Genomic DNA, 288,358 nt, shown 5'->3' on the forward strand with positions numbered 1-288,358 from the left:
TGAAGCAGAAATTCCATTGAAAGAAACTTCACTAGAATACATTAAGATCTTTCATTTGTTGGCAGCTGACATTATGAATGTTACTGTCTTTACAAAGAAGAAAATGTAATATTTCATTTTATTAAATTGCAGAATTAATCTTACTTGTTGCACTGTTACAAACTTCTCAAGTGTTTCACTCTGCTTTGTTTTATAGTGTGCTTTGTGTTACTAACTGGTAATTAACGCACTGATTCTGTAAGCAACGTGACCTGTGAGTTGCCATTGCACTCCTTGTCTGTATAGTTTAAACACAACATCTACTGACACTAAAGGCAAATATTCCTTATGAATTGTATCAGTTTTGACTTATAGCAATTTATCAACCCTTAGTGTATGAGAGGAAAAAAGCAGAGTTTGATTGTTATGTTCCAAGCTATTTGCAATACTGACAATAAAAAGCACTTTCAGACTTAACAACATGAGCACTTTTATTCTATGTTTCTGACAATAAATCCACTATTTCTGAAGGAAAAAAGTATTTTTCCAGCATTTATTTTCAGCAGAAAAATTCATCAATCCACCTTAAGAAAAGAGATTATTAGAGAAATACAAAGCAGTCAGGAGGAAATTAGATTATTTGAATACATGATGCTTCTCTGAAGGTGAAGCGTTAGTGAAAGATTTCATCATGCTGACCTATCAACCACCACTTCTAGCACTGATTACACATTGTGACTTGAACAGGAGACATAATCAGACTACTGCTGAAAGATCCAATTAATTTTGTGATCACAGAGAAGCAGCATGCCTTTCTGGCACAATTTGAACTTGCAAAGAAGGCAGAGAACCAGCATGTCTGGAAACTTTTGCAAATGTAACAACATACCACTGCAAATCGAAACAGTAGAAATAATTCTTAAATTTGCATGAAGAATAGCTGTAGAAAAAGCTTTCCAAGGTAAAAGGAGAACCATCGTAGGAATGATAGTCCAGGAAATTGGTATGCTAAAAAGGCATAAGGCTCCAGTGTACTAACCCATACATAGTCAGTGGAATTTATGTGGTGGGATGAAGTCTGTAAATTGCGCTATTCATTTTTAAGGTTATACAGTTCAGAGCACTGTTCATATTGTTTCAATATTAACTGTGGTGAAAATAACTTTTCTTGTTATGTCCTGCATAGGAAGCTTATTTTCCGCAGAGATTTTAGAGTTTAGTTTTATCCTTAAATATTTCCTACTGTGCATCTTTTTACTCAGATATAAGTGATTCAGTGGTTTGAATAAAGGCCGAACAGACCATGAATTTAGCAGTTGGTGATCCCCTCCCTGCATGCTCAGGAGATGGAAAAGGATCAAAACACCTATAATTATAAATTGTATGGCATCTCTGGAGAGGCAAGGGAACTGCTGCATGAGATACAAAAGGGTAAAGGAAGTACTTCACTTTGCATTTTGCAGCACTACAAACACAATCTGTGTAGTCCACAGTAGAACATCCACTCTCCCACCACCTTCAGTACCAGTCCAACTTCTCTCAAATCAGTCCCGCTGTACTGTAAAGACAAAGACTCTTTGTATTAAAAAAAAAAGTAACATGTTTCAGGAGTTATGCTTTGAATAAATCCAAAAGAGCTAAAATATTTTAGTAGAACACCATCAAGTAATCCAACCATCAAATGCATCTCCAGTTCAAGATCACCTGGACTTCTTGCAGTCAGTTCCCCTTGTTCCCTCTTCTGTGAGCAGAGCATTCTCCACTGGGTGAGGGTGAAGGCTACTTCAGAAACACAGGGCAAAAAAGTATCACTGCTCTCTTGAGCTGCCTTTGGACCAGTGAGAAATAGAGTTTTGAAAATGTTGTTTGTTTCATCCAAATATTTATATGACCAGTCATAGTCTTGTCCCTTCTTTGCAGCTTGATTTCCATAAGTCTTTTAGTTTATAAGAACGTAAAGACAGAAATAGAAGAAGATTGGATTTATAGCCATTAGAATATGAATGAAAGAGCATTTTCTTTCCACAATAAAAGTAAATTCATTCCCATAGAATCATAGAATGGTTAGGGTTGGAAGGGACCTTAAAGATCATCTAGTTCCAACTACCTACCATGGACAAGGACACCTTTCACTAGACCAAGTTGTTCAGAATTCCATCCAGCCTGGCCTTGAACACTTCCAGGGATTGGGCATCCACAGCTTCTTTGGGCAACCTGTTCCAGTGCCTCACCACCCTCACAGTAAAGAATTTTTTCCTAACATCTAATCTAAACCTACTCTCTTCAGTTTGAATTCATTCCCACTTGTCCTGTCACTATGGCCTTGTAAAATGTCTCTTTCCGTCTTTCTGTCTTGTAGGCTCGAAGACCTGCAATCAGATCACCCCTAAGCCTTCTCTTTTCCATGCTGTACAAACTCAGTTCTCTCAGCCTTTCCTCGTAGGAGAGATGCTTCAGCCCTCTGATCATTTTGGTGGCCTCCTCTGGACTCACTACAACAGTTTGATATCCTGCCCATTCTGGGGACTCCAGAGTGGGATGCAGTATTCCAGGTGGGGTCTCATGAGAGCAGAGTAGAGGGGCAGAATTTCTTCCTTCAACCCGCTGCCCATGCTGCTTTTGATGCCTCCCAGAACGCTGTTGGCTTTCTAGGCTACAAGTGCGCATTGCCAGCTCATGTCCAGTTTCATCCACCAGCATCCCCAAGTCCCTCTCGGCAGGGCTGCTCTCAATCTCTTCATCCCCCAGCCTGTGTTGATACTGGGGGTTGCCCCAATCCAGGTGCAGCACTCTGCACTTGGTCTTATTAAGCATCATGTGCCCATGGTCCCACTTCTTGAGCTTGTCCAGGTCCCTCTGGATGGCACCCATTCTTCAGTCATGCTGTCATTAAATTACTCTTTACGTTCTTTAACTCATCACACTGCACTGCAGTTTTAGGGCAGTTGGTACTAGTATACAGACATATTTCAATCTTCTTTTCTTTGGCAGCTGTGAACAAGATAAGAATATGATTGTGCAAGGCAGACAGATGTGTTAGATTATCATTTTCTGAAGTCGCTTCTAATTTTTTCCCTAACGAAATATTTTCTGAGAAAGACACTGAATGAAATTCAGCCTTGGTGTGGCAACTGGAATTACACCAGTGCCAAAAAGAACAACTTGAGGATCTTAATTCCATTCTAGCTGTTCCCTGGGTGGCTTTCCATACCATAATGGATAGAGAAACAACACACTTAAAAGGGAATAAAAGTCCTACTTCCTTCTCACTAATAGCATGAATTTCTTTTGTTCTCTTTGTGGGTCTCTACACACCTACTGCATTTGGTTGTCCCCTCTCCATTGCAGCTTTAGAGCTATAGTTGAGTATTTTCCTAATGATGGTATTCTTATCACATGCAGTCTGTCTCCCAGACTGTCTTCCCTTCATGTAGATTATTGTGGATCTCAGGAATTGCTCTGAATTGTGGTTGTGGATAAGGAAAACAGACATTTTGCTTGCAGACTGTATTACACAAAATTATTCTCTTTTTTAAGTACCGTGGATTTTAAAAAGTGTATCAATAGGCCTCTTAGGAGTTTTTGTCTCAATCCAATATTAAGCTTAGCCATTGTACTTGCTAATTCTCAGGGCAAAATCTCATTGTTCCACAAGACTCTTTTTCTTGTTTGACATGTGTTCTCCGTGGGAATTCCATCACCCTTTGATTTAATTCTTCCAGATGTTTCATGCATCCTATTATGAGCCTCTTCAAAGAAAGAATAGTCACTGGTCTAGAAAGCAGTTGTATTTTCATTGTTCTAGGGAAGGTAATAATTTTATGCTAGGAAACAGGGGTAAAAAAGTGATTGGGTAGTTGAACATATATGTGTCTATATGTATATATATAAATCAGTAATAAAGAACTCCCTAAAATCTTGTCAGTTAAACCCAATGGAGATATACTACATTTAAGCAGTAAATACATACATAAAAAAATATATTCTATCTGAAGGTAACAGTATCCTTGGGAATGGAAGATTTAAGGCTTTTAACTTCTCCCCTTTCCACATAATGATTTGCTTTGTGTTTGTAAGGGGGTGTTGTTACAGAGAGGGGTAGTTTATTGCACCTGAAAGCCATAATACCCTCATGAAAGACTGTAACAAAATAGACATTTGTAGAACAGATTCTACATTTCAGCATTTAAAGTGTTGTTACACTTCAAATAAGAAAAGTCAAAAGCATGGCTGGATCTCTGTGCTCACTCAGAACTTAAAGGGTGCTCCTATAATAATTATTTTCCGAATGTTTCCGTATTGGCTATTTATATCACTTACTGTAAGCAAATTCACTGCACACATCATTCCTCTCCTATCACAATGCTTTTTCATCACTGCTATAAAACCACTGTTTAGGGATCATTACCTTTCTCTAATTCATTCATGACCTTTAGGTTCTGGAGGAAAGGTTAATTAGTTTAGGGGTTTTTTTCAGAATTTTTGACGTCATGTTGTGCCTCTCCTGTTGCTTCAAATAGAAATCATAGCTTAATTTCTCTTCCTAAATTTTATAGAGTATATCCAGATAACACCCCCTCATAATTCACTGGCCTACACAAGCTCAAATCATTGGTTTATCGATCAGTTATTTTTCAAGAGCCTCTTCCTCTCAGCTGTCCTGGAAAGCCATAAATATTCTTAGCAAAAATCAAAATTTCTGCCAGAATTTTATTTCAGTAAAAACACTCTGAAAATAACTTTTATTTTGTCCTAAAAAAAAAAAAAAAAAAAAAAACAAAACACCAAACAGGGTAAATACTTGATATCACAGGTTGTGTTACCGCTGTGTTACCAAGTCCTGTACTTTTTCAGTTTCAGCACTTTATCTCCCATAACTTGTCTCCAGATTATATATAATAAGACAGATTTTGCTGTCCTGGAGTTACATCAATAAATCAAGTGAAATTGTACTGATTGTATGATATTACAATTAGTCTTTGGTTCAACATTCTTTGGGACCTGACAGTTCTAAAAGCAGAAAATGTTTCCTTCACTTATACATGGTATTGTGAGAGGGACCTGACTCGTAATGGCTGTAGAAAGGATGTGCTGGGACAGCTGTGCTCAGCCTCCATGCTGCTATCCAGAGGTCACCAGGATCCTGTCATCTGGATTGCAAGGAGGATCCACCTTTCAAATAGTCATGTAAGTTCTAGAGCTGAGAATGCTGAGTATGAATATCCCACACTGGAAAAACCACCCTCGAATCCAAAATATCTGTGGAAAAACATTAGGCTGACACGATTTTTTTACTTTAGTGCCATAAATGTTTTCAAAACTGAACTTCATACTTTTTGCTCAAAGTGGTTTAAATTATATTTACCAACATTTCTGTGAGCTTCACGTTATGAATACTGATCTTTCTGAAACGTAGTATACATGCCAGGCATATATTTGCCCCTGTAGAAATATAGCAGAAAGAAACATTTGGATTTAACTAACTTGAAAGAGTCTTCCAGAAACAGCAGCTGGACACAGCATCTTCAGACAGTCACATCATGTGCACAAGTCTCACTGCAAACCCAGTAGCAACTGACCATACAAGTGTCAAAAGTTTTTCCACCTGTAAAGATCTTAGTCACTGAAAGAAAGATATGAAGTTTCTTAGCCCTTACAAACTTTTTTTGACACAAGTAGAAATATTTTAGAAAATCTGAGCCATTCCACCCGGTGTCAGCAATAAGTCAAGGTTTTGGTCTGGCAATTATTGACTTAGGTACAGAAGGAGATGACTGAAACCTTCCATGTGCAACTGGCAGCTAGCTTGTTATGGATTATTAGTCTCACAGAAACAACTAGATCACAATCTATAATTACTTGCATGTGGCAATACGGACCTTTTTGGTCTCTAACACTGGAATATAATGTAATCTAATGGCTACAGGTGGGACTAAAATAACTTTTCAAGTGTGTAATTGCTCCCTGAAGCAAAATAATTCCTTATGGTCTTTGTCACTTGAAGCCTTTCAGCTGAACATCTTTCTTCCTCAGTCACAAGTTACTGAGTTCAATAATGTTCACTAATTTGGGTGGTGATCTAATTCCTGTCAATAAGGGGGACACAAAGAAGATCAATTCTTTAATGGGAAAGAATGAAAGGATATGATCTGCAGGGAGCTGCCAAGTAGGCTGGGTTAACACATTAGTTTTATGAATGCAACCCACATTTCCATTGGATTATCTGAAGTCAAGTTTACACCTAGTCTTTTAAAATATATCCTATGTTTACTAAATATGTGGGTTTCTATGGGTGTGTCTATATCCTCATGTCGGAAAAGGAGTAAGATACTGCATTAGAGCAAGTAGTGTCAGTCTTTAGTTCTGATGTTTTTATCTCTGTTCCAAGATATGAATGTTGATATGTCAGTGATTCATGGCGGTGTAACTGTGAGGATCCAAGTATATCCAAGTATATTGTTAGGGTATAATCTTGAATTAATTCTTCTTGCTAACTTTCCTTCACATTCACTCTTCAAGTCTTACACCGAACAATGCTCTTATTATTTAGCTCTTAGTAAAATAATGTGATACATCTTGAAGTGATGTTTTGGGTTGATATTGAGTATCATACATTTCTTCTTCTGGCAATACCTGGTTATTCCCTTTGTCCTGTTTGCCCTTTGGTTTGAAGAAAGAAGCACTTTTCCCAGAACACAAATATCTCTGAATTATTTGAAATACTATTACTTACAGCTTAGTCATGTCTTGAGGGCCAAAACATGTTTGGGTTCCATTTTAGCAGAAGAGAAATGTTCTTAAAGAGGGGTGTGATAGGCTAATTATTGAGTGAGTAAGTGGGGAGGGAGGAACACCTAGGAGGAGAATGTTCCTAGGTGGAAAAGAAGAAAGTTGTATCTGTTACATGAATGGATGGTTTCTTTTTTGAAAAGGATGAGCAGATAAGTAGCAGTGGTCCCAAGTCACCACTTGCCCCATGCGTACTCAAGCCAATGGCTCCTGCTTGATCTTTCTGTGTTAGCAGAGGTTTTACTCTAGCTTGAAGAGAACAGGGATGACCCAGCGTGAACTGAGTAGGGGGTAAAATGACTGACAGAAGGATTCAGCAGTAATTCTGCATTTCCTTGATTTTGTCAGTTTAAAGTTGACCTCTTAACATTAATGTATATTTTGTCATTTATTTTTTATGCCTGATGTACCTACCTTTTTACAGGGACAACAGTTCATGCTGAGTGTTTTATACATAATTTATATCCAATACTAAAACCCTTTGTACTGCTTTAAGGGGTTATAAATCCAGTGCAGCCTAGCGGATATGTTAATGCAAAACTCCTGGCTTGCACATTTTACGTGATGTGAATTGCCTATGATTTTCCACCCTAGACATTTTGCCAGCAATATATATAAAAAAGAGTTACAGAACGTATCCATGAGCAATAGTAAAAGCTGCCTTCTTGGGAATATTCACATCTCTAACAATAATTATCCACCCAAGTTTGGATCGGATATTCATTGTTCACATGATTTTATTATCCACAAAGCAGTGCTATTTGCAAGACTTGTACACCATCCAAAGTTGTGGTTGTAGAGAAGTGTAACAACACTATATCCAATTTTATTGTAGTCCATCATATCAAGTTAATGACATACTGAGAGTTCTGTTATATTTTGTCTTATTTGTTTACACTTTGGCTAAGATTAGATAAACCTGCTATTATGATACCTAAAAGTCCTCCTAAGTGTATTCCATTGTGTTCTGTGAAATTAATACTATAAAATACATCCCCTTCATCTTTACTGCCCTATTTCTTGTTGGCCCTTCTGTCTTTGCACAATGACATTAGTGGTTAAGATGCTTTCTATATGCGACAAGCATAGTCCCTTCCCACAAGAACTTGCACTTTTTTGAGGTATTTTACAGCCTGTGCCCTTTATATTCTTTGGTTTTCAGCAGCTTGCAGGAGAAACACTAAATTATGATGTGACATAACAAAATAGGGAAAGAAAAGTAAAAAAAAAAACATGTGCAGAGCCAAGACAGAGCAGTGTGTGCTATCTAAAGGAGCTGTATTTGCATCTTCATTGTTCTAGAGTGGGCGTTGGCACATATCAATGTGCATGTATTGAAAATACCATTTCTGTCATGGGATAAATATTAAAAGGAAGATGCAATAGGATTGGATATCGCTTTGGAAACCACTGCACTACTATACATCTGTGCAAACGTGGTCCCCCTATCACCTGGATGGTTCTTTCTTTTTATGCAATCTCCATTCTTCGCTTGTCTACAATGGAGCCCCTTCATTAAGAATTTTCTGGGTGGAGACACAGTCATACTGTAGACCTGATGTGGAAGTAGATAGGCAGATGCCAAATGTAGGCTGTGGTAAGAGCAATGAAAGATGTGGGAAATTAAGCTGGGCTGCATGTAGCCATTTTGGTTGCATTAGGCTCTCCTTTTGCAGCAGGAGCTGGAGAAGACCTCCTGCCACTCTAACTCTGCTGTAGCTAGACAGAAGAGGATCAGAATACTGTTATTAAGCCTCTGTGTCTACCAGTTTCCCTTCCTTCAATGACGCATAGGATCATGGCCTCTCTGGTTTCTCCCACCAAAACCCCAGGGGCATCCATTCTGTATCACAGAGCCAGCTTTCATCTCCTGGAGAGGGTAAAATAATGAATCCAAGAAAACTGGAAGGAAAATTCTGGAAGCCGGAGCATCATTATTGGTGTTATAGTTTCTCATGAAAGGCTGCACGAGATCTTTAAGGTTTAAAATAAGCTTTCAAAGCTTTGGTTTTATGTTCAAATAAAATAAAACAAAAATTAAATGAAAAAAGGATTTCCTTGTGGACACAGCTTCTCTCAAAACCACACAGGAGCTTTGATAAAACACAGAAACTTGGGAAAGTGTATTGTATTATGTACAACGTTTCCAATAGCCCCCAAACTTCCCTTTGCAGCCTCTCATGCAGGTACTTACCAAACCAAACACACCTTGATTTCATTCAGTCTTTCAGGCTCTCAATCCACCCTGTTAAGGTACAAGCCCTTAAGAAATATACAAATTTACTTTGTAAGTGCTATGGAAACATGTCCAATGTGTATCGTATGTACACAGAAAAACTGTCATCCCATGTAGAGCTAAAGTAACACTGCCTTCCTTGTTTGCCAGGGAAATTGTTTGTTTGTTTTCCTGAAGGGGAGCACAATTGCTAAGACCGTAGTAAACTGAGTCAAAACAGATTTCAGCAAACAGTTACATTTCATTGAATTATTTGTGACTGCTTTGATTAATTGCAGATGTGCTAATCAGATTTTTTCAATTTCTTATTAGCTACGGTACCTTTTTTTCAGGACCTGATTTTAGTTCTTTGCTGGTGATAATGTAAACCTGACCTGAAGGCTGGCTTTAGTCCAGCCTTGGCAGCTTGCAGTCACTGAACAGAGGAACAGGTAGCCTCTGGCTCTTTGTTTGTTTTAAAATTTCTCTGATGATTGTGATCTGGCAGAAGAAGACAGATCCAGGTCCCGTTTCATGCAATTATTGTAACAGGGAAATTTTGTAAAATCCCTTGAAGCCAGTGTTGAAAACAGGACAACGTTCCTGTGTCTTTACCCTCCACCAAATGCCAAAGATCAGAATCTGTCCTATGTGTTTAGGAAGAACTCCCCTTGAAAATTAATTAAGACCTAGGGTTTAAATGTCTCCTATATATATATTTAAGAGATAAAAGGAAAAAAATTACTTTGAGGTTACAGACAACACTTAAGTTAATTTAAGTCAATTCTGTTTATTTTACTTACAGGCAGTGAGATGTATCAGATTTCAACACATCACACACCTGCGTCTTCAGGGTTTGTTTGCTTTCCATCCCATGACTGCGTTCAGTAGACAATAGCAACAGTCAGTAAAAGCACAATATTTTCTGAGCTAAAATGAATGAAAATCCACATCTCAGTTTCTAGAGTTTAAGTAAACATTAGAGACCATGGGGGAAATTTGGGATATTGCAAACAGCCCGTAGTTATGCCCTTAGGTTGCACAGAAACCACAGTAGTTAATGCCAAGGCATGATCAGTAAGTGCTCGTGTTTGCCATTGGTCTGCTGCTGCTGCTGAAAGTCAAGCTGTAACTTTTAGATTTGTGTATTCCTACCTCAACATGGAATTAATGGAAAATTTGAAATTTTCAGGCCACAAAATATTTCAGCAAGGACTAACGTGTTTTCCGTTTTTCTTTCCTCAAATTGCTTGTATGTCAGGCTTGATCTCCTGAAGTCAGTAAAAGGACTTTGTTTTATGAAGTTTGGATCCGTTCATTAAGTGCGAGAGGGCTTTCGAACAGGAGGGCAGAGCTCAAGGGTCCGCACACGTGGACATCTCTGCAACTTTGTGTCTGTGTATACATGCAGGGGGCTCAGAGGGAAGGATGCAGAAATGCTCTTCGTTTTCATTTCAGTTTTTTTCTTCAAGAAGAGGGAGCTCCTCACTTCAGCCTGACTGTAATTCCTCAGTTCAGCTTTAGAAACAAGTTACATAAAGAGCAATGAAGGTTGTGATAAAAACTGTTAGTTTTCAATGCATTTTCTGACTGTTTGTAAGCAATTGAGGTCTATTTGAGGAGACTTACCTCAATTTATCTTTCCTTTTTAACTTGAAGTTAAAAACGTAATAAATCTCTCCAAATCTCATAGACATCTTGAGCAGAACCACTGAGGTCTGTGGCATGCAACTAGCAACTACCACCCATTGCAGCTAATTCATAAAATTACCTGAATGCTGTCTTCTGCTTTTACTGTTTTCCCCTTAAGTTGTTAAAAATGCAAAAATCACCTGAAAATAGAAAGAGAATGTGAGTAAAGTACTATTAGACTGCAAGGAACTCCCCAGGTACTGGAAGGAGTTTCTAGAAAAACACAAAGGAAGACTCCTCTGCTGGATTTTCTTTTAAGGTCTTTAAGCTGGAGACTTTAAGCTGTGTGATTTCTTAAAAGGGAAAGTGTTGTTTTCTTGGCAGGAAAGGCAGGAGAGCAAGTCCTCTAACACCTATGAAGTTCAAGGATCAGTTGGGCAAAGCAGCTCAAAACCTCCTCTGGCCTCCATATGAAAAGCTGCTTGACTTCAGTCTCCTGACTATTGGTATCATGGTTTTCCTCGAAGTCTTGTTGCCACTAGCAGCTAATGTTTGGAATAGGAGCTGCTATTCCTGTCAATTGTTTGAAAAATGGCATTGGAGCTTCCTGCTAATCCTGCTCTAAAATACTCCCTCTTCTCCTTAGGTCAGACTCTTTGCTTTGTGGGGCTGGGACAAGCATCTTGGAAGAGGACACATGTTCAAGAGCAATCCCTCCCACACCTACTCCTGTAGTGGGTGTTCAGACTTTTCTTTTTCCTCCAACTATCATACCTTCATCGTCAGACTATAAGGCTCAATTACACAAAAGTGAATTTCAAAAGGCAGAATTGTTAAACTGTTTCTTTTCTATATGAACTTGCCATGACTTGTACCAAGACACTTTCATTTCCAAAATGGAGAATGAAGTAGGCAAGAGGAACAGTTGCAGTGGAAACAGCAGATCACGTTCTTACAGACTACTTGTGTCTGCCTTTCTGTAAAACTGAAGCATTTGAAAGACCGGTGTCTCTCCTTTCTCTCTCTCTTGATTCTGCTTGTCTAAGCTCTGTTATTTTATTTTATTTTCAATTTCTTGCTTGAATTGAGCGTTTCTTTTCCAGACAGTCTTTATTCAATAGCAGACACACTTTCTGCCTCACCACCTCACTTTGTTGTGATGAAACATCTTCTGTGAGCTCATACCTTGCTTTTGTTGCTCATACCAGCTGTTGTTACCAAGAAACTGATGTTAGATCCTGATGATGCTGAAAGCAGAAAGTTGGAGAGATTATTTATCTAAACCAAAAGTAATTACTATTCATTAACACTATTCATTAATATTCAAATGCAGAATTTTATTTTAGTCCTCCTCACTTGAAAGCTTTGAGTTGTTAATAAGAAGAATGTGATCCTTTTTTTTAATCCCTCTTCTTAGTATTTTGCCTATGGTAGAAGAGAAAAATAAACATTCTGAACTTTTTCTCACCTATCTCATAGTTAAATTTCTCATGTTGGAAAGTTAGCTGAGTGTGTCATGTGGGATGATGTGAAAAAAAAATTAAGAATAACCAGGATGATGAAGGATGCTAAAACTATTCAGATCTGTACAGAAAGACAACTGGTCTTGTTGCCTCTAAAACTGTTTGATTACCACTTGCTTATTAGTCTTTATTTTATTCCTAGATCACCTGAATGTTTTAGTACCATCATGATGGATGATATTTCTTCTGCATCTCTTCTGCCTCTGCTATGTGGTGAAGTTCAACCACTCTGTACAAAGGTTATGCCCAGTTAAAACAGCCTGTAATTATTTATGAGACAGCAAGAAGACCAATGGGACTTCCACTTGTCCTTCTGGAGAAATAATGAGACCATTACAGTCTATTTAACACCATGAAAACAGTATCCACAGGTGACCTTTCAGAATCATTGCCAAGTTAGATTTATGGCCATCATGTACTCTCATGCAAGTAAGAATATCAAGAGGGGCTTAAAGTTAAATTGACACTTCAATTGGTAACAGCATCCTGACATTTGATAATAATAAAATCTCTTCATTTTACTTTATTTTATTTAAGGGAGGGAACGTCTCTCACAGGCAGAATCTGGTAGCTGGTATCGGTTCTTTTAAGTTCTGGGACCCTACTGAATACTGTGGGTATATGCTGTAGTATGACATAGTGATAATGCTGAGATACTTGCCAGCCTGTTCAAATAGTCAAAACATCTGTACTTGGAGAAAAATTTCAACACTCCATTCCTTCAGCTACGCAGGTCCCTGAAACCAATGCTGGATATTGAAAGACTGAAAGCTTTTTCAGTAGTGCTCAGGCCACTGTATGCAAAAGGTGAATACCACAATCACTTCCCAGGGATGAGAATTAACCTTAAAAATAAAAATTACAGGAGACTTTGTTTTAATTAGTAATTAAATGAAAGGAAAAACATGGTTTGCCTGTCCTTTATGTTAGCAGATTATACTGAAGTAGATACAATTTCAATCCCAATCCCTAGGTGGGTTTGAAAGACACGTACATCATCAGAATGGTGGACTATAGGAAGAAATAATGACTTATCTAAATGCTGAACAAAACAGCACTGTGTAGGACACATGCAGCTGTGAAACTGTAGAGGAATATCAAGGAAACAGAATCTAACTGTGTATCTGTGTATCTTGAAACAGATGTGAAGCAGAAGGGGCATGTTCCAAGCAGCTGATTAAAAAAAAAAAAAAGAAAAAAAAAGAAGCTTTATTGAACAAATTATTGTAATTGATTGCTTATTAAAAAAAATAAAATTGTGATGTACAGTTTCAAGAGGTAGGCTCAGTCCTTGTCTAAATGACTGCGTTAACACCATGGCTGCAACTTTTTGTGTGATAAAAGAGCGTGGTCCACAAGTACCAGCGCCACAAAAACTGACAGGGAAGTCAACCTGGCACCAAGGAAAGCTGAGTGCAGGCAAAAGGCACAGATACAACAAGATGTTTATTCATCTTTTGTCATAAGCATCACATTCATGGCCAAAGGGGTAACATCTTCTTGTCTGTCTCTTTCACCAAAACACTGATAGGAATTTTCTCCTGCCTTACACAAAGGGAACAGCAAGAGAGAAGTTTCCTTCATTATAAGCCTCTGCTTATCTTCTCTGATGTAAGAAGCCATTTTTTCATGTTGTCTTAGACTTTGGATATGAGCAACACTGACTCTTTCATGGAGCTCTAACCCAAGCAGCTTCCTCCTCTGTGTTCAATAATCCATCTGCCTATGCAGCTGCACAGCCTCAGCTATCATTGCTGCTGCTGGCCATTGTGTTCCCACTTTCACCCCGACGGCATCATACCTACCTCCGCCTTCAACCTATTCAGTCTAGCAGAAGGGGTTGCAAAAACCTCAGCATGTGCCTTCTCCAGAGTGCCAGAGCCCTGAGCACTCTGTAAATCCCTGTTGTGCTGCCTGATGCCTAGTAGTATGGATATATTATCTATAGTAATGATACAAAACATCCAAGCTGAAGTGACTGTAAGATTCACTAGTTTTTATGTGTCTCTTTTTCATATGTAGTTTTCAATATTAAAACTACTTTCCCTCACGTCCTTCTAGAAAGGTGTTTATTGAAATCCTCGTCAGAAGGGACTTCACAAGGAGTATTCTGAGGATAGAATTACCAGATTTTGCTTTGGGGCAGCAGAACCTGTATTCCTGTTTGCCTTTCACAGTTCAGAAGCTAGAACACTGCATATCATCCTATAACTCATTAGCATAAGGAAATTGTAGGATTAAGCATAGTATAACCCTGCTCCTTCCTCTACTTAGTTTAACATCCTTGAACTCTGTATTTGAATGTCTTTTCTTTTTTTCTTCTTCTCTTTTTTTTTAATCCCATGGTAATTTAACTGGAGACTATTCACAAGTCAAATAATAAATGTTCTTATATCCAAGATCACCTAAATCCCAGAAACAATGTTGGATGTTTGCCAACTCAACAGACCATAATCTGTATATTTTTTTCTAGTTAACTTTCACAGATCTATTAAATTCAATGTAATATGGTGGTCTTCTGCAATTCAGTATTTTAAGTAGTCAAAAGACATTTTTGAAAACAAAAAAAAACCTGAAAAAATATGAAGTAAAAAGAAGATGTCTATTCTTTTTTTTTTTTTTTTAAATCAAAGAGCAGCATATTTGTGATCTGCTCTTGAAGCCCTCCCACATTCATCCTCTCCTTTCCACCCCCTTGAAGAACCTGATACACCATGTCAAAAGCAGAGCCAATGTTTGAGGAATAGAATAACTGTCATCTGAGTTTCATCTGAGTTTTCACTTTGGGTCTGTAGAGTACCTGCTGACAGGGAGCAGATTTCTCATTTCCTGCTGTTCTACATACAACTGCATTGTAAACGGAGCTCTTGATGTCGCCTCTGTTACTGAAATTGGGCTGCATCCTCCCATCGTGATCTCTTTCCTCAAGTCCTCATTTATCATTTTCATACTCCACCTTGAAAGAAACCAAAGTTCCAGAAAGCAAAGTACTAAAGAGAACCATTAGGAGAGGATGTTTAGGAAGCAAATTATCCACACAGAACATCAAGTTTTGTCTATTTATTTTTAAAGGTTTAAGATGAATCCTGATCAAAGACTGTTTCCTTCCTACACCTAGCCCCCAAACTACAGCAGGAACAATTTATAAGGAGAAACTGATTTTTGGAAGACTCTGCTTGTTTGTTTTAGAGGGGCCACCACAACATGTAAGTTGTTCAGATGCCACTCTTCTTCAAGGCAAGTTTCTGCCTTGCTTTTTCAAACTAGCATTCAAAATAAAGTACTGTGTATTTTTGATATGCCAGAGTTTGCTTCCAAAGCACAAGGAGCTGTTCTGTCTGAGCAGCAGCAGTCACCCTTTCTTCCTGACTAGCAGACAAATGCTTTTGGTAATTGAATGCAGCTGTTCTCCTCTTTGCCCATTCTTAAGCTTTTGAAGGAAATCCTACTTAGAGAGATGCCCGTGCCTCCAGCAGGGATCCAGAACACGAGGGAACACCAACTGGAAAGACTACCTTTGCAAAGGGCAGGTACCAGGTGACCCCATTCTTAAATCTCTGCAGAGAATGTGTTTTCTGATGTCAACTACCTGTATTTTAGATTCTAAACAGATAGCTGGCATTTCTTTAAAAGAAATAATACACAAGTTAAATAGCCTTCTGGTGTCTTGCATGGAGGTGTCAAGTTATTTTCCCAGTAAGATAATGCACACGAAAAAAGACTTCCATAGGCATCTACAGACACCTCATCTAATACCTGTTGGCATGGCTGCACCCATAGAGAGGTCTAGGGAGTAGGAGTAGGGGAATTCTCAGTGATAAACCCCTGGGTCTTCATGGCCTCTCCCATACTGTCATGAAATTATTGATGCAAGTGACCCACCAAACAGCAAGAAAAGGAAAGGACTAAAATGAAACTTAGTGTTTGTTATTTCTAATGTTACCAACAAACACAATTTTATCTTTATACCGTTCCATTTTGATGAGGCTCTAACAAGGACCTCAGGCTTTCAAAAGTGAACACATATTTCAGCATTTCAAATTTGGGGGACAGGCTTTTAGAAAAAAATATATTCTATAAATACAAATGAATATACTGTGAGAGCTAATGGAAACACAAAATGAATATCAGGACTTAAGTCTCAGGAGAGGTAATAGTAACAATAGCAAGGCTTCAATAAACTAGTAGCTTTACCTAAGTTGTGCAATTTTTCAGAGATACACCAATGGAAACATGAGTGATAAGGGTAGTGGAAGTGCTGCAACTTCTTAAAATGGATCTTAAATGAAGCAGATGGTTTCATTCTCTTAGGCTACAAATACAGGATCCAGCAGATTATGCTTAAAGCATAAACCCAGATCAACTCTTGCTGCAGCAGCAGTATAAAAAGGAGCAGAGAATAAGCAGTCAAAAAGCCTGCTGATCATCCATTAAAGAGAAGGCACTTGAAAGCCCCTATTTACCTTTGTTTCAGCCAGGGGTACAGTTCTTAGTGTATGGGTGATCCAAAAACAACTCTTGAGGATTGTGTCAAGCATCTATCCACAGCATTTTAAAAATAAAGATGAGCTAGAGATGTGCTAGAGACTAACTGCACTGTAAGCACGTTTGCAGTGGTCTGTGGAGTGAGGTGCAATGTTTCCTGAGGTAGTGTTAAAAAAAAATCATTACTCCTGCAAAATGACACATCAGCCAAACTAACAAGGATGCTCCAAGTTTTATAACACTGAGGTAGGTCTGGCTCAGGCACACCCACATCACCTCATATAAGCATTTATTGCTGTACACATGCAACATGTGTACACAGTCATAAAGAAAAATTCTTCCACAGGTCATTACAGATAGCTTTACTAGGTTAAAATCAGTCAGGGTGCCTCACATCACTGCTGGCTGAATTTTGCCCCCTGAATCTGGAAGAAAACTCTTCTGTAATTAGAAATCCAGGAAGAATTAGGGCAGCCTCTGAAGTTTGAGGAGCTTTTGCAGCAACTGCTCTCATGCTTTTATGAATATCAGTGAGACTGCACAGCTCTAGGTGAGGACAGATCACGGCTCCTGAACACTTAATTATGGGAAGAGGGGCAGAGAATCTGGGAGAATCAGTCATGGCCTTCGCTAAAACAAACATTCTCAAAAGCTGAGAAGAATGCCAAATCACAGAAGCCAGAATTTCTTGAGGGGAAATAAATTTTTCCACTGTCTTTTTTTTTTTCCCTTCATTTCATTTTTTAACAACCTTTGAGAATCTTTTGGCTGCGGCACTAAAACTGTCTACAGGGAAAAAAAATTACTAACTCCTTCAGTGAACACTCTGGCATACACTTTTTAAACCTAACTGTCTTTATCACATGTTGAATTAAAGCACTTCTGCTGAATATGGTGATTTATTTATATTTTTGTTGTTTCTGTTGGCATTTTATGTTCATATATTTTTGAAGTACTTAATATAAAATAAACACACATGCTGATAACTTTGGATCAGTGCAGTACTTTTAAAACCACATGTTTACAATAAAACAGTGAGAGCTTTGAAATTGAAGTTAAGCTCAGGATGAAACTAGGAAAAAAGTTAGAAAGGTTTCTGTGCTCATGAATTTGATTCTGCCTGAGATGGGCCAAAATTCTTTTCTCATCAAAAATTACTTAAATATAGACTTTCCCTGGTAAGTCAATGAAGATACTTCATCTATGCTCCTCTCAAGGAAAGCAGAATCAAGGCTTCTGTTCCCCCTTTTGGTTTAGGTAATGAAAAATCCCAAAAGCTGAAGAAATTGAGCCAGGTGGATAAAAGAGTGCCTTTTAAGACCCAAGGTTTTCATCCTTTCACTCAAAATGTTTTTGCTGCCTCTATCCTTGATTTCTTTATGCTCTGACTTTGTATCCTTTTGCAAGAGGCTTTTGAAAGTCAAGGCAGACATTAAATAACAAGTCTCTTACCGGCTGCACTAAAAGTATGAAATACGTGGTATGGCATTAGCTCTGACCTGATATGGAACAACCTTTTTCATCCTTACATTTTTGGCAGGTTTATACTGTGTTTTGATGCTGGGAAGAAGACCAATAAATGGTAAAGACAAAAACATCACTCATTGGTAGCCAGGTCTTTTCTGGGAAAATATAAACTGAGTTAATGCTCTCTGAAGATTTCATGTTGCTTTATTTATACCTTAATAATGTTTTGGCAACTTAGTTTGAGGAAGGTAAGAGAAGTTAGGCGTGTATCAGCTTTAAAAAGGCTCCACACTTTTAAAACTCTAATTGAATAACTAAGAAAAGGCATATTTAGTGTGCAATTTGCCTCATTTTTAGTTACCAGTGTCTGGTTCACTGAATTTCAAGCTCAGTGACTGGAAGCTTGGCCTGTGCTTTCTGTTCTGACCACTTGAGGGAATCAGTCTGTAGCTGTGGTCCATAATTTTGTTTTTACACTAAGGAAGTAAGAAAAATTATATTTGTTGCAGAAAGTTTTCCAACTTTACTTCAACATGAAAGACATCACAAAGAACTGGCTCAGAAATAAATTACTCCCTACATACTAAATATCCAGGAAGGGAAAAAAATGTTGATAAATGAGAGTCTTGGGAGTTGCTAAGTGAGGTCCCTGCACACAATTTATGATCATGCACTCTTGGACTTCAGAATGATTAATACATCTAATTCTCAGTAGAGCAAGAGCTGTTTTAGCCCAGGAGAGAACTGTACACTATTGTTTATAGAAGCAGATAACATCAAAGTGGCCCACTGCTTGTGTTAAGCAAATAGAGAATTCTGGGTCAGTGCAAATTAATCCTAGAGGAGTAAGAAAAAGTTCTTAATGACTGTTAGATCAGTGTGTTATCACTTTTCATACAACCAAAAATGGTAGAACCGTTAATGAGAATTACAAATGGCCTCACTCGCCACAGTGTGCAGGCAGCTGTCTGTTAGCATGGTGACCATTAAGTCCTCTGATGATCTGTTATATGACATTTGCTAATGGAGTAAAGAAGATTTAGGCAATTTTCTGAGACATTTAAGTGATTTCAAAATTCTCTTTTACTACAAACACACAAAGTGTTTTACACTGTAATTAGCAGAGTGGAACGAAAGCCTTAAAACTTTATCTTGTATTCATACAGTAAGATCCACTTTACAAAAAAATGAATTGAATTTACACATAAAATAACTGTGGGGAGAAAAAAAAGCTTTGTTGGTTGTGTCTATTAAGGTATGTTTTCTAGTTCAAAGTCAAGGAAAGCACACAGTTTAGCCTTGTTTAGAAGGAATAGATTGCATTTCACAGATTGACAGTGTCGCAAAGTCAACTACAAACTACCTTAGAAGCATTTTTTCGTTCCCTTGAAGCACAATTTAACAGCTAGACCACAAGAAGGTCCAGAAAATAGACTTCCCTTATTTGCTTTTAGGAGGTGGATTGGGTTTTATTGTAATGATTTGTGCACCTTTGAACATACCCCAACACATTATAATTCTGTTCCAGCCTCTCTAATATGATCTACACACCACGTTAGGGGAGGGGCAGGGCTGTTGACAGGAAAGGAGAGGGAATGGGCTGCAAGGGTACGGTGGCCTTGTAAGGCTGTGGGCTCCTGAGCAGTGCTGGTAGGATGGAAGGGCAAAAGTCTCCTCAATGGCAGGTCCATGCCTGTTTACAAGTCATCATAAAACAATCTAATACTTATTCTGTGTACGATTTAACTCTCCCAGTATAGTCACTTCACAATTATTTTTCTGTTAAATTTGTTTTGAAATAAAGTCCTGTTTCACACGGGATCATTATACCAAGAAACTATTTACATAATTATTAGGTCCTCTGATATATTGCCCTCTGGTACAGTGGTTGTCATTCAGCAAAGTTCACACATACATTTCAGTGATTCCCAGAATATTTTACCATGAAGCAAAGAGTTCTCAGAACACAGTAAGAGCAAAAATAGGTTCATCCCTTAATTTACAGTTTTCCTTTCTACTGCTTCACACGTTAGGTGCATCTTTGCCTATGGAGATATTTGTTAATGTAAGCCAAGGATGTGAAATGCCCCTATGTGTACACAGAGGGAAAATGTCCTAGAGAGGAGACCAGATCTTATTCTTCCTCTCTTTGATACTCCTACATGAGAGAGTTCTTTGCTTAGGGGATGCATTAGAACAGAGCTGTAGCAGTCTTGCTTTATTCTAGCATCAAACTTCCCCAGGGACCTCCAAGCTCTTTTTGTAGATATCTGGGTGGGGGGTAACACAGATCCCTAAGTATGCCGTGTGGAGTAAATGAACCAACATTTTAGCAACACGCTGAGAGACTTAGATATTTGCCAAAAATCTACGGTTGGTGGAAAAAGCTGCTGACTTATGAAATTAATAGTCTCCCAAAGGAGATTTTATTTAGAAGGAAAAAAAATCCCCCATACGCAAAGTGAAAATTCATCTTCTTTTCCTCTCTTTAGCCCTTCTCAGTTAGGAAGGCAAACAGCTTTCTGTTTCACCCATGGTAAATCGCTCGTGTAACCTGGAGATAAAGATTGCACAGTCCGTGGTCTTTTCCTAGGGAAAATGTCCAGAGGGGTCTCTTGTGCCCACCGTCCCATCATTGCTTAACCAAACCACCCATATTTGATTTTTCAAATCTTCTCACAGAAGTCTGTCACTCCTGCTCTTTAATCAGCCTTGATGTTTCTCTCTGAACTTCCTCCAGTATGTCTACTGGTATATATCTGGAAATAAACACAGTATAATGAGTGCAGAACACAGCTACAGTGTAATTGGCACACTGAAGAAAAAAAAACAAACCCAAACAAACAAACAAAAAAACCCAACTAAAAACTGTGTTTTGGACCTGAGTAACCAGTGTCTAGCAGAGTTAATTTACAAAATTTGTGTCTGAAAAGGCAAAATAAGCTATTTTTCACTTGCAGATAAACTTCTGAAATCTTCCACCTCTGCTCTAATGCCTAGAAAAGAGGGGAACAAAACGAAAGTGACTGCTTGTGTTTTGTCTCTACCTCTCAGAACACTGTGCATAGACCCGTTAAAATGCTCTGCAGACTTTCTTGATGCCTGACTTGTCCTTTTCACTCTCTCTAGCATAATTTGAGTAATACGCTGTGCAACTGGCCACTCTGACAGCTTTCATGATGCCGAACTTTATGGCAACTGTAAATCTATTAAGCCACAATTTGCACTTAATAAAATGAAACAGCAAGTAGTTAAATGAAAGCTCAATCCTAAACTGGAGAACATTTTTCAGGAAAAGTCATTGAGCCTGCAGTTGCTACTGCTGCCTTCCTTTGAGAAATTCAATCGTGCTGATTGAGGAAACCTGGAGAGAGCTGGCTATTCCTTCCTTTGCTTCGTAATTGCCCCGCAGACCATTTAATCATCTGTAGATGAAACAAAGCCTGTGCTGTGGAGTCCCGGAAGGGCAGGCATGCGCTTATCAAATATTTCCTACCCACCAAGCAGAGCTGGGAGCTCATCCTGATGCTCTGAGCAGCCCTGCTGTCAAAGCAAGGAGCTGAGAGCAGATGGGCTCTTCCTGCTGTCACTACGCTGGCCTTCCTGCCTGGATTTTATTACAGCCAAGTCTGTGCAAGCCAATTTTTCAGGAGCAGGGTTTGGAGTAGAGAATGAAGGTCTTTCTGCCTGAGAAGGCAGGCAGGTACTGAAACACCCGCCAGGACAAGAGCTGCTTGGTGCTGTCTCGATGAGAAGAGATAAGCACTGAAAGTTAAATAAGAGGAGCAAAGATTTACTGGCTCCTGTAAAACACATTTCTCTGTCAACCTTAAAATGTCAGTCTTCATATCCCGGACTCTAAATGTGCTCCATATTGTGGCATTGCTGGGTGATCAAGTGGATGGCCCTGTTTCACAGATGAATAGTCTGGTCAGAAACCATATGCCCAGTTTCATTAATTCAAAGAAAAAAAAAAAGCCTGGCCAGGGAAGGCACTGAGAGAGAGCTTGAAAACCTGATCCATCATACTAATTGGTTTGGAATATTAGCCTTTAGTTGAGATTTGAAATCCATTTCCCCCTGAATATAGGCAATTTGCCTAACAGCTCAGGCACTACACATAACCAAGTAAAGCTTGACACTCTGCCCTCTGCTCCTAGCTCATATTTTCTGGAATACACCGAGAGAATGCAGCACTGAAAATAGAGTTACAAGAACTGACTGCTCCTGGGAGGGCATCTCTGGGCATGTATCTTCCCCCCTTCCAAAACTTTTGTTGGGAAGAATTCTTATGAGGATTTTTAATTCACAAAAAACACTCAGTGCTGACTAATGGTTGCCAATTAAGTTCAGCCCATTGAATCAACAGTTTCCTGTTACCTGTTCCTTCAGGTAGAACAGCGGCTGATACCCCTGCCCTTTCCCAGGCTTCTGTGCAGGGACCTTTCCTGCCTGAAAACAGTGGGGACACCTGTTTTCTGAGCACGGAAGGCCAGCACCTGAAATCCTAGGAATGGGCCCGCTATTGAGTAAAGGGTGCTTGATAAGGCAGCCACTGTGATAGGCAGCGGAAATTTGATGATGAAAGGAGATGCCTAATAGATTAATCTGGTGTGATTTGCCAAAACACAGGGTTTTCTGGAAGATTATCCACACTCGCAATAGGAAGCCCTTTGTTTGGTAAAAGTCCCCACTTATCATGGTATTCTTTATCTCAATAAGAAACATAATGGTTTACTTGTTTACATGCATGGCAGATATATTCAAAGCTAGGCTTAGGAACTGTGAACTCCTTTTCATTTGAAATGCTTCCAGCAGGCAGGTTATTAGCTGAGAAGGAACAAGCAGTTGGACACACATAAAATTTAAATCTGCCTTGCTTAGATTGGCAAAAATGAATGTTATTTCATCCACTGGGAAAATGTTTTACTTCCTGCTCAGATACTTTTGGAAGAAAATCATAAGCTCATTTGTAGCCATCATATATGTATGTATATATTTTTTTAGAGTTAAGTGGTATGTCTACAGAAATGTTGTTACTTTATACCAGTTATTTTCCACTAATATGAATTATTTTATTAGCTTGTCTTTACTTCTTCAATTTTACTTTGCTTACTATAAAATGTGACTGATGGTTTTACATTATTTATACTGAATGTGTTGCTGGGATTTAGCCCTTGATGTACCTTGGATAGAACTGCCTTGGTTTCTGGAATTGATTTTTAAATACCTTACACATCCGGAACTGCAGAACTACCAAAGCACTGTGTTCTTGAACTCTGAAAATAAACACAAACTACCGTGTTAGAAAACTGCTGTATTAAAGCCTTTTTTAGCGATCTTGTGTCAACAAAGTTTTTCATAGCATGCAATATTAAGCTGGCTGGATACACAATGCACATGCTGCAGAAAGAGATGCACAGCAAGAGCGCATGTTTCATTTGAGGAGCTGGAGCACGGGAGTTTTGAGGGAGTTACTTTTCCATGCTTCTTGGCAGTATCATGTTGTGCACACCATATAGGATTTAAATTTGCAGCAGAGGCAGACAGTTTCCATATCATAATAAGTACAAGGTAGGGGGTCACTTCAAACAGGACTACGAGAAAGAGAAGACAAGTTAGCAAGCTGCTCACCCTGATTCCACAGGATTAGTTATGTGGACCTACCTCAGCAATATGCTGCAGCCAGCACAACAGAGAGAAAGGAACAGAAATCAGAAAGGGGGGGAAATGGGGCTGGAAATCTGATAAATCCATCAAAAAGAATAGATCTCCAAAGATTTGTCTGTCTAGACCAGTGGACGTCTACAAATGGGAGTCAGTGGCTCATGCAAATGGATACAGTGCAATGAAAATTACCATGGAGTAATGCTTGGCATAGACAAAGGATTTTATTTTACTTTTAGGACATATTTTATGGTTTATGAAGATATTGGAAATCTACTTTCTGTTTTCTTCTTCCATGTTCAGAGTTTACATTACTTATTTTACAATGTGTTCAGGCACACATTGTACTTTTTTTTCTGTCTGCTCCAGACCTTCTTGTAGTTCAAACTGTGCTTAAAGCCAAATCCTGCAATTCAGCCTAGTCAGTGCACAGCTGAAACTGAGGAATGTGGGAAAGGTCTTCAGAATTTGCTTGGAATAAGTGCAAAATAATCACAATCTTTGCAAAATTTCTTCTTCAGGCTCACAGTGTCCATACATTGTCCTTAAAAACCCTAAGGTGGAATCAGCAAGTAGAATCAAATATCACCTCCTCCCTCAAAACCCCCCAACTTTTAACATCATTTCCTTTTGTTAAGTTTTACACTATTTTCACAGAAGTGTCTGAATAAAGTCACATGCTGGAAAATAGCAGCATCTTCTGTCCAGAATCAGTGGGATGTTTTCAGAAGAAAGCCTTTAGCCAAGACTGAGCGACAGCCATACTCGACTGTAGCAGTACAGAAAAAAAAATAAGTTTTTAATGTGTTCTTGGCAATTAATTTTTCTTCACATTTACTGAAAGAATTGTATTTTCAGTACTTTCTATATTTTTATTTAGGTTGGTGATTGAAACATTCTAGCAATGGTGAGACAACTAAACATTTTAACCTTTTAAGGCACGTTGCTTTCACTGAAAAAATGAAAACATCTCTAATTAGGGTAAGTATGGTCAGCCTTATTTTTCATACCATTGTTCTCACTTCCTTGTCTTGAACTTATTAGTATAGGCTTCTAAAAGTCTTCTTGATTTGTTTTCTGGGGTGGGGGTATTTGGTTTTTTAGAATTGGTTTGCTTGTTGGTTTGTTTGTTGTTTTGGGGGGTTATTTAGCAAATGCACCACCATTTGTTTGCTATTAAAAGCTTATTGTTACATCACCAGACACTAAAAATAAAATATTTCCCTTTATATAGATAGTAAAATATTATGTCTGACTAGGACTTCTCCCAAAAAGTACCGTCTGGGTTAGTCAAGTTTCTGCATGCCTATGGATAAAATTTGCCTGGTGGTGTTAGAATGTATTCATTAGAAGCTGACTTCTACAGATAACTTCTGTGTTATTATTGTTATTTTAATGTCAGAAGCAGAAATGTCTATCCACAACCAAAGTCATCTGAAAGAATATGTGCTTCCTTGAGAAAAGGAAATACAATGACAATCTGAAGAAGTGCTGATGCACCATGAAGGCTGTGGCCTTTCTGCTGCACTATGCTATAGGACAGTGTACTTTAGAGGAATCTGCAGCATTGCTTTATGTCAGACCAGAAGTGCATTTTTGAACAAATATCCTGGTTGTTCCCATTCGCTGTGCTTTGGTTCCCACTACAGAGTGGTCTAAGAACACATTCCAGAGTCATTTTTTGGATGAAACTAAGACAGATATGCTCCAGGACTGCACGTAATTCACCCCAACACCTAACAGGTAGCTAACAGGTCCCAGACCCAGTCACAAGCCAGACCAAAACACACCCCCTCTGATGCATGCCTGGTCCTCAGGACCAAGAGATTTGCTTCACTAATCTGCTAATAGCGGCCGGTACTACCTGCTACTGTATGCGTAGCTTCTGTGACCAGCACTAATTTTGCCATATGGAAGAACGTTTATATGAATGAAAACACAGCACTGGATTTCAGAGCAGATTAAGATCTCCTGGCACAAACAGAAGCACTGCGTAATGAACAGGTGGTTTGCTGAGAGTCAAGGTTTCAGCTGAAGCAAAACGTCAAAAAGTAGATTCACAGAGGAAGCCCTGATGCTGCCACATGGGGTTGCTTGCTGCACGTGGCTACTTCCCTTCAAACCTGACACTTATCATTGCAACAGACATTTGTGACTGTGACTGCACAAATGAAAAACTTTGTTTCAAATCACTGCCCTGTGTTGTTGTGCATGTCCATCACAGGAAAATGTCTTACAAATGCGTGGAAAGAGTACTGGAAAAAAATGACACATGTAACAATGAAGTGGCAAGCGATGGCACATCTCGAGAGTAACACAGGCCCTTCAGTCTTTCTGTTTGCCATTAGAAACAAACAAGACAGACCTTTGTTTCTTGAAGCTCATGAGTTGCTTTTTTGCTTTGTTGCTCCAGTTAGTTCTAGTAAAAGATACCAGCCCTCCTTACAAGCTTTGACTCAGTTGTAAACTTAGATCATCCAAGCTACAACAAAAACAGGACAAACTCTGCATAGTGCAAATGTAATTTGCAGGGTCAGCATGAAACTGATCCTGCCTCTTGGATGAAGAGAGAGCTATATATGTTGTGTCACATCCACAGAGCTGCCAGCACCTGCTAAGAACCTTCAACACAAACTGAAGCCAAAGTGAGCTGAGGTCACGCTTCAGGCATGCCAGGATGGATGAAGTCATTATGTTCAGCCACTCTGGCTAAATGCAGTGGCAATGTATACATACTGAAAACCCTCTGTCCATCCTCTGTTCCAGTTGTCCTTGGTCCTGCATTACGGAGGATATGCAGGAAAGGTAGCCTCTTGTCTGCGTGAAACAGCTACAAAATTGATTTCTATGATGTTAGATTAAGTACAAATGTATACATGGCCAGAATTTAGGCCATCATATTGTCAAGGTTTTCAGGAAGATATTAAATGTGTCTTAATTCCATCATTGAAACAAATGAATGAAGTATATATTATAATATGTATTCACTTCTAATGACATCCCTAATGGGAAGACAATCACTGTAGAAATCCTTACTAAACAGAAGGGTGACTTTGGCATGTCAGCTCTCCATAACTGGATCTGAGGCAAAAGAACATTTATTGTTTTCAGGTCTCTGAGATTTAAAAAAAAATTATCTTGGGTTTTTGGCAGCTGAAAATAAGAGCTTTCAATTCAGACCAAAGAATTATTGTTTTCTGGTGCTCATTGAAAGGATTTAATAATAAATAAAATTTATTATTAATAAATAAATAGTAATAAAATAAATAAGTAATAAAAAGTAATATACATCTGTCTGTACCTTAAAGTCAATGAAGTGTGTGTTCTAATTTTGTCCTCATCATTTTTATTGTGGATAGTTTTGTCATCTTTTGCTTCTTTGCTCATCTTCCCTGCACCCAACAGCACACGGTGTGTGACATGCCTTCACTCTCTCATTTGGCTGTACACATCCAGTAATTGACACTGTAGCAAAAGGTCATTAGACCTATAAATTAGCATGATCTTCACACAGAAATTCATATTCTTTCAAGTTAGAGAGACAGCTTCCATTATGTAGTTCAGTGGCCAGCATACCATAGATGTAAATGCAGCTGTTCCACTTTGGAGCCAGTAGACAGTCCCAGCAGCAGCAGCAAAATGACAACTGTTTGATCCATGCTATCTGCTCATCCCCACTGTGGTCTTTCCACTTTCCTATTCCTGACTTATCTATCCTGCCCATGGCTTGTCACAGCCCATAAAACTCGATGGAACTATTTTCAATTATTCTGTGGAGAGACACCACCTTCCTAGTGTCAGCCTTGTAAGACTCTTCACTTAAATCCAACTCACCACTGGACAAAGAGATCTCTCCATCTCTTCTCTATCCTCGTGCACAATGCACACAGAAGAAGGATCTCAGTTTTCTTCTGCCAGTTCAAACAAAGGCTGCTCAGGAGGAATGCACATTTTCATTGCAGTCCTTTTCTACTGCACAAATGATACTATTTATAGCAATTTACAATAATACAGCTTTGGAAATATATATTGGAGGGAAAGTGTTTTTTTAAGAACTATGTGGAATTTTCAACATAAAACTAAGAAAAGCACAGTCAATCTTAGTGGTAAAATATTTAAATCCCTGCATATTTGACAGATTATTCCCTGTGGATGATAATGATTTGTTGTAAATGTCACCATAGTAGCCACCTATAAATATACAGTCTAGTCTGACTTCAGAATAAAGTAAGGTTTATCTTTATTACCTGGTATGCCACCAAGAATAGAAGTACCCTCTTCATATTCTTGAGAAAGGAGACCCAAAGTTGCCTTTTTTTCTATCACTTAAATAGTGAGAAAATTACAACGTGAGCTAGCCAGAAAATGTTGGCACTTGCATGTTGGCAATGCATGTTGGATAGACTTGAGGGATGAAATCTGAGAATTCCAGGAACAAAAAGAAGGATGTTGACAGGAACAGAAACTTAGACTTGGTAGCCACCCTCCTAGAGATGGTAGAAACAAGTAATGAAAATGAATTAGGTTACCAAGGAACGAGCTAGAAAAGAAGAAAGCAATGGAAGAAGAAAGCCTTAAGAAGACAACAAGGGACAGAGGAAGAGGAGAGGCAGTGAAAGGAGCAGCAGAAAGTAAGCAGAGTGGCTCCAGGAACATTAGGAAATCAGAGCTGGAGGAAACTCAGTTGTACAAAGGAGCAAGTGACCACAGAAGACCAGTGATGGAGGAAACAGCAAGAGAAATCCCCTTGAAGAAAGTGAAAACACTACAGGAAAAATTGGTGCAGGAAAAGGCGTATGAAAGGGCGGCCCCTGAGACAGTGAGTGAAAGGAGATAAAAAAATGACATAGCCACCTCTGCCTGCTCTGCATGTGGTCATCCCCACTTCTGCCCTCTGGCACTGAAGATGTGATGGCAGGCTGCATGGCTGTAATGTAACTGAGGGTCCTAATTTCCTTCCCTCAGAGAGAAATTACATTCTTTAGGTCCATCCTGAAGCACAAAAAACCCCTTATATTGTTGTGGCTGTTTATCTCATGCTGAGAGCAGGGTCTGAACAAGCTCCTTCTCCACTCAGCTGTTTACACCACCCATCTGAAGGCATTTGAAGGTAGTGCCTAAGCAGGGAGTTAGGTCTCTCTGACTCTCACGTAGTCAGCAGAACAAGAGAGGTTGCTCCAGGCAGCAGTTCAGGGCTCCCAGCACAAGCTTCTTTTCTTGGCTTCCCTCTGGCCTATGCAGGGGACCTGAGTAGTCCAGCCCCCAAGCCAGCTACAGATTTCTTATGTGAAAATAAAAGCTATAGGCAAAAATTAGTTAAAAGCTTATCATTGTATGTCTACCAGGACCCCTTTTTTTCTCTTTTTGCTTTTTTGAGTGGGTCACTTCTTAAACACTCTTCATTTGAATTAAAAATGGTGAGTACATCAATTTGAAAATGCTCAAAATACATGTGTGAAATAATAGGAAACATTGTAAAGCTAACTGAAGTTCTTGGTGGCAAAGGGTGTGAGAAGAAGTTTAATGTGCTGTCCTTTAAAAGAATCTAATGTTGTATGCACTGGTGTAGAAATACCATAGATCCTGTTTCAATTAAATGACTTCATTGAAAGAGCCATAGCACGAAGATCGAATGCTAGTATTTATTGAAAGTGATAATTATCCAAGGATTATACTTCATAAACACAAGATTCAATGTCTAGGAAAAAATGTAATAACTGCTTTAGGTATATTTTAAGAAAAAGCTGTTCTGTGAGTAGCTAACAGAGCCTGATCCCCTATGTGTTTGTGTCTTGCATCCTCTGCATGTTACTACTGTATAATCCTATTCATCTCTCACGTCCCCACTTGATAATCCCTTTCAGCCTAAAGCTGTCCAAGAGCTCTGGGTGAACTGGCTGATGCATGGCCACGAGCGCTTGCTGTGCATCCAGGCATTGCCAGGCAGAAGCAAAGCTGACTTTGCTGAACAGGTGCCAAGTTACCTGGAAGAACAAACACGGTTTTTCTCTTCCATCCAACCACAAATTTTCATGGCAGTTATTGGAACTTAACGATGTTTGGGAGTTGTCCTCCTCTCTCAAATGTGGTTAAAATTGGCCTGAATTTTTTGTAGAGACCAGGAGGGGGTAGTGGGGGGAGAAAGAGTGAGAGAGAAAACATGGCTAAAATAACGTTTGGATTTTTCCAGGCCATTTATCCTGGAATATTAGAAAATGCAATGTGTAAAATAATACCTTTTTTTTCCCACTAAAGACACATAGTAACACACACAACTTAATTATTTTTATTTTAATCTAGTAATACATTTTCATATACACTGACAGCTGCATTTTCTTCAATTCAGAGTACATACACTTTGAGCTTGGTATTTTTCAACTCCCCAAAGGATGGACAACACTCTAGGGAGCCATTTAGCAAGTGGGAGGAAAAAGCACTTATCAGTGTGTGGATTATTATGGAGATAAACCCATAGCTGTGTGAGGAGCACATCAATAGAACCACATCTGTTTACATCATCTGAGGATCTATCACTTATCTGTAATAGTATGTTTCCCAAGACTGCCTAACTGATTTTGACTTAATATTTGATTACATGATCATTTTAAGAACTCTGCAATGGCTTATAAGAGAAATCTTACTGTCTTTGGTAGTTTTGTCTAATTCATACTCTAGGTTCCACAACTCTTACTGATACTATGTATTAACAAACTAAGAGACTGTTTTTAATAGTCTGTGTCACTATGTTCACACTACTCATCAGTGAAGTTAGTTACAATTTTGGGGAGTTAAAAACCTATCTTTAAAGTAAGCAGGCTCAAAGGTTGGTCCACGGGCATAATTGACAGTTCCAGGGTTTGGAATGAAATTCAAGTCCTACATGCTAATACGAAGACCAAGATACAGCAGGTTCAGGGCAGCCCTCACTGCTTTTGGCATTCTGATGCCATAGATAAACATCAATTACTGTTTTCTCCAATATTATCTTCCCTTGAGTTCATACTTTCACGCTAGTTTCAATTTGGCTACTGCATCTGTCTTCTCTTTTCCATGCCTGTCTCCATTGCTCCGATTAAATGCTACAGAGGTGCAACACACCAGATCAGCATGTGGTGGATGAGATGCAGATGCATCTAGCAAAGGCTTTGCTGTTATGTATGTTGTAATTTATAGTTTTCAGCGAGTGTCTTTCTAAGGAAATAGATTTACATCCATACACATTTATCTCTGCCTTTCCTCTTACAACATCACCCCCTTTATTTCTTTACTCTCTTTTTCTGTTTCAGTATCTCTCTACTGTCTTTCTGTTATTGCTTCCTTACAGAATGCCACCATTTTATACATTCATATGTCCGTGGTAGAAAAAAAGCAAAAGAAAATGGATCAGTAGAAACACTGGCTTTGCAGAGACCTGTAATGGGCAAGTCACCAAGGAAATTCTGCTGCAAACTAAGCAAGGAAGCCAAAACTTTTAAATTTCACTGCTTCCAATACCCATCATCCTAATGTTCATTTCATCAGAAAAAAATATGGATGACTTAGATATCTAATTACATTGACCTTCAGGGATGATTTTTACTTGTTGTCACTCCAAAGTCAGTAATAGAAACTCTCAGAATTTGATCTTAGTGCTCATAGTCCCTTGCTCTCATTTTTAAAAAATAATGACAGTCATCCGTCCATAGTCCAGATCTCAAGATGGCAAACTTTTATTCTCTTTTTTGCTTTTTGTTTCCATAGGAATGTTGCTGGAAGCATGGACGGGTTTCTGTTCAGATCAGCTTTTCAAGTATGCACTGTTTCACATTGAAAAAAACTAAGAATCATGTGTATGGAGAATGAACAATTTTATTTATAGGGAAATAATTGTTTTGTCTGTTCTTGATTTCTTACATATTCAGTTACTTTCTGAACATATCATACAGGCTATTGTACTCCAACTGCACTTTGGTATAGACATTTACCAACACAATAATCAGTTGTGTTTACATTACAATCAGACTTGACTCATGCCTATAAAGTCATCCCATTTTATGTATTTACACACATATTTTCTCCCCACTCTTTCCCCAAACAGACCACACAAAATGCAAAGAATGGTTCATAAATTCTCAACTCAAATCTACAAAAGTTGCAAAATGTCAGGATAAGGCTGCTGCTTAAGACAGAAGAATAACTGGTAGTTGGAATTAGGATGTGGTCATCTGTAGCCCAACTCTGGAGAAAGAGCTGGGGTACTCTCTCAATGTATTTTAGCACCAGAAACAGGAAATAAATTAGAATGGTGACTCTCAGGCCTCCCACATCTCATTCTAACTTGTGAACCAGGCAAGGTAAAATGGGCTTTTAAGAAATGGCAAAAGAGAGCAAGCTTCCCCTGCCATTATGTTTTACATAGAGGGATAAAATCACTTCAGACAAAAGTAAGGCTTGAATGTGCAGCTTCAGGAGCTGAAGCTATCTATATTCCAAATCTCGATCAGCTGGATTTCAACATGTGGAAATGATGACTGCAACTCTTGCTCTCTGTGAACAGGTTTGCCCTTGAAAGTCTTTCAAAGGTAGGAATTTTTGAAGAAGAATTTTTCATGAAAAAAATCTCATGAGATTTGGATGAAATACCATTTGGGTGAAAAAATAGGATCAAAGAGACAAGCAATGAAAACAAAATTACTTCAGACAGAGATACCATCCGAAGTACTGAAATTATCTGTCCGTAGTCCTGCCACAGTACCTGTGCGACTGGTGTGAAGGAATTGATAATTTTTATTAGACAGCTCTACAGCATCTCTGTTTGATGACTTGAAAACTGTGGAAAACACGTCACCCCCTCAAACACTTCCCCAATTATCTGGAAGGCCAAGTGACTTTTTACACATACAGCAGCGTACTAAAGAGCCTGTACCATTAGAAGCACAAATGATCCCCCCGATTTGATGTAAAGCGCTAGAAAGAAAAATCAAACAGGTAAAGATCACAGGGGTTCACGGGAGTGTGAAATCAATGAAAATTACATAGAGGTTGAATTAATTGGCAATCACAGCATTGTTTTGTCAGGTCTAATAGTGACTCACCATGCTAAAAATCTAAATGCAGCAGTACAGCAAAATTAAAGAAAAAAGAAATGCGATCAGGAAAAACATCACCAAAACCTCACAAGGAGGCAGATATCTGGCATAAAGTGCTAAAATAAACACTTTGCCAAATACTTGTTGGCAAAGACAACAAGTTTTCATTTAAGTTCTTTAAATGAAAAAAAAAAAAACCACCACACTCTAGGACCTATTATTTGTAGCTGTGTTTTCTCTGTAAACTTCGTCTGTATGAAAGGTACTAGGCATGTTCTTTATTATTCTTTTAAATTGGTGAAGTTTAGATTTTCTTCCACTCTGAAATGATCCTGGAACATGCTCTGCGCCAGAAGGACTCTAGATGAAAAGTAAGCATAAAGAGTTTAATAACACAGACATCACAAAATTATAATTAATTTACATTAAGAGCCATAATAATGCACATTTGTAGTGTAAATACATTTGTGGCAAATACATTTTTTTAGAAGTTAACACTCTTGCAGGAGATTATCTTTTTTTCCTTATTTTTTAAATGTTCTGACTTCAAATTTCAAAATGCTTTTCTATGTCAATGACAATCTTAATAAAGTCCAATTAGTTCCACAAGGCACTTTCTGATGCACAAGCCTCTGGCTTGATTGCGGTGAATGTGGGTATTTCCTGTGTTTAAGTCCACATATGGATTGAGTAAGGCAGTGGCAGAGAGACTACTGTTTTCCTTCACTATATCTTCATTTCTTTTTCACAGGGTAAGCCTTTTTTGTTTTTCCTGGCTCTGTTGTCAAAACATTGACCAGAGTTTTGGCTCATGGTATTGGAATACGAGGCCAAAACAATCCTCTGAAAACCAGTGTGGCAAAATGTATTTTAAATCTATACATTCACCATTCAGCCATGGGAGTAACCACGCCCACTGCCCCACTCTGTGGTTTAAAAACAACATGGGTTTGCCCCCAGAACAGTTTGATTTATTTGACAAGCTTTTTCAAGCTGGGTATATCAACATTTAAACTGTTCTGAGGCTTGGCTTCCTACGTCACATGTACAGCAAGTATTAAAACACACTATAATCATTTTCTGCCTCTATTAAACTAGACAAGGTGAATGCTTTGTGCATTCTGCAGGATTTCTTTGAAAACCTGTCAGTCTCTCCAAAGATAGACAAGTTACAGTGATTCTTTTATTTTTTTTTTCCCCTCAAAAACATACAATTGGGATCTTTTAAGTATTACCTTTGTTACATCCATTTTGGAAAATAGACCATTATAATGAATATGTAGACCTAATTCCTGTTCTTGACATTAAAAAGTCCAATGCAAAATAGTGAAAGATGACACATTTTAAGGACTACTTCATAAAATGTAGCAAGTGTAACAAGCACCCTGTGACAACACAAAATATTTTCCTGCATTATCAGGTCCCTGGAAGGATTTTCTTTCCTTGGGAGTAACAAGGAATACAAACAAAAACTTGGCTGAAAAAATGAAATCAGGACAAGACCAATTTTGCACACATGACTGAGAAAATTAAAGTATAGAGATGGTGTATGGTAGATTAAATAATCTATCCAAACAGAATCTAACAGTTTAAGTACTGGGGTGTAATTCCCCTGAACCAGAATTCCTGTATGATTTTCTCCCAGCTTTTTTTGTTTCATTTTTTTGTGTTGGGTACCACATCACTGAGCTGGGCCTCTGTTTGTGCAGGTTGTATCGACATGATCTATCTAACAGTCATACACAGAAATATATTCATAGGCACGCAACAAGAAGTCTAAATTTGGGGTAAGTGGTAGTTCTACCTTGAACGACCTATAAATGATCCGTGTGACATTTGAACCAAATTTAAATATCCCACCTGGATTTACTCCCAAGCGGCACAGCGGGAACCAAGGAGCAGACCAGGAAGTGCCTTTCGTCGTTTAATCAAACATAAACTTCACAGCCAAACCCGTTTCATTTTTGCGTGCTGCAGAAAGCTCTAAAAGGAATGGGGAGAGAATATATATGTTTGTGAACGCAACGACACGTCTTACAGTTTCTCTGTTATCCTCCCCTCAGCCCAGGGCTCCGCTGCCCAGCTTCCACCCGGGGTGAGGGGCAGCGGGGGGAAGAGCCAGCCCTAATTGAGAGAAAAGCAAAAGCAATCAGCCCGAGGGACGGACACACCGCTCAATGGGCCGCTACTGATGGATGTCCTGCCACCCCTGGAGGCCTGGGCGGCCCCAGCCCCGGCCCCCGCCACACCCCGGGCCTCCCGAGCGGCGGTGCAGCGGGCACCCGGCCGTCTCATCCCGCCGCCCCCCGTCCCTCGGCCCCGCCTGCGGATGCTCCTCACCTTGGCGCGCAAACTCCCGCCTCCAGAGCCGCGGTTTGTTCCTCTTGCGACGTATTCCCGTCGGCCTTCGTCACGAAAGCTGTAAAACCTCAGTGCTGGGTTTTTAGTGGCTTAAAAAAAAAAAAAAGTAAAAAGTTACATCAAGCAACGTTTCAACAGACCTCATAAACCCGAGATGCGAGAGCTAAAGGGGAGAGGGAGGAGCAGAAGCTGAAGTATCAGCAGGAACAGCAAATAGCTTCGTTTTACTCCCAGACACCATACTTGTTTTACGATTAGTGATCTGTCTAAAGATTTGTCCTGGAAGTACTTGATATTGGGTTACAAAAGGTTACGTTAATTGCATTAAGCCATAATGACCCATGAAGGACTACAAAGACTTGGAGAAATTACGCTTCCTCCTTAAAGAAATAAATAATATATATAAAATAAAATAAAATAATAAAATAAACCAAAAGGGAGAGCGCGGCAGGGCGGCAGGGCTGGCGGCATGGCCGGGACTCCTGGTGGAAGCAGGCAGGGCGGGAGGCAGCGCTCTGGCCCCGGTGGGCTCCGACCCCGTATGCCTTCCCTGGTGCCCTCGCCCCCCCGCCCGGCTCTGCTACGGCGGGAGGGCGTGTGTCGGCCCTGGGCGCAGTCGCCTGCGTCATGGTCCGGAATTAAATGTGTCTACTAATAATCTATAGTCTCGCTCGCCGGGGCAGAGCAGACAAACAAATTGTCATTCCAAATGAAAGAAAACACTATTTCTTAGGAGCGTTTAGGAGGGTGCACAGCGGGACATATTTTCTTTCTTACTGGCAAGAGTTTGTAACTGGATCCCTTAACATTACTGAGAACATGAAAACATGAAACGAAAGTATTGATCCAAGAATTCGCCGAAGAAAAGTATCCAAATACACACTGGTTTGTTTGAAATTTTTTTTAAGGTTACATCAGATGTTTACGGAGGAAGTGGAAGCTTGTGATATAGCCCCTGCGTGCCCCATTCAAACATACGTGGAGGAAAGTGTTATTTGTGTTGTTAAATTTGCATTATGTTCACTTTAATTACATCAGCTGCTAGATAGATCTAGGAATAATGGCATTTAAGAGGAAAATAGCAATCATCTTCAGAAGATTGCAGCATAATGGAATAACCTAATTAATTTAACCTTGCAGTCTTCCATAATGGCTGCACTTTATCATTTCCACAGATGGAGCTTGAAGGAATTAACAATGCTGTTTATCCAGAAGACAGCTCTGACTGTGGTTAGCCAGTGGCAGATTTCCCACTTAAAGGTGCATTTCTTCACTTGAGAGAAACCAACTCGAGCCCTGGCAATAGCTGTCGAAACTTGCTAATACTGTATGTGTGGGGGATATTGAAAACCTGAGGAAATGCAAAATGGTCTCATCTTTATGGTCTCATCAAGTGACGCTGTGAGAAGATAGAGTGTTTCTAACTTTTCCAATACTATTTCTGCTTCTCTTCCTTTATTTTCCCCTTCGCTATATTTTTTCTTTAATAGTTTATCCTACAAATCTTTTTTTTTCCCTTTTAAAATCGCTGTACGTGTCTATTTCTAGATATTCAACCCCGCTCCTAGATGATTTGCAACGCAGAATTTGTATGCATGGGGAAACCTGAGTAGACTTGAGGTAAGCACTCCTCCACACACAAAACACAGTAAAAGCCGGATTATTTGAACAAGCTGATTGTTTATTATTTCAGGAAATAATGCATTTTCCACGTTGCCATATTCTAGGATGCACATGCACTCACCCACTCCAGTCACTCGTGGGTGTCAGACGGAAATCGGGAAGGGAGAAATATGCCGTGATACAAATGTAGGAATGCACCACAGCAATTAAGTGCTCTATACCTTTACCCGTATAGACTGTTCTCTGGCAGCTTTGAGAGGGGTATTTGCTACCCCAACAGCAGGGACTTGAGGAGTCAACCACGGCAAGGAAGCAGTGAATCAGACGAGCACATTGTGGGCGCCATTCTCTTTTCCCGTTCTTGTACAAAGACAAACGTTTTACGGGGGCACGGAGACAAGGATGGTTCTGCGTTCTGTGTGCAGTAGCTGTGCTTCTGTGTTCGAGACGGATCTTAAACAGTATTGCTTTTTTTAAGGTTTATTGGCACCCGGGGTTTACTGTCGCTGTTGCTTTGGGGAAGGAGAAGGGTTAAGGCGGGCTTGCACACTTCCGAGTGCCTGGCAAGCAAAACTCCCATCCTTGAACTTAGACCTTATCTCTGCCCCAAATGACAATTTGATACCGTTCTTACAGGCCGATACAGAAAGCGTCTTTTCTATCTCTCGTTTGTACTCAGCAGCGTCCAATAGAAACCAGCGCACGCATGGAAAAAATGCGGGGCTTCTGGTAAAATTCGTACCACTCTTACTTTCTATAAAGCAGTAAAGATGAATGGCAGCCCAGGAGCCACCAGAGTTGCTTGCGCCGCGTCCTTTAGGAGGATAGTTTTGGATCCAAACCTGAATTTGTTAATCTGGCAGGTATCTCCATCACCAGCCAGCGGACACAGTATCTACACGACACGAACACTTGGGTGTGCTGTCACTTCTCTTCTTGGAGGGTTAAGTCCCCGACTGCTGACCGCCGAGAGCATGGCGGGGAGAAGTGCCTGCCTTCCATCCGACCAGGGGTACAGAGCCGCCCCGATCTCACTGCTCCTTCAGGGCAGGTACGGCAGGGAGGGTGCAGGGATTTGAGCCGATGACGCAATCCGTGACGCAAGCCCAGCTAATGGGGAGATAGTGATGCCGCTTCGCTGACTGGTTTGAAATCCTGAGCATTGGCCACCTGAAACTATCCTGCACATCTCTGTGTATATATTCCCACTGGAGGGGGAAAAAAAAAAGAATATAAGGAAGAAACGGGCACAGAGAGTAGAGCAGGGGACTCAGGCTTTTGCTGGCACGTAGCTGGTCTGGGTGTGGGACGAAGTGAAAGATGCAGCCCCGCTGTCTGAGCCGCGTGAAAATCTGCTAAAAACCAAACAAAACAAACAAACAAAAAGCACCAAAAAAACACCCCCAAAGAAAAAAGCAAAACCAACAATAAAAAAACCACCAGTCAAAACCTTGGGGGAAAAAAAAACCGAAAGAGACTAGGCACGGCTGGTGAATCCCGCAGAGGCACACAGGCTCGGCGGCCCCTCAGAGCCGGCCACACCTGCTCGCCCCGCGGACCCCCCGCGCAGCCCCGCGGGCCCCCGTGGATGCCCACAGATTGTCGGTGCCCCTACAGTACTGGCGAGGCCGAAGGGGAGAGGATGGCGGTGCTGCCGAGTGTCAGTGATGCAGTTGCTGCGGGGATTAAGTTTTGGTTATGATGTAGGCTAACGCCGCTGTGGGACTTTGCCGCATTTCAAATCCTGCACGTGTGAGCGCAGCTTTCCAGACCCTTCCTGCTCCATGGTCACATATTCCCAGTGACAGTGATTTCACCGAAAATAAGAAATTTTTTTTAAAACCGGCAAAGTGTAGCTATTAAAAGACAGAACACAAATCCCAGCGGAAAGCCCGCACGCTGCGGGATCCCACTGTCCCCTCGGAGGAGCCGGAGGCCGCGACGGTCCCCACCGCCCCCGCAGAGTGGTGGGCGGGGGGAGAGGGGCCACCCCCCGCTCCGTGCTCTGCTCCCGCCTCGGCTGCTCCTCCCCTCGGTTCAGGGGAGATTCACCTGGGAATCCAACAGGACTTTCCTGTTTACCCGGCCCCGGTGGCCCTCGCTGGTGCTACCGCTGGTGCCGGCGCCCTAGGAAGGGGAACAGAGGCTCGGGGGCAAGGGGACATTGTGGGGAGGTGAACCGGGAGACGAGAAGGCTGCAAGGGCAGCTGCTCTGTAGTCGAGACCTGGGCTGTTCTTGTCCTGCTCAGCCAGAGAACAGTGATGCTGCAAGTGCGGAGGTGGCGGCAGCATTATTCCCCCTGCCTTTCTTGAACCGTCGAAGCCAAATCTCCCTGGTGTCCCTGTAGAGCTGACCTGCAGCGGAACACCAGGGCCCGAGCAGAAATTCTGACGCACCCCCCCCGGTGTCATTCCCACCCGCCTGCCTCAGCATCACCCCGCAGCTCAGGTTCCCTCCGCTTCATCGGCAATGCAAGCCGCACATGCAGAACGCCGGGCCGGGCCGGCCCTGGCAGAGCGCGGAGCGGGCCGGCCGAGGCGAGCGAGGAGGCTGCAGAACGCCTCCCCCGACACTTCCCGCCGCCGGCGCGAGCGCTCAGTCAGGGAGGGTGGGCTTTGCTTGGAACGGGGAGATCACCTAAATCTTAAATCTCCTATGAAATTAATAAAACACACGAAATCCTAGACAGTCCATAGCAACTGATTTTTATCTACCATTTTTACGCGTTTCATTATCCACCTAATATAGCCACCCCGTGATTTAATGTAGTTCACGGAGACCACAGGCATTTTGGCTTCCCTTAGCCTTTTCATTCTAGCGCTGGCAAAGGGCTGACTTCAGTCTTCTCTCAACAGTTGACTATATCTGGGGGTTGGGATAAGAATAAGAAGGAGAAAAAGATTGCATTCGATGCATTTGTCTCGGTACCTCCTCAAACCAACTTGGAGAACCCCAAGCACTTCAAACCTTATTCTCGGTACATCCCCCTGTGTGCTCGCTTTCTGTCACCGTTACGTCTCGACAGACAACTTCTTTAGAAGCTGGAGACACCAGTCCGGCTTGGGGGAGGCGGGCGCTGGCTTTAATCAGCATAGTCAGAGAAGCAGAATCAGGTGTGGATTTGTTTCAGGGCATGTTTGCATCAATCAGTATTTTCGTTACAATCTTGTCAACAGTTTAATTCAAAACGTATGCTAAAGCCGGAGAAACTGAGCCATACAAGGGACAGAGTTATTTTTAGAAAAATATTGTTAAACAAACTGGCATGGCTGAAATATTCTGATGCTGCTAGAGGCTAATAACTTTTTCTTAGCTTTAACGACAACGAAATGGCTCGATGTAGTGTAGGAGGACGGTCCTATAATTTTAGCGAGCTTCGACCGTGGCCTGCCAATCCAGAGGAGCGCACTGTCTCCTCCTGAACTTTTCCCTCTACGTCTATATCAGGCGCGGATAGAAACCTCTGCTTTCCACAGCATGAGCTGGCGCGGGGATGAGAGCACTGGGGGTCTGCGGTCCGGGGTCACAGCGCCAGCCCTCGTGCGCCTTGGGGCGTTCCGCGCCGTCCCTCACCACCCACATCCCCAGCCTCCCCCCGTCCCGCCTCACCGCACCCCTCCCGCGCAGCGCCCATTGCAGGTCCCGGGAACCCACGGCGTCATCCCGGTGCTGCGGGCAGAGAGGGATGGGAGCCCCCATCGACTGCACAGGCTTTACGCGGAAGGTGGTGGAGGGACTGTCCGCGAGTTTGCGGCGGGCAGTCAACGCCAGGCGCGGAGAGCCGTGGGACTCATCTCCCGTGGAGCCAGGGGCCGGCTCAGCCACCCCATCGTCCCTCTCGGGAGGTTAAACTCACCTGATTAAAGGCTAACCCGACGGAGAAGCGCTCCTACCTGCGCTGCGTTTTGGCTTAGCTATTTGCGTGGGGCTTGGCGGCCCGGCTGCGCGGACGCCCTGCGAGCGTCTGGCCGGCTCTTTTCGCTGCCGCTCTCCGGCATCCCCAGCTCACTTTTCACATCAAATAGGCCATTAACTTTTGATCCTGGCTGTTACATTCCAGGTTTCCCAGCGATGTTTCCTGCATACTGAGCCCCCCCGCCCCCACTTCTGTCCCACTTTGCATTTAAACACCACCCGGTAGATCTGAATTTCTGTCGAAAATGTAATTTTGAACACATGCACTCATTCGTCTCTTCGCGCTTGGCCTCACATCGAAATCCCTCTCGGAGGAGGGACCTAACATTTTAGAGCCCCAGAAGAGTGTTAAATTTTTGGCTTGCTTACATCTTTCAGCGACCCGAGCCAGAACGAGACCTATTAAAACACTGACTAATGCCTGCGAAGACAATTTCCATAACTTCAAAGCCCTACGCGACTATTGGCAATGGCTGCGTTTAAGCGCTGCAAAGAGCAAAGGGATCAGAGATGCGTTAGCTATTCCCGCTTAGAAACGTTATTAAGCGGGAGCAGTGACTCAGTCTTCAAGGGAATAGGCTTAGTTTTTTGGGTTTCTTTTCCTCGTGTGATCTCCTAGTTTCCTCTCTTGTTTGTAGGAAACCACTCGAATGACCGAACGTATGTGCTGAAGGAGAACTTCCAGGGTGCTACAGGGGGTCCTCTTTGCGAGACAGCGGGTCGGCCCACTGTGGGTGGAAGGGGGTGATTTCACGCATGGTTGCACCCCAGTCCCTGCCCACCAGCCGCTTCCCCGAAACCTCGCTGCGGGGGGCCGAGGCGGCGGAGCTCCGGGGTAGGTCCCTGCCACGTCCCTTGGAACATCACTCAGGGGCCCCGTGTCCCTTGTGGACCTCAAGCCCGGAAAATGCCGTCAAAGCAGTCAGGGAGGGGAGTGTTCAAAACACCGGGCTCAGCATCCCCAGCCCGGTCCGCGCTGCCCCAGGCCCGCGGAGGCGGCGAACGCGGCTCGGCTGGGGCAGCTGCGGCCGACAGGCACCGCTTCTCCCTACTCCCTCGTTTCTTCCTAGCACGTTTGCAATGTCAAATTTCATCGTGGATAATATTTACTTAAAATTCGTCGTTTCGTTAAGGTTTGGTTGTTTTTTTTTTAATAAATTCGCTTCTGGAATATTTCCAAATGTGTGTTCAGAAGGGGCTTGAACAAACTCGGAGAAGGTAATCTTAAATTCAAGCGTTTTTCCCCCAGATATCTAAGGATGATACTTTTTCTTATTAACTTGTCGGAAATGTGTTGCAATGCCTTCGCATAATTTTATTCATTAACGGAATACTATTATTTTCTCATTGTTACAATAAATACTTGCCTTGTGAATTACTATTTTCTTCGAAGACATTTGAACCTCCTGTTACAAAAACAATTTTTCTTGAATATATGAGAAATTTTCTTATTGATCTTAGTGAGGACTAGTAATGACAGATAAGCAAGACTTACATTGTCAGCAAAGTGGTTAAATTACACGGACCAGCCTCTCGGACTGCTAGGAGCTGAATCAAGCCATAATGTTCTAAAGGAAAATGAGGAACATGAATATATACAGGTTTTCCAAGATCCCAAATAGAACACCTTTAATTAAACTTCTGTACCTGATAAACTGCAGTCCTAAATTTACAGTAGTGACTGTACTTAACTACTTTCACAAGTGGTCTCATGTACAGTAATGCACAAGTCCATGTTTGTAGAATATGACATTAAACAAAAGGATTGTCGCTCTGAATGGTTCAGCCTCCCATTCATACCTGTGTTATGTACACAGGTTTCTCATTTCAGGCCTTTATTGATGAAGAACCTCATCCACAGTTGTGGAGAGAGCAAAGCTAAGGGTATTATTCCACTGCACGTGGAATATTCATTTTTAAAATCTTAATGAACTACGGCACAATCAAATTACCAGACAGTTTAAATACAAAGTAGGATTACATTGATAATCTACTTTATAAGCTGGTTTTAGCCAGTTATTTCATGAAGGAAACCTCTGTAAATCCATGTATTCATAAATAGCTCGGTGGGTAGTTTCATTAAAATTACAAACACAAGCGTCTGCAGTATTAGATCTTAGAAGCATTAAAAAATTATCTCCAGATACTGGAAAAAAAAGAGCTCAAAACTCACTGGAAGTCTGAGGGACTTCTATCAGTGACCCGGGGAGCTGTGGGAAGTTTTATCTGCAGGCACACAATTAGCAGATTATGAATCCGGAAGATATCTTATCTGCTCCTCCACACAATGCTAAGTTGCTGTTTTCCCCATCTCCCTCAATTGTCATTAGTTTCAGACAACTCCTATCAAGAAGATAATGACAAAGTAATGGAGTATTGGGGGGAGGGGGGAATGAGCAGCACAGCAGAGGGAGAAATATTTAAAATTATATTTAAATCATCACATCACATGGAAGATAACAATATCGGAGGTGTGAAAACATAAACGTTACAGATGAAAATGATTTTTTTTGGGGAGTTAAAGAAAACATAATCAAGAGTTAGAAGAGATAGATTAATGTTTGAATGGACTATTTGTTATCTGTCTTCTCCTGGGATCTTCTAAAGGAGTAGGTGAAGGTCTGTTGTCATATGTGGCTTGCCAACATGGCATTATGGGTGCCAGTTTGTACGGGATCCCAGTACCATCTGTCTCAGGTTCCATTAGAAGCTATTACACACCATTTGAATCTTGTATTTTTTCATAGTAATAAAATTTTGCTTTTAATTACATCTAGATGTAGCTGTGGATGGCATCTGACCCTGGAACTGAAAAGCTCAGTTTTATTTGTCCTTCTTTGCATGGATAGTGAGGTTTATACTCATGGCAGTGCTTTTGTTCATAACATATGCCCATCTGTGACTGAAGGAATCTGAAAAGACTCTGAGGCAGACAAAAGGATGTCTACTGATGTCCCATTTTATACTCCTTTTCTAGTACGATACTTAAGTAAAACATATTTTAGAAACTGAATGTATGCTTAAGTTGCTTCTAGAAAGCTAAATCCAAGTGCTAGAATTTTTTTCTCATCAGGGCAAGGTAAGCAGCATGCTCTAGCAGACCCGACACATAATGAAAATGCCACACTGATATGACACAACAACGTCCCCAGTAATGAACTCAAATACTTGAGTCTGCAAAGCCACGCTGTGTTCTTGAGCAATGAATTTCATATTTGGATCACTCAATTGAAAGAAGTATAAAGGCAGCACCCTACTGCCAAAGTATCTAAGGAGGTTACAGAATGCTGTTTATTCCAGCTAGTGTCTGGAATAAATTATGTTCAAGAAATTGGCTCCTGATACTCCTGCTTCAGACGAGAATTTGTACAGAGTGCTAAGTCCTAACACTTCTGGCCAAACCATGGGCTTCATTAGGATTTGCCATTCATCATACCTGCCAGGAGCTCTCAGAGCTGGAGACGTGCTTATTTGAGGAGTGAAAGAATAACAGAAAAGAAACTGTTTACCTTGGAGCTACTGTCAGTTCTCAAAGGCATTGGTCTTTCGAATTTCAGGGCTCTGAGCTGTCAGTCCTAATATGCTTTCTTACTATTCCTACAGAAATTCATTAGCTACATAAGGAAGACCCACACTGGTTTTAGATGACGCTATCAGTCGAGGTAAGTCACCTAACATTTTGGAGGTTTCTATTCCAGGTAAGGGGATAATGGCAGCAGGTGACCTGACAGTTCTTAGGGTGGGAGAGAGTTTTCACAACCGGGTTTTACTCCAGTGGCAACAGTAGATGCTTGACGACTCATGAGACTGGACTCTAGGAAGCAGGATGGCAATCTGACTGCTATTTTAAACATTTTGATGTATAAGCCGTGTTTATCAATCACCTATTGTGAACGGTAATTATGTTGATTTTTTACTCAGTGCCCAACTGTTATATAGGCTTCACTTGATTCTTCTCACAACATAACAGCTCAAAATCCTGCAGAAGGGGAAAGCCAGCAGAAACACTGTAAAGCCAAACCTAAGGCAACCCACATCACTTATCATCATAGTGTCCAGGGTTTCCTATAGGAAGGAGATCTGCTCTTTTACTTCCTAAGGTAGGTTCATGGCTCTCATGAGAGCACAGTCCTTCTTAGGGCTGCATTGCCAGCATTCTTACATGCCTGCACAACATTTACCCTCATACTGGAACTGACGTTCACGTTTTATTCTGAGGTATCCAACCCAAAAATAAGAGCATCCCTGGGGACTTAGATGTGCTCCAGCAGAGACCTTAAATATTTTAGGTTTGTGCATAACTTTTGAATACTCTACTACTTGTTCAAAATTATTAAATACCTAGGAAACATGAATCTTTGACTTTTTTTATCAACAACGTTTCTAGGTGAAAAAGGATAGAATTTGGACATATGCTTAGCCTTACACCTGACTTTGAAGAAAGGCTTCATCATAGAGTGGACAGTCAACAACCTGTTCAAAGACTGTAAATTTCTGAAAAAACCGCTCTGTACAATGCAGAATTTAGGCTGCACATGTCTATCCCATGAGTCCAGGACAAAGTATGTTGCAGAGATGCTGTTTTTCATTTCGCTTTCAGAGATTTTTATGGATCCACATACGCTCTTCTCCATTTCATATTCCACTAGAAGGGAGCGAGTGGACCTGAGACTTCACCTTTCTCGAGGCTTTCTTATAACCTGTGAATGACAATTTTTACAACCCATAGACAACATTCTCCCCTCAGGTATGCTAGGGCAATTTAATCTGCTTCCTTGCAGAATAAAAATCCATTATTTCCAATCATTGTGGGTCAAGGTAAATTTAATGGGAATTAGAGTAAACTCTGTTTAATATATTAAAATTATGTTAAAGTAGAAGTAGTATAATGAAAAATTAAAAAAAATATATACATATAGACATCCCATATTTGGCAAGTCAAAATACAGCCTAGTAGATTCATTGAAGTTCAAAAGAATGTGGACTCGATCTCTGTTTGCCTGTTTGTACATGGCCCCATACATGACATTTTAATTAACTCTCACCCTTTAATTTACAGGACTGTTACACTGGAAAAGAAACAAGTGGGGGAAGAAACCCTTAAAACTGTTAAAAAGCAAGAATGGCTTCCATGTTACTTGGGTCCTTTGGACAAACATCTAGATATTCTAATGATTTAAATGGCATGGATTGTATATATAAAGTTAAGGAAGATCAAAAATGCTTGTGGGAACATAATTTCAATTTCTCTAAATCTGGAGATATGTTTTTCACTTTCTGAAAACTGGCATACAAGGACATTGAGAAGAGTTGGAAAAGTAAACAGTGGAAGAGTATGTACTGAAGAAAAAGAAGTGGAATAGAAGAGCTTGAAGAAATGGCAACTTTTTTTTTCTTCTGGTTTAAGGAAGAAGAAAGGAAGGAGAAGGCCTGGGCTACAGTGTTTGTAATTACAGTACAAGTAAAAACAAAAATAATGAGCAGCTATCCTTGCTTTCGTGTGTGGGCCAGGTTGCCAAACTGAGCAGGGCATTAATGCATGTTATACTACGGTGCCCGTGCTTCATGCAGGTTCTAAGTTCATGTCTCCAGTATGGGGAAGCAAAGAGAATGTTCTACCAGTGTTCTGTGGTGACTTCGTACCTAGAGTATAAGCCACAAGGAATCTGACCCATGCTTTCTCTCTTCACGGTTAATGAGGAGAGGTGGATGCATACAAGCTCGGATATTACAGATGATCCGAGGTCTGCGGGGTCAGGTGCCATATGCACAGCACAGCTTCTCCCAGTGCAGCATTCCCACGCAGTCCTTGACACCTTGACTCATTCTGTGCCTTCGCCAAGAAGGGCAGCGATGGATTTCCCGGTGCGGTGAAGAGCGGCGTCAGACAAGCCCCTGCGGTACCCTCCCGACTGCCTGCCCTGCGTCCCGGCGCTGCCAAGGCAGCGACGGAGCCGCCAGCTGGGCTTGGGGGTGTGTAACCTGCAGCCGTCCCTGACGTCTCGGCAGCGCCGCAGGAAGCCGGGATTCCTCAGGACCCATCCTTTCCTCGCTAACAACATTCTAAGTCTTAAAAATAAAATAAATTTTAAAAAAAGCAGAGGGTAGTGGGGTGGTAATGGGGGGAGGCCGGCGGTGCTCTCCGTGTACCGAGAGCAGCTGCAGCGGGCGGCGCGGCCGGGCAGGCGCGGTGCTGCCCCGGGCGAGGCGGCGGCGGCGGGAGGAGGAGGAGGAGGAGGAGGCGGTCGGTCGGTCCAGCCGCTCCAGGGAAGTTTCCTCGCCGCCGCCTCCCCGAAACCCCTCCCCGCCAAGCGCGGGTCCGCGCTCCTCGCAACTTACCGCCGGGCGCCGCTCCTGGGGAGCCGCCGGGCCCGCAACGCCGCCCCGGAGGCCCCGCGGAGTAAGTGCGCGCCGAGCCGAGCCAAGTCGAGCCGTGCCGTGCCGTGCCGAGCCGAGCCGAACCGTGCCGAGCCGTGCCGTGCCGTGCCGTGCCGAGCCGAGCCGTGCCGTGCCGAGCCGAGCCGAGCCGTGCCGGGCCGAGCCGAGCCGTGCCGTGCCGAGCCGAGCCGAGCCGAGCCGAGCCGAGCCGAGCCGAGCCGAGCCGAGCCGAGCCGAGCCGAGCCGAGCCGAGCCGGGCGGTGGGGCCGTGTCCGCCGCCCCCGCAGCCGCGCGGTGCCGCACACGTGGGTGCGGCGGGGCCGGGCGGGAGGCGCCGGCTCAGCCCCAGCACCGCGGGCGGGTGCGCGGGCGCGCAGCGGGTCTGGCGGCGGGGAGGGAGGGGCGAGGTCGCGGGAGCTCCGGCGTGGGAGGGGAAGGGGCGGCAGAGCGCGGCTGGACCGGCGCCGCGGGAGCCTCCGGTGCCGGCCGGCGGGCGCTGCGGCGCGTCAGCAGCGCTGAATGCGCGTGTTTGCTGTCAGAGGTTAAAAATCTATGGTCACCTGGCTGCGGGGTGAGCGTGTCCGCCGTCACCCCGTTCTCCGGGGATGCCCGGCTGTGGGCACGGCAAGTGTCAGGGGAGGTGTCCGGGCCCCCGGCAAGGAGCGGGCAACTCCTTCTCCGACGGACGGGGAAAGCAAGCCGATGCCGGGACACCGACGGCAATCCCACCGACCGCGACCGCCCCGGTGTCCCGGTGTCCTGCTGGAGCGGCCGCCTCCCCACCGAGAGTCCGCTGGCTGGCTGCCTCCAGCGGGTCGGGGAAAGGCAGGAGGGAAGGACGGATGCTCTCCTGTCCTCTCCTATCTCCACTCCCGCATCCCAGCACCTTGGGAGGAGAGTGCTGAGCATCGGCGACAGGGAAGGGGTGCACCCACAGGTGCGCTAACTAGCTTTCTGGGGTACTTATTTCTCCTGCCGTCACCTAAGCCCTTCAAAAAGATGGATGGATATGACTAGTTCTGAGATGGTTTTAGTCTGTGTTGTTCGTCTTGGAGTGTAAGTTGTTTTTTTTTTTTTTTTTGGAAATACTCTGTTCTTTAAAACTAATTGAATAGACAATTTTTCTATCACAAAGTCAAAGATCAGAGTTTTCTTCAATTATTAAAATATAACATCAAGCTTCACACCCTCCCCTTTTTTTTTCTCTTAGGCTCCTAGGAACATAGTGTTGTGTTTGAATTACGAAGAGTACCCATTGACTTTTAGTATCAAAACACTGTCATGGTTACATATGCTCTAGCAAAATGCAGTATGAACAGTAGCACCAGACAGTTGCTACGTTTGAAGACTCACACTTTCCATAGTCTTTAAAATAAAAATATGGTTATAAGAAGAGAAAATGGTCATTCAGTGCTGTAAGAAGTTCTTTAAAAAGAGTGGCGTGTGGAAAGTCCCTATGAAACAATTTCCAAATTAGAGCTGTTCATTCTTTGCCAAAGGCTGTGTAAGCATGAACCATAATGAGGGTAGTTGTAGGATCACGGAGTAGTCATGGAGAAGGTAGTCCAGCTGCATCAGAAAGGAAGAGACAGAAAGGCAATATGTATGGAAATGTCCCCAGTTGAGGACTGCAGCTCATGGAGGTCGCTGGCATGTCTTCTGAGGCTATTCTAGATACATTTCTCCCAAACCTTTGCTCTAGCTTGCGCACAACTTATTTTACCATGGATTTCAGTGTAAGGTAAAATGTGAGTATATGTGTTCTTCAACAACCTTTAAAATGTATGACCTAGTCTTTCTTAATGATTCACCAGTCTTCAGAATTGTAGAAATTGTAATAGCATTGATAAAAACGTTTATAACCCATATGAATAGAAGCCAAATCACTGGTTCCTGATGGCTGTGTTATTTATTCCAGGCCTGATGTTTCATTCCTAATTTTCTTCATTAGGTGCATCTTCTCATGTAAACTGAATCATAAAAAGTGCAGGAAGAAAAAGGAGGAAGCAAGTCACTCTTTTTTGTGTGGCTCTGTCCTCCGTGTGCTGCAAAATCTGTCACTATGGGCAAGGTGAGGGATGGGCTCTGGTCAGGAGAATTGTAAATTTTTCAGAGGTCATTTGAACAGTTTCTACAAGTCAGCTGGAAACTGGGGCCTCTTGCATCCTGTGCATTTTGAGAATTTTAGGTTATTTTCTTTGTTTCTTTCATTCAATTACTTAATTATAGAATCCAAAAATATTATTGCTTAAAATAACCTTTCCCCCTAGATTTAGAGAGAGGGAGAGTGATACAAAATTAAGAGTTTAAATTGAGTTAAGAGGCTTGAGGTTTTTTCCTTCCTCTCATTTTTCCTCTTTTTATCTTTGACTGTTTAATCTGATATACCAAACATCATAAGATAATGATTTCTCAAATGTCTGGACACTTTTAATGCTAATCCTACTGCATGGCCATAGGAAGTAAAATATGAGTTTACCATTGAATTCTGTGATGTGGGTCAAGCTACCAAAGAAAAGGCTTTAGTGGTTGGACCAAGAAAGATTTGCCCAAGTTGGATGGTGTGATGGTGAGCTGTGGCTGCCTGGGTAGGACACCTGCAGGGGCAAATTCCTGGGAGAGCCTGAGGGCAGCTGCTGCCCATACCTGGGGCCATACCCAGGGCAAGCCCCGGGTGTGTGGGCAGTGCAGACACTGAGTGCCCCAGTTTGCCCAGGGCCCCCACTGTGCTGGGCTGCCTGGAAAAATCACAGAGGTGAACTCCCACCCTCTGAGGTGGGTCTGCATTTTTGCAGCTCTCCTTATAATGAAGTGAGCTAGGAGAAAGCTCTTTTTATTTATAAGAGCTGAAATTGTGTGTAAAGTCCTTAAAATCAAGGAGGCCACAGCCGGGTACTTCGTATGCTTTTAAAAGCTTTTCCAACTTGAAGTTGTTTCTCTGTCCTTCCCATGCTGTTTCCATAGTGAGTCACACCTACTGCCACTTTAGGCAATTGGCCTAATTCCTGAAATTTCTGAGCTTTAATTTCTCAGTTCAATAGCTTGAGCTCTTTATCATCTGAATATTGATGGGGATTGCATGGTGTTGTGTGAATAAAATTCTCTTCATCTTTTAGGTTATACTGTTCACAGAGGAAATGGAAACATTATGTTCAAAATGTTGATGTAGTTCATTCTTCACTTTCTCCTTTATTATGAAATAATATTTATAATAGCTCTAACATTATTTGATAAATGAAACATTCTTTTTAATAATAATTGTAAAAATCATGTTCTATGGATAACGATCATTGTCTGTTACATTTTTCACACTTAATATATTACTAAAGTCTAATATATTACAATAAAGTTCTATTTTGAGCTGTGATGGTGAAAATATTACAAGACTATTAGGATAAGCAAACTTGTAAGAAGTGTGGCTGTTGCTAGAGAACAGACCGATTTAATGACTTAACTTCAGCTGTGCTGTGCTCTTGTGTGTTTTGTTTTTTTCATAAATGTATAGAAAATTCATTCTCTTTGATAGATACAGTTTGGAGACATGGAGAACTGAAACTACATACTGCTGTTTGACTTTGTGCGTTTTTTGCTGACAAAAAACACATAATGTATCTTTGTGTAGTTATGTAAGCAGAACCTATTTATCTAGGTTCCAAATCCTTAAGTTTTCAGGTTTTATTATGTTAAAAATTATGAGTTACTGAATTTATTTTCATGAACACAGAGTCTGGAAGAAATCAGAGGAAAAGCATGTAATCTGTCAAGCAAAAGGTATGACACAGTTGAACAAACCAGTATTTAAAAATGTTTTTTAGCATTATTTTCCAGGGAACTGGGAGTCCTATAAATGCTCTTACAATAATTTCCTTCTCTTCCCCTATAATATGTAATATTCCAATTCCAATTGTCAAAATTTGGCAACAATTTATTGGTGGGGATTTAGTTTCATGAGGAGTGACTGCGGGGTAGAGAAGAGAGAGAGATCCCAATCAGTACCTCCTCCCCTGACCCACTCAGAGCAGGGATGGCCCCAAAGGGAGCTGGGCAGCACCTTCCCTGGAATTACCCCCTGAGAGGCAGTAGCTTGAGGATGTAGCACAGAAACGTGAAGGAAAGCTGGCTTCATTGTTACGTAAATACAGTATCACCTCTGCTTCAAAATTAACTTTCAGTTAGTGAATTGAGGGTATTTCTGGTCACCATAGATCAGGCTTCACATGGTATTTAGGTGACTAAAGGTGCAGCTGGGTGTTTACTGTAATTCGTAAGAGTGCTTGCAGTATAAACAGACAAACAAATATAGGTGCTTAAGCTGATAGGGTGCCTTTTAAATATCCCACTGGATCTTGCATTGACAGATTTTCAGTGATACAGCCTTCTGGTTTTCTCAGTCTTAGGACCATTCATGCTCTCTCATTTGTACTTAACAGAGAATGGATGAGATTCCATTCTCATAGAGTCCAAATGAAGAAAATAGACTACTTGCACCTACTAGTTAAATTCACACCTATTTCATTCATTATTGCATGACGAAAAGCAGAAGTATTTGTAGGTATTGATCTGTTGTAAAGATTGAAAATAAGATGCATCTTGTGGTATGTAAATGTTGGGATTTACCAATGAAAATTTTGGTTGACCTTGAGAGATAGGAATGTTTTCTTATTGTGTGGTAGTTAAAGAAGAGAGCAGCAACCTTAGCGTTACTGATGGTGATGTGAGGACGGTCACTGCTATGCACATTCTATTCGTGGTGAATCTGTTGTGAAATCTGGAAGTGGCACTCACACAGAGACACTGGAGACATGGCTCTGTGCCACAGAAGGGCATCTATACTGCTCCCAAGGCTAGGGTGAGTTCAGAGGCGATTTGGTGGTTCTCACAGAGCATGGGGCTTCAACTGACCCTGACCGTGCACTGGGGTCCCCTGCACTGGGGGATGCCAAGACTTTGGCCTGTGCGTTTCCCAGTTGAGCATTAGCTTTCTATAGCCGGGATGACTCCCTTGCAACCATGCTTTCTGTAACCCATCCTATTTGGGTGTGTTTTTCGGCTCTCCGGGATGCTGTGGCTTCCACTGCTGAAAATACTGCTGGTACTGTTTCTTACTTGAATGCTTTTGCCAGCTTGGGGGAAGCCTAGGCTTTAATGAAGGTTGTTACAATTTCAGACTCAAATGTATCTGATTTATTTAAAAAATGAAAAGAAGTTAAAAAAATTATTAAACTTAAACCTTTAACTGAGAGGAAAATTACTTTAATTGATCTGTATAAACCTTAAAACTTTTACATGTGACTTGTATTAATTATAACTAGAAATTTTTTACTTGTTTGCGCTGAATTCTGCAGAAGCAGTACAGTTGTTTGTTGTTAGACCACAAACTTTTATGGACTGCATATATTTTACAAACTACTTTAAAAGCTCATGTAAAATAATAAGTAATGCCCTCCCTTTAATCTGAAATTATAATAGGTGTAGAAAGACTTCTTAAAGCACATATGTAATTACTACTCATTGGAAACATTGTACAGAACCACACGGGTTGAAAGAAAGCTTTGTTTGTAAAGCATCTTACACTTCTTTCCTGAAGTAGGTAAGTATTCCAGTTGCATGTTATGATTCGTAGCTCAACATTTTTCTTGTATGTATTTCATAGTCTTTATTAACCTTGACATTTAGTCTAATGCCATTAATCTGTGGATCCCCTCACCTTTTGTTGTGTGTTTGACACATAAAAAGCAGAAAGCAGATTTATTGCTCAAAGAAATTACAACAAAGGAATAGGCTGTTGCATTCTGGTTTTGTTCTTTGTTAATGATACATAAATAAAACGAGGGAAATTGTAACTTTTTGATGATAAAGATCCAATGGAATGCTGAGAGCAAAGCTGTTTAATCCTTGTTTGAGGCAGAGTTCACCTTATAAATGGTAACTTTATTAATTTTTAAAAGCATAATATTCCCTTATGTTTTTACCTTAAAATTTTTTTGTATTTCCTGTCCTAAATTGTTAGTGTGTTTCTTTTCTGAATAGTTTCAACCTACATTTCAGATACGAATAAAGTTGATTCCACTGGGTAATTTAAACATCGTATTAATTTTGTAAGTAATTTAAAAAAGAAATTCTGGCAAGCAAGTTGCCAGTATAATTTTAACATCGTTCTACAGTTTAACTTCCATGTGTATTCAGTATTCAATGAAAAATGTGATCTTTTGCTATGTTTAGAGAGCTCTCCTTTTAGAATAATATTATTGCTTCAAATTTTTATATGTATGTGTGTATCCCACTTTAACCTTTAATGGAGCTTCCCAAAAGAGACATCCTGTTGGGTGTCTGTGCCGGTGAGATTACAGTCAGAAATCTGGCCATTGCAGGCACCAGGTTTCATACCTGATGTACGTACTCACAAAGTCCTCATTCCTTCTCACAGTTTAAACCATTCCTGACCATTGGATGCAGGAACACAAAGACTTCATCAAGATAGCTTTTGAAACAGTTATATTTTAGTTTTAGAACCTGTAAAAGTAATGGCAAATTATTTACCTGATTTTTTTTCAGGTCTCCGGTCTTATACCATCACTTTTCCCAAGTACTCTGGGACTTAAGAACATTACATTGTCAGGTTTCTTTCTCCACCTCAGGAGAGTTTTCTTTGTATTTGACCATCTCTTCCAATGCTGGGAGAACAGAAAGCTCTTCTGAGCTTGCTGAAATCAGAAACCAGCAGGTTCCCTTAAAAACATGCCGACGTCTTTTGCCTTTCTTTATTTCTTCAGGTGGGAATTTTCTGTTATTCTCACCCCACTTTCTCCAAATAGCTGAGTCTGAATAATTGCGCTAATCAGGCACAATAATTTTTTTAGGTTGCTTCCACTTGAGGTGAATATCAAGGAGAGTGGACTGTGAAGAGCTGCACAAGGACCTTATGAGGCAGGTCACTAGACAATGAAATGACAAATGAAATTCTGCAGAGGTAAATGTGAGCTGCTAAATCTTGAGTGAAATAGTTGTAGCTGTACATGGAAAGTGATGGGCACTGAGCTGACCCTCACCTCTCAGAAATGAGATCTCGACATCTAAGATAATTCCAAGAAAATTTATTCAGTGTTTAGTAATTCCCCCCAAAAATGAATGTTCAGAATTGCTAGGAACAACAAAAAAAAAAGTTTACGTGGGTTCAGGAGGAGAATAGACGAGTATTTGAGAGAGCTGTACTGAGGGTTGCTAGACAGATGAACTCCATCAGGCTCAGGAAACTCTCTGAACTCAAATAGCAGGAAATTGGGAAAATGTCAGGGAAATGGCATATGCTTGTTCTGTTGTTGCTGTTCTGTGTCCAGTTATGGCTGTTGTTGGGGACAGCACTGGAAGGATTGTTGGTCTGAACCAGTATCATGGCCCTTGCGTTCTTGTTAGATTTAACGGTAAATGGGAGAAATGTGGCACAAACTCGGTTGTTGAATGCTTCCTTCAAGACAGGCTTACAGTGTGGTAGCAATTTTACAAATGTAATCATGATTCAAAAAGTAGTAAAGATATATTTCCAGGTTGTCACTAATAGCATTTGTCTGTGATGTATTTTTTGTTTATAGTGCTTCATTCCTACTTTCTTTCTTGCTTCCTTGTGCTCTTGAATCTCCTCTGTTAGTCTGGTCCAGCACCCAGTAAGGTTCCTGTGTAGGTAGATGAGACCTCATATTCCCTTACTAGAAACTTAACTTCCCAGTGAAATTAAAACATTAGGGAAAGACCATTGTTTTAGATTTAAATTGATTTTTTAATCTTTATTTTAAAGTTAAAAGTACTCACATAGTGAAAAAAATCTAGATATTTAGTTTATATTACTGACTTAAAAAGTATGAGATTACTTTGGTGCTGAACTAGACATCACGGTGAGTGTAAGTGCCATGGGTTTTAAACACGCCTGTCTAGGACACCGGAGTCCTTGTTCTGTATTTATATAAATGGAAGTTTACCAATAAAACTGAATTTTTTCAGCCCTCTTTCCCACAAATTTACTTCAGCCACAAGTCTCAACACTCCATGCATTTCTGCTTGATGGTAATGGAAAAAAAATCTGTTGAAATGGACATGGATGCTTACGGGGATGCAGAGGGGGTGACCTACCTCTTGTGCTGTTGTAGAGTGTTGTTACCTGCACACTGTGTACCCACAGAGAGGTCTGAGGGTTTGCAAAGCCCCAGAGTCTGTGTCTAGGTCAGTGTCAGCACTGCAGTTGGTGTGGGATATCTTCCAGCAGATGTGCACGTTAGGTCCCGCACATCTGGACACCTATCTGTTTTGCTGGCGTCCCTGAGGCTCGCTGGAAGGCAGGATGCTGTATTGCATCTGTGGACGTTCCAGGCTGAATCAGAGGTGGTCTTCAGTCACAGCGCTGGAGTTAATTGTTTATAAAGCTGCTGAAAGGTCCCTTCTAAATTTCGTTTTTAAAAAATGCCTTTCCCTCTTCCATTTTATTTCCTTCCGCTTTTTTTTTTTCTTTTTGGTTTTCAGCTGTTACGCTTGGCAAGTTTCTTTCCCAGCATTTGGAAATAATTGTTTTCTAAATGCTACCCAGGTTATCTGCCAAATTTAACACCTTAAAAGGGAGCAGGGGTGGGGGACGAGAGACCTACCTGGGAATGGAGCGAATGTAGTGAGTCTTTAGAAAGTGCTAAAAAGGAAACTTCCCAAATATGGCACCTAAAATCAAAACCATCGAGTTCCCTAATATCAACTGTGAAATATCACATGCTATCATCTACAGGGTAAATAAAGGCCGTTTTGCCCAGCCTCATAACCTCTTCAGTATTTTCTCTACCAAATGATAAAGTACATGTGGGTTTTATGTTTTGGTTTGGGTTGGTTTTTTTCTTCTAACAAATGAATATGCTTTGGAGAGATACAATTTTTTCTGGGTGTTACTGGCAAATTCTACTAGTTTCTGAGAAAGCATAAGAAAATAAAAGCAATATCCACTGATGACACTAAAAATGACTTTATCTTGGAGACTGCAATGGCATAATCAGCCGGGAAGTTGTAAGACAGGAGTGATTTTGCTGGTGGCCCAGGAACAGGAAAAAAGTTTTATTCCTTCTCCTTGGTGATGGAAAGAGTAAGGCAGCCCAAGATATTGTGTTTGTGCTGTTTCTGATCACTATGAGTTTTGTCAGCGGCTCACTGCAGCTGAAGGTGGGTTACAGCAGCTCTGGGACAGCTCCAAGATGCGGATTTTAGTGACAGAGTGGGGCCTGCTTGGGAAATGCAAAGTTTTTATGAAGAACAGCTCAGCAAGCACAAGAAACTAGGTTCCTGGTCCTTCAATGTAGGTGTCTAGGTGCCAGGGGTCAGACATAGCTAGTTACTTTTTGGTCACCCTTGAGTTTGGTGCTCTCTGTGCAAGAGATCACCCTCCATTGGTACCTTCCAGCCCTAAGAGATTATTTCTCAGTGTTCCTGACTGTGTTTAACATCTGCTTCCCGGGTAATCGACTGCTCGCTTTTGTCAGGTTTTCAGGTGGGTGCTCGGGTGGGGACAGCCCTTCCAGGACAAGGAGCTTATTGAAGCTCCTGGCCACTTCTGCAGCATGGCTGGGAGTGACTGGCAGCCGCCCTGTGCCTGGTGGCAGAGGCACATGTTCAGATCCATGTGTGTGGGGAAAATTGCACAGCGTTGGCTAATGTTTCAGAAAGAAGGGAATAAAAATCCCCCATAAACCATTTTCTGTACTTCTTTGTGGTTTTTTATTCCCTTTAAAATTGTAATAGCTGTTTGGAAAAGAGGGCTGCTGGTTATCATGCCTGGTACAATAGTACTTCTTTAGCTGGTGGGACTCTTAACTGCTACCATCGCGTATTTAACAGTAATAATATTTAACCAAGCAAATGACTTCCAGAGTAATAGAGAAAAATAAAATGGGATATGTACTTTCATGACTTCCCTTCAATTTGGATCTTGTCTTTTTCAATAATTTGAGTTTTTGTCCCACTCATATTTGGTGGCATATTTTGAATATAACAACTTCTCTGTAATAGATACTTTATGTAATTTATATGTAATTTTCAATAGATTAACAACTCAAGGGAATTTAATTAGTTTTTGTAAAGCTTTACTAAAATTAAGAATAACCCAAGATGACAATTAGAATAAGGATAACTTAGGTTACTCTTGTTCAGAAGTTGCATTGTTCAAAATTAAAATTACTTAATTTCATTGTAAATCAGCTGTTCTGTATTACTGTCTAAGCCCTAATGTTACTGCTCACTTGATTATGCTGCCAGAGGTCTCTGATGTTTGCTGAGAAAGAAAAGTCTTTGCCCCAAGGAGTGTGGCGGTATATATAGGAGCTTTTTGTAAATCTCTTTTGCAGTGACTTTCAGGGCAGCATATGTCAGAGCAGAAAATGCAAGAGTGGGCTCTTTTGATGCTGGTGTGTTGTAGGAATTTCTCCCAGAGAGAGAAAATGTTTACTGCAGCAGCTTCTGCAAGTAGGGTTGCCTAATTATGGTTGAACTACAATGTACTGTAAAACATATATGCTTTTTCCATCTGGGCTTTAGTAGAAAATTGCCAGTCTTGGTAAAGTTTTCTTTCCATAAAGTAAAGAGAGCACTGCTGATCTGAAAATCTGTCAGGTCATCCACATACCAGCATTACATCAATTGACTTATGAATATTTTTCCATCAGAAAAGGCTCCGTTTTATTCCCTCGCTGAAGTTGCAGACTTTCAGTTTGTGTGGTTTTTCCATTTATTGAATTTTGCAATAAAAGAGTTTTTGAAACAGATGTCAGTCATTGCTTAGGAGCAGGGCATTGTTAGAGAGTTGTTTTCTTCTGCTCTTTGCTATTATTATTTTTTTTTTTAATTATGAGAACTTCTTGTCCTTCCCCTCCCTAACTTTAATTGTCAGTTTTTAAAGCCTTGAGTAATTTTCTAACCTATAATCTGGTGTCAGAACAAATACGAGCACCAGATTTCATAGAAATATTGCAGATTGGCCATTGTTCTCAGCAGGAGCAGGACTGGATTTGATCTCTCAATTGTAAACCAGAAAGAAGGGAGTGGATGCATTGCAGAAGCATGGTTCATATTAGCATCTTCCTTAGGGTGCGGAGTGAACCTGTTAACACTTTCTTAATGCTTAGATTTTATAGAAGTAGCCAAATGTGTGCAATAAATACTGTCCAAACAACTGGGCTCGAAGAGATTTTTTTATTTTCTTGTGAGAGTCTTATTCAGGTAGAAATATGCAGAATAAGGTTTTGGATCCTGATCCTAAATTATATGTATTTCATATGCAGAGTGGTTTTAGGACAAACTGAATATCTTCAGACCATTGGATCTTCACCTGTCATAGAAAACCAAAGTACTTTTCACATTTCACTGTATATAAGGTATATATTATATATACATACACACACTTAAACCCCCCAGATTTTCATTTTTATTATTCTTTAGCAGACAGCATTTGCCCCATGTTATTAAAAAGAAAGCCAATTTTTCTAATGAGGATTTTAGCTGGGTTTGTTTTAATTACTTCAGTGAATAGTTCTGAATTTTAAGAAGTTCATGGCATTTTATTCTAAAGAAAATTGCTCATGGAAGGAAACCATATTTTGGATTTATATCTGTTTGGGGAGTAAGCCTTCATTATTTCATCTCAATACTTCACTGTTATTTTTAACATCAAAGAACACCATTTCCAAAGGTGAGAGAACACAAAGTATCCCATATTTATAATTTATAGGGCCTAGAACTGCGACCTAATGTAAACTTGAAGAGATTTAGTATAAAAATATCCTTAGCTTGAGGGCAACATTTTGAAAACTTTGTGGATTTTCTTTTTTATCCTGGCTCAATCTACAATCATGTTTCTTTGTTGTTATTTCCTCTTAGCATTAAAGTACAATTGACATTGATAGATATCGGGGGGAGGCTGAGCTTCCTAAAAGAAAAAAATCAAAAGAAGAAGAGATGTGTTGTTGGCACAGAAATAGTGTCGGTAAAAGAGTTCCTGGCTGCCTTTCATTTGTCTGCCGACAGCGAGCACAACAGGGCTCTCGCTGCCTGCTTGTGGCTTGCGTGGATTTGTGGTAAACAGCTCAACTATGTATTTATTTTCAAGATTGATTCAGTTCTTCAAAGACAACTGCTCCTAACTTGTGAATACTTGTTAGTTAATGAAAAGTTGCAGAAGTGAAGATCACCTTCTAGTTTCATGCCAACAAATTAATCCGTCGATGTGGTACTGTCTTTTCCACAGGTGTGTGTGTACTAGGACTGTCTGAACCTCACTGTAACTAATAGCCCGTATATAATTTGGAAGGAGAAATCTTCAATGGAAGACCCTGAGGGAATAAATGGGAAGTCTGTAAGTAAACAACTTGTCAGTCCTGAGAAAAAAAGTTACAGCTTTTAAAGTGGTAATTATTTTTGTGGCAACCAAGTGGATGAGAGTCTTAGAGAGGTACATGCACTTTTAGTGATTGGAAGAAGCAGTGAATGATGAATTCATTGAGAGATGGAGGCTTATGCTAAAGCTACAGAAAATTAGGTATAGCTTTAAAAATATTTGTCTTAAGTGATTCATATTACAAAATGATGGTTGTTACTTTCTCAAAGAAATATTTGGCTTGCTGCATTTATGTTGTTAACATTTTGATCTGTTAGAGAGTTTTCATCCCATTATTTGAAGTTACTTCTCTTTGTCTGTGTAAATATATGCAAATACTGCTTCTGGGAGAAGCCAGTGCAACTCCTAGCTGCAAAGTCTTAAGAACAGTGGCAAAAAAAGTGTAACAGCGTTGTTGTTTCTTGTAAATGCCTGTTTATAAAGTCATAATAGTAAGAAATTTTGCAAACTATCATGCACAATGATGTTTCATGCATGGTCAAATGATTAGTGTGTGTTTTGGATTTGTTAGTTTAGTTTGTGATATCATTCTTGGCACTCAGTGAACATCAAAATGCTACATAAATGTTTTTATTCTGGATCGTTTAACAAAAAAAGCGCACCTTGAAATTGCCTTATTTTTACCAGTTGTAAAATAAGTCCCAAAAGTACTATTTAGTAAATTTGATTAGATTTATTTCCTGCATTTTTTCTGATCTGTTTATTTTTTACATTTGACAGTACTCTGCATTATCTCTCACTCTTCCCCTTGTATTCTATGATTCTATATTCAGTTTCCCTGATGCTTGTGTTAGCTTTTCATGTAGCAAAATATGAAAAATAGTAGAAAAATACAAGCACCTAATAATAAGCCTATTGTGTTGCATGTTTTTGTTACACTTGATGTCTAGTGTTGTTTTTACTGTCTGAAGCAATATGTCTTTGGTTAGTTTCCAATGTTTCATTTGTTCCACAGTCTTGTCTCTATGTGTACATTTGGGTATTTATCCATCACTGCTACAGCAATGTGTGGACAGGACCAGTTAACTCCTAGAGAAAGGGGTGGCCATGGTTACTGACTAGTGCTAAACAGGGATGGTCCTGTTTGCAATTGCAGTGCCAGAGCTTTCAGCACCACCCAAGCTCCATGTTCTCTTTAGGGTCAGGCTTCCTTCCATGCCTGAAAAGCCTTTCCTTGATGCTGTCAGGATTTTCTGTGACTTCCACTGCAATACTTCCACTCTGTATGCCCAGCATAGTCTGGGCTTCATGTGCTGTGGAGGGTTTGGGCTGGAGCTGTATGTAATGACAAATGTAACTGTCACTTAACAGGAGTATTAAGGGAAATATTTGTTCATGGTTTGGCACTAACAGCACTCCTGTTGGGGTTATTCATTCCATTCCTTCTTTTCACCACATAGTCCAGGGAGCCTGTAAAACACTTCATCTGCTCAGAGTTTCCCTTCACATTACCCACGTGAGTGGTAGTCATGGATGCTATCAGGATTATCAAAATCTAAACCAGTAGCTGCTGAATAGACCTGCTGCATCTACAAGAATTCAGGCTTCTGTAAACGATGAGGACTGAAGTGCTCAAAGGTACACGGCACAGGGCAGGGTGTCTTCTGACTGCGGTGTCATTGGATAGGTTTAAAATTCGGTATTAAACCCTGGAATCTAATCCTTCGATTAAGTCTCATTTGAACTCATTCATAACTGGAGAGGCTGCTGCATTTGCAACAGCCAGTTGACCAACAGGGAGATTTCCTAAAAACAGTAGTCAGAAGGCAAAATAGTCTCAGTGAAAATAAAGATGATTCTGTTTTCATTTATTTTGCTCTCCATGTGTGCATACAAGAAAGAAAGAAAGAGAGGATGAGGGATAGATTAGCACTCTGTCATTAAAACCCAGAACCCAAAACCTGTTTGGGATTTAAGATCCCAAACACATAACAGTGTCTTCTAAAACCTGGTGCTAGTCCATAGGAAAAAAGGAAAATGTCCCTACAAATGCCAGTTGAAGGGTAATTTAATCTTGAAAGTGGCCTATGCAAACTATGCAGTGAAAGCAATTTCAGGTACATGTGGAGGAGGGAGGAGCTTTATTCAACAACTGAGAAATGAAAGTGTATAATGTTTTAGAAAGACAGAGCTAGATGAACAATGGAGAAAGTACTAGAAGGAGAAAGGAAAGGAAAATGAAAAAAAAATTTTCAGACAAGAGTGAAAGAGAGTAGATGAGTAAGTACTTCACCACTGTCTTTGGCCAAGATTTCTCTGTTGAGGAAGAGGGTGATGTTGCACACAGAAATCCAGCCTGTCAGTGTTAACATGTACAGAGGATACCATAGTAAGCCCAGTAAACTCACTTCTGCTCTCTGTTACACTGGTGGAGCTGAGAGGGGATTTTAGTCTCTTAGCAACACTTTCATCATCTGGAGTAATTGTTCTAATGGTACTGTTGTGCTTGGTTCACATTCTGTAGGAGCTGACTTTGAAACTTGCACTTGCAAACTTGAACACTACACCTGCCCCTGCCTCTCTTTTACTAGGTGCCTGAGAAAGAAGCAGAACACAAATCTGAAGCTGGCTAGACAGATGATATCAGTGTTGTATCCTGCTTGAGAATTTCACTGATGTTCTGCTTCTTTCCAAGTCCAAAAAAGTCTTCGAAGCGCGTTTGTTAGTTATAAGCACCTGCTAAAGGTGGTTCACTCCTTTTTTATCAAGCTAAAACAAATGGTCTGGGGTTTTTTTGTTTTTATTTCTCTATTAATAATTTTTGTTTTCAATTTTTCAGTGAAGCAGACATATCAATGATAACCCAGATGTTACAAATTCATACAACTTGGCTGCCTCAATGACTGGGCTGTTTCTTCTTAAAGACTGTCCAAATACCATGCTGCTCACCACACTGAACTTTCTGTGGATGTACTTCTTGGTCAACTTTGGAGCAGCAATCAATAAAGTAGTATTATTTGGCTTGCTACTGAGATCCAAAAGTCTAATACACAGCCAACATACTTACACTTTAAAGTGCTATACATAGAGTTGAATCTCATGCCAGGTTTGATTAGTGGTGCTCCAATCTCCATTTGAGTTTGTAAGTCCTGTTCTTCAGCACCCTGAGCGGGCTTTTCTGCCTGACAGTCATTTGCAATGAGTCTCACTGCTCATACATACCTGAGAAGAAAAAAACACCTCTGGTTTTAATTATTTTTGAGATGAAAATATCATTTTGGATGTTAGAGAAATTCTGATTATAAGGAAATTGAGAATGGATAACAGTACATCTTACACAAATTGATTTAAAAAAATTGATGTAAATTTATCATGGCTTACATGTGTGGTAGGCTAAATCTACCAGTTCCAAACTTGGCATTGGCATGAATCCATTGCCCCAGAAACCCTCTAGAAGCCTTAGAACCACGAAAAACATTGATAATCAGAAGATTCATCATGATGTGCTTGATATAGACATACATGTGGTTTAGAGGTACCCTGATGAATGACTCTAAAAAACTCAGAAAAAGGGCATTGTAGAGGCCAGTGGGTATTTTATTTCATTTAATTTGCCTATTGATTTTTTAAAAAATCCATTGTTCTTATTTATTTGCAAAACTCAGCACAAGAAATTTTTCGCAAGTAAATATTGGCAGTTTCAAGCAATACTATACCCTCTGGCAATATTTTGGAAGGTGTTTTTTCCATAAGTCTCTCTCTGGTAGCGATATTAGGTTATTATATGGCATAAAATAATTTTCCTTCCTACCCTGTCCAGGCTCATAAGTGAAAATTCTCTTTTCAAAATTTTACACCAAGAAGTATTTTCAGCATTGAGTATTTTTGATGATGGAGTTTGCCCATCTGGAAAACAGAGCGAAGACTCTGAGGCCCTCAGCAGTCAAGTTAGTTCCAAACTGTGTGCACCCAATGAGCCAAAAAAGGAGGTACTCTTGGTCCACTCTAGCAGTTAATCTTCTCTGATTTCCCCTGCAGCCCCCAAACCTCAGCTCTGGGCAGCCTGGCTGCATATTTCCAACTTCTTTCTCCTCCCTGCTACTCACTGGACACTCCTCTCCTGCGTTCCCCATGCCATGTACCAGAGAGCAGCACTTGCACCAAAAATTCACCTCATACCTCTGCTAATGGAAAGACGCAGAGTGAGTAGTTGGTTTCAGCAAGATAGGGGGAGGGGGGAAATAAAAACCCAAACCAAAAAACATCCAGCACCTGGCTGCAGCAAAATAATGAATTTTGCAGCAAACATGCGAGATTCTGTGGAATCTTGGAAAAATGCCAGACTCCACGACCACAGAAATGCTGAGTCCATGGGGCCCAGAGAGAGATGGCTGGGGCAGTTCACATCTCTCTGTCTTTGTTTCAAGCTCCTCGCAGTCTTACTGAGGCATCAGATTACACTCTCTTCACATTTTCAAGGTTATCTTCACTACCAGAAGGGCTAGAAAGTTCATTTTGTTTCAAGGCGAGCCAGGATCCGGCAGCACAACTCTCGAGTGGTTTCAGAGGCCAGTGCCTTGGTAGTGGCATGGCTGTGACTGTGGGCATGGCTGGCGACAGCCAGGTGTGACCTCCAGGTTTGAACAGCATCACCAATGACATGTTTTCATGCTCATGTTACCTGTTTACCACATTAGGGAACAAAGTCTATGAGGAAAATGGGTGAAAATACAAGTATTTTACCTTTAGTTGAAAACTCAAAGCATCACCTGTGAAAGTCATGTATGTCAGTGCTGCCTAAGTTTCTCTGAAAGACTGACACAGAACTGTACTCCCTTCTGCATTCCCCTACTGAAGAAATGTGTGACAGGCTTCCTTTTTGGAAAGCTCTGCAAGGCAATAGCCAACAAGCACCGTGCAATTGCAATCTGTAACTGAACCCATAAAATGTAATGGCCTGCACCCTTCCCACTCCCCTTCCCCTCTCTATCTGCAATCGGTAGGATATTGGAAACATAAGCCACAAAACCCACTTATTACACTCAGTAAGTGTCAAAAATAATGAACAGCCGGAACTAGCTGATGTATTTAAGTTCCCCAAATTGAAAAGAGCTGCTGCTAGACGGTCCGTACTAACTGCTCGATCAGTAACTACTGATAGGAGTTCTTCTTTCAAAACATTTTATTGAAAATACTCCTGAAAATTGTATGGACAGTTTGGAAACCACAGGTTATTCACTACAAACTCTTCATTCAGCTGGGTTTGCAGTAACAACACAGATGAATTCTTGCTACTTAAAATGTAATTTTCCTAAGTGATGGCAGAAACCCCACAGTGCCATAGGCAACAAAGCTTGCAGCACTGACGGAGGTGCTTCTACTACAGCTCGTAGTGTCAGGCATATTCATCTTTTCAGAACCAAAGCCTAAACACAGCACTTGTCATAACAATTATTTTTAATGAGCATTTGTAATTTTCTGCCAATGACACCAGAAATTAATCCCACTGCCAACGTAACTCTTAGTGTGTTTTACACACACACGGTGTTGACCTTATGGTCCTGGTTTTAGGAACAGGACAGAGACCTTGCAGTGGTTTCATTGGGGACCACCACTCATTTATTTAGCTACAAATACTTTTTTCCTCAGAGAGGTGGATCTTTTTCCTTGTTGTGGCATGAGGTATTTTTAGATCACCTTATAAATATGTATATATAAGAAATATGCAGTCCATCTGACTCTTTCCAGCCACTATATAAGTGTGCAGTGTGCATACTGTTCTGCTTGAAGTCTCTCCTTGAAAGCCTTGATGAAGTTGTAGCTTAGCCCTTAACAGTAAAAAGCAAACTGCCAGTGAAGTTTATTTTCTTTTTTACTAGGTTTTCTGGACCATTGTTCCGCTCGAGGAGCCATGTTTGTTAGTTTTGGCTCTCTGACTTCTCTTCCTTAAGGATAAACTCTCCTTAGGCAGTTGTACAACTATGTACTAAAAGACTGCATAGCAGTTTATTCACAGCCCAAGCTCCAGCCGAATTCAACTGTGTGACTTCCTGGCTTAAGCAGGGGTGCATCCGTAATGTAAATACCTACTTGATTTTGTGGAAAACCAGGAGAGTTTTTTTGTTTGTTCTTGTAAAAGATTCCTGCTGGAAGCTTAACTTTAAAGTTGGCATCCAGCCTTCTCTGCTGTGACTCGGATACTGATCTGATATTGTGCTTTCATGGACATTTTAATATTTGAAAATTTTTAATTCAACATTAGCTTTGCTTACAAGCTACAGAGCAGAATAAAATCACATTACAAACATTGTAGTATTAGATTTTATCACCATTTATTTCTTCTCGTCTGCCCAGGGATTTCTACATGTTCGGTAGAACTAATTTGCAGTCAGACACTGAGGTCTTCTAGAAGGCCAGCAGGCTCCACAAACTAATTTATCCAAATAACCAATCCCTCATAGGCCAACCATAGAAGGACACCAAAATGGCCTAAGCAGGCAAAGCCCCCTTTTGAAGTCTGGAATGTTTTGACTGACTTGAAACAGGCGGCAGGAATGAAGGGATAATTTTCAGTGACCCATGGGACTTTTTTGCCATTTTCAAATATTAGGTAAAACAAAGAGAAATTGCTTGTTCTAATTTAGAAAGACTTAGCAATCCGGAAGGTAACCAGACTCAGAATTGAGTACTAAGGTATAGAGCTGAAGTTTATTTAATGCATTGAGGGTTTGCATCGGGGTATATAGTATTTACACACCCACACATACACACACTGCTTTACTTATACATGCACATACCTAAACTATTTTTTGAATTTCGCTTTTATTAAAAAAAACTTTAGTACAAAGCATATTTGTGCAATATTAAGTGAACTACCTGAATCATTGTTTTTAAGTGCATATACTGTTTTTCTTGAAACAATCATTTCTAATTAGAAGGATGTGTTTCTGTTGCTGCTTCAAAAGCTGGGATAGTCACTCAGATGCCAAGATTTCCATGACACACCTGTTTTCTTCCACCCCCTGTCCTGGTGCCATTCGAGTAAATGTGGACATTAATATAATTTTTTAGTGAGTTTTCTAGTCTTGCAGTTACAAAGGGAAAGTATTTTGATGCATACATAAACCCACAATTTTCTATGAACACTTCTATTCAGAGAAAGAGAGAATGTGAATATTTAGGCACAAAAAAACTTTACAGATCAGGTATTTCGTGTTCAACTGGTTGAATGTGTATCTCAAAGACAGTGTGGAACAATCTCATAGATTTCAGCAACTTCTTTAAAGACATACTCTTGTAAGTTTTGTCTCAAATTTACCATGCATATTTATGTGATAGGTCCAACCCTGTATTTAGCAACACTAGTGGCACAGACCAACTCCAACACTCAGCTTTGTCCCCATGATATTGACTCACAGATAAGCTAGAGCTTCCTAGCAGAAAGTGTTGTCTGTAAAAAGGATCTTTAAGTCAGTAGTAAAGCTTCTCTAATCCTGCTTAATAGAAGTATGTTACCTTAAAACAGGATGTTGACAAGAATTTTGGTCACCAACTCACACTTTTCCTTCTGACATCTTTGGTGGTTCTTGGGACCTGTACACTCACAGTGTACAGTGGGATATAACACTCACAGTTAAGCGAGAAGGTAGATGCCATCTCCTGTGCACTCATAGTGAGGGGACAGGCTTAGGGATTTGCAAAGCATTGCTTTGCACATACATGTGTCCTGATAACTGTATGGATAGCAATGCCAGGAGATAGGAGCTTCAGGTTGGCACTTAAATATTTAAGGTACTGAGTTAGGCTATAGCTATCACTGGTATCACTCCTACATACACAGAAAACTCCCAGTTTTAGTGTGCTGTTTTACATGGGATATTGAAATGTAAGTTCCTCCTTATTTCAGGTTTCTCTGAAATATTTGTGCTTACCATTGTCCTATGGTAATAGACAAGTAGAATAGAATGACAGAGAAATCCTGTTTAAGTGCAGTTTTCAATCTTATATATACTGACCTCAGATTAGTGGATTTCAGACACATGATGTTTAAATTAATGTTATTCTGGTATGAGTGTATATATGTGTGTCTGTGTGTGTCTGTGCATGGAATGTATTAGATTAAATTAAGTTATGTTCCAGCTCTTGCTTGAGGAATATAATTTTGTTAGTAGTTAATAATGTTAATGCCATGATTTTCTCATATTATGTTTACATATATGGCTACAGTAAAATCAAATTATATTTGCTGGGGGTAAGATTAATCAGTTAAGGACCTGTTTACAGTGGGAGAAATTAACATTCAGACGTTGTAGGAAAGAGATTCTTCTCTATTTCTGTCTGCCTTGCTGTAGCTGTTCTGTCTAGACTATCCTAGAAGTTGTAGACTCACAGGTCTCGTGGTTCATGCACATAGCACAGCAGCAGAATCTGGCAGCAGTAGAAAGGCTTCATAGGGATTTCTTATCAATCACATAGAATTTGTCATTCGGACATTTTTGGCATTCAAAGCCTAATATTCTGCCACCAGCATTCACATAGAGTGGACTTTCCATTGTACCAACAATGCACCTATACAACTGCGCAGGGCAGCAGATGGGAGCAAATTTCTTCCCATCTCCTATGGTGATCAGCTCGTACCCCGAAGCACAGGATTTGATTATCCTGATTATAATTTACAGAGCTGTAAATGCTATTAATGGTCATGAGCAATGAATGAAATTGCTTGACGATTAAAAAAAAAATGGTTTTTTTTCTTTTTTCTCATTCTGTTTTAAAAGAAGCATGTAAGAGAGTAAGTAATTTCAGACATGCTTTCACACTTTCCTTCATTTGAAAATATAATCTAAGAGTTACATTTGGGAAAAATGAATGGGGATTCAAAGAGTGAGAGCTTTTAGAGTAAGCACTGGTTGGATGCTTGTAGATTCAGGCATTTGCTCTTGCTGAATGTGTGTTTAGTACTGTAGATATTTTTAGGAAAGTAAGCATGATCTATTTTTTATTTTATTTTTATTCTTAATAATTGGACATATTTTTCATGTTTGACCACCCTTTTAGGCCTATAAATAATTTAAAAGATCTAAAAGTATCTCAGTATTCAGGATTAACTAGTTAAATGCTTCTATGCCTGGCTTTCACCTTCAGTTATTTGTACATGAAAAAAGAATCTAAATTTAGGGTTGTCCTGTTTCGCTTCTATTTTCTACTCTAGTTTGAAGCATTAGTTTTTTGGGGAAAAAGAAAGATGTATTTAGTGGTAGGCTGATAGATACATGAGATTTTTGTAATTTGCAGGAATATTTTGGAGAGGGAGAAGGTGTAAGATCTATGTCTATGTTTTTCTCTGGTTTTTGCAAGGCATTGTAAAAGCTAAGTGGCGCATCAAGCAGGTTTATATAGTGCAGACACTGCATAAATCCTCTGTTCAGTCCCTGGAAGGGATGTATACTGCCATTATGCTTTCTATAAACAGAAGACAAGAACACTGCCAAATCCTTGCAGCACTGGACATCAGCTCTTTCTGTTCTTAGCTTGTCTTGTTTATTGATGCTCAAAGACTGTCTTATTTGACAGTATTGTGTCCGCTTTTGATCATCAAGAGCAAAGAATATCTTGCATTTCTTGGTAGCTGGAATCTCCATCCTTGCAATTTCTTCTCCATCTGCAATTTTTAAATAAAATAATTACCTATGATGAGTGTAATTAATTTGGCAGTATTTTGGTCTGACTAATGAGAGTTAAAGACAGCAGCTACTCAGAAGCAAACACTTTTGGGGCTGGACAGGCAAACAAGAGCCTCATATGACAGCTTGAAGAACACTGAGATTGGGACTGGCAGAGAAGAGCAAGAGGTATGTAAGTGCCACTACATTGGGTTAGACAACACAACTTGGCTTGCTGTTCTGTGTCTAACAGGGACTGGCAGCAGACAGTTAATGAGTGTAGGAGAAAGAGAGCAAATACTGCTTTTGATAGGATGGAAGATACATCCAAAACATTGTGTTTAGTGGTGTCCTTCATGAACTTGCTTTCGTCTGAATATGCTTTGAGTTTCTGTAGTGATGAATTCCACAAGTTAATTATGCTTTTTCAAAGAAAGTGTTTTTGTTGTTTTATGCTTGCTGCTAAAAACATGGTGTTGTCAAGTTTTTCTGACCATGAGAAATGATCAATTGTCAATCTCTGTTCACTTTCTGCAGTCTCTTTCCTTATTCTGTAGACTTCTGTTGTTTTCATGACACCGACGTATCTTTTCCAAGCTGAAGAGCCTTGTTTTTTCCTGAAGGTGCTGCTGAGCTTTGTGTGAGAGATTCGAGATGTTAGCACTATGGCTTTACAATGTTTTCTGTTTTACTGTGTGTTTCCCTCCTAATAATTTTAAACATTATATCCACTCTCTTGACTGCCATTGGCCACTGAGCTATTCTTTTCAGAAAATTATTTTGGAATTCCACTAGTAACATTGTGAAAGCTGCCCACTTACTCTGTTCCATCTTTTAGATAGCAATTCATGACAGATCTTTTATTTTACCTTGTGACAAATTGTTTAAGAGTTTTTTGCTTGTGTGAGCTTTTCAGAAATCTAAATACACTACATTAACCAAATCATCCTTATCCAAATAATCATTAACTCCTTACAGAAACGCAAGTAATCTTGAAGTTATGACTTCTCTTTACAAAGCCATGATTTCTCTTGGCCATTACATCATATTCCCATGTGCCTACCAATTCTCTTGTTTATTATAGCAGCTGATTTGATCATGCTTCCATTGTTCTAGAGCTCTAGGGTGAACTCTTGGATCTGGGTGTTTTGTGTCTCTTCATTTTGTTAACCTGTCCCAAAGCTTCTTCTGCTAGTACTTTGGTTTAGAGCTGGTCTTTTCTTCTTGTATAGTATCATGGAAATAATTAATTCAGCTTTTTCTGCAATGGTCTTATCTTGACTGAATTTTCCTTTATCACCACAGGTTGGCTTTTTGCATGTTTTCCATGAAGTGTTTGTATTAATCTGAGACAATAACAAATGGTTCTTCAGGGTTGGGGGATTTTTTTGCCTACATTCTCCTGGGTTTGCAGTTAATCTACAGAACATGAACCCTTTTCCAGTTTCAGGCATTTAGCTGTAGTGTATGGTGCTCAGCTTTTGTAATGTCTTTGGACCCTCAGCATCTGCTACAGAGAAGCCTTGGTCTTCTACAGCTCTGCAAAGGTAAGCTAGTCCTGTGCAGGTGTCTAGGACATCTAACATAGCACTAGAGGCCTTGTCCAAGCATCAGAATAGCTTGCAGTGTCTACTTATTTTATTAGTCTTGAATACTCCTATTTAGTAATTTTGTCTTTTTGTGCTCTTGTTGTCGTGCCTGCAGCAAATGTGGATAGTGCCTTCCCAAATCTTCGTTCGCGAAGTCTAGCCATGAAGCTCTTGTTGTCTTTGGAGAGAATAGACTAAATGTACTGATGGAGATCATAAACCTCTTACAAGTGCTGTTTTGGTTTTTTGTTTATTTAAATACTTGGTTTAGTGAGATCTCTGGATCGCATGTATTATGTATAAAAATACAAACCCAGAAAATGTGGGGGATGAATTGCATGTGACTGCCAGGTGAGACAATTATAAAACATAAGCTTCACAAATTCCAAGAAATTATGTGTTTGCAACATACCTATCATGCCAATTTTAAGTGTTGCAAAAATGTCTGGTAGGATGACTGAATGTATGCTCGTGCCTTTGGGACCTCTACTTCTTTCTTAGGAAATGAAAAATATTCCTGGTGTTGGAATAAAATAGCTAGTTATTAGCTTTTCATGGTTTATATACTACAGGAGTCCAGGTATTCAAGCCCTCCTAACATGAATATTGGTCTAATTCTCTTGTTTTTCAATTGTAGGGTTTGGAAAGTCATTTTACACACAGTGTTACAAAAAATTAAATAGAAGCCTAGAAAACTCATTAGTTTGTCTAACATGCTCTTGGAAGATTTTGGAGATTTCGTTCCTGTAGGTGGGCAGCTGATGTCTCACTTGTGTCTAAGGCAGAGAGGGTAGTGGTACCTCCTGCCCAGGCAGATTGCTCCTGCTTTCTGATTGCTGACACTGAGGATGGCTGTCCCTTTGAAATGGAAAACTGATCCCAACAAGCCAGGGGACTTCTCCTTATGTTAGAGCTCAAACAACAGCAACATCATATTTAAACATCCCTGAAGGATTTTTAAACTCCCAGTATGAATAATTCTTGTCTTGCCTGTTTCATCAAAGGTGAACTCTGCAAACTCTATCAGGGAGAATTAGGTCACAAAACTGTGGTACAGAGAGGGCATTTTTGAGGCTGTTTCCTTACAGTATAAATAACTACAGAAATGAAATTGCAAAACAAGCAGAGTATACTCTTTGTTATTATTTGAAGTAACAAGTTCTCATTATGAATGTCCTTTTTCTGTGTGAGATTTTCCTGTTTGGCTTGGCTTTTCTTTAATTTTTCAGACACATTGCACATGAGACCAGAGCGCCCTGTGACGATATGTAACTCTTTTGTGTGATGTGCCAGTGACTGAATTTACTATCCTGTTGTAACTTTTTCAGAGGGAAGTTTTATAATCCATGCAGATGTGACAATACAGCAGTAGCATGAGATACTGGTGAAGGTTTTTGTTGTTGTTAGAGAGATGTTTGAACAGTTAAGCCAAACAGTCTGTCACTAAAAAGAACTCCCTTCTCCAGTTGAGATTACCATATTTTGCTTTCCACATGGTATGCCACACATTTGACACATGAGCTGAATAGCACAGCTCATTACAATGAGTAGTAGAAGTGTTGTTATAGCTTTGTTGAACTGAAGAGGTAAGTGAAATAGGTAAATGAAGCGAGATTTGTAGGAAAAAAATGGTGTCTCTATAAGATCAAAATGATGGAATAAGAAATTGGAAATTTAAAATCAATCTTAGTTGCAAAAGCATTCAGAACCTTTCTCACTGAGTATATTCAGTTTTTTAAAAATGGCTTTGAAACTGAAAGTCTGAATTTGTGTTGAAGTGGGGTTAATAGTTTTGACCAGAAAAACCCAGAAGCTGGGGATACTGGCATCAAGTATGGAGGAAGGTGGGAACTGCACTGTGTTGTGTAATGCATGAGTGTGTAATAAAATGCTGTGGAAGATTACCCTGAATGGTAAGAGAGGCAACCAAGTTTGGAAAAAAGGACAAGTCATTTTCTCCCTTCTTTTGCCTCAAAGTGAAAGGGCTTCTTCACTTACCTGCCTTTCCTAGCCTTTGGCTTCTCATCATTGTTTTCATATTTTACCAGCACAGAACAGTCCTTTATTTCAGTTGAGGTTAACACATGACCAAGGATCATACCAGCACATGCCATGAAAAATTATTTGTGCCTCGAAGCTCTCAAGTCTTATATGACCTGCCATGAAATTAAAAATGCATGTTAAACATTTTTCCAGCATGACTTTGAGAATTATCAGTTACGTACTTCTGCTGATGAATGTTGTGACTATTTGCTTGCTTCACACTAATGACAGATTTACACTGATGCTTTTTAAGTCATCCTGAGTCCTTTCCTCAAGCACTGGTACGCCTTTGGCTTTTCTCCCATTGACTGTCAGCTTGTGCTAATAATGATCTGTGGATCTCAGCTGTTTTTGCCGAAAAGCCAGTATTCGTTTGGAGATTTTTTTTCTTTTGCACTCATCTTATTCAACCACTCATGTTTTGTGCCGCTCTAGTGTCTCATTGTCGGTGACTAAGTAGTAAAAGATTATTCTCTGCTAAGTGTGCACAGGGCGTTCAGCATTAGAGACAGCTGCTAGAAATAGAAGTCGCGTTCTTGGTTTTGTTGAGCAGTTGTGGATAGTTTGTGTCAAATGAACTCAGTGGGAGACTTTATGCTGTTGTCACTGTTGTTACTTAGAGAGGATTGCAAACATTTGCCATAGTTTTTATTGCAGATGGCATTTACTGTCACAGAGTTCGTCTTAGTATTTTTTCTTTTTACGGGGTTGCTTAGAAAATGTTTCATGCTGAAGTATCTTTAATACCAAATCCTTGTGAGATACTAGTTTAGAGGGCGTTATTCTGCCCGTAAGTCTTGCACCCTGCTGAGAAATTGCGAGTTACATTTATAAGTAAGTCAAAGAGAATTGTCAGAAATAAGTGGTGCTGACAAACCCAATGTGTTTTGTGCTTTAGCATTTGTTTTCTGCAAGTAATTTGTAGGTACAAAAGTAAATTAAGAGATAGGAAGTGTTACACAGGACCTGTGTAGGTCTGCTAAGAAAAATAAACATGGCTGTGATGAAGTGTGTGACAGTGGTGTTAGCAGAGATGCTAAACAAGTATCATTGGGATCAAAAACAGGCTGACCACGTGGAGTGCAGGAACTGGGCTTCTGACACAGAGATTCTCTTAATTCAGCACAAACTTTCATTTTACTGTTCAGAAAGAAGTTTTAAAACTTTATTTTTATCAGCTCTGAGTCTGTCAAAACAGAAGAACTAGGTTAACTGCCTGTAACATCTGATGTGTTTAAACCAAAGCCTTTGTGTAAGCCCATTGTGCCCAGCCTGTCACTAGAGGTTTTGTGATTGCTCTGCTAACACTTTTTAAAGATCTAAGACTTCAGTGAGGAAGACAATTTCCCTGCTTTGAGATCTCCTTCTGTAATTGGATGTAATGTTTTTGTGGCAAGGAGGGTTTTGTCATTAAGACACTGACATGACATTAGGATATAAAAATCCTCTCCTGGCTGTCCTGCAGACTGCTTGTATGACTGTAGTGATGCCATGTAGTCTGTCTCTGCCTATTCTTTGTCTGAAAATTGGAGTAGTAATGCTTTTACTTGCATCATATTAGTCAAAATAATTTGAGCTAGTTGTAGTGAACTTGTGTTATGTACAGAAGGTGCACTAAGCACTGTCTTGTAGTCCTGAGTAATGAACTTGTGTTTCCTTTTTAAAGCCAAGTGAAAGTGCCAAGGCATTAAAGATGAACCACTCAAAGCTTTTGCTTTCAGTAATGAGGATGATGAAGCTCAAAATCTTCCTATAAACATCTCTGTGTAAATGCTCATAGCAACTATATTCCAGTGGTGAAATCCAAAACACACAGGGACTGACCCTTACCCTTTTGCAGTGATAAAGATCTGAAGTCTAGATTTGAACACTGTGTAATCTGTCCTTGTGGGGGGAGTGGGAGTTATGTTTGCAAAGCTAAAGCCATGAATTTGATCCAGAACTTTCTCCTATATTCTGTAAATGCAGCAATTTCTCTTAAAGCATATTATTCTGTATGGTCTCTTCCGCTTCGTGAGTGCACACACATTTTATCACGACTGGTATACAGTCTATGAAAAGTGGTATGCTGTCGAACTATTTAAATTCTAGAGCAATTATTTTCTGTAGCAGACTTTGACATTTTAAAATGCTGAGCACATATTTAAATGACACTGTTCAATGCTTTCACATTTATTTGTTCTCATTTGGTCAGAATATAGTGTGGGAATATTTTGTGATAACCCAAATTGTAGAATATGTTTAGTAGTTTTTTACTACTAAAGTAGTACTATTCTACTACTCTATTGAGTAGTTTAATTATGTTATGCAAAGTGGTACTGAGAAGTAAATGAAGGAAATACCAGGATAAAAAAAGCAAATTTTAAACTTATTCTTTGGCTGTTTTTAAAATAGGACAAAGTTAGTAGGCTTACTTTTAGACATCTGCTGTTACTAGTTCCTACTGTGCATGAATGATACTACATGAACAGAGGGCTACATGATGCAATTTTAATAGTGGTAAGAATCTATTTTCTTGTCACTTGATTTTTTTTATACAACGCAAATTTTAGAACAAGTATTTTTAAATGATATAAGGTAGTTGCCACATGTATTTATTATGTTTATATTTAGCTGCTCTATTAATCTTTGTTTCAAACATTAAATACCTTCCTCATGGCAGCTGTCCATTCACTAGTACCATGACTATTGGCATGTTAAGTTCAAAGTGGAATGTCATGGAGAATGCAGATAATATATTTAGTTCCTGTCACCAGACAGCACAAGGCACCAGTGCGTCTCGTTCTCAGAGGGGGAAGCCAGCTAGTTTCTCTGCAATGTTCCCCTTCAGTTAATATCATTTGGGGTTTTTTTTAGATTAAGTGTTAATCAAGTCTATCGGTATGATTTTTTTTTTCTGTAATCTTTGGTGTTATGAACACCTGAAAGAAAGTCTTAGACAAAGTAATTTTAAAATCAATGTCAGAGACAGTATGTAGAAGCTTATATGTTTGTTTTTCAATAGTGAAATATGTTCATGCCAAAATATAAGCTGGAGTCGGAGTGGATGCAGGAGAACTCCAGGTCTGAATGATCAGAAGCAAGCCATTTTAAAACAAATTATAGGAACTTATAGAAGAGAAAATTTTCCCAAGAGCATAGTGAAAGGCTTAATTCATATTTCTAGAAAATTGCAGCTGTCAGGCTTTCTTTTATTACGCTAGCAAAATGCTGTGTCAGGTGTTGCAAAGAAGTTTGGCCACGCATTTAGAAAATTAATAGCTTCCTTACATCAGATGTGTTAAATAGAAACATGTCTGGTTGTGCAGTCAGTTGTCATATTTTGATGTTCCTATTGAAAGTTATTTCTTTTACTGTATAATTTATATTCAGTAATTAAGCTATGAGGAAAGATTCATCTTCATGCACATAAAAAACATTTATAGGGTGAGACCAATGGCTGCTGTGCCAGTCTTGCTGTATACAGTGTCAGGTGTTCCTGAGAGCATGCCATTCAGTCAGAGTAAATTCCAGTGTGGGACAATAAAGAATTGTGAAGTTGCCACAAGGTTTTGATTGGTTTTGAAAAATTCATTTGTATCCCTGGTAAATTGTGTTCTATTTGTCAAAAGAACAAAGTGACAGCTAGTAGAAGTATCTTACACTGATGTTGTGATATTTCAGTAAGTTCTACCTTGTCCTAATAGACTTTTCATCTTTCCAATGCTTTCATCTAGCCATAGATTACTACTTGCATTAACAGCTGAGGTTTTATGGGTTTTATGGTTTCTTCAATCTATATTATGATTAGCATAATGAAAACTGGTGCTGCACTAATCTCGTGGTGAACTTTTTTTCTTTGGTGTATAATTTTCCACATTGAACTTGGTGCTTATTGTCTCTTACCTTGTCACTTTACATCTTCAAGGAAGTGTAAGACTTCATTTTCTCCCTGTCTTCCCACTAGGAAGATATAAAGAGCAATAAGATTTCCTAATACCCTTCTCTTCTTCAGGCTGACCAAACCCTGTTTCCTCAGCCTCTTCTCATATGGCATGTGCCCCCTAACCTGCTTGATAGACACTTGGTGGGCCCATTCCAGTAGAGCAATGTTTCTGTTACACTTTGAAGTCCAAAACTAGGCACAGTACCTCAAATACAGTCTCTGAAGTGCCAGATAGAGGAGAAAAATAATGTTCTCTGATTTGATGCTCGCACTTTTGCTTATACAGCCCCACATTCTTTGGCTTTCTTCACTTCTGCTAGCTCACTCTCAAATGCTTTGCCAGGTACCCCTATCCTTTCCTGTAATTTTGCTCCCAGTCAGCTCTCAGCCTGCACTGTTGCATCAAGATATTCCGTCCAGGCATGGGACTGGACATTTCCCTTCATTGAACTCCATGAGATTCCTATAGACCCATATCTCCAGCCTATCAATGTCTGTCTAATGAACAGCAGCCCTGCCCTACCAGTTTGAGAGGGCAGGGTTGCAAACTTCTAAATTTTGCAATCTATTCACTTGTTGAGAGTTCGCACCATCCACCTCCCTGCTTGTTAGTAACAATACCAAACAGTATGGGCCATATTATAAATGCCTGGTGAGATGACAATGGCAACTAGCTGCCAGTTGGCCTTTATATGGCTGATTGCAAACCTCTGAGCCCAAAGGTTCAGCCAATTCTCCACCTGTCTTATCTTCTACTTATTTGTCTGAAAGGATACTGTGGGAGACTTGCAGACTTGTGTCCACAGAGCCAGTCATTTCATCATGAAGGCAAACAGGTCAGTTAAGCCCAAGTGGCCCTTGTTCAATCCATGCTGGCTGTTCCTTATTATCTTCTTGTCCATCGAGTGCCTCAAAATGCCTTCTGAAAGGATTTGTTCCATAATCTTCCTGGAGATTGAGGTTTGGCCGACTGGCCTATTATTCCACAGTCTCCTTTCTCTTCTTGATGATAATATGACATTTGCATTTCCACAGTCTTCAGGAGTCTCCTCTGATCATTGTGACCTCTCAAAGATGCTCAGTAGTGCTGCTTTTCTACCTCTATCCTTACACACTCGGGCCATGTCTCCATACTCCTTGTGAGTAGCCTGTCCCTTCCTTCACCCTTTATGTACTTAATATTTGTGGTTAAGCTCAATCAAGAGTGTCTTATTCATCCATGCTGGCCTTCTGCCCTTCCTGCTCAGATTCCTACATGTTGAAACGGACAGTGATTTGGGGAGGTTGTTTTTGAGGGTGGACCAGCTTTCCTGGTTTTCCTCTCAACCCCATGGGATCCTGCCATCAGGTCCCACCTGTTCTTCCGAATGATCAGATGTGGATAGATAAGAGTACTGGGCTAAGTCATGGTCTGCAGGATGAGAGTATTCCTGGTAATGTAGGGCTGGCTTTGTGGGATAGCTCAAAAGAGAAGGAAGAGGATGTAGAACTGGTCTTCAAGCTGGCAGCACTGTGAGGAAATGCGGAGAAGAAGAAATGGAGGTACATGACTTCCATTGAGGACTACTACTGGTGATAGCAGAGCTGCTGCTGATACTAACTAATGGTGTTAGCAAGATGAATTTTAGAGCTGTGATTTAGATAAACCAAACATGGAGAAGATAGTTGCTACAAAAAGCACATGGGATTTGTAATGTTTTGGAAAAGTCCTTTAGCACTGGAATCCACAGGCTTGTAGGCAAAATGTAAAAAAGTTGGTAATGAAAGATCAGACACAATGTTTTTCCTCTCCTTGTCTATTTTCTTTAGAATAATTTATTTTATAATATATTGCAAATGGACAAATGTATAGGGTTGTTATTAAAGTCTCTAAAACTAAGAGGTAATTGCATGTTGTATAGCATAGCCTATGTTATCCTGTTCATTCCCTTACACAATGGAGGCATACTAGACCCCAACATCAATTAATACTTCTCATGTATCAATACTTCATGATACTACAAAACCCTTAAAAGAAGCAACAACAAAAAACCCCAACAAACAATAGAAGTGTATAGATACTGTGTTTGTTCAGTGCTTCTGGAACAATACATATATGATTTTTCCTCACTTTAAATGTGATGCTGAATCCAAATGCATGTGCCTTGGATGGAAAGCTCTGGGTCTTCCAGAGAAACAGGACCTCACATTAGTTTTAATTTATTGCTTGAGTCAGGAGACATTCTGAGCCTTATAGAGTAATTGATTTGTTTCTTGTAGTTTTTCACAAAAATCAGTTTGCTTATTTGAATGCAAACTAACTAGCAAAGCATAACAGGAGACACTTGCCGACAAGAAAAGAAGAAGCTGTGGAATTTGTGCCTTAGTTTCCACAGTTGAATTCTTAAATCAGTAAGAAAAAGAGAAAAGTATTTACAAGCACTTTTTATGTTGTGACTATAATATTATGCATTGTGAAAAATATCCATGTTCAGTCTTTACACAGTCACTAATTTGCTGTTTTACCCCATGCATAAAGCTTGATTCTGGCAGCACTTCTGAATATGCAGCTGTCTAAGCAGCTCTTCATTCAGTAACCTGAAGCCCTTGCATCACTAGCTGAGGAAGAAAAAGGCGGTCTACAAATAATATTTAAAATAAGCAATCAAATTTTCTCAGTTCTAGGATAAATGCAGATTTACTGGAATTCAAAAGATTTTATTAGAGGGCCAAGTAGTTGGGGTGCTATTTGAGGTGACAAAACAAACAGAAGCTGTTCCAGAGATCAGCCTGCACTGACAAGCCAGAGAGGTATGTCCAGGAGGGAGCAGATGGGTGGCACTACAACATGGAGGGGTTGGGGCTCCCTGAGGAACAGGAATCAAAGCAGTGAGATGTAGATAGTTTGAACGGCCACAGTAGCAGCGATGTGGCTGTGCTATATTTCTGGTCTCGCCTGTCACCGTGCAGTACCCATTGCTAACTCTGCCAAAGCTGTGCTGCGTTCAAACCAGATCGCTCCCCATGGCAGCCTTATCCCTGCCCTTGCTAATGGGTTTGAGACGTGCTCCTTTCTCTCAAGATAAGAACAACTTTTCAAGGCCATTTTTATCAGTAAGCTTCAAAGGAAACATCTTTAAATAAGTGGGCGTTTGCCTAGAAATTGGAAATAATTAACGGTGGCTGCCCATTTAAGTAAAAAAGTAATCAAATAGTAAAAATGAGTGTAGAATTCTGGATGTAAACCATGGCTGGTTAGGTTAGGAAATCTACTTAAGTGTGCTTCCCCTCCCCCCCCCTTACAGAAGAATGCAAAGTAATTATTATATTTTGAATCACTATTGTTTCTGTGTAATGCTTATGGCATAAACACAGCCTTTGACTTCTAAGAGCATGATAGAATTTTATCAGTTCCTAGGGGAAGATCTTGCTTTTGAATGGCCAGCAATTTTCTGTCAGCTTATCTAATTGATAATGTTTATGCCTGTACAGTGTACAAAACAGAAAATCACGTTTGTGGCAACTTTTAAAAGCTGAAGCTAGGCTACAAAATTTGATAACCACAAAAACTATTTAATGCAGCTAAATGCCAGGGCCCAAATATTCTCCCATTATGTAATGCACAAAACAAATTAAATGCCCACAACATTAAAACAATGTTTTTCTCCTTCTTCCTGGGATGCTTATGGTTCCCTCCCTTTAATCTTGAGGATTTTTATAACTACTCCATTTGTTGTCCTTTTCTGCAGGGAAGGACAGTAATCACTAAACGAGTTAATTTACTGGTACATTGACAAAAAGCAGTAAGTCTTCAGTAACTGTCAGTGGATTTATATATGCACACATTGTGAGATAAGTGCAATATTGAGTTTGTGACTGAGACACAAAGAGGCTGAATGTTGAAGAGATTGAGTTATGTAGATACAGATGACAAAATGCTTGCAGTTCCTCTGCCTTTTCCACCTTATCCAGTTTATGTTACTGAATGCCAAAAGCAACACAGTTAATTTTGAAATTGCTAAGAAGACTTCAAGAACAATTACCAAAAATTAGTTTCAATTCTGTTGTCCCTTCCAAATTGCAGTCAGGTTTCCGGCAAGTACACTGCTGCCCTGCTGATCTCAAGCTTGGGTGTATCCTTAACACAAAATGCTATTTGTACTAATTTATGAAATCTTAGTTTTATAGTGTAGCTTGCATTATCTAGAGTCTAAACTAGGGTCCATCACAGATACTTCCCTTTAGGTCTCATATTTGCTGAACCTAGATGTTAAGTTTCAAAATAACTTTCCTTTATTTTCTGAAATGTGCAGAAATAATAATGATAATAATAGTAATAGACCTGAGGTTTCATATCTTCTTTGTCCTTTAGGAGTAAGATTTAGACTTCCTCAGTGGCTTCTGGAACAGTCACAGTAGTTGAAACTCCATCAAGCAACTCAAAGACCTTAATAAATGAGCAAGTTTGGAAAGACTACTTAAGATAAAAAAGGGTGTTACTGAGGGCTTTTTAGTGAAATATTTTTATGCCAAAAACTTTTTTGCATTCCTTACAGCTGAATTTCTCATTAATGAGATTTATGCAAATATTCAAAAAGGAGAAAAAGGAGGCACATAGTTGAGTGTTAGTGCAGTTGTTTTCAAATGTGATGAAACAGTAGTTCAGCAGAATCTGTGATGAAGTAGTTAATTTTAAACTTTTCATTCCAGAGAAATGCCTTTTTCTGTAAAACACACCTGAGTAAAACATACATTTTGGTACATACATATATAATTATGTTATATAAATATATATGTAAGTATGTTATATGTGTACTAGATAAACTAGGAAGATGTTTAGAAAGCTGCTCAGTAGTACTGTAAGTATAAATATCATCAGTTGAGATTGGATTTCAAGTTTACATGAATGAAAAATGATCCATTAAAGCAAATTTTGTTCTAAATGCTAATTGAATCTTTAAAATATTTATCTTGAATACCTTGCTTTCATTCCTTCTGTATTATCTCTTAATCTTGGCAGAAACAAAGTGTTACAATCACAAAAAAAAATCTCAAAGTCTTGATCACATCTCCCAGAAGAGGACTTGTTAAAGGGAATTTTATACTTAACTTTTTTGGGTATCTGATTGAAAGAAAATTATTGAGAAAACTCTGTTTGTGCCAAGACTCATTTTTAAGTTAACTGGCATTTCTGAACCCCAGCCAAGGTGATGATTAGGCAGATTGTTGGTCATGCTGTTTGATTTTTCATTGTTGCTTGACTTTTGATTGTGAGCTTTCAAGTTTACAGGGAAGATCTTCAGTATGAACCAAGTGTAAGTGAAACATTTCAGCGTTACTATAATTAGTCCTACCAACAAGCAGTGCTTTTGCAGACCTTCTGTTTCTGTATTTATGAACTGTCATTATTTTGTGGTAATACAAACAACATACATATAGTCCAGTGCAGTGTCTAGGGCCCTAACCACAGACCGTGAATGGATTCCTAGGTGAATGAAGAAATACTTAATTATTTTTAATAACTGGACATAATTCAAAGATCATGTGAGAAACTATGACCATGTTGAAGTCAGCAAGAGGATTACCATTGATTTCAGAGGCCTCCTAATTTTTTGCAAGTGTCATTTTTGCTTACTTGAGATAATTCCATGGCCCAATTCTTCCCTTTGTATAGTGCCACTTTCTACCAGTTGATAATTAGTTTATAGTGGATTAGTCTATTAGTCTATTGTGAATTTATATATCAGATTAAAAGTAGACCTTTGGTGAAATTTATGAAGCTCAGTTTTCAGTAGCTGTCTCCTGTGTGGATTTTCTATCATCTAAAATCTGACTGAGGTTATGAGGCAGCCTTTCCATTTATGGGGAAGGATCTCTCTTCTGCTCAGACTTCTCTGTCGCTTAGAACTGTAGAAGCTGTTCTCTGTCTACCAGGTTCAAATGTTACCAAGCAAAAAATAACAAACATATGGCCTGCATGACAGTAAAATACCTGGTTTTTTTCTTTTTATGTGAAATTGGAATTTTGTTTGCTATGGAATTGAAAAAATTCAAAATGAAAAAGCAAAGTAAGTTTTAACACATAATCTTTAATATAATCAACCTTCTATCATGTAAATCAAAACAAAAATAATAGGTATGTCAAGATAAACCCTTAAGCATCATCCTGTGTTGAAAATACACTTTTGAGTAAATGAAATTAGATGTCAAGTAGCATTCAATGGAATCTTTTTAAAAGTCAGAACACATACGTGTTAAAAGAAAATTTCAGATCTTTTACACAGTCTGGTTATAAAATTGATAACTAGGATAATACATCTTGGGAAAACAATGGGAAGTTATTTACGATCCTGGAAGAAGTGAGACATGGAGTGTGGAGAAGGAAAGTGTAACCTCTACTATGTGACTTCTGTGTCCTACATGTTTTAGTAGGAATTTCTGTAGTATTCCTGTGGATACCACACCATCCCCTGGAAATGAATTACCTATTTAATAGCTAGCATTAATACTAAACAAAATTTCTTGATGTCTACTGGATGAAAAGTGACCAAGAACAGGACTATTCATAATTAAGAAAAGAAAAAAAGGAGTAGTCCTAACCAACACGAAAATGATACAGAACCGTAAAACTTTTGATATGTCTTTTAATATTTATTTCCCTTTTTGTTATACTAAACAGTGCAAATAGACCAATTGACTTCTAAAATTATTCTGCAACTATGTCTTAGATAATTAAAATCGATCGCACCTTATCCAGATTTTGTGGGCCATATTCTCACTCACCAGGTGCCATATTTCATCATATACCTCTCTGAAAATTAGTATACAACATGATTGAATTTATTTGGTAGGATTTACTATTCCTTTATAAACACTCTGCATGTATGTAGATAACAGTACAATGTCCAGATAACTTAGATCAGTGTGCCTGGAAGATCAATATGCCTGGAAGATAGTTTTAACCATCCTATTTCAAATGAACCAGAGGGGACAGGCTGACTGTCTTGAGGACCAGAAAAAGTTTCTATGTCTAGTCAAGACATAGAAATTTAGAGGGATCGGTGACCTAATTAAAGAACATGAATTCTCCTAGTGTTGATGCCTAAAGTTCAAATGTTTTTTTTATACAGGAAACTCGCCTGCCTGGCTGCTACACAAATATTAAACCAACTCTGTGTGAGACAAGTTTTTTCAGCATCTGGTCTGCAGCACCATGAGACAGTAGCTAAATCTTTGCTATGCAAGACCTCCTTGTCAATCTTGAACCTAAACATAGTAACCAGTGTAATAAGATGTTTATTAGGGCAAACAAATAATTCATGTCTTGAGATAAGCTCCTAACAGAGACCACATTCCTCTTGCAAGTTACTGTAAAATGACTACTGTATTTTCTTCCTAACTATATTCCTTTCAGGAAGAGCCTCGGCATGCCTGCTAAAGTCATTTGTAGCCTTGTCCTCCATATAAATGAATGTCAAGGTTGAATAAGATAACTAATGAGTTGGACGACTTCATACTTGAACACCAGAAGAGAGGTAGCTCCAAGTTTCCTTCCTCTAATCCTTGGTGGCTCGCTCTCATTCTCATAACTTTTTCTCCCGACAAACTTCTCACTGTGTGTTTCTGGAAAAAAATACCTTATCTAGGGCTTATCCAAATCACATCTACGTTGTTACCACGTTCACCTTGGGAAGAAAGCCCTTAATGCAAGACAGGAGTAAAATATGGAAACAGCGGTTTCCAACGGTTCTAAATCTTTACATTTTTATAACTAAATATTTAAGTGTCAGAAATCTAACTAATAAATTGAAAGCTTTCAAAATCACAACCAGAGGGTATGCTGTACCTTATAGCACGTGTTTTAAAAAGGAAATGACTGAATAAATTAAAACATGGGAAGACAATCTGAGTTACATAATAGCTATATGTATTAAATCATGCAGGAGAAGTTGCAGCTGAACTAACACTCTGTAAAAATGAACTCTCTGTGGTAGACTCTTCACTCACTGAACTTATTTAAAATGTAACAGAGATGAGTGAATGGTTGTGCAAAATGGAAAATTGCTGCCATGGAAGAGATATGTTCAGATTTATTCCTTCCACTGGAGAAGATGATGATTCAGTTACGTACAAGGGAGAAGCACTTAACTGTATCTTTCAGTTTAAATCTGATGCTTATTTGAAATTATGTTTAACCCCAAACGAATTCTGTTCCTCTTATCTAAATGCTCATCTATAAAAGGAAGAAAGCATGATCTATTCATAGAGGGGACATTGTGGATGTAATTAGAAATTGTTTACAGCCTACATAAATGCCAGGTCTAAATGCTTTCCCCGTAAATGCTCATATAAGCATCCCGTTGATCATTTTTTTTCTCAAAATATTCAATCATGTTTTCACTTCAAGTACATGACATACTACAGCCAAGCTAAAATTAAAGTCTTAATAGTGTAATATGCAGTCCCTTACAGGGGGCCCCTTACAGACCAACCAGCCTTATGAATTCAGATCTTACTGTTTTATCTAAATTAGGAGCCAATGAGCTGGAACACATAATTTAATTTTATGATGCACTGAAAGTATTTCAGTAAGTAGTCATACCAGACTGCTACAACACTCAATCTCAGAAGGGCATTTTACAGGTTGTCTGTATAATAGATTTTAAAGGACAAAAATGATCTCATATCAGTAAATATAGAAATATTTTTCATCTGGCAGGAGGGCATCTTTATTTTTTTTAAAAGTAACTGAGTTTAAAAAGTACTTTGCCATGTATGAAAGCAAAACACTGCAGTTAGTGCGTGGAGAACGAGCTCTTTTCCTTTCTTCTCTTCTTTTTTCAAAAAGGATACTTTCCAGAGCTGCCTTCTAGTAATCTTACTTTTGTAGCTGCTATAAAAACATTAGCTCTTACTTTTTCAGAGAAAGAAGCATAAACATATATCCAATCCCCTATATTTGTATGCTAAAAGCATTAGTTTTTCATTGTTGCACTAGAACTTACCAGTTTGAGGAATTGTCCACCTGGAAATTCCATCCTGGAAAGAAAAGTGAGTTCCCTCATCAAGATGCGTGCAATTAGTAGTTCTATAATGGATAAAACTTTTGCTACAAAAATTAACTGAATTTATTTATATAGAAGAAATGCACAGAAAACAGTAATATTAATTGGAAGAAATCTGTTGTGTTTCTTGGCTTGCTTTCTAATCGGTAATTTAAATAAAATCAGAGCTATTGTGCTGAGATTCAGGGGAGACATTTACTATGTGAGATTCCTTTAGTGGTTGTTCCATCTCTTCTCAGCTGTGTTTCGCAGCTGGGACAATTTCAGTGAGGGAAGAGAGCACGAATTCCTGATGTCTTTGAGGAAACAACCAAGTTGAATCCCTTGTTAGGCTCATGAGAACATGGAAATGGGTGAACTGTGAATACTTAGTTAATTCCCTTCAACAGGGCTGTAAATTTTAAACCAGAGGTGGACAAACTTCCTCATTGTAGGAGCCCCATCCTAAAATCCCCATGGATAAAAAGCTGCCTAGGGTCCATTGCATACTTAGAAGAATAAAAGAGAGAAGGAGTGTGGTTACCCAAAGAGAAGTGACAGAGGAGTCCCTGTGCCCCATAGGGCTGACCTGCCTTGCTTCTGAGTCCCAAAGAAGCTGAGGGATGGCATCTTCAGGAAGCTGGACCTGGCTGGCAATACAGATTACCTGGCAGCCTGACTAAAACCTTGCTGCTGGCTTTCTATTTAGCTTCACTGTAGGGAAATCCCTCTGAGAATCCACTTCTGTGTAGCACCACATCTTGGCTAGCCTTATCTGATCGCTTCAAGAATCTGAATCGGCTTAAGCATTAACCTCAGGAGTAAATGGTCTCATTATAATCAGTGCAGCTACCAACAGGCTAAACTTATGGTTTGTGATTTAGGACCCTCCATTAAGGGGTGAATAGAGTGGATTCTAGTGGTTCCATATGTCCATTCATTTTTCATTTATTGAAGGGTACTGCACCAGCCACAGTTCAAACCAAGCTGCTTTACAGCACATTATTATAATCTATCTGAGATAGGAACATACAGTATGTAGTGAGGTTAGACGCAAGCCTTGCTCATTTGAAAAGATCCAGTCCATACAGCAAAGTGAAAACATGTTTATTTAATTTAAAATTCCTCTATGCTCCGTTCAAGGATTGAAGATTATTTATTTTGCTAAATTTCTGGGAGTTTATTAAAATCAGTGCTTGAAACTGGCACTTACTGGTTTTAGAGTTATAAAAGAGTTTTCTTCAGAGACACTTACAGAAATGGGACTACTCTGTTATATAGAAATCCAAGGAGGATAGAGTCCATTCGTGGCTGATACAGTAGTTTAAGTGGTAATACTAAAGACTTACAAGACTCCTACTCTTGTTATCAATAGTTGCTTTATCATTTATCTACAAAGGACATTTTTTATATGCGTATATATTTGAAGCCCATTTGAGACTAATTTTCACTGATTTTTGAATAGGAATAAAATCAACCTTTTTAAACTTTTAGTGGACTTTTTCTTTCCTAATGATATTTTTACTACATTGCATATCACCATAACATTTTAAATATGCTGACTGTAAATGGACCAATATTCATAGAAGCATGGAAGAGAAATCTATCACCATCTCTGAAACAGGATCAAACACCTTAATTACGATTGTACCAGTGGATGCTTACCAAACATGATGGTGGAGTTTCCTCCATTCCTATTTCACAGAGAGTAATTCACTGCCCTTTGTGAGATACTTTTAGGAACTAGTGATGATATAAATTACATACCTCCTCTCAGTTTTCTCCTTTCTAGATCCACCAATGCCAGATCCACCAAGCTCAATTCTTTCAGTGATTCCTATTAACTCATCTTTCCTCAGCTTGATTGTCTCTGTTACTCCTTGCAAGGTTCACCTGCTGTTTTTCACTGGGGTGTATTATCTAAAAGAAGCTGAGGCTGTTTTGGAATAGACATGGAGGAGGATTACTTTGCATGTCTTACATTTGGCATTACAGTTTGTCTGTCAGAAGAGGATAAACACTTTTTTCACGCATATTGCTTAGACTCCATTTGTGATCTGCTCTAAAACCATTTCTCCAAAGCTGCTACTTATCCAGTAGTTACTTCCTCGTATCTCTCCAGCTACCTGTTTAGAAGCTGTAGTTGTTTTACATATTAGGTATAATTGACGATTAAATTGATGATAATTAAAAGAAACTAAAAATGTAAGCTCAATTGTCTGACCTGACAATAAGAGAATTCTAGGAACTTTCAGCACATATCTTTAATTTCAACTTTTGCTTTTATTTCACTTGATTTTTATATTTTATCCTCACTGTTTTTGAAATAAATATTCAGTACACATTACATTAGAGTTACACCACACTTAGAGTGAAATCAATCAGTCTGGATTTTAAATGGTTAAAACTTATGTATTTTTTTTATTGTCAGGGTGCTCTAACTGTAATATTATCAGCCCCTTTTTCTTGGATTTTTTAATGGAAGCCTTGGAAGGTTATTTATTTTTATTGGTAACCTCTATACATTATTTTATTTATTTATTTTTGTTACAATCTCTGACATAAGCTGTTGGTTTTGATTATGTCCCGTATCACTGCTTTCTTAGACCATGTTCTTTGCATGTAACTAATGTGGTTGAAGTTGAGGGGGTGTACGTTTAAACATGTGTTTGCATCTTTTTGAGTACTGAATCTTTACTTTGGGGTCTTTAGGGAACCAACTCAATCTGCTTTCCTCCCCAGAGAGTGTCTCATGCATTATAATAACAACAAATAATATGAAGAATGGGTATATTTTCTTATTCCAGCATGCTATCCAAGTGCCTGCAGATTTCTTTAGCAAATTCTTTTGCTGTCTGATGACCTTTCCATCATTAGTATGAATTTCCCTTCAAGGCAGGCATTTTTCAATCAACAGTAATTTGCATCTAATTTATCAAGAGAAAAGAAAAGCAAAATAATTTTATTTAAAGATTTCCCTTTGTTTTAAGCGTCATTAGCAGTTCTGACTAATCAGATTTTTACAATCTCATCAGGCGCTTTTAGAAAATCTCTATGAACTCATCTAGAGGATACATTTATTCCTAAGTGTCTTGTATTGCATTACAGCACAGTAACAAGTCACCGACTGCTACAGATGTTTATGTGAAATGCAATTAACACTCTGCCAATTTAGTTTTTATAGGGACACAATCAATTTTTATTAATTTTAAGGCTGGAATGCTTTTATTGTGTGCTGCCTCTCTGCTGATTATATAGCTAAACAAATTATTCTTCTGTTTGTAGTAAATGGGAGTGTTTAGGCAGACAGTACTGTGCCATAGATCACATATAAGACAGGAATTAAATATTTGAATTATGTAGAATTTATAAAAACGAAATGCTCATTTAAAATGCACTTAAGTTAGGTTTATTATTTTTAAAAAACGCATAGAAATGTGGTCAGTGATATTTAGAGATGGTTGTTTAATCACAAGCTTGGTTCTGTGATGTGCTTACTGTCCACAGCTACCATGGATTTCATTATTAGGGAAATAGAAAACTCAGCTTGTTCAGGGTCTCCTTTAATAATGACATTTTCTTGGATACTTGACTTAGTTAAAGCATTTGCAGTGAACAATACTAAATTATTATACAATAATCTTTGATGCATAATGAGACCCTAAGTAGTACATTCAACAAACATAGGAGTATTGTTGTAGGTAAGGGCTTTCAAAGAGTTGAGAAGAGTGGAGTTTTCTGGATGGTCCCTGATGGGTAATATATTTTGGATATTAAGAGTGATGTCAAACCATGTAAACACTAAGAAGTCAAGAAGATGACTGCAGATGGCAGGAATGTGAACTATTAGGGAAAATTTCACTTAAAATGAATTATCTTCTGCACTTAACAAAATCATTGTTAAAATTGGCTTATGCTTATGTAGAAAACTTTTTTTTCTAGGTAGTGTTTCCACCTTAAATAAATACCTGTTATCCTAACTTTAGTGATCACATGCAGAATCTGTAAAAATGGCTTCTGATCATTATTCTTTCTTACTTTAGCAGCATGCCCATATTATTTCCTATCCCTTCCTTATGCATTTGTTTGCTTTTCTTCCTTTACTGTTGGGATATCTTGATCTGCTTTCATAAAAGCTTATCAAAGAGTTGCTCCCTGCCTGCCCTTAGTGTGTAGAACCATATCATCAGGCTGGTCAGGGAAACACTTGAACCTGACTGCATATAGGCCATCTGCAGGCATCTTCTGTTTGGGAAGGCAATGGTTGATCCCCTGGGCATGCCCTTTGTTTTGTACTCCAGCAAGCAGTCTCAGCACTATCCTTCCATCCATACTGATGTCTCTTCCTGGGTGAATTCTCCTGATCACTTTTCTTTCTCATGGTCAGTTCTAGTCTTCATTCCCAGGGAGTTCCCACCTCTTGTTCTTCCATCCCTCAACTCCAGGTCTTGCACTGCCCCTTACATTCCTGGATCCACAGATTCTGTCCTCACTAATACTTTCTTCTTCCTTCCTCTGCTCACCCATCTATCTATTCTTCACGTTTTTCTCAGCCCCAGAGCTCATTTTTTCTCTCAGGTCCTCTTCTTTCCCTGCATTTGAATCAACTTCTTTCTTTGTCCTTTGTAGACACAAGACAGAAAATGAAGGGAAGGCAAAGATCATTAAAAAGAAGACAAAACCCATTCCTGACCTAATTTCATGCGACAGCCTCCAGAATTCCTCAAAGCATACCAGATGTGAACAGATTGGTCCATAGGACTGACCTGATAAAATGCAATATGTTGTCAAGAGTCTACCATGAGCTGCAGTTTTCCAAGGTTTATTATTTTTTTACGAGATTCATAGGGAAGTTAATAATTGCTGCCCTGAAATTAATTTCATGTTCCTAATGTATAGCCTGACTTAAAAAATGATAATTAATTATTTTGAATATAGGTGTTTTCTTTTTTATCATTCTCAGAAATGGCTGAACAATTTTGCGCAACATTATATATAAATCAGCTTGATATTAGGAAGCTGTAAGTGGAACTTGTTCACCTAGTGTTTAAAGCACCTGTGCACTTAAGCTTTCTAGGCTGCTGCCAGCCAAGCTGAAAAGTAAGTTGAAAAGCCATTTCTTCTGTAACTACCTTGCTACCCTTTCCCTGCCAGGATGCAAGGGTTATAAGTGTTTTTATAGTCCCAGTCACTCAGAGAATGCTTTTATTTGTTTTTATAGTCCCAGTCACTCGGAGAATGCTTTTATTTTGCCTACTGACAAGCAGAACCACCTCTGTGTAACCTATGTAACTATTAAACATTTTTAGTTTCAGAGAATGCAGTAAGCATGTGCATTGTATGTTTAAATGTTTGAAGCCCACATTTACATCCTGTGAATTTTTGCTGCACATTTCAGAGAGGTTTCAGTCTAACTCTGGATGGATAGATGCTTAAAGGCAGTCTTATCTTTTTACTTGCCTGTCAAGTGTCACAAATCCTTATACTTTTGTTAATCATACCAATCTTAATTTACTTAGGATGCAGTTACAGCATGTTGCTGAATTTTCTTAACCTCAAGCAATGAAACAGAAGTTTCTGTGCTTTAAGTTAAAGCACAGAAGTAGTTTCCTTAAATTTCACCAGTGGCTGAAAATAATGCACACTGGTTTGTGTAATTAAATAATTGATATTTCTCCTCCAAATTTAGTTATAAACTACTAAAGTTAATCTAATTTTTTTAAAGTTAAAATTTCTATAAAATTGCATTTAATAACTTTATAGAGGACCGCAACACAAGTCTAAAGAAAATATTTAAGAATTATAATGAACCCCTCCATTTTAGATTGGTCATGTAAGGATGTTCATGTGTTCAGAAAAAATGTACAAAGGTTTTCTTTTCTTTTTCCTATATTTTTTACCTCATCTAGCTTTCTGTGGCAATTAACAAAGTATTAGCACCTTTAGTGCTGATACTAATAACTCTCAACATAACATAGAGTTTTCTGAGGCCTCCCTGCAGACAGTATGAAGGCTTCTTGTTTCACTTCTTAAAATTTATTAGTATTCAAGTTCAGTGAAGCCTAGATGAATAATTGCAGAAAATAAACACCCCTAGGAAGTATGAACAAGGTGAGGTATAGAAGCTGCTCTTACAGTGAAATCAGATGAGATCCACATTTGGTTCTCTTTCATGTTTCTCTTGCAGTTTTTCAGAGGGAAATGGTACAATGACAATGACCGTTTTTAGTAACACGCAGTAATTGCCACAGAGTTAGGACACAAACCATCGTGAAGCAGGTAAAAAAAAAAAAAGGCTGAAAATGACCATCGAGGACACTTTAATGAACACTTGAATGCACCTCAAATGAAAACCAGATGTTCTTTGTTAACTTCAGCAGTAAGCCTTCTGTTCCGATTGAGGAAACTGTACCTTCATAATTTTTTTATGTTTAATAGATAATATGGCAGAGGTATGTTTCTGTACCTTTCTGAACCTTTATGGCATATTTGACATCACTGATATAAATAACAACCCATGGTGCTGGAATTTGATCATGTGAACAGTACAGTTCTTTATTTAAGAAAGCTCTGTAACACAATTTGCTTAGCAAATGGAAAATATTTCTGCAAAATAACTACTGAAAAACTACAAAAAAGGAATATTTGATTACCATTTTACTGCACCAGAAGGAATACTGCAAATAAAATGATGATGTAAAGAGATTTTCAGCATAGTTTTGATTTATTAGATCATAAATACCATTTTTTAGCTATCAATTCTCCAAGTTTTAGTGAGACTTCCTAGGTCTGGCAAATCAACCACTGACAGGAAACTAAAAATTCCTGGGAGAATTAATCACAGTATTTATGTGCATGTGTGTGTCTATATCAATACATACCTAGACATTCAGAAATATATATTGTTGTATATGAAACTATGGACCTTAAAAGCGTATTGGCTCCAGAACACCTACAGCTGTTAAGTCAGGTATTAGGTGCTCCAACTACCCCTCTAAGCCTGCAGCCCTACTGTAAATACAACTTCATGGACATTGCTGGAGGGTAACAATCTTTAGCCTTTAAGGAAAGGGTTTAATCAGAGATGTCCAGAACTGATTCAGGAAACCTATAGCATTTTATAGGTTTAGCACTGAATTCTCCAGGTTGTCAAGTTGTTCTTCAGCACATGGTGTGTGGTCAGCTCAGTCCTTAGTAGGTAGTGAGGATCCTGTCCCTTCCCAGAAAGGATACAGATGGTTTTTCTGTACAGTCTCTTCCCTCTCCCGTCAAGACAAGTGGAACTAGAGGCACAGAGAAGTCATGGTGAAGCTCTCTGCTGTGTTTCATTACTTATTAGACTGTGTTAGTGGAAGTACAGGGTGGGCTTGTGTTTGTTTTAGTTGAAGGTGAGGAATGGGGAGGAATAGCCAGCTTCTTGTAGCTGTCCCTCTCCACTATGTCTGAACATAGTTTTAGGATTATGTATTTAGTATTATTTCATGAATTAATGATGTAATATTGTAATGATGATTCCATTACAATCTGCCAATCAAGGCCTACTGAATGGAAATGTAATGTAACGTGCCAAGATCTACTAGAAGACAATTTAATTTATGGCTTATTGACTAAGATTTGTTACCATTTTCTTCTGAGCTTTTAATATCTACTACATAAGGTTTTATCAAGGCACTTGTTCTATAAAAAGCGATGTAGGAAATCTGAATGACTAGCATGCAGTGGCTAATGCTAAGCAATATACTAGAGCTACAACTTCTCTCGCTATGCATTAATTCTTCTGTAATTAATATTTAATTATTTAGCCATTTCTCTGTTTTAACAGTTAATAACTTAGGATATTAGGATTATAGGAAAATTCAGTTTGGAAGGCAATCCAGGAAGTCCCTCATTCAACCTCCTGCTCAAAGCAGGATCATCTATAAGGTCAGACCAAGTGGCTCAGAGCTTTATCTTGTCCAGTCTTGAAAAACCTCCAATTTCTTAACCTCGAGGTGAAAAAGATTTTCCAGTTATCCACTCTGAAACTCTTGAGGTTCAGCTTATGCCCACTGTCCCACATCCACTCACCAGGCATCACTCTTAAGAGCCTGGCTCTTGTCTTCTTGATGACCTCCTTATAGGTACTGGAAGGTTGCAATCAGGTTCCCCTTAAGCAGGCTAAACTTGGTAGTTTGACAGATTTAATCCATTGACCAAGCCACATATTATTTTGAGGAATAAAGGCCAGGTTTTAACTTTTAGCCACTCCCAACAGCTCTCTGCTGTCATGTTTAGGTCCTCCAAAATTTTTTCCCTCTTCTTTGTTTATTAGTACCATGCCCTTCCATGCTGTGCCAGTGTTGGTCTGATATCAGTGAGTGGTTGTGAGTATTGTGCCCAGAGGTTTATCTGGGGGAAAACTAAAATGTCGGAGGGGATGATTAGGTTGTGGATACTCAGTGTTCTCTGTCAAGTGCAGAAAGGTTTTGGGTTTGAGTGCCTCTTCACGTAATAGGAGTAATGTGCTATTTACATTAATCACACAAGGTTCCTCCAAAGGTCAGTAGATCTCACCTCTCTCCTATTGTTTCCACTTAATCTATTCAGGAGGACATACTGTCTTTGCATCCTTCTTGCTTTCTGTCGTTTCACTGCAATTTTAAACTTTAAAATGCAATTCAGATCTACAAATCTATTGGAAACAGAAGTTTATCTTCAGAGAACTGCTGATTTGCTGATCTTAACCAGATTATACCATTTATCCTACTACTTAGTATTTCATAAAACTCGTAGGACATCTGCTCCTTGTCTTCGATTGCTGTCTGGTTTGCTCTGCATTTCTTTAACACAGTTAATATTCAACATGAGATGTCTGAAAAATGTCCATCTACGAAAAGTGATTTGTCTGTTTTTATGAACAATTTATTATTTTCAAATGAATGAATCTCAGCTTCCTGAGAATGTATTTCAAAGTTGCCATTAGCTGTCTTCATTACTTTCCATTCAAAAATATTTTGTTCCTGTCTGGATTAAGACTGGACTTGAGGGAGTAGGTGGGGACATTCCCATATATCCTCAAAGGGAGTTTTAGGGTGTGTCTTACATTTGTTTCAAAGTAAAATGTCAAAATTTTCTATATCAATCCCATTTTTTACATTTCCCATTTGAAACAAGAGATCCTGTGTATGCCTAGAGAAAAAAGTGAAAATCTGTTACTTACCAGTCAGTAGTTTAAGAATACAGAACTGACCTGTCCAGCTGTATCGATGAGTTTGCAGTCAGCAAACGTTACAGTAATGTGCATTACAGCACACCGGAAACTACTTTGTGTAAGATATTGGAAAAACCACATTCAGAGATATTTTTGGAGCCTTGCTCATCTGTCACAGCTTTATGCCTGGCTCCAAGAGTTTCTGTCCTTACAGGGCAGCTGCAAACTTGTAACTGGATTGTGTGAAGCTGAGGCTCTCATAAAGTCTTAGTGAAGTATATCCAGCAGAATATTTCCAGCACAAACTGTTGACAGGAAACACGAAGAATTCCTTGAGATTCTCTGATAGTTTTATGTTTGGTATTTAGATATTTTATTTCACTATATGTAGTATTACTACTGTAAAGACTCAATTTACTTTGGCTAGATGCAGAGGTAGAAAGTTTTTCTTTTTGATTTCTGCATTTATGTAAATGAGTGGTAGTTTAGCATTTTTTCTCATCCTTGGAAGACTTGTAAAACATTTAGAGCCACCTGGGACTGTGGAGAGATGTATTAGATGGATGGTCAGAAAAGCATGAGAAGGGAGTGGAGGTCCTTTTGAATCCTAGAAGTTGTGATTATTTAGATTTGGTGATAGCTACTGATGAACAGTATCTACATATGGATAGATGGACAGTTTGCTCTTTGACCAGATTAGTTGACTTAACGTTTGATTGCATCCCTGTAGTGCCTTGCGAAGGTTCCAGTCAGTGACATGTAACAAATCTAAATTCTACAGGTGTTGACCAGTTCTATCAAAGAATTCCTCCCATGCTGCAAGCAGGAAAAATATTAGTGTTTTAGTTTCTTTCTATTTTAAGTAGAATTTTTCTCCAGTGTAACTGAAGTTTTGTTGTTCATTATGCCAACTACTATGTTTCATGGAGAACTGAGGTCATGGAAATCATCTGGGGCAGGACTTCACAGCAGCAGGAAGGAGTCCAGAAATGGCAGTAAAACTGTGGTTTTTCATTTGGTTATTGAGGCCTATGAAATTTAAGTTATAACTGAACAAACCTACAAGATATGGATTGGTACACTGAGGAAAAAAAATCTGGGATCATTCCTGTACTTCAAATAATAGCAATTAAAAGTGTAACTGCATGTGCTATTGCTCGTTGCTTTATATACAAGCCAGACTGAAATACTGATTCATATGATTTGTACAAATAATAAAATACATACTTATTTGGGAAGCCATTCTCAGGTTTAATTTATATATTTTGAATAGGTCTTGCAAAGTTTATTCCAATCTAATAATTTTTTAAGTGATAGTAGTACACCAAAGTTATGTTCACAGAAGTAGATTTCAAAAGAAATATTAAATAAATTTAATAAGCCCCAAATGCACAGTAACTTAGGTACAAATGCAGTTTTAGAAATGAGTTTTGGTACGCATTTAATAGGGCTAATATGACATATATTTCTTTTATTTCCTCCTAGTTTCTGTACATTGTGATTCAGTAATGCATGCATGCAATAAGCAGAGCTTTACAAAAACATTAACTGGTGTACTCATTAGTGCTAGATACTGACTCCTTGCTAGAAGATGTTGACATGTAGAATTAGCAGTTAGAAAAAAACCCTGGATTTCCAAGGTCCAGTTACAATATTTCCATACTGTACTGTGGTGGTTTGACTGTTTTAGAGTACATGGAGCCACTATTCAGCCACATAGTGGTGTTAAAATTTGCATGTACTGGAGTACTGCATGAAAACTCTGACTGCCAAAGTCTGGAGTTTAAGGTGGCTGAATTTTCTGAAAGAAGAGAAACCATGAAAATGGAAATTCTGCTGAGGTTTTGGTATAAGAATACTAGTTCCTGGAGCAGGGGGGAAATGAAGTTTGTAAATAAATAGGAAAAATAAATGGAAGGTCCCACTCTTAAACAAACAAAATCAATCTGCCCCTAACCTCTTAAAACTTGAACACCAGATAAAGTGTTTCAGAATTGAAGTTATACTCCAATAAGCCATTGTGGAAATGCAACCCGAAAAAGGAACAAATAGGTGTCTTCTGTATTTTTCCTGTATTTTATATAAAGCAGACAAAGTTTTAGTTTTGTAATGCTGCATGAATGTCTTAGCTTGGTTTATCGGAGGTCTCCTTAGATGAGAAGATGAGAAGTGGATGGAGAACTTCATTGGTTCTTGAAGGACAGAATAGATTATTGAATAATAAGCAGAGATCTTACTTGCCAGCTTTTTGATTTAAAAAAGCTGTAATAAAATGTACACAAATCCTCCCAGAGATTTAAGTATATAACTCTGCCTGAGGAAGTTTACTTACAGAAAAGAACATCTTAATTTCAGTCCACTGTCTCTGAAACTCATTTCGTAGGCTCTCAGAATATTTAACTCTCATAGAAATCATTCTACTGAATTCTGGGCATCCTAGTCAGAAAATATACCAACTTTTATTTTCCCAAGACATGTATATTTTTGTTTATTTGTTTGTAAAGAAATACAGGGAAAAAGCTACCTTATAAATAACAAAAATATTTTGTGATAATTTTTCTTAGGATCTTTTTGCAAATCTCCACTAGAATAAAAAATATCTGATTATTCCTTTTGTAAAAGCCAAAACATTAATTAGTAAGGCTATTAAACTGTAAGAAACTAAAAATAACAGACGAGAAGGGAAGAGGCACTACATCTCTGTAATGAGTCATGAATGATTCATTTATGTTAGTGTAAAATTAAACACCTACTTCTTATACAAAGTTGGGGAACTGTTTGTGTTTACAATGCTAAACCAATTAACAGAGCAGCAGCAAGAAAGCCAAATGGCGTTGTATATGTTCAGCTTAAGAAGGAGATGGATAAAAAACACGAGTAACAATATTGGAAAGAGCTGAGACGTATTTTAGTATGAGGTAACTAGTGAGTGTGGAAGTGTAAATCCTTCAGAGAACATATGTGAGACTCAATGAGGTTTCTGCATTCTTCGTATGAGTCACTGAGAAGGTGAACAAAAACCAGACAGATATGGTGTATTTGGATTTAGATTATAACAAGAAATAATTCAAGAAACATGTTACTGTTAAACTTCTGTGTAGATGTAAAAGTGTCCAGGAGAATAGAGCAAATAGCAATAGGAGATTGATATTCATCGTGCAAAACCTTCAGCATCTATGATAAAAGTATTTGGATAAATGCACTTATTAATCAACTGAAAATAGGATGAGTGGTGAGATGGTAAATTTAAGACAAGATGATTTAGGTGAAAAGATTAAGAAAGGCTGAAGAACTCCCACGGGACCTGATATAACTGGCAAATATGATGCAAACTATTTGGTAGGACTGTATGAGCTGCTGTAGTCATAGCTCCTAGAGAGACTCGAGCTGCTGTGTAGCTCTGCTCACAGCACAGCACCAATAAAAAATTAAAATGATTTCATTGATACTAGAAAATATTTTCTTTCTGCAAGTAGTAAGCCTGTGTTACTCAGAAGAAAAATCACTTTTAAAGTTCAGAAAGATTTAAAAGGATATTAACAAAGATAATAATAAAAATATTTTTATTTATGTTACATTATCCTTATGTTGTGGTTCTAGAAGAGCGATTGACATGTCTCTGATAAAAAAGTCTGGTACCATCAGGCACACTGCAAGGCTGCGGTGCTACAGCAGTCACTGTGTTCAGAGTTTCCTAGTAAAGATGTTCTAAAAGTTTCTAAATGAGAAATGTACACACTTGTGCATGTACAGGTCATTAGAAAGGGGAAGTTCAGATTGCAAAACCATCCATTAAGCTTTTGAATCTTTCACATTTACTGTGTGCAAGATGACACTTTTGTCTTATCTGAAAAGATATAACCTTCACTATTTGTATTAATTCATAACTGATCACCTGCAAATGAGCTAACTACTTAGACTTGTATGGTTTTAGTATCCTAGCCTAGCTAAGTGCTTCTGGAGACTTAAAGCTCAAAACTCAGCCCACTCAAAAAGCTTGTTAATGGGTCCCACATGGCACAGCTATCAATTTTTTAGTATCAGATATACATGCTGTATCCATTATAACTTTCACTTAGGGGCAGGCTTGCCCTAACTGTACAGAAGCTTGTAAGGCTTTGCTTTTATTTTTGGTCTGAAAGAAGGAAAAAATTAACCATGTTAGATGAGTGTGCAACTGCGTATTGCAAAAGACATATTATTCGTTGTGTCTGGCGGAGAGAGGGCCTGATGCTCTGCAAAAGCTTGCAAGATTCTCTCTCTGTTTTTAACATTTCCCAGCTTGTTTAAATGTGCATTGTAAGCAATGATAAAATGACAAGTTATCATTGATCTGTCCTTTCCTCCATCTCAAAGGGATTCATTAAATAATGCATGCACCCATGTGAATTACCCTTCTTCACTATACTATCCCCAGACCATTAGCCAAATATAGCAACAGCAGCATCTTTCAACCCCTAAAAACCCTTTGGCTTTCATTTAATTAAATTATCCCATTATGAAAACTCTTATAATGAGATTAAATTTAATTATTTATTAGACACTTATTTGCACTAGGGAACCTATCAATTATGCATGGTTGTGCTAAACATTTTTCAATCCATCACCTTTTCTTTTCATGGAAGGTGCAATTTATTAAGTGCAACTGAAGTACTGTAACAGAAGAGCTCTAAGAGAAATGTGCATGCCACCCTAGTTCAATTAATTGCAAATGTAATAGGAAAACAGAAATATGAAAATTTATTCTCTCTCCTTTTGATACACAGCACACTGAAAGAATTGCACATTTTGAAATGATTTGGTGCATCTCATTTTTACATCCTACCTAGTAAAGTTCATGAACAGTCATTTTAAATCATGATTTTGGTTGTATCTTGTGTGTTAATGATTCCTAATTGCACAAAACCTCGGGTGTAAAGCCAGATTAGAATAGTTCAAAGAAATATTTGTAGCATAGTGTGGCTTGTAGCTATGTACATGCAATAATTTCATAATAGTTTGTAGAAGATACTAATATTGTCTTAATATAAATTAGTCAATCAAAAAGATTACATTTTAGGCAAATTGATAATGCACATAATCATAAAACATTCTCACTCACATATCTTCTTGATAAGAATTTGAATATGAAGGCAAAAACCTATAAGCTGCCAATAATTATTTCGAGCAGAATGACATTTTCTGATGAATGTTAAGAAGAAGATATAAATGTCAATACAGCTCTGAGCTTTTCTTTTATAAGACCTTGTCAATATGTAATTAATTATTCAACTGGAGTTCTGTATGGCTCAGGGCAGCATTTGGAGAGCTTTCTTTTATAAATTGCAGTCATCATAAGATTGCTTTTACTTGTTTCCTTTCCCTTTTTTCAGATTTAGAAAGAGCATATGTCTAAAAGCTCATAGACACCTGTGAAGAGGCATTTGCAGTGTAGTGATAAAGTGAGCAGAAGAAGGCTTTTTAGTAGCAGTAGAATTTAGCATATGCTTTTAATACATTACAAAATTCTGCCTTGCTTTGGAAGTGCTCGTGTTTCATGTTCAGATCTGAATTGGAGTCAAACAGAAAGATTTATGTCCTTTTTTTCCTCACTTATGCATGTAAGAGGATGTTTGCTTCATTAACTTTGAAATTCACTGACCAAATAGACTGCATATTTTAGAGGATTTAAGTACATGTGCCCCAAAGTTCACACAAATTGCTATAGAGGATTTCAATCCTCATCTTGAAGGAATGAGACACGACGCATCTGTTAATAAAAAACAAAGGAGTACTGCTTGTATTTGGCAAAACAGTCGTATTTCGTACTTACAACTTTATCAATGTCATTGGTTGTTATTATTTGGTACTTTCTTCATGAAAGTCGGGACAGTTAATTAAATCAGTGTGCCCTAGTGGGTATGATAGGATGGGTTTATTCCTGTGAGGGAGATTACATTCATTAGGACAGCTCTCCAGGTGATATTCAGAACTTAAGCTTGCTTTTTGGTATGCTGGTTTTGCCAGCCAAGGATTTAGCTCTCATTTTCCAGAATAACCAATCATTTTCCACTTGGATGGATATGCTCATGTGTAAGATTGGTATGTATTTACACAGAAGTATGTTTCTTCTGTTGAAGAACCAAGATCATGTATGAAGAGAGTGGTGGTATCATAACTAGTACTTTTGGTTTCTGACACTTCCTCTGCAAAACCAAACCTCTGAGTGAAGCTTAAAAATAGCACCTAGACCAAAACCTCTGTGATGTTACACTGCAATGAGATTACCATCTACAAACTCTTCCATGGTGAAAGGGTGAGTTACATGTGATGACAGCCTAAAAGCAGCATTTTAATACATTTTTCAGTAAGTTACAGCAAAAACTTCCTTTTATCTTTGTCAAAAATTGTTGTATTTTGCATTCTGAAACCTTGGTGCTGCGCTTAGCTGTGGAACAGCCCATCTTAGTCAGTGTTGGGGGCTGGTAAATTGGCAACGGTCATTCTCTTTTTTCCTAGAGTACAGTTAATTGGCAGCTTTGAACTCCTTCAAGGATCAGGTAGACTACACGTTACAATATGTTAGCAAATAATTTTAAATGCAGAATTGAGACATGAAAATGAGATTAAAATTAAAATAAACATGGAAAAGCGTGCTTGAGATACAACATCTGTCAGCCACCTGCTTAAATTATAGCTATCCAGTCAGACCAGATGTACTGGTAGGGGTACTCAATTTTTACACCTATATTACATGAAGATTTCAGTGTTTGTAAATTGGCTGTGGATGCAAGTTTCCATATACTCCTCTCTTCCTTTTATATGTTATAATATTTTTTTCAAGTGGTACAAGAAATGTGCTCTTTCTAAGAACTTCAGATGCTCAAACATTAAAGAAACCCTACAATCAACTTATGCTGTGGAGGAGGAGTTTTTTGGATACAGCTTTTCAATACTTTTTATACAGCTTCACCTGAGCAAAGACATATCTATGTGGATAAACAGAATTACAGTGATGAATTCATCACTGACATGAAAACCTTGTATGTAGGCTTTTCATTTACAGCTTTTAACAGCTTAATTTCAGTAACATCCTTTTGCTTTTGTATTTAATAAAGACCACAATTAGTAGGATACTGCACAGGTATCAATATCTTAAAAATCTACTAATTTCAGCTCTGCATAATTTTGAGCTTTAATTTTAACACTGATGGTGAAAACACATGGCCCAGTCTAGTGGGTTATAATCTTTGGTCTCATGTCTTTATTACTAAAGAACAACATGAATTTAGTATGGTTCTGAATTAATATAATTTTAAAGTGTTTTACAAGAAATATATCAAGTTTAGTAATAGTATTTCCACCTTTGTTGCTTGTTTAGTGCTTTCCCCTTCCATAACTGTTTTACTAGAAACAGGTTTCTACAGAGGAATTAAGATATGAGTAAAAATAATGTTGTATAAGGGAAATTATATTAAAAAGGAAAAACTTGTTAAAACAGATGGAAATGTGGGTTCTCAGGATATAGTAAAATTTTTAGGACACTTTAAATGTAAAGACCTTTCAGCTTTTTTATGCTTAGAGTTTTTAAAATATTTTTAGACAAGTGAGACTTTGTTTAGTTTAGGTGAAAGGACTCCTGATTTGAGGTTTGCTTGTCTCAGGCAAAGATTCCTTTTCAACAGAGCACTGATAATTTTACCAAAACAGATAACCATAGCTGGAAATCATCAAGGCATCAGTCATTAAGCAAGGACGAAAGACTCTTGCTTCCCTTATTCCTGATGCAAAGCTTTTATCCTATCATTTTAGGCCCTCAAGTTGCCAGCACTCTTCCCTTTTGCCTTGAAACAAGCTGACAGCCTAAGGCTTTTCAGCAGGCTGTGTAACAAAGCCTTTTCAAGACCTACTTCGTGGAAAATCTGGTTATTCATGAGCTCATACATGGTGTCCATTCTTGTGGCTATTGATTTTTTTTCTCATGGTCTCATCCTTCATTGCATTGCTATGGTGTCTTTGATTTTATTTTTTGGTATTAATCAAAGTAGACTGAAAGAATGGGTAAAAAAGGAAGATCCTCGTCACTGATATCAGTCTTACTTACGGTCTGCTGATACATGGTGAAGAAGACAAAGTCAATCAGGCCCATGTATGAGACAGGGCAGTCCAGCTGCATGCATAATCAGTTCTGAGATTAAAAAAAAAAGTTCAAGCAATCCATAATTTAAATAAGAAGTGCCTTCTTGATTGCAGCCATAGCTGGTCCCTGTTAGCAAGCAATGGACAAAGAAACTGGGGAAGGGTTTTGTGCCTGTGGTATTATCCTCCTTCCTTTATCAGCTCTATAGGATGAAAATGATCTCTTGAGATACAGCTTTGCTTGTATAGGTAGGGACTGAAAGGTTTTCCTGTGACAACTGACAGATCTTACCCTCTGGGGAACTGTCTTTCTATGTAAAATGAAGTTGCCCTGTCAGCAAAACCAAAAAGTTTATTAAAATACTGAAGAGAACTGTAAATGGAGATCAGGCAGTTTCTTGTTATAACCCGGTTTCCTAAAAAAAAGGCTTTTGCAACCACATTCTTTGTGCGTTTGTCTAGCTGTATGTCCTCTGATAATAACTTTTCAGTTTGTTAGGAAATCTCAACCCAGTCTGACAGAAAGCTAGCAGCCTCAAATATGTCACACTCCTTTAAGTTCTATGAAAACAGAAAGATGGGTTGTGAAGAATGTGTGTAGTTGTCCTTGGCAGATGAGAGGCTAAAGACAAACATATGGGTAGACATCTCTGAAACTGCAGGATATAAGACTGCCCTGTACTGATGATGGCAAGGTTGGAGACGTGCAGGTCTTCACTACAGGGCAAGCTGCCTTTTGGCCCTGTGGGTGCTGTTGGTGGGCACACCTTGTTGTACGTCCCTCTCCCCAGCCTGGGGTTTGAGTAAGAGGTACTTGGTTGGTCTGTGTCACCCCTAAGCCATTACACCCTCAGTGCTCCCAAGCCCAGAGAATGCACTTTTAAGCAACTTGCATCCCAGAAGCCAGACCCTTTGCTCTTCTGAGCTACACCAATCTCATTAGTAAACTTCTCCTTCTTCCCTTGATTCTCTTCACTTAAGCCACCACATGATCTTTTCTTCCAGTTTCCCAAAACTGAGGCTTCAAACCCATTGCAGCTGCTCCACCACTAGATTTCAGCCTGGATTAAGGTGCTGCTTTGAGCCAGCTGTGCTCCTGCTGGCCGACCACGTTCACTGCCTCTGCTTCTGCCTCCATCGTCACTGGATCTCTTGAGGTTATCTGTATGAGGAAAAAAGTCCTCCCTTCCCCCACTCCTGGTTTTCAGGAGATGTAAAAAAACTGGTTAGAAGCAGCAACTGTGAAAACTGAAGCCTATGAGCTATAAAACAGAGGGAATCTCTGGCAAGACCCTGTAAGTAACTCTAAGCCTGTAATTCTCTCCTCTCACAGCCTTGCTCTAAAATACCCTGGCTGACCTTCCTGGCACATTGTGGGGAAAGTTCAAATATAGTCAAATGCAAAAATCTTTCATTTATAACTTGCTGTCATTAGCGTCTGTGGGAGGAATGTCTAAGCACAGTTTTCTGGGATGGCTCGATGAGTTACAGATTGATTATGTCTTATTCTATTTTTAGTGGTTCTTTTGATCCTTCTTGTTTTGGTAATTGTACTTTTAATTATTTCAGAGTTTCTCAGGATACTGATTTTCTATGCATCTAAATAGGCATTTCAGTGAAGATATTAATGCAAATATCCTTAGAGATGAGCATTAGGAGCAGCACAAGTTTAGTAACTCTCATTAGGCTGGGGACTTCTTCTTTTGGGTATAAAATACCACTGGAGCATCCTGAAGTATCTATGTGAAAAGACTGTATGTCCCTTCTGTAATTATAAATTATAGAGTGGAAGATGCAGACAGTGCATATTTGGAATTAGAGAGTTATTTTAGATGGTGAAAAGCAGGAGGGAAATTTTCAAATTAGATTGTGAAAATATAACTATGTGACTTATTCAAATTAATAGGAACTGCATAATGTAGTCTCTATGCACCACTTTGAAAATTTCCCAGGGGCTTATTTTATGAATATTTATGCAATCAGAAATAATATGCAGACAATGAAGCAAAAGTGTAAATACAAAGTGATCACATAATTTTACATGTTTTTAATTGTTGACATAAACTCCACTTTTGTCCAGAAATGAAAAATATATATGAATGAAGTAGTTAAACACAAAAGAAAACTGTTTCAGCAATTATTTAAAAAGGAAATATTGTTTTTAATTTAATTTCTAATGAAGCCACTAAACCCACTTGCACTTTTATCACATATATTTAAAATCTATAGCCCAGTTTATGTTTAAAAAAATCCCCAAAATACAAATTACTGCATCCCTCAAGAATAGGCTTATATCAATCAGATCGCCAGATATCAAACAAACTGTTGATAATGTATCAAGAGTCTTAATTTGATCTCAATATGGGGTTAAACTATTTCTTTGTACTTTGAAGACTGTATCTGCACTGAAGGATGATATGAGAAAGGTGAAGGAGGTAAAAGGAAAGGTCTATGCATTTGCTTGAGAACCCACCTATCCACAGTGTCCTCTGACCAGTTACTACTGGCTTACTAAAAGATACGTGGTGCTTATTGTTAATTAAGTAATGAATGTTGTTAATTTTATTATCCACTGGTCTTTCATTCAACAGCATAAATCCAAAGAAAGATAATTAGCAAGACTCATGGTTTCTGATCACCAGTTCAGTTCAGAGAAAGAATGAGAGATGAAGTAGTTATGTCTGAAAACAAATATCATATAATGTCTACACCCACTCCAGAATTCAAGAGCCCCAGAACTAATTTCAGCTGTTTACTGTTACGTTCAGTATTACTGTGCCACCTTGGCTTTTCTGGGACAGATGCAGCAGGTCAAAGAATGACAATGCCTGCAAAATGAGAATAATTCTGAATCAACATAACCCTTAAAAAACCTGTCATGAAAAGTAGATATTCTGCAGCTTTCCCTGTCTGCCAAGTGGTTTTCACGTTTTGAAGTCTTGTTAAACCGGGCAGCAATCTTCTGCCAAATAATTCCATCACCAATTAGTCTGTCATGGGTTTTGTCAGTTCATCTTAACTTCTCTGCCCTGTGGGCTGAATACTGGATACAAAAGATCAAGAGAAATGTTATGCTTTCTCTCTGTATAACACAGCTTTAACCCAAACATCCTCCTCTGCTGAAGCTGAGAAGCAAGGAAATTCCTCCCCAGGACCCCAGACTGAAAAAAAGAAACAGTCACTTCTCCAGTAGGACTGAAACACTCACGCCTTTCCTAGCAGGACACAGCACAAGAATGGTTAAAGGGGTGAGGAGAAATATAAAGCAAATGGATCAGTATCAGAAAGAGTGATCCCCTACATGTCACAAGCAAAATATAAACACCCTCTCTATCCTATGGACAATCTAAGACAATAAATTCCCCTTGCAAATAATGTGTGGTTCTTCCCCTAGGAGAGGAGAGTTTCACTGGCTTGTGTAAAGAAACATAAATTGTGTAAATTGGGTGACCAATGGGTAAATTGAGAGAGGGCTGGGAAAATTGTGCTAGGTGAATGTGGGAATCCTTAGCTGTTGATGGCAGCTTATGAACAGCTGGAGAGCAAAACCTGTATGAAAAAATGCCACCCAGTTTGTATTGCCACTGGACTGTTCTCACTGCCAATATAATTCAGAATATCAGGGATTCCTACTTCAGTGGTTCAGATCAAGAGAGCTGATAGAGTGAACACAAAAGAGATCTAACAAATACATCCCCTCCTTTCTCTTATCTTCAAAGTCAAAAGAAGGGAAATAAGCTTCCGACACCCAATAGGGCAGTCACCCCTGCGTGGGAGAACAAACTCGTTGGAAGGTATTTATAACACGGTTAGGGGTGAGAGACTGCTGTGTTGGACAATATGTGGACTTCTCTGATAAATATTTTCTGACAAATAATTTCTGGAGCTAACAAGGAATTACACAAATGAAGAAATAATCAGATAAGGTCATAAAGAGTGAGGAAATGAAACAGTCTTTCAGAGTGCAGTTATGAAAAGATAATTGGGATGCATTTAGCAAATTTCAGCTAATGAAGTCAGACTTGTAACTGCAGGCAGATGAGGAAAACAAACACACTTTAAATGATAATCAGTATTTACATGTTTTAGACTTGCAGGAAGTCAGGGCTTCATTTGATTCAGCTCAAATGTTTGTAAAAGAATTTACGGGAAATTTTGAAAACATTGTTTTTTAGGAGTAGCTCTTTTCAGGGCAAGAGAGTTCCCTAAAAAAAAAAGAAAAGTTTTATTTTCATCATAAAGCCAGGGTACTCTGTTGTGCTGCAAGAGATGCAGTATCTGGGCCTAACAAATTGTATTTGCATGAGCATATGAGTGTTGAGATGTTTTCTGAATCCTAGCTTGCCTCAGGCAGCAGAGAACAGTCTTTGCAATGTGCTCAGCTCTGCAATGGGAGAAATGGCACTCAGTATGCTCAGTAGCACAATTTAAGCACCAGTTCCTTTTTGACATTGTTAATTACTTAATTTTCTTAGATGGTGTCCAGTACTATTATTTGGGTTGTGTCGCAAGTTAGGTTGAGAGCTAAGGCCAGTTCTGGAGGTAGGAGGAGTCTAGGGTATTTGGTTTTTTTCTGGTAAACAAGAAAAAATGTTGCCTTCACTTTGTTAATCCAATACATAATTATCCAGAATAATTATTCATTATATTATTACCTTGTTATAAATTTTAATTTTAACTGTAACTGTTAACCGATAGTCATTAATAAGATGCTAACCTTTACTTGGCATTCCATCTATGACTGGAATACCAGAGTTCAGGTACTATACATCAGTTTTTCAGGCTGAACATCAATTTGAACATTTCAAAGCATACTTGTTTCTGTCAACCTTTCATAAAAGGATGTTTCAAATTTTTTTTTCTTTTTTTAATTTCTGTTTTGTGAATCCATTTGCACGTTTCAGAAAGCAAGCAAAGTAAAGAGTACATTCTTCAGGATTTTCAAATCACAGAGCTAATCCAAGATCCATTCAAGTGAAAAAAATTTACTGCATTTACTACTTCTTTCAGTGGAACCCACCCTGTGGAAATGTTAATTTGGATATCATTGCATTTAATGTTGGACAGGGAAGGATGCTGTGGCTTATTAGTTCCTCTAGGACGGAAGGAAAAAAACACATTTTCATATGCTAAAGAAGATATTAAATGAATTAGTAATTTGCTTGAGCACATGACACCCATATGAAAATCTTACAAAATCTGGATATCACTGTTTTTATTATATATTAATTTATCACATTTTCACTGATATCTGCACATGTACTTTCATGAGTTTTGACTGTTAAATGACATCAGTGCTTTCTGATTGCTTATACTTTGCATTATTATTAGTTCTCAGATATTTGAGCGAAGATTATTGGTATTATACATGGATCTTTCTAGCAAGAGAAAAGCTGTACACATGTTTAAACAGCACTAAAGTTGGACATTTGGCAAGTATCTTTAAGCTGTGTAGTGCATTTTTATTAAAACAGAGAAACTTATGTCTTGCAAAGTTACAAGCAAGGTTAGGTGAGTGTAAAGATTTAGCAAATCAGTGTCTCAAATCAATCTCTTAAATCACTGTGATTTATTCATTTTTTATTCATAGTCATGAATTTCTAAACCAAATGTAAACGTAACTCTTCAAACCTCTTATTCAGGGTCTCTGAAGTCCACTTCACTTACTAAATTAATAGGAAACATTTTTACTGCGTATTAACTTACAGCTATTTTTTTATTGCCATTCACTTCAAGCCATTTTATGGTACCCATTCAAATTTTGAGAAACTGGTGTCTTGACAGACTTCAGTGCATCCAAACATGACAAGATAACTAGACCTGTTTCCTGCAACCTGGGCTATTAGTGTAGACTCCAACCAGCAGTACACAGACTTTTTGAGGTCATAACAACTATTAATGGGTACCACAGTCCACCTTAGGATTGGACTGCAGGACAGTGGCCTGAGATTGACAGGAACCTCATAATGTAGGACCTGCTGTACTGGGTTTCTGGGGCTAGGTTTTGGTAGTGGGGGTAGTTACAGGGGTGGCTTCTGTTAGAAGCTGATAGAAGCTTTCCCTGTCTGGTGGAGCCAATGCCAGCTGGCTCCAGGATGGGCTTCCTGCCGCTGGCCAAGGGAGGCCAATTAGGAATGATAGTAACACATCTGTGATAACATATTTGGAACAGAAAGCTATTGCACAGTTGAAAAATTGCAGCAAGGGAAGAGCGGAGTGAGAACATGGGAATAACAACGTAGACACCAAGGCCAGTGCACAAGGAGAGGCAGGAGGTGCTCCAGGAACCAGAGCTGAGGCCCCTGCAGCCCGCAGTGCAGACCACGGTGGAGCAGCTGTGCCACTGCAGCCCATGGAGGACCATCGGGGTGCAGAGACCCACCTGCAGCCCGTGACGGAGCCCACACCAGAGTGGCTGGATATCTGAAGGAGGCTGTGACCCCGTGGGAGGCCCAGGATGGAGCGGGGTCCTGCTGGGGACCTGCAGCCCATGGGAAGAGAAGCCCACACTGGAGCAAGTTTTCCCTGGTAGGACTTGTGGCCCCTGTGTGGGACCCACATCGGTACAGCTCATTCATGAAGGACTGCACCCCATGGAGAAGTGACCCATGGGACAGCAGTTTGGGAAGAACTGTTGCCCATGGGATGGATTCATGCTGGAGAGGTTTGTGAAGGACCATCTCCTGTGGGAAGGACCCCACGGGAGCAGGGGAAGGACTCCTCTCCATGAGCAGTGGCTGAAACAAGAAGTGACTGTAACTCCCCATTCCCTGTCTCCCTGCACCACTGGGGGGGAGGAATTAGAACTTAGAAGGAAGGAGGGGAGAGGGGAAGATGTTTTTAAGATTATTTTACTTATCGCTCTTTTGCGCTGATCCTGTTAGTAATCAATTTCATTAATATCCCCACTTTGAGTCTGTTTTGCTCGTGACGGTGATCAGTCACTGACCTCTCCCAGCTCTTATCTCATGAATCCTTTGCTGTTTTCTTTTCTCTCCTCTGTCCAGTTGCAGAGGGGAGTGAGAGAGTAGCTTTAGTGGGTACCTGGCATCCAGCCAGGGTCAACCCATTACACCTGCTCAAATGCATTTCATCCTGCATATTCATCAGATGGTAAAACCAATTTTAGGCAATCCCATAATAGATTGATGTAAAAAATAGTTTCCTAAAAGTTGTTAGTCTATGATGCATGCTGCATAACTATTTACTATTATTTACTTACTGACCAGAAAAACAAGAGCCAAATCCTGTAATTCATCAACTAGTAGAGAAAGATTTGTATAAAGCTCCTGCTGTGCTTGGTATACCACATATGTCTGAGGCCAATTCCTTAAAAAAAATACTTAACATGACATTGATTCTGTTTTAATTCAAGCTTTAGAGATGCATACGCATAGTATTTTCTCATTAAAAAAAACAAACTAAAAACAAGAAGGATTTTAAGAGAGAGGAGAAGGGACAGAAGAGAAATGCATTGTAGGGCTATCATTGCTGGTTTGTGACAGCTTTTTTCAGGTCTCACAGAGGGACAAAAGCCTGACATTACCCAAACTGTGCCCAACTGAGGGGTAGCCTCTCTCCATCCCTTGGATTTCTCCTTTTTCCAACTGTAGGCACCACACAGTTCCTGAGCCTATTTCTGAATTCAAAACCATTCTAGACGTGGATTAAGGTTCAGGAGGGAAGCCTTCATTCTGAACCCTTGTTTTCCTTTGCATTGAGGGATGGGTAAGCAATTCATCAGTGGCTGCAGGGGCTGGGGATGCTTTACTGTATGGCCACAGCCCATTGGACTTGGTGGAGCTGGGGCAGCTCCTCACCCAGGGAAATGGAGCCCTTGTTTTGTCTCAGGCACCATAAGGCATCATGTGCAGCATGCAGTCTTCAGCAGTTTAATTTTGACTTTATTTCAGCAAGTAGTCGTCTGTGGTAGAGTACATTGGTGGAATATGTTTCAAGTTAGTGCATTTTTAGGCTACTAAATCTACTAAATTTTCCTAGGTGTCTCTAATTTAGGATTTGCTGCTTTCCAGATGAGCTGTTAAAAATCAGGATCTGTCTCTCAGCTCATAGATTGGCATCCAGTGCCAGGTGCACTTTCATTTGTCTGTGCCTAGTTTAGCAACATTGTTTAATGGAGATGGTTGTGTATAGAGATTCCTGTGTGGTAGAAGGCAAGGCATCCTTAAAGACACATTTTTAGAACTTCATCAGGTGAATCACTTGGGTGGATATGAATGCTTCCATCTTTTGGGCATGCAAACATGGTACGTGACAGAGGGGCAAGGTATATGATTTGGGCTTTTTAGATATTGGAATAAAAATTTTGCTTATTCTTAATTCTTGTGAAACCTTCTTGAAATCCTTATTTTAACCTATTTCCCCCTAAATTAGTGACAGGTTTGCAGGGACAAAAGTTCTGACTGTCCTCCATTATTTTTTTTTCCCCTTGAGCCCAGATTTGAAAGGCATCTGTCATCTTACGTTCATGGACTCAAAATATAGGTGTAATTATGAATAATTGCTTTAAGAATTAAATATTTCTTTGGAAAGGTAGATTGTCAAGCAGGATATATATGTAGAAAATCTGTATAATGCCATTAATTAAAAAATAAATCTGTATTAGTAGCCTAGAAGTATTCAAGCAGTAAAAAGAGTTTAAGCTTTGTTTACATTTTGGCTGCAAGAGGTGCCTCTCTTTAAGTATTTAGATAAACAAACCAAAGCTGCTGTTTTCATTAGCATGTAACACAGAGCCCAGTTTCCTTACCCCACAGAACATTAAACTAAAATTCGGTGGCAGAAAGCAATTTGATCTCTTGCAAATATGAGTCTTGATAAACCTTACACTATGGGAAAAAAAAAAAAGCAACAAACCCACCTTCAAATTTTGTACCTATTGACATTGCTTAATAAAAACATCTCGAGTGCTGGTGCTTCTGAGTGTGTTTCCAATAGCAATGTGATTGCAAGGCTCTGTGGATAAAGTTACCAATCCTTTGAATTCTGACCTTCAGTCTAAAACAGCTTTAGAGGTTACTCTTTTTCCGATTTGTGAGATTGCAGAGAAAAAGTTAATGCTGCTGGAAGGAAGCGGGGGAGGTAGCTGGGCTTGGAGATGAGAACTGGGTCTTTGAAGCCATCGGAGAAGTTTTCCTCTGGCCTTGATTTGTAACAACAAATATTGGCAGCCTGACTCTGACTAATTATACGAAGTTTCAAAATAGAGCATGTGTCAATTGAAATTTCTGTGAATGTAATTACTATTGAGACCCAATTGATTTTAAGAGAAATTATACTATTGGGTTTGACAAAGTTTGGATTCTTGAGGGAGCTGTAGCCATCAAAACCTGAGAGCTGTGTCTATGAGGAGGGGAAACTTCAAAATTGAGTCCCCTCCCTAGACACGTGGACTTGAACTGTCTCTCTCTTTCTCTCTCTCTCTCCTGAAGATGAGGGTTGCGATGATCATCTTAAACTAAATGCTTCATTTTGTGTGGTTACAGATATGTGAGAATCTAACCCCTGCTGAACAAATGAGGGTCATGGTATAGTTACTGTAAGGTTCAAAGGAACTTGTGTTCAGTTTCTTAAAAACAGAAAAGCATTGATCCGAGTATAAAATAAATCACCTGATTATTATAACTTAGGCTTCTACTTTTTCATTTTCATTAGAAGGCCCACAATGTGCAGTATTTATGCACTTCTCTTTTAGACGATACTTCACCCTTCCTGATCACCATAAGAAAAACATGTGTGACTGAACATTTCAAAGTTAAGGACATACAGATTTACTATATTAAGCTAACGCAAAATTTGTAATTTAAATGTGTGTTTATGAGTCACTTATATTAGTCGTAAATGCAGGTTTGTCTTAACAATTTGTCAAAGTAAGCTTGGATTGCTCTTCTTGCAATTTTCTTCCTAATTCTAAATGCTTTCATTAATAATTATTTTCTCTGTATAATTTTCTTAGCTTTTCTGCAATCTTATATGTCAGCAGCAGAAAAATTATGCAATAATTGACACAAATAACTAAAATACAGTAATGATCCACTGCTCCATCTACTGTTGAGCAGTGACATGAATAACACATCAGGAAAAAAATACGAAATGCATTTAGGAAATAATAACAAAATGGACTTTGCAACAAATAAACCTTCTGTTGCTGTGGTTAGTGAACAAACATATTTTTCTTGCAGAAAAAAGAATTCTGGGTATGACTCTAATTCAGAGCTTAAAAACAAAAAGGAACTTTCCATCTTCCTTTTCACCTTATAGGAAGTGCTGACAAAACTGGTTTTGTTCATGTTGGTGGAAAATATCTGGAGAAAAGACAGTCTAGCCTTACTGAGCTGACTCATGTTATACAGTGCACTGTATTTATATCACTGGTAAAAATGTAAATTATTGCTGTGAAAAAAAAAATTTGCGATGGTTTGTAAGTCCTCACTTTAGGAGCTAAATGAAAGATGAGGAAGGCTTAAGTAGTAGTGGGAGGATGAACTATGGAAAAATGGCATGTGTGTGAAATGATGTGTTTTATAGTCTTTACAGAACAATAGGACATGATTATTTTGTCAGCTCAGTGGTAATCTCTCATTTGTAGTGCATTCTTCTTGGAACTTAGTCTTGTGAGGAAGTACTGAGTATAGCTTTTATCACCTGTTAGAGTGCTAGCAAGCTGCTCGTTGTCATAAGTGGTATATTTGATTTTACTTGTTCATTTTTGCAAGCAAATTATTTTTCACAGTGAAGGATTATTTTCAAATTTTAGGCAGCTCTGTTTCCACGCTGAGCTGGAGTAAAAGCCTGAATTTCAATTAGAAAAATTAACTCTTTCTCAAGGATGCTTACAGATTGCAATGTACTCCTTTCATTTCACACCCTATCTTGCAAACAGATAATTCTCCAAATTACTTGGGTTAAAGACATTTATGTTGTCTTCAGCCAGATTTCTTTTATAAACAGTTACTAACATGTTTCTGTATCTTTTGAGCTGAAGCTTTTGTGCAAAAAATGAGTGTCATTCTCGCTGATTCTTAGGTACCATAGACAGTATTAAACCGTCTCCATAAAACTATTGAACTTTATTGGAAAATAGAAAGTAATTTTTTATAGTTCAATGTAATATTTAAGACGTTGCTTAAGTGAAGGCTGTTGTAGTTAGAAAAGTTACAACATTACTCTTAAATCTGGAGAAGATCTCATAGCTCTTACTCTTAAATCTGGAGATCTCATAGCTCTGCCCTCAGGATGTCACAGACCTGATTTCTCGGCCTTTAGGGAAAACCCATCACTTTTGGGTAGAGCACCTACTTCAGATGACCTGGAGACCAAAGCTTATCAGTATTTTTGTGTGGCAACCGTAAGTGTAATTACCCTCATGAGATTTCTAGAAGAGAGAAGTAAGGTAGGGTGTTAAGAAATACCAAAAGAGAGTTGATAGTATTAGATACATTTAAAACTTACCTTTATGTTGAAACTTTTCCTTCACCCTGCCATGCTACGTATTTATTTTGCAGTTACAGTACTGAGTATACGTATAGTTTAGACTATTGGTGCCTATAAATATATACACCACCACTATTTTTTTACACCTGTTACATCATGCTTTTAAAATGCAACGTATCTACTGAAAAAAACAAACGTACTTTTATTTTGGAAAGTGAAAAACTGAGAAACACCAAGGTATTTGCTTTCAGACTAGATTTTGACCACTTCTTCTGTACAATCTCTGCATTTGTTTATATCGTAGCTGTTAAGAACTATTTCAGAATCATACATAAGTCATGCATTCATTCCAGAAGCTAAAGCAGTATCTAGGTAAGATTAATAAAGGCTACTATTTCCTATTTTAAATTATACAAAATTATTCCGTAATTCATACTGAAGTTGTGGATTGAAAACAAGTATAATTTTATGCAAAGTAACAAACTGGGGCCAGCAGTTCATATACATTTTGACTAAGGATGATGGTTAGCAGCACACACCTTTTCTTATAACACATTACACATAGATTTTAATTCAATATTAACTTTATCCAATGTATCTTGAAAGAATATAATGAAATTGGTCTTCTCAGTCGCACTGGTAGTTTTTGGACAGAACACTTAAAGTGGTTGATTTCTATCACTTTTATTGTTTTTATTTACTGAGGTCTCTCTACTTTTGCTCACATGAGTAGCATGAGACAATAAGGGCTCCTGTCAAATGCTGCAAACTTCTGATCCAGCCAGGGACGTCTCTAGGCAACAGCTGCTATGTGTAAGATAAAACTTGTATGGAGGCATAGGAGGGATATTGCCTGCTTCAGAGGGTTCTGATGTTGCACTGCAGTTGTTATGGAAAAAGCCAGGCAGCAGCTTTCAGGAGCAACGGGATGCATCTTTTGCTTTAGTGAAGTGTGGTCCTCCTGGGCCTATTTCTAATGTTAAATATTTCAGCAGTATTTCCTACTTGGAGTCAAACATGTAAACATCCCACTGTTCCATAATACATCTTACATCTAATTCTTCTTAATTACCAGCACATCTGTAATTGTAGTACCTAAGCACCCTGTAAATACTTGTTCCAGATGGACCCGTTTTACTTGTGCTAAAACAAGTGTGTGACACTGCGTATGGAGTTAAAACCATATCGCATGAGTAATAGTTGTAAAAATATACCCCATAGCTTGTTGTAGCATTTGATATTATGTAATAGTCCTGGTCCTTTAGTTCTTAGGACTCTTGAGATGCCAGCTGCATTAACTGGAATGCAGAATCAGGGCAAATTCAGGCATGATGTAAACATATACAAATCCCACTGAAATCTCTGTCCAAACCCAGTGTTAGTGCAATTGTGGTTTGAAATTGATGTTGGGTGCCAGTGATCAACAGCCTAGCCTACACTAACTTGGTATGCAGTTAGTTGGAAGAAAAAAAATCAAAAAGCTAAGCAAATAAACCTCTTTCAAGTAGGTTTCAAATCGGTGCAATGCTCAGCTGTCATAATTAGATTACCTATTGAAATAAAAAAACCCTGCACTCACTTAAACCAAAGAAGGATCTAGTCCATGGTATCAGCTGTAGTATAAGTTCATAGGTTAGACCATATCATGCGGTAATGATATAACTAATCTGAAGTCCAATCTTCAGACATCAGATAAAGAACTTTAAGGCACTGTTTAATGGCTGTATAAACAAAGAGGACCCTATTTTATCTCATATCCCCCATCTAGATAATTTATATGGCTTCAGTTCCCATACTGCCTACATGCCATACTACAGAAGAGATTAAAAATTCAAAGCTAATTCTTTTCTTGCAATGCATCATCAACACCCTTTTTCTGATCATCTTAGCCTGTGTGTAATTTATCCCATGTTTATCATCACATCATCAAGCTCTGTATGTGCGGAGGGGGATCCATCTTACTTTAATTAAATACAGAGACTGGGCACACTCCTGAAGTTATTACTTAGATAAAACTCCCAGTAGGGATTACAAACTCTAACCAACAGTAAACCTGTTTCAGTAAGCTTTACATTAAAAACAGTAAAATTTTTTCCTACATTTGTGCTATTTGGGTTTGTTTTCAATAATGGAATGAAATAGATTTATGCAAAAAATTACATGCATCCCTGGAAGTCACAGTCTGTTTTTAAATAATTTTTTTATTTTTATAGCATCATTTAAGAACCACTATTTTTGCAAAAGGGGTTTGAGTTACCTTTTCCAGTGTCAGATGGTACCACACAACAACGTGATATTCTTTGAGTTTTTCTTCCAGAAAAAAATTAACTTCTGCTTCCTTAAAGTGTATACCTGATCTTTTTCGTGTAATAAATGTAACTCCTAGAGTCAGTGAAGCAAGAGTATGCCTTTAACTCCATATAGGATTGGGTAGGTTTTTTAAAAAATGATCTTATTAACACTGGTAAAAAATCCAGAGGATCGTGGCTGTTCCAAAGAATCATATAGTTCAGAATGATTGCACAGCCTTGTATTTCAGGATTTGAGTAACTTTTACCTGACAAAACTGCATGTCTCCATAATATGTAATTTGTATTTCTTTCACAGTTTAATATAGAACATGATAAATAGTTTTCTTGGCATGAGATCTGGTTTGTGACTATGAAGAAGTGATGGGATTGTGTTTGTGCTGGCTACGCAGACAGGCCCAATCGAAAGCTGCTTATTTTGACCTGGGTTCCCATATATGGTGTGTGACTGTCCCGAGATCCCTTTTCTCCACTAAACAAAATGAAATCCTAGGTGCCTTTTCAGCTCGAGGTTGACTTGTAGCTTTGCAAACTGATCTGCTTTCCTGAAGTATTCCCAATGTACTTGCTACAAAATAATGTCTCGCTTACTGGGATGTAGTAGCCAGAAGACATTTCTTCACTAGAAGTATTGCTTTCATTCACAGATTAATTACTTGAAGGTAAGGATCTATTAGCAGTGAATAACCACAGATTTTTATAAAGAAAAAAAAAGTTCTGTTTCAATCTATTTATACAGTATATAGTTGGTTTGCTTGTTTGGGGTTTTTCTTTTGTTTTGCTTTGTTTTTTAATTTATTTAGTGCTGTAGACCTGGCATGGAATTAAGACATTTTTTTTGGTACTGCAAATCATTACACTGTTTTCCTCATCATGTTCAGATTATGGGTACTGAAAGAGTATAGAAAAATAACTGTTATGTGAAGTGAAAGATACTATCTGCAAAGTGGAAATGCTGTGGAGAACACTGAACAAATTTAGCTATTGTGCACGTTTTAATGTTTTTTAACATTGTGTATATGTTTTTAAAAAAGCTTTTTTGAATTATGAGCAACCAAAGTTCTGTAACAGAAATGTATCATAAACCCATTTCAGTTTAATGGCTTGCTAATTAAATTACTTAATTACTTATCGATTGGTAAAAGCTAAGCTTTAAAGAGTTACTGTTACTTAATGCACAAAATTAACCCTGTGCAACCATCTCTCTCTTCTTTGGGAATCTTTGTAAAGTCTATGGAAAGGGCCTTTATGCAGTTTCTTAAAATTTTGCTAAATTTTAAAACTTTAGTGAGTAGTAACTGAAATACAAATTTGCATATATTTACAATTGTTTTTAGGGGTACAGATATTTAATGGTTTAAATGGTTTAAACCATTTTAAAAGTTCTAGATACTTTATTCAATAAATACCTTTAAATTGGAGAAGGCTGGCTTAAATAGTTTTAGCAGACCCTTTCTTTACAAGGTTGCAAGAATCTCAGATATTTGAGAACAAATCTGTTACATATCCAATCAAAACGGCATGTCCGGACGTGTATGCTGGTTGTATGCTTAAGAGCCTCTGTGAGTATCCCTATTTAGCTTCTCTCATTGATATAATGTTGGTGTAATTCCAGTTATTCTATTAGGACGGCTTTAGTTTAAACCCGGCTTACTAGAGGGGACGCATCTACACACAATTAAACTTTCCAAATGAGGAGAGGCCTGGGGGATTCAGGAGTTGTTCTGGGGTGAGGCTGAAGAAGGTGCAAAATAGGGGGCTCTGGCGGCCCAGAGACGCGCAGCTCCCGCGCCTGCGGCCGCGGCGCAGCAGCAGCCCCGGCAGGAAGGTTGACTTCAAACCGCGCAAGCCTCAGCGCGGTTGTTGCTTTTAAACCAATAAGTCTGGGACAAGAGAATAGCTGCGGTTTGCATTACAAAAACAAAAACAAAACCCAAAAGGAGGGAGGGGGAAAAAAAAAAAAAAAAGAAAAAAAAGGAGAAGGGGAGTGAGGAGGAGAGCGGGAGCGGCAGCGTGCCCCCAGGCACTGCCTGGGCAGACCCACAAGGCTGAGCAAACAGACGGCGGGGCTGGAGGCAGCCTCCCTCCGCTGTGCTTTGTCTGCCCGCCGCCGACCCGCTCCGGCCCCGGCTCCGACCCGCGCCCGGGGCGCGCCCGCCCCGCCGCGCCGTGGGAGGCGCCGCCGCCGCGCTGCGGGCCCGCGGAGCTGCGCCCCGGCACTGTGAGTACCAGGCGGGCGCTGACAGCGGCGGTGGCGGCAGCGCGGGCAGCGGGAGAGGCGAGAGCGGGAGGACAAGACCAGGGAAAAAGAGGGCGACTGCAGCAGCCCGGCTGCCGAGCGGCCCCGGGTCCCGGCGCGGCGGGGCCGTGGTGCGCGGAGGGACAGGGGCGCTTTCTGCCGTCCCGGAGGAGAGCAGCGCCCAATTATAAATCACTAGGTGCTGCAGCTAATTTTGGCCGTGATTCAGCCTGGGGTTTGTAGGCTTCCCACAAAACAGATGTTAGGCGGTTCTGTTTATTGTGATCGGCCAGGTTTGGGGATTCTCCTGTTTGATTTCCTCGAGCGCTAATGGTTCGGTAGATAGGAGCAACGTGGTGGTGAGATGTTAAACGGGGGGGTAAGAGACACGTACTGTAGGAAACCGGCAGACCTTGCTGAAAGAGACATGAGAGCGTGAGAAAAATAATAAAAAAATTGGGAGGAAGAATGCCTGACAGAGATTTTGACAGTGCTTTCTGAAGCAGGAAATCCTTTTGCTTAATATGTTTAAATTTTCCGAACACCAAGGAAAACACATAGATCCCCACAGGAGAACTCTTCAAGATGACAGAATAAACATCTGCACAACTGAAATATTTGACGTTTATTGACATTTTAGGTGGCTTATTTAGAACGGTGATCTTAGAACGAGGAAGTTAAAGACCTTTTGAAGTCTCATTAAATTTACATCTTGCTTTTGAGCAACCGAGACCCACCAAACATTCTCAAGTATGTATTTCTCTCTGTGTTTCAAACATCAAGAGGAAGAACTGCCCTTTGCAGTGAAAGATTTATTCTGGAAAATTAAAGCTATTAGTGCATTTAAAAACATTTATTTGAAGGTGGTTGGGTTTTGGTGTGGGGTTTTTTTTCCTTTCTATTGTAAGCAAACATTTAAAAGTGAAGCAAGCAGAAGACAGAAGAGGTTTCAGGAGGAAAAAAAAAAAGAGGATAGTATATTTCATGTAGTTTGTTTAAATTTAAAAATGAGCACCGAGGAAAATTTGGAATAAGTGGAAATGTGGTGTAGTGTATCATTGGAAGTTTCTAACGTTAGATACCACGTATAAAGATTCTTTTATTTTCCATCCCATACTGAGACAGTTCGCAAAGCATCTGCCAAAACACAGACTCCTGGTTTGGTGTGTAAAAAAAATTAAAAGTATGGATTATATATGTGGATCTGTATACATACATATATATGTATGTATATACGTTATATAATTTTAGGTATATAAACATGTATGCACACAGCGTTTTATATGTTGCTTACAAACCCATGACATGCAGTTTTTAGCCAAGCACCTCACTGCTGTCAGAGTTTTCCCAAGGCCTGGAAGGGTCTGGAAATGAGCAGCCATCCCCTCTCAGCAGTTCTGCTCAGTGACAGACGGCTTGAGTCACGCTTCCCCTTTGGAGAGAGGAGAAAAAAAGAATGAGTAATCATTTTGTTTGAATTGCAATAAGTATGAAATATTTCTCAGGAGCCAAAAAAAATCTTGGAAAAGCAGAAAGACATTCTTAAATGGCTGGTCATAATAGGAGCATTGTCACATTGTAGTGCTTCTTTCTTAAAGGGAAGAAAGTGCTGGGGTTTCAAAACCTTTCATTCATAGTTGCATGAAGTGAAGATGCAGGATAGCACTTTTAGAATTCAAACTAGTAATTAAAAATGAAATAACTGCAATTACCTGCTTTTGCTTTAATAAGTGCAATTTGTCTTTGACGTGAACATCTAGTGAAAAAGCCCTACTTCTTCCCTTAGAGCCCAGCAATACGATTATAGGAAGAGTGAAAGTATTACCAAGTTTCCTGGGTTGCCAGCAAGGTGCCTTTCTACAGCCAATTTGCATTTTAGTTTTGTAACATTTTGGCTGTTGAAGCCATTATGACTGCAGATACTGGTTGCATAGCACTTTTAAGGAGGCAAAGAGTGCTGTTGGGGAAAAGTCCACTTCTCTCTCTCCCTCCACCCCTTCCTAAAAATGACAGATTTTTTTTTTTTTTTTCCTAAGAAGGAAGTCTGATTTGAAAACTGCCATTGTCTTTGAAATTTGCTTCTTTAAAGTAGAACTGTGTTTTAAGGTAAAGCGCATGTGCTGGCTATAGTTTTCTGGGTTAAATTCTTATTTTCACTTTGAAAATTTCTTTTCAGCTGGAAAAATGTTTTTAAATTATAGCCATTAGAAAAAATTGCTCCTAGCAAGCAAAAATACTGTGGAAAACCTGTAATTTAGACAAGTACCTATATTTTATTTGCTCTGTGCTGCTGAAATTTAGAATCCCTTCCCATTTACAGTTTACTTTTCACAGAACATTATTAACTTTTTGGCTTCATACATGATCTTCTGTCAGATGCTTTTGATTTGTAATTTAGCAAAGTATAATAAACAGTGCAAAAGTCATGAATTTTCCTCTGCATCCTGAGCTCTGTGGTAGGGAAAATGTGATAAAATGTGTACCTTAAGTCTTGTTTGATGATCTCTCAAAGCAAGTTTGCCTTCTGGAAATAATTTCTGGGGTTGAAGAGCATGGTATTAACAGATTTAATGTGGCTATTCAATGGATTGGTGGAGTACTATGTGAGGTTTAACAAAATGAGAGAGACAAATTGAACATCAACAAAACCTACATCTGTGAAGAATTATAAATTTAATTAGAAAAAAGGCAAACTTAAAAGACCTCATTAACTAATCAGAATTTGATGTTACTGATTTAAGATTCTTAACTGAATGAATTTGAAGTAGCTTTGCTATCATTGTCCTTTTTTCCTCACCATGTACTATATAGTGCCCGGATCTGCAATTTGTATTAAGGAAAAAGATGTGAACATTACTTACAAGAATCAAATTATACACAATACTGGTTTTGAGGTATTAAGGAGAATGTGTATGTGTCATTTAGCATATATGGCATTTTTAGTTTTAGCAAAGCACTGTGTAGGAAGGGAATGTCACAGCTCCCTTTTTTTTTTTTTTTTAATTGTGCCCCATTTCTGGGCAGGTAAGGCCATTGCATTTGGGGTTTTCCCCCCCTTTTTGTTTGATATGTGAGTTATGTTGCAGAACTTCAATTATCTAGAAATCTGTTGACAAAATGGGAGAATGTATGAGAGCAAGCACGCACCACCCAGAAATGTTTTTATTCTATGAACTAACTGGTCATCATAAGTGTGGTTCCTTACTACGTTGTAATTTTGTACTACACATAAAAAACTGAAAGCATGTGAAGTGTAGCATTTTGTAAACTGTAACTAATTTCACTCACATCTGTGTCTAATTGTTGTCTGCATTCGCATTCTTGAGAGTAGATTTATTTTTCCTGGACCACTCTGTGGATTCAGCTGACCAGCCTAAGTGAGGATTAGTTGTTTTAAAGTTATTTTGATTAAAGAGTCATTTTTAAATTTGGTAACGTGCAACACATGGTTTAAATAATCCTTGAGACACAAAGGAATATATCTAAAGTATGTCTAATGAAAATGAAGATTGTGGATATGAACTTTCACAAATCATAAAGTGTCAGAGGACATTTAAGTTATATATTTAATTCATTTCCAGTGACCTGGTTATTTTTTTTGCCTTCTCTCATGCATCCATAAATGAAATTTCTCTCACTATGTGCACACATGACATGTATATATGTATATTTACAAATGCACCGAAGTTATTATTCTTAAAAAAATTGGTAATTAAAATAGGATTACATGTATTTTAGAATTTAATCAAATATGAATTATTCTGTAGGGCACATTGGAAAATATCAGTTAATTAAAGCATCCATTTGAAAATGGAAGTTTTTCCTATTATAAAAGATATGTTTTAAAGGATCTTGTGTAAGAGGGAATGAAGATAGCTCTGTAAGCAAACTTAGTTCTCACCTATAATTTTTTCCAGGTGTTTAGAAGTAACAGCAGAAACATATCCTAAGGCACTCTGCAGCAGTTTCTGGGTAAAGAACTGAGGGAAAAAAAATCTTTGAAACAAAATGCACAGTTTTGACTGTATCTGCTAGTCTGGTTTGATTTGGCATGCAACAACGTATTGAGAAGCGTGTTATGCAGTACTTTAAGTACCCAGTTATAAAAAGATTGATGTTTTTCAGCATGTATTATTGCATGCTTTTTGACATCGTTTGTAATGTTCTTCATTGCCTGGCTGCCCCTAGCAGTTGTTTACTCTTTCTAGTAGTAATTCTGTCTGTGATTAAAAATAACAAAAACCCCACCCCACAGACACATAAGTAGGATTTGCTTGGATGATTTTTATGGCACTTAAAATGCCTCATCTCCCTTGTCTTTGCTCTGTGATCATTTAAGAGATGTCAGTTCAGGTTGAATGGAAACGCACATGAAGGATCCTCACTGCAGACATTAAGAGGATATATACCTTGCCCAGAGAAGCTTTTGTGTGCTTTTATGCTAACAGTGTTCACCTGAATTTTATCACCTGCTGACAATCATTAGTGGCTAGAGTGTGTTAGCAAAGCAACAGTGTTCTTCTGATAGGATATGAAAACTATTACTCACCTGAGTTATAAAAGGAGTAATTTTATTAAACTGAAAAATTATTGCTGGGCTTCCCAGTGGAACCAGATTCCTTTTCCTGATGAGTGACCTCAGAGGTAAATACTACACCTTCCTCCTATTTATTTAGCCAGAAGTGGTTTTTAAGTCATTTTATCAGAAATCTCATTAGCAACTGGAATTTTTATGTGTATGACTTTGTGCAATAATGTGTGGGGTTTTGATTTTAATTCGCTCTGGCTGGAGATGGGTTGTTTTAAAGATGGTTGTGGAATACTGTTGGCCATATATTGAAGATCTTTACCACAGGTAAACCTGCCCATTGTTGTCGTTCCCACCCTTCCCCCAAAAACATTAGTGTCAGCCTCTCCAACTTGCCTTTGGGGCGAATGTGGCTTGCGGGTTCCCCCTGGCCCAGGCACGGAGGAAGGATGGCAAAGAGCAGAGGAAAACTAACACAATGAGGGCAAGAAGCTATGAAGAGTTAAGGGGAAGGGAGGGGTGAGAAGAGGCAAGAGGGGTGGAGGATGCTGAGGGGCTTGGGGCTGGAGCAGCTCTCGCTGCCCTTGGCCGGCGCGGCAGGGTTACCTTTGCGGGGGTGCGTGGCGGAGCCGTGCCGTGCTGTGCCGTGGGAGGGAGGAGTGAGCCCCTCTGCAGCTGTCACGGGCCCCTGATGAATCACTATCCCGTCACTTGGCTGCCGTCCCCCAGCGCAGGGAGGAGGGAGAGAGACCTGCCGGGGAAACAACAGTCGAGCCTTCAATTTAAAGACAATATGCCTTTCACGGGCACCGCACCCACCTCTCTCCGTTTGGATTTAAAGAACAGAATTGTCATCTGTGGTGATATCCTTTCGTTAAATTAAGGCCTCATAGTAAAGCGGAGTAATAGAAGCTTCTGTTTGTTTCCCTGGTTTACAGGTGCAGAAGTCCCAAACTAGTTCAGATGTTGCTGTTTCTTCAAGCTGCAGGTAAGGATTTGACTGAAAATTGCTATTTTTCTGCAAGCCTTTTATTGTATTTTTTTTTAACTTCAAGCGATAAGTAAAATATTTATTCTTGTTTTCCACGTTAAGTGGATGAGTAGGTGCTGGAATATCGCTTTTATGTGCATGCAACCAAGTCTGCAAACCATGAACACATATACTTTTTCAGTAAATTGTTTGACTTTATATTAGATACTGTCTTTTTGAACTCGTTGCGATATCATCCTTTTTTATGTGTAAATCAGACAAGGTAAAGAAATATAAAATGAATGATATTTGTTTAGAACTTGTGATAAAATGTCAGTTAAAATGTGAAAACTTCATAGCTGAAATGATACTTAGGCTTAAGGATCTTCATACCATTACTGCAGGAGGAAGTTTTTATATAATTTTAATAGTCTTTAAAAGAGCCGAAGCATTTCTTTTAAACTGAAAAATTACTAGTTCAAATGCCTTGGAGGCAGAGTCACCTATGAAGTTTCTACTGGGAACAGTTACTTAGAATGAGTACATCAAATAACATTATCAAAAGTTTTAGGCATAAAGTGGAAGGATGGGGCACTTCAATCATAAGCCCCAACATCAACCAAAGGATATGTCATGGTGGTGATGGCTGTTGACCTGTATATATAAAGCTATTGAAATCACCAGAATGAAATATTCAGCTGCTTTTGTGCAGGTTAAACTTTTAACTTTTGCTTTGAATCGGAATTGTTCTCTTCTTATTTTGGCTAAGCGACAGCTGCTGAGATACAGCAGAGTGCTAAGGCACCCTAACGCCTATATGGATTCACTGTATGTTGGTCATATCCCTTTTCAGCTGGGCACGCTCTATGTAATCCACAAAGCAAACAAGTGAGCAGACATAATAATGTTTTAATGCTGCATTTGTTTCAACGGAAACAGAGGAACAATTAAGTAGTTTGCCAGAGTAAACACATACATCAGGAATATCTCATTCCCTGTCAGTAGATGATAGGTTTCCACAATTGCTTCAAGTGTTTTATTTGGTTTGGAGGCCCATTATATTGCCACTGAGTGGTAAATCTTGAAAAAGCAGAGTGTTAATTTGTTGTTAAGGGAATATATGTCTTCATATATCGGGATTCTGTCTTTGTAGGTGTCTTAAAAATAAAAGGTTACATAAATGTTTAAAGTACAGTACTTGGAATTATTCTGTTACAAGCTGTAAAAATAATTACAGTAGCTGGTCAGTTGTGTGTGGGGCTAAAACAAGAATTAAGCACTAGAATAGGTCAAGTTGGGAGAAGCTGTGAATTTTTCACTGAGTGTTTTTGGGATGTTGATTAACAGTGGGCTGCATCTTGTAAAGGCAATTCCTATGTAATTCATGTTGAATATGTCACTAAAACTAGTTGCATCTTGTTTTCAGGTCTATGGAAATGCAGGATCTAGCCAGCCCACACAGACGACTAAGTGGTAGTAGTGAATCCCCCAGTGGTCCAAAACTTGATAACTCCCATATAAATAATAATTCCATGACACCCAATGGCACAGAAGGTGAGCCTTTTTTTTTTTTTTTTAGTGTTTCATAATTTGTTTTTTCTCCTTGTTGCATTGATGTTGTTGCAGTCAGCAAGCTATATAATGTTTTACTATTTTAGATGTTCCATGTTTATAGATATGATGCATAAAGTCAATGTTCAATGTTCGTCGGTAGTTACTATTATCAAGTTTCAGCAATAGCTTTTGTTCCAGGTTTGTGTTTCTGTCATGGAGTTTAAATGGACTGAGCAGGTACTATGTACAGAGCTTAAAGTTAAAAAAGGCAAAAAAGCTGAAAGGGAAGTTTAATGATGAGGGGGGAAAGTAGGTGTTTACAATTGCCATAATACAAAATGCAATTTTTCAACCTTTTTCACTATTTTGGTATTTCTTTATGTTCTCACTTTTTCCAAGCTCCTGAGACTATGAAAGTTTTGTCAAGTAGGCTAATAAAACTGTGTGTTGAAAGTTCCTCAGGCTAGCTTGCTGCTCTGATGGAGTGGCCAAAATTCAAACAGGTGTAGTAATTCAATGGGGTAAACTGATACCTATTTTTCAAGAAGCAGTCAGGCAGTTGATAAGTTATGTTTGTTCTCAGTAGAATACTAACAACAGAACAACCTAACAGCTTTTTCAGTAATATAATACATCTAGAATACATATAATAATACATATAATGAAACACAGAAGAGTTTATACAACAAGCACCAAAAAATACTCTTTCCTGTAAGATTTCCACAGCAATAGTGGGAAAGATCATACATGACATTTGGATAGCTATGTGAACAGAGACTTAATGCACTACTAGATAAGAGAGTCACACAGCTTCAGTATTACTGTTTAATATAAATGTATAGGTAAACAACTGCTGTAACAAAGATATACCTTTTTTTCCCCCTAAGAACTAGGTCATATTAGTGCTGTCAGACTGTTACGGATTATGGACATGCCTTGCATTCTCCCAGGAAAGGCACATGTCAATCAAACAAATGTCGTCCCCCCTCAATTCCCCAAACATCTCTGTTATTCATTCTAATTGGAGTCCTTGGTAGTGGGGAAGGTTTATGGGTTATGAGATTAACAGGTGTTTGTGCCAGGGTTGTGTAAAATTTAGTTTTTGTTATTGTTGTAAAAGTATTACAATAAAATTTTAAGCCATTTGAGTAAACAAAAAACTTTTTTAAAGAATAAATAAAGTGCTTCTTGCATTCATGTAGTTTAAGCAGAAAAATATTTTATATCCACAGATGAGTCTTCTTCCTTTAAAATACACAAGTATGTTGTTAGATTTTTATATCATGTTATCAGGTATATACCACTTTTGGTACAGGATGAAATTGCTTGACCCTTTCAAATTAAAATTCCTCTACCTCACAAAAGCCTTTGCTGTAAACTTCACCAGCTTTAGTACTTCTATGTAATTTGAAGGTTCTTTAGTAGCACAAAAATCGGGAGTGTTCCTTGAAACACTGAAAGACATTCATCATCTGGCTTAACTTTTTGTTCAATATGTAGTTGCTGTGTGCTTACATACACTCTAAAAAATGCTTAATATTACTATGTCAGGAAATGAGCTACATACTGTATCTACCTATTAATGCACTCTCCTAAGGTAGCAAATAATTTGAGAAATAGTATTCCAAGTTATAGGTAGGTATCAGAGTTTATTTCAAGAAATTCAGGTAAACCTGACAAGGTAACTTCTTTATCTGACACTATAATTTTAAAGTTTAAAAGAATTTGGGGTGAATTCTACCCAGAAAGCTCTAACTTGCAATACGTGTTTTCCTCCTGAGATGAAGCCAAATGGTTTTCTTTTGTTTGCCATTTTCCCTCAGGTGACATGACCCTCCTCAGCACTGCAGACTGGTTGCTCAGCCCTAGCACACAGAGCCCCACAGGTTTGGGTGGCTGCAGTGGGCGCAGCAGGCGTGGGTGCTCAGCATGCGGTTTTCCGATGTTGTTCAGAAAGTGTCCCAACAAATAACTTGTGCTTGATGATTCTGGTCTAAGCTTTCTAATTTGAAAATTCCTGTCTCTGATTACTCTTAAGTGAGCAGTTTGTCAAAGAAACACAGTAGAATAATTTATTTCTGAATTAGATGTGTGCCAAGAGACAAAATTCATAAGAGAATCAGATGCCTAAGAATCTGAAGGTGGAATTTTTACTGCTAATCTGTTTTATCTTGAGAAAATGTTTTGTTAGGCTCCTTGACCTGCTAAAGAGACTTAAGAAAAAGTGGAGTGAATGAAGCAAGAGTTTCCTATTTTTTTTAATGAAGGGTGAAGTAAAATTGTTTTTTCTTGGCTTCTTGAAGCAGAATCCTGCTGAGACATAAGTGGCTGATTCTAAGAGTGGAGTCATAAGGGCTCACCAAACATCTTTCTTAAAATGTGGCAGTGTGGTTTGCTTGCTTGTTGCACACGGAGTGGAGATGTGAGTTGCTGAATCTTCACATGTTAAATATAATATGTGAAATCAGCTTCTATTTTACCATGCACTCATTCTCACTAACATGAAAGAGCCCTCCTTTTTTGGCATAATGGATCTTCATGTGAACGAGAAGCAAGGCCTCTAGCTATTTGCATGTTATAAATATCTTGTAAAGATAGTTAAATTTGATTTGGACTATGGGTGTGACTTTGGCAGGTTTCCATACCCTGAAGTGCAGGATATGTTCATTAGATGAGGGGGAGGGGGGGGGGGGGAGAGAAGAGAAGAAGAAAAAAAATACCTGTCCCAAAGTGAAATGGCCACATTTCAAACAAATGCTCTGTAATTCCTCTAAGGCACATTTTCAGACTTGTCTCTTATTGATGTTATTCGGCAAGAGGATGTGGTTGGAAGATAGCTCACTGGTTTTAGCTATATTTTAGCTTCACACTTAGTTGTAAATTTTCAAAGCAATGAATGGGGATTTAGTTGTGTGATTGAGTCTGAGTTTAACCTCTGCATGCAGTTTATATATAATAACTCTTTGTGTGCTTAATTTCACTTTGATAGAGCAAAATTCTTCTCTGAATGGGGATTTAGTTGTGTGATTGAGTCTGAGTTTAACCTCTGCATGCAGTTTATATATAATAACTCTTCGTGTGCTTAATTTCACTTTGATAGAGCAAAATTCTTCTCTGGATCAGGCAGCCTGGCCTTCACTGATGGGGAAGTAACAAGGAAATTATAGACCTTGACCAGTCAGAAGTTTCCCAGGATCAATGCAAAGGCATAACACTAAAATGTCAGGATAAAGGCACTCAGAAAAATCAGTCCTGGTATGCCATGGTGGTACCAATGATATAAATACTACAATATTTGAGGTTTCCATGTTCTCTTTAAGTATTTTTCCACAAAATACCCTCTATTGTAGAAATAGGCAGACACTGGACAGCATAAAAATTAAGGTCTGTATGACTTGCCTAAGAAAATCTCTTTAAAAATTATTGAAGTAGAGATCAAAATGTTCATTATCATGCCTTATCTCTAATATTGCTTTACCAGTGAATTGCTGTGCTGCACTGATAGAGAAGGAGTTAAAGGAACAATAACAACAGAAGCTCATAAAATTGCCATCCCTGAAGTTTTATCAGCTAGTGGCTATTCCAACACCCGTGCCCAGATTGGTAGATACACTTTAGAGAGGAAAGGCTGTGAGTAATCAATAAATTTGAAAGGAGCAGGAAAACTGTTTTCTGTGGCAGACAATTGCATCCAGTTGCTGCCTATGATGATCTTTACTTTTATCTAAAGAACATAAATCAAATCTGATTGTTGGCATAGAGTGAGAAACAGAACCTGTGACCATCATGTGATGTTTTTATGCAACTAGCTGGAAAAGAATAGATGAGGACTGGGAAGAGGGGGCTGTGATTTTCCAAGCAACTACATTCATGTTAGTAGTATGGACTTGCTACCGCCCTTTTATTTGAGTGTTCAAGAAGGAAGGAGAGAAGACATTGTCATATTAAGTGGGAAGGGAAAACAGGTAACAAATTGAAGATCAGATTTTCAAAGATACGTAGGAAGGGAGGCTTCAAAGGGAGTTGGACACCAAAATTCCTTTGGAAAAAAAAATGGTTCTCGCTCTTTAAGTACCTGCTGCAACATGAGAATGAGATCTCACACAAAGACAGTCAAAGCTCTCCACTATGAGGCTATCTGATGGGTCGTCATTAGAAAGATTGTTTTAAGTCTGGTGAATATAAATCAATCTTCAGGGTTTCAAAAGACAGCACTGTGTAGTATGTTTGCTGTCAAGATGCATTACTACACAATGGAGAAAAAATTGTTTTCAGCATTTCCTGAAGTAATGGGGGAGTAAAATGTTGAAATCCATAGAGAGGGTAGAGCTGGTTGTTGTTATAGCACATGATGTAGATTTCTGTAAGAAAATTCTATTTCTATAAATTGTATTTGTTGTAATTCTAGCAATACTTTGTAGTACTCAAAATAGTCTCTCAGTATTGCAATTAAACCTCATCATTGGCAATGAATGATTTTTAATTTATTCCTATTTTTAATAGTTATTTTTTGTGTGCTTTGGGTGGCAAAGTTATGGTAGGTGATGTCAATCTGACCAAATGATCCTTCTTTTGGATATGCTTTGGTTTTGGTACCTTTTAATTACTCATTTCTGGAATTTCTGCTGATTACAAAAGCTGAGGTTTTTATATTTGTGTTTGCATTGAAGAGCTTTATGGTATGAAACTTGTAATCAATGTAGGGATACCTCCATATTTAGAAATCCTGAAATAATAGTGTACTAAAGGTAGATCTAATATTTGCATTTCAGTAGGGTATTAGCATCAAGAACTGTTGATGCTAACTTTACTCAGCCCCAGAAGACTGCAAGAGGACAGTTGCATGGCCAGAGGCAAAAACTGCAGAGGTCACAGGCTCAAAGAAGCAAATTGTAGAGGCTATAAGACTCTTCAACTGATGGCAGTGTTGGAGGATAAAAATCAGATACAGCCAGTTTATGTGAAGGCAAGGAACTTGGGCTGTCCTTTCTTCCCTGCTCTTCACCTTTTTTGCTTGCTGTATTGATTGGCTTTCCTTCCAGACTTTTTGTCTTATCTGTGCTTTTGTTCTCCTGTTTCCCCAAGAGTCTCTCCGTCTGTTCTGAGCACATGTAGCATAATGCTCTATTATTCCTCTTTCATAGGTATTTGGCCAGTGAAATAACTTGTCACTCCTCTGCTGGCTTAGTCCAGTAACTCCTGTTGCAAGGTCTTGAGGAGGAAATTGGCTATTCAATCTTATGTACTTACTGTCTTTTCTGTATGTATGGGCATCTGTTTTTGAAAGCTTCACTATTTTCTTTTTTCAGGTTTCTTGAAAGAAAGAACCTTATTTAAGTGATAAGTTAGTAGCAGTATAGGTTCCCAACAGGCATTTGAGAGGAAAAAAATACTCCAATGACAAATACTTAAAAGTAAAACCAAAAACCAAACCAAAAGGAACATCTTGGAAGCATCATTATTTTAATATCATTTATTTTGCAATATACATGTTCACAGCACAGAGCAGACTGTGGATGAAGCATGGTGGTGTGAGAGTACCCTCTGAGTTTGTCTGAGGGTCGCTGAGCCCCATGTGCACAGTGGCTCTGCACAGGCTCAGGAATGTCAAGGATCTATGAAGATGTCCAATATTTTACTGAAAAGGTAACTGCAACACATCATACTAGGTGTGGTGTCCTTCCAGTGGGACCAGCCTGTTATGCAACGATCTGCAGGTATGCAAGTGTGATTGCATGCACAAATGTCATACGAAATGCTGTATGTATATGCCTGCCCAGTAATACAGATGAGATGGAAATCCAGCCCCAGCTCAGTGTGCACCAGCAGAAACAGCAGAAACCAGGGAACAGAAGTGGAACATCTCAGTTAAAGATCACACTTAGTAGGGTGGTATTTGAAGCGCCTTAGCAACTTCACAGCCTTGTGACTTGATGATTAGCTTTTACATTTGCATCTTGTAATCTTCTGAGGGGTTTGTTTGGCACAGGTAGATTAAAAAAAAGAAACTTTGTTACACTTCGGGGTTAACAGTGTCATCGGACCCCTGCTCAGTGAGTGAAGTACCTGTGCCACCTGGTTTAATGAAATAAGCTAGAGAATTTGGTGCTGCTGCTGCTGGGTGAGGGTAATGGAAGCTGGGATGTCCATCTTGTCCAGGTGAATTTGGCCTTTAAGTCTGTCCATCCTGGAGTTCATACCCTGGCCAAAAGTAGAGTATTGTTTCCCATTTGTGAAAAGTCCCACCTGCTTTGTCATTCTTCTTCTGCCTTCAGAATAGACTTCACATGACTTAGTCTTGTGTCTTGTACACCTAAACGGCAGAGTGGGCTTGACTTCTCCATGCTGCTCTTTTGTTCACCTGAAGACTTTGTGTTCTGAGAAGGTAGCTGAAGACAACCTTCTCTGGCATTAATGATGGGCCATTAATGATGTTTTGTGGTTATTCTGTCTGACTGTGGTTAAAGAATATGAATATTGTACAAGAACACTGCAAACTGTTAAACATGTGCATGGCCAAATTCCCAATCTAGAAAAGGGAGGAAAAAAAAAAGGAAATAGTCCATGACACCTCTAAAAGATTGTCTCTGGATACATGCTGCCTCCATTTGGACAGGAAAGATACAAACATTTGATATAATTGGGACATGTGAGTGTGAAGGGATAAGAACATTAGTTTGACTCAGATATACTCATCTCCTAAATGCAGTTAATGAGAATATTTTAACCCATGACTGTACTTGTCAGATGAATATCCAGGCTGAATCTTGATTAGCAGCTACAAATACTGTCAAACCTTGTCTCTACCCAGATGGTTTTGAATTTTCTTTCTGATTTTGCACTGTAGCAGTGCCACGATTTCTTTGTAAAGGTTTTTACTGCTACATGAGCAGGTACAATGACATTAAAGCTCTCTCAGCTGTAATGAATAACATAAGAGGAAGATGAGGGTCATGGGGCTGTATGCAGTGAAACTGGATGTTAGCCACAGCCTGAATACTGCAGAAGTTTTGAACCTCTCACATCAGGGGAGGGGAGAGCAGGAAACAATCTGGGCTTGAACTAGAATGTGTGCTTTGAGCAGGGACTTTCTTTGGAAACTAAACATAAATTTAGGCTGGAAAGTTCTGGTAGTTTCCAGACAATGACATTCAGGAAGAGTTCTCTGCTTTGAGAAGCGAACAAGTAAGTTTATCGGGCTTCATGGTCAGGAACTGATGATTTGATAATCTGTGATAAAAAGAGAGAATAATATCCTAGATAGGAATTAGTATAATTGAGTAACCTGTAACCCTCAGTAACCTTCAGTAACCTGTTTATAATTGCAAGATTCTTCACCTCAGAGAAGTGTTTGGATAAAATAGTGGAAAATATAATCAGCTTAGAGATTCAAGAAATAATTTTTGTCTCATTGTTAGTGACAGTTAAATCTATTCTGTTTAATGTGTATGGCATAGCTGTTAATAAAGACTAGTTCAGTAGAGCAAGCCTTATATGTATTTTAGATAATAAAAGCAATTTTAGAAAGATATTTAAAAACCTTACCTTTTGCACGCTTGAGGTGCAATCTTTATGAGGTATTCCTGCAACTTCTGTGTTAGAGTGGCCAAATATTAGGTCTCTAAATCCATATTTAAAGTAGCCATCTCATTTCTCATACCACTCTTCACTGTTACATACACCAGAAACTGCCAGAACGTGAACTAAGAAAGTTGTTACCTGGCCAACGAGCCACATGAACTTGTGGGTTCTGGTCTGAAATTCTCTTTCTTGGTAGAGTTCAGAAACTGCTGTGTAAGTAATTTTTAGCCACCTTTTGCAATATGTCTCACTAAACACCATGTTGCACTTGCAGTCTCTGAGTGTCCTAAGAAGAAACATCTTGACAATCACTATAACATTAGATCACCAGTTACACCGTCTCTGAATTTTTGTGCTTTTTTTTGCTCCAAGCTAACACTTGTGTTATTATCTGCTACTCTTATTTTTTCTATTATCGTATTGTGGTTTTTTCCTAAACAGTTTTTTCTTAAATTCTGTTTTTTAGAATCTCACAAATTGCTAGAAAAGAAAAATAAAGAGGAAAAATATCTCTCTGTTGACATAATTTCTTAAACTCCTTAGTATATCAACCAAAATTATGTCAGTAGTTCTAAATAAACATTACATTTTTGCTGCAGGTTAAGAATACGTTAGATTTCTTCATGAATTTTTAACTGATAATCTGTTTTATTACATGAGTGATTTTGTTGGCACTAAAACTTAGTAGTACGTTGCTAAATCATAGTCTGTTCTCTACAATTCAAGTCTGATGATTCGGCACCTCTGTAAAAATCAGTTTTGATAAAGGAGTGGCAGAAATCAGAACTCTCCTATATCACTCTCTGGTGTCTGCCACAACTGAGCGTGGTGTTGGCAGTTACTGGCAAGCTTGCAATGTGTGCTGTGTAGATGTGGCAATATTCCCACTCATTTCCCGGTGTCATCTTTTGAAAGCTTAGGACATGTTGCAGAAATGTTAATTGTCGTGGAAAATGTGAAGAGCTGAAATTCAGAGCATGCTTAAGCAGCATGTGGCAGGGCCAGATCCATGCCCCTCCAGAGCCTGGCTTCCTTGCACAGCTCCACATGTCTCTCATGATAGATGTGGATTACTGATGTGCTGCTGGGATAGACTGTGAGACTTGGAACCTTAGGCAGTCCCTTTGCAGCTCTCTTTCCCCATGATTCTGGGATGAAATATGCTCCACTGCAGGTCAGTTTTTGTCTTGGACAAATTAGAGGCCTTTCCTTTGCAGTAAGAATACACATGGTAAATATTTCCAAAAGGTAACCCCCATGGCTGTTCTTCTCAGTTTATTTTTTTGTATAGCAAGCTTTCATCCTCATGAAAAGTCCTTAGGCTAAAAAACCGAAATATGCAGTAATTTTCAGGCATTTTGATTGAAATGCTTGGGGAGTGGAGAACTTCTCAGTCCCTATCCATTTTTATTCAATTCCCAACTATCAGCAACACAAAGGTTAAGGTCATAATTGTTCCTAAAGATGGCATATTTACTATCACCCAAGTAATGGTTATCCAGATTAGGAATAATGTGAACGTCCTTTCTTATATGCTGGTCTGTTTATATTCTGGAGATACAACAGCTGAGAGAAGAGACATAAGGAAAAGCCTTTATGAAAAATTTGTTGGCACCTCAGTCAGCAACTAAATTAATTTCCATGAAGAAGGCACTGCATTGTATTTCATATGCTTTCCTCTACCTTCAAAATTAATATGTCTAGTAAACAGCATTCAGTTATAAACTATGTTGCACTGAAGTATTGCTCGAGTCATAGAGACAGAAATTCCATTTTGATGAGGTTTTTCCAAAAATGGTATCTTGAACAAGGATCCAGGTAGGTGTAAAGACTCATGAAGGATGCTTTTAAAACAATGGCAAGAGAAGCATTTGCACCCACTCAGAAAGAATCATAGAATGGTTTGGGTTGGAAGAGACCTTAAAGATCACCTAGTTCCAGCTCCGCTGCCTTGGGCAGGGACAGCTTTAATTAGCCCAGGAGGCTCAGAGCCCAATCCAACCTGACCTTGAAAACTTCCTGTGCTTGGGCATCCACAAGTTCTCTGGGCAACCTGTTCCAGTGCCTTACCACCCTCACAGTAAAGAATTTCTTCCTAATAGTTTAATCTAAATCTACCCTCTGCCCGTTTGAAGCCATTTCCTTTTGTCTCATCACTACATGCCCTTGTAAAATCTCCATCTCCATCTTTCTTATAGGCTCCCTTCAGGTACTGGAAGACCTCAATTAGGTCACCTCTAAGCCTTCTCTTTTCCAGGCTGAACAATCCCAAATGTCTCAGTCTTTTCTTGTAGGAGAGGTGCTCCATCCCTTTATTCATCTTGGTTGCCCTCCTCTGGACTGGCTCCAAGAAGTCAGTGTACTTCCTGTGCCAGGAGCCCCAGAGCTGGATGCTGTACTCTAGGTAGTGTCTCGGAGAGCAGAGTAGAGGGACAAAATCTCCTCCCTCATCCTGCTGGCCACGCTGCTTTTGATGCAGCCCAGGATACGATTGGCTTTCTGGGCTGCAAGTGCACATTGCTGGCTCATGTTCAGCCTCTCATTCACCAGCACCCCCAAATCCTTCTTGGCAGGGCTGCTTTTTTCTAAAACAACTGATGCTATACTTCTCTATGGTGTGTGAGGCAGTTCAGTGTAGTCCGCGGACTGCTAATTTGCAGTTATGCAAAAGTGAGCAATGTGGAATATTATTTCTGCAGTAGAGAAGAGGAAGTGTTTGGAGAAAGCGTATACTGAAAACTTACACCCTCTACTCCAATTTAGGTTGATCTGTCTTATCTTCCTCTCTTTTCCCCCAGCACAACTGTCAGCTATAGAGGAAAGAACCTTTCATTGTTATTTCCAAAATTATAATTGCACTATGGAAATTAGGTTCAGAAGGCTTGCAGATTTTGGGAAAAGTTGGAGTAGTCTATGAGAGAAGTATTAGTTTGTAAAAGGTAGTTGTGAAAATACAGTTCTAAGAAAAAGCAGAAGATAATGTAGATGCTATAATTCTTCATATCTAGGTTGACAAACTGTAGAACGTCCTGTAAAAGTCTGGTTGTTTCTGAAAAATTACTTGTGATAGACACTTTGCAAAAATATTTTATTGCATCTTATGTTAGTCTTTGAGTATTTAGTTATTGAATGGATGGATAGTTTATATGCTGTGTTTTAAGAAATACCTTTGTATTAGAGTTACAGTTCAGATCATGAGTAAGTACTTCTGAAGTGAACCTCTTGGCCTCCCTTTCTTATCGTGTTACTTCACCTTGTGAAGTCTCTTGGACACTTCTTTCAAAAAAGGTGCAGAAGTGCAGCTAATATTCTCCAGCTGAATAACCTCTCTCAAAAATGCCTAACCTATGGAAACTGGACCTCCTGCACCAATCATTTAACTGCATCAAACTTTTCTTACTGGGATACACTGCTTGTTAATGCAGACATAGCAAAGTTTGTGTTGAGCTAAGTGCTGACTTCCCAAGTTAGCAGACAGACCCCGTGTGGGAGTCGAAAGAAATAGTGGGTGCTTAGTAAAATCTTGAGAGATTGCTTTCTAATCTCGTGATAAGGTTTGGTGAAAGACATAGACATGTAGAAATAAAAATTTAGATTGGCAATGAAAGGGAAGGTGTTTTGTCAAAAGAGGGAAGTGTCTCTGCCTCATCCTTTCCAAACCTGGTACCAAAAGCTTTTTGCTAGTGATGATATACCTGAACACACTATATAAACATACATCCACAGATATATGCGTGTATGATGACATTAAGGCTTTACATGTCAAATGGGGTGCAGTTTACCTTGGCTTTCTCAGATTTACTTTCCACAGTGTTACAGAACTGCCTCACTGAAAGGTCAGGTATGCACCAGCACTGGTGTGTGGGAAGTGGCGTCTGTGTGTGTCAACAAAAGTGAAAGGGGGGGGATCTTGATAGTAAGATCAGCTCCATTGTTTTCTGAAACATCATCCTCAGTTGCTTTTGGTGTGCTGTAACTCCAAAATCTAATGTGTAAAAATGGATTTGAGAGATTGCCATGCTGATCTGCTGGCACCCTGAGAGTAGAGATTGTGCCTATTTTACATCCATGACAGGTCAGTCCCGTCCTTGCTCTATGGATCAGGATACTGTCATTGCAGAGTGCTGCGAGTTGCAGCGGAGCAATGGAAATAAGCATGAGCCAGGAGATAATCTCTCTTTGTTTCATTCTTTTTTACTCTGTAATAGCCGTGTGGGGTTGTGGATGCAGAGGGAATGAAATGTGAAAGCATTCTTTAAAGTATCTGGTGAGAACTGTGTCCTTTTGTTTATTTGGGGTCATTGAATATAAAATTGGTTTTCATTTGAGAGGGAGAGATCCACCTTAAGGAAAGTGTTTTACTTCATCACAAATTCTTGATTTTTCTCTGAAAATTTACTTGAATGGAAACAAAATTTGAACAACCCTCAGTAAAAAAAACATTTAAAAATTATGTTCTTTTTTGATATTCAACTGCTGTCTTTCAAGCCTGTAAATGCTGTGACCTGATCTAAATGTGGACCCTTATTGTTGGGTCTGCAGGATTAAGAGGAATCAGGACAGGTGCAGAGAGTTGCATGGGTACTTCTGGTTTGTTACACTGGCTCTTATTCCTTGGGGACAGAAATAACCCTCTTGATCATCTTATATGTATGTGTAAATCATGGCTGCCAGTACTTTGCATTGTTTGTATGCACAAATACATAAATGCAAAATATCGATAGCCATGATTTAAAACATTTTTGTCAGATTTTTGTTTTATTGAGTTTGTGTCTGTAGTGAGTTTGTGTGCATGAGCATGCAAAAATATTAGGTGCACATAGAATATCTTCTGTTATATTTCTATAGTTAAAACAGAACCAATGAACAGCAGTGAGATTGCTACTACACTACCACAGAGGGTCTTTAGACAGTTTCTCAGGATCAGGTAAGGAATAAACAAAAGTCTTAAGCTCAGCATTTTTTCATTTACGATTTTCTTATCCGCGTGGTCTGAACCTGTACACATCTGTTAAAAAGCCGAGTGCATTTTCCAGCTCTTGCCTATTTCTGTTCATCTAAGTGGAAGTCAACAGGAGTTTTGCCTGAGTAAGGAGCATTATAGTATTGGGCTTATTAATGCCCGTTGGTATGTTTGGTGGGAGTCTCACTAGGGAGTATTCTGGCCCAGAGTAATTATTCTCTTTTCTGTGAGTAAACATACCTGCCTCTTGTGATTAGTATTGTAATTGAGGGGTAGGTCTTCCTCATTTATTGTAACTCATTATTGCAAAGGTATTCATTCTTTTGTCAAGCTTCTTTTCTTCTTGGAAGCCAGACACATCTTAGCCTCTGACATAGAGGAGACAAAACACTGTGAGAACAACCTGAGGTGTTTTCACAGTTTTACCTACCTATGGACTAACTGTGGTATTTCTAGCACATAGTTTTTATGGTGTAAATCAAATTAAAAAGGGATCTAATACTATATTGTGGGATTATATTTTATAGAAGCAAAATTTAAATCTAGCAACCAGTCAGGCTCCAAGTAGCTAGCCCTTTCCCAGTCTTGTCACAGCCTCCATTTTCTGCACAAGCTGTTGAATATGAAAGCATCAAACCTGAAAGCCCCTCAAAAGGTTTCTAGAGTATTTTAGTTTCTGAAAGAAGAAAAGACAGTGTGTTTAATTATGTACGTCTGTGGTGATTAGACTAAAGGTTGGACTGTAACATTTGACAAGTCTGCAGCCTCACAGACCGCAGAAAATAAAAATTATCAGGCATGGAAGGCACGAAAGAGGTTCCTTGCTTCCCTACATGCTTCACAAGCACTTCTGGAGTAGAAAGATGATGGATTTTCCCTGTAGCTGGCCAGGAAAGGGGTAGCTGGCGGAGGGTAATTATGCGTGCCTTGTTTATTTCCAAGTACTTAGCAGTGGGCCTGTTGTTTCTCTGGCTGTCCGATTTTACAGTAGTCTCATAACCTGCCACTGACCCCTTCCTGGCAAAGGCTTCCAAACACCTTGGGACCTAAAGGAGAAGTGACACCCAAACAGAAACCAGAGAGGGAAGGGCTCCCAAAAATAACGCCCTGAGCAGAGTATGCCAGCACACCCGCCACACTCCCGGCAGCACCCAAAAATACTGACGGGAATGGGGATGGGTTGGTGTAAGGATCTGTGTCAGCAGCGCGGGGCTGCCAGGGGAGCAGCTCATGGTGCAGCCACCTCAGCTCAAGTGTTTCACTAACAACATCTGCACCTTGTACATCTTACGCAACGCTGGCTGATTTGAAGGTCTGAAAGCATTTGGAAGCAGATAAGGTGGAGGAAAGAGAAGGAAGTGTAATATGGTAATACATAGTCTGTATCAGGAATTATTTTTTTTTAAGAAAGAGGCACATGCTCTGAAGCTGGCCATATGTTTTCAATCGAAGCACGCATAAAGCTCCTTCATAAAATGTAGGTCTTAAAAATTCTAAAAGTTAATAAAATGTTGCACTTGAGATATCAACAACCCTTTGAAAATATGAAGGGAAATGTTTCCATTAGGAAATAGGTTGTTTGAATTGAAAATGTTGTCTGTGCAGCCAAAGATAAACTATCGTTCAGGAGTTGTACAAAGGGGCAATTTAGTATTTGAGATTTGCGATCAAGATTTTAATGTTAAGCATTCTTGTGTAGTTCCTGATAAAATATTATTTTCTATCTAAGGTATCAATGATATTTGAATTTAATTAAACTCGTTAATACTCTGAAATTCTATTAGGAAAAATAATATTTGTCTTTGGTGTGTGTATTTACACTTCTGTGTGCTTTCTTTTCTCCTTGGTGCAGCAATTGGAAGCAGTGGTTTCAGCCCAAGACAAACACACCAGTTCTCCCCACCACAGATTTACCCTTCCAAGTATGATGTCTTTTAAAATAATAATAGTACTAGTAATAATAAGTGAAATAGCCAGATTTTAACATCATATAAAATAATAATTGGGTCCATCTGTTAAGCCATAATTTAAACCACAGCAGCTTCTAGGGAAAAATATGTGTTTTTTTTTTTTAATTATAAGAATGTATTTGAAAAATATCTGTAACTTCTTATTTTACTTTTTTTTATTATTGATTTCTTATTGTTATTTTGTCTATGTCTTATAGTTTCTGTTGTCTAGCATGGCCTATGATTATGTGTTAATGAAGTAGCAGGATATATTAAGACTAAAAATAAGTACATGCATGTCTGTCTAATGCAGTGTTTGTCTTATTTTCTGTCATTTGTAATCAATAGCAGACCCTACCCACATTCTTCCTACCCCCTCTTCACAAACGATGGCTGCATATGGGCAGACACAGTTTACAACGGGAATGCAACAAGCTACAGCTTATGCCACTTACCCCCAGCCCGGCCAACCCTATGGAATCCCTTCATATGGTAAGAAATCACATCTGTGTTATTTTACTCCTGGGTAAATATTCTTTAGAAGATTATGTGACTCTTGTGTTAATACTTAGTGAGAAAGCTGCGCTCTAGAGCATTTCTTGTGAAAGACTGGTGATTCTCCACGTTCAATGGCTGATGCTTTAATTTATGTATTAAAGAGCTAAGAAGGTACTCAAGAGGATGAATCCATTTGGGGATCAAGGAGAGAGGTTCATTAGCTTTTTACTGGTGATATCAGAAAAACAGCACTGAAATAGGAAAAGAGATCCGTGGGCTTCCATTAGACAGGCATGGCCCCTGGTGACTTGCTGAGGAGCTCTGCTCTCCAGCAGTGCGATAGGTTACCTTGGTACATAAAGGTCTGAGTTTCAGCTGATACAGATCACTGGAATCCAGATGAATCCATGAAGCTGTGCTGATTTTCAGCAGGCAAAAAACTGATTCAAAAGGACCCCCCCAAAAAAAAAAAAAAATCTCACTTTCCAATGTTTTAAAAATCCCTGGAGGTGAAAATTGAGGTAAATTGACACTAAATCTCTGTCTGCCTGATGAAGGAGATAGTACTAAGTAGCAAATATTTCCAAAAAAATTTAATTTAAAACAAGCTGCTGTGGGTGAGACCATTTTCCTGCCAGACTGTCTGCTGGCAGACCACATAGCAGTGCAGCAGCAAGGATGCATTATTAGAAAATAGTCCTCATATTCCTCTGGGGGAATATATTAAAAATATACAATCCACATGCTTTGAGGAGTAAAGATACATTATGTAAAGATACATTCAGATAGTGTAAGTTTTATACAAAAATGACAGAACTCATCATAAAAGCTGTTCCATTTAAAATTGTTAAAAGTTTTAACTGCAAAACTGGTGAATCTTTCATCCTGAAATCTGCAAGTTGAAATCCACTGGATCTCAAGTATATCCTATAGCAGACTATTGTGAACAACAGGTAAAAAAAATACCTTATTATTTCCCCTTACTTTAAAATATGCTTCTAAACATAAATTGGATGTTTCAGATCAAATCCACATATTTTAAACTTACATTATGCAGATGGGGAGTCTTACACATACATAAAACCTCCTGTTGCTGATGAGAGCTGTTGCTAATTCCATCTGGATCAGGTGGGTGATAACAGACGATCCCTTTCCCCACCATGCTTTTTTTGACCTGTTTCCTGCGGACACCTCGTGTTCATACTTGGCTGACTGTGGAGCTTGGGCAACTCAAACACGTCTTTTTTGTTTTTTTGCTTGGTTCCTCTGGATGAAATCCTGACCTCACTGAAGTCAACTCTAAAATTCCCACTGACTTTAGCCAGGCCTTGATTTCACTACTTGAATTTAGCTGTCTCGCTGTCATCGGAGCTGTAATTGAGATTGCTTTACTTGGCAACTGCTCTCAGGGGTTAACATGCCTGCCTGCTCTTTTGTTTTGTTTTGTTTTCTTGCCTAGTCCATCCCCACACCTAAGACTTTAAATAATTTTGCCTAACATTTTACATTGCAGAGCTGATTTTGACCACTGAAGCTCTCAGTTTATAAGCAAAGTAGATTTTTATGTGTTTATTCTTTTCAGACAGTGATTTGTGGCTTGGACTAAGGTGTCTTACTGATGTACGGTATTGGAGCAATATTTAAAAGCAAATAACTATTAATAAATTTAGGACCTAGCATCATATGTATTTTTTGCACATCATATAATCTATGCTCCTAAATTAAATTATGCAGGGAGCGTTGGATGCTCATTTGCAACAGGCAAGAACTGAAACCTTGCTTAGAGCCAAAATTCTTCTCTTTGGTCTGCAGCTTAGGCCTCATGTACCCTCTGTCTTACCTTTCTTTCACCCAGGCAGAAATCTTCCACTTCCATCAGGTATAAAGAGAGAAGACTTATGACATGTGTGAAATGAAAAACTGAGTTGAGGGGGGGGGGGCTCTTTCTTTTTGTTTCTTTACTCTGGGTCTACTGGAAGAAAAAGTATTCATGAATTCCTGTATCAGCCTTTCTCAAGTTTTCTCTCTAGGGCAAAGTTTGGGAAGATGCTGTCTCAAACGCACCTCTATTCTTCATTTTTCCACTTCCCCACCTCCACAGCAGTGCAGCCATGCAGGCAGGAAGGGGGGTGGAGGAGAATGCCATTGACAGCTGCTGCCCAGGGGCTCCTGGCTCTGCTTCATCTGCAAAGCCCCTGAGGAGGTTGGAGAATTTCCTGAAACTCTTTCCTCCTGCCTGCTCCAGCAGCAGCTTCTAGCAAAGGCCTTGCTTACCAACTTCTTTGCTTTCCAGCTCCTGGCAGTCCCCTTGTGTTTTCTCACTCTCCCTTCCCGCTTCCTTGCATACATTAGACTTGAGAAAAGAAGGGAACATCAAGGTTTGATGAGTGAAGGCCTTCAGGATGAGAGCAGGTGGGAAGAGTAAGTCTCAGGAGATGAAAGGCTCTTCATAGCATGGAGGTTTGCAAAAGGGCATATGAGTGCCAAGTTGTCTTCACTCAAGTGGCATCCTCCTGCTGCTGCCTTTGATCGTCTCCTCCCACTTGGTCTGAGATGGACAATTAAATCACACTGTTAAAAAAATTTAGACTACAAATTTAATTCTTGATTTAGTCAAACTTTCTCTAAGCAATATTTAATCAGCCTTTCAGAAGTCCTTAAACAGACAGCAAATAAGGATCACTGATACCAAATCATCCATAGGAGGAGTTTCCCCTTGAAAATGAGGTGTCAGATTTGTCATTGGGACAGTTTAATTGTAACATAAAACAGAAGAAGCAAGTAGCATCAGAGAAAAACAAGCAAACAGGGATAATCTGGCAGTTAGCAGGTCTGGCAGAAGGAATTAAGGGTAAATAATGACAGCAGTTGAAAAATAATTATTTAGATGGCAAAATATGCTGCCATTTATTTAGGGAGGTATTGAAGTTTTGCAAACATAGTAACTTCTCAGCCCTTTCCTACCTTCAAACACTGTTGAATATTGTTTTAAAAATCCAACCAGAAAATGGACTTAGATTAACAGTAATTTTCAAAGGAATGTTACTAATTCACACTTAGACACTTCAGTTCAAATATCGGGGTTTCTGAACAATGAGGTATCACTGAATGCCACAGTGAAACCTAAGAATATTGTATCACTTTTCCATTGCTTTGGCTATAATTATTTTTAAATGGTGGTTCATGTTGGGACAACCTTATAATTAAAACTAAGAGACAGAGGCTAAACTGTGTGAATTTCCTCAGTATTTTACTTGCTGATATTTACTTGCTTGTTGCCTTACAAATTGGGGAAGAATCACTGAACTTGGGAAGCAAGTCGTTATTGATCGGACTTCAGATTTTTTAATTAAGTTTAGAAATGAGTGTGTAATGTGATGTGTAATGGATTTCCCTGTCAGTGCAGATTAATGACTCTGCTATTTTTTCCCAGTTTGGGAGGCTGCTTCAGGAATAGTTCTTGTCTATTAGGTTTTATGTTAAAAGACTGAATGCCTCCTATAGTGTTTAATTAGCTTTGAAAAATCATCGTCACACTTAATACTGCTAGTTCTCTTTATCCACTTCTAATTCCTTAGAAATTAAGGAGCACTAGGAGCTGTGTAATTTTCATGTAGGAATATTATACGATGCAAATCTCAATTATGTCGTTAATGGGTAGATGGCAGGAGAGCTTGGCTATGCTATGTTTCATTAAAATCATATAAAGTTGCTAATCTACCTCTGTGAATGTCATGAATATGGAAAAGCTTGCCTCTGGCAGGAAAGGAAAACAGGAATAATGCAACTTCCTGTTCATGTATAATTTCTTTTGCAGTTATTGGAAACACAGTTTTGAATTTAACCTCTCCCTGGTGAACTTCAGTTTTCCGTGTGCTTTTAGACTGCTTTTACCCTGTTCATTTGTGCATGCTCTCGGTATTTGTTCTCTCATGAAAGCAATAGTAGTTGTATGTTAAAAGTGCTGTTAATTACGTGATTTTATTTTCCATCCCTGTTTGAATATGAAAATAGATCTGCTGTCACTAACTGATTTAGGTGCATTGTGGGCAGGCATCAAGACAGAAGGTGGATTGGCACAGTCACAGTCACCTGGACAGACAGGATTTCTAAGCTACGGTGCCAGCTTTAGCACACCTCAACCTGGACAGGCTCCCTACAGCTACCAGATGCAAGGTCTGTATAAACAGATATTACCATTAATTAGATACAGTTAATGCTATGGGGTGTTTCTTTTTCTTCTTATTTCTTTACATTCCTAATAAAAATTAGTGTCTGCTTGAGCACTTACCTCTGATGTTATTGCAGTTGGAGCTGAAATTATGATTGCCTTTGTTGAGAGCAGTGACAGACCAGCTCTTAGCAGTTTGGAAGATCCCTTCCTTCATTAATTTTAAATAGTGAAGTGTTCTAGTGTTATTACATAAAAATGTATCTCCAAATAACAATAATTTAGAGTTTAGCAAACAGTGAACGAGACAAAGCGAGTCCTGGAAACGTGTCAGGATTATGGATTTAGGAAGTGCCAAATAGAATTTGACACCTGAGTGTGTTCGAGAAGGGACAAGAAGATAAAAATACCTACTGCAGCTGTGGAGGTGCCTAAGTAATGATTGAAGTCTGTTTCTTTGAAGTCTATTTAAAAGCTGTAAGTTTGTATGTGCAGGCTTATTATCAATTATGTTTTGTAGCCTTTCTTGCCTGTTAGTTTTACTTAATATCTTTCCACCTTGTTCTCACAATTCCTTTTTCCCTTTTTTTATCAAGCAGTCACTGGGTGTTCCTGGTTCTGGATTTTGGACCACTTTAAGGATTTTAAAAAATCTTTGATTACCAGAAATAGCTAATTTTGGATGTCCACTGCAGGCCTTTTCACTCCTGAATTTGTCAGTAGGAATCAGATGTCTTGCAGATTTTAGAATTGTGGAAATATGTGATCACTCACAGAATTGGACCACATTTTTTTTTAAGTTTAGCACCTTTCTTTATTGTTATTAGCTCAATTTAAACTGTGCTCCATCAAGTAAACACTCCATGAAATGTCTTGAAGCAGAAGTGCTTTCAGAGATAAGTGAATGAGGTTTTGCTTTTGTTCCACGATTTTAAGGTATATTGATCCAGTCTTTACTCAGACACAAAAGTGGTGGGTTTTGTTGCTCTTTTTTTTTAAATCCCTTTTTGAACTGTGTGTTGAGTAGCTCTGTAGGGCAGAAGTGACCAGCTGATATCTGAAGTATTGATGAATTGTAGTGTGCTCTGACAAGTAAGAAGGATAGATCAGAGTAGTGTGCAAATTTCGTCTATGTGAATAATGATGATCTTCTACTCATCAGTGTAAATATAACCATGAGCAGGTATTGGTTTTGCTTTCAGCAGATAGCTATACAAAAACTCAAACAAAAAACTCACACCTGCCCACCCTCCCAGCCTCTCTGTAGGAGAGAGCTCAAAATACTTGCCAGCAGCAGCTACAAGGAATTTCTGGATCAACATTTCAGCTCTTAAGGAACTGATAATTCACGATCTCTAGGAATAGGTTTTGAAAAATCATGTCTGTGTTGCCCATAATTTCTGTTGCAGTAGCCTCCATGCCGCAGTCCTACACAGAGGATCCTGTTGTGCTAACCTATATAGCCAAATGAAAACACAGTCCTATGGAAGTTGGAGGCTAAAATAAAACACACAGGCTAGAAGGGCCTAGTGTAACAATAAAGCTGACACTGTTTAGCGATAATAAACAGTCGGCACCCCATATGGTTGTCTAACACCTCTGAAGTTGTTTTTTGTAAGATACAGAGGAGAGGTATATCAATAAAATGGGATTTTAGGCAGGAAAGTGAAGTAGTAGTTTTGCAGATGTTGTGGGAAACTCATTCGATAGAGAGAAGAAAGGGGGGGCAGCGTGGGATAACATGAGAAGGTGTTTGTTGGAAAATGGTAAGAGTAAGTGAATGCTGACATTTCGTAGATAGCCTGCACATACAATGTAGAACGGAGCTAGGACTCAGTCATGGACTGCATAGAGGTCTGCCATAGAGGGTATTGTTTTGTTTTCTGCAATATGCAAATGTGTATAAGATCAGAATTGTCAAGCTCGGGAAAGGGTGTCAGTTGTCAAGAGATGGAACAGTAACATCTTGGAAAGCATTTCAGCTGTACACATTGAAAAGCAAGGATCTAAAAATATTCTTCAAAAAGAAATGTGTTAACGATGACCCAGTTGTGAAGTTTTAACAAGAAGAGAGTCGGAGGCATTGATTTCATGATGCTATTGTCTGCAGGGCTGAGGGAGGAGGGGGTCTGAGCCTGGGTTCTGCCCCAGCTGTGCTGTGCTTGGGCTGTGAGCTGCCCACCTCTGGAAGTCAACAGATCACTGACAATCTGGCTTGGGCAGAAGAACCACAGGTCAGAGTTGGGTGGTCCCTGTGGTGTGTATGTTCTTTCTGTTGTACTCATAAACAGCACAATGTGGGGTGAGGGAAGGACTGGTCTTCTACAGAAACATTAGAGACCATAAGAATGGAACGTTTCAGATGAAAATATTGGTGGAATTGTTAATTGCTAAGTAGAAAAGAGTCACATTGCTGAACAAGTCTTTCTTGCAGTTAAATGTTTGACAGTATATGTGTATACTATACATGAGAATATATATGTCTTTTTTATGTTTTCATTAGGCTAACTTTTGTATTTGAAATAACTTTAAATTGACTTAATTCTTCCTTTAGGTTCAACAGCTGTTAAAGTAAACAGAAATATTTGTTTCCCTTTCCTCATTTAGTTTTGGAAGAAGAACCTATTCATAGTTTCAAAGGACAAAATTTATTCTCATGTCAGAAAATAGGGTTAGTGCTGCTGCTGTTAAGTTGTTTGTGCAGAAACTTCCAGAGAGGAAAATGAGTTCCTTCTCCCTTTCCCCTCTAGCACTATAAGGCAGGCTGCAGCCTCAGCCTTGTCATAGCCTGCAATAGCCATTCTTCATCTCCTGCGTGCAGCTGCTGAGCTGCTAAATGGAGATAATGGATCCCACAACCTACTTCACAGCCATGCGTTACATGACAGCGTGCTCGGGGCCCTGCATTCTTGCCTGCAGTAAAGGGGATTTCCTAGTGGCCTTGCAGTTGTCATGCTCGTGTTCCCTGACTGGGGTTACCTCGTGCTCAAAAGCTTTGGAGTTAATGCTCGTTCCTCTCCCTGGGGTGAATGTCTTCCTGCAATGTAGAGACTCTGCCTCGCGGTGCGTGTGCAGCCAATTAAATCCAGTGCTTTTCCTGACCCTGCTGAAATTACAGCGTGATTAGTCACTGAACAATAGTGCAGGGAGAGACTGCCAACTTTTGAAAATTATAAGGAGAATCACTGCCTGGACTCCGTGCTCAGGTTATTCTGGTAATCGGGTTTTCGTTCGTTACAAATTTATCATCCCTGTAACAGGAGGTGCATAGGGGAGAGGGTGAGAAGAGGGCTCAGGCAGTTCTGCCACCCCATCTCCCCACTCCCCCCGCCCTTACTTAACGAATGTGTTTCTTAAGCTGTTTTTCATATAAGTTGCTTCATAGATGTTGAAAGACCACTTACATGACTAATGGCTGTGGGAATGGGCTGTTGTTCCTATATAGGCAGAGTTATAAGGATTGCTCGGTGAGGATAAATGAAGTGGAGAAGGGCTGGGGGGAGTGGCAAGGAAAGACCTCCATTTGCAACTGTCTTATTTGAGTATCCTTTGATTGTGATTAAAGATGGCTTTTACCCTGCACTCGAGTATCCTACTGCTGGAAGGGTAGGATGCCTGTGATGAGCACCAGCATTGTTTTAGTTACCAAGACTGTGACGATTAACTATCCAATTGGTTTGGGAAATCAACCATAAAAAAGTAAACACTAAGGTATTTGGTTATTATTATACAGTATAAAAATATTGTGCTGGATGGCTAACCAGTTACTAGGACAACAAAGGAGAGTTTGCCAAGGATTTTTAAGCACTGTAAGCAAACGGAAGAAACCTTGAGTTTAAATAGCCCATCTGGCCGTCTTTGGCATTCCCAGGAGAGCTGCACTAAACTTCTGCCACATACATTGTACCCTGATGATAGATATAGCCCATGGCAAGGAGACTGAGCCAGGAAAGGAAATGGACTCCTGTGGCCAATACACGGGGGGTGACAGCATCCCACGCCTCGCGGCAGCGGCACAGCAGCAAGCCCTGTGCCTGGAGCCTGCACCCTAGTCCCAGCAGGGTCTGTCAGCCTTCTGACGCTGACTGGGATTCCCAGCTTTAATGTGGGTCAGAGCTCTTGGCAAAATAGACCTTTGACCTGCAATTTACAGCTTTTATCACATTTTAAAGCTACGTAGCTGGCCAAGTTAGAGCAGTAAATCTCGTGCATTTTGTAATGATTATTATTTTATATTTGCTCAGTTAAGACAGGACAGCAGCTCTATGCCATATTATGGCTGAATACTTAAAAACCAAATGGCAACATTGAAGTATTTTAAAAAGAACTTTAGGCCTGTAGTTCTGGGTGGCCCACGGAGCTGTTTCTGAGAAACCTGCTTCATGTTTGTTACGGTCTAGGAGACCCCTACCCTCCTCCCTAGGAGCCAGTGCTGACCATGAGATGAAAGAGAGAGATCTGCAAGTCAGTATGTGTGTGTCTTTGTCTGAGAGGAGAGATGCTGGCTGGCATGTGATTACTTTACTCATTTGCTCTTGCAAATTATTTGCCAAATTTTTGACAGAAGCTAACATATTCCTCAAAAAAGCCTTTGTTTTGTTTTTTTTTTCTTATGAGAGACCTTTTATATCGCCTTTATATCTTTTTTTAGAGTGACTCAAACTGTGCACCTCTAAAACCTGTGTTTGAATGTATTACTGCATCACTCAAAAATATCTACAGAAATAAAAAGAGACACAGTGACTTACATTCTTCCAGCCAAAGCACTATTAGAAATAAAATTTCATTTCAAAGTTTTGCAATTTAAAATATTTTTCAGCTGTATTTTGGCTCTGGGGTTTGTTATAATAAAAAAAAAATAACATCTGTTTTCCAATTTTAAATTAAATTTAAAACAACATGTTTTTCTCATTAGTACTGTTTATCTGTACTATCTGCTAAACTTGGATGTCAACTCTTCTGCTGAAGTAATCTGATTTTAGTTCACAGGATTAGTAGCATCTATGAACAGCCACAAAGCTTTTGCATTAATAGAAGATACAAGAGAAACGTTTACAGTCATTATCATATGTTAAGTTTAAGATTCATCATTTACTCCCATTGCTGTTGGACTTCACATCTCCTTCTTTGTTTTAGACTTAGCTTGTATGTGCTTTTAGTTACTTTTGCAGTCAAAGCATGTAAATATTTCCCTTCTGACTTCTCATAGGTAGGATACCTATTGGTTTTGAGGTTTTTTATTTAAAGAAGTAGATAGCTCACAATTGTCCTTAGGTGATTGTACTAAGCATGCAGCCCTGCCTGCATTCTGTGCCCTTTGGAGTTGAAAGAAACGTCACTTTTCCCAATGAGTAACCTCTGCATAGAATTTGGTTGTTAATTGAGGTTTTGTTGGATGTCTCAGAGGATTGGTGCATCTGTGTGCCTGGCTCTCTGTTGATTTTCATCCCTCCTTGTCTCCTTTGCTCACCTGCAAGCTTTTGCTCCCAGGCTTTCTGTATATCTTCGCGCTAAGGCAGGTTTGGTGGTGAGAGAGGCTGTAAACAACTTGTGTGTGCTTTAATAATCTTTGCTGGGTGGTGTTCTCCTGCTGGACAAGTTCAATAGGTTGCCTGATTACGGACTTTCTGGTGGCTTATGTAGCTTCACCCTGTGCATCCATATGCCTGAGCTGGTGGCTGTGTCGCTCCCGGGTTATAACCAGTGAGGGCAAAACAGCTAAAAGGGGGTTGCTGCCCTTTTAGTGGAACAGCTTCTCAGGTTGGGTGTTAAACCTGAGAGCCCCATCTGTCTCGTTTTGGTGGCTCATGAAAGCAGGAGGAGGGAGATGAAGACAGTAATTCAGTATGTGAGCTAAATTCAATCTTGGGTCTCCCTTCTCAGAGATACTTTTTTTCCTTGTGTCATGCCTAATAGACTCTATCAAAAAAGAAAAGATTTGCAGCCCAAGGCCATATTTGATCGATTAGTGAATCCTAATGGCTTTGCAGTTGGACTGAGCTGTTTGGAGCAGGGAGTTATGGCTTTTGCTGTTTCTGTGAGGGACTGAGGCTCAGCAAGGGAGAGGACACAGTTCTCAAAGGTGGAAGGAGAAACAAAGCCAGTGGGCTTTCGTGAGTGGAGATGGCATCTCTTGGGACAAGGCTTGCCATTATTGTTCAACAAAAATGTAAAGAAACCCTCATTACTTCTACGATGGGGTATTTGGAGGGGTGGGATAGCCTAATATTCAATCAGAGCTGAGGTGGTTCCAAAATTCCTGTCTAAATTTCAAGGGATTTTTTTATTGCAATAATGAAACACACAGTGTAGGAACTGTGAATTATCACTTTCCATATATTAACATGTTGTAGAGCCAAATCAGGCAACATATGGGAAATATTACAAATATGCCATAACCTTATGATATAATCGTGTGATGGAAGTTATTTTCCGATACTTTGTTTTAGTAATGTAGGTAATTTTTCTTTTATTTCAGGCAGCAGTTTTACAACATCATCAGGAATATATGCAGGAAATAATTCCCTCACAAATTCTACTGGATTTAATAGTTCACAGCAGGTAAATTTGTAAATAGGAGCTCAGCAAACTTTGGCCAACTTAGAATTCTCATCCACTGAAAAAATGTAGCCCTTAAATAGCTTATTGAAAGAAATTAGCATCCTTTCAAGTTAAACTAAGGTTTATAAATGTTTTTCTTCAATTTGTTGCCTTCCAATTCTAGAACTAATTGTCTGAGGTTGATGTTCTAATTCACACATCTTCAGCAGTGTGTCTAATTAACTACTTGTATGACAAGACATTCTAAATTATATGCAATTTAGATATTGTTTTACTGTCTCACAGTTTTAGGTCCTATAGCATGTAGTCCAGGAAGCATACGTGCTCAAAGTCTGACATGTGTTTGTGGTTATATTTTGGAATTTATACTAAAAATAGCAAAACTTTGATGGACTATTCATTTGCTTTTTTGTCTTGCAGGAATATCCCTCTTATCCCAGTTTTGGCCAGGGCCAATATGCACAATATTATAATAGCTCACCATATCCTTCACATTACATGACAAACACCAACACCAGCCCTACGACACCCTCCACAAATGCAACATACCAGCTTCAAGAACCACCATCTGGCATCACCAGTCAAGCGGTTACAGATCCTGCAGCAGGTAATTACATGGATTTTATTGTCCCTATGAGGCACGTTTTTGTAAGTTGAAAGGAGATTGAATTGGATTTTTTTTTTTGTGTAGTTGTTGATTTTGTTTTATTATTTCTTAATCCTGAGCCTGTGGCACGTCTTGTACAGATTCTAACAGAAAATAGACTGAAGAAAAAAGAGGATCAGTAAAAGTTTTAAAGCTTGTGCAAAATACAATTTGTTTGTATTTATTTGTAAAGTGCATGTGTTAAAAATTGCAGGGTATGGACAAGTCTTTACACTAAACCAGAACCTTATGTTTTTAAGCTCTGTCTTCATTAAGATAAACTCCTTTGATTTTTCTAAGTAAGACTGAAATCAAGAGGCCTTCAGACCATAGCCCAACTGTCCACTTGAAAGAGAATTTTGTGGTTTTTTACTTTAAGAGGACTAATAGTGCTTGTAATGGGGAGTTGAAATTGCACAAGTGTTTCCATTTTAAGAAAAGATTTTCAGTGACTTGTCCTTTTTCCCAGTTATTTTACCTTTCTTGTTGGAATTTGGCAGTCCTGTACTAGTTGAGATATTTTTGAACATTTATTTCAAACTACTCCAACTGTTTTTTGAAATGAGGGGTGAAAAATACTTTTCACATTATTGAAAAAAATAATAATCCATTTTTTTTAGCAGTTCAAGCATGTCAGTACTTAGTAGATGGCAGAAGTTTGAAATCTGTCAGAGAGAAATTCCAGGGTTGCAGATGTGTTTCTCAGTAATGCAGTGAGAAGCAGCTATGATTTGCAATGGTATCAGGTGATGTTGTTTTGGAGGGGGGATTTTTGGGGGGAAGTTGTTTTTAGTTTTCCTGAAGTATTTGATGGGACTAATCTTCCATGTGCACTGCAAGCTTTTATAATTTGCTAGGCTTCTAGCAAATTTGCTTTTCTGCATGAGTGTGTACCTGAAGAAAATGTATTCAGTTTTGTCTTGTTTGAGACATTTGCTGAAAGTAAATAGGGAGGAAGATACAGATGATGTATGCATTTATATACACGAGGTTGCATATGTATGCAATGTATTTGAGAAAGGAATCTTTCTAAATATATGAATGCATGTTGGAGTCTAGGACATTTAGAATATGTGGATATATGTTGGTGACTTCTTAATTACCCTGCCTTTCACCTTTTAGAAATTTTCACTTTTGTTTTCTTGTGGGTTTATTTGCTTTTTTTTTTGAGTTGCAAACAGTTAAGTTCCTCTTAGCCCAAAACCCAAATGTGATCAAGTTTTAGCTTTTATCAAGATATTGAAATTGAGTTGTTATATCAGGGTCCTGATCTTTTGCAAAATCTTTACATGTTTTTTTTTAAGTCGTTGATACTCCCTAAAAGCAATAGTAAATGCATAAACAACGAGAGGAGTTATATTTTTCCCAAGCTCAAACTTACTGGCTTAAAGGTTGTCTTCCTATTTAAATAGTTTTTTTACTCGGTAAGCCTGGACAGAACTTTTCTATCAGTTCCTTTTTAAGAAGTCTTTTTTTTCCCTCCCTCAAATCCTCTACACTCTTGTTATGAAAGTTTTGTCTAAAAATTTTAAAGAATTTTTTGAGTTTTCTTATGGATGAGTCCTGCACCAAATCCATCTTCTAGTTTGTGCTTTCACGTGTTCAAAGTATATCCATGGGTGCCCTACCACTGCTTGCTTAGCCCTTCCTTGGACATGGGCACACCTCCTTTAGCATTGCTGGGACTGCCATCTCCTTTCCCAAGACATTAAAGATTTAACAATTCTGAAAAGTTCCTTCTAATGGCTTGCAAATAACAACTCTTATGGTTTTCATGGGCTGACTGCCTGTACTAGAGGCAGGGGCACGTTTAGGAACGTGCATGCTGTGGACCACTCTCTATGAGGAGGAGCTAATGAAAGCCATCTTTCTGCTCTCCTTCATCAACGGGGTTGCAGTCAGCAGAAGGTATAGAGCTAGACCCAGATTTTTCCATTTTTCTTTATGCAATTGTTGTTTATGCATTTAAGTTAGGATTCAGCCTATTTAGGCTCCTTCTGTTTTGAGTGGTGAGAGATGAATACCTCTGTTTAGAGTTCGGTTTAACTACAGTCTTAATCCTGAGGTGCCAAAGCATCTCCACTGGTATGAGAGGAGTTTAAGGTGGCTATCAGTGATGGGTTCCTAAGGAACCCAGTGTTCCTAAGGAAACGAGTATTGGGTTCCTAAGGAAAAACTAGGTCAGAACCTTTTGCTACCTCACAAACCTTCAACTCTTTGAAGAACCCCTTGCAAGAAGGAAAGAAAAGACCAGTCAGTGAATCCAGTGCTGTTCTTGCCATTTCCCCTTGGACAGTGTAAATGGTTTTACTTTTTTCCTTGCTGAGGCTTATTGCAAAGCCTCAGTTGAACTCATACAGAATCTGCTCAAAAGACAAAGCAAGGCTGGGGTCAAAGAAAAGAGAGATCAGCATGGAGGAGGGTGGTTCTGGTGGACTGAGGAAAAGTGAAAGGTGTATTCGACAGAAGGAAATTCATACTTGGGTTAAAAAACACAGAACAAAGGGGCAAAATAAGAAAATTTTAATTGCATTTAGTCAAATTTCTGCAGACTGTTTTGCCACATCTGGTTAAGTTAGGCCGCTAATCCTCTACCACAATTGGAATGCTTCATATAAGGAATGGGGGGGGCAGTGGAGAGCCATCACATATAGTAGGATGGGATCCAGCTGCTGAATCGCAGCCATCCTACACATCTTCTATATTTAAAAAAACCATGTAATCTGTGTGGTTGTGAACTATGCCAGGACAAGCACAGAACAGCCTTCAGACTTTACAGAGGCACCAGAATAATTTGACATACATAGGTGGTTCCTATGAAAATGGGCCAGTAAGTGAAACAGAAGAGTCTGTAAGAAATATGTGAAAGAGAAAATAATTATGCTCTTGTGAAATTTTTAGTATAGTTTTGCAGACTCAGAAAGCTCAGACAATTTCACTTGAAATACGTTTAATTCCTTGTCCAAATACAAAATAATCCTTTTATGGTTTCCCTCAGTTCCTAGCTAAATATGAAAGTTTTTGCCATGCAATCCAGGACATCCAGGGATTCCTGCAGAAGAACCTGAGATTTTCCATGCTCAGTGTTTCTTCTTTCTCTTCCCTTGTGTATTTGAAAAATTTCTTGTATCAATCATTTGATTGCACAGAGGTTTATAGTTCTTGTTCCATAAATCAGACATATAAATTAGTGTTATTTTCTTGTGAACAGGAGGTTGCATTTTTCTTAGTGACATAATCAGAAAATTGTTAAGCAAAACAATCTTGGTTGACCATTTCAAATTTTTAATGTGTTCTCTGATTCAAATTTCATTGGAAATTTTGTTCTAGTTCAAAAGGAAGGATTTTCTAAGGTTTGTTGTTTTGGGGTTTTTTTCCACCTGTAAAACTTTTTTGCAGAAGAAAATATTTTCATCAGAATGGCAATAGAATATTAATTTCCTTCTGGGATGAGCTTTCAGTCCATACATGAGTAGATTATCTCAGGTGATTTTTTGTCTAAGCCGTAGTATCTAATGGAAGTAATAATAATTAAAATTATAAAAAAGAATAGAAGTAGACAAATGAGCAAACATTCACTCTCCCTTCCAATATTCACATTCATTGAAATAGGTTCAGGGTGGAAAAAAAGAGGTATTTCTTTATGTTTCATATAAGTAAGCTGTGCAGCTCTTTGCTTCAGGATGTTGTGAATACAAAATGTTTATGCCAGTTCAAACATTGCTTCGACAAACTCAAAGATTAGATTTACACAGACACCAATGTCAATTCAGGAAATTCTTGATGCAGAAAAATCACAGGAGACAGTGGATGAATTAGAGCTGTGTCTATCCTTTTTATGCTTTCTCCCTTAGTTTCCTGCTGTTTGCCCATGTTGAAACTTACCCTGGACAGATGGAGTTTTGACCCCATCCATTATGCCTACCCTGATGTTCTAAAATACCTAAGATTCATAACGTGTATTTCTAAGAGTTAATTTAGAAGAAGACTACCTTTTTCTAAAGCTTTAATAATTTTCTCTTGCATATTTCAATTCTATCATCACAGCTGGTAACAAAAAAATCTCTATTTGTGCAGGGTTTTTCTCATAAATTCAGTCAGAAAAGTTGAATTTATCCCTCTATTTCATATGATGCTGTATTTGTAATTTATTAAACAGTGTTTCTTGCAAGAGAGACTTGCATTGTTCTTGAGATTTGATCTCTTTCAGTTTTCTTGGTTTCTGTAATAAGTATGTTTAATATTTACTGGAAGGTTTGGGGATTTTTTATATTACTCACATACTTCACAATGCAGAATAAAACCCCACAAGGGTTTTTAAGGGAGTGTACCAGCCAACAAAACTTGTTCTCAGCCATGGGTCACCATTTTGCTCTTAGAAACTAAATTTTTTTTCCTTGAACACTATATCACATTTAGTATTGCGAAAGGGAAAGCATCTTTTACAGTTTCTCCTTATCATATTTCATAACAATAAATTAGAGACATGAAAATGAAACAGAGCAAACATACTATATAGACAACTTTTCACTAATATTGTATGAAAACAAATGCTGCTACATTTGCAGTAAATTTCTGGTATTCTAATGTTTGTTGTTTTTCATAAATAAAAATGAAGAATAAATCTAGAAGACTCTGTAAAAAACCAGAGAATTGGATGCAATAATGAATGGCAAAGTACAGCACTGGTTTTACTTTTCTGATAATGTTTGTTCTCCTGTTTTTACATTTAGAATGTAAAACTTTAACTCTTTGGCATTGCATCCAAAAATATATAGTCTGACCCACTGTCACAAAATATACTGAGTCTAAGAGCTTGATGCACTTTTCAGTAGACTCTTTTAAATAGATAAATAGGATGTTCATCATTGTTTTTGCTGGGATTAAAATTAACAATGATTTTAAATTATTTGAAAACAAAACTAATGAGTAAGGAAGAAATAACAGGTACTACTGGCCCATTATAGGATTTTTTCTTCAATACAGAAAGTTGGAGAAAAAAAATCTGGACCATTTCAGGGCTTGTTGGTATAGTTGTTGTCATCCATAGTTTATATATGTTATATGATATACTGTTATTATAATACTTTGTCATTATTTTGAGTATACAATACTAAATCAAAAAGTCAACCAAACCTTGAAATAAATAGGCATTTTTGCCAATATTTTTAATAGACTATTGAGAGTATCTGTCAAGTTTATAATAATATGCTCTTAGTCCTCAATATACAAACTTAATTTTTAAAGTGAAGATTTTGATGTTTGTCAAAACAACAGTAAAAACACATTTCTGTGATCCTACCAGCAGGCATTATTGTATTTCTTGCAATACTTATTTAGAACTTTTACTTACTACTAGTATAGTACTACTTTTTTTATAGAGAAGAAAAAAAAAAAAAAAAATTCCACAATACGTATGTGATTCTGCTGCATTATTTAATCCTGGTCCAGGTTTATATAAGTAGAATAAGTTTGTATAAATGCTCATGAAATTTGTGTTTAGTTTTATTTATGCAAAAGTAAACTTTAAGTATGCAAAAGTAAGAAAATCATAGCATGAGACTGACATATTCAAATTACCCAAATTTTATTTTTGTTCTGGTATACAGGAGTTGAAATAACATTGGCCTAAGGATTTAGGTACTTTATTCAAAATTAAGTGTAAGATTTGATGGCAAGCCATTAATCTTGGCACAATCTAAATGGAAAATATTTGTGCATACCTACTTGCAGAGACATTTGACTATACTAACTATTCTAGACCCATGTCATCCATGTAATTTACATTGTGACATGAGATATGATTACTTTGATAATGTATGTTTACTCTTTTTTGCATACCTTTTCAGTGTAGTAAGGAAAAATCTGACAAAATTTGCAATGCCTTTGTCAACAGCAAAAGCTTTACCCATACACTCACCAGTTGGATTTACCTAGAGAGAGACCTGATTTGGGATTTCTGGGATAGCCAGTTTTCCCTAGATTTGTCATTTGATACTGCTGTACAGTGAAATCAACAGTAAAAAAATACAGCAATTACTTAGGGGGGATTTCCATAACAAACAGAAATGAATTACAGAATGATGTTGAAAAACCTATCTCTGTGGCTGTACTGCCTATTCATAAGCAAAGTTGGGTTTTTTTAATGAGTTGTTGGAAAATTGTTCTGTGTAACAAAACCATCAAAACTGCCCACAGTGATGTATAACAAGGAAATATATGCTCATGAACTGTTATGTCAAGTTGCAGTAATACGGTGCTTTGAGCATAGGGGAAAGTCTGCTACAGTATGGTTTATGTATTTTAGTTAAGCCAGAATGTAAACATTTTATTCCTCACAGTTATGTGTAGTTTTTATCTGGCTTGGTGTGACTGTATACTACAGGGGTTACTACTAGGTCAGGAGCAGGGGAGTACCAGTCACACCTGGAAATAAGACATTTATAGAATCTGGGTTTAAAATGTTTTTTTTTCTGACTAACTAGAGAAGTCAATGTAGGGTCTATTACACTTATCCAAGGTTTGGAAGAGAGAACTCTGAGTGTGTGAAACGGAAACAAGCTGTAACATTTAATGTCTACCTGGGGCAGAGTGCAGAGAGTTGCTATAGCAGGAAGATCTAAAATGATGTGTATGTTCACGGATGCAGAAGAGTAACTATTCCTGCATTATTAAATAATTTTGTGAAAGCATATGCAACACACAGGAATGACTCTAGTGGTTCAGACTGATGGATCAACAAGCCCCATGCTCTGCTGCTTCAGAGGCCATAAGCAGACACCTCAGGAGCAGTGAGAACAGGCTAAACTTGTGTCAGACTTGCCCTAAGCACTTTTCCAGATTCTGTATATTTTTGTCTCAGGGGATTTCCAGAGCTGCTGTTGTTTGTATGTTTAGGATGTGCTTGCATTAGCATTTTAATTTGGAGTAAGGTCTGTTTTGATATGGAGCTTTGGTTCAGCAAAGAGGTCCTAGCGCACCCAGCTGGAGTCCTTCCAGTCAAAGCTAGCCTGGAAGGTGTCCTCCAGAACAGCTCCTAATTCCTCCAGCCCCTATTGAGGATTCTTAGGAGACTAGATGAGGCTGGACCTGATCAGGCTGCACTCAAATGACCTCCCAGGAACAGGCAGTGGAGCCTGGTGATGTTGGCACCACTTGTCTGGTCCCAGAGACCCAGCCTGCTAATGCAGTGTGGCTGTAGCACCCCTGAATGCTTCACTTAGAGGGATGTCTTCAGCCTTCTCTTGAGCCTTTGTAATCTTTTGGGAGCCTAGCATGGTTTTTTTTTGGCAAAAGTGCCACAAATCTCCTAGATTTTATCTGAACTCCTTGTATTTAACCTGGCTGCTGCCAGCTCCTTTTTGTGATCTTGCTTTAGCATTGGATAGGCAGTAGAGACCTAATCCTCACCCCTTTCTCCACTCATTTTGTGGAGGGTAGGGTTTTCTCCTGTGCTTACCTGTGTTTGTGGTGCTCAAGAACAGGATAAAATTAAATTCAGTGCTTTAGAAGCATAATCATTTCACTTGGCTAATATTAAAATATGTCTGGTACCATGAAGTCAGCTGAAGTTGAACAAATTAACCTTTTGCTACCAATGATTGTAGAATAATGGGTGTGATGATAACGTGGTTTGTGGCCCCATAACTTGACTTCAGCAAGTCTTTTCTACCCTGGCAGTTGAATTTTTTCACTTAACAATCTTATAAGCAAACTAGGCTAAAATAGTCTGGCAGAAACTACAGCAGAACGATATAAAGCTTTAAGAAATCGTGTCCAGAGAGAAGTCAGTGAGAGCTCGCTGTTAAAATAGAAGGATGGCTACAGAGCATTCCTCAGTGTCTGCCTTTGGCCTAGCACCATACCACATTTTCATTAATCATTTAGATGACGGAACAGAATGTGTTTGCCTATTAAATATGTAGATGACACCATGCTGAGAGGGCTGTGAGTTCTTTGGATATGGGATGAGAACTCAAAAAATGGAGATGTGATCTGAATAGGAGCAGGTGTGAGGTATACATTTAGGCAGGAATGATGAACTGCACAAATGTGGGATGGGGAATGTTGGCAGCTCCTTCCAGGCTCTACCTTTCCCTGCAGACTGCTTTCAGTACTCCAGATATTAGTGGCACATGGAGTACCCTCAGCCGCTGTTGTTTTTCTTGCTCCAGAATTGTCAGGGCTTGGGCTAGTCAAGGCTCAGGGCTCAGCTGGACACTGTATTCTTTAACTGTGTTTCCTTATGAGGACCTGAGAGCAACCATTGGACAGCGAGCTGGTAACCCAGCCATGCACATGGAGGCTGCTCTGTCCAACAGCCTTAATTCAAATAGTGCATGCTATGGTTTCCCTTTACACACATGGAATAAGTTTCTTGCACACAATGTCATGTTTCCCCCCCGTTGGTTACAGCCATCTGTCACACTGTAACACACTGGTGCCCTGAGTAGACTCAGAAGCTCCAAGTATTAGCAATGTCTCTTATTCGATTCATGTGCAAGGTTTGACCAGGTCTTTGAGAAGCAACCAGTTCAGTGTCACCTCCTCCTCAGAAGATGATATAGGAATCCTGAATATAACATTTATTGGAAATATTGCAGAAAAATCCTTCCAAGTGGTGCCCAGGGAGGGTAGCCTGTGGGACATTCGGGAAATCAAGCTTTGCTTGATTTTGCTTTGCATTATTGTGCCCAGTTTGGAGAGACTATAGAGATCAGAGCCTGGAAAAGAGGATTGTCAGGGAAGGCCTAACCTAACAACAGAGGGATCTGTGAACAGTCTTCAAATGCATGCAAATACAAGGAAGGGAATAAGCTTTCCCGCTCTTTCAGAGATTCAATTTATATTGTTGTAATGAATGCTGAAGTTGAATGTTCTAATGGCACAGCTGTCAAAGCAGCAGAGTAAATTTCCTGGAGAGATCTGTAAGAGCAAGATAGACAAATCTTTCTTGGGAATGATGCAGGTACAGTGGTTCCAAGAAGGGTGGGTTGAAGTCTGCCCAGCCCACTTTGGGGTCCTGAGGTAGGGTTGGGAGTCTTTCTATCAGGTGCTGGTGCATCCAGATTACCTGTGAAAGGGAACTGGAAATGAGCCGCTACCCAAACTTGCAGCCCTGTGTTTGAAATTTTGAATGCAGCATTCTTAAGTGAAAGGTGATCACAAAGATGGAGAGCTGGATGGCTCTTACAAACAGACTTTCTTCCCTGCCCTCACCATGCTCTGCTCTGCATGCTCACTCATTTAGGTCTGCTCCGGTTCATTTGTCATGAAGTTTTGGTTATACTCTTTCCGTGCTGTTTCCTATTTTACTTAGTATTATTGTTACTAATGCAATTTTAATACTGAAAAATTTTTAGTCACAGCACTGCGAGATAATTTTTAGTCTATGAGAATAATTTTTAAAAATGGAAACTGAAGCCATACTCATAAAAACATTGTCAGAGGCCAAGAGCAGCCCTAATTTAAATTAGTCAATTGGAAATGCAATTTTTCATTACATCTAAATTTTAGAGCACATATTTAGATAATTATTGGCCAGTATACCTGTTGAAGAAATTCTGGTTTATTTTACTGTGTTATAATTTATCTCAAGGCGTCTGTGCATTGTTTTCTTTCTTTTTCCTTTTTATTAAAGATTACAATAATAAAAATTGTGTATAGCAGACAAATTGATTGGAAAATTTGTACTAGTTGAGTTATGTTTTCTTATTTTTGGCTAAATACAGTAGGTGAAAGAGCAGCCAGCATTCAAAATTTAACTAGTTTAAATATCTGAAGTGTACATGGTCATAGGAAAAATATATATTATTGGAACATTTATGTTCTTCACTATTTAAACCTCTGTCTTTAGTTATGTAGACTTTCATGGCTGAATGATTTTTGTTGTTTGACACATACACAGAATCACTCTTTTAGTATAGGTTTAGTGTCTTTTGAAGATTCTGTGTTTAACCCTGAGTTACATTTTAACTTGTTGTTCTGCTTTGTTTAATGTAGCCTGAAATACTTAGGTAAATTTATAGTGTGAAATATATAAGATATGCCAATTTTCAATAAGGATAGATTTGAAAGCTGAGCATGAGAATTTCAAGACCTTTTCCTTTCATTCAGCACAAGCAACTTTTATTATTTTGAGTAATTGTACATATGTGGTGTTACACAGATGTCCAGAGTCTCCTCCTTAATCTAACCTTTGACCTCAACAGGATGTTTTCCTAGGAGAAAGAATCACTTGTGTGAGAATTATACCTGTCTGTTCAAGCTGGAATGCCATGGGCTAGGCTGATTAAAATGAAAATACAAATACTCATATCTACTGAACTCTAAAGAGTAGTTAATGTTAACTGAGAAGTAAAATTTAGAAAAAAAATTTCAGCTGCCTTCACTAAAAGAGTGTTTTTAGGAAAAAAAAAATTCACGAGGACTGTTAAAATATATTTGTGAACTTCAGACTATGAAAGGGAGTCTTTAGAAGAGATTTGAAAATGTTTTGTTGCATTTCTGAGGACTATGGTACTTCTAAATAAATTAATAGGAAGGATAATTGATGCTAGGTGTCTGCTTGTTAATGTACAAGCACTTCACTGTTTTCAGAAGAACTAACATGTTTTCAGAAGAACTTTGTTGTTCCTACATACATAAATCATCATTCTTTTTTCACATGTTCAACAACTGTAAATACCCTTGCAAATAAACGTTGCTGAAGCATAATAATTAGCATACAATACTGTTTGTAAAGAATTACATCCTATCTTGAAGATACTCGTTGGAAAAGTTCAATGTTGAGCAGGCCTTTGAAAAATACTATACATTTCGTCTTTGTACTTGATGCATATTCAAAACTTATTAATTTAAATTACCATGGGAAAATAAATACTCTGTTTTATGCCATAATTAGAAATAATTCTATTCTTCTGTCTCACGTGTAGCAATATAAAAGAAAAGTGTCTGCCACCAGGCAATTTGCAAAATTTTTCAAAATCTGTATTTTTTTTTTCACACTTGGATGTTTTTTACTTACCAGTAGCCATCGTAGTTATTTTAAATCGTGTTTGAAACTTAGAGTTAAATCAATGTTCTTTTATAAAGAGTTGACATCCCTTAAAATTGTTCATTTAGAATTTAATCTTCTAATATTTGCAGGAATTATTATCTTTTTTACTTAGTCCTTTCTTATGTGTTTACTGAAATAATTTATCACTCTGTTTTTTCATATAACTTGAGCTATTGAATTAATTTATGTATCAATATTACTACTTGTCATTGTAAATTTAAATATTTTAGTTAGGACTGTTTAAGTGAACCTACTGGTTTTAGTGTCACACATAAAAAGCAAGTAAGTTGAACATTTTGAAGTTTGTCACACATAAAAAGCAAGTAAGTTGAACATTTTGAAGTTTGAACTGAAAGGTAAAAATGTCCTTTCTTTACTACAACAGAATACAGTACAATCCACAGTCCATCAACCCCCATTAAAGATTCAGATTCAGATAGATTGCGTCGTAGTTCAGATGGGAAATCACGTGGACGTGGTAGAAGAAACAATAATCCTTCACCACCACCTGACTCTGATCTAGAGGTACATTATGTTAAATGTCTTTTGCCTGTTACAGACTTTATTTTTATCATTATTTTGCACAGAGAAATATATTTGCACATCAAAAATAAAGTGGCATTGAAGCTCCCTTTTTTTCCTAACAGTGTTTTCATAGAAGATAGGATTTTTCTTCTAAAGAACCTTCTTCAGGAAGAGCTCTTACTTTCTCTGAAAAATATTGTGTGTTTCTTTCTCCTTTTGATTAAAACAAAGCAAACAAACAATTGAAAATAAAAGGGAAAAAAAAAAGCAAGCTTTTCCAAAGGCAAAGAAAGGTTTGCATTTGGACAGGAGACACTTCTAGCACAATAGTGGGTTTTGTTCTCTCATGCTATGTCCACATCCTCCCCGTGGCCCATGGTTTGTGTTGAGAACACATCCAATGACACACCACAGCTATGAGTGTCCACGCAGCATTACTTTTCCTTTCCAAAAGCTTAGTCCATTTGTCATCTTGTGAAATACAATCTCACCAGAATTTAAAATACTTATATTTGAACACTTTATTTTTCATTAAAATATCATTTTGTGTGTGGTCAGAGGACGAGTTTCAAATACATATTTTCCATTGTCTGTAAGCAAAAGAATTATTTACTGACACCATAAATTTTTACACATATGATCCAAGTTCATGATTTTCATTCTTCAGGGGCCTAAAATGCATTAGAAATTAGCATAAATTAAGGGTATTTAAGTGCTTGGCAGCAATTTGCTTTGTTTTGATTTTATATGTAATTTTCAAGAGCAGTTATATGAACTTTGTTTTCTAAGACTTACAGAATTCAAACCTTGAAGATTTCATTTATGTCAGTTTCTAATCTCACATCTGGCTTCAGAAATACATGGTACAATCTCATTTTCTGTGCATATCTGACAATAAATATAATTCTATTCTAATAGAATAATTTTATATAATAGCAATTGTAGTAAAAAGCTAACAGATTGTATTACCACCTTCTGGAAAAAAACTCAGCTTGTTAGTTTTGAAAATAAATGGCAAGGGAAACTATGGTTTTAATATACAACCATTTCAATAAAATTTTCCCATTTGTATGCTTACTGATTCAAATTTTAACTTTCCATGTCAAATATCAGCTTCACAGAGGAACACATTGATCTGATTCTCTTTTACAGAGAGTATTCATTTGGGATTTGGATGAGACAATCATCATTTTCCATTCCTTGCTTACAGGGTCCTATGCTAACAGATACGGAAGGGTAAGTGTCAAGAAACTGATGGAAATTTTCAGTAATATTTTACTGATTTGTGGTTGATACACAAGGAAGATGAGAACATTAGTTGATTTTCTAGAGGCAAATTAGTACTGGTGTTACAAGATATAAGAAAACCAAGGAGTAAAGCTGTTTCACATGTCCATTTTTTGCAATTATGCCGCTCTTATATGCATTAAATATTTAAATAACTTTGGGAGTAATACTTTGATCACTTGGCTTTTAGATACAGGTTGTCTGAAACCTGTTGATAACAAAATCTGCAAAGGTCTACCTCCCTTCAGGGACTGAAGAACTTCCAGAAGTTATTGCTAAAAAAAATTTTAATTCTGACTGACTGGCAGTGTACTGTGCTCTGCATTGAGAAGACAAGAGGAAGAAGACTTTTGGACGCAGACAGATTAGTCTAAAATTTTTTACCTTCACTTTTTTTAATCTACATATTGACTGATGATTTTGAAAGTCTGTTTATGAGTAAAATCTTTCTATTATGCACAGTCTGTAAATCATAACTGTCATATGTCTACAGACTGTGGGTTTTCTTGGTAATTCTCAGAAGAGAAATATGGTCTTTGGTGAATAAGAACAGTTTATTAATGGAATGCCCTTATTAGATCAGACTTTGTTTTTCCAGTATTGTATTTGAAAGCTCATGTCTCATCTTGTGCTAAATCTGTTACACAGTTTCATGTTCACCTCATGTGAGCTATAACTGAAATGCAATTTTTGTTAACCTTAAAAATTTCTACATATGAAGAACAAACAGTTTTGTCTGACTTCATGAAATACTGTCTTCTTGTAAAGCTTCTATTTATCACTAAAAGATTTTGCCCTGTACTTAGCTGAGTGAAGGGTAAATCTACGTCTGATTTAGTCTGTGCTGTAGTCAGGTTCTGAATTTCTCTCAATAGATTTTAGCATTATAAAAATCTAAAGCAGTATTATTTTGCAACCTCTCATGTTTGTTCAGATGAGGTGTGTTTTCAGAAAAGTTTGCTGTGATATCAGCTTACCTATTTCAGGAATATAATTAGTGTTTTCATTATATGACAGAAAAGCAAGTTAATTTGGCAGCCTGAACATAAAACACCTGTCTTGCTGGATGCTTGAAGTTGAGGAAAGTGGCTAGTATTCAGCTGCAGAGATATAAATACATATGCTGCATGGAGCTGGGTGTCTCCTGATTGCAGCCCTATCACTCTGTCTGTGGTACTGTTTACTTAAGATGCAGCTTTTGCCCAGCTGTCCCTGGTTACGTGGCATCTGCCATAATATTTCTGCATTGCTAAATGGCAACCAACTGTTGATGTTGAGGGAAATGGTGGTATTAGTGCTTATGCTGTAGATAAATATTAGATCTTTTTGGTGAGAGTTAGCAACATGCATGTCCTTGGCTCTTAGATGCCATCATGAAACTGTGCCATTCTTGCTTTGTTTTGATGTCAGAATTTCTCTTGTCTTATTGACAGGTTCAGACAACAGTTAGCAATTTCCAGGGATGTTAGAGAAAGATAGCATCAAATGTTCAAAGCAAACGTGCTAAAACATGCATGTGTCATATCAAAATTATAAGGTCTATTTGCAGCAACAGGAAGCGCACATTTTTAAAAGATGTTTCCTTGTGATTTGATTGCTGGCTTTTAAAATCAGAAATCCAGATCATAAGTCAATCTGAAAAGAAAAAAACTTTGAGGGGAATTTTTGTTCTTTTCACTTGTGTTCCTTTTTTCAATCAATCCAACATCACCTTCTCTTATATTTCTGCACTGTGGTGAGGGCTAGAAATGCCCTTTTAAAATTAAATCTAAGCTGCTCACATAATCATTAAAATACAAAAGCTGGATCTTCAAACAAACAAAAATGTCCTAATTAAATAATAGGGGATTTGGCAACTTGGCTTTTAGCTCTTTTCATAATGCCTGAGTGAGTTTCATGGTGAATGACTATGAATGATATGTGACCTTACTGCTGAAGGGATTGATTTTCTTTTCCTTATTCTCTACCTCATTCCTCCTTACTTCTTTCTTATGCTAACCTTTTCTCTATATTCTTACTTTCTTATCCGTTTTTATTACCTGCTCTCCTTTTGCGGCTCTTTCTGCTTTTGTCCTTCAGCTTTGTTGGAACAAAATAACCCCTTTGTTTTTCAGTTTGTGCAGTCATGACAAAAACAATGGCATAAACCACTACATTTTTATTTAAGAATTATCTGAATTTAGTGAATTTTGTGAAATGAAATGGAAGTATGAAACTACAGGAATATGATTTGTCCTTCCAGGAGAGAAGAAAAACAAAACAAAACATTTTCATTTGCTTTTGGATATTTTTTAGTATGTACATAGAGAGATGTATTGATCAAATATAATGTTATCAGTTACTTAATTGGCACTAGGGCTGATTAAGTTCTAGAATTTTGAAAAAGTTGGAGCTCTTCTTTAGCATCTTGGAGCAGGTGCAAATATGTCTCAGTATTGGCACTAGAAAACTGTGACCTTTGCATACATTTCCATTCTCAGTAAAGCAGTTATATTCAGAGGCTTAAAAGGAATTTTCCTTTAAATTATAAGTTTTCTTAATGTGGTTTAATATATTTTAGAGATTGAGAAAAGCAGAGCCTGGTTTCACTTAACCCTTCATTTGTGACCCGTAGGTTTAAGTGGAAAATAAACCTTGTACCCAAAGTGAACTTTCCTGTTTTTCAGCTTCTTGTTTCTCCACAAACAAAGAAATCAAGTGGGTAGAATTTAGAAATGACATACAGGCAATGTTTTGGCTCCAATGCCAGTATTCAAAACAAAAGGCCTGCTTAAGCAGTTTGACATTGGTTTTCTTTTCTTTAGTTGAACTGTACCTCCCTCAGAGATTTGTACCTGATTTTGACCATACCTGAAAAGGCGCTCCGACTGAACCTGCAAATCCCAGGCAACAAGAAGAGATTGTTAGCTTTCCTACTCATTATGTGACACCTCACAGTAATTAGCTAGCAATTAGTGGCTTAAAATTGCAAAAGAAGGTTTGGTATGGGATTATTTTTTAAAAACCTTATTCTAGTCCTGACTTTTTTCAGAGTTTACAGCCCCTGCTGAACATTTGATGCCAGAGTTTGGCCTACTGTAATGGCTTAAAGCAAGGCTCTCATGTTTTTTATTAGAGCAGTTGCCAGTCTGTGACTAGACAGACATTTAAAACCCTAATGCAGATAAGACTTTTGCTTCTGTTAAATATGTGCGTATCCAGAGCTACAGTTTAACACAGTTTTTGTGCTAAGTGGAACTTCCTATAGAAAAAGATTATGTTTAATCAAGGAGTTTAGATTTCTGTGAAAAACTATCTGTTTTGTTTCTTCTTTTAGCTTTTTATTATTTAATCTGACATTTTCAATAGGTGCCAATGATTTTCTTATTTGTTTTTCTCCCAATTAAATTAAACTAATAAATCATATTATTTTAGTATTACTTTATAGAAATCCCATTCTGGTTTTTTCTGCTATGTAAAAATACATTGGAGTGAAATGGTTAGAAAAAACTATTTTTTCAGACTCAGAAGTGTGACAAAAATGTTTGTTAAAAAAAAAACAGTGACGTACACTGAAACTTAAATTATATATATGCAACCATTTTTTAAAACTTAATTGTTCATAGGCAACATCATGGTCTGTGTGCCTATTTATTCTGCTTTTCAAAATGATGTTCCCATTTATGGATGGACGGTCAGAAGGGAATTAGTTCTACATTGTTGCATTAGCAGCTGATAATCAAGATATAGATAGTGATCTTCATTTGCATCTTAGACCCTTAGCCTATCTAACTCCTTTTAATAACTAGAGCAGAGGCTTCTGTGGGGTGACTTCTTTTTGCTTAGGCACAACAGAAATTCTTGTCTGGTTACAAAAAAAAAAAAAAAAAAGCCAGATTAACTGTGTAGGATGGTGGAGTGGTAGCTGGGCACAAAGATAAGCAGAAATGTCAGAGGAAAAAGTAGCCTCAGGCCTAGCTAGAGAGAAAATACCACCTGCTTTCCACCTCACATGCCTACAAAAGTAAAGTGAAGGAAAGCATAGGTCTACAAATAGAGCAATGTTAAAACAGAAGGACAGAATACTTTTGTTTATCTTTTAAAGTCTTACCATTTGAATTAAGAAGCCAAATATTCTTTTTTTGGCCATGCCAGTTTAAAGAGAAGGCTTGTTTTTAAGGGCAAAGTTCATCACAATACCATGATGCAATTTTTCTTTCCTATTTATAAGGGGTATTTTTTTTTATGTTAGAAAACTTACTCTTAATATGTGTGAGTTCAGTAATGGATGTTTTATCTGCTCTATGTATCTTTGTTTCTAAATTTCAAAAATTCTTTTCTGGTTAGTAGTTCTTGGGTTTTGGCATTTCCAGAGGCAAACAGGCTACCAAATCATCATTCTTTTCCAGCTCTTTACTACTGACACATTTTACCTTTTAACCACTAGTTACAGAAAAATGTTTGAAAGTTCAGAGATCATGTTGAAACACCTATTAATTTGATTGAGAGGTGGAAAAAGAAACTAGGGACTGCATCTCTTGTTTTTTAACTGAGTTGTCATCAAGTTTAGAATACTAATTTATTTTAAGTAAAATATGGGTTGTAACTTCTGCTATTCTATTTAAAATATAATGCCTAACAAACTAACATTATTAATAGAGGGTGTTATGAGATAATATAACATGTTCTTTCAGACTCATGCTTCTGTGCACTTGGATATACTTGGCTTTAAAAATGAGAACTCTATATGAAATGTATGTATTAGGCTTTCTTTTTGATTTTTCATATTGAAAATATATAAAACACAAAAAAAATCAAAACAAGACAAACATCTGTAACGCATTTAGTAACCACAATGCTGAACATACTTTCTGAGTTTATTAGCTCTGTAGGAATAAGTTGTTATGGTAATTTCTGTAGAGAAGTTAAAGTGTGTTGTGTATTAATAACAACAATAGATTTGTTCACTCTGCATGGGTGGGCCAAACTGAAATCCTAATTAAAGTATGGTTTTGTGGAGAATCAAGGAGTGGTTTTAAATATAATTGCCTTTTACAAATAAAACATTAATGGTTCTTTGCTTTAAAGTCACTAGGTATTCCCAGGACTGAATCCTGTCACTCGTGACCAGTGAGAACTTATTTTGAGTAACAATAGCATTATCGTGCCCCTGGTCACTCATAAAACTTGTGAACGGTTGTAAAATCTGCAGAAGTTTTAGGTGCAATGGATTTACCCTTTCTGCATGGAGAGCAAAGAGCCTGTGCCAGGGATGCATGAGGGTGACCACAGAGGTCCAACTGCAAAATCTCAGGGTCAGTCGAGTTAAAGTCATATTTTTGAGTGTTACTATTAAGTGCTGTACTACAGGATCAGACACTTACCGAAGTTAAACTGACAGAGTGGATGTTGCATTTAATAAAAGTAGTATCTCTTGAAAAGCTGTTCCTCTAGTTTGTATTCTCGTGTGTATGTTAAGCACGGTATTGATGGTGTACATGCTTAATTTCTTCTTTAAAGGATCCACCCACTTCTGTGTCCCTTGGACTCCGAATGGAAGAGATGATTTTCAATTTGGCTGACACACATCTATTCTTTAATGATTTAGAAGTAAGTGTTCATTCTTTTAAAAAATATAGAGATTATTTAATATTTGTCTTTTTATGTGTGTTAAATGGTTTTACAATTATTTTGGTTTCTCAATTTCAATATGGAAATGCTTAGAAAATAGCTGTCATTAGGATACATAATATTGTCTATACTAAATGTCTGCACTGACCTTCAAAGGTTACTATGGTTTAAATGGTAGAATTTTGTCCTCACAGGTTTTAGTATTTATGATGACAGTAGACAACTGTCAGAAATGTATACACTAAAAGCATCTGTAAACATGCAGAATTCAATAGTCTACCATGGCCATTAAATAATAAACTTCAGCTTCTATAAACAGTTAATGGCTAGGTACAGATTTCTTGCTTACATCCCACTGTGGGCAAGTGGTACCTTAGCCCCAGTGGAAATCATTAATATTGCATACGCTGTCTATCTCATTGGCTTGTTACTAGGGGTCCTCTGCCTTCCCCAGCAGCAGGCACGATGAGTTTCTCTGCCTGGGTTTCTCTGCCACGCATGCCTCTGCCCTGCAGCGTGCGGTAAGGGGCTGGTGGTGGCATGCCAAGGGATTTTTTAGCCTACACAGGCTATGGTTTGGCAGAGCTTGTGAGATCATTCTAAAACTACCCAAACTGCTGAAAGCGACTGTCACTGTAATGCCTGGATGTTTCATCTTAAAAGGGAAAAATGCAATTTCTGATCATATTTGAATAACGTGAAAACATGAAAACAGTCAGATTTCTTTCCCATCGTAGTGAAGACAGCTGTTTATTTAAAATCCAGCTGTTAAGCAAGCTTGTGGTGGGGCTGCCAACACACATTAATCATCAAGTTGTTGTTTTGCTAGATTTTAGAGTAGTGTGTTATTCCAGACAGGCAAAAGAATCTAAAAGATTCAAATTCAACTTTTGCTGATCAAAGTTAATTGGCAGCAATTGGCCTTTAAATATTTCCTGATGTTTCCCTTTTCAAAATCAAGCAAAATACACCTTATTTAATAGATGAGCCAAAATAATTTGAAAAATGCCAGTGTGTGATAGACCTCAAATGTGGTTTGTCTAACATCTGTCCTATATTTTGATTTCTTTTCATCTAAAAAGAAACTACTCACAGATGATTTGGCATCTTAGTATATAATGAAATCATTTAACGTGCTTTATTTTTTCTTCCATTCCTTAGAGTTTATTTTTTATACTTACAATAAAATATCTGGTTTCTTTAAATTTTAAAGTAGTGTTTTCTTTCATTAAGGTAGCTAAATGTAAAGATACAATTGTTTGGATATATGATGCACCATCAGTGAGTTGCATGTGTAGGACTTATTTTTCAGATTTGTCTAAAATTATAACAATGCTAGTCATTTTCTAAATCTGTTTCTGATTTCTGGTTTTATCCATTTTATCCAGAGCAGAAAGAGAAAGTACTACCGTATCTTACCAGCATATTCAATGAAGTTCAGTGTGTTTTCATTTGCTGTGCATAGCCAGACATGTAGCTACTTCATACATGGTTGTCAGCATCACTGACTGTTATGGAAGTTAACCAATCACATTTTACAGATGGTAGAATATCTTCTGCTAATAGACATCTTGCAGCCTTAACAATACAGTATAGCAGCTCATTCACTGAAGAAATGTGAAGCTGTGTACGAAAAAAATACTGATCCAGGTGGTCAGTGAAAGCAGAGAAACTCACTGGATAAGCCTGCTTCTTTGCATTTCCACCATAACAAGCCAGTTTATCTTGTGTCTCCAAACTCAAGTGTAATAGGTTTTTTCCATACCCTGTCTTCTTCATACATAGAGGCACCTAGGAGTAAACAGTCGTGTTCATGTCCTTGTACATAAGCTCTAAGTCCTTATTCCTGGGGAACATGAGCTCCAGGCTGAAAGATCATGCCTTGTCCAAGAAATGAAGAGCATGTTCAGAATGCATAGAAAAACCTTCAGAAAAGTACACAGTGAAAGGGCATAAGAGAGCCTGTACTTTTTGGGAAGTGCATGTAAGGACTAGACCTCATCAGAGACTGAGGCTTTCAGTTCACCATAAATGACACATTTTTTGAAACATGTCACAGACGTATGGTGTTTTTGAAGGAGCCACAGTTTGTCGTTCTTGTGAGCGTCACCATTTTACTAGCAGGGGCCTGTTTCCCAAGGTCTGCGACCTCAGGGCAGATTCCTCATATCCATCTCAGAAACTCAAACTCCTTGCTTGGTGGTTTGGAAGTTCAGGCTGCTTACAGCTTGACAGGCTTCCATGAAAACTGTGGGCAATTTGGCTTGGATGTGCCTCAGGCTTAAAGCATCTGTTCTCACTGATGAAGGACTGAGTCTGAAAGATCTAGCGGTGACCCTGCTCAGGCTTAAGCTTTCCAGTTCATGTGCACAAGCATCTGGGCTGTTAGGGATCAAGATGTTTGTTGGCAACATTGCCAGTGAGCCACAGAGCTTGGGTATTCTTGCCCAGCCATAGTATGAAGGCAGACAAAGCTGGATTTGGAGCATATCTAACCCACAGTTTAGACGTGTCTTTGGGTCTAGGCTTAATTCAGAGTGGGAACCTGAAAACTGATGTTTTCCAGCTCACCCAGGCTAAGAGGGAACCCTTCCTGGCATATAGGGAGACTGGGTTTACGGGCAGGCAATCATCAGTCATAACTTTGGCCTATGATGCACATTTTTCCAGATACCACAAGTTAATGTTTTTAAATAAAAATCTTCTTTCATCCAACACATTCCAGAAAACTCTATAATCAGAACAGCTCTCTTGTTATCCAAGTAAAAATACTTTTTCTTTTATAAACTGCTGAAGACTGATTTAGTGTTTTGAATGCAAAGGGCAGAGTTGCAGCAGTGATCTCTGAAGCACAACTTGATTTGTTTATGACCTAACTGGCTTTTCAAAGCTCAGCCTAGAGATTTATTTAATATTCTTAGATTAAATTCTAAACTTCAGCAGTCAATTTTTAGTGTGTATAAAGTCAATAAATGCCAATGGGTATCAGTTGCAAACAAGTTTACTCATCTGAATTTAGTAAGGGATAAAGCCAGGTAGATTAATCATCTAATTCCATGTATGTTGCTCTTTATGTAATAGTGGTAAGAATAAGAATAAGAATGGTATATGTAACTGAAATTTTCAAACTCAATGAAATAATTCAGTGAGATCTCACTGAAGATCTCTAGCTCTGAAGTCAGAATTCTGTTTTTGAATGGGTGAGCTACACTTAGATTTGCAATTACTTACTGCACTCTTGTACTAATTCTTAGTTTTTGCTTTGAAAAAAGTGAAATAAATTACTTATTTCCTTCACTTTGTACAGATTTATTTGGACCTATTAATTCCAAAGTGATGTAATAGCAAATAATTTCAGATCTTGAGGACCATTCCTTAAACAGCACACTAAAGGGGAATTAAAAGTTTTTTTACATACTGAAAGGAAAAACATTAATTTATTATCTATAATTTGATCTAAGTACCATCATAAACTGTTTTCTTACATTAGTAGTAATTTCATAATGAAATTAGAGGAGTGTACTAGGCCAAACAGTAGAAAAAAAGGGCAGTGTTCTCAAAATTTAGATTCCAAAATCTGCATTTCGGCTTCCAAATAAGAAATTTGGGGTTTCGGTATTGAATTTTTTCATTTAAAGATCTCATACTCTTTGTTCTATAGTTGAATTTTAATTGTGTGCAGGAGGGAATAACTACACTGATGCAGTACTCTCAAGAGAGCCAGAGTTACCTCATCTGAAAATCGTGTTTGATTTTACATACTGATTATGTTGCGATAGGGATAATAAGGTATAATATTTTAATGGTGTATGCAAAGCATACACATATTAGGTGTTTCAGGATGTATGCTCCAGTGTTTTAGGGAAATTAGCAACTTGATGATAGGATGAAATGTGACATCTGCCTATCTCATCACTCACCAAGATGATCAGCTCCGGTGCAGGCGTGTTCTAGAGCAGAGTGGGGGATCATGGCTTACGAGGGGAATTTCCTGAGCCAGGGAAATCCCAGGAGAGCACAGAGACCCACCAAGAGCAGGAAGCTCTCGTGAGAGCTGCTCATTCTCTTGGCATATGCAAAGCCAGGAGTTATGGTGGCCACCCCCACTTCCCACCAAAGGCAGCCCTAGTGAGCCCTGTGACCTGTTGACTTTTGCGACCAGGGTAGGCAGAGGTCATAGTGTGGTAGTTTGCTTGGGAGGCTGTGCAGGGAGCCTCAAAGGAGGAACATTCCATTGGCCTTGAAGTCTACACAACCCAGCAACCAGGCGCTGCTCTGTGGCCATCTGCACAGGTCAAGGGCACTCATCCTACCGGACCCCCAAAGCAGAATGGTGGGCACTCATCTGAGAGCAAAGGCTGCAGCTCCAACAGTGGATCTGCACCGTCTGCTCCAGCAGCGTCCACCCAGACAGACTTGCCGAAAGGAGAGGCTGCAGTGCAGAGCTCCAACTGCAGAAAGTGCCTAGACCTTTCTCCTGGGGCAGGGAGAGGCAGCAGACCTGCCTGCCACAGGGTGCCAGGTGGAGGACCTCCTGCGGCAGGTGGCTGAGCTGCAGGAGGCAGTGGAAAGGCTGCATAACAGCAGGGAGGCTGAGAAGGAGTTGGATGGCAAGTTCCAAGTGCAATCTGCAGAAGACTCACAGCCCACAGCCAAATGGCCAAAACTCCTCCAGTGGCCCCCACAGAAGGGAGAGGAGCCAGTAATGTAGAAGAATATAAACTTGCAAGGGCAAAGACCTGTAGGAGGAAGGCACTTCCCCAACGCCTGAGGTGCCCATGCAGAACCATTTCACCCCTGTGCAGACTGAAAAGGAAAGACCCATCACATCAGGAGAGATGCTGGAACTGAGAAAGAGCCTGACCTGCACCCCATATAACAACAAGAGCAACTAAGAGAAGGCGAGAGGTGACAATAGTAGGCAACTTACTTCTGAGGCAACTCATTTGCCAACCTGATGTGCTCTCTAGAGAGGTGTGTTGTATACCAGGGCTGCAGGGATGTCACCAAGAGACTTCCAAGCCTTATACAGCCCACTGACTTTTATCTGCTGCTGTTGTTTCACATGGGCACCAGTGATACAGCCAGAAGCGGTCTGAGGAGTATCAAAATGGATTACAGAAACCTGGGAGCAGCACTAAGGGACTCTGGAGTGCAGGTAGTGTTTTCATCAATCCTCCCAGCCAGAGGGAAGGAGTTTGAAACTAAAGTTGCTGGAGGAGGGGAACCTCAATCCATCCCACTCCTACCAGTCTCATGCCAGCGACAGCAGTAGGTGCCTAGAGTCTGTAAAGGGATCACAGGTCAGCAGAAGAATACCTGAAGAGCAGCACAAAGGAATTCCAGCCTCTCCAGCCAGTAAGTTGGCTTGATCAGGGGCCCATCTTAAATGCTTCTATGCGAACGCATACAGCATGGGGAGTAAACAAGAGGAATTAGAGGGGGGGTGTGCATGCCTGCAGGTCTACAATCTTATTGGCAACACAAAGACTAGTGAGATGTATCGCGGAGGGGATTGGTATAGATTGCTCTCAGACCAAATGTCCGTTTATTACAAAGAGGATACTCGTTATATACTGCTACTACACCCCGACGTGTGATTCTTCTTTCACAACATTGGGTACATAAAAGAAACATACTTTGTTGTGCAGTGCTAATTGGAGTATTGCAGGTGTCCATATGAGATGAGAAAACTTGTTTATCTCTCAGGACTCCTTCTTGACCTTGGCAGTGATCCTCCTTTGTTGTAGCTTCAGAGACTGAAGCCATGTTAACTACACAGCAGTTTTTACTGTCTGCACCCAGCCATGGTGCAGCAAGGCCTACAGAAATGCAGGAGAAATTGCTCACACAAGCTTTGTTCTCCCAACAGAGATGATTCTTGTGGTTGGAGTGTTAGAATGAAAATATATAGGCTCTTTAGGAAGGACAGGCAGGGGAGATGAGGAGGAGGTCGATGTCAACCCTGGAGTGCTTGGAGTGCTGCCTGGGGATGGATAAGGAGCTGACCAAGAGCTTATGAGTCAGTATTAAAGGGAGAGCAGGGATGGGTGACATTAAGTGGGGATCTGCTACAGACCAGGAATGTTGAGTGGATGAGGCACTCTGTAGACAGATAGGAGCAGCCTCACATTGACTCCTCCTTGTCCTCATGAGAAATTTCAGCCACCCCAATATCTGTTGGAGGGACAACACAAGCAGGAGGTTTCTGTAAGGCGTTACTGATACTTCCTTCTCCAAGTGATAGAGGAGCCAACAAGGAGAGGTGCTAAGCTGGACCTTGTTCTCACCAACAAGGAAGGCTGGCGGAGAATGTGAAGCTGAATTGGGAGCAGCCCTGGGTAGAAGGACTTGGAGGTGATAACCCTGCAATGTGCGCTTGCAGCCTAGAAAGCCAACCATGTCCTGGGCTGCATCAAAAGAAGCATAACCAGTAAGTCAAGGAAGGTGATTGTCCCCCCATGAGACCTCACCTGGAGTGCCACATCCAGCTCTGGGGCCCCCACTAAGAGAAGGGCATAGACTGAGTCCAGAGGAGGGCCATAAAGGTGATCAGACAACTGGAGCACCCCTCATAAGAGGAAAGACTGAGAGACTTGGAGTTGTTCAGCCTGGAGAAGACTCCAGGAAGACCTCATTGTGGCCATCCAATACCTAAAGGAGACATACAGAGGGATATTTTACAAGGCATAATGGTAGGACAAGGAATGATGGCTTCAAACTGGCAGAGGTAGATGTAGATTAGTTATGAGGAAGAAATTCTTTGCTATGAGGGTGGTGAGACATTGGAACAGCTTACCCAGAGAAGTTATGGATGCCCCATCCCTGGAAATGTTTAAGGCTGGGTTGAATGGGGCTCTGAGCAACCTGGTCAAGAGGAAGATAGCCCTGCCCACAGGAGAGAGGTTGGAACTAGATGACCTTTAAGGTCCCTTCCTACCCTAGCTATTCTGTAATTCAATAGTTCTGTGATTCTTTCTGTATCTTTAAAGGCTATACATTTACATACTTATAGTGACCATTTTCAAAGATTGGTTTATTCATTCTTTTGGCATATCAGTTACATAGTTACATATATCTAGTTATAACTAGATATACTAAAGAAATAATTGGTGGTATTGAATTATTAGGAACATCCTATTTTAAAAAGTTAGTTCAGTGTTTTGCAAACTTTATTCTAAAATGACACCATCTCATTAGATCTGTTCCTTTGAGATATATGCCAAAGCTGAAAATTATCCTTATTAGGCATTTCTTTTTTAATCTTACATAATACTTTTTCTTATGAATAGAATACTTTTTGTGTTGAATTCTATTGAAGTAATTAAAAGCAAATTAATTTTTAGTTCTATTCATGATTTTTTTTAGGATTTTTTTCTGTTTTTTGGTGTGGGCTTTTGTGGGAAAGTTCAAAATAAGATTATATATTATGATATTAGAAAAAAATTAATTTTGTCACTTCTGAGAAATGCAGTAATGCATGGGGCACAGTCACAACGATTAGCAATAATTTTTCTGCCATTTGTGAAGGATATATAATGCACACTCATGGGTTCACAAGCCACTTCTGGTTGTGAAGTCTCTATATGCAAAGTGATGATATGTGCATGGGAGTCATCTATAATGAATGGCAATATGGTAAGAGTTTTTCAGCTACACTAGTTGATGTATTTCTCTTAACGATAAAAGACAGGGAATGCTGTCAGGTATTACTGTAAAGCACTATCTGGTTCTTTGCAAAAAAAATAGTTATGTTCTAATAATTAGGAATTGGCTAATTTCTCCTCAGATTCTTACTTAAAATCCACCTAGTTGATATTAATGTGTTCTTGATGGCAATTCAGAACACAACCTCTTCTGTGTGTCAAAAAGAGCTGCATGGCTGCACTGTGCTTTCAAGGATGGTGTTACTTCACATTGATGAACCTCTAAGCCTCTGCATTAGCATATTACTGTACATGGATCCCTCTGGAAAGCTGCCTGCATTACAGTTGCATGTGATTTCCATAAGATGCAGCTCTGCCATTAAGCACAGTTGTTGGGAGCATCAGCCTGGGACAGACAGTGGCTGAGGTACTCACATCCCAGCCTGCCTACCAGGCTCCTCTGTCCTGCCCACCTGCCACCCAGCAAGGTTCGCCAGTCCTCCCATAATGAGGAGCAGCACAAGAGCACCTTCTATATTGCTCTAACTGTCCTGCCTCTTCACTTGGTTAAATAAAGTTAGTTTAATTCAGAAACATTTTACAAATCCTACACTTTACACATATGGGAATGTTTCCAGCTCCCATGAAGCATCAAGATGCTGTCTTACACAGATGCATCTTTTCACAGTTTAAAGCTGAGAATAGATGGCATTTATGTCCTTACACTCTCACATTGTATTTGCCCTGTGAACCTCCTCCTTCCACTCACATGGCAGTAAATCCTTCCAGGATTCCTATAAGTCTCTAATTGCTAGCTTGGATTTACCCAGGTCTAGAAGTTGATAGGAAGAAATTAACTGCCAGGTGTTGTTTATGAAAACTGCTTTTCATGGATTGTTTCCTGCATAGTTTACTCTGTGGAAGCGCCTGCTCTCCTTGTATGTGGCTCCCAGTCACTGGACTACCAGTATTTATCAGCACGACTTCTCCCTCCTATTCCTTTTCAAGCTGAGGACTGCGTGAAGTGCAGCTTTTTTACTTGAAATGTGACTGAGATGTCTGACACACAGCAGTATGCTGAGCCCTTCTGTTCCCTAAAGAAACATAAAGGACTGCTAGGGCCCACATTGCAATGCAGACTCTCATGTCACTAAAGCAGATGGTGATGCACTCTGTACTAACACCAGGCACTACAGGGATTTCCAAGATGGGAGATCGTAGTGAGAGCCCAGGACTAAGAAAGGGATCAACTAAAACCCAGCACACCATCTGTAAAGCACAATCATGCAGCAGAACTTTTTGAACATTAGTCCCTCTTTGGTCTTTGCCTTCGATTCTTACAGGTGAAACCAGGCTGCCTCCCTGCTGCTGGAAGCAAATGTACCATATAAATCACTTCTGGCCCTCAAGGAGAACTTTTTGCATGACAGGGACATATATTCTCTTTTCATCAGCCTGAAAATTTTTCCTTTGTAGGTATCAGTAACACTGCAGGAGACTAAGTGACTTTCCTCTCAGGTTCTTCAGTGACCATGCACACAGCTATGTCCCCAGTGTACCACACAGTGCCCTGTAGGAATGCCTTTGAAGCAATACAGCCATATGTTCTGTTTCTTTAATCTGAAGGAGAAAGGGAAGCTATTTCCCCTCAGACCTAGGTACTTTAATATGCCACAGACTCGGGCTGGTAACTTTTAGCACAGTAGCATTCTGAAGCATGATTTGGGATCATGGGCTTTATGATAGTACACATTATTGAATTCATTACTACATTTAGCAGGCTTACCGTGTGCAGGTTATTGCACATCTCAAAGAACCATGACTACTGTAGGGTAAAATGCTCCTCTTTCTGAAAGCATTTTAGCACATCTGGTCCTAGAGTCAACTAATCTAACAAATGAAGTGCTTGGATGCAAGCCAGCCCTTAAGTGCAGGCTTTGAGCAAGCTCCAAAGCAAGCTGGGAGAGCAGGTTGGCCACTATTACCAGTGTGGAAGTCCATCATTTATTCTCCCACACTTTGTGGAAATGTGGAGCCAGCTTTGGACAGGCATGACAAGTGTGATGTTGCCTAGATTTAAATTTAACTAAGTTGTATGGAGGTCCACAGTCAGTGATGGGAGTTAGGGAAGCTGCAGGCAGACCAAGGAAGTGGAGAAGGAGGATTGTGAAAATGCTGTTACCAGAGAGAAAAGCTTTTTCAACTTCTCTGCATGGAAAAAATCAGATCAAGATCATTTTGTGTCTGAAACTGTGCTCCAAACTCTCAACATCACAGGATAAGCCTTTGCTGATGTTATATACTAATCACTTGTCTGGTGTTCATATTTTACATACATATTTGTGTAGATGACATGACACGAGGTCAATGTTTGTGGTTCGCAATACTTTCTAATTCCTGATCACAGTGGTGATGATAAGAGTAGTATTTGCAGATACAAAGATGATAGTTCTGTTGTAAAGTACTCAGGAGAGAAAATCCACAGTCGAGTCTAGTGATTATAGAATTTGTTATTGTGTACACTTTTAGTTGGCTTTCTAACACTGCTTCAGCTTGGTCTCTTTAATGTATTAGTCCTTGGGAACATCCTGGCATAAATTTTCTCTCTACTGACACAATTAGAAAACTTGTGCATTCAAACAACTTTAAAAAGAAAATTGCAAAATATTGCAAATAGTCATCCAAGAAAACTTTCCACTTTTCTATTGTATTTGTTCATTTCTTTTCTATTGCGTTTTTATTTTGGATGATTTTGTAAGTTGTAATTGTTCCAGTTTGAGTTATTCGTACATTTCAAGTAAACTGATTTTTAAAACCTGGTTAAGAAACACCCCAACATTTAGAGCGAAGGGCATCAGTCATCACTAATCATGGCAGTGTTTCAGGTGTCTGTACTTGTACTTGTACTTGTACTAGTATGAACTCCATGTATTCAACTGGTATTGGGGCTTCTGTTTGGGATGCCTAGATTTTGTTTTAGTACAAATGAGTTGAAGAGTAGACAGGCATGCTTTGTGAAGAAATACATGGACATGCAAATTGCCCAACATAGTAAAGAGCATTTCACAGAATCACAGAATGGTTTGGGTTGGAAGGAACCTCTAACAGTCATCTAGTCCAATCCCCCCTGCCATGGGCAGGGGCATCTTTCAGTAGATCAGGTTGCTTAACGCCCCATCCAACCTGCCCTTGAACACTTCCAGAGATGGTACATCCAGCTTCTCTGGGCAACCTGTTCAAGTGCCTCATCAGCCCCACAATAAAGAATTTCTTCCATGTACTTAACCTAAATCTAGGTTAAGTCTTTCATTTTAAAAACCATTACTTACTCCTTGTCCTATCAATACAAACCTTAGTAAAAAGTCCGTCCCTCTCTAAGTCCACTTTATATTGAAAAATCACAATTAGGTCACCCCAGACCTAAACTCCATGCTAAACCCTAGCTTTCTCAGCCTGTTTTCACAGGAGCAGTGCTCCCGCCCTCTGGTCGTCTTCGGCCCTCCAGATGCGCTCTAACAGGTCCATGTCTTTCCTGTGCTGAGGACCCCAGAGCTGGAAGCAGTACTCCAGGTAGGGTCTCATCAGAGCAGAGTAGAAGGGAAAAGGGGAAAATCAGCTCCCTCAACCTCCTGGCCATGCCTTTTCTGATGTAGCCCTGCGTGCTGTTGGCTTTCTGGGCTGCAAATGCACACTGCTGGCTTATATCCAGATTTTTTTATCCACCAGTATCCCCAGGTCCTTCTCAATAGGGCTACTCTCTGTCAGTTCCCCACCCAGCTTGTACTGCTATGGGTGTTTGTCCCCACCCAGCTGCAGGACCTTGTGCTTTGTTGAATTTCATGAAGTTCATACTAGCCCACTCCTCAAGCCTGTCAAGGTCCCTCTGATGGCATCCCATTTGTCAGTGGAATACATGGTAGTCATAAAGGTTTGTGGTAGGCAGAAAACTAACTTTTATTGGTATTGGACTCATCTCCAAGATAGTACCCTAAAAGAAGTTTCTATCAAAATAACAAAACATGTTTTGTTTACGTGTTCTCCCGAATTATACATTCAAAGGTGTTCCTTCCAGTGACAGAATTAAAGTTCTTCACCCCTTCCCAGGAAATAAATACCAAATTTTGGCATGCTTTTCATGGTAAAAATTGTACCTGCCCACTTACAGCTAGGTTCTGCAGAGTCTGAAATATCAGATCGGCTTATTCAGGAGACAGTGTATTGAAGGACAGCAGTAAGGTACCTGGAAGCCATTGTAATAGTTGCATCAAAGCTGTATATAGGCAGGGTCTGTTACTGGAGTCACTGATCCACCCCAGGTATGGCAGCTTTAATTGCAACAAACCTTAGTGTTGTGCTGCAGAGGAAGGCTCTGAATAGTAACAAGAAGATTGCTGTGTAATGAAGAACATGAGACAGCACTTTGAAAATTCTCTTATAGCCAGTAATGAAACAAAAAACCTGACTAAGGCTTCATGGAATTTAGGAGATGCAAAACTGACTACAAGAAATTTAACAACCTGAGAACTTTGTAGTCTATTTTCATACTTATACTGTCAATCTATTAGCAGATTTCAATACAGTGGCTTACTTTATATTGCTGACACATATAACACCTGCCCTTAATGAATTTTTATTTTTGAGAGGTTGCAAAGTTCTTGATGTCTGCCACAGAGCTTTTCTACCAAAGCAGATCATTCCCTAAGCAAAGATGTGATACACTGCTTGATGGTTCAGCCTGTTAGATACAAAACTGGTAATAATGTGATTCATCCCAAAGGCCTCTTACTGCCAGAATTATAATTTCAGATTTGAATGTTCATTTTATTTGTTTAATTATCCTGTAAGTCTGAAATATTAGAAGAGTAATGTCAAATAAATAAATAAATAGTTGATACTAATGGTAAAAGCAGTTAATGTAGCTATTAATAAATTTATTGCTTTCATTTTATTCTTGCATAGAGAGGCTTCTCTTTGACTTTTAATATTTCATGGAACTGATGTGAACAATTTTTTTTTACATTTTATTTAAATAGTATGAATTTGATACACTGAACAAAAGCCTATCTACTACTATAGATGTCAAGCCTCCAGTCATGACTCGTTAATAATACATTCATAAGTTTCCTAAGTATACCATTATTAGTTTATAATCTAAAAAGTTTCACAAATTCAAATAACATTCCTGAGCAGTAGATTTTGTGTTTTGGTCTCTGATGAAGTTGACAGATGTGTAAAATCTCATACAGCCAGTCAAGTCCCTGGTGCAGCTGCAAGTGCTGAAGAGTGCAAGTTATTCCAGCTAAGATCAACATTAATTTACACTCAAATACCTTTCCCAGCCCAACCTTTCTATTCACATAATGCAGTTATTTTGTGCTGATTCCACTACTTTGAGGCAAACGATTTTTTTCTCATTGCAAAACCCAGAAGATAAACTGAAGAGAGCATAATAGTCACCTTTAAAGAAGTTCTCTCCTGATTGATGTAGGCACCATCTTAAGCCACAAATCTCAGATTCGTATTATTCAGGTTGGTGTTTTGAGTGGATTAGTCTCTGAAAATTATGTACTTAAAGTATTTTAGAAAGCTAGGTGAAACTAAGTTTCATCCTTACGTGACATTTTGCAGGATGAGAGCACATTAGACAATCCTCACATCAGTACAAAGATTTGAAACCACTGCATAAGCATCTTAGCAATATGCGTGGTAGGTAGTTTCTATCAGCCTCTTTGCCCTAGACTTAATTTTGGCATGAATTTACAATGTTATTTACAAGATGTCTGATATCTTGAAAGCCATCATGCAGTTTATGCTGGTGTGGTTATGTGTGAGTGCTGTGATTGAAGTTTAAATTTTAAGAAAACATGCATACGCATGAATTTTAAACAGATCTGTTTATGCTGGCTTTTGGGGGGTAGGGGGATGGCAGAAATTATATTAAAATGTTGCTACAGGGAGAAAAATTAAGAAGTGTCTGTCATTCATTTTCTTTTAAAAGCACATAAGGGGTGCTTGAAGTTGGTTTCCAAAATGTTTGAGTTTCACAGTCTCAGGAGATTTCTACTGTTTCAGTGTGGTTACAATAAGGCCTCTATCTGAATTTCATCCAGTTCAATGGTCTAATGAAACTGTAAAGAAAGAGGGAGAGGATTATTCCCTTTACTCATTGTAGTATCACTTTTATTTTTCTGTGTTTAAAGTAAAATTTGACTGCTGTTAATAGCACTTGTAAAATTTTTCTTTAGATATGGCCAAGAAGCTGGGGGATTCTGTAGTGCACTAAAACTATCCTAAACTTTGTTATTGAAGCATGAAGCTTTATGAGGATTTCAAAAAATGTAAACAAAAAGTTTAACAAAAGAAACAATGACATATTGAAGGAATGAAGTATTGGGTTTATTTTTTTTGGTTTTTCCAAGATCCTTGTCCGGTCAGAACAAGGCAGTCCAGACACTATCTGCAGGTTACCTGTACTGTGATGCAGTCAGGAGATGATAGTTCTTATCTGTTCACTGACAGCAGAGCACAGACTGCTGACATGAGTACTGAGCTCAGCTGAAATACTATGACAAGAAAAATCAGCTTTATCTAAGCAAACGATGCTTTCTGAACTGTAGAAAATCAATCAGCTGAAAGATCTCAACTTTTTCCTCTGCATGTTTCTATAACTCACATTGCAAATTTAAAATGTGGATATACAGGGGAAAAATGCCTTCCCTAGCATCAGTAGGCAAAGGCAAGAGACAATTGTAGCAGCAGTTATAACTCGAGCGTTTGTAGGATTTTTTTCTGAAAGTTTTGACTGAAAAGTTTAAAAATACAAGTCAAATATTTCAATTCTTTTATTGGAACAAAAAGTATATACTTTTCTTAAGTGTGTATTTACAAGTCTAAATCTCCTGTTATGGCCTTAGTCAAATGAATTTAGCATAAATCAAGTCATGATTACCTACAAACAAGGGTTTATGAACAGAAAAAAACAGACGGTGAAAACATACACTGACTTTTTTTTTGTTCCATCACTTTAATAAATTCGGACAGAAATTGAAGTATAAGGAACCTCTGACTCCCAAACTGTCAAGAGGTCTGACTAACAGAACTAATGCCTCTTTTCTGAATCTAATCTCCAGTAGTTTGGTGTTTAATGCAGCAGATATAATGACTAACAGAAGTATCTGCCACAAAACCCACTTTTTTTAATTGTTCTATTATACTGTAAATTCATAAATCTTTCTTTACCATAGGAAGGTAGAAAAAACAGTAAAGTTTTGTATGACTGTAAATTTTTGTTTATAATCAAAACCACACTCATATCTATGTAATGTAATATTTCATGTATTTGAAAAGAGTCTGTAATTTTTAATACAGCATTGTATATTAAGCAAAAACACTGAATACTCCCAATCCAGTCTTTTTTAATTATTATTTAAATTTTACTTAAAGGAAGTACTGCGAAAAAATAATTTAGAAAACTTACCAACAACAAAAAAGCTTTTACTAAGAAATTAAACAGCAATGTGGTAATATAGCTTTTATGTATGAACTATATGTGGTCATTCAAAGGGTTAAGCTATGTGATTTCAGGATAAAAGGTTTCCTGAGTTGACTATTATTCCTATGGTCTGCCAACAACTTTGCAATAAATGGAATGATTTTTATGGGAATGTGGTTATTCACAGCAAGACTACAGTTGGTGTCAGTATGAAAAATTCTTCTTTAGTAGATTCTCTCAGCAGGGATAACAGATCTGAAAGAAAGGCAAAAAGTAGTTGCAGAGAACTCTGGCTGGTGTTGGTGACAAATTATGTTTACAAAACGATGGGCTAACTCATTGAAAAGAAGAAAATCAGAACAACAGTAAATCAGAGTCTTGCTCCTCTAAGTGTTGCTGTTCCAAAACAAGTTACCTGTGATTGTATTGTTTAATAGCTTATTTTTTTGCCTATAAAGCGAGTGAGACTTCTAGGCTTTCAGTTGTGGGGGTGTAAAATAATGCTTCAGAAATCAGTAAACTTACTGCAAAGTTACAGCACAGTCCATGAGAGAACATAAAATATTGGTAGGTATGTATTAAAATAGTTCAAGAGAAAGGAGAAAAAAAACCCCATTTGATTAGAAGAAATAATTTATAATTATTTGTTATATTTATTATGTTTATAAATTATTATTTCTTAGTATCACTTGTCTATTTTTACATCTGTGTATTTTTTGAAATAATATATTAGAAGAAAAGTGTGGTGGAAAATGCATTAAAATATTAATGAACTTAGTGTTAACAGTTACTCCATTTACATTTGGTTTGTGATAAGCTTTCAGAACACTAAAAAAGATTAAACCATTAATTAAGTCTTCAGCACCACCACTGGGGCTGATATTGTTTTCCATTCAAAATTAGGATTAAAGTTACATAAAATTTAATAATTCTCTTCCAACCATAGAGCAACTTCATGCGTTTTAGTTACTTGGTTATTCGTAAATTAAATTGCTGGAATATGGAGGAGTTTATTACTGTATGGGTTGTTTGGTTGGGTTATTTTTAAGAAATAGGTAGCAGCTGTTTAAGAACTAAACATGGCAGCTTTGAGTGCTTCCTGCTCTTTGTTTTCCTCATGGACAATTACCGCAGTTCTGTTTAAAACATTTCATCTGTGAACCTGTCTCAGAGCATTGCAAAACCTCGAGTATTTTCATTATCGTATGAATTTCCTTTGTTGTGCTGGGTTCATTGATGATGTGCCAGCAAGAAAGAAAATCAACCTGGATGTGTTAATGTCAGGAAAAAAAAAAAAAGAAAAAACAATCCAGTATGGAGCAACAGTGTTTTTGATAGGTGGAGGCTAACCACTCTTGAGATAAAGAGATAGGTTTACTGTCCTAAGAGTAAATATTGACCATGATGATGCCAAAGAAAAAAATTTCTTAGAAAATTACATTTCACATTCTCTCAGAAAACAGAAAACCAGCACGTGCATTCTTTAATATTCTAAGAAATATTTCTTCAATAGAAATACTTTAAAAGAATCCGTGAAAGGAAAACGTTTTGTTTGAAATGACTGTGATGTGATAGTTAAAGATGCGTTTGAAAGTAGAATCAGCTCTTGGTGATTGTTCGTGGTGTTCATATCAATATTTATTGCTGGTAATACAAAGAGAATCTAACAGTCCACTTTTTCACAAAATGGGGGTTTTGCCAGATGACCTTCATTTAACAATGAACAATGGACGGAAGTTCATGTACAGACTAGTTCTACTGCTGTGAGAAATAGCTGTTTTCCTTGAGGCAAGTGTGCAATTTTGGCAGAGTTGGTCTGATATGGCTGCGATTGGAGGATGGATCCTGGAGAGTCTTAGCAAATCTTTGGCCCTTGACTTCCAAACTGGTTAGCTAGATGCTGAATAAGAAATACCTGTAGTTACTTCTTTAGAAAAACCAAACTACCAAACATAGAAAGTACTGCAAGACAGAGTGAAAATAGATTTCTGGGACTCAAGAAAATAAGCAATTGCAGGAAAGGCTGTTGAATAAGCCTTAATCCCGGTGAGAAACGGGGTGGTTTCAGGGAGAGGAAAGCTTCAGACAGAGCTGACTGAATTATTTCCCTCCCACCCCTAAATACCATAGGAATGGCAGCTGAACAATTCTTTGGTCACCCAGAGTGGAATCATCAGGCCTCTACAGACAAATATCTATTCAAAAATTACTTTTCTCATTTGGTTGAAAGAAGAGTTCACCTCCTCCCAAGTATTTGTGATGTCTGTAATGGGAACCTCCTGACCAGATAGTGGCTAGGGATGCTTTATGAGAAGCCTGTGATTCAACTTCTGGTAGTTCTCCTTCAGCAACAGAGAGTTCTGGTAAAGTCAAATGTGATTATTCCAAAAGCTTCAGTAGAGCTTTTTTTTAACAGCATTAAATTTATTTTTAGAGATATAAACCTAATTTTTAATGTACTGTAAGTTCTATGAAGAGTAGGCAGTTCACTTTCTAATGAACTCATCAACAATTGTGGACTCCCAGCAGGCATCACAGTACTTCCCTTTGCACATTCAGACTGAGACACCAAGCCCATCTATTTGCATTTAATTTTCCACAGTAGCAATCCAGGAACAGCTCAGTTTCAGTGAAGGAAGGAAGGATAGAGAAGAAAGGAAATGTAAATCATGGTACGGAATTTTCCCTAGTATGTATGTGAGGGAATGACTGGAAAATAGTTTCCTTCCTCAAGAGGATCAGATGGAGTGTTCTTTGCACATGTACAGCTGAGCTGAAATACGTAGGAGCCTACCAAGCTTGTAGCATCACTTTATTACTTTATTTACCTTACTGTTGCTTCTCCCTGAGTTACCTGCTGGGGTTAAGCCATGACAGGCTGTGAGGTGGCACAAAAACTCTTGACTCTCTAGCTGGCACTCCCAGAGGTCCCACAAAGCATAGCTGTCCTCTGCTCCAGCTGGGCCAAGGAAGCAGTGCCTTAGCTCACTCCCTACTTCTACTACTGAGCAGCAGCATAGGGGTCAACCTCTGCCACACAACATTAAGGGTGGGAAAGAAAAGGGAAGAGTAAATTCAAAGTATTGTGTAAAGGTCTTCAGGCTGCCCATAGGAGCAAAGGTTTTTGCTGTCTATACTGACAGGGTTAGCAGAGAGAATTTTAAACCTGGTCCTTGTCCCATTAGCAGACAATTACAAAGATGGGAGACTTGCTCACCCAAAGCATTGTAGTTTCCTTTTAAACACGTGCATTTGGGAGATCACCTACAGCACCAAGGCCCTTCAAGTTTAAATTAATTGATCATGTGGGACTGAAAGAGAGAGATTACACCTTCTTGTGAAAATTTCCACATGAACCTCTCATTATCTGAGAAATTAGACATTATTTTAAGGCTTTTATGGAAAAAACATCTTTTCATAAGTTTAATTTTTAAATTTTTTAAAATTGAAATATATTTTTAAAATCTTTAGTATATAGTGTCAACAAAGTGTGTATGTCCTAAAAGTATACTTTTAAGTTAATATGTTTGGGAATAGTTCATTACACTCTGATGAAGTTCATGGTTTGCTTTTTTTTACTTCTTAAAACTCCTTCGTATTTGATTTTCACTGGCTTTCATTAATCATAGGATTTTTTTCTCTTTACAAAAGTATATATTTGCAGATAACAGGAATCATATCATAAAGAAAGTATTTACAATGTGAAGTGCTGAACTTTTAAAATATAGTGGATTTGACACTTAGAACTTAACATTGTTCTTTCCAGGAGTGACATAGACTCTTTAAATGGATAAACTTGAGTTTTATTTAGTCATTTTTATCTATTGGTAAAATTATTTCTATGACACCACTCTCTTCCTCTTTCCCTGCAAAATGTACAAAAATGGAAAAAACAAATTATTTCTTCAAAGTTGTAATAAGAACTGACTCTTAGAGAGGCACTCTAAAACACTTCTCTTAGTAAGGTGATACATTACAGAAATAGTTTTACCTTTTATCTTGTCTGAAATGGAATGTAAGGAGTGCATTTGGAGCGATAGGGAGTACCTCTGAACTGGAACCTGAGCAACAAATTTACACCCTAAAGCAAGTGAGAAATCTCTGAAGTTTGAAGGACTGTACTTATTATGGTTGTCCTGAGCTCTTCTGACCCTCTGCTAGAGGTATGAGTTTGCTTTTCGGTCTTCTTTTCAATCGAAAGATTTCAGCATATTGAGTAGTATATTAGAGACAATATCAGTTCATGAAATATCTGTCTCATGACACTTATGAAGTAAAGAAAACTAGCAAAATAGTTTTGTTTTGCTGTGGGAATGTAACTGGCGCAATGCAGTTGCTCTTTAGATACTTCTTTAGGTCATGTTTTATTTTAAATTGGATTCTTCCAGTTACAAGGTGCAGTTGAAATGAAAATGTAAACCTTGGTTTTAGCATAGCTACTTCAATAAACACAAGTTGCAGAATAAGATCTGTATTTATTTGGAACAAACATTGTTTACTTTAGGAGTATCATATTTAATCCAAATGCATTTGTTGATGTCAGCAAGCAAAATAGGATTTTAATCACTTTTTCTATTAGAAAAGAATGGCATCCATTGTGCATTATAAAAAGGTTACATATTCGGCACAGGAGAGCACTCTAAAGTCATTGGCTGTGAGAAACAGTTTGTTATTAATTTCAGTTCTTAGTCCTCAATGTTTATAATAGATAATAATTTATATAGATAATAAACTTGTTTGGTTTTTTTTTTTTTGATGGGCTATTTTAAGAGTAAAAGATGGGGTTTGGTTTTTTGGTAGGGTTTTTTTGTGATGGTTTTTTGTTGTGTTTTTTTTTTCACTATAAGCTTCTCTTTATAGTCATAAGTTTAAAATGGGAGCATTTTGAAAGCCTTCACAGCCCGATTTAATTCCTTGACTGTTCATCCACAAATTGTCAGACAGAATGAAGTGGATTTCAAGAACTCTCTTTGTTCTTAATATCCTGTGCCTGACCCACAGGTAATCTGCACCCTTTTTCTTCAGCGCCGAATAATTGTGGTGGGAAAGAAGAGAAATGTTAGGGTCACAAAGTGCAGGCTAGACAGAGATGACAGGTCCTGCCAATGGAGTGCCAGCGTTGAGAACCTGCGAACCGTAGTCTCCGCTTTTTCACATGGGTTTGCACTGTATGTTAACAGGCACTCTGCGATGATGGGTTAGGAAGTTCAGCACTTCAGCTTTTGTTGCCTCAGCTTGAAAGCAAATGCAGAGGGTTTTGTGTAGTTAATAAGTACAGAAGTACAGTAGAGGAGCATGAGGCACCAGTCATACATGTATATATATGCATACACAGACACAGAGGATATAGATGAGCTGTTGTTCTATGAAATGTGAATTTTCTAGCCTGTACACATACTATAGATTTTGTTATCCTTCTAGTCAAGTAAAACCAGAGATTTACTTGTCAAGTTTAATGACTGCTGTAAAATAGTGTTGGGATCCTTGCATGTTTTCTCCCTAAAATTAGAATAAAGGCTGGTTGAAGCAATCTCCTTTTAATTTTGCTGGAAGGTAGTTACAAGTGTGAGTAAAAAGGTGTAGAAACCAACAGTTTCAAGGGGTCATTCACTAACTAGCTTTGGAATATGTAATTGTTGCCTGGAAAAAACATTTTCTGACAATCTGTGAGTCTGTGTTTCACAAAGAAGCACGTTGTGAAGGCTTATAGGAGTGATGAGTTTGTGGAGCACATAATAATCTGAAAGGGTATATATAACTTAAAGAATATATATCTTATTCCTGGAAAAGACATAAACAGAGGTACAACTGTCATAAAAAGCTTCATTAAAAACTCAGCAGTGTGCACTCGAGGATTTTTTTTAATTTTTTTTTCCAGATACATCACATTTATAAAGGATTGCAGCTTTAACTTGTTTTGCTAGATCTGTTCTCACATGTACATGACCAAATTTCTCTACTGTTCAGTAGGGAAAATGAAGCAGTGGATATAATTGTGTAATGACAGATACGAGAGGAACAGAGAATCCCAGCAATCATTTCCTGCAAGTTGGCCAGCTTCCAGGCTGTCTCAATGGGCACACTGATGTAAAGCCAGAAGGAAAATAGCTCATTCTGAAGGGTGGTTGTTGGTTTGGGTTTTTTTTTCCCCTCTCTCATTTTGACTTTGCAGACTAAGGTATTGAAACAATTAGTTGACAACGTGGTGTTAGTTTTCTCACGGTAAATTAAGAAGATTAACCAAATGTGGAAGTGTATTTTAGCTATAATCAGCAGATTTGAGACTGTAATACTTCGGCATCCTCTGAGGTTATGCTCATAATATTATTCACATTCCTTTATATAATGTGCAAACTTGTCCAGAGTTATCTTGTGCTCAGTGTTTATTCAAAGACAGCATAATTATTAGATTTATTTCTGTTAGTTTTGTAGCCCAGAAATGTAGAGGATTCGTGCTATCCATTGCGTCACTCCACTTGGCATGAAGTATTGGCACAGATAAGAGGAACTCTTGTAACAGCCTTAATCTTTTTTTTTTAATTATTATTTTTTCCTACAGTAAATTGAGTAGTGAGACATATTTTACATAATTATGGCAGAAGTACACAACTTGACAGGTGGTAGCGAGGGAGCAAAGTAATATAAATATTTGCAGAACATTTCTGCCATAACTTAATGCTTTGCATATGAATCTTTATAAGGATCCTAAGTTAGTTTAAAGGAATGATTCCAGAGAACTACATAGGTCCAGGCATTTTAAGAGCTGTGAATGATGATTATGGAGCATCTATGGGAGTTTTGGCTCACCATACAAAAACAGAAAGAGAAGGAGGAAAAGTTAGCAGGAAAAAGTTAACAAATGCTTTGGGAATGGAGCAGGGAGAAGACACAAGCTTTCCATGTACAAGTAATTCATTTTTGATTGTTGTTTTTCTTTGGCTTACTACATTTCACTGGAGACATTCACTTAGCAGTGATTGCAGCAGGTTTTAGTTTTTAGCACGGATCTGCTGCTTCTTCAAGCCCCAAAGCAGAACTGGTGGAAGGGAATGTAGAAACAAGTCTCAGTTACTCCATGCAACATCTGTTGGTTTAATTGAGCTGCAGGAGATTCAAGCTAAGCTACCAGTTGAGGCACAGAAAGGTCTGAGGGACACAAACACATGGATGTGTGGCATGCAAGCAGCTGTGCAAGAGAGCAGCAAAGGACAGCACAGACAGTAACTTCTTAAGCTACTATAGGTAGATTTGCTAAGTTACACATGCTGCCACTCTCAGTTTCCCTGAAAGTATTATCCCTAAACTATACCAAGTGCATTTTGCTTTCCAGGGGTTGATCCCAAAGTGCAGAGCTGCATCTCAGCCTGTCTGACTGAAATCCAAATCTTCAGTATAAACATGTCATCACTTGTAATTCCTCCTGAAGATTTCAGACTGGATACACTGAAGTTGCGAGGTCAACACCTTTAGGAGCAAAACACAGCTAGCTGCCTAATCTTTATACGTAAGCCACAGGATATTTTGCTCCTTACTTGCCAATTCAGCCTATTTTAAAAGAGAATCCCACGATTTTAATTTTCTGCTTTGGAATTGACTGCTAAACTGATTCTGTCATAATAAAATAGATCTGCATAAATAACAGTGTTTCTACGGAGACTTCCAGTATTAATTTCAGATATCACTTTGCCAGAGAAATTAAGGGGAGAATACTAGTACTGTATTTCGTATGAAAATTTAAAAAAAATGTCAAATACATTTGTAAAATTTTGAAATGGTAAGCCTGCAAACAAACTTTTTTTTTTTCCCTGAATGACCATTTAGCTGTAAGTCAGCTTCCATCACAGAAACTTCTGAGAAGTACTTGAGGATTTTATGAGTCTTTGTTTACATACCTTTGCAAAAATATACTGGTTGGAAGTGCATACTGTATTTCTTGGTCAGTGTTTTACTATATCCCTGATTATGGTGCATAATGAGTTAACTGCTATTTTTAATTGTTGAATGTGTGGGTGCTTGCTTGTAACTAATCAGAGGACTGAGCAGCATCTCAGATAGTCTTTGCCCACAAACAGAATGCTCCACACAAAGCAAGCAGGTGAAAACAAAATACAAGGTGTTCTGCCGGAAGGACGGATCAGATCAATTAATGATGGGCATGTTACTGGCATCTTTGAAGAGTTATTCCTAAAAATCTTTCCTGCTAAAAGAGCAATTGTTAATTGAGTGTTTTTCCCTTACTATGTTCAGGGGTCGAAAAATGCACCCATCACTCATTAGCCCAAAGTCTGAGTCAGCTAGACAGCGTGAAAAAATACCTGGCACTCAAAGCTCACATTTAGCCTCAAAGCCATGCCCTGCCACTCAAGAGGAACAAAATAGTCGTGCACTGTTTGTGACCTTCCTTTAGTTGTAATGTAGTGTCAATCACATTGCTCTTTAATCCTTTCCAAATTATAACATGTATCTCTTGTGCTTTAATTTTGCTTCATTCCCCTCCTGACTTAACCTTTTTACTTCTTTTCTTTCTGACAAAAGAGGACACTATCTCTCTCCATTATATTCAGTATTTAAACTGAAATTTGTGGTGTTCATGACCTTTACTTTTCTTGCTTTCTTGACACTGTTTCTATACCTTTACCCCAGCAATTTTTAGTCTCTGATTTCTTTTCTGGGTTTTTCCCTCCAAAATACCTCTTTCTTTCGATACCACATTTTCTATTTCTAATGTATCACTTCAGTTCTCACTTTCTACCTACCAAGCAGATGGTTAGACAGAAGGGGAGAATGTCTGTCATGTCCAAGGGCTTGTCATGGTCCCAAGACCTCGAAATGCAAATTGAAGTTCCAAGTCTCCGGGTACTCTCTAACTGTGGGATCTAAGATGTAGTGGTCTCATTCTTCCTGTCTTTGTCTTTGGCCTGAGAGTGTTCAATTTGGAAGTTTGTTGAGTTATTCCTTCTTTCATCTGCTCCGGTGAGAGAGAGCTTCTACTCCTTCCTTTAGTTTTGTCATTACTAATAAAACTTGTTCCTTTTTCCCAGATTTCTGTTTTGAGTCTTCTTCTCCAGCAGCTTGTTCCAGTTGTCATTCACAGTTTCCAAGCTGGGGAAGGAGAAGTCAAAGAGTAATTAGAATGAGAAACTAATGAATTCAGGAGGGTGTCCTTTCTTTAGCTTACACTCAGTTCATATTTGAATTGTTAACTTCGTATGCATTTGGACGGACATATGCTTTCAGTTTTAAACAACAAAATAATAATAATAATTTCTGTGGATTTGCTAACCTCTTGAAGAAGCTTCTGGCTCTTTTTTAGCCAAGTTGATTTTCAAAGCCTGGCAACATATGTTCACACTTGCAGTTTCATCTGTCTGAGGAGTAAAGTCACTGGATGTTGGTTAAATATGAGCAAATGTAGTACTGTCTCTCCTGTTCTGGTTGTCACTCCTGCCTCTCTCTCTAGCACAAACTACTTATGTCTAAGCTAGGAAACAGTATGCATTACAGTATGAATTAGTATATGTTGTAAAAGTGCAAAAGACCACACCTTATTCTTCAAAGCATTTTCAGTTTCTGAGGTATTACTTTATAAAAATCTAGAATCCACAACCACCATGTGAGGCCAAATAGGCTCCTTCAGCTTTTTTCTTATCTGAGGTTGTTGACCTCAGGAGAGGAGGAGAAGGTTACAGGGTCAAAGTCTTTTCCTCCTTGGAGCTTGCTGCTTGCTGGGAGAGGTTGGCTGGAAAATAGATGTTTTAGAAAAAGGGTTGAGGGTCATGATTTTAATTCTGTTAGGGAACAGCTGGTTTGAGTTTCTTTCCACTTCTATCTTTCCTCCCTTCCTCACAAATCCATGGAGAGAAAAATTTGTTCAGAGGAAAGCAACACAAAAATAAAGAATTGCAGTATTTTCATCTTTAAAAGAGATCGTGTTTGTTATAGGACTTCACATTAGGAGAGAGAAGACGAAATTATTAAAATAATTGAAATCCATTATTATTACAAGCATTGAAATGATATTGATCTAGAGTGTCAGAGGTTTATTTGTTTTCCTGCCAAAAGTTAAAACATTAAAAGTAATGTTCCAGTGGTTTCTGCTTTTTGTAGATAAACAATACGCATTACCAGTTTTAATTTAGAGATGGACAAAGCTAATTTTGAATGTGCCAAGGTAGTTTGCATACAAGTTGCTGAAGAAAGATGGTTTGATTCGGCTATTTCTGTTCAGATTTTCTTCATTTTGGCATGCTGCTTTCATGCACTAAGACCAAAGAGAGAGGAGGAAACTCACAACTCTCAAATGAATGGCAAACTAGGAACAGATTTTTCATCTGCGCTCCTCTGAAACACTGGCCTCAGGCTGTGTTGGTGTGTGGCTCAACAGCAATCAGAGGTCATAATTTCATTGGCGGTTAGCATCAGGTTTAATTTTTCTAATATGTTACATTTACCAAAATGTCTGGTTTCAGTTACACTTATGCACTGACTGAATCAGCTTTGAGCAGCATGATGTTTTAAGGTACCTGAAAGGCTACAAGAACGTTTATGGAACACATATGCTAATTGTTTTTAACCACTTTCCTTTCTAAACACAAAAATGTGTTTCTGGAAAGCCATTTAACAGTAGTAGCTAATGACGGTGTGCATTTATTCTAAGAAATGAGCACAAGGAAATAGGTAAAACAGTTGTTTTAACAAGACTGCCATCTACTGATTTCCACAATTAAAAATATTCCTGATAAGTAAATTGTTCATAGGGGGTTTTTTTATAGCTTTGTTTTCAAGATTTGCGAGATCAAGAAAATTATAAAGTCTTTCTGTCACCTTAGGAATGCGACCAGGTTCACATTGATGACGTGTCTTCAGATGACAACGGTCAAGATTTAAGGTACAAGAGAATTCATTAAGATAAAAAGTTGTTTTGCAAATCCCTTCCCGGGAAAGTGATGGGCTGCTGGAATGCTTACAGTAGCTTGCACTCTTTTTACTGTCTCCTTCTTTGCAACCCAGCAAAATGAGTAGCTGGTGGTTCAATGTAGCCTGTTGCCTTTTATTAATCTAGGGGTTTTCTTATGTCTGACTAGCACCTATAACTTCGGAACAGATGGCTTTCCCGCCGCTGCCACCAGCGCAAATTTGTGCCTTGCGACAGGGGTGCGCGGAGGAGTGGACTGGATGCGAAAACTGGCCTTCCGCTACAGACGAGTAAAAGAAATATATAACACCTACAAAAATAATGTTGGAGGCAAGTGACTCTGGAGCATCGAACAAATATTGATTAGAAGTAGTAAATGGGAAGAACTGGTTTCTGTTCCTTTTTTAACATAATAGAGTTTAGTGAGCTGTTTATTTTGCAGTGTGTAGAAAATTGTCTCTGAGCTTACGAAAGGGAAGGAAAATGACAGTGAATTACTTAATATCAGTGCAGACATGCCCTTATCTACTCCACAGGTCTTCTTGGTCCAGCAAAAAGAGAGGCTTGGTTACAACTAAGAGCAGAAATCGAAGCTTTGACAGATTCTTGGTTAACACTTGCACTGAAAGCACTCACCCTCATTCATTCGAGGTGAGTACGAAGAGTGCCAAGGAATCTATAGGGTGTCTGCTGATGATCTAGAAGAGACTGCCTGGTCTGGTGGGCCAAATGCTGAACCTGGAGGACCTTATTGTCATTCCTTGTTTTGGTCTGACTATGCCACTCTATCTTACCCTCCTGGAAAGTGATAAAAAAACTGTTCTTTTTAAGTGGCAATAATAATAATGAGGGGTTCTGATGGGAGGGTTAAGGTTTTCCTGCTTTTGTTTTTTCATGTTTTGCTTTGTTAAAAAAGGGTGTTTGCATTTTTTCTTCCATAGGACAAACTGTGTGAACATTCTTGTGACAACTACTCAGCTAATTCCAGCTCTGGCAAAAGTCTTATTGTATGGACTAGGGGTTGTATTTCCCATAGAGAATATTTACAGTGCAACTAAAATAGGTGAGCTATTTTTATCATGTTGTGATAGGAATTGTGGTCTATGTTTAATTCTGACATGCTTTCACTGTAGCAAATAGAGAGATTAGTAATACTTGATGTCATGAAACAGTTCATGCTAAAGCATCCTAAAAGTGTGTTTCAAATGTTTGTCATGATCCAGCACAGAAAGCTTTATACAGTTCTATTAACACTGATGCAACCTCTGTTAGGAAGAAATATAATTGCTTTTTCTCGTCATTTCTCAAAACTGTGGGTCTGCGTAGCAGTTGAAAAGTCTTTTTAGTAGGCTGTAGAACAGAACACTGGAGTGTCCCCAGAGTAGCAGAAGAAATTCTGTAAAGGTAAGCCCTGGCTCCATTTGTTTTCGTGGGCTCTGGAGCAAATTTTGGTAAACAATTTACCAGAAGCAAGAATGTTTTGCTGCAGAATGTAATTATTTAAGTTCTTTCATACTGACTTTAATAAACTTCAGCCAGGCAAATGTTTATTTCTGTTTTCTGGTTCAGTATAAAAGATGTGATTCTGAGTATGTAGAAGTACATCAGACCAGATGGCAACAGTGCTTGTAGTTTTTAATGTGATTATGATGTATCTGTTCTGTCTCAGATTCGCTCAAAATTGTGGGCTACAAGAAAACATTTTTCATGTGTTCTTAAATATCCATAATACAGGAAGCTCAAATGGCCAAGGAAAAATTGTGGCATATTTTGTTGTGTGTTTTGTTGTGTTTTTTTTTAAACAAAACAAAAATTGGTTCACAGTTTTACAAAGACATGTGAAAGCACTACCGTAAAAAATTTAAAACTGTTTGCTGGATAAAAGTAACAGTGTCACCTATCAAAACTTTATAGCAAATTAAAACTTTGAATTATAATACTTTAAATACACATTTTAATTAAAATATATTTTAATAAATATTCACTTGTAACTTCACGTACACAGGACAAAAGGGTATTTTGGAAAAATGTGTTCAGTCACTGTCACAGGAAATTATGATTTTTGTGATATGACACAGTTAATAATTTTCAAGCATTGTTTCAACTTAGTGTTGGAGGTTTCTTATGCCTGGCACTACTGTTAAAGGACATCATTGAGTATTTTGGCCTCTCTGCTGGACAGAAAGCTTCTTTCAAGCTATTTTTTCTGGTTTCATGGTTCTATAGCTGAAATAACTATTTTTTTTTCTTGCTTTCAGCTATTTTTCTTGGGTTCATGGTTCTATAGCTGAAATAACTATTTTTAAAAACACAATTTTCCCATCTGTTGCTGCAGACACACAGGTAAGCATGTAGCATGAACAGACTCAACTGACCTTTCAGAATGGGGACATTTGAGAAAGATCAGCTGTAAGCATTTACTTTTTTTCTAGCTTCTCAGTACCAGTACTGAACCTTTACAATGTGGGTAAAAATTGAAAAATAGGAAATTTAGGTTAGCTATTAGGAAGAAATTCTTTACTGTGAGGGTGATAAGATCCTGGAAGAGGTTGCCTAGGGAAGTTGTGGGTGCCTCATGCCTTGGTGTTGAAGGCCACGTTGCGTAAGGCCTTGGACAACATGGTCTAGTGGGAGGTGTCCCTGTCCATGGCAGGGTGGGTTGGGACTAGATGATCTTTAAGGTCCCTTTCAAGCCTTAACATTGTATGATTCTGTGGTACTTATGCGTAGGACTGGACCACTAAGATCATATCCCTAGGTCTGTGCAGTGAAGGAATGAGCCATATTAATGGATCCCAGTGAAGTATCGAGGATCTTGCCCATGTATTGGATTACAGGCATTTAAATCTAAATCTTTTGGGTGACCTTCTAAGTCAGGATACTACTGTTTTAGGAGCTGTGATTAATCTTGTCACAGGTTTTGGAGAAAAAGGTAGAATTTCAACTCAGATGCAATCAATTTGCTCGATTCAGGCTACTGGCCATAAACAAACGGTAGAGAATTCTCCTAGTAGGGAAAATCCCCACAAAACCTGTCTCAGATTAGGGAATGAGAAAAGAAAGATGATATTGCAGACCTCTAGTATGCTATGTCTACCACGGCAGTTGTGCTGAAGGACCTCATGGTGTAGATTTTTGGGTCTCCTGTCGGCTACTGTGGCAGCAGTAAAGCTGCAATCAGCCTTGATACATCATCCTGTGGGAGAAGCTCTTCTCTCCCAATAGTTCTACTTGTGTATTCAAAATGTTGGGGACATCTGGGCTAAAAAGTTATTTATTTGATATCATCCCATCACCACCTACCCTGAATATTCTGATATTCTTCTTTCAGGAAAGGAAAGCTGTTTTGAGCGAATAATTCAAAGATTTGGAAGGAAAGTAGTGTATGTTGTTATAGGGGATGGCGTCGAAGAAGAACAAGGCGCAAAAAAGGTAATGACATTTTTTCAGTGCAGGTTGGTTTCAAGAATCTGAAAGCAAAATTGTCTTTTCTTCAACATGGGACATTGACCTTTAGACTTGGTGTCTTTGCCTTATGAAATATGTTTTCACCATATCTAGTAGTAAGCTGCATAAAACTGTAGATAATGATGTGTCCTGCTGTTCTCCAAAAGATACATGAAGCTAGCTATATACGTTTGATGTGTTTCAAAAAGGGGCCAGAAAATGGACCCTGGCTTTTATGCCAAGAATTAATAGTTCTGTTTTCATTGGCAACCCAAAATACCACATAGGATGTTATGAATGTAAGCAAAAAATGGCAATTCTTACTGATCAAAGGCAGCATGCTATTTGACTGTATGAAATATGTATATGTTAAACCTTGAAAAGGTATGTAGGACTGGAGTAGGTATACAGAAATTTCCATTTTCTCGTGTGTCCATAATTTGGATTCTGTTTTCAGGCAACTACCTGTGGCTTGGCATACATTCATAACCTCAGATAACTGTGTAGAGATTACTCTGTGACTGTCTTTATTATTTTTTGCTTTCCTCTGGGAAGAAGGGGAAAATTTCCATTTTTTTCCCCCAATGTGGATTAAGCTCCATAAAAAGCAACACTTCCCACTAACAAATAATAGGCATTATTTTTAGCCTTGCTGTTACATCCAAGTGTAGCAGATACAGACTCTTCACTTGGAGAAATGAGGTACAACTGGCTTTGAATAACAGGAGAAAGAGTAGGAAAATGGGCATTTCTGTTCTTTTTCCTTTCACAGGGAAATTGCTTTTACACAGCTGCTTTTTTACCACAAAACTCTCTGTGATACTTCTGTATCTCTTGTAGAAGTGAAATTAATTAGTCCACATGGTGCTTTAACAACCATTGACTGGTTTTGCTTCATGAAATCTGGTTTTTGTGCCCCTTAAGCCTTGTGGGTAGGTTCCTGGCTCAGCCCACCACTTTGCAGAGCCTCAGTTTCATATATCCCTTTGGCGGGCTGGCGGGAACAGTTTCTCCTTCTTCTTCAGAAATGCCTTTCATCTTTGCGGAGAAATGTTTTCCCGCAGTAAATGATTACATTTAAAAGCTGTATTTAAGGTCGGGGGGGAAAATTCCTTCCCTTTGTTCCTTTTCTGTTGCTCAGTGAAGTAGTGTTGTATGTGATAATGGCAGGAGTAGTCCTTTCGGTAACATTATCTATTTCAGTGCTTTTTTCAACAGGAAACATGATTCAGAAAAGCATAAGAAAAAGCCTTTCCAGTTGCTAAGAGGAGTAGCAGTATAGAAAGTTCCTTTGTGCCATTACTTCTGTGTATTCTTTCTTGGAGGAAGGAATTTTCAGGTTGAAAGGATGTTAGATGCTCTGGATTAAATTATCTGCTGCAGAATGCCAGAGAAGTCAATAAGTAGACCAGCAGCCCTGCCTTTCTGCAGAAACTACTAATTTGATAAAGGAAAATGCTTCTGTGATTCTTGTCCTGCTTCTTACTCCACCAAAAAAAGAAATCATCATTTCACACTGTGGAAGCAGGATTTGCCTCCTAAGTTTTGGCCCTCTCATCCTGCAAGAGCAGAAACCACCCAATGCCTTGTGATATGAGGAGCTGCTTCCAACTCAGATGATGTCTTTGTGGTTATCTGCTCTTCAGGTTTTTTTTAGGGTTACTAGGAGGAGCAAGCATGGGCATGCACCCTAGTGTGTACTGTGCTTCAGTTTAAAGATGTGTGCCCTGTCTAAGGAATAAATAGTATTGCTGTATGAGAAAACAGTAAAAGCCTAGACCTTCTCTGGAAAGCATGCAAACAAAATAGAAGCTTTATCTCCACAAAATCACCCAAAGCACATCAATCCAAAGTGGCATAACTGTCCTGTGATGTACCCCATTATGGTGCTTATCCCCTGAACCTTGGTAGCTGGTTCCTTCCTGCCTTCCTATCAGCGCGTTGGGTTTTGTGGTATTCTCAAGCCAGGGACAGGTTTTCTGTTACCCCTTTGCACAGCAGTTTGCTGGAAGGGTTTGGCCTGTAGTGAAGCTGTTTGCATGTTTCTTTACACTACTTAGAGTGTAAACAGTACACCGTTCGTTAAATAGCACTTCTTTGCTTACATGTAAAAAACTATAATATCTTTTCCAGTTTTTTAAAGTGAGCATGTAAATTCAAACCTATTTAATTTGAGAGATTTTTTAATTCTGAATTCATTTAGTGAAAAAAAGATAAACTTCCAGCTTAGGAGGTAAGAAAGTTAAAATATGTTATTAAAAATTTTACCAGTAATTTATCAATTGCTTCATAAAACAAGATTTTCATTTATGTCCTTCATTTACAGAAAATTCTGAATCAATACAACAAGAGGAAAAATAAAGAACATATTTAAGATTTTTTTATTGTCATTTTCATAAAAATTCAGTTATAGAAACTTTTTTATACCATTTAAAAGATAATTGCTCTTTTGAGAAACATTTTTAGGATAAACTGTTTGTTCGTAAAATGCCTCTTTTGATTGATATAAGTAAATACAATACACTGAGAAAACTGCACACTCTTTCATTTCTGGTAGCACTGGTCAAGCCCTGGTATCAACACCTTTGTTTAGCTGTCACTTCCAACAAAATATTTTATGAGACAATTAAAATTCTCAGGACGCTTGCGTTGCAGATTGAGGAATAATCACACCCTTCTGGTTCAGTGCAGCAACCAGCCAACCTGGCTCTAACACCAGGGTTCATGTGGAGGTTGCTACCTTTGTATCAGCTTCCCCAGGAAAGGAGGGAGAGGAAGGCAGAGAGAAATCAGTGTGAGCCAAGGGGTGCTCGGGAGGTGCTGGCACCAGTGCAGGTGCCTTGTGGATCAGAGCCGACTGCAATGACACAGCTATTTGCAGAATAAGTTTCTAGGGTTTTCTGCCAGAGACTCCATTGTCTTGGCTTTGCTTTGTGCTTTGTTTTTGGAGGGTTTGGTTTGGTTTTGTTGTGTTTTGTTTTGTTTGAGCTCGTCTTTTGACTTTGGTTTTGGAGACATGTAAGGGAAATACTCGTAAGGCGGAAAAAAACCCCAGCTCCTGAGTTTTTCTACTTGGGAGAATCCTCCCAAGGACTTCAAATTTGTGAGAAGAGACAAAGGAGGAGGCTCTCTGCACTGAGGAGCTGGATTTTACATCAGGTGGTTCCGGAGAGCCTGAGCAACTGGGCTTCTCCCTTTGTCTCCAGAATGGTCATACTACCCCGGAGGGAAATCGTGAGGAAAAATCATAAATCTTTGTGGAGCAATAAATAGAATATAAATGGGTATCCAATATGCCACTGCTTTTAAGCTCACAGTCACACTGTGCTAGTCAGGTTTGGGGTAGGAAATAAAGACACCGCTTAGCAAATCTGGCAGGAATACAACAAAAATACTGTGAAAAATGACAAAAACTGATGAGTTTTCTATTCAAATCCATCACAAATCTCAGGAGTAAGGTTTTTGTATAAATATGTATTCATTTAAGGGAAGGAAGATAGTGTGCACTTTCTGGTGTTGCTGTCAAAACTGGATTTTTTTTTAATCTGTGCATTAATAAACACTTCACTTGTGAAGCAAAATAGTTGTAGGTTTGTTCTTTCAGTAGGTACATGCTGGAAAATAATATTACTTCTATTTCAGAAATAAAATAACTTAGTGTTCTACACTATTTAATAATTTTATAATTATTAGGTTTGCTAAATTAATAATTTCACTTTTCATACTTTTTACATCAAAACCAAATTGAAACTTTTGCCACCATATTTAATTTCAAAATGTCATCAAAATTAAATGATAAAAAAATCATAAATGTTTTACTACTAAGTATCAGCTATAAAACAATTTATGTTTTTTAAAAGAGAAAAGATTCATATTTACTTGGAAGATACTGAAATAGTACATAAAATCATTGTTTTACTATGAGTCTAGATACCTATTCTTCCAATATGCAATAAGAAAAGCTGCCTTACAGTTTCACATACTAGTGCATCCAGTTTCACCACCTTATTAGTGGTTAGCATTTTTAATCCATTCTCCCACAGCAGCTAATGAGATATTATCATTTCTCAGTTTGCTCAGAAGACACATGTTCTACATGACATGTGCTAAGTGTTGGCAGAAATGGCTTTTTAATGGCAATATTTAGTAAGTATATATACAAAGGATCTCTTACCCAGACATTTGGTAAGAAAAAATGTACGTCTGTCTCCTGGGTGTGTTACCACTTTCATCATGGCTGAATAGTTGTGAATAAATGGGGCATGCTAATACAGGAATAATACATACTGTTTTGTATGATAATTTTTGTTACTTAAAGGTTTTCATGTTGTAAAATCATTTATTATCTTAGATAAGGTGAGAATTAGTGTACATGCCTCATGAAAACACATGAACATATGTGCGTGAGACTCTCTATATATACACAAACATATCAATATATATAGACCTGTATCAGGTTTGCTTTCCCTCCTCATAGCTATGAAGGCTGTGCTCTAGGGTCAGACTGACAGAAATGTGGATTGGCCACGTTTGGCTGTGCAGAGTGTCTGTGCACATTCCAGCCCCATGCAACCACCATGGTCTGGGGCTTTCTTCCTTGGGGTGTGAGCCTGGTCTTCTGGCCTATATGCAGGAGAACTGAAAGTAATTATAATCCAGAGTTTTACACAACCACTTTTTTTCACAGGACTCTCTAGTATTCCACACTTCACTCCTGTGACTACATGGAGTAAATAGAGGTATATTCCTTCACAAAAAGGCAGAAATAAAACAGAGGACACTTAATTGAATTTGAAATACAGAGATATAGTCAAAGTAATGACTGCTAGCACTATTGGTCTAAAATCTGACCATCAACAGCTGACCCATAAACAGGGTAATCCAAAACTCGATATTGCACAAGGGCATCTAGCAAGAGTTGCTGTAATTTGATTTAGCAGAAGCTAAACCTTCTGTTAAATCAATCAGAGCCTTTAACTGCTCTAGCTGCCTGGTGTGTGTACACTCTGTGATGCTGAGACTGTTACTAGGGAAGCAGTATAATTCTGGAGCTGCATGAAGTGGGAGCCGGAAGCCAAGAATTTATTACTACAGTTCTCCCTCTTCATTGGTTTGCTGTATGACCTTGGAGGGCGTTCATGTCATTGACTCTTGGCTTCTGCAGAGACACTAGGCAAAGGCAGTGTCACACTGAACTCTGCCACACCACATCATAGGTATGCTATTTACACCTCCCTGACCCACTGGTTGAGGCAGAGCTGGTGCTGAGCTGACTGAGAGGAGCAGGGAACTATGGCTGACTGTCAGGGAGAGCAGATGGGTCTTACCTGCACAAGGTTTGTGAGACAAGAGGGAAGCTGCAACCTCACAAGAAAAGGAGGCAGCGCTGCTGAGCATTGCCAACCCATGCAGTCAACTGGCAAATACGGCACGGACCTGCTGCAAGCACAAACCTGTGATCCTTTGTCCTTGATGTAGTATCCCCATGAGAGATTAAAAATTTTGCCAAGAAGGTCTTGCAGCCTAAGTAAGAGATAAGTGGACAGAAGCTTTTGCAAACTCCAGAGAATGGCATGATTAGTAATCTTTATTTTGTTTTGCTCTTGCTGGTTCATTTTCTGAACATGGTGTAAGAAATTAATCTTTAGGAAAGATTTGACTTGGAAAGAAGTGGTGTCTGGCCTGACAGAATGCAGAGGATGGGCTGTCAGTGTGATGTAACAGGGAAGACATTGGGATGTGGAGTTGTAACTGAGTGAGCTAATTGCATCTAGTTTCTGTCGCTGGTGGAGCATAGAGACATACAATGGAAGTCTAGATTGAAGATGTAGAAAAAGCAGGTGTCATAGTGTTTAACACTTCCTGCTTAAAGAAAGGATTTATCTGTAAAAGTGTTTTGGTGTCATTTGGTTTTGTTCCTTAAGATACTTCTTTGCTCTAGAAGCTAGGCCTACTCTGAATATAGGCACGGGTTGATGCATCCATGTTACGTCTTCATTCCATATCGAAGCAGACCTTTCAGTCATTCCCCCTCACTGTGCTTTGGTTAACATCACAGACTGGGTTTAGGGGAAAAAAAACACCAAAAACCAGTTTTTTTGTATGGAACTAAAGAACATTGTATTGTCCAGGTGCTCAGCAAATGCTCTCCAACAACTAATGGGCACTTTTTCTATGATGGCAGACTGGAACTAACCTGAAGTGAAAACCCTAAAACATGGGCACTGGGTTCTCAACGCCACCTCCTTCACTCTTCAGTCCCTCTAATTGTCCAACTGTACAAGCTAATGCTTGTTCTGCACCGGGTGCACATTTTCCAGGTTCCTTAGAGTGCTCTCTTGCTGATCATGTACTGCTCTTTAGTCTTGCTTGTTAATATTAATTACTTCAGTATTATTTTCTCTGGCTCTTACAAGAGCAACAGTTGATTGTTCTTTTAACAGTTGCCATTTAATATCAAAGAGACTTGCCAGTACTGAGGCAATTATGTTCCTTTTAAAAATCTCTATTTTATAAATTCAACCCAATTAATTATGACATCATTATCTGGATTGAAGCAGCATTCTTCTAAAAATAATTATTTATACACTGATAGACAGAAGTTCAGCTGAGCTTCTTAAGACAAATTTGTGATAGGCCCTTTGTTAAGGTGTTTGCCTTCTGAGATAGGTGTAAAAATTACAGGGCTTGCAGTAAACATGCAGCTGGAAACAGAGAGTTTAACACTGTTTTCAAAATTATTCTCTAACTTAAAATCTGGGAAGAGTAGAAGTGATAAACAGAGGAGATGGAGTTTTGCCACTGATTTCACTGGAATTAGGAATTTACTCTGAAGGTGCTGAAGTAGATTGAAGAAAGCCTCTTTGAGAAGTTGTAGATAAAATGCCTGGGAAACTTAGAAGCTATTGTGATAATAAATGGATTGTGGTTTACCTCCTTAAGATGCCAGGACACAAGCTGACCTTGTGAAAAGGTGAACAAGATCATGTTAGCTTTCAGAATATTGTCGAATTGAAACTATTTTCCCATGGGATTTATAGGATATTTCCTGACAAAAACTGATGGTTATCTTTTTTTTTTTTAATTTATGCAAAAGTTCTTGTTGATGCTATAATCCCTGGTTTAGAGTATAAGATAGTTCTTAATCAGATTTTTTACCTTTCATGGATGAGGCAATCTGTGCTTCTTCCTGGTGTTTGTGCTTTTGGTTATTCAGGTTCTTTGCAAGAGTATTTGTGCTCCAGACAGATTTTATTACAACTAATAGGAAAAAAATATGTATTTATTTTAATGTCCCATATGGAAAAGGTGTTTAAGATCAGTGCGAACAATGAACAATGTTGCACAAACCTCTGGGATAAAATTCTTTTCAAAATTATGTGAGCAACATGAGTTATTTTGAATCACCATTTCTCTGTTTTTAACTCACCTGCCAGTGGTAGTTCCACAAGGAGCAAACACATTTTGATAGTAAATAATACTTTCACTTCCTTTTTTTTTTAAATCAGTTCTGTCCCCTTCTTCAAAACTACTCACATACATCATGTATGTTATTTTTCTTATTTTTTTTTCCAGAAGTAATATTTTCTTCTGCAACGTGCTGAAATTTGTTTTTCGTATAAAGAGATTGGAGGCCCCTCCCTTCCTTATGGTTTTCTGACATGTTTGCTGTAATTCCTATTGGAAATAGATTTGTTATTATTAAGAATTTATGCTTAGGGGGTGGGTCTAAGAAACCGGAGATAAACATGAAGGACTCAAGGTTTTAGGAGCTCTTTTCCTCTCCCTGAACTGTTCCCTTATCCTTGTGAAAGACAATGGGTGGGTCTAAATACCAAAATGCTTGGAGTTATTTTTACATGTTGTCTGTGCTGTTCACAGCATGCTATGCCATTTTGGAGGATTTCGAGCCACTCTGACCTTATGGCCCTTCACCATGCCTTGGAACTGGAGTACTTGTAGCAGCTCAGCAGCACTTTCAAACCTCAGAGCCTCCTTCTGCCCATGGATGGGATGCCTGTGTCTTGTGTCAGCATTGGACTACAGAACCTTGTGATTTCAACATGTTGACATACAGCTGCAATTGGTCTTAACCCTTGCCCTTTCAGTAAACGGAGGAGCATGTCTTTTTCTTCAGAACAGCTGTTGGCTCTGGTACTGTGAGTCCAACGAAAATAAGCCATGCGAGTGTTTGAACAACTCACCTTTACCATATTGCTACCAAAAAGAAATAGAGAAGAAAAAAGAAAAAAAAAAAAGGAAAGGAAAGGAAAGGTTCATACCTGTGAAGAAAAAAAAAGGACCTGCAAATGCTTTGTAGTTTGTAGCCTCTTCAATGTGACACACACCATTTCTTCACCACATCAAACTTGATTGCACAATGAAGACTGAGATTTTGCAAAATACCGGTGGAGTAATTTTCTTGTAAAGAAGGTTTACTTTTTGGTTTCTCATACCCAGGGTACTCTGTACATCTTTACTTATTTATGAACAGACTATATTTTGACATCATATAACTGAGGATATGTATAATAGGATTAAGGCTATTATAAGCCTTTGCCTTATGGTACAGCAACTACTTTTGATTTAGCACATTACAGAGTAGTTTAAAATATGTCTAATTTAAACTAATAGGTACATCACTGAGACAATCATGTACAGGAAGAATTTTTGTGTAAATTTGTAATAATGAATGATTCTTTTACATATTGTTAAGGTAAATGCTATTGAAAGATAGTAATGCCTTGTTGGTGAAGAATGAGGCCACTTGTGCACAAACTTGTGCAGTGCCTTATCAATGTGTTGGATATAAATATGTAGATAATGGATTTTTTTTTTTTAGATAAATTTGTCAAGACCAAAAGCATGGATGTCAAGTGTCAATAGGAATTGGGTTTTGTTCTCAACTGTTTCTCTACCATTTTCTTCTCTCACTCACTCTGATTATGAGAAGACTGATTTTGTGTGTCCCCCCCTGTCAAAGGAAATACAGATAAAACACAACTGAAGAGGAGTCCTTTGCTGTCTTTTTGTTTCCTCTTTTAAAGTTAACATATTAACCTTTTTTTAGAGTATTGAAAAATTAATTAGGAGAGTCATTCCATAAAGAAATAGAGAAAGAACACAAATATATTTTGAGATGTAACTTAAACTGGAATCTTGGTATCAAATAGTTTTTGTCTCATCCAAAAACGAAGGAAAATATCATCGTCAATATTTTTAGAAATTAGAAATGAGAATATTTTGGAGAAATTGAACAAGAATGCTCATATACATTTAAGATTTTTAATCCTCTTCCACCAGGAGTCAGATTTTCCTAAGATATAACATCCATTGCTGGCAATGGAAATGCTGAAATAGTTATCCCCAAGGAGTTAAAATTTGCTTTTGTCTGTACTCACTTACAGGACAAACCTAGACTGTGTCTGTCTGTGACTTGTGACTTTTCTAATCTTGAAGGCTATGAGCTACTTGGTTAGATAAACCGTTAGTCTGACTTTTTGGCTTGAATTGTGCTAAATCCCTTTGCCCTGTTTAAATATCGTATTAAAAAGAAGCCTCAGCTTTGTTGGTTCATTTTCCAGGTTTTCTTTTTGTTTTGTATTGCAAAAAAACACCAGCCTCAAAACAGCTACCTGCAAAGCTACAAAGCACCAATGTAGCTACAAATCAACACCCTTCTCTGTTGGAGGAATCATATTGCTGCTAATATTCGAAGTCTGTGGATTGCTTTATTACCAACAGACAGGTTTTTATTCTACCAAGACTTGCACATGTGCTTTACTTTGCCCAGCATGAGTGTTGCAACTCATGCAGTACTCACATATGTACATAAAGCACATTGTGGGTAGTTTTTAGAATTGAGACTTTAATTAGCCTTTTTTTTCCTCAAGCAAAGTAGACAGTGATGGGGGGGTTGGTTGTCTTTTTTTTTTTTTTTTATTTTGGCTCTTTTCAATTTTTAGTCACTAGTGGACTGAAAAAAAGACAAAGTTTATCTGGGCCTTATTGTACAAAAAGTGTGTTGTGTCCACAATCGTGTACAGAATTTTTCTTCCTTAATTTTGTTTTAAATTAATAAAATTGATTTGTGAACATATTAAACAATTGTCTTGTATGCAAGTCTGTGATATTTCTGTCCTCTGTGTCAGGAATGAGGAGACATCCCTCATATCTTTGCTGTCCCAAGGCAGAGAAGTTGCACCTTCTTGTGCCCAGCTGAGATGTTAAATAGGTTAAAAAATACTTGCATCTAGTTTACAGAAGGCTCAATTAGATGAGCAGCAGTTGTTTTGCTTATCAGCATGAGAAAAAGGCCTTAGTGTCCTGGAAATGTATGTCTAAGTGACTCACAGAAGCAAATGCCTGAACTTTTAGGTGCCACAGTGCCTCTGTCATCCAAAGCAATCCATGTGCTTAATGGATGAGTCCACCATTTAGACATCTCACTCAGGGCTGTAACAAGTCTCACATCCTCTGAGGTTCTACAAGCCTGAACATCTCTGGAAATTCAGGACTAGCATTTATCTTTTACAAGCACAGAGCAAGGCTGCCCTTTAAATTAGGGGAAGAGAGGCAGTGACGACCATTTTACAGCAGATGCTTTATTGTAGACACATGGTCTGGTGAAGATCCCTCTTTGCTCCTCTGCCTGTCAGTGAGAGCCTTGACAAGCTGGTTAACACCTGTGCTTACTTTCTGGTCTAGTGAGACCTGTGTTTTGTTGGTATGTTTCAGTATGGCTTCAAAAGAGAGATGAACCATATCTCAAGCCAAAAGAAGGCTGGCTTAAACAAGTATGGGTTTGTGTCTTCTGACTGAGAAAAGGAAATAGGTCAGCGTAGGACATTTTTAACTAATTGTCCCATCGCAGCAAGAGTGACCAAAAGGATGGCATTGCTCCCATTCCCTGCATGTGTAGAATCAACTGGTGTCTGCCATGTTTTCTGAGAAAATTGATCCTAATTATATCTGAGGTGCTGGAAGTGCCTGGCAAGACTGGATGCATGTAAAGAGGTAAAAGAATAAAATGTAAATAACTCTTAACTTTACAAACCATGGTATCTTATAGCTTTACGTAAGGAACAGGATGAAATTGCATTAAGTGTGCCTAAGTCTCAGTTCAGGTAGCTTGAATTCTGTATGTGTCTAGCCTTTAGCATCTCCCTCAGTCCTGTGGAAGAGTAAAATAACCTGAATAAAAGATTATGGGCAAGAAACTAATCTGTAATAGTATCAATTTCCGCATGCTGAACACCTTTCCTTGTTTGTATCTTCCACACTTTGGCCTTTCCTACAGGAAATCTTTTCTTGGGTTTTGCTGCAGTGTAGCTTGTTCCTTGGCAGTCCTTTTTGCAAGATCTCCAGCCCCACTCATTACCACTATGCTGTCAGGTGCCAGAAATCGTCTTCCGAGAAATGACTTACCTTCAGAAAGCTCAAAGTGGAATTTTCTCAGTTACAAAAGCATTGAACAGATTCTTCTGAACTCTGGAACAAGCATAGTGGCTGTAATTCCATGAGGTTTTGCACTTTGCTTCTGCAAATAATAAACAAAGCCTCTGAGGTTTGCTGTTTCTTGTAATTACTAGAGTAGTGGTCTTATGGAGACTGAAATCGCCTTGCCAGCTGACCAGGCTTTAAAAACCCCTCTCTAAGTCTGTCTCCTCCCATTGATGCACTGAATGCAGTGCTCAGGTGTGCTCCTGCACTGACCATGAAAATGCACTGACTGTTATATGGAGCTCATTTTGTAGGTTTTGGTGTTTAGGCTGGTGGGTGATCACAATATTATAAAGACATGCTCTTCCATAATTGCTTCTGATCTCAGATGAGTCTTAAACCAAGAACATGAAATTGTAAGTGTTGCTTAGCTCCCAGCATTTGTTTCCAGAACCCTGACAGGCCTGTGGCTAAACATTATATGACATCGCTGATAGCAGCCATGTAGCCTAAATATGCTATGCTGTGAATCAGCTCATTTGAGACATGAAAACACATTCTCATATGAAAAAATGTTGCCTCAGGTCCCTCATTTATTTTGATCTTTTGCATCTTAAAATGATTATATGTACAGTACTGCTGATTTTTTTGAGGCAAAAGAAATCAGATGAAATATATCATTCTGCTGTAATCCACTAGAACATTGAATTTACAGTGGCAAATCACAATTACAGATTTAAAAACTTTTGCATGTAATGTGAAGAATGAAATTGAGCTTTCCATCCCTTAAAACAGACAACCTAAAAAATGGAAGCAAAACTAAGACTCATCAAGGACCTGCTTCTATGTTCAATACTCAGAAAAATAATTCTTTTTTAAGGAACGTCATATGAACACCCTTCATAAATCAACATCTTGTAAGAAAGCAAGGATTCCTCCAGAGTGAAGAAGATTATGTTGGGATGTAGGTAGCTCATAAACTTGGGGCCTGCTTTTTGGAACATGTCAATACTGCTTGAAGTTTCCATTTCTTAGATGCTCACTGATAACAAAGTTCAGCCATAACAGTTTTCATTCTAAGAATAACACATGTAACTTTGAGGTAAGGCCAAGAAAGTGAAATTAAAAATAGTAATTATTGTTATTTATGCTGCTAATGGCTGGAATGCATGCTCAGTGAGTAGTACTCAAAAATGCTTGCAATGCAAGGCAATAAAATATTGCAAGAAATTCTCCTTTGCCTTTTCCTTCAATTTTCTGTTTCTCTCAGTGTTGTGACTTGATTTTTGCACTGCAACGTGAATAGAGGATAGATGTCAAGAGACACTTGTCATATGCCAAGAGAGAGGCACAGTCTGCCCCAATCTTCCTCTGTTCTTAGTCAGTGGCAAGGCTGCACAGCTGTCACTTTTACCATTCTCCATTTAGCCAGGGACTGGCTCTAACAGAACCATCCAGCTCTCTCGTGCAGACAAAGAGCTAGAAGAAAAAGGGAAAATGGAGGGGAAAACAGTCAGCTCCCAGGTTTAAAAAAAAAAAAATAAGAGAAGAGGTGTGAGGGTTGCAAGGCTGCAAAAAGTGTCTGTAGGTAACCAGGGAGGGTCGCTGTATGGAGCGCCCAGTACTCCCAAATGGCCTCCCAGCGGCTGCCCAGCATTGTGCCCGGGAATGTGACGGGACAAGAGTCTAGTGAGAAGTCCTACAGTCTCTTGGCTACCCTATCCCACCAGCTTCATGGTGTGGATGGCAGCTTGGCCACAGCATGGTGGACAGCAGCATGCTGTAACAATGTGGGCCTCAGGTGAGGATGCTGTAAATCAAGGGTAGGCTGGTTGAAGTCCCTCTTCTGGCCCCTCCTGAAACTCTTTCCCTGTCCCCATTACCTCTGCACAGTTGGGGTGCACCTTCACATGCCAGGAAGGTCACAGAAAAAGACAGAAATCTCTGGGGTACATGTCCTGAAGTCCCTCCACAGCCTATAAACTGTGTGAACTTTAGATAGATAGATAGATAGATAGATAGATAGATAGATAGATAGATAGATAGATAGAGATAGATAGATAGATAGATAGATAGATAGATAGATAGATAGATAGATAGATAGATAGATAGATAGATAGATAGATGTTGCCAAGATTTTTTAGGATAGCAGAATTAAAATGGTGTGTCACTGAACCTGTTGTCTAACTGACTTTAAAGCAAATGGTTTGCAACAGAAAATGCTCCCTACTCTCATTCTTCAGTACAACTATGAATGATAAATAAAACTCTTACATTTGACTACTCAAACCATACATCTTTGTAACTGTCAGCATTTAATTTTATATGACTGCAAATAAACTTTCCTATTCTGATACACCAGGGAAAAATCCATTTTTTGTTTTGTGTTAATATTCTACACTGCTATTTCTGGTTTTTAAGTAGCTATTGGTTCCTGCCAATGGCATTAGAATAACAGAGGAAGAAAAACAAAATATTTGGAAAAATTTGGAAAATACAGATCTGTCAGCTCTCATGGAAGCCACATGATGTTACCAACTAACACCTTGTGGAAGTCAGACAAAGACACAAGTAAGTATGTTAGTGATCTACCCTTTCCATTACTTCACCACCACTGGCAGTGATTTTGCTGGGAAGAGGTATTTGGGGCTTGGTTTTGTTTCTCACCCTCACTTTGAAATGTTTTGCAGGGTCTATTGTCTACTGCTTCCTGGAGGACTGGCCTTTGACACTGTGCTATTTCCAGACTCATGTTAGAGGTGTAATGTTTTCCGAAGTCGGAGTTGAATCATTTGCAAAAGAAGCCCCAGTCAGCTTCATTTTCTTCATTGCCAAGTCATGTCAAATCTGACATGGAATTTTAGGTGAGGTCTAGAAATTGCATTAAGCTGAGTAGCTGGGAGTGCAGTAAGGGGCAATATAATGCAGAGAAAGTGAAAAGTAGTTAGGGAAAGACAAAACATAAATTGATTTGAGAAATGTAGGATCATAAATCTGGGAGAAAACAAGGCAAAGCAAGGAGGAGGAAAGATGAGTTGTCCAAAATTGAGAAAAATATGTTTAGAAAGGCAAATTTAATTTCTTTCCTCTATCACAGAATGACCCAGGTATGTTGTCAGGGCTTGGGCTCAGCAAAGCTAAGTGTCACGATGGCTGAGCAGGACATCCAGGGCTTCAGCTGGACGTATGCTCTCCATGGAGACAGCTAAGAGCCTCAGTGAAGAGCTGCTGAAGCCAGCTACTGGCACTAGAACTGAGTATGAAATCCTGTCCCTACTGGGAGCTTGGGCCTGGCCCCTTGACTGATGGTTGGAATCCTTTTCCCATGCAGGACCGGAGGCTGCCTGTGCTGGGGTACATGGCAGGTAGTGCCCATGTCCTGCGCAGCACCTGCTGCTCACCTTCTCTGCTGAGGCTTAGTGATTAGTCACCACTCACACTGGATACAGGTGACTTTAAGCCAAGTCTGCTTTCAACTCTATCCAGATCTATGTGGGAGGCTGCCTGCTGTTATTGCCCTTGGAGAGCCAGAGCAGTTCTGTGGGAGTGGAAGAAAACAGGAGCGCGAGTGTGCAGGCTCTCAGTCAAGCATACAAGGATGATGTTTTCACAGAGCAAAACCACTTTGCCTCTGTATAGCTGCTTAATGCAAAATACAGAAAGTCCTGGAAGCTGGCACTTAAATCAGGCTCCTGCCTGTGAGGCATGTGCTCACACCATCGAATTGCAGTGATGCCCCTTGTTCTCCTCAGCTAAATCCATTGGGTGGACTGAAACAGACTCAGCAAGAGGGTGCAACAATACCTGTGTTCCTTCCTCTTGTAGTTTAAGCCCAGCTGGTCACTAAGCCCCACATAGCCACTCACTCCCTCTGCATTGGGGTGGGGGAGAGAATTAGAAGAGTAAAAGTTGGGTTGAGACAACTTTTTGTCACATGGGTTGAGACAAAAACAGTTTAATGGTAAAGACAAAACTGTGCATGCTAGCAAAGCAGAACCAGGAATTCACCGCTTCCCATGGGCAGCCATCCCCAAGAAGGTAGGGTTCCATCACATGTCATGGTAGCTTGGGAAGACAAACACCATCACTCCAAATGTCCCCCTCTTCCTTTTTTTTTTTCCCAAGCTTTATATGCTGAACATAACGCCATATGGTGTGGAATATCCCTTTGGTCAGTTGGGATCAGCTGTCCCAGATATGTCCTCTCCCAACTCCTTGTGCACCCCCAGCCTGCTCACTGTTGGGGTGGGGTGAGGAGCAGAAAAGGCTCTGTGCAAACACTGGTTAGCAATAGCTAAAACATCCCTGAGTTATCAACATTGTTTTCAGCACAAGTCCAAAACTTGGTCCCATACAAGGTACTGTGAAGAAAATTAACTCTATCCCAGCCAAAACCAGCAAAATACCTCTCCAAATTAAACAAATGCAGTTCTCGGTACCAAGACAAGCAACCGAATAGGAACAAAATCATGACATTCCCTTTTACCTCAAGAAATGCTACAATTCCAGAAGGGATTATTAACTTTGCATTAAAATCATGGTTCAGCTCCTAAATCTATCTATGCAGTCATTATTTATATGTGACTCACTTAAAAGTCGCTAGAGCATCTGTGTCATAGAGGTCTACTTACATGCCATTTGGTACTTGTCATTAATTTGGGATCACAGGAGGTCAGTCCAGTAGTATCTCCACTACACAGCAGGTAATTCCCCTAGGACAGCTCCTGATACCTTCTTATAAAATGAGAGTTTGAAATTAATTTTAAACTGCTCAGATTTATACACAGTAAGAGCCTTCCTGGAGCTCTTTGTTTTTAAGACAAAGTTTTTGAAGAGGATTTAAAAAAAAATAAAAACCACCCTAAGCTATATACTTAGTTCTCTAAAGAACAAGGAAGGCTCAGCAAAACAAAATTAAATCAGCAGTAAACAAGGTTTAAATGGAAAATGCATGTGGGGGGAAAAAAGTAAGTTTTTGTTAATATTATCATTCTTTTTTTGTATTCCTATAGTCCAGCTGAAATCCATCCATCTGTAACCTTTTTGTCCAGAACCTCTGTGGTAGTTTAGTCTGGACCTTCCTTGGTGACCAAGGAAGTGCCCAGATTACCCGGTATTCCCTACGATTTTTACGTAAGCCAGGCTATAAGAACAAAGGAGGAGAGGCCTTTGTTCCTCTTTCCTTCCGACGGCTTTGGAGGTGCAGGTTCCCTGCTGTTGAGTCTGCCGTGTTGGGGAGTGAGGCCTGGTAAGGTCTTGCCAACCTTGGGAGACAGAGGTTGCTGGCCGTCATTCTAGCGTGACTTTCTGCTGTCCCAAGGAGAGTAGTAGGATATTCTTTTGCTAATTCTTTTAGTTGCTAGATCTTGGGCTATTGATCGCGTATATTTTATTTTGGTTTTGTTCCTTTTTCTCCTTCCCTCTTCCCTTTCCCTTTTCCTTTTGAAATTGTACGTATATTTCAATTGTATATAAATGTAATATAAGTGTAAATATATTTATATATATTGTTTCAGCTGCCTCTCTCTCATTTCAGTTCTCTTTTTCTTTTTTTTTCTTTTCCCTTGGTTTGGTGGGGGAGCTCTTGTGATGAGGTTTGGAGATTTGGCAGGGAGTCAACTTCAAACCACCTCAACCTCTCACCATTGCTCCAGCTGCTGTGTGAATCAGGAGGTCTGAGGGTCCTGCTGAGGGTCTTCGGGCATTTCCCTGCAGAAGAACCAAACCAGGACATGGGTGTGCCAAGAAGGTAACAGAGCCAATGTCAGTATCGTCTTGTTAGTGAAGATACCTTTGCTGCTATTGGCTGTTCTTGCTTAACGCAGGCAACAGGCTTGTTAAATGACACTTGAGAAGTTCAGTTTCTGAATGTTTTGTGATTTTCTTTCTTACACATAAGCAAAATTGGAATTCTTTGAAGTCAAACACTAAATTTCCATCAAAACCTAAACATAAACAAGTTATTAAAAATTCAATATGTTGGGTCACCCATTAGTTTGGGTGGCATCTGCGCAGACCTGTTACTGTAGCAGACCCTGAAAGCTTATTGTCCTTTTTGCTTAATATTTGCCCCTTTTTTCCACTAGGAATAAAAACAAGACAAACCTCATGATTGCTATGGCATCTCCAAGATAGAGCTTTGACTGAAGACTTTTATTTGGTTCTTGAATCATGTTTTGCTTGGGAATGTGGTTTGGTGTTTATCCTCCTTCCTGCTGAGCAGTCCAAGTCCTGAGCTTGAACACTGGGTGATGAGAGAAGATACTGATCTCATACTCCTTTTTTTCTTTTTTTTTTTCTTTAACATATTTTCTCCCACATTTGTCTGTGAAGAACCGATCTTCTATGATCCTGTTCTTGCCATTTTAATTTCTTCCTAATCTGTGCAATGTCCTCCTCCATATTCTGTGATACCCCAATGTTTTAAACATCAACATCTGAGACAGAAGCTATTTAATACTTCCATAATAGTATATAATGTTCTGAGATGGATAATACTGCACCTGAAATGTGCAGAAAAAGTTACAGTTCAAATATTAATATTTTCCACAGGCTTCTAATTACTCTTTCATCTGTACCAAATATAGACTGATGTTCAAACCTTTTGTAGGTCTCTGGCAGGACTTTGAATGGTTATGTTGTCTCTGGTCAGTTTTCTAAAATCATTCTAGTAATTTTGAAAACATGCTGGCAAAAGGAGTCTGTTCCACAAGACACTTGGTTTAATTCTTAGACAGTGGCTTTCTGGTGAATATTTGTGGTATCGTTCTAAAGTGTGGAAATACATGGGATTTCTAAACCCTCAATTTCCTGGTGGGAATAATTCTGGACAGCTGGTTTTACTATCCAGATGACAAACTAATTGCCAATAATTCTGCAGAAATAAAAGTCTTATTTGAAATGATGACCTAATTGTTATGTAAAAGAAGAACAGATTATTGTAAATGTTTCTTTGTATAACATGAATCTGAAGATGAGCTATGAATGCTACCTTTAAAGCAGTCTGTTAAATTACACATCCTTAGACTTGTAGGTTGATGTTCAAGCGTTTCTGTTCATTCAGAGACATAAATCATAGGGAGATTTTGGCTCTCATCCATGGAAAAAAATCATTTAAACCACTCCTTTCTAACTGGAAATGAAAAGTAGACCCCCTTCAAACAAACTTGGAATAAAAAATGAGGGATAGTTGGAGTCTGAGGTTAAATCCAATTATTTCCACAGTTTAATAGAGAGCTTGAGATTTTGATTTTGGCCTTTTGGTTTACTAATCCACCTAAACACCCAAATGACATCACTTTTAATCTGAAAGGGGGTAACTAAGTGCGAAAAGCTAAGATGCAGTATGTTTGTGGCTGAACTGGCACATGAGCACACTTAAACACATGCAACAAGCATTCCACAGATCTCTAACCGGTGTGTTTCATTCCCTGTCATTTGGATTTCACTTTCAGCATCCGCTGCAGTCAGTATCAGTGTGGATATGAAGAATTCTCAAATGGACCCAGGGCCACCTTATGTCCTTCCCACCTATCTTTAGATACTCTGCTTGAATCTGTGTTTATGCAGAAATCAGTATTTTAGCCACCTATTATCTGTTTTTCTGTTATATCAGTCGTGTGACACAAAGAATGGAGAAGCAGAGGCAGCAGTCTTTGGGCCCATCTCAGCCATTAACAGCCTCAGCATCGTGTATGCAGGGAGTGCTCTGCCATGGCTGTGTTTAAGCTATTCTCTATACAGCCTTATTTCATATATCTACAGAGTACACTCCTCAGGTGCATTGATCTTGGTTTTTTGGTATTGCGTAATAGTAACTCCCTACATTCATAGTTGTTGAAATAATGCTGCAAGAATGTGAAATGGCAGAGCTATGGCTTATCATGGCATATTGGCCCTTTTGCGCAGATTGGATTCCTGTTTATTAACTTTGAATCAAGTCACAAAATCTCATGTCAGGTCCTCATGTTTCATTTATTTAATATCTTCCCTTTAAAGAGAATTTTCTGTTTCAACTTTGTGTTCAGTGTTTCCCAAAGGTGACCTGAGTAAAATAAACAAAATAACATATATTTATGTCTGTGGCTAGAAGAAAGGTTTTGTTTCAAACTCATTGAAATACTCCTTAACAACAGGATGCAAAATTCAAGCCTGTCTATTCAATGCCAGGAAGAAACACTTGCATTAAATTTATAAATAAAATTAAACAGTGATTCTCCAAAACATAGACTAAGCATGCTGGTAGTGATATGGCCTATTAAATAATAAACTATGGAGCCCTAGCAGTCCAACTGTAACAAACTCTGACATCCTTATATACTCTTATAAACCTACAGTGGTTTGTAGTTTTCTTTGCTTCGAAGAGGAGGGCGAACAAAAATAAAGTGAAAGGCGCAGCTATGATATGAAATTACTTAGCCAAAAGTTGAACCCATGCAATGGTGTAATTTTATTTATCCACCAGCACTGGTGTTCTGTTCTGCCAGGACTCCTCAAATCGTCAGGTCTGTAGCATAGACAGTAAATTCAAAGAGCCACATTTTAGTAACACTAATCAGCATAGCTATTGAAAAAGACCAAATAGGATAATGGCAAAAACCTCTGCCCACAAACCTAGCTTGTGGCCTCTGCAACTTTGCCACAGCATTTCAGCTTGCCAGATGCTGACTGCGTCAGTCTGCAAACATTCTAATATTCCTTTGTTTAAGAGTAGTTGAGGGTGTGTGGTAGATGACAACCATTCTGGATCTTTAAAAATAAAAGGCTAGACTAGGCCAGGCTAGGTTAAAAAGCAGGTTGAATAACATAACTGATGGAAAAAGTACTTATCTCTCGGAAACTAAAAGACAGGCAGCAGCCTGGGAGAAAGGATCAGCCAGCCCATGAGATATTATTTGGCTTATAGAGCATGCTGCGTGCTATACCAGCACCTGTAGTTCATTTTAGAGTCCAGGTTAGATGAAATATCTTGCCACAGTTTGCCTGGGGCTTAACCCACCTCTCTCCAGAGTAGAAGGGAGAGCAGGCAGTGCTCCTTGGCAGGAGCAGCCAAGCTCATCCAATTGCAGCACAGCCATCCATGACCCTCCTCTGAATCAGGGATCTTCACTCGTACCTCTACTGCACTTGCAGTGACAGCTGAGCGCATTCAGCACTAGACCTAAAATACTGAACCCTGTGCAGAGTTGTACAGCATGTGTATTCCCCAGACACTGCTCTAGGTCCTATAGGAAAGCAAAGCATGAATATGGGCAGCAGGAATAAGCCCTTATCCTTATCAACTGTCATCCTCCAACCAATATACATCATAGAAATACATTTTCCAGTTCGAGCTGGTCTCTTTTGCGAGTCAACAGCACTGTATTGAAAGGAGTGCAAGGACTGGTACAGCTCAGTATCCAGAGCAGCTAGGTTGTATCCTCTGATTTCCCCATGTCATGCTAAGTGACTTGGTGACTGTATCTGACCTCTCTTACCTCTTAGTAATAAAACCATCATACATAAAATAGTTGTTGGGACACAGGGAAGATTACAGTTCTGAAGCATTGTGTGTTTCTCCAATATACTAAGAGGTCAAATGGTTTCAGTGATGTCAGTATTTTATTGTGTGTACATTTCTGTTTTAATTGCAGTGTTACTTCTAATTCAGTTGTTTTATTTTCTTTACTCCCCACAGATCCCATTGGGTCAAACAGATGTCCTGATATTTCAGGAACAGTCCAGCTTCTCCTCCTGCTCCTCCTGAATTTCTGTGTCCCTTGAGAGAGTACCACTGTGGCCCAGCTCTGGCCCACTGACCTCCATGGGCTGCAGGGGGACAGCCTGCCTCGCCATGGTCTTCATCATGGGCTGCAGGGGAACCTTAGCTCTGGCATCTGGAGCACCTCCTCCCCCTCCTTCTGCACTGACCTTGGTGTCTGCAGAGTTGTTTCTCTCACATATTCTCACTCCTCTCTTCTCTGAGTACAGTTACACCTGCACAATAACTTTTTATTTTGTCTTCTTAAATATGTTTCACAGGGGTGTTACTACCATCTCTGAATGACCCAGCCTGGGTCAACAGTGGGTCTGTCTTGGAGCTGACTGGCATTGGCTCTGTTGGAATGGGGGAAGCTTCTGGCAGAAGCCAGCCCTGTAGCCCCCCTCTGCTACCAAAACCTGGCTACACATACCCAGTACTCCATACCAGAAGCAGAATCTAAGGAAAATATTTAGCTTAGAAATCCTTCTCTCTTTTGGTTTTATTGTCAGTATATTTGTGGGGGCACCACAGCCTGGGTCTTTCAAGAAGGCTTGAATGACAATACCTGTCTCACTCAGAATGATGTCATTCCTGTCCTAATTTGTGAAAATACAAAGAAGTTCACATGTTATAAATTGCCAAGAAGAATATGCTCAGGCTGTGGGCCAAAAAGGTTTTTTAGTGTTTTCTTTCCGCCTTGAAAGCTAAATCGGGAGCAGAACTGCAGAACTGCAGAACTGCAATGTGGAAGGACCATACTAGATTTTATCTAATTGTCTGATGCCTATGCTGATGACGTAATATCTAATAATTTTGGTTTAAATCCTACTTTACATTTGATTTTTGTTTTGAAACATGATATGCCATCAATATGGCTGTATATTTTTTGTTTTCCACATGTTGTGAGTTCAGGTTCTTCCGCTTGCAGTAGAACTTAATTCTGCTGGAATCGATACTTATAAACTGGGGAAAGCAAAACATCTCTTATACCAGGTAAAATTTTGCATTCCCATCTCCCCACCTGCTCTACATGCATACAGTCACTGCCCACCACACCTGTACTAGTCATACTCTTCTCCAGGCAAGGACTCACCCATCACAGGTGCTGCTTTCAGATATTCCTCCTTCTTTTAAATCATTCCCAAGCAGCAGCAAGGGGAGAGGCTCCTGCTCTGTTGCTTGTACCTGTGGTAGCATACTAGGAATACACTTTTTTGTTTTGGAAAGCATCTAGTTAAGTGAAATAATTTCATCTGTTTTCACTCATACTCATAAACCTATGATTTTTAGAAGGAAAGCACATAAATCAGATGGAAGTTGCCAGAAATGTTTTATTCTTATCAGCATGGAGTAAGAAAATTTGTATTCTGATATTGACAGAACATGGCTTTCCTGGGTTGAAATACACATTTACCTCTGCTACTGGTTTAGAAATACTTTAGGAATACACAAAGGATTTTTAAAAACAAAAGCCTGATGCCTCAGGGAGTACCGCTAGTTTAAATAACACATGAAAAGTATTTATGAGCCTTTTTTATGAGGCGGTCAAAGCAAAGACCATCCAGCATGTAACATAAGACTGGCTAAAGAAGAAAGGTTTTTCAAAACCACATTGGAGAGTTAAGCATGAATGGAATTTTATTTCAGTCTCTATTTCTTATTTAAATTAATGTTGTTTTCAGGTGGAGTCTAAATGATAATACAGATCAAGGTGAGTTTTGCCAGGGACCTGGACACTAGTCTATTATTCAAAGAATGTTACTGACTAATGTTGACATAATTCTAAACAGAAAATAGGTATAGTGAAAGTGAATTTTTAAATAGTTTCAAACATTTTCAAGTGCACTGGAATTGTGTTGATTCATTCGTTAGAAATGGAGATTAATACTTCTGGATTGTCCCATGTATCTTAACAGCAGATCTTCCAGTATTTATCTAGTGTATCCAACAACAGCAAAGTGCAGAATGAAGGTCATTGCCTCCTACTTGGTCAGCCAATACAAGCCCAGTAGTTCCTACTGTGTTTTTGCAGAGTTAATGAGGTTTTCCTTACTGCAGGAAGAAGCTCCAGTCTATCCCCATGTCAAGGGACCACTTCCAGGTCTAGTTCCTAAGATTGCCAAACCCTGGCCAAAATTTCCTGGAGCTCCTAGGGGAGCTATGACTTCAGACTGGCCTCTCACACTCTTTCCTTCCACTTCATACACGCTCATTCATACTCTGGTTCCAACTCTTCCTGTTCTTAACTTTCCTATCTCCACATAGGCCTCTGAGCTAGAAGACTGATTACAGACACTTGCAATCCAAGGTGTTTTCTAGATGCCACATGTCCAGGGTACCTACTGACCAAACACACCAATATCAGTATGATGACCTTTATTCTTCTTGGACTTACACCTCACAAACCAGGGAGACTTAACTGTTTTCATGTTATTCACTGATTCTACATTAGGCTTCATGGCAACGGTGCAAATAGTTAAAGAATTTGCACAGGTACAGAATGGTGAGTAAAACCTGTGAATAGGCATTCTCTTTTTTCTACCTAAACTATGCAGGTACATATTTAGCTAATTAGGACATTCATTTGAAATTACTTTTGCAATTACAATGCTAGTAAGTAGGGCAGAACTGAACAAGATGAATTACAATGGGACTGCCCTTAGCTGCTCTAAGTAAAACATGGATATAAAACATCAGTGTATCCACAACAAACTTTATCTGAAAAAAAAAGGAGAGCTTCTAGCATAGTATTTGTGTGGCTTCATTGTGAATAAGGTTGGTGAACTGATCTGGATGCAAAATCAGTTACAAAAATAGTTTTTGACCATGATTCACATGGAGTTTTTTTTGAAGTGGGGAATGATTCCATAGATCTGGGTGTTTGAAATGAATCTTGCTCAGAGACTCCTTGATTTTGGTATAGGAGTCCACTGAATGGACTCAGATTACTCACAGCAATGCTGCAGCTGAGTAGGTTCTTCAGTGATTTAACATTAGTGATGAGGGAAGTATGTCTGTTTTGGTAACTATTGTTATTGAAAAGCATGCTCTTGGCTATGGTAATGGAGATTAAAAGCATCTTAAAATGAAACAGCTGCAGTCTCTCAGTTGTTATTCATTAACATTTCGTTGATCAATCTGTTTTATTGATTTTCATAGTGCATAAAATACACAAAGTATGCAGAAAATTCGATACCAAATGGAAAAGCAATGTATAGAAAGAATCATGCAGTGTGAGGAGGGCTCCAGTGAAACAGGCAGACTGAAATGAGCTGGGCATGAATTCACTGAAGGTAATGGACTACTACTCAAAGGGGTGTAAGATTCTCCTCAAAAATGTTAAAATATTTAGACAGAAGGGTTTTAACTCTACAGTAACTGGGATATAGCTCTGTGTGTGTCTGTGTGTGTGTCTGTGCGTCTGTGTGTGTGAGTAACGGCTTTTAGGGGGGAGCCCTCTTAAAAATATTGCTGCCAAAACCAAATTTGTCTCCTATTACTTAATATTACCTGGGTTCAGGAGCACGGGGCTTGCAGCCAGAGAGAAGTACATACGAGCTATCTGACTCCATCATTAATTTCTCCTCTTAAAGACAATAACCTTCAAGTCTCCAATTATTTTGGCATAGCTAATCAAGCCAAAAAGGGTAACAATATAATCTGCATAAACAGTAAAAATTGTGTCTGGTGGTCAGGGAGCCAAACTGGGATCATCCAAATCCTGGGGAGGCCAATGGGATGACTCTGATTTCACCCAAAGTATGCCTTGGGCCAAGTCCAGCAGCAACATATTTATCATCTAAGCCTATATTCCTTCCCTCAAAGGGTACTCATTGTCTTAACTTCAAGAGGTTACAAAACAGCAGCACTCTGATAGCAAAGATGATACCCTGTCACTATGCTGCTAGTTAAAGACAGAGAAGATGCTTTACATCAGTGAAGCACTTCATCCTGCCAGGGACCACTCCTGCTTTGTAAAGCAGAGGCTTGTGTCCAGTGCTGCCTTTGTCCCTGCCAGGGGTCAGGGCCCTGAACATATGCAGCCAACATGTGCCCTGACAGGGATGGGAGCATCTAAGGCCTGCAGGCAAACCTCGTGAAGTTCCATAATGTGACTCCCAGGCCATTTGGACACACTTCCCTTGGACTGCATGCACAATAAAGCCATAATGGGATTCTCAGTATGCCTGGGCTCAATGCCATAGGAACAGCAGTCGCATCCTGGCAGAGGACTAGTCTAGCCCTGGGCATTCCTTTCCTGTAGTTTGGGAGTATTTCAGGTCTGACACCTCTCTGAAATTGGTCCGAGAATAGGGTTTGGCTAGGTGACCCTGCCTGAACACATTACTTGACATTCTTATTAAAGCTCCTGGCTTTTGCTGTGGCTGTGCAGTTAGTTTGCACTACAGACTACCAACTTTGCTCTATAGGAGCCGAACACTGACCTTTTTCTATTTCATTCTCCTAAAGCCTCTTTTCCTGTGATATTAATTTACACTGCTAAATAGTTCAAGCATACCTGTTTCTCTCTAGAATACAACAAGCATTTATCTGGCACTATAAATGTAAAAATGATAATAACAGAGCTGTCTCTGAGTGTTTATTTGAATAGACTTGGTAAACTCAAGGGAAAGGCTGAATACAGTGACATATTTCATTAAAAGACAACTGATGTTTTATTTAACTCAATAATTAAAAGTTTTACAAAGATCACCTCAGGGTGGTTTTTTAATAGCTTGGTTTCAACTGAATGCCCAAGTCAACAGGTATGATAATTGTCCAAGAGAATAATTTTAATAAAAGTAATAAAGGTTCTTACAGATTAAGATATGTTTCCCTCAAGACAGTGAGAAGTGTTTCTATAGAGATTATGATGACTGTATAACTTAGTCCGTCATTCTTCTGTGCACAAACTATATAAGGTTCCCAAACGATATACGTAGATAGTTTAATGCAGCAGGTCAGTGATGGTATGCAATGATGGAGCTTTTAAACAATAGTATTCCATTGGTTTAGCTCCCTTTTTTTTAATAAGTTATTTTTTTTGAACTGAGGATTTTTGGAGGGACACAAAAAATAAGTTAGCAGGGCAACATCTTGGGAGCAGTTAATTAGTGAGAACATGATATGAAAGGGGGATTAAACTTTCCTTTTGTATTGAAATGGATGCTACCCCCTACATGGTCTATTCCCAGTCTGATGATGAAGTTTGACAGCTCTTCTCATGCATTAAGAGCTATAAAATATATTCTCATCCTGCCACTCTAACTTCTGATATTAACTCTGCCCTTTTTATGTCCTACCAATCTTAAGGGTTTTTTCCCCTCCATGCTGCTGTCTTCTAGATTAAATAGTTTCCTAAACCTTTTGTGACAAATCACTTCTCCTTTCTTATCCCTAAAGGAAGAACTAGTTGTTATGTTTGGGCTCATTTCCCTTATGCATGACATATTTACCTTGCAAACCTTGTGGTACCAGAAGGTGTTACTCACCCTGACAGATGTTTGCTATGCCAACACAGTCTCAGCAGTAAGCACGGTGAGTTTTTCCTAATCTGCTTTAATGCACAGCTAGTGGCTTAGCTCAAACCATGTTGATGAGTTTTGAAGTTTATCTGGCCACGTTTACCCTGAGTGACCTGCAAAACATGCAGCTGAAGGCTGGGAGAAGGTCCAATGAGCCAACAATGCAGATATGAGGACGGCAAGGTGTTCAAGTACTCCAGTTTGATCTGGTAAAATGCATCATTCCGTGTCCCAAACATTCTTTAAAAGCAAACCTTGATCCCTTAGTATTTTGTACCTTGCCTTGTACATATTTAAATATAGCCAAAAAATATTTCCAAGGCAGGGATTTCACACAAGTATTTGGGCTCCACCTGGCAGCAGTAGGTTACACCATTATTGACCAAGAACTTGACCCTTTGTATTTTAGGCATGTGTATAATGCTATACTTATGTGAGTGACTACATGTGAGCTTTGCAGTGTTGAGGAGAACAATCACAATCTTAGTGAAGTATGAATGTGAATTGTTATAGAATTACCATAATAGTGTTTATGGTAGAAGGAATAAATGGTACCATGAGGCTGATTAAAGCTAAAGAGCTACTTTTCCTGCTCGCTGATTACAATTAGCTTTTCACTAAATTGCTTGCCAAAGGACTCCATTAAACTACAGTCAATTGACCTTACAGGCTGTATTTTTTGTGTCCTTCAAATGTATAGATGAAATTTTTCACATGAACTATACATACTCTGATCACATATAGTGAGTCACTATAGTGAGTTCAGTGGAATAATCTACCTGCAGCAGCAGAAATAGATAGGGCTTTGTACATGTTGTTACATCACACATTTGCAAGCTCTCATAAGCTTTTAAAAGCCTAAATCTATCACCTATTTCTCTATCTTGTGGGTAGGTCTCCATCAGTCTGCTCTCCCATTTAGGTATGGCACAGGATTGCATTTCAGGAGTTTGAGGGGATGGAATCATTTCTGTATCCCCGAGGGCCACCAACTGAAAATGTGATCTGGGTGCTCAGTTTCTCAAAGTCCATACCCTACTCATGGTAAGTTTTAAGATGCTGTGCTTGTATTTGATCAGTCATTATTTTCAGTAAAAGAGCAGAGCCTTTCACCTCACAAATCTCACTTTCTCCATTTCTTTCCTCCAAACAAAACCTTCTCCCACCGTTCTGGTAACAGTCCCTGATACTGTAGTTGATATATAGCCAGCTCTGTATTTTGCTGGTATCTGCTTTTGCTTTTGTAACTCAGCAGGGTCTATTGCTTTCTCCAAGTTCCACCAAAATTTGACATAAATTTTCACACCCTCCTCTTTGTTTTAATACTTGATACCCCCCCAGTCACCTTCCCTGCTGATTCCCTTAAAGCACCATGAAAACTGATTTTGATCTCACTGCGAATCTGACCAAATAAGATTAGCATTTAACAAAAAACCCTTTTAGAAACAAAGCCCTGAAGACTAAATGTAATCATGCTCATTCTGAGAGCTGCAGTCATTTGTCCTTGGCTTGTTTTTCCCAGAAATGACTAGCACAGGCATATTTTTTCATAAGAGTAGTTGGCTCTGCTCTCACTTGGCTGGTCTTAGGAGATGATTTCAGTTACAGTTTCATCTGCCAAGTCCCATATTCCCTTGTGACCTAGTTTGGATTTTAGTTTTCTAGCTAGACCACCTGCCTGGTGTTAATTAGTTATGGTTTCCTTTTCATATGCAAAATTGTATTAACTTCATGAGCTGGCACAGATTTGCCTGGCCTTTCCTCCTAGTCCTACTGTACAAGCAATTCTGCCTGCCTAGACCTGTCATCTGCACTATAAAATCAGCCAGTCTCAATCAGATATGACAAATTGTTCAAGGGGAAGGAGTAGGAGAAGAGAAGCAGCAATTAACTTTCCCACTTATAGGTTGTTGATCTCTCTCTGGACTTAAAAAGTCTTTGTCTGACTGAGTTGCTAGTCTTTTTTCTAAAATCCAAAGTGGGAGGACAGGTAAAATATCTTCAAGTCCATGTGCCCAGCTATTTATAGTCAAGATATGCAACTCTGGCAGGACTTTTTCCACATCCAGACTATTTACTGTGTGCTTATTAGTCTATCAGGCTGGACTGATATCCTGTTACTATGATAGGTACTCCAAGCAACCTCTGTGCATCCTACCCAGTCCATTCCTCTTGTAACTGGTTTTATCGAAATTGTTACAGGCACACACCATGGGATAACACCGCCAGACAAGTTGCATGGTGCTGAGGCTGGCTACCAGCCTGGTCCTCATACAGATGCCACATTAGCCCACAATATTCTGGGCTTCCTCTGATCTGAATAGATAGCCAGACTATTCTTAGCTTTTTCTTGACATAGGTATTCTGTCTGTCATCCCTTCATAGCAATCTTGTGTCTTTGGTCCTGACATAATACAGACTTTTTTCCTGGATTTTAATTCTCCACTTTTGTGGACTCAAGATTTACAGTTCACTTTTTAGAAGTTTGTCATTGTTGATAAATGATGGTAAAGGTGGTAAATAATTTTTATCTTTTCAAATCATCTGTCAGCATTCTCAGATGCCCTTCAAATCCATCCTAGCACAAGATGCCTACTTCTTGGTGTGAGTTGTATTGAATAGTTATTGCAGTGAGTGCTTGGCAACCCTGATTCTGCTAGAGTTGTCACCACATCCAGAGTTTCATGTGAGTAAATAGTCATCAAAGCTCTGTTATCTACCTGGGAATCCCTTTGCATTATGGCAAAGTTTCTGTTAACTCTGTTAACGAAGACAACCAAGATCTGCATTCAAAACAACACTGTTGTTCTAGCTGTTTGGCACAAAGGCTGTCCAATAACAAATGATGCCATGTCAAATACCGAGGCTGAGTATGCAGCTTCCAATTCTATTAGACACAAACATGCAAAGCCACCTCTGTGTATAGTATGCCTACTTACATGTCTTGCTTCTTTTATTCAGTGCATGTCATCTCTGCAAAATTTCGTGGACCAGTAGCTTTTAGCCTCTAATATGAACACAGACCACACAATTTCACTGAATGACTCCAGACCCATTATATCTAACTGAAACAATATCTATTTTTCAGAAAGTTTTTGAAGATACTAATTTGTGTGACAACATGTGTGCTGTCATCAATCTGCTGGGACAGGGCATATGAGGAATCACCTAATGTCTTTTTCTGTTTCTACACTAAGTATGTTACATCTAGAGTAACTGTGCAAGTGGCCAGAAACCAAATATTTCACTGCAGATAAAGAGAGAGGTTGATACTAAAAAGGCCTAATAAAATTGGAACGGATTTGTCTTCTTTCTCCTTAGACACTTTTCACAATGTAACGAGAGACCCTCCTGTGAAGATTCAGATTCAGTGAGGACAGACAGCTCCAAGCTTACACACCTTAGGCTCCAACCCAGAGATGTGATGAGGATGGAGCTGACCTCAAGTGTATGAGTTATGCTGCTGACTGTTACAGAACTACTTACTTGGTTAAGAGTCTTGGTACATCAAAGTTTCTGTATGTTCATTATCAGTTCCCTTGAAATGAGAGGGGTATTTTATAGGACCTTCAAATATCAAAGAGGTAGAGGTCCTTTAATACCACTCAGATTGTGCCTGAACTAATAAGATAAACATGTTTGGAACCATTCTCTGGCAGTGAGCACAACTGGCACTTGGGTTCACATCATCACACCCTTACTCCTCAAAGCAAGGTCCCTGAATTCAGGTTGCCCACTGGGAAGGATTTCCATCCCTTTCTTGCCCTCAGGCTATGCCTGGATATTGTACAGGAGAGTGATATTTGACATGAGCCAAAACCATCCCTGGGACCTTTTGAAAAATTTAGGAGTAAAGGCAATTGAAAACCAGAGGTTGGGAACATTCCTTTCCACTTTTTAATTTAGTAGAGTAGTTGTGACCTCAGAGACTGAACACTCCTCTACGGTTACCTAGACAAGCATGCACAGAGGCAGGAGAAAATTGAGAGGCAGATAGTTAAGAAAACAATGATTTTGCTTTCTATACTTATATACTTAACTGTATATATACACATATACTTAACTGTGATAATCTGGACAAAAGAAAATGGACTTTCACTAGGCTATTGAAATGCTGAAAGATTTCAGACCGTGAATATACATGCCAAATCCAAATCTCTATCAAAGAAATACTTAGAAGCCATAGCTGTTTTAAAAATTGAGATGTTATAAAATATTATTTTGTGCATTTAAAAATAAATAGATCATGTTTTGTATACTAATGGAAAAAAAGGAAAAATAAATGACTGCAAGACAAAACACTCTTTCGGGAGTCTAATCCGGATTGAAACATTAAATTTAAAAGGAGAAAATTCCTAGGCAGCTATAAGCTCCTGTTAAATCAGCAGCATTACTGTTCTTATCATATAGCCTTCACAAGCCATCCACTTTCACTGGGTTAAGACTGTACAGTCATGACAAAAGACCATCTTCACTGAAGAGCCCCTGTTCTAAACAGATCAGGTAAAACATCCTTATCCAAAAGGATGAAAGCTCTGCAAATTGCTTACTATACAATATACAGTGAGCCAAATTACGCTCTGTACAACCTGTACAACTTGATACCTTTGCAAAGCAGAATACGGCCAATTTCAACAAATGCCCTAATTTTTGAATTTTCATAGAAATTGCGTGTCCCTATTCTAACATTATGTCAGTCCCTTCCCTTCTCCATCAATGCTCTCACTGCAATTTCAGGCTCTGTAAATAATTTGCTGATATGCAAGATAAAAATGCAACCCTGCTACCTGCTGGAACTGAGGCCACTGCCTGAAACTTCCGTCTTTCCAATCGATTATGTATGCTCTTGTGAAATGGGATACATTCATCCATACATGCTTTAAGAGTACCAGTTCTTTTGAAAAATTTTTTTAAAAAACACGAGGTACCTTACAGTATATGACTCTATTGAGAATAAACAAGGGGGGGAGAATACTGAAAGAAGGGAAGAAGAATAGCTGAGAGTCCCAGCAACAGCACAGAGCCGCAGGAAGTGGCTAATGAAACTGGATCCCACAGCAGCTGTGCTGTGTTGCATACAGCATCTAGCAGAGATTTCACTGGACTGTCAAGAGGATAACAGGAGGACGTACATGTAGCCTGGCATGCACATTACAGTTTGCAATTAAAAATAGTTATAGAACTTTTTTAAAGGGACTACTTCACTGAAAAAAAATAAGTAAACAAAGTGTGTTTGAAAGAAAGCATATACTTGAAATTTTTTCAATCCTGTAGGGCTTGCCAGAAGGATTTTCCCCTTGCAGCATTCATGCTGACAGAGAAGATGTTCAGCTGGTCCAGTTAAATTATTAGAAATGTAGTTACATTGTTTTACCAGCTAAGATCAAATCTGTTATCTCTGAAATTCCAGAAGTGGTACAAAACAGAAACAATCTAAGTGGTCCTGAGATATGCTTCAGAATTGAAAGTGGGTAACGGCGTCACTTCTTAAATTCACCAATTCTTGAGGAGTTAAGAAACTATCACATGTACAGGATAGGCTTTGAAATGCTTTCCAAGTCTGTAGGTTGAAAGGGAGGAATTTTTCACAAAAAAGAGTAAGATGAAACCTGTACTGTGAGGAGGAACCATCCCACTTTCTAATTCATCATACATAAAAGTGAAGCAGTAGCCACAAACTGAGCTGGGATTACTGCAGGTCTTTTAATGAATGACAGTCTTTCTAGGGCAGAGCCTTGGTCAAAGACTATCTGGAGTCTCATTTGAGACTGATGGGGAGTAAGATCATGCACATTTCGTTACTACATGGGTAATATGTGTCATATAGCCTTGGGTTTTGAGTAGCCAATGGACACTACTGTGGATGTAGCCCTGCTTGAATGGAATGTTGGCTGGAGGATTTGATAAAATTTTTTATAAAGGTAGGTTTTTCTCCTGAATTGAGGTCCCTGCTGCTGTACCTACTTGCTACTTTTTTCTGAGCTAGCCAGTTTTAGGCCAGTGTGGTCATGTCTCTACCATATTTATCCTTTAAAATTAAATTGCCTAGATTTTAACTATCTGAGGTTTTCAAGATAGTCTATACTGCCCATCTGGGATAGGGTAGCTTGACTCTGAACACAGAGTCAATGGCTATAATAACAATGGCAAACACGTGAGGAGTATGATGGGCAGAAAGTCTGCTTCTATCCTGCTGTGGGTTTGAAATGGATAAGGGGATATAAGACTCATAACAAGGAGGAAGGCACATCCTAGGTGAATCCCTTGGAGTATTCACTAGTGTTACTAAAATCTGGACAAGTTAATGGCTTGAAAGCTTTCTTGGATCCCTGGAAGCCCCAGACCAATCCATATAACCTGGTTGCCCTAATCTGTGCTTTCATCATTATCCAAGGAGACAGAGTCAGATGAGCTGTTCTGAAAGCACCTAAAACAGATTAACTTCCTTCTGGAGGTGCTTGTCTCTTTTCTAGACACCAAAGGGAATTTAGCTCATGAGCTGGGACAAGCTAGGTAGACCTATGTAAAATGACCCCAGTGTAGTTAAACCAGTTCATTGTTGCAACAGGCCAAAGACAGCTGTGGTAGGAAAATTAAGTCAACAGCTACTGATGCCCAGCTGCTTGCTACTACCCTTGCTACTAGCCTCCCTGAGGCTATTGTCTCCTCAGTTATGCTTGTGTAAATAGTTGTCAGTGACCTTGGGGGTTGTGAATGAACTAGGGGGAAAAAAATGGCTGAACAGATCATTCTGGGGTGGAAACCACCAAATGTGAATCAGCAGCATCTGAGTTATATCATCTGTCCATTACTGAGATTTTAATTATGTGGTCTAGAGCCTGAGCCCTGCATGGCATAGAATTCTGTATTATTGTGAAAGTCATTTTACCTAAGGAAAGGGAAACGAGTGTTTCTCTCCTGTATGTGAGCATGGAAGAGAAACAGAGAAAGCCCATGGTAACTCCACAGGCAGGCCGTGTGAAGCAACAACCCCGTGAGGATTTTTCAATGGCAAACCTGAGAAATCCGCTGTGTTGCCAGTCTGACAACTCACGTGATAATAAAAGGGGAAGTTATAAACAATTTTAGCTCTGAGATCCTCTCAGTTATACTGCAACAGATTTCCAGAAATACCTTTCTGTCATCTGCAGAGAAAATTCTCAGTGGTAGGTCATGAAAGAAAAACAATATTTGTGCATATTCAGTTCCAGCTGAATAGCTCTTATTTTTTCACTGGGTTTTTCTATACACAAGATGCTACAAATAATATTCAGATGACATTATGTTGCTCCTGGTCCCCTGAATCCCTAGGGGGTTAAAAGCTGCAAGCTCTGTGTGCATTCACATCCCCTGGAAGAACTACAGAAATATGCAAATGGCACATGTCATCACTAATTCCTGGGAAAGATAGAGAAAATATACAAAAAGTTTAACAAACGGAAGAAGAAAGAGAAGTGGTAACTGACATTTCTAGCTAGGGAATATGACAATCAACAGCACGGCTACCAGCCAAATCCTCTTATAGGCCCAAAAATGCTAAAAGCTTTAGCTGAGTGTAAACAAATGCCATGTTCAGTGAAAAGCAGTCTTGAGGGACAGATCTGTTAACCATCAGTGGACATGTTTCATCTTACCGCTCCTTTCCCGTCAGTTAAAGAGAGCTTTGTGTACCTGCCTACAGACAGAAGCTGCGGCTCTGTGACGCAGGAAACCATTGCCTTTCCCTCAGGCCAAAAAGGGAAGACTATAGCTGCTGCCTACATATATAAAATATAATATAGACCATTTATAAACAGAGAATTCTTCAAATGCCTTTCCTTAGGCTACCACTTTTCAATTTATACTCAAAGAGAACAAGGGAAATGTCAAATTCAGGTGAAAACTGAGGACAGATTTATTTTTTAATTTAGTGCATAAAGTGAACCCGTCTTGTTACATTAGCTTGCCCTAGCATGAAGTATTGTTTATTGCTTAAAAAAAATGAAATCATGCCTTAAAAATCTGTGCAAAGCAAGGCAGAAAACCAGGAAAGCATTTAACTGTTGGTTTCACCCTCAGCTCAGGAGAAGTTCCACTGCAGGCAACGGCAGTGCTCGTGTACTTGATGTCCTGCCCATGCTTTGATGTACCTTACCCTCAGGCCTCAATGACCTCCTTCCATGAGAGAAGCCAGACTTTCCCCTTCTGAGTCAGTATGTTCTTTAAGCCTGCACAGGCTAAAAGTCAAGTCATTCAAATTATTCCGAGTTCCCAAAATGTTTATTGAAATGTCACTTGTTCACAGTCAGTGAGCTGTTCAGTTGGTGAATCAAAGCATCTCAAAGCAGATATTTAGCAGCTTTGGTTGATTTTACCAGCTTTTTCTTAGATTTTTTCTGAATTATTTAATTCAAAGTAGATATTTAGAGAAAGTGATGGCAAAGTCTGACTACACTGTTTGGGGGGAGTTATTAGACTTTTGCTGTCTGCAGCTCCATGAGACAAGGTTGCAATGAGTTGTCAGTCTCTTCTCTAAAGTGACAAGTGATAGGATGAGAGTACATGTCCTCAAGTTGCACCAGGGGAGATTTAAAGTGGATATTAGGAAGAATTTCTTCACCAGAAGAGTTGTCAAGCATTGGAACAGACTGTCCAGGGAAGTGGTTGAGTCACCACCCCTGGAGGTGTTTAAAAGATGTGTAGATGTGGCATTGAGTCACAAGGTTTAGTAGTGGGCTTGGCAGTGCTGGGTTAATGGTTGGAGCTGATGCTCTTAGAGGTGTTTTCCAAGAGTAAGCCCTTCTATAATTCTATAACTCTGTATCGGTCAGGGAACTTCTCCTGGTAGATGGAGCTCGTCAGCCCTGTAAGGCCATCCATCTAAGAGAAGGTCACTCTAAACAAACCTACATCCTGAGGACCTCACTGCCACTGTCCAAGCTCACTCGGCCCCGGCAGATGAACCTTAGGATTAAAGGGTGGGCTCAGTTCAGCGCACACTGTGTCTCACCTAAAAAAATCCACTGTGCAGGCTCGAAGGGTAAAGACCTTTCCCAAATCTTCGTTCACGAAGACTGGCCATGATGATAACTCTGTGATTCTATGACTTGGTGATCTCCAGAGGTCCCTCCCAACCTCAGTTGTTCTGTGTACCCTTAAAAGAAATCCTACAAGAAGCTAAAGCAATCCCGAGTAACTCTCCCAAGGAATTGCCCAGACTGTGCTTGCTGTACTAAGAGTTCTCCTTCCTGCATCAGTAACTCACTGGGATCAACCCATCATGATGGAGCCCTACTACATCAGTGGGAATCTACATAGCCACAGAGGCTGAGCAATGAGAGGTACTGGCCAAAGTCTGCTCAAGCATTACTCCACAGCAGAGAAGGGAGCATCCCAGCTGCAAACCAGTTCCAGAGACAGAAGAACCCACTGGAATCTGGTGCACTTGCTTTATTTGCCTGTGACTAATAAATCTGTGGTTAACCTAGGTTGGGGTTCATAACGTTAAAATAATTATAATTTGTTGAATAAATTCCTGAAAAAAAGATGTTGTCAGTGAGAAAAAGGTGTGTTTGAAAAATAACACAAATCGTACAGTCAGGTTGAGTCAATTTACTTTTCTGGGACTGTTCAGCAATGCCAGTCACACAGGCTCATTCTTTATTTTTTACTCTGTAATTTGAGTGGAGCTCTCTCACAGATGTGCTTTTTTTCATCCAACAGGTGTTTTGGGTATATCTCACCTGCAGACTAGGAGTGTTTACAGGTATTTGTGCTGATTTATTTTTTCATTGATAATTTCACAGTGCTAAAAAGTTAAAGTTACTATTACTTCTCTAGAGTGGAAAATTTTCTTGTGACACCTGAAGGTAGCACATTGATGCCTACTGACACAATCTGAACCCCGAAACACAATCTCTGCAGATATTCACATGGCTTCAGGCTTTTATTTTCCAATTTGAACAAATGATTTTATAGTTCTTAATCTAGCCCCCTGGGTTATAGCAATATATCTGTGGGTTCCCCACAAGGCACAGTTAATTGCCTAAAGACTTGCCCACGTGGATGAATTTAAATTAAACCAGTAGTGATGTTCTGTGTCTCCCAGGTCTTTGACCTTGCTGCTGGCCAGAGCTGCAGAATCAGCAGTCTCTGGGTGAGATATCCAAGCTGCATCCTGAGCACATGCTGCCTCCTGCCTTCCCACAGTATGACCTGTGTGTCTTACCTTTCATGGGGTAGCAGATGTGGTGAACCACATTTGTTTTCTTGCCAAGAAAACAAAATGCAGTGCCCACCTGGTTCAGACTCCCTGGAATGGACACACTTGTTCCTTCAAAGCATCCTTCAGAAGAGTTACTCTGGGCCTCTGTTACAAAAATAAAAATAAAAAATAAAAACCCAACCCTGCCCCCCTCACCTCCACCCAAAATCTGCGTAGCACTACTAAGGGCATTTTCTTATGTGAAAGCCACTAGTTTGCCTTCTCTGCCTACCTGTCAGGACTCTGGTAAAATGTATTCACAGGCCAGAAAAACGTATACTCGGGCCAAATGTATTCACTTTAAGAATAATACGTACATGCAGCAGAAGAGGCTCAGTTTTAAGGTATTATCATAACTGTAAACATACAGTTGCTTTGATAAGATGTAGGCCTACCTCAAGGATAAAGTACAGTTTTGATTGGTTATTACCTTCTTTATATCCACTAATTCATCTTTCCTAAAACTCCTTCTAACTACTGAAGCCACTCAGAAATTTCAAACAACACCTTTCATGTACAAGAATGATAATGTGGCCAAAAGAGGCAACTCTCCTGTCTCCTTCAGAGCTGAACCTGCCTGCATAGCTGGACAGGGAAAAGCCCTCTTGCCGCACTAAGTATCTGGCACAATGCTATGCATGAAATGTCATGCAATTTTATGGGATGGTTTCTGGAATGACAGGGTGTCTGGAAGGATGTGCCTTCCAAAATCAGTGAAAATTCGACTAGTCCCTAAAATCACGCAAAAAGCTCCCTAACTTCTGTTTCTTACCATAAACCATTACAAATGCACAGTCCAGTGACTGTAGATATTCGGGTGACATTCAAGAAATGTTCACTAAGTTAGTTAAAATACAGATGTGGAAAAGATTGTACTACAGTCTGATGCCGTACATTGATTTTTATTATTTTTTCCTGGCCACTGGTAATCTCAATTTTCTTTAGGAATTTCATCAGATGAAATGGCTCTTTATTGATAGGATAATAGTAAAATATTTTTCTAAAGATTTGTCTCCCAGGAACAGGGAATTTTTTCATTAGCTTCTTTTGTTGTCACATTCCTGCCACCATTCTGAGGCATATCAGTAGTGTGAATAATGTTGCTTTTCTTCTTTCCTATATAAAAGCCTGGGAATGGTTGAGCCTTAATATAAATTGTATTGCCTTAGAATAATTGTTAGGGAATGTAGGACAGTATTGACACACACACTTCCTACCCTCTTATTGAATGGGGATTTGGCAAGGTGTGAGACCCAAAGAGTTTGGGAGACGAGCTCCGATACTTGACTGGACTCAGTTTCTGGTTGCAGGTGCAGAAGTCCAATAAGACAGAGCCACTGTAGTCCAAGTGTGACATTCCAAATTATGAGGTCATCCTTAAAAAAAACTGTGTTTTTTCAGGAAAGCTCTGCTTTAAGCTGTAAAAGCAAGGAATAGGTCAAGAAAAATACAATATATGTTGGCAAAGGGTCATGACATGTGTACAAGTATGTTCTGGCTCTTTTCTTAAACTTTCCGAGTACCTGATGCTTTAAGTGATCATTCTTGGAATGTATTATTCAATTATGAATATATATATTCAGTAAACAGAATAAGTATTTGAGGGTTCCAGTCAAGTGTAAGGAAATATCTAAGAGAGCACAACCAAAAGGAAAGTGCTTGCCCATTGTACAGTAATGAATGTGTGTGGGATTCAAAATATAACATCGAGGTAACATCAGCTAATCATACAGCAGATTACTAGCAAAGCCATAGACTTACACTGCTACCAATATGACTGAAAATATATTTAGCAAAGCTATAGAACATTAAATAAGGGAAATTTTGGATCCAAAGTCAGTGGACCAATTCAGTATTTTCCATTCCACGAATGTACCAAATAGAAAAATATAATCTCTGTCTAAACAATAATTTATTTTACTGATTTTTTTCCTCTTGTGGAATATTGCAACTAGAAAAAAATATTTTTCACTGTTTCATTTTCATGCTTAAAAATGGACATCTTTCCCTGAATAAGAGTCTTTGCTCAAATAATGGGACTTCAAGGGGGAAAGTTCTAACTAACACTATGAAGGACTAGCACAATAAAATACAACTCTCCCCAACTCTTGTCTTGGGTGAATTTGGGAAAAAAAGTAACCATAGAATTAGGAACCAAAAAAGGACAGGTGCCTTCTGCATGAATAAATCTAATCTCCCACAATCTAAAAAAGTATATTTCTTAAGTGCTTGGAATGTCAAGGTAACCTTTCATTTAGCTAGAGGGAAAAAAACCTGATAAAGAGTCCCAGGGTCTGGATAGAGTATTGTGACTTTTACCAAGGGAGGAACACAATGCTTAAAATTTTAATGAAATACTTTGGAATTTCATATTATAATATTTAAGGCACTTCACCTGAATTGGGAAGAATTTAATAAAACAATGTGTAAAAGCAAAGAAAAATATTTTTCACTTCTTGAACTGAAAAGAAAACATGCTGGAAAGAGATGAGCTTTGAGAAGAAGTTCTGATACTTTGGCAGAAAAAGATAATTTTTAAGAAACTTCACAAAACAAAGTCAGGGTAGTCCAGCTATAGGAATTTTTATCACAGAAACTGTCAAGCAAAGACAGCTTTTTCTTATCATATTGTGGGATGTCTTTGCAGTTGCTGGGAGAGGTGGTGGCTTTCTGACTTCTGAGCAACATGACATTGCTGCTTTTAGGTATTCCATCTCACTACCTCCAACTCTTTTTTTCCTAAAAGATTCTCCAGGATTCAGTCAGCTGGAAGGTAGCAACAGGGAAAAGGCTTTGTTATGCTGAGGAATCCATGGTGGACACGCTCCAGTCACTGTTCCTATCCTGTGCATGTGCCTTTCCCCACTACAGGAGAGAAAGGCCAATTTTTATGGCCCTGCTGAACACCTTCCTTGTGGCCAGGACCTCTCTTTTGTGACGTGAGAGGAGGAAAACTTCAGCAGAAGTTCTCAGGCAAGAGGCAGTGTCTAGTCCCCACCTCTTCCCCTGTGGATAAAGCCACACATTAAGCATGCCTTAATGTTGCCAGGAAGCTAAAGGAAAGCAGTTCAATTAAGAAAAGTCATATGTGCTTGTTCCCTCATCCTTTCTTTCCCAGACACCTGAAAACAACTGTTCGCCTGTGCTGTGTATTCTTTCCCATCCCACTGAGGTGAGGAAACAGGAATGGCAAAGCTAGAATTATTTTGAATTTAGAATTTATAAAGGCAATTCTGAAGACTTAAGTTTTATTAGCAACTGACACGCATGCAATTTATTCCCCTATACTCTGGTATAGTAATTAAGTGCCTTAGCAGCCAGAGCAATAATGGATCCCAAAACATTTTCTCTGGTGGTCCTGTGAACTGATGACTCCTGAGCCACTAACAAGTAAGAGATTTCAATCAGATTACCTGAAAGGATGCCAGAAAGCATGATAAATGAAGGTAATTAGTCACTGTCCTTACAGGTCTGCCTGGTCTGTAAAGCAGGAGACAGTGTGCTCCTGCAGACAGGAAATCACATGCAAATGGGGCTCTGAATGCATCACCTTGAGAAAACTAAACATCAGCAGCACAACACTGAGAAAGAAAGAGGGACAAATTAAGGGAATCTTTTTAATGTCCTGATTTTTTCCTTATTTATAAAAGCAGCCACAGATATATTTTCAGCACAGGCAATTTGAGTATTTTTTCTAAATAATATCTGCCTATGCCTTTGATTTTTCTGTGCGGCATTCACAGTCAAAGCTGGAAGTAGGTCTGACCCATTGGTTCAGACTGAGGATTAGATCCAGCCTCTTTCAGAGGTCAGGGCTGTTCAGACTCTAGCTATATTATTACAAAGGGACTTACAAAGCCACTGCTGATATAAGACACATATCTCCACAGTAATAAGCTTAGACATAAAGGAACATTTCCCGTAGATCAGGTTACAAGTGAGAATTGTACACGCATTTCTATATATTTAAATTCCTACTAACTAGGAGGTGAGTGTAAGTAGTAACCACTCTGTGAGGCCAGCTGTCCCTTTATGGCTATCAAGCCATAAAGTTCTCACACGAGAAAAGGTGTCGGTATACCTAGAGACAGCAAATCATGCAGAGGTGTTGAAGAAGGTGAAGATTTACTGCAGACATATGCAACTGGGTGTTAACTTGGCTGGAAGTCACTGATGTCATTAAAGGAGAAAGGATTTGCTTGTCTCACAGGCTGTGGTATTTCACACATTTTCTGATGCGCTTTTTCATAGAAGAAAACGGTATGTAAATATTCTTAAAAACACGGTAAACATAATAGCAGGTAAATCGATTCTAGCCTACAAAGGTAGAGGTTGTCCCATCGCCTGTAATTGTAATTGAGATCAAGATGACAGAATTGCAGCAAATCTTGAGCACTAGTGCTTTCCCCTCTGTCCCTGGGAGAGAAGCTGCTCTGGGAAGGGAGGACATGTGTTTGGCCAGGAAGGGCTAAAGTCCATGAATCGTCTGGCAGCTCTTCTCTGTCTATATGAAGTTGTGCCAGCGTTTCAGGGTCATCTTAGCCACTTTCTTACAAGGTCCTCTGCACTGCTTTCTGTAGGACAGGTGCAGGAAAGCAAAGCAGTCCCTTATCTGTTGTTAATAATCTAGGATTGAAAATAGCTGGAAAATGAGCAAATTGGACAATGAAATGCCTTGTGATCTGCGTGCAATGGCCTTGCACATGTCTCAGAGGTGCAGGAGAGCTGCTGAGAGAAATGCTGGCTGCTGACAAAACCACCCCCAATGGGATGGAACTGGGGGGAAGACAAGGTGAAGGTTTTGTCCAAGGACAGTGATGGTTATACAAAGAGCCTACAGAACAGAACAGGTGCTGGCTTTCAGGCCCATTGCAGATGAATCATGGTTTCAAAGTGGCGCTGATGCTTCCCCAGAGCACTGAAGGGTGCAGGTGTAAGCACAACCTTTTGAACCTCTGGCATCAAAAATCTCCCGGTATCCTAAGTGAGGAGCTTTAGACAACATTATGAGATCTGATAAAAAAAAGAATGTGTGGAGAGCCTGGGAGAGTCCAGATTTGAGATTTGTACATTATATATGCGGATATAGCAATGAAGCAGGGCCAAATGTGGCTCTGTTAGTAATAGTGTAAGTTCTTATGAACTCATAGGAAGTCAGTGAATCTTGTTGCAGATTTGTACAGGCTTATTCCACTATGTTTTTTAATATACTTGATTAAATCTTGTTCTAATTTAAGTAACATACTATGCTGGAAAACTACAATCAAAACTAGCCACAAAATTATATAGATGTAGATGCCAGGCAGAGAATAAGCCCTAACTGGCATTTTATTTTGTGGGAAATGTGCTAAAAAGGCAAACATTTTAGCTAATATATTTGCTGCTGGGAATACTGTCTTTTGCTGAAAAGAAAAATATTTGCTAGGAAATTTTGCAACTCATTATGTTTAAATAGTGTTTTTTTCTGAGCAAATTAGAAACAATATGTTTTGTTTTGAACTAACATCTTGATGTTACCCAAAACAAGGTCTTGATATAAATATGAGTTATGATAGTTGCATTTAGGAAACATATCAGTCTTCTGATAAAAATGTCCACCTTCTTGACGGACAAAACAGTCAAGAGCCCAAATTGTTCATCACTTTTTATACCATTAAATACTTCAGCTATTCTTACTTTCGGTCCAGCAACAAATAATAAGATATCACGTAATGAACCTGTTGTAACAACTAAATTCTCTCTTTGACATGAATCAAAGAACTATATTGCAATTCACACACATATAAAATTGCTAAAAAGCTGTAAGAAAAAATCACAGACACTTATTCCTGGAGACATTCCTGTGAGAGATGTATTTTCTACTACAGATACAATTTGTGCTTTACAGAATCAAATCACTAGAAATCCTCATAGTCTGGTCTTGGTGTGCTCAGACTCAGCATAAGATGCATGTGTACTACAGGAAAAGCAGAGTATTAGAGCACAATTTATACTATGTATTTCTGTAAATAATAGAGCATTCATCATTGTAGATCTGAATTTCCTCTCATAAGAGATAGTACTGAGTATATTTGATTCAAAAAAAAAAAAATCCATGGTGTATATTGCTTTTTTGTCTCAATATTTCTAGGTGAAAAATAACATCCCTGACACATTTTTTTGCATTTCTCTAAAGCCACCTATTTTATTAAACCCTTTATGTAAAACCACATCAGTGGTACTGAGGGAAAATAATACCCCCGCCAATTTAGATATAGTCAAATCAAAACCATTTTCACAAATGACTGGCAGATTTTTGCATTTGGTTTACATGGTTGGGCATGTTTGTTTTTATTACTCAGTTGTTTTTAATGAGTAAATTTGTTTAGACTATGAGGAACTAAAAATAATTGTAAATACTCTCTGGCTGATTATTGAAAGGAGAACTCAAATACTTTTCAGAGTGTATTGATATATAAAAAGCATAGCAGGTTGGTGAAGGTTGTCTATACACTCCAACATATATGAATATCATATGTTTTTCCTAAACCCAGCTCCCCAGGTCTTTTCAACAAAAGAGCCAGTTGAAGACAAGGGAAACACGGAAAATCTGGGAGCAACTCTGTTCCACTATTCTGGCTTCTAGCTCAGCCTGAACCCAGGCACTCAGAGGTTATTTCAAAGTATTCCTGAAATTACTAAATTTCACAAGGATTTTTCAGCAGTTACAAAGATGAAGTTGTCTTGACCTGGTCCTGTTTTCTCTTCTTGCAGTGAATGTAGCTTTATAAGTCTGAATCTAATTTATTTGCCACAATAAAATTATCACACTCACAAAGTCTGTCAGATCCAAGTTTTGAAATCCTTACTCAGATCTAATTAAGCAAAAGCCTGGCTCCAATTAGAAAAAATATCGCATACTCCCAATTCACCTACAGTACTTAGCAGAGAACACAGATATGTTCTCCACTGGAAACAAATTTTAGTCTTCTACCACAAGTAAGAAAACCCACCATGTGAAAGGTAATCTGTTGAAATGAAGAGCTCTTCAAATTATTTGAGTTCTAACCTAACACAAATATTCTTAATATTAGATTTTATGTAAGAAGTAAAACTTCTAAACTGTTAACTAAGAGCATATGCCTGAGAATTCTTGTGGTTATTCACCATATTTCTGATGCTTGTCCTATACATCAAGTTTCCCATTAATTTCTTGAGAACGAGGATTTCCCTCACAGTACTCTTTATGGTACTAAACAGTTTCACTAAGTTCACTTCCCAGTTTTTCATCTCTGTCACATTCATTCATAAGAAATGTAATAAAAAGCTTAAGTCTCAATTTTTGCTAATATTTATGTACTATGCCCATAAAAAGTAATTGAACTGCTCATATAAGTAAAAATTTGGCCTCCTGATTTGTATCAGATGTGCAGATGACAGTCTCAACATTTCATCACTCCTGTAATTTAATAAAAAGTTCTGTATACTGAAGATAAAAGGCTGAATACAAGGGATTCCTCTACCAGACTGGTGAAAGTTTAGAGCAAGTGTAGGGACTTAGACTGAAGAAACACATAGGCACTTATGCCATGCTTCAGTTCATCTGGTATGTGCAAGGAACCATAATTACAAATACAGGAATGTCTGACATGTACTTGCCCACATAGCACTGTTGTATCTCTGCCAGAACGGGCAGTAGATATATCACTGTAGAGTTACTGTAGAGATAATATGAAAACAATTATAATGGATAATTTCAGGCACTTCTGAAGGGCAGTCATGTTTGCTGGCCCATACTAACTCATCTTCCCCAAATTCAAACTAATTTGAACAGGATAGGTTTGAGAGTTTAGCTTAAATGCAAATATTAACCCATTTTTTGTTGCCAAATAATTAAGAGAGGGACAAAAAAAAGAACAGAGGGAATAGTAAAGATTTTTAATCATAAATTTGCTATAAATTAGGCTGAAAGTCAGCTTCACTTGACTGAAAACTGTTTTCAATGGAGCTCATCTTTTCGACTAGGAAAAATGAGATGGAAAGCCATTGTCTTACTAAATAACCACTACAGAAGTAAGTTCACCAGTTTGTATGAGCTCACTTGTGTTTTTCTGAAGAGTGGAAGAATGCTATTCTATTGGAAAAACCATGACATAGGCTTCCTCTTAGAAATCCATCTTCTTCACTGAAATCAATTAGCATAAATAATGAACAGCACAAGATGTTGTCAAATCTGGGGGGCAGCGTGAGGATGGAAGGCTTGTAAAACTTTCTAGCATTTTTGAAGTTATGAAGAAATACATGAAAGTTATCTTACCTTGATATTCACCTTTCACATGCACATAAATTACTATTAAGAATATTCACCCATGCAAATCTAAATGAGAATGCCACTGAATTGCAGTTGTCCCTCAAAATATATGAACATATTCCTACACACATACAGAAATTTATATTATCACCACCCCAGGAACTAGCTACAAAAGACTCCCTCAAAAATAGGGGAGTATCTTTCTCTTTTCACAAATTATTAGGCACTAAATTACAATTTGCAGGATGCTCAATACAGGCCCGGTTTCTGTAGTATGTGAGATATTAGGGAATGGTTGAAAAATATACGTCTGTGATTTGTACAGGTTTTGTGGGTGATAAACTGTCTTCTATAGGAAGCCATAGAGGACTATTTTATGTCTACAGCCAAACTAAGCTGTCAGTAGCCTGGCCTAGCTTTCGACATGTGATTACAAGATCCAAAGAATTTTATGCAGAAGTGTGAACTTTTACTGAAATGTAGTGTGGTGAGCACAGCTCTGAAATCATCCTGTAGTCAATTCATTTTCAAATTCATGAAACTGAGATTTAAGATTTGCCACACTTGTCAGTTTGGTGGATGTTTCTCAGATCCTCTACATAGTCCCTGAGTAGAGTGACTAATATGTATAGAAATCATTTAAATACATATTTTTTCTGAGGCATTACAGAAAAATTTCCAGAGATAAGGAGGTCTGCTAATGAGTCAGTTGCTACTCTAGGGCTTCCTACCAAGTGTGGCAGGCATATGCCTGTTGTGTGACATATGCCATGGCAGGGTGGGTGCACCTGAGGATCACCTGTGTGGGCAGCAGGCAGACATGGGGCTCTCCTGCCCCAAATGGCTGTGGCAGAGTTGAGTGGGGGCAAAAGGGAGTCACGTCCTCCAGGAAGGAGACTCTGGTCATGCCAGCTGCCTGCTCAACTGGTGCTACTGAAGAGCTGAAATGTGGCCTGAAATCAATCTTCTATCCTATATTGTTATTTAATTTTTTGTTCAAAGCATATTTCTGAGCTGTTGGAAATACACACACTGCTATCATGATGTGGGGCCCATATTTTTCAGAAGCTCATATTCAGACACCCAAGTTTTTAAAATTCAAAATCATAGAATCACAGCATTGTTTGGATTGAAAGAGACCTTTCAGATCATCTAGTTCCAACCTGTTGCCATGGTAAAGACACTTTCCACTAGACTAGGTTGCTCAGAAACCCATCCAACCTTGCCTTGAACACTTTGAGGCGTGGGGCATTCACAACCTCTCTAGGCAACCTGATTCAGTGTCTAACCACCCTCACAGAAAAGAATTTTCTTCCTAATATCTAACCTAAACCTATTCTCTTTTAGTTTAAAGCCATTCCCCCTTGTCCTGTCACTACATTCTCTAATAATAAGAAGTCCCTTTCCCTCTTTCTTGCAGGCTCCCTTCAGGTACTGGAAGGCACCAATTAGGTCAACACCTGAACCTTCTCTTCTTCAGGCTGAACAATCCAAACTCTCTCATAGCCTCTCCTCATAGCAAAGTTGTTCTATCCCTCTAATCATTTGATGGGCCTCCTCTGGGCTTGCTCCAACAGATCAATGTCCCTTCTGTGTTGGGGAACTGGATGTAGTGCTCCAGGTGCAATCTCACAAGAGCAGAGTAGAAGGGCAAAATTACCTCCTTCAACCTGCTGGCCAAGCTGCTTTGGATGCAGCCTAGAACATAGTTGGCTTTCTGGGCTATGAGCACACACTGATGGCTCATGTCCAGCCTTTCATCCACCAACACCCCCAAGTCCTTCTTGGCAGGACTGCTCTAGATCTGTTCATCCCCCTGCCTACATTGATACTGGGGGTTGCCCCAACCCAGGTGTAGCACCTTGCCCTTGGTCTTGTTAAACCTCATGACATCCCAGTGGACCCACTTCTCGAGCTTGTTCAGATGCCTCAGGATGGTATCCCATCCTTCGGATGTGTCACCTGCACCCCTCAGCTTGGTGTCATCCACAAATTTTCCAAGGCTGCACTCAATCCCTTCATCGATGTCATTAATGAAGATATTGAATAACACTGCTCCCGAAATGGACCCCTGAGGGACAACATTTGTCATTGGTGCCCATTATGACTCTAAGCCATTGACCACTACCTTCTGGATGTGACTGTCCAAACACTTTCTTATTCATCTAACAGTCCACTTATAAAATGCATCTCTCTCCACTTCAGAGAGTAGGATGTTGTGAATTTACAGAAATCCAGATAAATATAATCTGTAATCCTTTGCTTGTCCACTAATGTAGTGACTCCATCGTAGAAGGCCACTAGGTTGGTCAGGCCAGAATTGCCCTTGGTGAGGCTGACAGATTGGTAGTTTCTAGGGTCTTTCTTTCTACCTTTTTAAAGATGGGTATAATTCTCTTTTGCTAGTCACCTGGGACTTCACCTGATGGCCATGACGTTTCAAATATCATGGAGAGTGGCTTGGCAACTACATCAGCCAATTCCCTCAGGACTCTGGGATGCATCTCATCAAATCCCATAGACTTATGTACATTCATGTTCCGCAGGTGGCCGTGAGCTTGATGTTGTCTTACGGTGGGAGGAAAACTGTTCCCCCAGTCCCCATACTGCTGTCCATCCACTCAAGAGGTGTGGAAAGAGAGGTCGACATTGAAGATTGAAGCAAAAAAATTGTTGAGTACCTCAGTGTTCTCATCATTTTTTGTCAGCAGTTTTTCAGCATTGATTATCAGGGGGGTGTGTGGGAGGTGGGGGGTGGTACACCTTCTTTGACATTACTTTTCTGGTTAAGTACCGGTAGAAGCCCTTCTCTTTATTCTTTGCATGCCTTGCCAGGTTCAATTCCAGCTTCACCTCAGCCTTTCTCACCCCATTCCTATACAACTGTACTTGATCTCCGTACTCTTCCCAAGTTATTTATCCTTATTTCCACTGCCGGTGCACTTCCTTCTTTCCCTTTAGTTCCCTTCTCACCCATGCCGATGTCTTGCCTTCCTTGACCTAATTCTTGCTCTGGGGATTGCCAGCTCTTTCACTCTATGGAAGACTTCATTAAGGATCTACCAGCCTTGTTCAAGCCCCTTGTCCCAGACGGCGATCTCCCAGGGGATCCTACTGACTATCTCTTTGAAGAGATGGCAATTTGCTTTCCTAAAGCAAAAATAGCCTAAATCCTGCCATATCATGTTTGCAGTCAGGCCGTCACAGGAACTCAGCATACAACACAGCATCCTCCATGTGGGTCCAGAATGGAAATAGCTTTACTGAAAATTTTCCCCCAGTGGATAGAAGGATGAGAGAGAAAGGAAGACATACTTCAATCAAGAATTGACCGTGAAGAAATACGTGTGCATGGGCTGGGAATTACTGGATCCAGGAACACACTGTTTTAAATAAGCATCAGACCCTCAGCACATGCACCATACACATAGTATGTGCACATGTGCAGTAGGTTTAATGTGACACAGAAGTATTGAATTTAATGTTCACATGCTGTAAAGCTTATCTATGTGCATGGAGTGAGAGTGTTTGGTATTTGGGGTGCAGAACTTGGAGAAACGAGAACTGAGACTGGGAAGGCAAGAAGTCTGAAAGAAAAGCAGGGGAAAAATTGGAGACACGCAACCCTCATGTGTCAAACCTTTCCATGACCAAGTAGCAAAAAAGGTCCAATGAAAAACTGAATACAAGATGGTAAGTACTCTTCTTGCTCCTGACTACCAACTGTGTCATTCTAAGAAAGGAGACTGTTAGAAGCTTTTAGGAGGAAATACAACACCTTAATAGCACCTCCTATACTGAAGGATATGTCACTACCTCAGTGATTAAACACTCCCAGGGTTGACAGTGACAGTTGACAACTCTGTTGAAACTAACCCCAATTGTCTTTATGGCATAGACATGTCTGTTCACACTGGAAATGGCTTTTCCGTTTCCTTCTCAATTTGGCAAAAAACATTTTTCTTGCATACTTTTCAAGTTTGGGATAATTAGACCACTGATCCTGAAATCTGAGACATCATGAGGTGGTTACAGAGCTGTAGTTTGTGCAGAGTCTTGTGGATTTCAGGCTCCAAAGTCCCATAACTGATTGTAGATTTGGGACCTTTTATTGCATGTTCACACAGGAATATTCTGCTGGGGATAATCATAGCAAGTACTAGTGAAAAAAAAACTCATATATTTTATAAGAACAGGAAGACTACCATTTTTATCAGTTGCAGCCCAGATTGTAATGCTTTGCCTGATGTACAGCGTGCCAGGAAAAAATGGAAGTCTGCCTTCCAGGAGATTTATTGCACCCTCTGTAGCTGCCTTTTGAACTGAGAATCACTTGTAGTCCCCTCCAATATACTGTAACTCAAGAAAAAGAGAGAATCCAGTAGAACACAAGGGAAAAAAACAAGCTTAGAAGTATTTTTTTCTTCCCAAAGTCTACTTATTTTCCTTTACAAATTCGTAAACTAATATGTAATCTACAAAAAACAATGCACCATGTGTTCACTTACGGTTCCATTTTTTTAAGAGGATGACTTTTCTACAAGTTGTTGTTTTACTCATAAGCAAATGATCTCTGCAAGAGGAACTGTTTCAGTTCACGAACCATAAATACTATGTGATTTTTGGTCCACTGTCTTTAAAAACATGACACCTTTGTCAAAATAGTTTGATACAATCCAGTACATTAAGGGTTAGCTGATTCCTACAGCTCACATGACTAATCTGGATCAAGAAAGAGGAGGAAAACTGATGCAAAAGGGGCTGTGCAGGATGCAAGGTGTGAGCTGAAAAGGACAAGCAAGTCTGAGCACATCTATTTTGTGTTTGGTTCTGCAAACAGATAGAGTTCAGAGGTGAAGGTCAAGGTCAAGAAACATTCTGAGTTGTTTGTCCTTTTGGGAGGTGAATTTGCAACAGAGATACAATCCTGATCACACAATTCAGATACATGCATAGGAATTCAGAATAAATTGTGACTGTAAAAATTTTAAAACATTATACCTTTTAATTGAAAACTCTATTTCCTATGTGGCAGTCATGTTTTTCAAAAATATGTTCTTTTCATATGGAAAAATGTTGGTGTTGGAAAAGCATCAGTCAATTAGCAAGGGCATAATAAGAGTGATTGCAAAATCTCATCAGTTGAATTGCTTCAAAACCAGAGGCTGAGCCAGCTTGTCACAAGACACCACGTCTGCATTCTACTGCTCAGATTCCAAAGAGGTTGTAAAAAATTTTGAGCTTGGTGAGTCTCCAGTGAGTGTTTCCAATACAAATCGTTATCCATGCAGTTTTGATGCACCTGGAGTTCCCTGATTTTTCACTAAGTAGCATGGGAGGTAACAGGAAGTCCTGAAACATGGAGCACTTCCCAAATCCAGCTGTGTGGATCTACCTGGTCTCTGGTGAACAGCAAAATATCTGGCTACAATAGATAATGTTTGCTGGTAGTGCTGGTGCTTGAAAAAAGATGGAGCTATTTTGCCTGCCCAGCACCAGTCACCACTCCAAAAGCTTCCAATCCTCTCTGAGCTCTCCTTAAAAATCGGAGCTGTCCCAAAGTCAGTAGTTTGCCACACTGGGGGTTGTTGTTAACCCTCTGGTGTCAGAAGTCACTGCTAAGTTTAATGAACTTGCCCAAGGCCTTGCCCCCTTTCTTACACCCTACACCATGTAGAACACTGGCAGGGTGTCCCTGCTCAAAGTCCCAGTTCCCACATATGCAGCTGTCAGAGTAGATCCAGGTTTTAGGAGGAGGACCTGAATGAGGCTTGGAATATGGCTCACGCAGCCAGGCAGACCCCTGCAGCTGTTTTATTTCCCACTTCCACACCTCTGTGACTGTCTTTGTACCTTTGCAAATCCTTTCTGAAAATGTCTCCTTTGCTGACTGTTCAAATGCTCTTCTTCCGGTACATCCTCTGCAGCGATGAGGTTTGCCCGTTGTTGATTTTGTTCTTACTCATAGTTTATTTCTAGATTTCTGTGCCCTTTGCCCACCTTCCCTGGAACTTAACTGAAATTGTGGTGAAAATAAAATGTAGTGAAGGTATTCAAGACTTTCCCATTACTCCAATTTCCTTCAAGACTCAATTCATATTCTTTTTGTTCACAAACCCAGTTGAGCTGATCAGGAAGGTCAAAAGTAGCAGATAGGAAGAAGCAAATAACTGGCCCAGAAAATCAAACAGACTATATGAACTTTCCACCTTTCCACAATAAAGCATTCATAAGCGTGGTAGTTAGATACTCCCACTATTAATGATTCACTGGCAGTGTATTCATTAGTAATAAGCACTAGTGTCATGTCAATAGTGCATCTAAATTGAGCTAATTACATTACCTGATGCCTCATATTTTATGTGTATAATTTATTCCCTGTGGGATAAACCCTTGGCTTTTTTCCAAAGACAGGCAAACAGGTCTGATAGTTTGTTCTCCACTGGAACAAGAACAAAGCAAAATGCTTTTTATCCTGTCTTGGCTGACACCCTCAGATCTGTTCCATGGTCCAAAGTTTGCAGGAACTGTGACATTTCTCATTTTTTCTCATACAGAGGTCTGTGTACAGTGCTTCTCCCTCATTTTTGCTCTGCTTTTGCTCTGTTCCCTCAGTCCTTAGCCAAACCACTGTGGCAGCTGCAAGTCATGGCATCTCACCCTCAGTGGGACAGGGGCCACCACAGACACATCATTTGCCACAAACACCTCTGGGAACGAGCTGGTATTGTTCTTGATCAGTATCCCTGTGTTGCTTTGCAAGTTGGTATACACTTTGAAGGGCTTCCAGACATTGAAAACACACAAGACTTTCTGAGGTGTCATCTGCTTTGGGTTAATCCCAAATCAATTCATGTCCTGATATAAATCAAAATAGGCACCATTTCCAGAAGCAGTGGTCTTCTCTAGGGAGTATGAAGACATTGTTCACAGTAGGGAAGATCTTCAAAACATTTTCAAAAGATTTTTTTTTATTAAACATAGGGACATGTGCCTTTCTAAATATTTTGGCTTAATTTCTTCACTCTTTGACCAGATATGGTTGCTTATGACTTTGCATCCCCATCTGCTGATCGCCCACATTTAATAATCTAAACACTAAGATAGGAGAGCTGAGCAATAGAGACAGTCATACTGTCTAAGTTCAGGAACCTAACTTTAGTGAATAATTTATTCCAGACAATTACCCTGGATTTTTTCTGTAGTCAGTGGAAAAAGATACTTCCAGGCATATATACAAATCACTTAAATTACTTGATTAAAGTTCCTCAGGTGGCCCATCAGATGCAACCTTCTTGTGTGCTTTTGGGGTGACAATTTTCTTTCAAAGGAAAATTTAGAGAGCTTAAGTACACAAATAACCTTGTGTACAGTTTATCATCTCTCTTTTTGAAGTGCCTTGATAAATGTAGGTCCAAACACTGTACCCTTTGCCTAATCTATTAAAAAAATGGTGCATTGAAAATAAAATTATGAACTCATATTTCTGTGAACAAGCTACACCACAGCCCTCAAAAATGCATATTCCAGAAAGTGTAATATGACATGACTGTGAGGTTTTCAGCACTAGCCATGTAGCTGGGACTCGACCTGAATTTTATATATCTTCTACTAGCACAGCTTTTCAAAAGAGCTCCTGTGAAACAGTATGTCCACCTAGACAGAGGACTGCAGTTGCCTAAGGGGTCTGTTCTCCCCACCTATTTCTGCAGACCTCCTCTTAACTGCATGGCAAAGACATCTATGCTGTCAATTAGCTGTTCTTATTTACCATACACGTATCGAACTTTTGCTGGTGAAGTTCTCCTGGGGCTATGAATGGAACTTTGTGCTCTTCTGAATTAGCAGAAACTCTGTGAGAGACAAACTGCTCATCAAGGAATGAGGCTTAGACACTGGGAAATTCAGATGTGCTAGAGGGAATGAACTCTGGGGACTACAATGCATACCGTGTGCTACAGTTACCTCAATGTCTTACAAGGGTTCAAGAAATACTCTTCTTAGTAGCATGTTTTGTGGAACAAACTTCAACTTCAGTAGTGGAAAGAACTCTAAAGGGCAAATTTCCACAGCTGCTGTCAGCTGCCTGTTGCGCACTGCCAAGGGTCGTGTTCTGGACACCAAATCCCAAGGAGGTTTCCATGTTGTCTGCAGTGGGTCTGGGATTTTTCTTTCAGTGTCCTCTCCTCTTGTTTTACTTCTTGAAGTGCTGGAAACAAACGAACAAATTCTTAGACTAGGTGACTCAAAACTCACGAAAGGTTCATTCAGCAGGGACTGTATGGAAAAATCTGAAGGAAGTCTTGACATAAAACAAATCCAATACCTATCCCTACCAGAGTCTCATATTACAGTTTTACCAACTGACATGTTATAGCTGGCAAAGAATAATGCTACTGTAAAAAAATCCATTATGTCAGTTTGGCGGTTTAAGTACTCATGAAAATATTTTTTTTAAAACTTTCTGTTTAACTTTGACTACAAACACAATATAACTAGCACCAGGCTAGAAATGAAGAAATTGCTGCTTCGCTTTAATTGAAATAATAGGAAAATACCATAAACTGGGGAAGAAAAGCGTGTTGTTCTAGAGAAACATTTTTCAATATAATTTTATTGTCTTTTTTGCTGTCATCTTTTGAGACCTCGTAATAAAAAATATTTCATTTGGTTTATCTATTCAGCTTGAGACTATGAATCTTGAGTTCATGCAGCAAGGTCAGAGAAGTTTATGAATCCAGTAGTCTCAAATGAATGTCAGTTAGCTAAGAGGTGCTCAAGGAGGGTCTATTAATAATGAAAGCTCCAGGCAAATGTATAATGCAAACCCTTCAGATTACAAAACAGAGATCACATTCTCTTGAGAGTCATCTGAGGACAAGATGTTTTGTTATAATGAAGAGAATATAATATACAGTAACAGAAAGAAAAATCTATATTGTGCATTCTATATGTGCAATTTTATATCGCAGTATAGTTATTGCTACATAAATAATAGCAAAAGTCCCATGACCACAGAGATAGCAAAGACTTCAAAAGATTCTAACCTGCATACTTTAGTATTTTAAAATAGTGAAATAGGTTAAAAGTCTAAATAGATACTATTAGATATGGTTATAACCTACATACAGACAACACAGTTTAATTATAGTCTGACTCTTCATCTAAGTTAGGAACAAAGCTGATTTCCAAGAGAGACATAAATGTAAGAGCTTAATCACCAGTATATAATATGTTCAAATCAATTTATAAAAGTCAGAAAATAGTGATTGTGATTTTACTAGTTAGGTAAATAAAAAAGGTGTTTTCTGTATTTTATGAATGCAGTGCATGAGAGTCACACAGCAAATTAATAGGATGTTAATATTGAAGTAGAGGATTTGCTGGTTCCTAAGACAACACTCATATTACTCTTAGAATGTTGATGAATATCAAAAGATGCAGATAGGCAGAAGTTATGCTAATTTTTTTATTTGCTTAAGGACATGCAACTCTACACTGTTCTCAAGAGCTATGTAGATGACCCTTCTTTTCCAAGGCCGTGGATGGGTCCTTTAACAGCTTGACCAGAGTGAGCCAGCTATTGCTACAGGTACAAAACAGATTCAACCAGGGCTGTATACAGAGGCACTTTCCGTGTTCAAAAGACGTGGCAGATTGTACTGCCCCCCTTCCCCTCCCCAGGAGCTTCTTCTAGTTTACATGCTGGGGTGATGGCACAGGTGTACTGTGTGGTCAGCAGCAAAGACTTTTCTGCTCTTCCGTGGCGTCTGAGCTCAGGGGCAATTAAAGCTGATGGAAGCAGGCTTGGGCTTTCAGTTGGGGTGGATTTACCTAGGGATTTACGTAGTGTGGGTTAATGGGGTTGGGACCTTGGCAACTCACACATTTTATGCATCCAAATCACACATCTGGCTCTTATTTCCACCAATTGCATGTGTGTGTGGCCTTCAGGAGCAGGTTTCAGGAAAAGGTTTTTCACCCAGAGGGTGGTTGAGCCATGGAACAGGTCCTCCGGGGAAGTGATCACAGCACGAAGACTGACTGTGTCCAGGAAGCGTTTTGGCAACACTCTCAGGCACATGGTGTGATTCTCAGGGTGTCCTGTGTAGGGCCAGGAGTTGAACTTGATGATCCTGATGGGTGCCTTCCAACTCAGCATATTCTATGATTCTATGATAAGATTGGTTGTGGTGCTCACCTGTAGCCTGTTACTTGTGACCCAACATGGCAGGGATGATTACTCCTGTGTTTTGTGAGAAAACTTCAGCCATCCTGCTGTGCAGGGCAGCCAGTTCACTTCTGCCTTCTCCCATTACCTCCCTAGGTCACTTCAGGCGGTGGGTAGTGTTAGGGTTACATCATCTTTGCCCATGACAAACTGAGCCAACATGAATCTTGTTCTGGGGCCCCACTGACAAGACACAGTGTGGTTGTTTTTGTGGTGTCAAGGAGGGATGTAAAATTCACTTATGAGAATGACTGTTGGGGTCAGCCATTTGTGTCCCAAAATAAGAATACGTTTTTGGTCCTTTGTACTTGCCTTTAAGAAGGCAGAGGTAGTTTAGGTGAATATCTGAGTATATTCAAACACTGAGAACATATTATAAATAAATATATATATATACATACATTCCATATTATATATGGAATAATGTCTATTTGGACCTTATTCAAAAATATTGTGTTGCATGTGAACACCTATAATTCCATTCTCCAAAGACAACAAACAGTAAAAATATTTCTTATTTTAAATATTAAGTAACAAATATTTTTTACTATTATTTTCTATCACTCTTTTTAATACCAATTCACAAGCAAAAAAGAGTGCAAGTTACTAGGGATGCTGTTCATCTTAAGTCAGTCAGAATTAATTGTTACTGCAATTCTTGTTATGGGCTTCTGAATCCATATGGTACTTTCTTGGGCAACTGTTAGAATTTTTTGTTGGTTTAGTTACACCAGTATCTTCTCTTATCAGCTTAGTATTGTTAAGAGAGAGAAAGTCTTTTAGGCTAGCTTGCTATATTTTAAGACAGTTAACTATCCTAAGAGCTTTTAGTCTTATACAGGAAAGGATGCTGAGAGGTTGTATTTGCCAAAGCACTTGAAAGGTCACCTTCTCTTGTCCCAGGTGGTTTGTCTGTTGGCTGGTCTTTAAAGAAAGGCTCCTATCCTGGTTTTGAGAAATGGAAAGAGTTTCACTCCTGGGATCTACTGAGAGGCTCATGCTGCATTTATATCATAGAGATCAGAACAAATTAAAGAACAAAAGTTTTTAGCCAGGATCAAATGCTTGGGGAAAGTCCAGACTGGTGAGACATCCAGGAAAGACTGCTTAGAAGGCTATACTTTTCCCTTTACCATCTTGCAGAGAAAGGCCAAGCATTTGTCATCTAGTTTTGTATGATATTTTGAGATTTTTATGCTGTTATTAGAACCGGTCCTAATATGAACTTGTGAGATGGAACTTCATCTAGATATGCCAGTTGAGGAACACACTTGTCAGCTTACATCTGCTTTTGCAGAAACCATGGTTTCTACAAAATCATATATATATTATATAATCCAAATCTTCGTCAAGAGCCTATGTAGGTAAACAAAATCTAGCATAGACAAGGGTCCATGTAAGTAAGCAGAAGGATGAGTTTTTCTCAGCACACAGTAATATATTTACTTCATTAAGAGTATGGACCATGTCAGTCAGACCCCTGCACCTAGTAAGTCCTGATAATCAAGTGGGCTACAGCTGTCAAAATACTCATAGTACTGATAAACAGATAATTTGGTTGTAGCATTTCATGTTGCAATGTTCGGAGGACACATTAAATTGGCATCTCATAGCATTTGGGAATTACAGTTACTCCTTCACTACTTCATTTCAAACTTCTGGAGTGACCCTTGCGTACACTTTGCATCTAATGACATGCACACAAGGGAAAAGTACTGAAGGTTTAGTCATTTGCCGGTAGGGCCGTGGAGAAGCAGTTGTTTGTTTCAAATACAAGATGGCTCTTGGAAGTGTTTAACATTCCTACTCGCAGCTGTTAAAAGTTTTAAATGTTATGCTTCAATTATGACTGCTTTGGGGAACCCCAGAAGCAGTTCCATGATCCGAATGTTTAGGTCTGTGTGTTGCAAATCCATTTCAGAAGTCCCAAGAAGATATTAGCCTCCTTCCCATGCCCTACGTTTCACAGGTGCTGAGCCCAGAAGGGACCTTCATCAATTCCCAACATGTTCTCTGCTTTGAATGCAGCCATCACTAGAGCACAGATTAAGGAACATGCCACACAGGGCCTAATCCTCATAGACTAGATCAGGATTTAAAGCATCCTAAAACACAGGATTATAAAGACAACTGACTTTTTCCCCTTGAGGCAGAGATAAGACAATTCAGAACTCACTGAAGCACCCTGACAGGATGTTGACAAAGAAAAATGCATTGTGGGGAGACAATCTTTCACATACCAGCATGGATGCATCATTTAAATTGTATAAGGAAGTTCTCCATCACTTTTAATGGGCAAAAAAGCAATTTGCCCACCTTTCTCCCCACTTGTCTCTTGACCCCTAGTTCAGCGAGAGAGTGGATCTGGGAACCAAAAATTCATGTCTAAAAATAGCACTATAAAAACCCACATAGTCACTGATACTAGATACATTTTTGTTGTCCATATTCCTATAGCTGGTCTAAAAAAATAAAGTCATTAATAACTAAATAATTAGCATCAAGCTAAGAAGAATTCCAAATGTAAAAGCTTCCTTAAAGATGCTTACTGAAGCTCCTTTGTTGCAATTGCCTTTGGCTATATTACAGCTGTTGCTTCTTTTGCAGAGTTTGAATGTCTGCAGTCTGAAAAACAGTGCTGACAGGAAAACTTAAATATAACAAATGTCCTATAAAAAAGGGCTAACTCTGTAATGGCCGTTGCTTTGTTTTCACTGTGACTTGAAATGACAAATGAAAAGGAGGTTTAGGTTGGGGTTTAGTGAGAGATTTTTCACTTTAAAACCATAATTAGGATATTGAAAAGTCTAACAAAAGATGAAGATTCAAACAGCATGGAGTTGAACAGCAGTGAGCAGAGAGAACTCTGGGGCATGGCTGATGAATAGCAGTCCAGAGAAAAAGGATGGATTAGAAAGACCAGTAGTTCTCTTCATACTAATTTCCTAAATTTTGGTATAGTCTTTGGAATGGGGATTATTATTAATTAGGCTCTTGCATCTCCTTTTGAACTCTTCTTATCTTCACTAAGGAACACCGTAATTAAACAGAGTAAGAAAAACATGGTATTATTCAGATTACTTTTCAGTCTATGGCTGCACATTTGTACCTATGCTGAAGTCCTTAAGAAATGTTAAAAATGCGAAGCAATTGAACATTTATTTTAAACTTCCCCCGAAATCATTATAAGTCTATTTTTTCTGCCTGAATTCCTCTCATCAAGGAGACAATGAGAGAGGAATACAAGTCACTGACACTGTGGACCAATTACTCTCCAACTAATGTTGTAAGGGTAAGTGCAGACTGGAGATTTAGGGGAAGTAAGATCCACTCTGCAGCAGAATGGTGTCACCAGTCAGTAGGTCTCAAGATGTAAAATCTGCTAGTAACTCATGGAGTCAGCCTGCACAGCGCCTCTGGACTCTGGTAAGTGGCCATAGTCTTCATTTCTCCTTCTTCCATTCTCAAAAAATAAACCCCCAAACAACACTAAAATAAAGACAGAGCTAAATCTGCATAAAAAAGAGACAAACTCTCAAAGGTGTTTGAGGTCTGGTCACCTTTCTCTGCACCCTGATTTGGATCAGCTTTCTTAGGCCTTTGCTCCCATGTCATGACCGGGCTTGGGTGGGTCCAGCGACCCAGCAGTAGCCTTTCTCTGTTGAAGGCAATCTGATTCACTCTGTCATGGGGATTTCTTCAAACAGTATCTTATTCTTAACAGAAGATACAGCCTCATCTTAACCTCAAATACCAGCACTCGAATTTCTAAAAACCAATGAAATTATTTCGAAAATTCTTTATTACATTGACTCAAAGGAAAGAAAAATCAGACTAGAATATAGATCATTGAAAATGGTCTGTTGCTCATTTTTGCTCCTGTAACCCATTCAAGGGACAGAATAAAAGCTTTCCCAGGACTGGAATGCAGCACCTTAAACTTTACTACTATGAAGCATTTATTTCTAGACAAGATTACTGGTTCCCTTACAGAAGATTTTAACCACCATACATTTTTAATTTTTGCAGTTAAAAACATTTTGTAAATGAGTGTCTAAATGCCACACTTAGCACTTCCACTGCAGACATTTGAAACCATTGGATAACCACTTTATTCAGATGCCAAAATGCAGATGTAGGAGCCAAAATTCATTCACTCAGATTTTAATATCTGTATTTCAGACTACAATTCCTATCTAAGCTTTATTTAGAATACAGTCCTAAAACCTGAGCCAAATCTGATTTATTTGGAATTTTCTTGCACCTTGTGTTATTAAGTGATGGATTATAATTGGAATGGGAAAACAAATTGAAGACTGAGAAAATTATTCTAAGAGAAGCGTGAGAAATTAATTATGAAGAAAAGGGTGAAAGGATGAAGACAAAAGAAACAAAATTAAATCGGATAAGGTCTGAGAGAAAAATCCTTTCTGGCCAGGTCTATGGAAACTGATGGCCTAGTGATTATAATTTTGTTTGTAGATTGTCCCTGAACCTCTGCCAACATCAGATAATTTAGCCATGGTTGGAATTCAGGAATGACTTGCCTTTTTCCTCCGTAGAAGGAAAATCACTTTGCAATACATTTTTAGAACCTTTCATTGATTCAAGCTGTAGCTGAAGCTGACACCTGATAAGAGCAGAAATTAATTTTTGAGCTCTGACCACAACACAGAGAAATCAAAAGAATTAACAAAAAGATATATGACTTCAGAAAATCTGATTTTTAACACATACTCATGTAAAGGTAAAGATATCACTCATGTAATCGGGAATCAGAAAAAAAGGAGATATGTAAGAGTGTTCGTATAGTTTTTGGTGCACACCAGGAGCAAGCGGAAGCAACCATAATGAGTGAAACAAGGAAATGAAAAGCTATGTTATGCAAAATGAATTTGAATGCAGGATTATTTTGACAACCCCTTTGGAAGGAAATAATAAACCTCTGTAAACTGAGGAGTAAAACATTAGCAGTTTAAGTAGATACTTAGTATAGGGGTTGTTAGGTTTGTTGTGTTAATAGTCATTGTCTTCTGTTACAAACAGAAAATCTGACTCTGAGAGTGGGGAAAGCATCATTCCTGAGGGTACAGATGAGAGACAATTGGGTACCTTCAGGTTGTCTGTGGAAACTTGTTGAGTGGGTGCAGGTGAAAAGAATCACAAGCTCAGCCATAGTTACAGGGCTGGAAAAGCTCTCTTGTGTCATGCGGAGTTTGGAATAGCGATTTTGGAGAGCACGCACAGAAGCATACTCAGTGAGATGAGAACTAAATCCATGCACACTTCAACCTGTCTGCCTTAGGACACTATTTTTCTGTAACTGTAGGGGAGCTGCTGTCCTGCACTGTGAGAGCCATCTCTTTCCTTAGAGAGCCCCAGAGGCCTTTGTCTCATTTTCAGCTCTGAAAATTATTTCCTTCTAAAATTATAATGAACTTTAAATGGCAGGTGACCTTTTTTCAATGCTGATGTAATTTGTTCCAATTTGAGCCATGCTGTAGTACTTCTCCCTGTGTCCTGTCTCTTATGTTCAAACTGAGCGTGATGTTTCAGCGTTGGGAAGCTGAAGTAGAGAGTGCAAGCAAAGAATATGTGAAACTATCATTGTTCCAAGCACATCATTAAAACCATCCTGGAAAACAGCCCAGGCTGTTCCAACTCTGCCTCTTCAGTCACTGGAAATGGAGACCAACAAAGAAAAAAAAAATATAAAGGGTCTGTGCTCTTGGGCTCTGCATGACCGTCATCTCTGCCATCACCCTGTGCCCTATTCACTCACACTTAACGCCAGATGGAGGGCTCTCTGAGACCATCACTTGCTTTGACCCCTGCTTCCATCTCCCTCTGAACACAATACTACAGCAGCCTGGCACAAAGTGATTTTTCTAGATGCAGCAGTTTCACAGATGTATGCAGTACCTCTATTTTCTAAAAATAACCAGGACAGGAAATGCTGAGTTTGACTTCTTCCGCCCTGTATCTCACATCATTTAGTGGCGTAAGTGAAAATGAGATTCTTAAAGCCATATTTTTGATACAAACACTCAGGAGAGTGGTTTAGTAATATATATAATATTTTTTTATTTGGTAAGAAGTCCAAATTTCTTAATGTCCTGCTCCTTACCCGAAGCATTATGCGTACATGCCTGGCCAATTTGGTTACATCTATACATCATGCTCTTTCGTCACTTATTTAAACTCAGTGAATTATTTTCCAGCCAGATTTTGTTTTCTAATGTACTCAACCATCCATGTGAGGGGCAGAGCAAAGGAACAGGTCTCTTCCTCTTCCTCCTTTCTACTGTAGAAAAAAAATGTTTTCATAGCTATAAAACCAAAATAGCTCTGTTCTTGGTGCTATTGTCATGAAATATATTTCCATGAAATTTGTTTAATTAAAACAAAAGTTGAGACCTCAGGATGAGTCCTCTCTCCTAAATATATGACCCAGAAAACTGAGAAATGTGAAGATCTGTTATAACCAACTGAAGAAATATTTTAGGCTTGCTAAAAGTAATCCATCAGTGATGCTAGACTAGCTGTGCAGAATTAATTTTTGTAGGAAGACATTTTATTACACTTGCGATCACTATCAGAGTACCTGGCATGCAGTAACAGCCAGCTGGGCTAATAAATGGCCATAAAGGAAAATCCTGGCGTGCAACACAAATGCTTTGCACTGCTTCAGCACCCACAAGACTGATGTCGCCAGCTAACTCTGGGAGTTTAAGTATTACTACATCCAGATAAGGATTTTTCCAGTGTTTCTGAATCTCTGTATAAGTAGTAAAACATGTCTGGAAAACAGACATGATATCTGGCTTCTGTGATACTTTTTTAAAATTTTTACCACTTGGCTATTGTTTCCAGCAAAAGAAGGCTAAAATGATGCAGTACAGTCTTTTCCAAGCATACAGTAAATAAAAGTAAGGAGGGAAAAAAACCCAAAGAAAGTCATGAAGCAGTACAAAGGTTTGAGAAGAGGTTTGAATGTTCTTCTAACAAAGTAGGTTGCAGTTTTGGAGAGGATCAGAGATGCTGACGGAAATTCTTTTAAGTTGTACATACAGGCAAATGGAAGAGCATAGGACATATACAGAAAGCCAACTTCAATCAAGAGGTTACTTGTTATAGCTGTATTTTGATAACAGCTGCAAAAGTTACATCAACAGATGATACAAATTATAAAAATTACAGTTTTTCTCCTCTCTATATATCACACTGATCAGCCTTTTATGCCTTCATTTTACAACTACTGTGTTTCCAGTTTACCTTCTTGGCAATCAAAACTGAAAAGTCACTTTATAACATCTGTATGCGATATTTATTGACAATAGTGATTCATAAACTTTGATTTCAAAGACATTTCCTACAACTCTTCTTGCTCCACAGGGCCACATGAGTTTCCTCACAAAAATCCTTTATTTGTTTCTAGAGTTTATCTCACAATTTCTGTTGTCTAGGGGATGAAGTGGTTTTGTTATAGCTCAATCACTGGGAGCTATTAACTCAGCAAGTTCAAACAAATTCCTGAGCCAGCAAAAGGTCCTTTAACCCTTTTTGTTCAGAGCTCACTTTGGTGCTTTTGCTAAATACTTCTGGATTAGAAAGGAAAAAAACCCAAAAAACTACAGAGAGCAAATCTAATAATAATTACAGTAATATAGTTTGAACCTCCTCCATACTGTTTTCATGACTGAAACAGACAAATAAAATACATACTAAAACTAGGTGGGAACAAGTGAGGAAAGAAAGTTGTAGTAGGTTGGGATAAATTGGAACAAACCTTTTCCTAACAATAATTGGAATAGGTAAACATGCAAATAATAAAATGCTGATGTTGACAATGCTATTACAAAACCATACATTAAAATTCAGTAAGGGTTGAGGCTACATGCTGGTAATTTAAAGCTGAAAGACATTACGAAACTCTCTTAAACATCTCATACGTAATTTTTATTACATCTGCTGATAAAACCATTATGGGAACGCCAAAACCATGTGGCTTGTTTGGAACAACTACTTTGCTGAAGTCAAATTGCAGACAGGAGCAAGTCTGATCTGTGCTAAATGAAGTCATCCTTACTGCCATATAAGAGTAATGGCTTGGAAGTGAGCAAATGAGGAGGGAACTTCTAGCAACACTGCTACAGGGTTGTAATAGAATCTAATCTGTGCTCAGTGACTGAATACTTCTTTAAGAAACAGCAATACATAAATAGCAGGTCCAAGATGTGTAATTCATGCAGTTGTTTGCTTCAGGAAAATTTTACAGGATAAGGAGAGATTGTGGATTCTGAGGTTTTATTGGAGTAGTTTCAGGCATTGCTGTAAATTTAGATGGAGTGCAATAAAAATATTTGAAAGCATGAGGAAAAGGAAACTGTTCCCTAAAGTCAACAGAGATGTGGGTTTTATTTGGTGGGGTAAGGCAAGATCAGGTACAATCATATAGATATTTTTATGATTACTATTTTAAAGAAGATTTTTATAGTATTAAACATAACTATGCTTTCAGCCAGTTCTGGGGTCTCACAGTTCCAGTTATTCAAAGAAAAACACAAATCCAAGATCAGAACTGTCTGGCTTTAAATAATTCAGTGCATCCTACCTAGGAAAGTTAGGCTGAGAGATAGCAAATTCATCTACAACTTTTCAAACCTGATCTTAAAGGTACCTTTCAGCAGGTGGAAGTGGATTCAAAGGGTGGGAACAAGAGCGTTATCAGGGTGAGAGTTCTGGGTTTAGCTTGTGTGATTCTTCTACAATCTCTGTGACATTACAGGTGAATTTATTTTCTGACAGGCCTCCTGCTTGCTTACGAGGCTGGCTGAGAATCTGGTGCACACTGACCATTTCCAGTGTGAACTGGTGGACTCACAGGTAGTAGTAATAAGATGAGTTGGAAACGGGACCAAAAGAAACATGAGGTCTTCCAGGAAGAGGTCACTTACCTCAGGTGCATGCTCAACAGAGAGAATTTCCACTGACAAGAGAAAATATCACCGGTATAGGTCTGGTTGACTTCTCAGTCATACTCAAAGTCTTATAGGGCTACACTAAGAGTATAGAAGATCTATTTGCATGTTACCAAAATTTTGGTTTGGGATAGAAAAGGGAAATAGGAATTTATTCCCTAACTGTGTCGGGAACTTGTAGAAGTAAAAATGACTCTAAAATGGTCTTATAGTCACTTGAGCTGCATTGTTAAACTCAGTTCGCATTTGATACAGAAGTGAAGGGATGCTGGAAATAAGAACATCAAAGAGTGAGATTAGTCAGTGTCTGATATGAACAAATATTAAACTACCTGAATAATACTCCTTTGCAGATACCTGCAGACTTTTTTTTACTTACTCGTATCAGACAAAATTCTAATAAAAATGAAACATACATTTTTACAAAGGTTTTTCATGATAAAATATTTGAGGTTTGTGGCAGGGCTATACCTTCAGGCAAACTTGTAGGCTTGGGGAGACTCATGTGATTTGTAGAGGTGGCCTTGCATGAACATCTGCAAACACTGTCTTCTCATAGAGCAGGGATCCGGTTGCTCAGAGGGATTTGGTCCCCAGAGTTTTTGCATGTTCACAGTTCCTATTTCTGCTGCTAGGACAATGGAGAAGGGTGTTGCTGGAATATAGCCCACAGCAAAGAGACTGCTCAAACAGAGGATCTTGATGCTAATATTGTGTGTTACTGGAATTTCAGTTGGTAGTTGCCAACATCTTGGAACAGTTTAGTCTTCGCTATACTATTGAAATTATTTTCAGTGGGAACATCTGGAATACAAAGATGCTATATTATTTAAGCAAAAAGAAATCCCATGAAATGATGGAAGGAGGTATCACCTTGTTATATGGTGTGACAGGGTGGTCTCCTGAAGGAATGTTATGGTGGAGATGGGAATGAATGAGTGGAATATGCATAACATGGAATGTTAGTTATTGTCTTGCTATACCATTTCCTTTTTTTTCACTATTGTGCCCATATGTGGTTGCTGTCTTTCTGTCACCCAAACACTACATAGTCTATATAAGAAACAACAAAATGGGTTGTGTGGGTTACTGTAAAGACCAAAGGGCAATTGCTTAAACATCCTCAGAAGCCAACCTGAGGAAGCTACAACTGTTGCCCAGTTTCTGTGTTTGTGAAGAGACCTGCTGAGAAAAGGGACTGGTACTTTGGAATAGAGAAATGTGTGTGTTCGTGGGACGTCTTTTCATTTCTGCTTCAGTACAAGGGTATTTCTAAACAAACCAGAATTGTTGCTTCGTTTAGCCTGATGACATAACCACATATACTTGGGACATATAAAGGATTAAGATCCTGCTGTTATTTTAAGTCTTAGACATTTCAGGGTTGTGAGGGAAAGAGTTCTGGTACAGAGAAATTATACAGGAAATACATAATCTTTGTTTCAGGGAGCTTGGCTTCTTTGGCTATTATTTATACTGAGAAAAAGGAGTCATCTAATTGTTCATTTAAACTGCATAATTAGTTAAATTAAACTGCAGGATGGCTGGAGAACAGGATCTGCACACATGGCCATCTGAAGGCATTTGATACAGTATCAGGAAAACAAGCTCTATGTGGTCAAAAGATACTGGTTTGCCACAGAGGGTTTTCACTGGTAAAGTGGACTATTTACCTGTGAACAGGTAAGAGGCAGATGGAGGGCGTGTGGGGAGGAAAAAAAGCATTACTTGGAAGACTGGAGGAAATTGAATATCTTCCTGAAAACAAAAAACAAAAAACAAAAAAAAACAAAACAAAACAAACAAAAAAAAGACATTGTTATAGCTAGAATTTCTGCTAGTAGAACAGTGCAGTTTATAATGAGTTGTGTCACACCTTTCAGTACAGAAAGGAGCTATGTCCATTTGGGAAATCAATACATGAACCTAGAAAGTGAGTCACTTTCTCAGCTCTACAGCTAAGTGTATGCTGCTGACTGGTGCTCTTTCCTACACCACAGAGTGGCAAACCGTATGGAATGGCAGGCCAAAAATGGACCAGAAAACAAAATGGTCCTTTTCAGGCCTTTCCCATAGTCATTTCAGGAAAGAAATGCCAGATTATGTCAGGCCCAGCAGGTTCATGGGAAGAAGAGTAGGGCAGTCATAAAGTTCTTCCATTTCTGTGCATGATTTTATAATCATTTCCTTAATGCAAGCTAGTTTCTAAGTTTCTGAGGAGAGCTCAGGGGAGGGTGTGATATTTAAGCCTAGACATCTTTTTTCATCTGGGTTTCCTGTCACAATGCCAGTGTCTGTGTGTGCAAAATTCTGGCAGCCTAAAATACTTTGATATATTTTTTCCCAGGCTTCAAAAGAAAAGGTTAACAATGGACTTGCGACTCCAGGGCAAGCATCACTAGCCAAGAGTTTATGAGGTAGATCATCTTCTTTATGTTTCTGGCATCACTTTAAGTGTTTTACTGCGTAGAAGAGATGTATGAAAGAAAAAGAAACTCCTTTAGTGGTTTTTGAGGCTGCAGGTTTGATGCCCTGAGGTGATTTCTGGTCCGCACAGGTTCTTGACTCTTGCTACAGGTAAAACAGAAAGCAACTCTGCATCAAAGACTTAAAAATTCTGTTTAAAACCAAAAATTAAATTCTAATTTTTAGTAAATCTTTGGAAGACAAAAAAAATGGAAGATTTATAGTCTTTTGGATATTTATTTGAAATGTTTTAAACACACTAACAGGGAAGTCATGAGTTCAATATGCATATACTGTGCTTATTTCATGTTATAATACTGTTATATAATCTAGTAAACAATTGTTATTGACTCTTCTAATGAGTAATCCAATAATCAGGGATAGGAGGGTGATATTTAATTTGGGACTGAAAGGGAATAAATATGAAGAGCAATGAGATGTTCTTAAAGATTCTTTCCAACCTAAGTGACTCTACAATTTGATCGAGAGAATTGTAATTTAGTGTAAAGTGAGAAACAAAACCTTCAGAAAAAGTAAATAAGCAAACCCAGAAAATAATCTAACAAAATATCAGGGAGAACTTCTGATGTGCTAGGGTATACCTGATATTTTTTTAATTCGGAGCTCATTATTTGTTTTACTGAAAATTGGGAGAAGCAGGCTGTTCTATTCACGTTGGTCCAGTGCACTTGTCACTGTAGTAGCCCACCAAGCCATTAGAATTCCTGTAAGTAGCAGTAGTGCTATATATAACATAGAGACTTTCTTCTCTTCATTTTTGTCACACTGAACATGAAATTGAAGTTATTTAAGTATAAATATAATACAAATCCAATGCAGTCTGGAAAAATAGATTGGGTGACCATATAGCAATTAGAACTTTCTACTTTACATCTGTCTCTTCTTAGGGAGTGGAAATCTGATTTGTAATACAACTGTGAAAAAGGTAGTCCTTGTACTAAAAAGTCTTTTGGAGATGGGACAGAAGTCACAACAAATAATTGGTTGCATTCATCAAAGCAACAGATCAAGATAGTAGAAAAAACTCTGTTAATAGAAAATCTTTCCCTTTTCTCTTTTTCTTTATCTTTTTTTTTCCTTTCCCTTTTCTCCAAGTGTGCAGTTTCTACGAAAACATTATCACTTTAGAAAATGTTCTTCAGATTTGGAATTGCATTCAAGAAAAATACTAGTGACTTTAGCATGCCATATACGAATACCAGTAAAATTTCACTCTACTTCTACCAGATGCTGTCATCATGTGCTGCAATGCTCAGTCCTCTCTTGGTTGTCCAAGCTACTTTACAAATTCCATGTATCCCTTAGCCTCATGTTCTTAGCAGAGGGGATATAAATGGTCTAAAAAGATAGGCTTGATCTGGGTGCTTATAGTTATTAGAGAGATTGAAATTTTTATTTTTTACAAAATTTTCACATTCCATTTGTAGAATTTTTTAAGGCGGAAGACACTGCTCAGAAAATCATTCGTGGCATCAGGGGTCTAAAGCCACTCTGGCTGGGTTAAGTCGTTCTTTGCTCCAGGTTACTAACTTCTTTCATTCCTTTGACTTATATAGACAGGGAGCTCTTGTATTTCACTAGAGATGACTATATGATACATTCCATTACAATTGTAGTTCCATGCTCGTTTAATTTAGTGCCAAGCAAAGAAAAATGCTGGCATTCAACTTATTGGTGTTTTCATTTGTTTTCTTGAGTATATATGTAGAACCTCCACTTCAGAACACATATTCAGGCAAGGTGAACTGTAGCTAATGTCAAGGTCCCCAGTTCTACCATCAACTCTGTATTTGCAGATATGTCTTCACGTATAAAAATAAAGTCTCAATGCTGTCAAAATGCATAAGACTGACTGCAACAGCTCTGAAAGTCTGTGGGAATTTGACAGGGAAAAAAAACATTTCACAGTTCCCAGAAAGGTGCTGCTGCATCTAATTTGTTACACAAAGTTTGGGGATGCAGTAGTTAAGAGCCTTCCTAAACTAGGTGATCTGCTAGTGGGGTGATCTGCTAGTGGGGTCACTAGGATGTGTGGAGTGGATTTTCTTCGTATGCAGCTCACTGAAGAAAATGCGTCTTTTTGCTCAAAATTTCATGCTCAAGAATTTTCACTCGTCAGTTTTAAGTGCAAAATGAGTCTCCTGAGATTCTGAGTTTGGAAATACTTGTGGACACGTATAGACACTTTCACACAGCTTTATCTCAGCACTGTAAAATTCTCATGATTTCTCCTGAGTATTCTGTAACTGTATAAAACCCTGAAACAGTTGAGAAGGATCAGATCAGCCTGATGTTGTAATGGGGGGAGTTCAGACTACATCTGTTCTAAAAAAAAATGAAGAAATATACAAATGTAGTGGATCTGTTAGACATTTTCTTCGGCTAACTAGAGCATAGTGAGCCTGTCAGTCAATAACCTGATGTTTTTTCAGCCTTTTTGGGGGACTCTTTCCTTCAAAGGACTTTTTAGTACCTCTTAAGAAACCATCTCTCAAGCTTTTATTTTACTGTCTGGTTCCACTATTACTGAAAAAAAGAGTTTAATCAGCAGCTAAAGTCGCTTACGCTTGTCTCTCCATAAGATTTATGCATCAAAGAGCACTCTGCTCCAGGGGTAAAGGTCACTTTCACAGATACATTTCCCCATATATCTCCAACTGTTCCTACTGTTCAGAGAGCAGTGGGTTCCCTTATACCAGCTCCACTTTCATGACTATGTTAAAAAAAATATAAGTATAAAAAGAATACTTTAGAAGAGAAGCTCCCTCCATTTGTCTCTTTTTATAGATAGGTGACAGTACTGCTTTTTCTTCAGCTTTTGCTACTTGTCTGAAATGCATTCTGTGCTACTCTAGTGGCTTCTGCCATGTTTAGGACCCCAGTGCTGTAGACACTGAATGATCCTTCATGATGTCTCTGCAGTTGAGGCTTTACCTTCTCTGGAGACCAAGCCAAGGAGAAGACAGAAGAGAGTGAGGTGGCCTGGGAGCAGCTGGCTAACCTCTACCTTCACAGTGTGAGCAGAAGCACTGGGAGAGAAAATCAGAAAATTCTTGTAGAAACCAAGGTCAGGATCTAAAGAGGAAAAAGCAGAGCAAGGATTTAAGAAAGTATCAGGTAAAGCTAAGTGAGACCTGCAGAGGACAGCTTAAGAATCTGAGAAGAAATTGCTGCTTTTGCTGTCAAACCTAAAATTATCAAGCATTAAATTAGTCCAGATGAAACATTAATTATTTGTATTCAAAACTGCTACTATGTCCATTTTTTGTAGTCAAGTTTTATGGACGCAAGGGCTTAGAGAAATCAAATTTGTTGACTCTTCAAGTGTATACAGATCCCAGTGTTTCATCTGGAATAATTCAAATCAGTGTGACAAAATCTTTCTTTTTTTGCATACCTACACTCATAGTACTGCTCTGTGAAAATGAGATTATAAAAGATACTATTTTACTCTTTCACTATTCGGCCTGCCATTTACTTACATTTCTAAGAGATATGTCGTCAGAATTACCCACTGAGCACATAGCAGAGGGGTTTTTAACTTGCTAGAGTTCACTAACCATATCTCTCTATATGTCCTGTCTCCTTGATTTATGACCGTTTCCGTTCGACACTCCAGAAAATCTTGACAAGAATTCCATATATTTAATTATTAAATAAAAGAGTCAGAGTAAAGTTTCCTTAGTAAGTTTATTACTCTCCCGTTAGTCACAAAAAAAATCAGTCAACAAAAACAAATAGCAATCTGCCAGCCCTTCAATGACCATCAGGAGTCTATTTCTGTCCAAAATGTTATTCTTTGCAAAATTACAAGTTCGTCTTCAACCAAATATCAAACTTCTTTTGGTTTTTTTGGTTTGTGTTTTTAATTTTGTGGGTTTTTTCTTTTTTGGGGGGGAAGGAAGATTGTGGTTTGGTTGTGTGGTTGGTTTGTTTTTGGTAACCAAAGTTTTCCACACGTCTTTAGTTCTTTGTTAAATGAACAAATAGCATAGCCAAAGCAATTCTGGTATGATTTTGTCCTCCCCATTTCAATGACCTCCTTAGAGGACATTCTGGTTTCCATTTTCCATGTGCATATTAGCTTGACAGCCTGCAGATATACATATACAATTGCAGATATGCATATACAATATATTTCCCTTCTGTTTTAAAGACACGGTTTCATTTTTCCCTCCTTTTATTGACAGACTTGTCATTGATTCCTATGTTCATAAAAGCAATGATGACAGATAGATGTCTGTAACTGAACAACCCACAGTGGAGCTCACTTGTTCCAGTAGGTGTTCCTTTTTTGCTTTTTCTTACTTACCTCCCTTCCTCAAGAGCAAGTGTATTTAGGGATTTATGGATTTTCATTGAGTGATGTCAAAAATATAGAATTTTGCTGGGCAGCAAAATTTGCTATTGGTTTTTTCTTCCCTGCTGCATTGGTTCACATTTCTTTGACTTTGTTGAAATTAAAAAGTTTGATTCTAACTGATCTCATATTTCATTTATTTAATATTCTTCTGTTTTGCAAGGGAAGATAAGACTTGTTGATATCTCTTAAGAGCTCATAACTGTCTCTGTCATCAGCCCCTGTATTATGCTAGCTGTTCTGCAATAACCAGTTCTCTATTTTCTGTAGATCATCTTCACTATGCTTGCAAAAAGCGTTTACTACCTGGCCTTAAACTGAGTTCTATGAAACACACAGTTGCAAAAGCTACCAGTGAGGGCAAGCTGGCTATGGGAACAGCAATCACAACATTAGAATGGAGAGGTTCTTGATGACAACTCTAGAGCTTTCTAAAACAAAATGCAAGTTGGCAGCTTGTAAAGCAGTTTGTAGAATTGAGGTTTTAAGCAGAACTTGGAGAGAAGTTCAGGTGCTTTTCCAGGGATTTGAGTCAAATAAGTCATCTGGAGTGATTTCACCTGTCAGCACAGGCAGTTCAGGGAAATACAGAGCCCTCTCTCTTTGTCCCTGTTTTTCAATGTAGAGCAAACCCAATTTAACACCTAAAACTTGCCATTCCCTCCACCCCCTGCCCCTTTCCTTCCCCCTGTTTTATTTGTCTAGCAGTTGCCAGCAGGGATCAGTCAGTAGGAAGAGTGCAATCAGCACCTTTTTCTGGGACACAAGCACCACATCAGAATTTATTCATTGCAGGTAAGAGCACTGCATCCAAGAAAGAGCCTTTCTTGTGGGGTAGTGATGCTTTGCCACCAGCCCAGTCAGCCGTTTCCTCCTGCAGTTTTAAGCATTGTTTCATGCCCCCCAGGCTTCAAAAGCCTGCTTCTTCTGGAATGTTAACCATCCTTCTGGGTTGGATACCTCTGTTTCGTTGGACAAAAAATTAGAGAGCATGCATTGGACTGGAAGTGATCATTTCACCTGGCCTGGGATGGGAATAAAAGAGACATGTTTGAGCTCTGGTTTAAAAGACTGGCCAAGAGTCATATTTATCAAGTGGATCTCTATCCATCTCCTGGGTGGAAAACGGTAGCTGAAGCACATTTTATAAAGCCGGAGGAGGGGGAGGGGAGGGGAGGTTAGTGAGAACGGGAGGCGTGGGGGCTGTTTTTGTGGGGCAGCCTGCAGTGACACGGCAACCCAGACATATGGTGTCATTACTCAGCCGACACAAATTTGACACTTGGTGAATTTATTATATTTTGGTTTTCTCCTGGTGCCTGAAAGGCTTTGCAACTGTCTCTTCATAGGGCCTGTCACAGATGTTGATGTATTTTCCTCCTCCACAACCAGGTTTTACTGTGGAAACTGATACAACTTCACGATAGAATTTCTGGATGAATTATTCACGCATTGCATGCTTTCTGCACATAAGGGGTTGGAAGAAATCCATCCTATTCAATAAATGGCCTCTTTAATCCCCTTTAACAAAGAATTTTCCCTGACTTTAAACCATTTCTATTATCACCTTTGTGATCCTAATGTTTTGGATAACATAGTTATAGTTAATAGCTTTGTTAAATTTTTTACTGTATTTCACCTTAACATGCAGTTAAATTCTTCAGACACAGTGATGAAACTGATACATCGAAGAGACAATAAACCATATGGCCCAGATTCTCATCATCTTAACTTTTGGTAGCCCTTTTTTTTTTTCAATACTGCAGATCATTCCATGTCCAGTGATTTATAGGGTAATTCCTGAAATATCTAAATATTTGTTGTTGTAGACAGAATGGGCTGCTGCTAATGCTGGTACCATCTGTGGAGACGATTTTTTAATTGAAAAGAATTTTCAGTCTTGAGAGTAGAGAGTTGGATGAACTTATCACTGCCCCCTGAAAGAAGATTAATGAAATGAAAACATATCATACCCTTTTAATACCTGGAGAAGTAATAAGGATGCATCAAGTGACAATATAGAGCATAGTGCGTGGGGGTGAATTACTTTAACATAACAGGCAAAGTCCATCCAAGAATTAAAAACTGCATTTGCAGTTTTAAAAACTATTGAGGCATTAGTGCTTTGTATTAAAAATCCTGATTTCATTTTCTTTCTGACTTCTACTTTCAGAAGCAGAGTTCAGATTCGGATTCCCTTGCTTTTGACCCCACATGCAATAGTTCATATTCCCAAAATAATCCTGTTTAATTTAATATTAAATAGTTATATGCCTACAGAAGGTTTTTAAATCAAAACACTGCACGAATATTAATCTTATCCCAAACAAGTGTTGTTACTTTTGAAAGACAGAATCAAGTAAAATTTAGTAAATTAATATTCACTATCTAAAGTACAAGAGTTATAGTTTTGTTTCAGTATAAAGCTTACACTGCCTTGACAAGAACTAGTATAAAGTCTAATACATTTTTCCTCAGATTACTGTGTTATAACATAATATAATATACAATGATGATAAAGCAATTAGAGTAATAATATAGTAAATAATAATAATAAAGTATATAATACTAATACAGCCTGTATTGCTGAGTCACCAGTTGTTAAATTGGAATTTATATTCATATTTTGGAAAATTACCTTTCTCCATAAAGTTCCAAGTATTAAGATCTCAACCTTGAACCCTCATGGCAGTATTCAAATATGGAAAATATTGAAACTACTGGACTTCACCCCAGTGTTTTGTGGAAGGATTACTAAGAAGCAGTTAAGGTATTATTAATAAGAATTTCCCAGAAATCGGGAATTTCAATTTACACAATAACTTTAAATGAAATACAGGAACTACATTTTTTATGGCTTTAATAAAAAACTTGTGAATTTTCTTTCTCAATTTTTCCCCCAAACAATTGCATATTATTCATAAAATTGCTGTATTTAAGAAAAATACTTTAATTGACAAAATTCTGTCATTACTACATCATGGTTCTGTGAAATGAGAAACAGTACAGCAAAATACCTTTTGATAATTTGAAAAATAACATTTTTTTTCAACAGCTTGTACCTTTCTGTTAAGTAGAGCAGGAGATTTTCTCCTAAAAATGGATCAACCTTAGCTGGACAGACTTCCTGATCTGAACTCCAAGATCTAGTTTTTCTTAGTCCAACCAAGTCAGTAAAAGAAAACAAAATGCAACATCTTAGAAGATATATGCTGTTTGAAATGATAAATATCTCATTGATGAATCTGAAACCGGAATAAATATTGAATTTAAGTACTTATTTAACTTTGCTTTTTTTTGACATTAACACACATACAGCAACTCAGTGACCTGCCAGTGATTTGGGTGTAATCTTTAGAGATCCATTTCTGGAGCTGAGAAATCAGAATGTGATATTAAATTCATCCTCTCCCAAACATGTACTGCCCTTAATACATTGCTTCTGTTAATTGGACAGTTATGCATTCTGAGTGATGTCTTTCTGCTCTTCTGGCCTTCAAATGTGCTCACAAGCAGCACCAAGTGTTGGGGTAAGAAAGAAACCATCTAAAATGATGATGGTAGAGACAGCAGTAGAAGGCTTCATGCTGACTGGTAACAGCTATGAAGCTGTGTAACACAGTTATACCTTGGACACAAAAAAACCCGCCATAACCCTGTACTTAGGTACTTCATTTCAGTGTTGTGAATAACTCTATAGGTACATCTTTCCTTTACTCCCTACTCTCACACCTGTCACTTGTCATGCAAACACTTCTCTGATTGGAAGAAAAACAAAAAAAGAAAACTAATAGCAACCAGACAGTTGCTCCATTATGAGTTATGATTGCTCTTGGCCCCCCAAAAATAGCCAGCAGAAGTTATACAAGTTTGTGAGTGTTCGATTTTTTTTTCCCCTAAAGGTATTGGCCCAGCTGAGACACAATAGTAAAGCTGAGATGTGCCACTGGATTTGCAACACCTTGCAATGATTCGTAGTCCCGAGGTCACGAGTGGACAATTATGTTTTCACTTGATGCGAATTATTTTTCCTTTATGTATCAATGTACTGGCACGTGCACATTTGAAGGTTAGCTTTGCTGAGTTGCTGCTCAGGAAATGCCATCGAGGTGCAGAGGCTCTGAGAAATTTCAGTACAGGGTTGATGGAACAGTAGCCAGGAGCTGCTTTTAAAAAGAGCCACAGTGATCCACTGGCATACATCTCTGCTTTATCTGACAAAAAAGCTCTCCCTCTCTGTTTTCCAGGCTGTCTGCATATATGCTGTAAGTACAAAGAGCAATGAACCAGAGGGCCAGTGCCAGACCCTATGCCTTGAAAGTCTCTTCAAGCCTGTAACCTTTCCCCCTCTTCAAGTCCCTACAGAAAACTCATCTCTCACTAACGTGTGTATTAAGTTACAGGCAAATAATAGCCCGGCAGGTTGAGAGCTATCTAGGAACAATGTGCATCAAGGCTGTTCAGCTGGAAGATCACAGGAGCAGCACTATGAATCAGTTCCCTCTTCAATGCATGGCCCAAACACATGTGAAGGTTTTTATGGCTCTGAGCTGAGCCTGTGTCATACAGTCATGCCTCCAGACAAGAACAAGACGAGCCCTCGGGAGCTGTGCTGTGATATTAGTGTTAGAGCCCATTCCCTCCCCTGCTTTCCCAGCCCCTGTTCACCCTACCATGCTGGTACTACAGACTGAACCAAAGAATGACATTTCCCTGTAGCTTCTAGCACAGTGGTGCCAAACCTCTCAGAAAGCACTGCATCAGTACAGAATAACAATCAGGTGAACATCTATTAAAGGAGAGCTAATTACAAGCTCCAAAAGAGGCATCTTTTCCTGTATTTTCCCACTTGCTTGATTCTCAGCATTTAATCTTTTTCAACGCTTTGGTGAATTACCTGCAGTCCACAGCCATTGGAAGTGGAAGTAGTTCAGCTTCCAGTGCCATCACTACAGTAATACATAAAGACTCAAACAGGGATGGAAGGAATAGTAGGAACAATCCTTTTTGTCCTCCACAAATATTGGATGATAGTTTAAATCATCAACAAAAATGCTTTAGAAGGTATGAGGTTTTGCTGGTGACAAATCTTTCAGATTTCAGCCCTCTACGCAGACCACCTTTAAAAGTCTGCAGGTTTAACGCTCTGCAATCTGATTCTACCGTGATTTTTGGGGCTTCAAACGGCAATTATTGCAACTACTGCCATAAATATAATTCTGTGAACCTAAAAAAAGCAATGCAGGTGACAGGTCTCTAAAACCTGATATTAATTGCTAACCATTCTGCTGGAAAGCATGGCTCTAAATTTACTTCATTTCCCTCTTGTCTAAAGGAGAGCAGCGAGGGAAAAGGAAGAGAGAAGGAACTGCAAATTATTCCAGGGTATTACTTGATTTTACTGAGTTGTTGTTGTGTGCTTTACTTAACAAGCCAGCTCAAAACTTATAGGTGGCCCAGAAATGGATGATGTGATACAATGGGAAACTGTTCAAATTCAACACAGCTGAAGGATAGTCTGTTACTTGGCAGGTATTTTGGCACTTACAGATACTTTTCCTCCTGCCTTTTTTTTATGCAGTATTTAATCTCATTGTAACTTTTTTCCCCACTTCATTCTGCTTGTCATTTCCACCTTGCCATTTGTGGACTTGCACACTATATTTTAAGTAGGATTTTTCCATTTGGAACTTTGGAAGTAAATAATCTTTTTTATGTGTATGAGGGTAAGCAGGCTTTAAAATCTTCCATTCACCTTAGAGAATTTACGTTATTTTTATGGCTAGTATATACATGCAGGAGCAGATGGACAGAATAACAAACATATCAGGTGATAAATATTGACAGGTTTGCTTTTCAGAGTAGTGGAGAATATCAATTTCTTAGCATGTTTTTTTGATATGATAATATTAAAGAATTTGCAAGGCAGACCCTTAAAGTGCTGTCATTTTAAGGAGGAAAGGAAGAAAGGACAAAACTTGCAGGAAGGGTAGTCACTGACATTTCCATATAACCAAGAGCAGTCTCAATATTTTGTGAAAATAAGCTAACCCAGCTTAGCATTCAGTGTACACTTTGTCTCCCGCTATCCCAAGACAGATGTGTGGTTTATTAACCTTTAACTATTTAAGCAGAAAATTTGAACCTGAAATCTTGCCAGGAACTTACCTCACACCTTTGTTATTCCAGTAGCTTCTTTGGGGGTTTGCTGTTTTGGAATGGTTTTTGATTGTGTTGTGGGGTTTTTTTCTTCTTTTTTTTTTTTTTTTTCTTTTGGGGCAGTGGGGGCAATAAAAAAAGTTAAATCTTTCAGCATCTCTATTTTGAAGTTCATGCCTCTGTCATCCCCAGTCTATTGTTTCTACATCAATCTCTAGCCATGTCCACGTTCTGCTTTTGTTTGGCTTCTTTCTGACTGAAAATAGAATGAAGTTGACCTAATTAAAGAAATTTGGGGAACCTTTAAACCTTTAAAGGCTGTCTAAGCCAGCTCCCTGGATCTCTTGCTAACTTCTGACCCCAGAGGAAATGAACTGAAATGAACAGGATTATTAATATAGGTTTTGATGTTTTTTCTTTAGTCCATACCACTAACTTTACCAAAGACCTCTTCGTCGGTCCAGTGGAAATACAGCTCTGTGAAATGGAAAGGGCGGTACCTGTGGAGAGAAGAAAGAGGAATGGCTATTCAGTTTTACTGGTTGTGGGTTTTATGTGTTGCTAGTGAATTCTGCCTGGCCTACTCACAACATTTTTAAATGGTTTAAATCAGAGATATCTAAGGTTTTCACCTGTATGAAAGTCAAACTCACTTTTTTAGTGTTTAGACATCAGCACACAGAGTTGATATCTATTGGAGCAGTTTCTTATTTTTTATAATCTTGTGATCAGCAGTGAATAAGCCAAGGAGTGATGCTTTTTATGAATCTGCTAGAAAGGCAGATATTACCCTGAGTGTTAGCAGAGACGGAGGTGACTCAGGAAGCAGCTGAAGGTCACTGAAAAGCTTTGGCAGAGGATTCAATTTTTCTTTGGGATTTCAGCAGCCTCTATGAAGGCCAGGTCTGTTTAAAAATAACAACTGTTTACTTTGAGGGTTCTCACAAAATGAGCAAGGCTTTTTAGTCTCTGATTTAGCACATGCATATATACAGCAACAGTTTTCCTTTTGAATGGAAAAATCTGCAAGCAGATACATATATTTTTGATTGCATGATGCACTTCAAAGTAATAGGGGTTGTATCTTAAAAGAGGAGATCATTCTGTATCAACTACAGTGCCCAGTGAGATCTTTCCTCCAGTAGCATTGGAAAGACAACAGTGGGTATGACAAAACATAAAGTAAAAAAGGGGGGTTCTACTTATTTTGTGTAGGAAATTATAACTTTTGACTTTTAGAGCAGCCTTATGTACAGAAGTGCTTTCTCTAAAGAAAATAATTTTCTCTGTTATATACTTTGTGTGATTTTTTTTTCTTGTTCAATCACAATCTTTTACGTCTCCCAGGTGAAAAAAAATATGGAAAAGACTGCTTTTAAAACACAGAAATCTTATTTTATGGATAAAATACTGTGAAGAAGTTTTGCAAAAAGCTTTTGTACAGCCCAAAAGTGGGCACAAAATCAAATCTCTAGATTTCAGCACTCTCAAATTTAGAAAGCTTGGCTCTGAGAAGAGATTTTTCTTGTGCTCAGAACACATTTACCTAAGCATCATCAGAATGAAAATCATTTTACACAAACAAAAGTTGATAAAAGAAGATTCTATGCAAAGCAAGTAACCACAATGTGAAGTAGGAAATGAATTCAAATACAAGTTTTTGAGTTGTGAGGAGTTATCTTCTCTGTCCCAGCACCTGTAACAGTTAAAACTTAAATCTTCCATGCATGAAAAAATTGCACCAGTGTAGCTTAAGTTATTAATGTTAAAAGGTGCTGAAGTATGTCAGCGTTCAACACTTGCAAGTTGCTGTACAATTGTGCTGCAGCCTGTGCTAGTGCCACCATAGGTGGGAAGAACACATTGGGAGTTTGGCTAGGCCAAGGACAAAATGTCTGTATTACTAGAAGGGAAGCATGGTAAAAATTGTAGCACTTATCTTCACTATCATCATCTCCAGCTGCACTGCAGAGAGCACCTGGAAAAGGATGTTTGGTCATCCCATCACTCCTTTTGGTGGACTTGGTGTTCGTTTTGTGATTAGACTTGATGATCTTAAAGTTCTTTTCAACAAAAATTATTCTATGATTCTATCAGGTGCAAGAAGCTACACAGGCACTTTTATTTTGTCTTAATCCAGGCTTACTTTGTATATCTTGGTCACACAAAAGGTCAGTGACAGTGCACCCTTTTGTAGATTATTTTAAAAGTAGCACCACTGTTAGGCTGCCTGTGCACTTCAGATTTTTGCTGGTCATTTGCTTAGGGATATGACCTGTTCTAGTGGTATGTTCCTCAGATAGCAAAGAATTGAAGCCATATACTTGCACTTATCCCAGTCTAACTGTGTCTGCACTCAAATGTGATACCAGTATGGATATCAGCAAGACACTCCCAGCAGAGAAAAAACCTAAGATGCTGAAAACAGTATCTTATGCAAACATTATCTCTTCTGTCCCAGTCCTGGCCATATACACTGGTGCAAAAGGCAGGTTACTGGGGAAGCTGTGTATGAGGGCAGTGTGAGGAGTCTTAAAAAAAACAAGAAACAAAAGCACTGGGATGCTGTAAGTAGATGGTTTTCCAGCCTAATAACCAAAATGGGTCCATCCGTGAGCAAATATCACTGCCTTCCATAAATGGTCTGTCCACTGAGGCCTATGTGAGTCTGCTTCCATTTCTAACTCACTGTACATATTGGTACAACTATTGTCCTCTTATTGCTGTTCAATGAAGTCATTGCTTTACTGGAAAAGTGTGTGCATGTGCTCAGCCATTTTGCCATGAGTCTTTCTGGCTGTACCTGGCAAGCCATGATGAACTGAAAGAATCTGCTGAGAAGCATGTATTCATGTGAACCTGTATTTCTATATTTGCTCACTGGCCTAATCCTACTGGCAGATTAAGTTTATTGTAAAATGCATTTCTGCTACGTTCAAACAGCACAAATAAATGTTTAGAAGGACAAGCAAAAGGGAGACTCATTGACACTCCATGGACAGCCAATTGAGACAGATTTGGGAATGTCAAGCAGATATCACATTCCTGCTTTGTGGTAAGAAGCTATTCCTGTCCATAGAGTCGTGATGTAAATCAGTTGCAGTGCTGCACTGGGATCTGTAGTGCAGGTACAGAGTAAGAGCTCAGTAAATGCTGACTTAGCACAACGTAAAAATAGAGCACTTTAAGGCACACTGTCCTTCAATCTCCAGACTAAGGGGAGCTAAGGAGGAACCTTGTAACAGGTCAATTAGTGAGTGTTTTTCGCCTAAAATCCTCTTTGAAATATATCAAATGCCTTTTTATAAGGGCAGGCAGTGATAGGACAACGGTCAATGACTTCCAACTGAAAGAGAGTGGGTTTAGATGAGATATTAGGAAGAAATTCTTTCCTGTGAGTGTGGTGAGGCACTGGAACAGGTTGCTGAGAGAAGCTGTGGATGCTCCATCCCTGGAAGTGTTCAAGGTCAGGTTGGATGGGGCTTTGAGCAACATGTTCTACTATAAGGTTGCCCATGGCAACAGGTTAGAACTATTTAAGGTCCCTTCCAACCTAAACTATTCGATGATGATGATGATGATGACTCTGTGATGGAAAAAGGACATATCCAACTACAGAAATGCAATAAGCAACCAGAGGAAACGGTATCACATTGTTCCCTTGAAAAGTATTAACTGTAATATAAAAACTCATCACCAATAAAAAATTTATTTTTTGCAGTTTTTTGAGGCCCCTATTTTGCAAAAAATTGAAAATAGATGATACAAGCTTTTGACATATGTTTCACTGCGTGACAAAAGAGGAAAGAACTCCCTAATATAAAAAAAAGTAGAAAACACAGACTCTGTGTACTGGAAGAAACATTTAGTCACAGTTTTCAACTAAATGAATAGCAGTTATCATTATTTAAACTACCGTTACTTAAAATAAGGATACTCTCAATGCATAAATAATCAATTACTAATGAGTGAAAACTGATAATCAGATTAATCAACATCTTCCCCATTCAAAATCAGTTAAGCTGGTGTTTTGATTCTCTATGCTGTTGCCATTTTTTTTCCTTGACAGCCTGTGTACCATTTTACAGTGCCCTTCTCCTAGATCAGATGACTATTTGAGACTCTCAACTTTTATTTAAAAGAAACAATGCCTTTTAAGCCTTTTGAAGACTCTCTCAGAGATGTACTCCAAGCATACATCTAAGAAATCAGGAAGAAGCAGGCAAAGGAATCAGTTATTTATAAATCTCTTGGGATTCTGTATCATAAATTTTGAACTTTTGTCACCAAAAGCCAGGATTTTCAAACACTTTGGAGTTGATAATTTTCTTATCAATACTTCTAAAACAAAAATAGACAGCCTAAAATAGCAGCCACTAAGCTAGTCTTGTTTGAGTAATGGTAACATCATGCAGTGGAACTTGAAGAAACTTTTGCTGGGCTCAGAGAGCTTTATGTTGCCTGAGAAATATATTTTCTAAAGACCTTCAATGCTCCTAGAATTTAAAGCTGGTCTTAGGAGGTAGGGTTTGGTACAGATATAGTGTATGGGAGAATCAAGCCAGGAGGGCAAGTGAGACCAGACAGACTGCTAATTACAGAATCACAAAATCCCAGAGTCACAGAATATACTGAGTTGGAAGGGACCCACAAGGATCATCAAAGTCGAACTCATGGCCCTGCACGGGACAATCCCAAGAATCACAGTAGGGGTTTTTTTTATTTGGTACAATGGATACATAGCTTGAGAGGAGGTCTGTTTCCAAACGACATTTCTGTGTTGTCAGCATACTATAAGCCTTGATAGAAGCCTGCCCAAGTCTCTTCAAACAGAGAGGAAGCAAAAGAGAAAGATGACATACACATGATGTGCTACAGGAGTAATGCAACAGATATATCAGTGAGACATACTTGAGATACATGGCAATCAGCAAAACAGACTTGTGGAAATACAGAGATAATGTTTGATATCATCATAGTAGGTGAATGTAAAAGCCTCTTATCTTTAACATATTAAGTGCAATGGTTCTCTAATAATTCTGCTGGACAGCACAAGGAAAGGGAAATGTGAATTTTCTTTTCACCTACTACTAAGCAAACAGTTAAAATAATATTCTTTCCACTGAACTGACAAAAATGTAGGAGTCCTTGTATATTGCAGTGGAAAATAAAGAGATAGTGTGTAGTTGAGCCTTTGCTTCTGCAACTGCCAAGAAGAGCTGGGCTGATGCTGTCAGCTGAATTGATTTTTAGCAATGGTTTCGTCAGCTGACATGAACTCTGGCCCCATGCTCTGTGTTTACTTATGCCTGCTCCAGCTGTTGGATGCAAGGGTAACTGCAGAATAGGCAACAACAAAAGTCAAGGCCCAAGTCAGTATCTACAGCTGAAAACTGCACTCTAAGAGGACTTCAGTATAACCTTTTGTATTCTCTCCATTTGAGATTACTGTGCCAGCTCTTTCCCCCAGCAGAGGCTCTGATCTGCCATAATTTCCACCACACACTAACAGCACAAAGGCAATTGGCACTGTGGAAGAAAAATGCTGTACAGCTTGTAGACATCTATTTTGCTGGCTCTACATTGCTAGATAATCCACTGTGATGGATCCCATGCCATGCCAAAAGTGTAAGAGCTTACTGTGAACAATAAACACAACCTCTAGGAGCAAGAACCTTCAACTGGCATCACAGGCCCCTGCAATTAGGGTCCACATCACTTCCGTAACCATTACTAAGTCTTTGCCGCTTCTAGTAACACAGTCTTTTACTTTGGCTTCCTCTCTCTCAGATATTTCTTCACCTGGTCTGCAACTTTATTAATTAGTTTTCCATGTTTGTTATTTTCTATCTTATATCCAGGAATTATCTACAGTTTTAACAGATATTCTATGTATTCTATTTTTTTTACCTGACATGACTTCAAGACCAGAAACACAGTAATTCAGACCTGTTTTAACTATCAGTGGACATGATACAGCTTTTTGCCAAAGAACAGTAATCTGGTCTAATTTAAAAATGCACGCACTCATTTACATACTGGAAGGAATTTCAAAGTGATATTGTATTGCTTCATTTTCTTGTCTCTTTAATTCAAGTGCCAGAATTAGTCTGGATTACTGTCTTCTCTGTAAGGAGAAGAGCTTTTTTTTTTTCAGTTGCTTCACATTTGCCTATATAGGAAAGATATCTTCTGATTTGCACATCGTGATCTGATTCAGGACTGTAATGTTGGCCCCACCTTGTCAAAGAAGCAACTAATTGGACTTCTCACCTAATTGGACTCCCCTGCAGCCAGCATAATACATCTGTTTTCTTGCCCCATTTCCACGCCATAGCCAATGTCAATTTATTTCCATTCTCCTCTTCCTTGTTCCTCCCACTCCAAGCATCCCAGCAGTGTTGGAATGGAGCCCAGGCTAATAACAAAACATATTAGCCTGGGCTCAGTGCCATGGCTCATCTCTAACATCATTATGCTTCTCAAGTAAAACACACCTCACTAGTTGTGATTTGGTGGCCTAAAGCAAGAAAAGACGAAGAGTCGTGAGATAACTCTGACATATACTACAGCATGCTAAGATTCTCTGTACTGTGCATAGATCCATTGACAGGATGGTTTTTTAAAGGTCATAGTGGAAATACACATCTTCTTGTAAATAAATCCCAGTGAATGTTCATATCATCCCTTGAACACATCTTAGCATACAATACTAAACAGGGACATGGTTCTAGATAGTCCTGTTTCTCCATGGGGCAACTTTTATATGGTCTTAACTGTTAGGAAGACATGAACTAAAAAGGCTGATGTGTTTAAGAATTTAAATTCCCTTTCACAATCCATGTCACGTGTGAATTGTTAAAAGAACCATGTAAGATACAGGCCTGTTCCCTCTGCTGATTGAAGTGATTAGTGCTCTAGTGGCATCAAAGAAGTTTTGTCCATTTCCTTCAACAGAAAATTTGGCCTTAAATCCATATTCAGTATAGTCTGTCATCAGTTAGTCCAAAATTATCCATAGCAGAATAATGTAACAATTGCCTCCTCTCCGAACCGAACCGAACCGAACCTCTCCGAACCGAACCTCTCCCCTCCCCTCCCCTCCGAACCTCTCCGAACCGAACCTCTCCGAACCAAACCTCTCCTCTCCTTTTTCCTTTCTTCCTTCTTCTCTTTTTTTGATTCTTTATTCTTCCTTCTTTCTTTTCCTTTCCAAAATTCCAGTTTTTTTCCTTTTTGGTACAGATTTGATAGATACATGGTAGCAAGTAAAAATCCATAAGAAATCTTATCAATAATTAGAAACTTTTGATACAATACAGTGATTTTTTTAAAAAAGAAGTCTTTTGAAAAGTTGCTCACATTAATATGGAATGTATTGTTGCTAAGGGAAACAATTTCTATAGACAACTTAAAGCTTAAAAAATTGAAAAATACTACTTGCATAATACCTCTTTAAGGAATTAAGACCTAAGTGTATTAGTAATTACCTTTGGTTGCAGTTTACAAATCTCTGATATCAGACCTCAGTTAAAATGCCATTTGTTTAGTGAAGTGTTGAAGTCCACGACTGAGTGAACGAGATGGTCCAAAGCTCACTTCCAGTTCAAAGGTGGTACATCAGTTGGTCAATTCCATAAGGAAGGATTTTCCATTGCATGGGTATCAACACCTCTAGGAGGTGTCACACAGACATGTGTATGTATGCTAAAAATAATCTCTAGCTACACAGAGCTAGAGACTAAAAATTTCTTTTAAATTTCTCAAATTGGTAGGGTCTACTAGCAGTGTAAAAGGACCTGAGCTAACAGAAGTATCTTTTGTGCTCTTTGACAAGTGAGTTTTACATCCACTGCCACAGGAATTAAGTAAATATAACTGTATTTCGTGTCTCTGAGCAGCACCCAGAGAGAGAATTTGTAATCTTGCCCAAATGTCATGCCATTCCTACACTATACCTTGTACACATTTTTGCAGTAAAAAAATTTGCTGTACATGTAAGCTCCTCCATCTGCCTTGTTAAAGGAAAAAGTCTTCTAATAAAAACAAAGAGATCTGTATATTTAATAGAGTAAACAGATGATAGTCTCTCATGGCAAGGCATTTTTGTACAGTAGTTGTCAAATATGACTTTTACAGAAAGTTTTTTTCTACAAAGGTTTGGGTTGGGGAGGTGCACTTTCATAGATTAAATAGTTATTCAAAAAGCTTTACAAGCCATCTGGTCCCATTAGAAACTTACTGCTTACTTATTTTCATGGGCTGTTGCCACTTTAATGTAACAATGGAGTATGTGTTAATATCTTTAATTTTAAATTCTTCTTTTTTTTTTATCTATGTTGAAAGACTTACTGTGTTTGACTCAGTACCCTACTATGCTCAGTAGACTGTAATGCTTCTCCTTTACTAGGTCTTTTCCATGAAATACTTTTGTTTTTCACATATTAAATAGGCAGGTTCACTTCTTAATTCTAGTGCTAAGAGAGCTACTCTGGTGACCTTTACACTTCACGTGTACATAGCCATGTAGCTATGTACTTCAGGGACCTGTCAGAACATGAGACCTGCTCCTGCAAAATGAGCAATTCTTCTGGAAAAGGAAGGTTGGGAAATTTCACACATCATCTGAAATTAATACCACAACTCATTCTTGTGAATAGGCCTCAAATTAGAGTGTCGATTGCATCATTTCTGGATCTATGCGAGGAACTGCTAAATCCTGCCATGAGACTTGGGTGGGAAAGGCTGCTTACACACTCCTTGATGGAAACAAATGGAAAGACTTGAAAAATGGATTAGCTTTCATGAGTAACAGTTCTTGGTTTCTCTGCTAGCCTCTTGTCTCCATCTTCTACTATGTTGTCCAAAACAGCCTGTGCCAAAGGCAGAACTACTAAAGGGTTGCTTATGTGGGTAAATAAACAATGTCTGGAGGAAGCAAAAATCATTTATTGAAACTTCTCCAGACATTTTGCCATCAGCTCACTAAGAATTCCTTCTTCAATTTTGTTCTCCAGCACTGGAGAACACAGGCAAATATCAAAATTGCCTGACAAATAAAAAGAATGAAAAATAAGTTTGAAGATGGTTTTCAAAAGTGACAAGGTCAGCTGACCAACCAAGTCCAACTTAAAAACCAAAAAGAATGAGTGCTTAACGTCTCTTTGTTTTAATAAAGAAAAAGATTCTTTTTATAATGTACAGTGATCAACCTCAGAATCTTTACCACCGCAGTTCTCTTTGGGTAACTTGGGAACATTTTATGTTTTCATTCCTTTCCTTTTTGTTTAAATATTAATTCTGCTAGTCATGCTGCACAATCACTGTTTTAATCAAGAACTGTGCATTTTAAATATTTGTGTTCATTGTAGCCAAAAAGTCTGCGGAGTTAGTTTTGTTCAATTAAGCTTTAATCAGGACAGAATGTTTCAATGTTAAAATGTACAAATTGCATCTGACCCACTGACATATGTTACCTCTCTTGTTATAGCACTCAGTCTTCTTCATCCAAATAGCTCAGCTACAGCCTTTCATTTCTAAATAATGACATGAGCCTCCCACTGCCAACAGAACTGGTACAAAACCAGGGTAAATGTTGCCCTCATAGCCCATCATCTGTGTACTGACACATCTAGCAGCAGGTATCATGACTCTTTATTTATTTACTTGCAATCTCTCTTCTTTATCCTGTATTTGAAATTTTCTGTTACTTATGTTCTGTAATGGAAGACACATGGGTATTGTTTTGGTACTCCAGGGAGAGGCTGGGTTGTCATAGCTTGAGGCACATTGAAAGGACACAGGAATTACTGGATGTTCAGTTTGTCTCAAGCTGAAAGGCTTAATTCTCCAAAACCATTCACTCAGTTTCATCCTCTGAAAGTTAAATTCACTCTACCTCTCCTGCTCCTTTGCCTATGAAAGGAAATTTCAGTAAAGGCCCGAGGTAATTTATTAGGACCAGAATACAATCCCAATGAAGGAGAATAATATCAGACACCATTTGTTTCTCAAAACTATGAATACTTGCTAATTTCCCATTTGTGCAAATTTAAAAACGTGTTCCATAAATGAACATGTGTCATGAATCTCATGTTCACCTTGCTGGCTTCAGCAGATGTAGAGCCACTGCCTCCCATGTCAGTTCTGTCTCTTGGTATTTCTCCAACCTAAATTTCTGCTGCTAATTACAGATTTCAGTTTACTTTCTCCTCTGCTTTCATAGCATGCATATTCCCAAGTCAGATGCTATTTTGTCCTTTTGGGTCCAGTTCTCTAGACTTAGCAAAATTCTGCTTCTCTTACCCATATTTGTAAATATTCTAATTTTGGTAGTGTCCTGGGATTCCCTTTAAAGTGACTCTTGCTTTTATTTCCTTGTCAACAAAGTACTGTACTATATGTGATCCTCAGATCACCCCATCAGAGAATTTCCTCTTCCTTGCTATTTTACCATTTAGGGTGATCCCTAATACACAATGTACTATAA

At 38.8% G+C, this 288,358-nt stretch overlaps 1 protein-coding gene and 2 long non-coding RNA genes across 3 annotated transcripts; 1 reads left to right on the forward strand and 2 right to left on the reverse strand.

The window, feature by feature from the left end:
* Nucleotides 1–33,010: 33,010 nt before the first annotated feature.
* On the reverse strand, nt 33,011–35,268 carry LOC116788840. The gene is made up of 3 exons (XR_004357787.1): nt 35,166–35,268; nt 34,686–34,808; nt 33,011–33,185 (listed from the first exon to the last, which is right to left on the reverse strand). It is a non-coding gene; the product is annotated as an uncharacterized LOC116788840 (long non-coding RNA).
* Nucleotides 35,269–53,989: 18,721 nt separating this feature from the next.
* Nucleotides 53,990–210,513, forward strand: EYA1 (EYA transcriptional coactivator and phosphatase 1). The gene is given in 22 exon segments (XM_032705833.1): nt 53,990–54,073; nt 59,366–59,473; nt 124,474–124,523; nt 125,932–126,059; nt 127,883–127,945; nt 138,489–138,537; nt 138,539–138,567; nt 140,456–140,525; nt 140,901–140,915; nt 140,917–141,044; nt 145,089–145,226; nt 151,700–151,782; nt 152,203–152,389; nt 163,873–164,012; nt 165,165–165,248; nt 170,799–170,888; nt 196,877–196,935; nt 197,132–197,292; nt 197,499–197,613; nt 197,904–198,025; nt 200,294–200,394; nt 208,291–210,513. Coding segments are annotated over 21 exon segments (1,926 nt in total). The 5' UTR covers nt 53,990–54,073; nt 59,366–59,440; the 3' UTR covers nt 208,372–210,513.
* LOC116795820 lies at nt 120,247–124,184 on the reverse strand. The gene is made up of 3 exons (XR_004360169.1): nt 124,142–124,184; nt 122,909–122,987; nt 120,247–120,439 (listed from the first exon to the last, which is right to left on the reverse strand). It is a non-coding gene; the product is annotated as an uncharacterized LOC116795820 (long non-coding RNA).
* Nucleotides 210,514–288,358: the final 77,845 nt, after the last annotated feature.

The sequence above is a fragment of the Chiroxiphia lanceolata genome, chromosome 1 (assembly GCF_009829145.1).
Source record: "Chiroxiphia lanceolata isolate bChiLan1 chromosome 1, bChiLan1.pri, whole genome shotgun sequence".
Lineage (NCBI taxonomy): Eukaryota > Metazoa > Chordata > Aves > Passeriformes > Pipridae > Chiroxiphia > Chiroxiphia lanceolata.